Here is a 288,358-nt window from a genome sequence, read left to right as displayed (position 1 = left end):
CTCTCCTACTCACAACTCAAGTTTTCCTTTATTTGAGCTACTGTGATTTTACTTGCCCAGCTAAAATTTTACTGTGTACTGCTACACATGTTTCGCTTAGCTGTTTAGTCTCACTTGCAATATTTTATCTGTTTGTAATATTGGACCTGTTAAGGAAAGAATGATCTTGTTCAGTCACCTCCTTGGAACATATCACCAATGTTTGCTATATCTTGTTCAACTAATTTCTCCTCTCAGAACAATTAGGTTAGATGCACTTTTCGTTCCAAGCAAGGAGACCCTCCATGATGCAGACCATGTCAGCAGAACAAGAATACACAATAAAAATTTTCATTGAAAAGCTTATGTACCTTCCACAGATCCTAAGTGGAGTAATAGTCATGAATGTGGAATGAGTCAAAAAATTTTTAAACATGTTTCCATTTAGCCAACCTCTGTGGCCGAACGGTTCTAGGTGCTTCAGTCCGGAACCGCGCTGCTGCTACGGTCGCAGATTCGAATCCTGCCTCGGGTACGGATGTGTGTGTTGTCCTTAGGTTAGTTAGGTTTAAGTAGTTCTAAGTTCTAGAGGACTGATGACTTCAGATGTTAAGTCCCATAGTGCTTAGAGCCATTTGAACCATTTTTCCATTTATGAGGTAATAAACACTGAAATAGAAGTATTATTTTATGACACTTGTTTACAATGATCGCATTACTGCACCGAACTTGTACAGAAGTCAGACTGTACACATTAGCATTATTTTACATAATTAATAGCGCATAAACGTATCAGTTGTTTCTACTAAGAAATTCGTCAATAGAGTAGAAGAAGGTGGCTAGCAATAAAGCCTTCAGGTTTCTCTTAAACTGAACTTTGCTGGCAGTTACACTTATTATGGCTGCTGGCACGTTATTGAAAATATGTGTTCCTGAATAATGGACGCCTTTTTGGACCAAAGTAAGTGACTTCAGATTCTTATTTCTAGTATTGTTTCCGTGAAATGAGCTGTTGGAGTGCAAAACACAGATAATTTTAATGACTAATTTCATTAAGGAATATTTTGGGAAGCCGAAGTTAATGTTTCTAGTTCCCTAAACAGACCTCTGCAGGGTGCTCTTGAGTTCACACTGAAACGTCCCCTTAGAAAAATTATAAATGACTACTTAAACTGACACACAATATTTTTGGCGCAACGCAATCTGACTTCCAAAAATCACTACAAAAGAATGGCCCTGAGTAACATTAACCTATACGTTTCACAAATCACTTACCTCACAAAAAATCTTCGTTACTCGAACTACTGCAATACAGTGAGCGCCACTACTGCCAGCTAAATAAAAGATTCAAACTACTGAAGGCACTAACTACTGATAGGCATAGTTAGCAAATGAAAGATTCTGATAGAGAACGAATAATGTATTTACCTTAATAGTGTTCAAATGTCATAATATATATATCAGTTCATGACATCCATTCTTACAAATGTACTGTTTCTGATGGACACACGTCCAGATCATCCGCTCTCAAAAAATCCACCATCTCACTTCCCCACATCCGCCATTGCTGGCGGCTCACCTCCAACTGCGCAACGCTACGCGCTTTTAACAGCCAACTGCCCAACACTACAATGGCGAATATTGCAACAATGCCGACCAGCCTCAGACTGCACACAGCACAGTCTGTGATTTTCATACAGAGCGCTACGTGGCGTTGTTGTTGTTGTTGTTGTGGTCTTCAGTCCTGAGACTGGTTTGATGCAGCTCTCCATGCTACTCTATCCTGTGCAAGCTTCTTCATCTCCCAGTACCTACTGCAACCTACATCTTTCTGAATCTGTTTAGTGTATTCACCTCTCGGCCTCCCTCTACGATTTTTACCCTCCACGCTGCCCTCCAATGCTAAATTGGTGATCACTTGATGCCTCAGAACATGTCCTAGCAACCGATCCCTTTTTCTAGTCAAGTCGTGCCACAAACTTCTCTCCAATTCTATTCAATACCTCCTCATTAGTTACGTGATCTACCCACCTTATCTTCAGCATTCTTCTGTAGCACCACATTTCGAAAGCTTCTATTCTCTTCATGTCCAAACTACTTATCGTCCATGTTTCACTTCCATACATGGCTACACTCCATACAAATATTTTCAGAAACAACTTCCTGACACTTAAATCTATACTCAATGTTAACAAATTTCTCTTCTTCAGAAACGATTTCCTTGCCATTGCCAGTCTACATTTTATATCCTCTCTACTTCGACCATCATCAGTTATTTTACTCCCTAAATAGCAAAACTCCTTTACTACTTTCAGTGTCTCATTTCCTAATCTAATTCCCTCAGCATCACCCGATTTAATTTGACTACATTCCATTATCCTCGTTTTGCTTTTGTTGATGTTCATCTTATATCCTCCTTTCAAGACACTGTCCATTCCGTTCAACTGCTCTTCCAAGTCCTTTGCTGTCTCTGACAGAATTACAATGTCATCGGCGAACCTCAAAGTTTTTACTTCTTCTCCATGAATTTTAATACCACGTGGCGTTACCAACATAAAAATCTAAACAGCCTACTTACAACACCACAATTCTTATTACAACTGTCGTAAATTGTGATGTGGTCCGGAATTTAATTTGTCTCTTGTTTTCTCTAAACTAAAAATTTTTACGTCGCATTTTTACTGACGGAATCACTCTCGTGTTTGTCCGATAGCGAACATAAACAATTATCAACGTTGGAAACCAACTGAGTTACTATGCAGCTGCGCTATTTTAACGTATTCGATCCTAAAAATATTTCACTGCCCCACACATTTATCATTATACCCAACGATGGCGTAACTACCAAAAACTGGTTTGTAAAATACTAAATACTGTAGAATAGTACACCAGTGTCGTGTGTGTATGTATGTGTGAGTGTCTGTGTATTTTTTCTTCCATTCACAATCGAGATTTTAAAAAAGTAGGTAAATGTTGAAGGGAAACGTCACTCACGGGGAATTCGCCTTCGTAATTGGAATACAGCAGCTGCAAAACTGGCAGGATAAAAAAGAGGAGTTGCCAGAGAGAAAAGGAAAGACGAAAGGGGGAGATTTTGAGAGTGGCAGGCAGGACTCCATCGTAGTATAGCCCGGCGTTTCTTTGCCGGCTGGCAGAATACTATTACGTCTCGTAGCGAGACAGAGACCCCCCCCCCCCCCACTCTGCCCGCTTCGTATCGAAGCGGGAGACGGCACCGAAATGAGATTAGGTCATTATTAATTAGTTTATTAGTCACGTTGCGTTGTTTTAAATTACATGTCCGACAGTAATTAATGTCCGGGAATAATTTATATGGCAGAGAGCGCACTCGCGTCACACTTACAGACCCGGGCCCTTCTCTCCACTTCCTTCCAGTCCCTCAGCCCCTCCACCCCCCCCCCTCCCCACCTCTCCCCCTACTCTTTCCCCAATTTAATTCACCAATAGACACGTCCACTTCTCTAGACGGACACGGTTGACAATCAAAACAAAACAAGGGAGCAATTTTAATTTTCGTATCTCAGGATAGTGCTAGCCATTCTATTCTACACCTACATATTACATGCAAGTTCGAATCCTGCCTCGGGCATGGATGTGTGTAATGTCCTTAGGTTAGTTAGGTTTAAGTGGTTCTAAGTTCTATGGGACTGATGACCTCAGCAGTTAAGTCCAATAGTGGTCAGAGCCATTTTTACATATTACAACGAGTATTGGTTAAAAACAGTCTTGGTTGCAGTTTTAGTTTTTTTATTTTTCAACGACGCGTTTCGCCTTATTTAGGCATCTTCAGGTTTGCCCCCATCTAACTGTTACTCGCTCCTGTGAACTGGAACGCGTTATGCAGATCTTGGTGCAGATCTACCTAAGCCCCCATCTAGCTCTGTTACTCGCTCCTGTGAACGTGAACGCGTTATGCAGATCTTGGTGCCTCTCGCGTCAGTCTAGAAAAGATAACCTGAAGATGCCTAAATAAGGCGAAACGCGTCGTTGAAAAAAAAAAAAAAATAAAAATGCATCCAAGACTGTTTTTAACCAATACTGTTAAGCACTGGTTTGCTGTATGCCACATAGGGATTGGAAGAATTTCTATGTTACAATGAGGTGACAAAAGTCATGGGACAGCGATAAGCACTTACAGAGATGGCGGTAGTACTGCTTACACAAGGTATAAAAGAACGGTGCATTGGCGGAGCTGTTACTTCTACTCAAGTGATTCGTGTAAAAAGGCTTCCGAAGTGATTATGGACGCACGACATGAATTAACAGACTTTGAACGCGGAATGGTGGTTGGAGCTAGATGCATGCAGCATCCCATTTCGGTAATCGTTAGGGAATTCAATATTCCGAGATCAAAAGTGTCGAGAGTGTGGCGAGAATACCAAATTTCAGGCGTAACCTCCCACTACGGAGAGCACAGTGGCCGATGACGTTCACTTAACGACCGAGAGCAACGACGTTTGCGTAAAGTTGTCAGTGCTAACAGACAAGCAACTTTGCGCGGAATAACTACTCGTCGATCACAAAATAGCAATGGCGGCTGATAATCACGAAAATAATCGACGAAAATCTTAGAAACAGACAATGAATCCGAAATAACAATAAATTTTTCTGCAACAAGTGTTTTTTATTCCACTCTTTGATCACAATATGAATTCTTGAGACGATGACCGGTTTCAGTCCATAATGACCATCCTCAGATCTTTTTTACACCATGTCCTAAAGTGATAGGACATGGTGTAAAAAACATCTGAGGATGGTCATTACGGACTGAAACCAGTCATCGTCTAAAGAATTAATATTGTGATCACAGACTGGAATAAATCTCTCTAATTTTACATTCGTGATCTCCTCGGGAGGTATAAGTAGGGGGAAGCAATATATTCGATACCTCATCCAGAAACGCACCCTCTCGAAACCTGGCGAGCAAGCTACACCGCGATGCAGAGCGCCTCTCTTGCAGAGTCTGCCACTTGAGTTTATTAAACATCTCTGTAACGCTATCACGGTTACCAAATAACCCTGTGACGAAACGCGCCGCTCTTTTTTGGATCTTCTCTATCTCCTCCGTCAAACCGATCTGGAACGGATCCCACACTGATGAGCAATACTCAAGTATAGGTCGAACGAGTGTTTTGTAAGCCACCTCCTTTGTTGATGGACTACATTTTCTAAGCACTCTCCCAATGAATCTGAATCTGGTACCCGCCTTACCAACAATTAACTTTATATGATCATTCCACTTCAAATTGTTCCGCACGCATACTCCCAGATATTTTACAGAAGTAACTGCTACCAGTGTTTGTTCCGCTGTCATATAATCATACAATAAAGGATCCTTCTTTCTATGTATTCGCAATACATTACATTTGTCTATGTTAAGGGACAGTTGATACAAGTATCAAGTTTACATTTATGGCAAATACTACGCCCTACCATCCCTTGGCGGTGTAAATGACTTACTTAAACATAGAAGTAAATGGTATGAAAAGATACGGCCATATATGTCACATATTTTGATATTCGCAAACTCACTCATCAAAACCTATAATGAACTCTCTATATGGGGATCGGGACTGCATGTATGGATGTTAAGCACGTGTTGGAAAACTGATACGCACATTTGTTTGGGTCATAGGTCTTCTAACGGGTTTGATGCAGCCCACTACAAATTTCTCTCCTGCGCCAACTTTTTCATCTCAAAGTAGCACTTGGAATGTACCTCCTCAATTATTTGCTGAACGTATCCCAATGTCCATTGTAAGGTGGCGTGGTCTCCTGACTTTCATTTCTTACATATTCAGTCCTCACAATCGTATTCTGCACATCAAGACGCTTCATTCGAACCCAAACTCGCTAAGGTAGAGTCAGTTTTGTATGAATTCATGTAAGGGATATGCAAATCTAATAAGTAAATCGCAAGTGCGCACCGAGGTGTAAAAAGTCGAGGCTGAAGTACACAACATGACGGTCACAGGAATTTTCGTTCTACGGAGGTGGCCAGCCTGCTGGGAGGCACATCCCTTCAGAGGGGTTGGACGGCGCACACGTGCTTTGGCTGGAACGACCGTCCAGAGAGAGGACAGCTTTTGCCAGAGCGAAAGGATAACAATCCCTGTGTTCGACTTAAAAGCAAATTCCACTACATTGTGTGGGAGCGCCCAGAAGATGCATTTTTTGACGGACGGACTGCGTAGTTACGGAGTTCGCACAGGAGGACAGTTTACACCCAACAGAGATGATACAGATTTCCCCATTGGTCGACTTAAACGAAACATCATTCTCCTGTTTAAAAGAGCAACGCTGATTGGCGGAATATTTCTGACGCAAAGAGCCAGAGGAGTGAGGGAAGGCAGCGAATGATATACCCTTGCAACTTTTCCAGAAAAAGGGGCCGTTCCGTTGTCGCTCGTGGAGCGGGAACACGTAACGAGAGCGAGTGCGCTCGTACATGTACGCAAAGAGCGAGGAACAAAGTCTCTTCCCAGTACTCCACTGGGAGAGCACCTCTGTCGTATATTGGGTCGCTCGTGATTAAGCGTTGTTCACTGAGTTGGCCGACACACTTATTGTGCGGTGTGAACACGGACAGAGTAATGGTTAAAAGCCTACGAGCGAGTATTGAGTGGCATTGCGGTGGACTGGTTATCTGACCGGCGTACCACTTCAATAGTTAGACCAGGAGTGGGTAGAGTTCTTTACTTCATCAAGGCGTAGGGAGAGTTTGATTGGCGAAACTCAATCCAGATAGAAAGAGATAGTTGTGTTATTTGTCAGCAGCGAGCGATGCAGGCAGCAGTCGTTGCAGCTCACGGTATTGTGCACTACAGCGTAGGTGAGCCCCATCTGTCCTCCATAACAGTACACTCCATTACATTCCTCACGCGAGAGCCTTCACCGTACCTAGAAAAGTTATTCCAGTTGTGTAGGCACGCCTCCCAGCCATTCTGCTACGTAAGTAACATTCTTAAAGAAAAGGGAGAAAAGAAACTTTCCATACTTTGTAAATTAATAGCATTCCTATCCATAAGAGGCAATCTACTCTTCCGAAAAGAACCCGGAAATTTGGAAATTTATTAATTTATAAGAAAAAGTTCCACTTAATTACTAAGAATTTTTTTGCAATAAATAATATTTTTCGTTCGTTTAATGTTTTTCTTACACTAACTAGCAATACTCCAGTACCCAAGTAATCCACTAGCTACGTAAGAATATAGAATATTTTTGTGCCTTTTCCTTTGGGTGGACGACTCCAGAAGATATTTGTTGCTGAATGTTTTTCAAGCAATTCTTGTTGTTTAGGAGCGTCTGTCTGACTTCTATAGTAGTGTGAGGTGGAAATTGTTTCTTGCAGGAGCCAAAGGGTACTTGTTAGATCAATCCATTACGCAACTTGACAAAATAAAACCCACACACTCACGCCGTCTTCCTCTACAGTTTTTACCCTCAACAGCTCTCTCTAATGCCGTGGAAGTTATTCCTTGATGCCTTAACACATGTCCTATCATAATGTCCTTTCTTCTTGTCAATGTTTTCCATATATTTCTTTCTATGCCCGTTCTGCCGAGAACCTCTTATCAGTCCACCTACTGTTCAACAATCTTCTGCAGTAGCTACATCTACATCTACGTGGATAAATTTACAAATCACACTTAAGTGCTACTCCGAGAATATCTACTACTACGTTACTCATATTGGCAGCTGTTCGTGATTGGAATTCTGGAATATTTACTTCGTCTTCCTTTCTTGTGATGGCATTTCGGAAGGCTGTGTTTAGTAACTGTGTTTTGGCAGCACTGTCTTTGAGAATATATCCATTGATCTCAAATGGTCCTAATCACTTCCGTTCTGATTTTCCCACAGGCCGTGTTCATTACTATACAATGCTGTGTTCTAAATATACGTTCTCAGAAATTTCTTCCTCAAATTATGCCTTATGTTTGATACCATTAAATTCCATTAACCTTTTTTTCGTGAGAAATGGCCCTTTTGCCAGTGCTAATCTGCTTTTTATGTCCTTCTTGCTCTGTTCGACATGGGTCATTTTACTATCCCGACAGCAGAATTCCTTATCACCAATCCTGATGTTAAGTTTCGCTGTTATAATTCCTGCTGCTTCTCACACTTTCTTCGATATACTCTCACTCCATATTCTGTGCTCATTAGACCTCATTCCACTGAACAGCTCCTGTAATTATTCTTCATTACAACATGAAGATAGGAATGTCATCAGCGAACATTATAATTGATATCCTTACACCTTGAACATTAGTTCCGCTCTTGAACCTTTCATTTATCTCCGTCATAGCTTCTTCGAACAATAGAAGAAACACTAGAAAAAAGAACTACATCCCTCTCTTACTCTTTTAAATCTGAGCACTCTGTTCTATGTCTTCCAGTCATATTGTTCCCTCTTGGCTTTAGTACATATTCTCTAGTAGCCCTCTTTTCCTATAACTCACCACTATCTTTCTCAGAATTTCGAACATATTGCAATGTTTTACAATTTCACGGGACGAAATCTCGGTCGGACCAAGGATTTTTCCAGAAGAAATACGTGCGCCAGCCCATTGAGCCAAACAAAATTCTTATTACAATGAAACGAATACCCCTAGCTGCATACAGGCGTTGATATAAGTCAATGGGGACAGTTGAAAATGTGTGCCCCGACCGGGACTCGAACCCAGGATTTCCCTCTTACATGGCAGACGCCCTATCCATCTGAGCCACCGAGGGCACAGAGGATAGTGCGACTGCAGGGACTCATCCCTGGCACGCCTCCCGTGAGACCCACTTTCGCAACTTATTGTCCCGCATTATATTCATAGTGCCCCTGCCCATTACACTCGTTACTCGCGGCTTTACTGCCGGTTCCGTAAGAGTTCGGGCACTGTCAGTGCATCCGCACAGAAGAAGATGGTCAAATGGCAGGTGAGCCTTAACTATATGTATATGACCGAGCAGGGTGGCGCAGTGGTTAACACACTGGACTCGCATTCGGGAGGACGACGGTTCAATCCCGCGTCCAGTCATCCTGATTTAGGTTTTCCGTGATTTCCCTAAATCGCTCCAGGCAAATGCCTGGATGTTTCCTTTGAAAGGGCACGGCCGACTTCCTTCCCCGTCCTTCCCTCACCCGATGAGACCCATGACCTCGCTGTTTGGTCTCTTCCCCCAAAACAATCCAATCCTCTATGTAAATTAAGATGGTATCCTTTCTTTCGGAAATGTCTCGGTTGAAGGGGTTGGCAGGCCTGAGAAAGTGACCTTTCTCCTCCCTCGACCGAGAGCGCGACACATATTGGCGCCGTCGTGTTGGCAATATTGCGGGCGTCTTTTGTCAGACACAGGACGTAACACATCTTCCAGGTTTTCTTCGTCCATCTCCTGTTTTGGACATGTCCGAAAGAACAGATATATTATCATCTTTTTTTTAGCACTCCGTCTTCAGGCCACGAGTGGCTTACCGGGACCATCCGACCGCCGTGTCATCCTCAGTGGAGGATGCGGATAGGAGGGGCGTGGGGTCAGCACACCGCTCTCCCGGCCGTTATGATGGTATTCTGGACCGAAGCAGCTACTATTCGGTCGAGTAGCTCCTCAATTGGCATCACGAGGCTGAGTACACCCTGAAAAATGGCAACAGCGCGCTGCGGCCTGGATGGTCATCCATCCAAGTGCTGACCACGCCCGACAGCGCTTAACTTCGGTGAAGTCACGGGAACCGGTGTATCCACTGCGGCAAAGCCGTTGCCTTACATCCGTCTCTGACTCTTTTAAATGCTTGCACTTTGTTCTCTGTCTTCCAGTCATAGTGTTCCCTCTTGGCTTTTGTACATATTCTCTAGTACCCAACGTTTTCTATAACTTATCATCTTTCTCAGAATCTCGAACATACTACAGTATTTTACACTTTCACGGGACAAAATCTCGATCGGACCAAGGATTTTTCCGTGTTCGTTTAGCCCATTGAGCCATACGAAATTCTTATTATCATCTATTTACATAATTTTCAGCGGCAGCCTCATAGCGCGAATATACTTGTCTAGTTCTTTTTTTTTAGTATTAATGTTGAACGCCTTCTTTGTCTGCACTAGTCTGTTCTTGACATGCCCCTTGCTTCATCCGTCATGCACTCTTTTGCTTGTTACCATTACCGAGATACAAAACGTGGAAGATGTGTTACGCCCTGTGTCTGACAAAAGACGCCCGCAATATTGCCAACACGACGGCGCCAATATGTCGCGCGCTCACGGTCGAGGGAGGAAAAAGGCCACTTTTCCCAGGCCTGCCGACCCCTTCAACCGCGGAGCGCGCGCCTCTTCTGGTCGGCGCGCATGCCGGTCCGAAATAGCCCGTAATGAGAAATCGATTAATCCGAAAATAATTTGATTTTGAGAGGCGCGTCGGTGGCGCCCGCTTGGCCGCCGCGTAATGCGTGCCGGAGGCCCGCCTCGCGTCTGCGTGGACACGCACGCACGCGCGCACATACATACGCACGCCGCCGGTGAGCGATGAGCGGTTCCAAGGCTGGCAGCCCTGGCGCGGTGCGCAGTTTAGGGACAGATTGAGGAGGCAATCCCGGCCGCGCGCTCACGTATGTATATGAACGGCGCGCCGCGGGAGCGTATTAGGACGGCGAAATTATTGGGATTGCCAATATTTGAATTTGATTAGTTTCGCGTTATTGGTTTCGGCAGAAGCTTCGGATCCCTGCCATACCGTACGCCTCGCCCTTTTTTTATTCTTTCCGCTTCCGATCGGCGTTTTTATTCAGTTTTTTTGCTATCTTTTTCACCCGGTGAAAGAGGTTTCGCCCCCCATTTTTTTTTTTTTGTAACTCCGTCCCCCTTCCTCCCTCACCCCCTTCAACGTAGCCCCCCTTGGAGTATTTAAGCATTTCAGAGGGACATGTGTGACGGGAATACGCAAATCCCTGCGGAATGTGTGTTTGCAGACGCTTCCGTGTTTGTGTGTGTGTGTGTGTGTGTGTGTGTGCGGTTTTTGCATTGCCACGCTGCAGTACTTTTATTTTTAATGGGTCCCCTCGGAGAAACGCAGTCCGCCTATAAAGCAGGAACGCTCTCTCTCTCTCTCTCCCTGCTGTTGTTTCGAATGGGACCGTGACGAGAATAAAGCGTTTTTGTCCTGTCTTCTTGTCGTCCGGCAGCGAACGTAACCTCCCCTCGACATTTCAGCTGAGGAATCTCATGCCCCGGTGGCCATCTTTCGGTTTCCTTTTTTGTGTTACGAGAAAAATTAGTAAGCAAATGCAAGAGTTCGAACAGCCGGCGTTACTTGTTGTGTACATAGTTCCGCGTAGTCAGCGCGTGCACAACTTTGCCACTAAAGCGCGCCCCGCTAAGCACAATAGCGCAGGCACAGTGCTCGTCCATCTCTGCACTACGAGATGGCGCTGCCATAGAGACGGACCAAATTCTGCTTCCGCCGATCCGCGTATCAATATGTAACGCAGCCAATGAGATTGCTGCTTACGTAGAATCATTTCTCCTCGTGGATCACACTCACGCAGTGATACATGAACGCGTGAGGTATTATAACGAGTGTACAGACCTCTGATTAGTGAGTCTGCATTTGTCTGTACCAGTCTGCATTTGTCTGCGCCAGTCTGTACCACTCTGAATTAGTCTGTACCAGTCTGTACGAGTTCTACATTTGTCTGTACCAGTCTATAGTCAAGTTTCAGTCTGTGCCTAATAAGATTACCATATTCCTGTACATAGCCATGAAGATAAATGTATAGACACTTTTGTCAAGTATCAGAGATATGTATGAGAATAACATTAAAGTACCAATACCAAAGAAACTTCAGATTGTCAATCGTAAATAGCATCCAGAACCAATTTTTATGCTTGTTATTATTTTAAGAAATGTGTATGAAAATTAATCAAGTTCTGTTTAAAGTTGATCACCGTCAGTCTGTTACTCTAAGCATGCAAGTGGCATTTCTATCGCCTGGCCTAATGGCAGAAGATAAACACACCACGATAAGACCACGAGACATATTCCAGACACTCGCTTGCTTCATTAGAGTGACAAGTCAAATAATCTGATGGTGAGTGTACTGAAGGTCTTACAGTATGCACACCACATTACTGAAACAAGTGGAAGGATCAGAATGAGATTTTCACTCTGCAACGGAGTGTGCGCTCACATGAATCTTCAGATTAAAACTGTGTGCCTGACGGAGACTCGAACTCGACACCTTTGTCTTTCGCTCTACCATGGTAGAGACATGTGTAACTGGAATACGCAAATCCCTGCGGAGAACATGTGTGAGTTTGCAGACGGCACTTGCCCGCGAAAGGCAAAGGTCCCGAGATCGAGTCTCGGTCCGGCAAAGTTTTAATCTGACAGGAAGTTTCAAGGGGAAATATCAACAGCCGTCAGCTGGGAAGAGTAACCATTTTAACACCGTTACTAAGTCAGGAAGTCAGCAACCTGGAGAGTCTTGAGCGAGACTGTAAGCAAGCTCAACAGAAAGTTGTTGCAAGAGTACAGGCTGGATTGCCATCGTAATATTATTTAAGAGACCCTAGGTAGGACACAACATGGTCTAGCAGAGGTTTAACTGTTAACGCGAGGAGTACCGATTTGGTCATTACGAATGACTTAGACTTTGTATAGTGGAGCATCTAAAAATGTTTCAAATGGCTCTAAGCACTATTGGACTTAACATCTGAGGTCATCAGTCCCCTAGACTTTGAACTACTTAGACCTAACTAACCTAAGGACATCACACACATCCATGCCTGAGGCAGGATTCGAACCTGCGACCGTAACAGGAGCGTGGTTCCGGACTGAAGCGCCTAGAACCGCTCGGCCACAGCGGCCAGCGTGTAGTATCTCCTCGATAACATAAATACTCCACCCCCACTATCCTAGAGCACTCAATCTACAGGACTGATGGCGTTCATATCAGTCACACTCGGTTCGACAGTAACAGTATAGTAATAGCTTGTGTGTGAGATAGTGCTAGTCTTGGTCTTACGCTTGGTGCCTGACAAGAAGACCATCAGTCTGTAGCTTGGATAATGCAGTCCCAGTATCCAGTGCTGAAGTCAGCGAAGCAGCGAGCACTGGTGGGTAATCGAGGGATCGACCATCATGGCTCCGGTCCTGGACAGAAGCTGCCCTACATCTCCAGTATCACACAAGTCTGACAGTCTATTGTGCCAGCGGGCCAGGTTCAGCATTCTGCATGACAACACGGCATCCGAAATCACGGTCAACCTAAGGAGAGAATTCGGGCAGTGGTACGGGAGGGACTGATTACTCCTTAAAGGGCGTGTGAATTACACACACACACGCACACACACACACACACACACACACACACACACACACACACACGTCGCAGTGGCCGCTATCTCCAAGCAGGGTCGCGCCTACCTCGCCAGCGGGGGGCAACCCGCCGCACAAGGGTTTCATCGACTTCCGCTCTCAGCTGGTGCAACGTCCTCAGCAGCCGTGGGTCCGCTCCTGCATTCAGTGGGTTCCTCTCCGGATTACGTAGGCCCCAACCATCGCGGCAGGCACGACTATGATTCGTTTTCTGAATAATACATGGAATTATCTTGAATACTGTTTTGTAGTGTGTACCGACGCCTCACAGAAACACCGAAGTGCCAAAGAAATTATTATAGGCATGCGTGTCGAAATACAGTGATATATAAACAGGCAGAATACGGCGCTGCGGTCGGCAACGCCTAAATAAGTTTGATTGGTTGGGTTGTGCGGGTTGAAGGGGCCAGACTACCTAAATAAGGCAGTAAGTGTCTGGCGCAGTTGTTAGATCGGTTTCTGCTGCTACAATGGTATGTTATCAGCATTTATATGAGTTTGAACGTAGTGTTATAGTCGGCGCACGAGCGATGGGACACAACACTTCCGAAGTAGCGATGAAGTGGGGATTTTCCCGTACGACCATTTCACGAGTGTACCATGAATATTAGGAATCCAGTAAGATATCAAATCTCCGACATCGCTGCAAGAACGGGACCAACGACTACAGAAGAGAATCGTTCAATGTGACAGAAGTGCAACCCTTCCGCAAATTGCTGCAGATTTCAGTACTGGGCCATCAAGAAGTGTCAGTGCGTGAATCATTCAACGAAACATCGTCCATACGGGTTTTCCGAGCCGGAGGTCCACTCGTTTATCCCTGATGACTGCACGACACAAAGCTTTACGCCTCGCCTGGGCCTGTCAACACTGACATTAGACTGTTGATGACTGGATGCATGTTGCCTGCTCGGAAGTCTGTCGTTTAAATTGTATCGAGTGGATGAACGTGTACGGGTATGGAGACAACCTCATGAATCCATTGACCCTGCGTGTCAGCAAGGGCTATTCAAACTGGTGGAGGCTCTGTAAAGGTGTGGGGGTTTGAAGTTGGAGTGATATGGGACCCCTGAATCGTCTGGATACGACTATGACGGGTGACACATACGTAAGCATCCTGTCTTATCACCTGCATCCATTCATGTCCGACGGACTTGAGCGATTCCAGCACGACAATGGGACACCCCACACGTCCGGAACTTCTCCAGGAACACTCTTCTGAGTTGAAACACCTCCGCTGGCCACCAGACTCCCCAGACATGAACATAATTGAGCATATATCGGATGCCTTACAACAAGCTGTTCAGAAGAGATCTCCTTTCCCCCGTACTCTTACGGATTTATGAACAGCCCTGCTGGATCCATGGTGTCAATTCTCTCCAGCACTACTACAGACATTAGTCGCCACTGTGTTGCTCGAACCGCTCCATGACAATCCTGGCCTTGTGACAGGCGCATTATCTTGTTGAAAAATGCCACTGCCATCACGAAACATGATCGTCATGAAGGCGCATACGTGGCCCTCATCCAATGTGTGATACTCCTTGGCCGTCATGGTGTCTTCCATGAGCTCCACTAGACTCGTGGATGCCCATGTGAATGTTCCCCAGACAACAATGGAGCCAGGTGTCAAAGAGTTGTTCTCCTGGAAGATGGCGGATTCGCGCCCTGCCATAGGCATGTTGAAGAAAATATCGGGGTCCATCAGACCATGCAACGCTCTGCCACTGCGCCAACGTCCAGTGCCTACAGTCACGTGGCCATTTCAGTCATAGTTGCCGATGTTGTGGTTTGACATCGGCACATGCATGGGTAGTCGGCTGTGAAGGCCCATCGTTAGGAGTGTTCGGTGCACTGTGTGTTCAGACACACTTGTACTCTGCCCAGCATTTAAGTCTGATGTTAGTTCGGCCACTGTTCACCGCCTGCCCTGATTTACCGGTCTGCCTAGCCTACGACGTCCTACATCTGTAATGAGGTCTCTGTTGATCCATTGTGGCGTTGCAGTCAAGTCTTTGAAGGAAGCACTTGAGAATTCACGACATCCAGAAACAGATGGCCCCAGTATGGCAATATCGATAATTTCTGAGAGGTTCATTCGGGGCATATTGAACTGCCGAAACTGTTTGCGAAAATACAGTAAAGTAAGTTCTCAATTTGCACGGCTGTTTGGCGAATTTCCTTGTTAAACATCTTTAATGAGGCGAGGCCGCCCAGTTCCACAACGTGTGGACGTGTGGACCATGGTTTCGTCCCGTGTTGAAGACACTCACCACAGCATACCGCGAATACCCAACAATGCGTGCAGTTTCCGAAATGCTCGTGCCGAGCCTCCGGGCCATCACAATCTGCCGTTGGTCAAACTCAGACAGATCGCGCGCCTTCTCCATTCAACACACGGACAGCCAGCTAGCTGATACGACATGCATCGAGCGTGCGTCTGACTAGCAGTCATTTCTCCCCAGATGACAGTCCTATCGCCTGGACAGCTCTATATCTATAGTAAGTCGGTGGTCATAATGTTCTGACTGATCAAATCAAATGGCTCTAAGCACTATGGGACTTAACATCTGAGGTCGTTAGTCCCCTAAGAAGTACGGTACTTAAACCTAAATAACCTAAGCACATCACACACATCAATGACCGAGGCTGGATTCGAACCTGTGACCGTAGCAGCAGCGCTGTTCCTGACTGAAGCGCCTAGAACCGCTCGGCCACAGCGGTTGGCTCTGACTGATCAGTGTACATGTCATACACTAAATAAAGTAAATTAGTTAATAGAGCTTGGCGTATTTCTGAGTCAAATACATTTCTGAAGTTCGGAAGTTGGGAGTCGCGCGTTATCCTGCTGTGGCTGTTTCCGATGGCCTAAGGCTCTCGGGCTGGTGGCCAATTAAAATCGACTCAGCGGATGGAAATTCCGAACGCTGTCAATTCCGCGCGTCGACAGAGCGGCCACGCGAAAACTGGACCCCTTTCGCAGCGCAAAACTCTCCCCATCCCCACGGCTTCCTCTAATGACAGCTACATCATCCCTCCTCCTCATCCCCCACCTCTGTCCCTGGCCCTCCCGCTGAATTCTCCCTCGCAGTTCGCAAACGAACAGACGGCCACCCGAAATCTCGTCACCCCGACGCTTCCGTCAATATTGCGTCGGAAAATACAGCGGAACGATTACAACCGCAGGGAAAACGTTATTGGTAGTTGCCTCACATGCTGACTGGATGTCCAACCCCACACGTCTGATCGGCATTCCCCACACAGAAATGTTAGAAAACCTTGGAATGCTCGTGGCAAGTGCTTAGGAAAATGTCACTTTATATATTTCAATAGTTTTCGTACTTGTTTACTCGTCCATCACTACTTGTTACGAAAGATTCGTACCAAAAGACTGGAAAGTTGCACAGGTCACACCAATATTCAAGAAAGGTAGTAGGAGTAATCCACTAAATTACAGGCCTATATCGTTAACATCGAAATGCAGCAGGATTTTAGAACATATATTGTGTTCGAACATTATGAATTACCTCGGTCTATTGGCACACAGTCAACATGGGTTTAGAATACATCGTTCCTGTGAAACACAACTAGCTCTTTATTCACATGAAGTGTTGAATGCTATTAACAAGGGATTTCAGATCGATTCCGTATTTCTGGATTTCCGGAAGGCTTTTGACACTGTACCACACAAGCGGCTCAGACTGAAATTGCGTGCTTATGGAATATCGTCTCAGTTATTGTGACTGGATTTGTGATTTCCTGTCAGAGAGGTCACAGTTCGTAGTAACTGAGGGAAAGTCATCGAGTGAAACAGAAATAATTTTTGGCGTTCCCCAAGGTAGTGTTATAGACCCTTTGCTGTTCCTTATCTATATAAACGATTTGGGAGACAATCCGAGCAGCCGTGTTCGGTTGTTTGCAGATGACACTGTCGTTTATCAACTAATAAAGTCATCAGAGAAGCAAAACAAATTGCAAAACGACTTAGAAAAGATGTGTAAATGGTGCGAAAATTGGCAGTTGACCCTAAATAACGAAAAGTGTGAGGTCATCCACATGAGTGCTAAAAGGAACTCGTTAAACTTCGGTTACACGATAAATCAGTCTAATCTAAAAGCCGTAAATTCAACCAAATAGCTAGGAATTAGAATTACGAACAACTTAAATTGGAAGGAACGCATTGAAAATTTTGTGGTGAAGGCTAACCAAAGACTGCGTTTTATTGGCAGGGCACTTAGCAAACCTAACAGACCTATTAAGGAGACTGCCTACACTACGCTTGTCCGTCCTCTTTTACAATACTGCTACGCGGTGTGGGAACCTTATGAGATAGTTCTGACGGAGTAATCAAAAATGTTCGAAGAAAGGCAGCACGTTTTGTGTTATGGCGAAATATGGGATAGAGTGTCACAGAAATTATACACGATTTGGGCTGGAAACCATTAAAAGAAAGGCGTTTTTCGTTGCTACGGAATCTTCTCACGAAATTAAAATCACCGACTTTCTCCTCCGAATATTTTGTTGACACCGACCTACATAGGGAGAAATGATCACCACGATAAAATAAGGGAAATCAGAGCTCGTACGGAAAGATATAGGCTTTCATTCTTTCCGCGCGCTATACGAGATTGGAATAATAGAGTATGTGATTTGCAGAGTATCTGTGTAGATGTAGATGTTAAGAAAAAAAAAGTGTGATGGACAAAACCTCTCATTATATCTCCATCCATAGGGCTTACGATTTCTGACACCCGATGTGAAACAAAATGCTTCTGCTGTACTCTAGTGTAATAATAAACAGATTGAACAATATCTGCTAAATAGCATAAAAAGCCCTTATGACAGAACCATCAATGAAGTCGACATAAATGTGCAAAAACAACAAGGAAATGAGTGTGAACCAAAGAAAGTCTGCTGCATCACGTAACGAGATTTTATATAGACTGTACCTATCTGGCAGATTCGCTATTGACAAGTATTGTTTTCAGTCATGTCGAGTGCGCACAAAATAACTTGGCCTATAGCTGTGCAGACGGCGTGATAATGGAGGGGACAACGATGGTGGCGGGAGCGGCCACACAGTCCATGACATGGCGGCTCAAACCGCGCGGCCACTCCGCGCGGCTCATCTAGCGGCGCCTGTGGGCTGAGGATGACACGGCGGCCGGTCGGTGCCGTTAGGCCTTCACGGTCTGCTCGGGAGGAGAGAGTATGATATACTAAAATGCGGCAGAGTATATTAACGTAACAACGACCTTCTAATTTATTTAGATCAATTCAACCTTGAGGACATAAAATGTGAGAATTTCAGCTTCAAGAATCAGACCCCTTAGACAAGAAGAACTGGAGCCAACTCGACACGAAAAGGTAAGTAAACTAGAAACTGCATCGTAATCTTTGCTCCTCTAAAATTTTTCGTAAAACACTTTCCTTATTGCGGACAATAACTGGAATTAGGAAGGAGAGGAGAGATTACAACGTGCATGGCCGACCACTGCTCTTTCCTTTGCATATGCAACCAACTTCCGAGTATCTTGTACGCCAGTCGCCGGCCGGTGCGGCCGAACGGTTCTAGGCACTTCAATCTGGAACCGCGCAGGTTCGAATCCTGCCTCGGGCATGGATGTGTGTGATGTCCTTAGGTTAGTTAGGTTTAACTAGTTCTAGGTTCTAGGGGACTGACGACCTCAGGTGTTAAGTCCCATAGTGCTCAGAGCCATTTGAACCATTTTTTTGTACGCCAGTCATAAATCTGCTGGTGCAGAGTCTGATTGGTGCTGAATCGGAATGCACGTTGCACTCGAACAATGGACTGACTTCGCGCAAATTCCAACACACGAAATCATTTGTCTTGCGGTGTAATCCCCTTGTTGCCAGGAACAAACAACAGCGCAGCTGTGTCAAAACTTTGAACCTCCCTCTATCCAGTGACATGCGCGGTGTGTTTCTATGTTCTGTAGTTCGTCAGCAATAAACAACTGAGATCTGGTCTTTATTTTTGGTAACACCCGGTGATTACTAGCTGACGCCTGTGCGCCAGGGGAAGTTTTTTCACGCCGACACCAACGCGCCACGCACTGGGCGTCACGAATATTTGCAGTCGGAGTGTGTCTTGCTGACGTACGACCTCCACCTTTCCGCCGGATTACAGTAATAACGAGCGGCTGCATCGGTAAGCGGCCAGCGTAGTAACGGGAAGCAGCATTCCTCCGACTGTCTCTGCGGCGAACACAGCACACGTGTTGGCGTTTGCCGGCGTCACGTTGGCAGCCCTGGGCTATTATTTCGCCATTAGGAGCGCCGGGTCCTCTCTCTCTCTCTCTCTCTCTCTCTCTCTCTCCCTCTCCCTCTCTGCACCAGCTCAGCCAGCGCGTCACAGCGAGGCACAGAATCCAGCCTGCGGCTCAACTTGCCCATGCGTTCTACGACTGACTGCAAGAAGGCATCGCAAGTTGTGGGCCATTCTTTGGACCGTACAGGAAATTTTCGTGTAGGACGTAGAAAACGTGTGTTCCCCAAGTAAGTACAGTAGAATGAAATTACAATGAGATCACTACCACCAGCTGCATACAGGCGTTAATGTAAGTCAACGGGGACAGTTGAAAATGTGTGCCCCGACCGGGACTCGAACCCGGGATCTCCTGCTTACATGGCAGACGCTCTACCCATGTGAGCCACCGAGGACACAGAGGATAGTGCGACTGCAGGGAATTACCTCTGGCACGCCTGCCGTGTGACCCACATTCGCAACTTATTGTCCCGCACTATATTCATACTGCCCCTGCCCATTATACTCATTACTCGCAGCTTTACTACCGATTCCCGTAAGAGTTCGGGCACTGTTTGTGCATCCGCACAGAAGAAGATGATCAAATGGCAGGTGAGCCTTTTATATATATATATATATATATATATATATATATATATATATATATATATATATATATCGTACATGTCTGAAACAACAGATACAATCTTCATATAAGTATACTAGGTCCACTGATACAGCCAAACAGAGAGAGGTGGCGCAATGGTTATACTCCGTTCATCATAAGAATAAACCTGATGTACACATAGCACAACGTGCAACTTCATAGCAGATTAAAACTGTGTGCCAGACCTAGACTCGAACTCGGGACCTTTGCCTCTCGCGGGCTAGTGCTCTACCATCTGAGCTACCCAAGCACAACTCACGCCCCGTCCTCAGAGCTTTACTTCTGACAGTACCTGGTCTCCTACCTTCCAAACTTTACAGAAGCTCTCCTGCGAACCTTGCAGAACTAGCACTCCTGAAAGAAAGGATATTGCGGAGACATGGCTCGGTCCGGCACACAGTTTTAATCTGGTAGTAAGATTCATATCAGCCCACATTCCGCTGAAGAGTGAAAATCTCGTTCTGGAAACATCCCCCAGGCTGTGGCTAAGCCATGTCTCCGCAATATCCTTTCTTTCATGAGTGCTAGTTCTGCAAGATTCGCAGGAGAGCTTCAGTAAAGTTTGGAAGGTAGGAGACGAGGAGACGAGGTACTGGCGGAAGTAAAGCTGTCAGGACGGGGCGTGAGTCGTCCTTGGGTAGGTCAGATGGTAGAGCACTTGCCCGCGAAAAGCAAAGGTCCCGAGTTCGAGTCTCGGTCTGGCACACAGTTTTAATCTGTCAGGAAGTTTCGTATCAGCTCACACTCCGCTGCAGAGTGAAAATCTCATTCCGGATAGCACTACGTATCCTTCCGTGTTAGCTGGAACCTCATTGGGTTCCGTTTCACGTGCAGCGCACGCGAAGCTGTCTGCAGTACAGTGAAGTACGATAATGAGGATACCTCTTATGCTGTGGGTTTCGGGCACATCGACTCGGCGGTAACACGGGGCAACAGCTTTTCCGGCGCATTTATCTTGGACAGCACTGGCCAGGCAAGTGATCCAACTAACCTGCAATGATACGAACAAAAAAATGGCTCTGAGCATTATGGGACTCAACTGCTAAGGTCATTAGTCCCCTAGAACTTAGAACTAGTTAAACCTAACTAACCTAAGGACATCACAAACATCCATGCCCGAGGCAGGATTCGAACCTGCGACCGTAGCGGTCTTGCGGTTCCAGACTGCAGCGCCTTTAACCGCACGGCCACTTCGACCGGCTGATACGAACAGTTCCAGTAAAGAAGTAAAAAGAGACGAGCAGAGAACAGTATAGCTTCGAATGTCATTTAATTTTGAAACAAAAGGGAATAGTATATGGTAAAACTCAGGCAATATGCTTGTTAGGTGATCAGACGGAAAACAACACTCTCTCTATCTTAGCTAGCATAGTATTGAATTTAAAAACAAGAGTGATAAGAATTCGTCACTTTAACAATGTTAATTTTTCTGCACGAGCTATGTGTGGCGCAACAGTGCACGGTTTCCACGTTGTTAAAGGTATTGAAGCCACTGAAAGTATTACACTCACTTGTCTGGTAATCTCTGAACTCCTTCCATATCGGACTCTGGGGAATACATTTCAGCAGGCTGCTGTGGACTAGCAGTTCTAGGCGCTGCAGTCCGTAACCGCGCTGCTGCTACGGTCACAGATTCGAATCCTGCCTCGGGCATGGATGTGTGTGATGTCCTTAGGTCAGGTAGGTTTAAGTAGTTCTAAGTCTTGGGGACTGATGACCTCAGATGTCCCATAGTGCTCAGAGCCATTTGAACCATTTTTTATGTAACCCTACAGATAAAAAGTCACAAGGTGTGAGGTCTAGGAAGTTGGACAGAAGTGGACGAGTAAAATATGAAGTTCATAGCCGGTGGGCTCCCAGATCAGACCTCACACCTTGGGATTCTACCTTTGGTTGGCTTTCCTAGTTTACATAAAGGCTCCTGTCTCATCGGTTAGTAGTCTTCCTGTACACACATCATTTATGCAGCCAACTTCGCTTAGTCTCCCCTTGTTACTAGCAAAAGATAAATAAAATAATTCCTTCCTCGAAATGTACACTATTACCGTAGTATTTAACCTCACACTTTTGCGCCCGAAACACAGCCCTTATCTTTCTCGAATTTTCGGGAAACTTCAATGAAATAAAAGAAGAGAATTTGATAATGAGACGTACACATAGCTTTAATCGACTGTGTCAAGACGTTTGACAGATTAAACAAGACGAAACACTGCTTGCTCAATATTTCATGGAAATGGAATTCAGTGACATGAGCAGTAAAAAGCTTATAGCCCCTATAATGAAACGAAAATAAAAAGAGAACAAAATTAGTAAAAAAGACATTATGACTATCCAAGAAGCTAAAGAAGGTTGAAACCTTTCACCGATTTCATTCAACTGATTTATAAATGACATTATTAGAAAGTGGAATGAGGACACAAAAAACAACAACGGAATAACACTAGATAAAGACCAGTATATAAAAACATTACCGTACGCTTTATGTATGATTATATCCACTTCAGAAGAAGGCTGACAAAGATATATTCTTAAATTAAACCAGATCGGTCAAAATTATAAACTCAAAACTTCTACAGAAAATTCAAAAGCAATAGCATTTCGAGGAAAAGAACAGGCGTGTTCAAAGATATTGATAACAGACACACAATCGAGAAAGTAAGGCATTTTAACTACTTAAAATGATTATTAGTGTTTTAGGGCGCACAACAGCGAGGTTATCAGCGCCCGCTAACTACTTAAGCTGCGAATTTCTTTTAGTAGCGGTAAAGCTATAAAGAATAAGACGGCGAAATCTCAGGGTATCTATGGAAGAATAAAAAGAACTTTAATGAAACGCAACTGAAATTCTACAAAACACTACCTGTTTCATTGCTACTTTTCGGATCTGAGGCTCGGATAGGAAATAGGAAAACATGAGTCGAGTAATGACACAATAAACTAAATTCGTCAGATCAATTAAAGCTCGTAAACGAGAAGCCTGAGTAAGAAACGAAGACATTAGAAACGACCGTAAAATTTTTGCATTAACAGAAATAATCGACACATATCAGCAGAAATGAACGGAAATGTAAACGACGGGCGATAACGCAGATAACCTGAAAAGGATTTGCAATATAGTAATACCCAAAGGAGTCGGTCGAGAAGACGACGCAGCTAAGAAGCTCAAGACGGAACATATTCCTCGAACCTAATCCATCTCTGTAGATGATGATGATGATGGTAAAGAAATTTGCATCACCACACATATCCGATAGGAACTGCAGAAATGGTTTCAGGACTACTTGTAACCAGTTCCATATTGATGACTGCTCCTGGAACGCAGACAAGCTTCCAAATATGACGCAAGCTCTCTGCCTGCCAGTCACGACCGTGATTTGGCTTTCTCCAGTGCGGAGCTTTGGCCTCCAAGATGTTTGCCACGCCCTCCCATATTCGGGATTTGTTTTCATATTGCACCTGTCCGCCCTTTTTCGCCACGGGCTGCTCGTTAGCTGCGCGTAAGACCGCTTCAAACACACAGAGCCACGTCACGTGAATCGACATCTAATCTAATCCTGTGATCCCGTGGTACGACGTGGCGTCCGTCACGTGGACAGGGTCCACTCTCACAGCAGATATGCTATTGATACGACGTAATGAATATTTTTGTCTTGTTTTTACTGTGTGTGTTTTTAATGTGTACTACAGACTATCAGTACGGGCTTTTGTTGAAGTTTCGAGAACATACCTTCACCGAGGGGTCAAGCAGTATATTGCTCCATCCTATGTATATCTCGTGAAGAGACCATGAGGATAAAATCAGAGAGATTAGAGCCCCCACAGAGGCATACCGACAATCTTTCTTCCGCGAACAATACGACACTGGAATAGAAGGGAGAACCGATAGAGGTACTCAAGGTACCCTCCGCCACACACCGTCAGGTGGCTTGCGGAGTATGGATGTAGATGTAGATCAAGTATGTAACTGCTGCATTGCATGTACACTCTAAGACAAAAAAACGCACCACGAAAGAATTACCCGAACGGGGCGGAAAAACGTGTATGTGTTTTACATTTAGAGACAAACAAATGATCACAATTTCAGGAAAATTGGGGGAAATGAAATGATCGTATGGCATTGTTGGCCGGGAGGACCCATTCGTGGAAGTTTGGTCGCCGAGTGTTAAGTCTTATTTCAGTCGACGCCATATTGGGCGACTTGCGTGCCGGTGATGACGATGAAATGATGATTAGGACAATACTGCATCCAGTCCACGAGCCAGTCTCCAACCCGGTCGGGAATCGAACTCGGGCCCGCTGCTTCGGAGGAAAAGCACGTTACGACTCAGCTAAGAAGGCGGAAAGGAAAAATGATTTGTTCAACAGACAGAGCTTCACAAATTACGCGTTATGTAGTAAAATCAAGCACCTACAACCGTCCTTATGATGTCACTTATTGTATGGCTTCCAGTTTCGGTGCTTCAGTGCACCGTCTTTAGGTCTCATCTGATGCTGAAGGGATCATACACGATGCATCATTGCCCAACATCTACAACTGCTTTACACAGGCTGCCTGTAACTCTCGGTGTTGTCTGTCCAGCTATGAGTTCATAATTGATAGTTGATGGTTGGACAGATAACATGCCATTTACAGGTAGTCTGCGTAAACCAGTTGTAGATGTTGGCCACTGATGCATCACGTATATGGACGGTGTTAACCTCTTCAGCATCAGCTAAGGCCTGAAGATGGTGCACTGAAGCACCGAAACTGGTAGCCATACAATAAGCGACATCTTAAGGACAGGTACACATGTTTCACTTTCTTACAAATGCGAATGGATGCAGTCCCCAAGACCTCCAATGACGCGATGTCCATCTGCTGGGTGCCTGGTCATGTCGGAATATGGGGCAATGAACAGGCCGATCGGGCTGCCAAGGAGGCGTGCAGAGAGCACGATGTGGTCTAGTGTCCTATTCCCTTGCAGTCTGTCATTTCTGCACTCCACAAGAAGTGCATGGAGTGGTGGGAGGAAGAATGGCTGGCGGTGACGGCCAATAAACTGCGGTTGGTGAAGTCAACAACTCGGACGTGGCGTTCCTGCTGCCGGTTGCTCAGGCGGGAGAAGTGACCCTCACGCGTCTTCAGATCGGGCACTGTCCTCTCACACATAGCTTTCTATTACGGCGGGAGGATCCCCCGTTTTGTGCTGCTTGTGGTGTGCACATCTCTGTCCGGCACATTTTAACAGACTGCATTTTATACCGCGATGCAAGGGCAGAAGCACAAGTTGCTGGGGATCTGCCCTGTGTTTTAGCCAATGATGAGACGTGTGTGTCTAGGGTTTTTAAGTTTTGTGATGTGTCTGGACTCTGACCTCAAGTTTTAGGCTGGAGGTTTTAGTGTATTGCAAAGTGGCTGGCTCCTCCCTTTTTTCCTTGCGGTCAGCCAGCCACTTCCATCTGCTATATTGTTTTAGCTCCCTCTACCACTTTCTTCCTGTGTTTTCCATGTCTTACTGCTGGCGGCATGCTTCGTCCCACGCTTCGGTGTGGGTAGGCACGTATTTTTAAGACTGTTACCTGTGTTTTACGTTGTGTTTTATCTTATTGTTCTGAGTATTTTCTTGACACCCGTCTCCATCTGTTACTGAGTGGGCGCTGAAGACCTTCCCGTCGTGCGTCCATACAGCCCTCTTCATCATCATCATCCAATGACAAGGACAGACACAGAAAAATTACTCGTTGGTCCACCTCCGGCCCATTTCCAAGCAGTTCTACATCTACATCTACATTTATACTCCGCAAGCCACCAAACGGTGTGTGGCGGCGGGCACTTTACGTGCCACTGTAATTACCACCCTTTCCTGTTCCAGTCGCGTATAGTTCGCGGGAAGAACGACTGTCTGAAAGCATCCGTGCGCTCTCTAATCTCTCTAATTTTACATTCGTGATCTCCTCGGGAGGTATAAGTAGGGGGAAGCAATATATTCGATACCTCATCCAGAAACGCACCCTCTCGAAACCTAGACAGCAAGCTACACGGCGATGCAGAGCACCTCTCTTGCAGAGTCTGCCACTTGAGTTTGTTAAACATCTCCGTAACGCTATCACGGTACCAAATAACCCTGTGACGAAACGCGCCGCTCTTCTTTGGATCTTCTCTATCTCCTCTGTCAACCCGATCTTATACGGATCCCACACTGATGAGCAATACTCAAGAATAGGTCGAACGAGTGTTTTGTAAGCCCCCTCCTTTGTTGATGGACTACATTTTCTAAGGACTCTCCCAATGAATCTCAACCTGGTACCCGCCTTACCAACAATTAATTTTATATGATCATTCCACTTCAAATCGTTCCGCACGCATACTCCCAGGTATTTTACAGAAGTAACTGCTACCAGTGTTTGTTCCGCTATCATATAATCATACAATAAAGGATCCTTTTTTCTATGTATTCGCAATAAATTACATTTTGTAAGTAGGCTGTTTACGTTTTTTTATTGATAACGCCACCTCTGTATGAAAATCACTGGCTGTGCTGTGTGCAGTCTGTGGCTAGTTTGCATTGTTGTCTGCCATTGTAGTGTTGGGCAGCGGCAGCTGTATGTGAACAGCGCGTAGCGTTGCGCAGTTGGAGGTGAGCCGCCAGCAGTGGTGGATGTGGGGAGAGAGATGGCGGAGTTTTGAAATTTGTCATGAACTGCTATATTTATATATGATGATATCAAGGTAAATACATTGTTTGTTCTCTATTAATATCTTTCATTTGCTAACTATCCCTATCAGTAGTTAGTGCCTTCCATAGTTTGAATCTTTTATTTAGCTGGCAGTAGTGGCGCTCGCTGTATTGCAGTAGCTTGAGCAGCGAAGATTTTTGTGAGGTAAGTGGTTTGTGAAAGGTATAGTTTAATGTTAGTCAGGGCCATTCTTTTGTAGAGAATTTTGAAAGTCAGATTGCGTTGCGCTAAAAATATTGTGTGTCAGGTTAAGGACAGTCGTGTATAATTGCTAAAAGGGGACGTTGCATATGTCGGTAGATTCCATAGTTTCTTTCTTGTCGGTCACATGGTGGAGAATTTCTCCCTGAATCGTAACTGCGCGCTGGTCCGTTGCGTCTAAAGTTATTGTGTCTCCCTTGATAGTATTTATTTTGGTTCCCATATTGTCTGTTTCTCTGATTGTCTCTGTGATAGTCATTACCACGGAGAGGTGATCTTTCCCTGTAGTTATTACTACTCTGCCAACGGTTGTCATACGGGTGGTGTCTGATTTGGTCACGATATGTGTTGTGAGAATAGCCTTGTCGTGTCCAGTTATTACTTCTTTCATCGCGGAATTGCGACGGATGTGACCTGTAATTGTTGTGCTCCTGGTTTCGCGTTCCGCGATTGTCAGTGTCAATTTCTAATTCTTGTAAGAGTCCCTGAAATGCTTCAATGTCGTCTTTGCAACGTCCTGCCAAAATAATATGTCGTAAATGTTCAGGCAGTTTGATTAAGCAAATGCGGATGAGTTCTGAGGGGCTGTATGGGTTTGAAAGATACTGATTCTTATGCAACATGTCTTCAAAATATTTCATAAGACTGGAAAATTCAGATTGTTCGAAATGTTTCATCATTATGATACCATGTTTTCTTGGTCTTGTGTGGCTTGAGACCAATATGCTGAGAGGAAGGCATGGTAAAACTCTCCTTCACTGTGGCAATCGTGAATGACCGATCGCATTCTTACAGCTGGTTCATTCTCTAAATAGCCACACATAAATTCTAATCTGTGTTCTAACGACCAGTTGGGAGGAAAACAATGAGAGAATTGATGGAGCCATGCTTGTGGATGAATGTCGTTGCCAGAATTCTTAAATGTTTTGAATTTACGTATAGTAATGAACAGCTTATAGTCAAAGTCATCATGTCGGCGAGTCGCATATCGGTCATTGTTACGTCGTTTCGGCGGTTCCATTTCAAAATTCGATGCGCCTTGCCAATTTCTTTCATAATTTCCGAAGTGTCCGGTGTTATTATTTTGTGGTTGTTCCGTATTTCTATGTCCCTCTTCCCGTATTGGAGCGCGAGTGTCCTCAGAAATACGTAATTCTTGTATTACCTGCGTCAACTGATCTTGTACTTCCCGGATTTCTCTTTTGTACTGTGTATTGATTTGATTTTGATTTTGTTTGAATTTTCTTATTTGTTCATACTCTTCTGTGTCAGTGAAGGCTACGGGTCTTGTGTCATTCAGATCATCATCTACCTTTGTAGATAAGCTAGTGACCTGATCCGAAAGTTCGGCTACTTTCTCCGATAGTGAAATTATTTCCTCTGTATGTTTTTCTGAACCAAGTTTCAGAGTATCTACTGTGTCCTTTAAGTTTTCCTGAGTTTTTGCAAGTTGCGTAACCGAATCGGTAGATGCAACTGAGTCAATTTTAGCTTGCAAGGTGTCGTGATTTTCATGAACAATGGTTTGCAGTTCTTTTATGGCTGCTTCGTGATTCTGTAATACATTTTCATGCCGCGAAAAAATGGGTTGAAAATGCTCACAAATTTGTGTTTTTACGTCATTACAGACTTTTTGACATTTCGATTCAATGTTATGTAACTCAGTAGTTAAATCTTCACGTGTTTGTTCAAGTGTATGTTCCAATGAGTCTAACTTTTTAAGATTCTGTTCCATTGTGTCTAACTGTTGCTGTGTTTGTCTCTGATGTTGTTCCATTGTGTCTAACTTTTTAAGATTTTGTTCCACTGTGTCTAACTTTTTAAGATTTTGTCCCATTTGTCTCTGATTTTGTTCCATTTGTTGCATTAATTGCAATAATAATGTATTAGTGTCTGGAATCTGTTTCTCTACGCTTTTCGGCAGTGCATTTGCACCGGCAACATTCACATTTTGACAAGCAGAAAATGTGTCTTGACTTATTTGAGAAAAAGGTGATGACCCAAAACCTGAATCTACAGTATTTGCGAAATTGTGTCCTGTCATTTCGGATTTCTGAGGCGAGCTGTTGCCGACCGATCGATCGATAATGCTTCCCTGTTCACTACTTGTTTCACTGTCTACACCATTGTTTGCAGCCCGCTCCATTTCCCTATGCACAATTACCAAATTACTACTTTGAACATCAGTTAATTCATTACTCGGTGGCGCTAACACACTGCTTTCATTTTCACTGTCATTTCTCGGTTTACTTTCGAGCCTAGTATTACGTTTTTCACACGCCATTATTGTCACAGTATTTCACACGATAACACAGAAAAGCGCAATTTGAAGAGCAAAATAAAATAACATAGCAATGGGAATAATGTCTACTTAATTGCCAGCGCAGCTGCGAAATACTTGGTGCAAATCTACATGCATGCCACAACTGTTTTACTGTACAACAATGAAAAACTACAACTACAAAGGAAATTCTCTCTATAATTACGCGCTAGCAATAAACAAAATCTACACTAATTACACAAACTACAAGAAAAAAATCAGAAGATTCCAGTGAGGTATCCTCGGCTAAGGGTCGACATATGAAACATCCCCTTTTTAACGATTCTGCAAGACTGTGCTTAAACTGACACACAATATTTTTTTAGCGCAACGCAATCTGTCTTTCAAAATTCTCTACAAAAGAATGGCCCTGACTAACATTAAACTATACCTTTCACAAATCACTTACCTCACAAAAATCTTCGCTGCTCAAGCTACTGCAATACAGCGAGCGCCACTACTGCCAGCTAAATAAAAGATTCAAACTATGGAAGGCACTAACTACTGACAGGCATAGTTAGCAAATGAAAGATATTAATAGAGAACAAACAATGTATTTACCTTGATATCATCATATATAAATATAGCAGTTCATGACAAATTTCAAAACTCCGCCATCTCTCTCCCCACATCCACCACTGCTGGCGGCTCACCTCCAACTGCGCAACGCTACGCGCTGTTCACATCCAGCTGCCGCTGCCCAACACTACAATGGCAGACAACAATGCAAACTAGCCACAGACTGCACACAGCACAGCCAGTGATTTTCATACAGAGGTGGCGTTATCAATAAAAAAACCTAAACAGCCTACTTACAATTTGTCTATGTTGTCAGTTGCCACTCCCTGCACCAAGTGCCTATCCGCTGCAGATCTTCCTGCATTTCGCTACAATTTTCTAATGCTGCAACTTCTCTGTATACTACAGCATCATCCGCGAAAAGCCGCATGGAACTTCCGACACTATCTACTAGGTCATTTATAAATATTGTGAAAAGCAATGGTCCCATAATACTACCCTGTGGCACGCCAGAAGTTACTTTAACGTCTGTAGACGTCTCTCCATTGAGAACAACATGCTGTGTTCTGTTTGATAAAAACTCTTCAATCCAGCGACACAGCTGGTCTGAAATTCCGTAGGCTCTTACTTTGTTTATCAGGCGACAGTGCGGAACTGTATCGAACGCCTTCCGGAAGTCAAGAAAAATAGCATCTACCTGGGAGCCTGTATCTAATATTTTCTGGGTCTCATGAACAAATAAAGCGAGTTGGGTCTCACACGATCGCTGTTTCCGGAATCCATGTTGATTCCTACATAGTAGATTCTGGGTTTCCAAAAACAACATGATACTCGAGCAAAAAACATGTTCTAAAATTCTACAACAGATCGACGTCAGAGATATAGGTCTATAGTTTTGCGCATCTGCTCGATGACCCTTCTTGAAGACTGGGACTACCTGTGCTCTTTTCCATTATTCGGCTTGTCACTGATTGACAGAGGTGTTGGATGTCGTCCTGAGAGATATCGTCCCAAATTCTGTCCAATTGATACCTTACATCACCGAAATACCGAGCTGGTTCGAGCGCCTTGTCCATTACGCTCCAAACGTTCTCCTCGGGGACAGATCCGGCGAACTTGCTGGCTAAGTGGGGTTTTGCCAAGACCTAAGATAAAAATTAGAAACCTTCGTCCTGCGAGGGTAGGCATTATCTTGCTGAAATGCAAGTCCAGGATGGCTTACGACGAAGGGCATGTAAACGAAGATACCGATACCCGCTGCTATCGTAGAACTCACAGTGAGTTTTGGGTTGGTTGGTTGATTTCCGGCAGCGGACCAACCAGCGAGGTCGTCGATCCCATCGGATTAGGGAAGGGTGGGGGAGGAATCATCTGGGCATTCTCCTGAAGCGATTTAGAGAAATCACGGAAAACCTAAAGCAGGACGGCCTGGCGCGGGTTTGAACCGTCATCCTCCCGAATGCGAGTCCAGTGTGCTAACCAGTGCGCCACCTCGCTCGGTAAGTTTCGGGGTTCATTACATTACGGCGGGGGTAAAATCGTGACTGTCTGCAGGAGATGTTGTTTTATAACAAATAAATAATGTTTCACGGACTATTTGTAATGGACAAAGTAAAATGAACGGTAGTTGTGGAGCAGACGTACGTCCCACTGTTGTCCATGACCACGTGCTCCGCGTAACGGCATTCGGGAGCTGCAGAGCCGACGGGAGCAGCGCGGCCCGCCCGGAGACAAATCATTATCAGCGCGGCCATCATCATCATCATCATCATAATCATCGCGATCGTCAGCGCAGGCGGCAGCTGACGTCACGGTGCCACGTGTTGGCGATTAATCTCTCGCCTGTCGAAGGGCGGCGCGGCAAACACGCGCCGACTGCGGCCGGCGGTCGGCGGCGGGGCGGATCCACCCCCGCCGCGGGGGTGCCAGCCGCCCCCGCACAGACGCGTCCTCTCTCTCTCTCTCTCTCTCTCTCTCTCTCTCTCTCTCTCTGCCCTCGCGCCCTCTTCTGGTGCCGCCGCGGCAGGCAAACAACATCGCCGGCGCCAAGCTAATAACACCCTACAAGTAGGCTGCACTTGAGGCATGCCTCAGTGTCTACGGGTCACTCACATCCACAGGTAGTACTTCTTGAACTGCAACGCTCCCTGTTGGTTTTCCGCCCTTGTCGTACTGGTATCGGCTATGTGGACTCCGCCAAGCCAGGACTGCCGCTTCTGCCGTAGATTGGCGTGCGCATGCGCTGTGAGTCGTGGTCTACCAGCACAGACTTACCAGAGTTCATCCAGGTTTAACGTTCTTTATTTTGTAACAGATGCGTACAGACTAGTACTGTTGATGTTTTTAAAAATATCGGGAATCCTACATATCGATATTTAAAAAAAGTATCATTATCGGGCAACAGCCTTGCCGCAGTGGCTACACCGGTTCCCGTGAGATCACCGAAGGTAGTTGTTGTTGTTGTTTTTGGGGAAGGAGACCAGACAGCGAGGTCATCGGTCTCATCGGATTAGGGAAGGATGGGGAAGGAAGTCGGCCGTGCCCTTTCAGAGGAACCATCCCGGCATTTGGCTAGAGTGATTTAGGGAAATCACGGAAAACCTAAATCAGGGTGACCGGACGCGGGATTGAACCGTCGTCCTCCCGAATGCGAGTCCAGTGTGCTAACCACTGCGCCACCTCGTTCGGTCACCGAAGCTAAGCGCTGTCGGGCGTGGTCGGCACTTGGATGGGTGACCATCCAGGTCGCCATGCGCTGTTGCCATTTTTCGGGGTGCACTCAGCCTCGTGATGCCAATTGAGGAGCTACTCGACCGAGTAGTAACGGATTCGGCCAAAGAAAACCATCATAGTGACCAGGAGAGCGGTGTGCTGACCACGCGCCCCTCCTATCCGCATCCTCCATGAGGATGACACGGCGGTCGGATGGTCCTGGAAGGCCACTCGTGGCCTGAAGACGGAGTGCTTTTTTTTTATCGACCCTTGTGCTCAGACATACTGACCTTCGTAGACTCTGAGAAGCTCATCTGCAGAAACCAGCACGGTTTTAGCAAATAGCGGTCACGAGAGACACAACTGGCCCTCTTTGTGCATGATATACAACAGGCTCTAGATACCGGCTCCCAGGCTGATGCCATATTTCTCGACTTTTGAAAGGCGTTCGACTCAGTTCCGCACTGTCGTTTGCTTCAAAAAAGTGCGGTCTATCCGATTACATATGCGGTTGGATGGAAAGTTTAGTAACAGACAGGGAGCAGTATGTCGTCATGAACGGGGTGACTTCAAAAGAACCAAGCGAACTTTAGGTGTGCCCCAGGGCAGCGTAATAGGTCCTCTGCTTTAGACGATTTACATAAACGACCTCGTTGATGGTACTGACAGCGGTCTTAGACTGTTTGCTGATGATGCTGTAGTCTACAGGAATGTAGTATCACACAAAAGTTGTGAACAAATCAAAGAGGATTTGCAGAAAATAAATGCGTGGTGTAATGACTGGCAGTTATCTCTCAATATTAGTAAGTGAAACCTACTACGTATAACAAGGCGAAAATCCCCACTAATGTACGAGTAGAAAATACATGCCCATTCTTTGGAGGCGGTGACCTCCGTCAAGTATCTGGGTGTGACTATTCGAAATGATCTCAAATGGAACGATCCCATTACATAAGTAACGGGTCAGGCGAACGCTAGATTGCGGTTTATTGGTAGAATCCTGAAGCGAAGCAGTTCTTCAACAAAGGAAATAGCTTACAATACGTTAGTTCGTCCGGTCTTTGAGTATTGTTCGTCTGTATGGCACCCTTACCAGTTGGGCCTGATTCAAGAGATTGAGAAGGTCCAAAGAAGAGCGGCAAGATTCGTGACTGGTACATTTAACCATCGCGAGAGTGCTACAAATCTCATAGAAAGTTTGAAGTGGGATACACTTGCAGATAGACGGCGCGCTAAAACAGAAGGGGCTGCTCACTAAATTCCGAAATTCGATCTTCGGCGAGGATGTAGAGCATGTATTATTACCACCAACTTTAAAATCGCGCAATGATCACCATTCAAAGATAAGGGAATAAGGGAAATTAGAGCTCGTACTCAGGCGTTCAGACAGTCGTTTTTCCCTCGTGCGATCCGCGGGTGGAACAGGGGGCGGGGAATACGACTTTGGCGCGAATTCTGCCCTCCGCCACACACCGCTTGGTGGCTAGCAGAGTATATATGTAGATGTAATCACGTAGCTGTAGATGTAGATCGATCGAAAATTCGTACAGTACAACAGGGGTTTAAATACAGGTGTAAGAACTATTAAAATGTAAAACTGAATGAAAAGTCCAATAGCCTGCTGTAGCCGTATTTATTTTAAGTCGACTACAGACCGACATAACCGGTTTCGCAACTTTTAAGTTGCATCTTCTGGTGTAAATAAATTCTATGTCATATGGTACAGGGAGTTACAGAATGCCTCCGAGTAACATTTGGCACGGCTAGGGAAAGATGCAAATTAAAAGTTGTGAAGCCGATTATGTGGGTATTTAATAGACTTAAGTAAATACAGCTACTGTAGACTATAGGACACTTCAGTTTCTGTAATAGTTTTAGCTCCCGTACTTAAACGCCTGTTGTGTTGTATGAATTGTTAATCAATTATGTATAACTGTTTTAGCCGTGGCAGCCACAGTATTAAAATTATCTTTTCGAATCTCCAGCTCAGCTGGAAGACAGTGTAAAATCAACCACAAAATTTGCACCAAACAGACGGGCAGACAAGTCTGCAGACTAATAAAAACGTGTATTGTTTTTATTTATTTATTTATTTATTTTTTGAGTCATTCATCAGTTATCTGGTTTGAAGCGGCCCGCCACGAATTCCTCGCCTGTGCCAACCTCTTCATCTCAGAGTAGCACTTGCAATCTATATTCTCAGTTATCTGCTGGATGTATTCCAATCTATGTTTTCCTCTACAGTTTTTGCCCTCTACAGCTCCCTCTAGTACCATGGAAGTCATTCCCTCATGTCTTAGCAGATGTCCTATCATCCTGTCCCTTCTCCTTATCAGTGTTTTCCACATATTCCTTTCCTCTACGATTCAGCGTAGAACCTCCTCATTCCTTACCTTATCAGTCCACCTAATTTTCAACATTCGTCTATAGCACCACATCTCAAATGCTTCGAGTCTCTTCTGTTCCGGTTTTTCCACAGTCCATGTTTCACTACCATACAAAGCTGTACTCCAGACGTACATCCTCAGAAATTTCTTCCTCAAATTAAGGCCGGTATTTGATATTAGTAGACTTGTCTTGGCCAGAAATGCCTTTTTTGCCATAGCGAGTCTGCTTTTGATGTCCTCCTTGCTCCGTCCGTCATTGGTTATTTTACTGCCTAGGTAGCAGAATTCCTTAACTTCATTGACTTCGTGACCGTCAATCCTGATGTTAAGTTTCTCGCTGTTCTCATTTCTACTACTTCTCATTACCTTCGTCTTTCTCCGATTTACTCTCAAACCATACTGTGTACTCATTAGACTGTTCATTCCGTTCAGCGGATGATGTAATTCGTCTTCACTTTCACTCAGGATAGCAATGTCATCAGCGAATCGTATCATTGACATCCTTTCACCTTGAATTTTAATTCCACTCCTGGAGCTTTCTATTATTTCTGCTGTGCGGTTGTAGGCGCTACAGTCTGGAGCCGAGCGACCGCTACGGTCGCAGGTTCGAATCCTGCCTCGGGCATGGATGTGTGTGATGTCCTTAGGTTAGTTAGGTTTAATTATTTCTAAGTTCTAGGCGACTGATGACCTCAGAAGTTAAGTCGCATAGTGCTCAGAGTCATTCTATTATTTCTAAAATTGCTTCTTCGATGTACAGATAGAACAGTAGGGGCGAAAGACTAAACCCTGTTTCATACCCTTTTTAATCCGAGTACTTCGTTACTGATCGTTTACTCTTATTATTCCCTCTTGGCTCTTGTACGTATTGTACATTACCCGTCTCTCCCTATAGCTTACCACCATTTTTCTCAGAATTTCGAACATCTCGTCGAACGCTGTTTCCAGGTCGGCAAATCCTATGAACGTGTTGAAAATGGGAATTCCTCTAAGAGTGCCGGTTTGGTATGCGTGTGAATAATTTCTGGCAAGATGGCGGCTGTAGACACGTGGCTGTCTAGCGGACGGATTCCTGCCTAAGTAGCCACCCCCACCGTGCCACCCCCTCACTCCCCCACCACCTCCTACCCCGTTGGCACTTCTAACACCCCTTCTGCAGACGCCACCAGAGCGAGGCGCTGCCCGTGCGGGAAGAACTTGACAACTTGACGCCAGAGTTGCGAAAACGCTGCTAACTTATCGGAAACACAAACAGCGAAGTTCCACAGCAGCCCACCGCTGAGAAAAGTGCGTACGGTACCTCGCGCCTGCCTGCTCTGCCGTTCCCCAGCTGGTCTCTCTGTACATTCTCGGTCCCTGATCTGACCTACAGGACTGATTTCTAGAACAATTTATTCATTTATTTGAATATTTTTATTTCACTTGCCACATAACATTGCAAACAAATATGCCGTATACAGCGGCAAGAATCCAAAGAGATTCTGGTCGTATGTGAAGTATGTTAACGGCAAGAAACAATCAATGCCTTCTCTGCACGATAGCAATGGAGGTACCATCGAAGACAGTGCTGCCAAAGCAGAGTTAGTAAACACAGCCTTCCGAAATGCCTTCACAAAAGAAGACGAAGTAAATATTCCAGGCGCTTCAGTCTGGAACCGTGTGACCGCTACGGTCGCAGGTTCGAATCCTGCCTCGGGCATGGATGTGTGTGATGTCCTTAGGTTAGTTAGGTTTAAGTAGTTCTAAGTTCTAGGGGACTAATGACCACAGATGTTAAGTCCCATAGTGCTCAGAGCCATTTTCTAAATATTGCAGAATTCTAATCGAGAACAGCTGCCAACATGAGTGACGTAGGAGTAAATATCCTCGGAGTAGTGAAGCAACTTGAATCAGTTAATAAAAGCAAGTCTTCTGGTCCAGACTGTATACCAATTAGGTTCCTTTCGGAGTATGCTGATGCAGTAGCCCCTTACTTAACAATCATATTCAACCGATCGCTCGACGAAAGATCCGTACTGGAAAGTTACACAGGTCACACCAATATTCAACAAAGGTAGTAGGAGTAAGCCACTAAATTACAGGCCCATATCGTTAATGTCGATAAGCAGCAGGATTTTGGAACATATATTGTGTTCGAACATTACGAATTACCTCGAACAAAACGGTCTATTTACACACAGTCAACACCGATTTGGAAAACATAGTTGTTGTGAAACACAACTTGCTCTTTATTCACATGAAGTGTTGAGTGCTATTGACAAGGGATTTCATATCGATTCCGTATTTCTAGATTTCCGGAAGGCTTTTAATACTGTACAACACAACCGGCTGGTAGTGAAACTGCGTGCTCATGGAATATCGTCTCAGTTATGTGACTGGATTTGTGATTTCCTGTCAGAAAGGTCACAGTTCGTAGTAGTAGGCGGAAAGTCATCGAGTAAAACAGAAGTGATTTCTAGCGTTCCCCAAGGTAGTGTTACAGGCCCTTTGCTTTCCCTTATCTATATAAACGATTTGGGAGACGATATGAGCAATAGTCTTCGGCTGTTTGCAGATGACGCTGTCGTTTATCGACTAATAAAGTCATCAGAAGATCAAAACAAGCTGCAAAACGATTTATAAAGGATATCTGAATGGTAAGAAAAGTGGCAGTTGACCCTGAATAACGAAAAGTGTGAGGTCATCCACATGAGTGCTAAAAGGAGCTCGTTAAACTTCGGTTGCACGATAAATCAGTCTAATCTAAAAGCCGTAAATTCAACTAAATACCTAGGTTTTACAATTACGAACAACTTAAATTGGTACACATAGAAAATGTTGTGGGGAACGCTAAGCAAAGACTGCGTTTTATTGGCAGGACACTTAGAAAATGTAACAGATCTACTAAGGAGACTGCCTACACTACTCTTGTCCGTCCTCTTTTAGAATATTGCTGCGCGGTGTGGGATCCTTACCAGATAGGACTGACGGGGTACATCGAAAAAGTTCAAAGAAAGGCAGCCTGTTTTGTATTATGGCGAAATATGGGAGGGAGTGTCACAGAAATGTGATTTGCAGAGTAACCATGTAGGGTAGATTTAGATGTAGCATTGTAACATGCTGTGACGTATATTAAATAAAGTATTATAAAACTATTCGCAGATAAAATATTTGCAACGAAACAGTACACCTATAATAATGTTTTACAATGTTCAATAAGTATCCTATTTCTGCATGTTTTAGAATCAAAGAAGCCCGTTGATAACGGTGAGATTTGTCGCTGGAACTAGTTTGGGAGAATAAATAAACAAGTAACAAAAGTATTTTGCATCAAGATGGGCCCACAATCCCATATTGTTGTTTTTGTATCCAAACACGGACTAATGGAAGAATTTCAAGATAAAATTATTAATCTAATTTATGTATTCTTCCGTCGCTTCTTGATAGAACAATTCCATATTCAGGGTTGAATAACACTTAGGCGGTTTTTTGTTCTACTGATTTCTATTTGTATGAACTAGTTTTCGGCTTATTAGGCCATCTTCAGATAACTACTGGCCATGGTAAATCAGTAGATCAAAAAACGGCCTAAGTGTTATTCAACCCTCAATAAAATTATTATCCTCTCTTACATTTGACAAGGCATCCATAGTGACTCCATATTACAGTAAGTATAGTATATGAGTAGTACAAGCTCACAAAAGCTACTAACTTTAAACATGAAAGTTTTAAAAGTTTCCCTCGGCTCCTCGCCTTCCGCGAGAAGTGAGCATATACTGCCGTTTACAACAATCGCAAGTGACCATATATCTCTGTTGCGTACAGTAGTGCAAAGGGGAAATATCTTTTTGCGGTGTACACATCACTCTATCCACGAAAATTATACATGTAACACTTGCAACCACACCATTAATCAATTATGCCGAAAAAGCCTGAGAAATGCAGTACCTTGTTGCTAAATGAAAATTTATACTCTTCAATAATACTGTGCAACCTTTAGAAATAAAAAAAAAGTATTTTATTTCGCCTTTCATGTTCCGCATATTTGTATCAAATTTTAATTTATTTTAAATATCCCCATTTCGACATCATCAGTAACGAAAAGTAAAAATATGTTATTTTTATTACAAAAAGATTCAACATTTCTTAGTTAACATTTCCGTTTGATGGTAGATAAGAACTTAAATAAAAGTTGAATGAAGTCGCTACTATCAAGTATTCAACTTTTGATTTTTTAGGACTCTGTGTCTCTGTCTGTGGAAACGGAACCAGTAAGGATATAAGGATGTCTTTGGTGTCCGTCTGTCTGTCCGATGGTTAAGAACCCTTTTTCTCAGGAATAGGTAGAACTATGATGTTCAGATGTATGTCACGTATCAAGATCTAAGGTCCCTTGGCGGTGTAAAAAAATGTCAGCTTCTAAGTCAGTCTAGTCAAAAGATACGGCCATGTACGTCACATTTTCATACTCGTAAACTCACTCAATAAAAGCTACACAGTACTTCCCGTCGATCTAGAACCATAAAATTTGGCTCGAAGCAAGACTGCACACTATAAGTTAAGGAGACAGGTTTACTATCTTTTGGTTCAAAAAATTGATTTTTTTAAATTGCATTTTTGGATCCATAAAAGTGTTTAGAATCCGCCCCTGAAACGGTTTTTCTGAATACGGAACGGAAATGTTTGTTATTCGCGGTTGAACAAAAATATGCACCTGCCTGAAATCGGCCTTTTTCACACACCAGTTTTTTTCTTTCGGAGGACGAGTTATTGTACCGGTGCTTGGGAGGAAACACACAAACGCGTATGTTTTTGGAAGTTAGCCCCCAAGCATTTGCATTCTGGTGCGAAGACTGTGGAGATTGCGACTTTCCTGGCAGTCCGCAGCTTCAACGAAGGGTATTCAGCAATTCTGAAGACCATGACAACGGCGGACGTCACCCTGGGACTCTATTCGACGCAGTTCGCGAAGCATTCGAACGACCACCGGATTCGAGCGGCCGAAAACCGCTCGTCACCGGCCGTACGAGCGGCTCTGGAGCAGCGCAGGATGGACCAGATCGAGCAGAACGCCCTGTATCAGGAAGAGGAAGGACTAGTTTATGTACCCGGTATAACAGATTGAACGTAAATTGCGTAATATTTCATTTACATGTAGTCAAAACTTCAAACGCGTATTTCTCGAAATGACGTTTTTTTTATCGGGCTGTACGGTAACTTCAAGTCCACTGAACCAATTGGCATGATTCTCCGTTTCCGACGAAGCTAACTAAATTGTCCAGGAGTTGTAACACTTTTATTTCGATCTATCAACTATAAATATTTTTACTTGGCTGACGAAGTCGAAAAATCGATTAAAAAACCCTATTTTTCAAATGGCCGCCATTTTGTTTCCTATGGTGCAAATAACTTAAAGAGAGGAACAACTCCTAAAGAATCTTATATACTTCGCTAACGTCAACTCAATTTTGATTTCGGATGAGCCGGCTGACCTGTGGCATACCGCGCGTGGAGGTCTACATCGAAATTTTGTTTCTTTCCGACGGCACTTCCGCCTTTGCTGTTCTACATTTGCGGTCGAAAAAATTACAGTTCGTAGAGGAAATATCCATAAACATTTTGACCAAACTTGATGTTGATATCTATAACACATCGCGAGAAAAACATTCTCAAAGAACATGCTTTTTTCGGGCCAAAGATTGTAAACATTCCCTTAAGGGAAAAATTCTCAGAACTGCTAATTTGTGATTATAGGACACGAAAATTTTTTTTTCATTTTTTATCCTTCTGTCTATTCGTTCGTTTGTTAAGACCGTTTGCCTCTGGAACAGTTCGGTGTATCAAGTTAAAATTTATGTCACATACTAAAAGTTATGATCTCTCGGCGGTATAAACGATTTAAACTTTAAAATCAATGTAATTAAAAGATTCGGTATGTATGTCACGTATTTCAGTACTCGTAAACTTACTTATCAAAATCTAAACGGTACTTCCCGTTGACGAAGAATCATGAAATTCTCCGAGAAACAAGGTCCCACAGTACAAGCAAAACAAAAAATTTAAAATCTGTAAAGTTGTAATTATATGACATAAAAAATCTTTTTCCATTTTTCCATGCATTGCATTTTCTGCCAAACGCATAACTGACGATTACTACTGCATAGAAACGTAAAATGTAAGTCTCCGTCATGTTTTAGTACGTAGACAAATTAAACGTTTTGTTAACTTCTCTCTCTACATACATAAAGTCCATTGCTCATTTCTTTTTGTATGTCCGGGATAGTCTGAGACACTACTGTCGAGATTTTGACACGGTCTTGGAATTCTTGGGACTAACATCCTGTCGCTATCGATGTCTATAACAGCCAAAAATTGTCGAGCTTCTCGATACCCAAGGATGGATAATATATAAATTAAGTTTGCACGAAACCCTCATTGCGTGAGTTCTACTCGCACGAGACCAATTTTTTTCTTGCTTTCAAATGTTGCAAAATATTGTTCGATATTTTCATTGAGTAGTCTTAGGGGAACTTCAGCAATATTGCACAGTATTATTGTACACTAACGTTGAGAGTCTAGGGAGCATGAAAGGTGGCTACACTGAGCCACAGCGCCAGAGATTGCGCCAAAGAGTATTATTCAGCCGCCTCCACTGGCAGTGCTTGGGGAGAACTCGTAGTAGTCAGTGCTTGTTGAGATGTGCTAGTGAAGAGTGCTTCTTGAGAACTCGTGGTGGTCAGTGCTTGCTGAGATGTGGTAGTGAAGAGTGCTTGTCGAGAGGTCGTGGTGGAGAGTTCTTGTTGAGATGTGGTAGTAGAGAGTCGGTGTGGAGATATATTGTAATGATTAGAGTGATTTTCGTCAATATATGAAGGTAAAAGAAAAAAAATTTTTCCTTTTCTTTTTATTATCTCAATGTCTTAAATAATGCAGCATTACAGGTTCAGTCAACAAAGCATCTGGCGTGTGTTCTTGTATTAGAGCGTAATTCTGCTTTCCTTACGCAATTATAGTAGTTCTATTTTTTAATTACTTCAGTATAAATGATATTTGAAATTTCTTGTCTTATTGAAGAAGAACCGTGCCAGATGTGTACGTTGAGTCATACTTCCACACACAGAACAGTTATACTTGTGCTTTGGTTTCGTAGGTTTTGTAGTTGCTGGGGACTTAATTAATTAATTGTGTTAACAGGAAATTTTCATTTCATTCTTTGTTGTTGTTCTATGCAGTCAGATTGCGTACTAAAACTAGTCAGGGCCAACCGTTTACGAGACACAGCGTAATCGGACATACAGCTACGAACGAAAAATAAAAAATTATTTTCATTTAATAATTAAGCCCCCATGCAAGCTCTTCAGGCATATTGGAGGCTCTAGTACACTCAATTTTGCGTGAACTTATAAGTCTGTGAAATATCTGTTCCGATGGATTCCGGGAAAAAATCGTCTTTATTTTTTACGGCGACTCATCTACCGCCATAATCAGATATCAAAAGAACTTACTGCTTGCAAAACAGCGTCGAATGTCAGTACTGATGATGATAATATAATGGTGTGGGTGCCCGTGTCAGTAGTAAAAACGTTTGTTAATACCGACACCGGACTTTGTTTTGTAAATGCTGAGTTTTTCGATATCTGATGATGAGAAAAGCCGAAACGATGTAGTAAATGAAGAGAGTAAGCGATCCAGACGGTTTTATTCACAAGACAGACTCACAGTTATTGCAAAGAGAAAATATTTCTTTTCATGAGACGACATCACAGCGACTGTCTACACCAGGTGGTGTCGGAATCGAAGGACAGAGTACGGCTTTTGACAGAATATCGACATACCGATTTTGTCAAAACGATCGGTATAAACCAGCAATATTTTTTCCACCAATGTATTGATATGTCGATGTCGAAATGGCAACATCAAGTGCCCATATTTTTATTTTATATTAATTCTAATTTTTGCAATTTTCAATAAATATTTGAATTTGTTCTTTTGTAATTGTAGTAGAGGATAATTTTACTTTCACTGTGCGAGGGAGTCTTACTGCTTCTTGAGCTTTCACCACGTCCAATATTCCTCTTCGACTGTGTGAAGCAAATATATTTGGCGACAAAAGAAGAAGTCTGATTGCATCGGGGAGGGGAGGGGGGGTAGGGGGCGGTGTGAATGGATAGATGATTTCCTATGTAAAGAAATATCACACCAATTGCGTTAAAAAACCATTTTTAACACAAATGGTGTGCCATTTCTTCACATCGGGATTCTACGAAAACATTTACTGAGACTGATGAACAAAAACCTAAATGGTAAGATTGGTCTCTGCGGTGGGCAAAGACGTGCGAGGTGAAATGCTGACGTAATCGGCGCTCGGCGTTACCACCAGAAACTGCAACGTTTTAGCTTCACTACGGAATTTTGATACGACAACTGCTAGGTCGCTGGCGTTTGTAGAAATGGGAAAACAGGGAAGTCGACGGAAGTGACATGACGAAACCGAACAGTAGACCAGTCGGAGACCTTTTATTGTTTTAATTTTAATAATTAACAGCCTCATTTGCACCGTTTGTCTACAATTTACTTAGGTTTCAGTCGGGATAACCCAACCTTCTTCAGAATAACACTAACTACCGTCTTTCCATAGCGGATGGTTCAAATAGCTCTGACCACTATGGGACTTAACCTCTGAGGTCATCAGTCCCCTAGAACTTAGAACTACTTAAACCTTACTAACCTAAGGACATCACACACATCCATGCCTGAGGCAGGATTCGAACCTGCGACCATAGTGGTCGAGCGGTTCCAGACTGTAGCGCCTAGAACCGGTCGGCCACCCTGGCCGGCACTTAAATATACAGCTCTAAAATCGGCAGTATCCTTACAATGTGCATCCGATATTTTTTTTGGCCGGTACGTCGATATTTTTTCGTCCATATGTCGGTAATTCTTTGGATACATCGATGGCCGATAGCAATGTCTTTTAAATATCTATACACCGCATTCCCCGATATTTTAGATTGGTTCAAATGGCTCTGAGCACTATGGGACTTAACATCTATGGTCATCAGTCCCCTATAACTTAGAATTACTTAAACCTAACTAACCTAAGGACATCACACAGCACCCAGTCATCACGAGGCAGAGAAAATCCCTGACCCCGCCGGGAATCGAACCCGGGTGCGGGAAGCGAGGACGCTACCGCACGACCACGAGCTGCGGACCCGATATTTTAGAAATATCAGCAGTCCTGTACAGAGAAAGAGAGGAATGTTTCGCCATATCGCCGCACTGAGCCGGAGCGCCGGTCCCTGAGTAACCGTAAAGAACTGTTGTCAAGGGATCCAGCCGCACCTTTTGTGTGGCGTTGTCGGACGCGCCTGTCCGTTGCCAGCGAGTGCAATTATAGCGAGCAGCGCGCCCGCTTCATCCGTCTGCGTTGATGGGAAAGCGGACGACAGCCGCGAAGGACGCAGAGAGATAGACGAATAGTGTGAGGAGGGGGTGGGGAGAGGAGGACAGACACTGTGAGTGTTGGAGGGGGGGTTAGAGGGCGGAGGAGTGGGGAGGGGAGCAGGAAGGGAGGGGGGGCAGACGAGGACGCCGAGAGGAGGGATTAAGGGCGGCGCTATCTCTAATTTAGGACGGCTTTAGCCCGAGGAAGGAGCCTCCAAATTGGATGCCAACTCGACGAGACGACAGCTAAATTTCTTCAAAGGGCGGCCCTGCCAGCCAGCCAGCCCGGCGCCCGTCTGGTGGGGGCGGGGGCGGGGGCGGGGGCGGTAAATCCGTTATCGGACGGAGGCGGACCGCTCCGCACCAAATTGGGCGCCGCTGGCGGACGGATCCCGCCTCGGAACTGCAATCTGCGACACGGACGCGCGGCCGGCGGAAATTTGAAGGCAGCTCGTGTTCGGAGGACGTTTCGCTTCTGCATGTGGACGGGACACGGCGACATGCGGCGGGGCTAAATACTGGAGCGATAGCGACCGCCGGCCGGAGTGGCCCAGCGGTTCTAGGCGATACAGCCTGGAACCGCACGATCTCTACCGTCGCAGGTTCGAATCCTGCCTCGGGCATAGATGTGTGTGATCTCCTTGGGTTAACTTAGGTTTGAGTAGTTCTAAGTTCTAGGGGACTGATGACCTCAGAAGATAAAACCTCCCATAGTGCTCAGAGCCATTTTGATAACGACCGCTTTTTCCAGTGACCCATAAAGTCGATGCCAGCGCTTTCTCCGTCATACCGAAGGGAGGTGGCGCAGTGCGCAAGACACTGCCCTCGCATTCGGTAGGCCGACGGTTCAAATACCTAATTAATTTACTTTGGTGTCTACCTTCAACCAATGCCCACCCCGTTAGCCGTGCGGTCTAACGCATGCCTTTCCGGGCGGGAAGGAGCGTCTGGTCCCCGGCACGAATCCTCCCGGCGTATTTGTGTCGAGGTTCGGTGAACCGGCCAGTCTGTCGATGGTTTTTAGGCGGTTTTCCATCTGCTTCGGCGAACGCGGGCTGGTTCCCCTTATTCCGCCTCAATTACACTACGTCGGCGATTGTGCGTAAACAAGTTCCCCACGTACGCGTACACCACCATTACTCCACCACCCAAACGTAGGGGTTACGCTCGTCTGGTGTGAGACGTTCCCTGGGGGGTCCACCGGGGACCGAACCGTACAATAACCCTGGGTTCGGTGAGGGGCGGCGGAGAGGCGAAGTGGACTGCGGTAGTCGTCGTGGGGTTGTGGACCACTGCGGCTGCGGCGGGGACGGAGCCTCTCCGTCGTTTCTAGGTCCCCGGTTAACATACAATACAATACCTTCAACCATATAAAACTTTTTGAAACATATAACAGCCATTTGACTGTACACGAGGCATTATTACACCATCTGGGTATCTGCCATGACTAATATGAAGTGTTACAAGCATAAAAAAATATTAGACTTCCATAAAACACGCGTCACAGTTAATTTTATTTTTCTTTATTGTCATTTCATTCTCCTGCCCCTTATGGGCAGCGGCATAATCAGCCGCTCTACAGCCGAGTGACACTACATTTAAAAAAGAGGAAACTATACACAAAGAAGGCGCAAAAAAGATGTAAATAAAAATATAATAGGTGGAGACAAGGGGGGTTGAAATATACACTGACACAAAGATGTTCATTGTGGGACAGTTAAAAAAGTCGACATGAAGATAAAAAAACACCGTTGGCGATTCGTGGAGCACATAAAATACACTGAAGTCACATGGACATGTTAAAAATTGGCCTGGCCGAAGTATTAACACAGTCCAGTACGAAGACACTTAAAAAAACACGACAAGGAATAAAGTCTGCTGGGAGGGTCCTGGCGGGAGGGGGAGGGGTGGAGGAGGGGGAGAGGAGGGTGCAGTGGGGGAGGAAATATGTATTTTCGGTTAAATAAACCAATGTTGTCGAAAGGAAATGCGAGAACATTTGTGTAATAGGCTAATTTAGTGGCAATTAGCGTGACTTCACCACTTGATATGGTTGTGGAATGAAATAGGTCATCAAAAAACAGGTTTTGAACTCTGCACAGATTAAAACCTGTGATATACTCATCTGTTTAGCTCTACAGCCATATCAAGTAAAGAAGCCATGCTAGTTGCCACTAAATTAGCCTGTTAGACAATGTTTTCCAGTTTACTTTTGACTAAATTCGTCGTAATGTGTAATAGGCACACATCTATCGAGACCATCACACAGGCATTCCAAACTATACCAGGATCGACTGCAAATACTATGACAGTTAGGCTGGAGGTCAGAAAACTTGGATTTCATGGTCGAACGGCTGCTCATAAGCCACACATCACGCCGGTAAATGTCAAACGACGCCTGTCTTGGTGTAAGGAGCGCAAACATTGGAGGATTGAACAATGGAAAAACGTTGTGTGGAGTGACGAATCACGGTACACAATGTGGTGATCAGATGGCAGGATGTGGGAATGGCGAATGCCCGGTGAACGTCATCTGAAAATTCGGAGGTGGTGGTGTTATGGTATGGTCGTGTTTTTCATGGAGGGGGCTTGCACCCCTTGTTGTTTCGCGTGGAACTATCACAGCACAGGCCTACATTGATGTTTTAAGCACCTTCTTGCTTCCCATTGTTGAAGGGCAATTTGGGAATGGTGATTGCATCTTTCAACACGATCGAGCACCTGTTCATAATGCACGGCCCGTGGCGGATTAATTACACGACAATAACATCCCTGTAATAGACTGATCAGCACAGAGTCCTGACCTGAATCCTTTAGAGCACCTTTCGAATGTTCTGCAACGCCGACTTCGTGCTAGGACTCACCGACCAATATTCCCCGAGAATCCTTCCAGTGCCTGACTGAACGTACGCCAGCGAGAATGGAAGCTGCCATCAAGTCTAAAGGTGGGCAAACACCATACTGAATTCCAGCATTACCAATGGAGGGCGCCACAAACTTATAAGTCATTTTCAGCCAGGTGAGACATTTTACTTGAAAGTCGGTTTGCCTCTGTCGGAGGATATATACGATATTGTAGTGCCTGTGTTATCCTGAATTATGATGCAAAGTTCCTCTAGACTGGCAGGACAGTCGGATAATTCGGGATTCGTCGCTTTTTTTTCTCCTTACAGTGTAGTTTGTGCGTCTTCTGTTTCAGCTTCAGTCATCGCAGATCTGTTGGCTATTATTTCCAACGCAATCATCAGTTTGGACTCTCTACCTAAAAGGTGGCCGTGCTACTTACTCGCACTTCAGTTCATCTATTCATCCTATTATTTTTTTCTTGAGCTGCAACAAGACGTTTCCGTGCAAGGTTGTTGCTTAAGCCATGTAGAATATAACAGGCTACCTCGCATTTCATATGCTTGTACTCCGTCTTCAGGCCACGAGTGGCCTACCAGGACCATCCGACCGCCGTGTCATCCTCAGTGGAGGATGCGGATAGGAGGGGCGTGGGGTCAGCACACTGCTCTCCCGGTCGTTATGATGGTATTCTTGACCGAAGCCGCTACTATTCGGTCGAGTAGCTCCTCAATTGGCATCCCGAGGCTGAGTGCACCCCGAAAAATGGCAACAGCGCATGGCCGCCTGGACGGTCACCCATCCAAGTGCCGACCACGCCCGACAGCGCTTAGCTTCGGTGATCTCACGGGAACCGGTGTATCCATTGCAGCAAGGCATTTCATATGCTTGTGCTGAACATATTCTATTTTTACCAGATCTGTCTTCTGCTCTATAGCTTTTTCCCTACTGCCTCATATTAAAAGGTTTTATTGAGATATCAGAACGCCGTGCTAGACGGGACGGTATCTTGTGCCACGATGGTCGGTACAGCACGGGACTGGCAGCTGAGACCAAATATTCCATCTAACAGGTAATCAGGGGCAGACAGCTCGATTAATCACACATCTGCTCCGTTTATAATTTTACTTTCATCATCAACAGTATCGCCTACAGCTACACTAGAACGTGTGCCATTCACTTACGTTGCAAGCTGCTCAGGGCCAACGACATATAATTACACAATACTTTCACTATTTGTCTTCCGTAAGATTTCTACAGCAGGGCACCTGAGGCTATGTGCTCTTCTGCGAGATCCGCGGCTGCAGAAACAGCATCACTGCAACTCACTTTCTCCTGCACACCAGCTCATATATTAACACATTATTCAGGCAGTATAGGTTAGAAACGGGAAGCTAATTTCTCTTGCGTAAGGCCAGTCTGCAAGCCACAGCCTTAATATGCGATGCAAAACGCAGAGTCCCGTCTTGATAATCAGTACTCAGATACAAACCATTCTGAATCACTACGGATTAACCGCTTGATGGCGCTTGCTAGAGTTCTACAATCTGCACAATGCCATTCGCTCAGCCAGACTGTGTTATTATTTATTTTATTCAGTACTAGCTGTACCCGGCCACGCTTTTCTGTGGCCCAGTCTGCTTATACGGAAAAGAAGCAAAGAAGAAAGCACACTTTTCTAATATGTGTAGTGATTGGGTATACGTCCTAATCTAATTCTCTCCCCTGTATCTCTACATCTCCCCCTCCTCCTTTCATTGACTATCTCCTCTTTTCCCCCCGTCTCTCTATATCTTCTCCTCCGCCCTCCCTATTCACTTACTGTTGTCCCCTATCTCTGTCCATCTCCTCCTTTTCGTTTTCTATGTCCATTTTCTCCGACCCCTCTGCCCATCTCCTCTTTCCCTATTTCTCTCGCCGTTTCAAGTTCAAATGGCTCTGAGCACTATGGGTCTTAACATCTGAGGTCATCAGTCCCCTAGAACTTAGAACTACTTAAACCTAACTAACCTAAGGACATCACACACATCCATGCCCGAGGCAGGCTTGGAACCTGCGACCGGAGCGGTCACGCGGTTCCAGACTGAAGCGCCTAGAACCGTTTCAAGTGGTATTCTAATCACAAACCAGTAAGCTACAAATACAACATCCTGTTTGCTATATATATAGCAATCAGGGACAATTGTGCCTCGGTGACATGGCGAATTGTCATCGATAAAAATTCGATTTTTGTTCAGGAACACGTAGTCCATGAAGGGCTGCATATGGTCTCCAAGTGGCCGAACATCCAAAACACATAGTCAGTTGCATGTAAACACGGCCTATACCAAATTGTGCCTCGGTGACATGGCGAATTGTCATCGATAAAAATTCGATCTTTGTTCAGGAACACGAAGTCCATGAAGGGCTGCATATGGTCTCCAAGTAGCCGAACATCCAAAACACATAGTCAGTTGCATGTAAACACGGCCCATACCAAATTGTGCCTCGGTGACATGGCGAATTGTCATCGATAAAAATTCGATTTTTGTTCAGGAACACGAAGTCCATGAAGGGCTGCATATGGTCTCCAAGTAGCCGAACATCCAAAACACATAGTCAGTTGCATGTAAACACGGCCCATACCAAATTGTGCCTCGGTGACATGGCGAATTGTCATCGATAAAAATTCGATTTTTATTCAGGAACACGAAGTCCATGAAGGGCTGCATATGGTCTCCAAGTAGCCGAACATCCAAAACACATAGTCAGTTGCATGTAAACACGGCCCATACCAAATTGTACCTCGGTGACATGGCGAATTGTCATCGATAAAAATTCGATTTTTGTTCAGGAACACGAAGTCCATGAAGGGCTGCATATGGTCTCCAAGTAGCCGAACATCCAAAACACATAGTCAGTTGCATGTAAACACGGCCCATACCAAATTGTGCCTCGGTGACATGGCGAATTGTCATCGATAAAAATTCGATTTTTATTCAGGAACACGAAGTCCATGAAGGGCTGCATATGGTCTCCAAGTAGCCGAACATCCAAAACACATAGTCAGTTGCATGTAAACACGGCCCATACCAAATTGTGCCTCGGTGACATGGCGAATTGTCATCGATAAAAATTCGATTTTTATTCAGGAACACGAAGTCCATGAAGGGCTGCATATGGTCTCCAAGTAGCCGAACATCCAAAACACATAGTCAGTTGCATGTAAACACGGCCCATACCAAATTGTGCCTCGGTGACATGGCGAATTGTCATCGATAAAAATTCGATTTTTGTTCAGGAACACGAAGTCCATGAAGGGCTGCATATGGTCTCCAAGTAGCCGAACATCCAAAACACATAGTCAGTTGCATGTAAACACGGCCCATACCAAATTGTGCCTCGGTGACATGGCGAATTGTCATCGATAAAAATTCGATTTTTGTTCAGGAACACGAAGTCCATGAAGGGCTGCATATGGTCTCCAAGTAGCCGAACATCCAAAACACATAGTCAATTGCATGTAAACACGGCCCATACCAAATTGTGCCTCGGTGACATGGCGAATTGTCATCGATAAAAATTCGATCTTTGTTCAGGAACACGAAGTCCATGAAGGGCTGCATATGGTCTCCAAGTAGCCGAACATCCAAAACACGTAGTCAGTTGCATGTAAACACGGCCCATACCATTGTGGAGACACCTCCAGCTTGCAAAGTGCCCCGTTGCCAGTCTGGGTCAATGCCTTCGTCGGGTATGCCACACACTCTATCCTTACCGTCAGCTCATACCAACTGAAATCGGGACTCCTCTGACCAGTACACAGTTGTCTAAGGTCCAATTGATATGGTCACGATCCCAGGAGAGGCGTTGCAGCCGATGTCGTGCTGTTAGCAATTTACCTCGCGCAGAGCTGCATGTCTGCTAGCACCGACAACTCTATGGAAACGCCGCTGCTCTCTTTCGTCAAGTGAAGGCCGTCCTTGGTGTCCATGGTGAGAGGTAATGCCTGAAATTTTGTATTCTCCGCACACGCCTGACAGTGCTTCTTCTCAGAATATTGAATTTCCTAACGATTTACGATATCGTCTCATGCGTCTAGCTCCAACTCCTATTCCGCGTCTATATCACGTTGTGCGGCCATAACCACGACGGAAGCCTTTTCCGTGAATCACTTGAGTACAAATCACAGCTCTCCTAATGCATTTCCCTTTTACACCTTTTCTACGCAAAACTACCACCATTCGTATAAGTGTATATCGACATCCCATGATTTTTTTCACCTCATAGTAATCCGTTGGACAAAGTGAATAGCTAAGAAGAAACAGTAAAAAATAAAAATCGGAGAACATCATAACATTCTTTTCTTATATTCTCAAACGTTGTATGTTAAAATTTTCTGAAATGTTTTCTTATTTTGATCTCCGACTCGGGTTTTCGCCTTCGAGCGACACAACCCCACATTCTGCCGGCCGCGGTGGCCGTGCGGTTCTAGGCGCTTCAGTCTGGAACCGCGGGACTGCTACGGTCGCAGGTTCGAATCCTCGGGCATGGATGTGTGTGATGTCCTTAGGTTGGTTAGGTTTAAGTAGTTCTAAGTTCTAGGGGACTGATGACCTAAGATGTTAAGTCCCATAGTGCTCAGAGCCATTTGAACCCCATATTCTATCTATCGTTCTCTATCTCTGGCTTCTCCTCTTGTAATGCGTGATAATAAAAATCCCAAGGCTCCATGTGAAGCTATTATGTGTGGATGCTGGACAGAAGCCTCCTAGTTTGGAAACGGTACACTGTTCAACCAGATAGTTACGTCGCTGACTTTATGAAAGCAACTCTTTCCGGGTTGAGTTCGAGATGTTCTATTGCTACGTACGATATTTTGAAAGTTCGTGGCAGATTAAACCTGCCGGGACTCAAAACTCTGACGTATTCCCTTTCGCGGGCAAATTCTCTACCGGCTGAGTCCACGTACTACTCACGACCCACCTTCACAGCTTTTCTTCTGCCACAAACCTCATCTCCCACCTTCCAAACTTCACAGAAGTTCGCGCACCTTGTGCTACTGCCACTCCTAGAAGAAAAGATATTGCTGAGAAAACGCTCAGCAACGGCCTACAGTATTTATGCCTAATTCATGTATGGGCCTCACTTGACTTATCCACCAATACTGAAAGTCTACCATAAACAGCTATTTTAAGTACGCCTTTCAAATAATCAGGGCAACGGCCTAGCCGCAGTGGATACACCGGTTCCCGTCAGATAACCGAAGTTAAGCGCAGTCGGGCGTGGTCGCCACTTGGACGGGTGACCATCCAGGCCGCCTTGCGCTGTTGCCATTTTTCGGGGTGCACTCAGCCTCGTGATGCCAATTGAGGAGCTACTCGACCGAATAGTAGTGGCTTCGGTCAAGAATACAATCATAACGACCGCGAGAGCGGTGTGCTGACCCCACGCCCCTCCTATCCGCATTCTCCACTGAGGATGACACGGCGGTCGGATAGTCCCGGTAGGCCACTCGTGGCCTGAAGACGGATTGCTTTTTTTTTTTTTAAATATTCGAGGAAAACCATTATTTTAGTAAATCATCTTGAAAAAAAAATGTGTCTAATTAAGTGGCAAGTAGGGACTAGTTCTGAATAACCGGTGATTTCGGTATTTCTTTGCTCTTGATTATAAGAGTACTTTAATTTTTTCTAATAACCTAGTAAAAAACTGAAATATCAAATCGCCATAGCAGCAGTCCTAACATTTTTATTGTTTAAAGAAACCCTTTTTAGAAGGGAGTATCCTTTATCTGTAAAATTTTTTTGGTTTGAAACATTGCGGGGTTATTATAGAAAATGGGAAAAACAATCAGTCCTTTTTTAATAAGAATGCCAATACAAAGGAGCAACACACGCAAGGCATAATAAATGGTACAGCATTGCTGAGATAGTGAGTTGTCTTAAGGTACGTGTCTACGTGCGGTGTGCAATACTTTTCTCCACTTTGTCTGTTCGATAGTTTCTCACTATTCCGTCACAACGCTTCACTTGCCTTAAAAGATTAAATACCTGTCTGCCATTTGTATGAAATAATAAAACAGGAAGGAAATTGTGGTAACAGTAATAAGTTAAAAATTTAACAACAGTTCAAAATGTTCAAATGTGTGTGAAATCTTATGGGACTTAACTACTAAGGTCATCAGTCCCTAAGCTTACACACTACTTAACCTAAATTATCCTAAGGACAAACACACACACCCATACCCGAAGGAGGACTTGAACCTCCGAAGGGACCAGCCGCACAGTCCATGACTGCAGCGCCCTCGACCGCGCGGCTAATCCCGCGCGGCAACAACACTTCATTGATAGCATACAGTAACAATACAAAGTAGCTGGTCTACTGCCTGTGTCTGCATAATACGCCTTCATCTACTTGAAGCCATTAAAAAACAGACAAATTAACACGAAAAATATTCTTCAATCTTAGTTTTCACCCTGCAGAACTTCTTCGTAAGCCCAAATAGTAGTATGGCCTCCGATTACCACGTGGCTTTTGAACAGAGCTTAAAAAAATGAATCAATAGGAGAATAATGGTGATTTATCGCAGCATTCAACCAACAACCCCTTTTCGAGAAAAATAGTGAACTGTGGACGAACTTTCTTTTATTTGCCTACTTAATTTAATATTTTTATTCTATTTAACTTGAAACAGAGAGAGACAAAATATTTCAATCTTTGTTCATTTTCTACGTTTATTGGGCAAACAATAGAAATCAAAAACAGAAAACCGGTTATTGGAGAAACTGGTTATTTTGAGTGTTTTTAACTGCTGGGCTAAACGAGCATGGAAGAAAACCCAATATAACCGAAACCGGTTGTCTTAGTTACTGCCAACGCAAATGAGGCGAGCTTCGTCGAGAAGAAGGTGGGTTAATATACCGAAATGAAAAGGAAGGTTACTCATTCGATAAGAGCATTTTCCGAGCAAAACAAGGTACCGGGTTCGAGGATCAGTGCGTCACAAAGTTTTAATCTGTCGGGAATTTTTACTGTACTGGCCATTAAAATTGCTACACCACGAAGATGACGTGCAATAGACGCGAAATTTAACCGACAGGAAGAAGATGCTGTGATATGCAAATGATTAGCTCTTCAGAACATTAACACAAGGTTGGCACCGGTGGCGACACGTACAACGTGCTGACGTGAGGCAACTTTCCAACCAATTTCTCATACAGCAACAGCAGTTGACCGGCGTTGCCTGTGAAACGTTATTGTGATGCCTCGTGCAAGGAGGAGAAATGCGTACCATCACGTGTCCGACTTTGATAAAGGTCGGATTGCAGCCTATCGTGATTGCGGTTTATCGTATCGCGACATTGCTGCTCGCGTTGATCGAGATCCTATGACTGTTAGCAGAATATGGAATCGGTGGGTTCAGGAGGATAATACGGAACGCCGTGCTGGATCTCAACGGCCTCGTATCACTAGCAGTCGAGACGACAGGCATTTTATCCGCAACCGAGCGAGGTGGCGCAGTGGTTAGACACTGGACTCGCATTCGGGAGGACGACGGTTCAATCCCGCGTCCGGCCATCCTGATTTAGGTTTTCCGTGATTTCCCTAAATCGCTCCAGGCAAATGGCGGGATGGTTCCTTTCAAAGGGGACGGCCGATTTCCTTCCCCATCCTTCCCTAATCCGATGAGACTGATGACCTCGCTGTCTGGCCTCCTTCCCCAAAACAACCAACCAACCAACCATCTTATCCGCATGACTGTAAAGGATCGTGCAGCCACGTCTCGATCCCTGAGTCAACAGATGGGGACGTTTGCAAGACAACAACCATCTGCACGAACAGTTCAACGACGTTTGCAGCAGCATGGACTATCAGCTCGGAGACCATGGCTGCGGTTACCCTTGACGCTGCATCACAGACAGGAGCGCCTGCGATGGTGTACTCAACGACGAACCTGGGTGCACGAATGGTAAAAAGTAATTTTTTCGGACGAATCCAAGTTCCGTTTACAGCATCACGACGGTCGCATCCGTGTTTGGCGACATCGCGGTGAACGCACAATGGAAGCGTGCATTCGTCATCACCATACCGGCCTATCACCCGGCATGATGGTATGGGGTGCCATCGGTTACACGTCTCGGTCGCCTCTTGTTCGCATTGACGGCACTTTGAACAGTGGACGTTACATTTCAGATGTGTTACGACCCGTGGCTCTACCCCTCATTCGATCCGTGCGAAACCCTACATTTCAGCAGGATAATGCACGACCGCATGTTGCAGGTCCTGTACGGGTCTTTCTGGATACAGAAAATGTTCGACTGCTGCCCTGGCCAGCACATTCTCCAGATCTCTCACCAATTGAAAACGTCTGGTCAATGGTGGCCGAGCAACTGGCTCGTCACAATACGCCAGTCACTACTCTTGATGAACTGAGGTATGGTGTTGAAGCTGCATGGGCAGCTGTACCTGTACACGCCATCCAAGCTCAGTGTGACTCAATGCCCAGGCGTATCAAGGCTGTTATTACGGCCAGTGGTGGTTGTTCTGGGTACTGATTTATCAGGATCTATGCACCCAAACTGCGTGAAAATGTAATCACATGTCAGTTCTAGTATAATATATTTGTCCAATGAATACCCGTTTATCATCTGCATTTCTTCTTGGTGTAGCAATTTTAGTGGCCAGTAGTGTAGAAATGCCACATACTCCGCTGCGTAGTGCGAGAATCGTTCTCAAAATGTTCGCCTCACTGTGTAACAGGAGCCGTGATGAAGTTCGCAGTGCAGGGATTGCCCGGTAGTGGTACCTGCCATCATAAGGAAGTGGTCCCCGGAGACAGCCAGCGTTCTGGACGCGGCGAGTCATCCGCCACGGGCCGAAGGGGAGGCAGGCCCTGCAGACTGCCACCCACGCCCTCATTTGTTTAAAAGCCACGGGGGGGGGGGGGGGGCGGAGGGGGGGGGAGGAGGAGGGTGGAGGGACGCCTTGAGGCAATTTCTTTACTACCCTCTCCCCCTTCCACTCCCTCCCCAAGAACGGGCGATAAGGCTTCGCCACTGAGTGCTGACGATTATCCGTGGAATGGTACAATCGTAGACTCAAAATCCAGTTAACACTATTTATCTCCTATCCTCTTTACATGCTTAATACTTTGTGAGACATCGGAACTATGGCACAAAATAGCTTTATTATTATTGTTTAACATTACCAAACGTACACAAAAAAATGGCTCTGAGCAGTATGGGACCTAACTTCTGAGGTCATCAGTCCCCTAGAATTTAGAGCTAATTAAACCTAACTAACCTAAGGACACAACACACATCCATTCTCGAGGCAGGATTCGACCCTGCGACCGCAGTGGTCCCGCGGTTCCAGACTGAAGCGCCTAGAACCGCACGGCCACTCCGGTCGGCAAACGTACACATACTGATGGTTTAATATTCTATTGCAAGACATTTTTGGGTACCAATTTACGTGAAAAAATATCTGCGGGTAGGGCCTGACTCACAAAATACTATGTAACAGGCTAAACATAGAAATTCTGACTTTCGTGGAGGTCGAAACTCTACCATCTGGTGAGCAAGATGTATGAGAGAGGCGAAATACCCTCAGACTTCAAGAAAAATATAATAATTCCATTCCCAAAGAACGCAGGTGTTGACAGATGTGAAAAATTACCGAACTATCAGTTTAATAAGTCACAGCTGCAAAATACTAACACGAATTCTTTACAGACGAATGGAAAAACTGGTAGAAGCTGACCTCGGGGAAGATGAGTTTGGATTCCGTAGAAATATTGGAAGACATGAGGCAATACTGACCCTACGACTTATCTTAGAAAATAGATTAAGGAAAGGCAAACCTACGTTTCTAGCATTTTTAGACTTGGAGAAAGCTTTTGACAACGTTGATTGGAATAACCTCTTTCGAATTCTGAAGGTGGCAGGGTAAAATACAGGGAGCGAAAGGCTATTTACAATTTGCACAGAAACCAGATGGCAGTTATAAGAGTTGAGGGATATGAAAGGGAAGCAGTGGTTGGGCAGGCAGTGAGACAGGGTTGTAGCCTATCCCAGATGTTATTCAATCTGCATACTGAGCAAGCAGTAAAGGAAACAAAAGAAACATTCGGAGTAGGAATTAAAATCCATGGAGAAGAAATAAAAACTTCGAGGTTCGCCGATGACATTGTAATTCTGTCAGAGACAGCAAAGGACCTGGAAGAGGAGTTGAACGGAATGGACAGTGTCTTGAACATCAACAAAAGCAAAACGAGGATAATGGAATGTAGTGGAATTAAATCGGGTGATACTGCGGGAATTAGAGTAGGAAATGAGACACTTAAAGTAGTAAAGGAGTTTTGCTATTTGGGGACTAAAATTATTGATGATGGTCGAAGTAGAGAGGATATAAATGTAGACTGGCAATGGCAAGGAAAGCGTTTCTGAAGAAGAGAAATTTGTTAACATCGAGTATAGATTTAAGTGTCAGGAAGTCGTTTCTGAAAGTATTTGTATGGAGTGTAGCCATGTATGAGAAGTGAAACGTGGACGATAAATAGTTTGGACAAGAAGAGCATAGAAGCTTTCGAAATGTGGTGCTACAGAAGAATGCTGAAGATTAGATGGGGCCGGCCGAAGGGGCCGTGCGGTTAAAGGCGCTGCAGTCTGGAACCGCAAGACCGCTACGGTCGCAGGTTCGAATCCTGCCTCGGGCATGGATGTTTGTGGTGTCCTTAGGTTAGTTAGGTTTAACTAGTTCTAAGTTCTAGGGGACTAATAACCTCAGCAGTTGAGTCCCATAGTGCTCAGAGCCATTTGAACCATTTTTTGATTAGATGGGTAGATCACATAACTAATGAGGAGGTATTGAATAGAATTGGGGAGAAGAGGAGTTTGTGACACAACTTGACTAGAAGAAGGGATCGGTTGGTAGGACATGTTCTGAGGCATCAAGGGATCACCAGTTTAGCAGTGGAGGGTAAAAACCGTAGAGGGAGACCAAGAGATGAATACACTAAACAGATTCAGAAAGATGTAGGTTGCAGTAGGTACTGGGGGATGAAAAAGCTTGCACAGAAAAGTAGCATGGAGAGCTGCATCAAACCAGTCCCTGGACTGAAGACCACAACAACAACATGTTTTACATTTACAACTTTATGCTTCGCAGTTGGTTCCTTGCCATACGCGTTTCGCTTCTTTAATTTATGTAGCGTCTCCAGTGGTCTGTAATAGATATTTGTTTTCATATACATAATAAATGAATTACGTAGAGGTTACAGGTATATTACTGTATAGGTTGAAAATACCGGTCCAGTTGTAAAGTTCTTTATTTTCACATGACCGGTTTCGGACTGTTATAAGCCCTTCCTCAGGTGTCGTAGCTGTGCTGTGATCCCGCTCATACGCAGCACACCGCGCATGGTACACTCAGCGCTCGGGGACCACAGCACAGCTACAACACCTGAGGATGGAGTTGTAACAGGCCGAAACCGCTCGTGTGAAAATAAAGAACTTTACAACTGAAGCGGTGTTTTCAACCTATGCTATAATGTTCAGTTGCGGATGTTCTTCCAACAGGATTGTTTGTATTTTACTGTGTTGCGTTTTCTCACGTTTTTCTCTTGTTTTCCAAGTTAGAAAAAACTTTTGTAGCACAAGTTTAGTGAGGTTAAATTATCGTTTGGAGTCAGTATTCCTTATGTGTTCGAGTCCATAAGTATCGTCCTGGAGATGTGTTTACTCTGTCCTCATTCTCCAGATGACCGATTTCCGGCGTTTATTCACCCACATTTATTACAACACTTCACTTCCACTTTTGCTTGTGTGTTGAACGTGAGTGTTTACGGTGTGTAGTGCGGCCAACTGATGCTGTGTGTTTATCTTTCGTCTTTTGTTTGTTTTATGTATGCGATTTGATACTTTTTCATTTGTTTCATGTGCGTGTTCGTGTGCGTGTGCGGTTCTGTGTGTACGTGTGGTACATGTGTGTGTGTGTGTGTGTGTGTGTGTGTGTGTGTGTGTCTCTTTATGTCAGTGGAATTTGTGTGTGTGGATGTGTGTGGGGGAGGGAGGGGGAGAGGGGGGAGGGGGAGAGAGAGAGAGGGGGGGGTTGGGGTTAGGGGATAGAGGGAGGGAGAGGGTGATTCATTGATTATTTGTTCTCGTTATGTTTCACATTTCTGTTTGTTATTGTCTTCGTGGCTAGCACGATCAGTGAGTCACTGCTTACACTGATGTGGACATTAGTTATTTTCTTTCTTATTTCAGTCACTATTTTAGATTTGTTGCATAAGACAACAAACTGAAAACATTGATTAATTATTGAAACTTCCTTGCAGATTAAAACTGTATGCCGGACCGAGACTCGAACCCGGGACCTTTGCCTTTCGCGGGCAAGTGCTCTACCGACTGAGCTACCCAAGCACGACTCACGACCGGTCCTCACAGCTTTACTTCTGCCAGTACCTCGTCTCCTACATTCCAAACTTTAATTATTAATCGTTCAGTTACAGAGGCTTGGGAACATGATCTGTGCTATCATTAAGTGTCATTCTTCATGGCTTAAAAATCTAACTAGACATGATGTTAGTGGCAGAAACAATTCATTCCCTCGCTGTTTTCGCATGTGTTTACGTTCACTCCGCTTTAAGCAAAGATGATCGTTTATCAGTTGCTTCTCCCTACATAATGACGCCGAACGCAGCTCGATGCAGTCGGACTGTCTCTCTTGCCAGATGGCAACATCAAAAATGGTTCAACTGGCTCTAAGCACTCTGGGACTTAACATCTGAGGTCATCAGTCCCCTAGACTTAGAACTACTTAAACCTAACTAAGGACATCACACACATCGATGCCCGAGGCAGGATTTGAACCTGCGACCCTAGTAGCAGCGCGATTCCGGACTGAAGTGCCTAAAACCGATCGACCACAGAGGCCGGCACGGCAACATCATGCACAAGCCAGTGATTACCTTGACATTATAAGTCAGTTTACGGTTTTTTGCCAAATGTCAACACCATACAATAGAAGGTTACAGAAAGGGGCACATTTTCCTAGGAGGTAGTACTGTCGATATATAGTACACACACCAATTTCTTTAACCCTATGGGTACCAGTGGTTCCTACGTGAAACCACCATTTTTTAAAAAAAATTACCAGTGCCTTTCGCATGAAATCACCGATGCTAATGGAAGACAGACATCTAGTGGTGTACTGACGTACTGTTTCGAAAGCAGCACATTGTAGCAGTCGCTTCCAGCGTTCAAATCTCAAGTCTGAGCGGAGATTGTTCTCCGTGACTATAGGAGATTGTGAGATATTTCTTCATAGAGATCATGTTGAGTCCATCAGTGATAATGAAAGTACGTATATCTAAAGGTTAAAAACATTGAACAGCCTAGGTCAGATATATATTTCTTTATTTAAGACAGCTGGTTTCGACAGACTTTGCTGTCGTCTTCAGGTTTTAAAAGATCTTTTTGTCATGAAACGTGTTCATTTAACGCTGAATCTTTCGCCAAGTTATCATGTGGATAAAAATCAGCACATTATTAAAGGTCTGTAATAGCTAAAAAAAAATTTAAAATTGCAAAACACCTTATACACCGGTTAAAGTGGAGTTTCACTGTTTAGAATACTTCCAGCTTATGTAAACAGATGTTCTATTGTGTCCTGTGTTTTGTGATGCTACCACGAGCGATGTATGTGTATGGTAATTTGCACAAGGTGCTTTACGTATTTAAATATTTTAGTTACAACAGACCTTCTACAATGTGCTGATTTTTATCCGAAGGACAACTTGGCGTGAGGTTCAACGTAAAACGAACACATAACAAGATTTTGCAAGGCCTGAAGATAACAGCGAAGTCTGTCCAAACCGGCTGTCTTAAATAAATAGTTTCATGAAGTCCCGATAGCTGGCGACGCTATACCAAACCTTCAAAATGTTGTCTGTAGCGCAGGTATGTTCCAAACAGACAGTTGTCATTGAGGTTCATTTAGTGGAAAACCCGAGCATCGGAAGATACTCGCAGATGCTTGCAGGGTGTCTTCAGAGAACCTAGAATGAGCAAAAGCACGGTGAGTCGTTGGGCAAGGCATCTGTCATCATCGCAATAAGGTCGCGCAAAGCTGTCCGATCTCCCGGATCGCGGCCGGCGGCACACAGCTGTGACTCTTGCTAAGTTGGAACGTGTGGACACTCTCATTCGACGTGATCGACAGATAACGGTCAAATAACTTCCTGTTGAACTGAACGTCTTTGCTGGTGGTGCTGACACACTCGTCAAACAATTGGGGTACTGGTCAGAAGATCATAAAGAGCAACGAAAGACCATTGCTTGCACATTATGAGGCTGACAATTTTTGTCGGACACCTTCACAGGTGATGAAATAATGGTTTATCACTTCGAAGCGGAAACAAAACGGCAATATATGGACTGGCCACATACCACCTCTCCTTCGAAGAGAAAGTTCAAAGCCGCAACGATCAACAAGTGTATTGTAGTAGGGAGTTCGGCGTGTTCCTTGCCACAAAAATGGAAACGAACTTCTCCTTCTTCATGACAACGCAATGCCTCACACGTGTGAAATGATAATTAAATCGACACCCTAGCTGCAAACATGCATTGATATACATCATTGGGAACATGTTGAAAATGTGTGCCACGACCGGGAGTCGAACCCGGGATCTCCTGCTTAAATGGCAGACCCCTTGCACGCTCCCTGTGAGACCCACATTCCCAACATGTCCACACCACTACATTCGTAGTGCGCCTAATAGATATTTGCCCATCATACTCATTACTCGTGGCAGATTAATCTACCAAGTCCCAAGTATCATACACGTCTCGCCACCCGAGAAGGGCTTGCAGAACTTCATTTGAATATTCTACCTCATCCATCCTACAGCCGGATCGACTTCCATCTGTTTGGCCCAAAGAAGGATGCAATCCTGTGAAAGCAGTACAAGGATGATGGAGAGATTCCTGATACACGAAGACTTTGGCTCCGACGTCGATCAGTAGATTGGTACGATGCAGGCATATAGACACTCCTAGAAAGGTGGGGTAAGGCCTTCGCATTGAAAGAAGAGTATGTTGAGAAAACAGGGTTTTGTAGTCAGGCCGGGTTGTGTGGCCGAACAGTTCTAGGCACTTCAGTCTGGAACCGCGCGACCGCTACGGTCGCAGGGTCGAATCCTGCCTCAGGCATGGACGTGTGTGATGTCCTTACGTTAGTTAGGTTTAAGTAGTTTTAAGTTCTAGGGGACTGATGACCTCAGATGTTGAATCTCATAGTGCTCAGAGCCATTTGAACAATTTTTTTTTCTTTTTTTTTTTTTGTAGTCAAAATGGTTCAGTGGCTCTGAGCACTATGGGACTTAACTTCTGTGGTCATCAGTCCCCTAGACTTAGAACTACTTGAACCTAACTAACCTAAGGACATCACAGACATCCATGCCCGAGGCAGGAACCTGCCACCGTAGCGGTCGCGCCGTTCCAGATTGTAGCGCCTAGAACCGCTTGGCCACTCCGGCCGGCGGTAGTCAAAAGTTTGGGAAATAATGTGCTGCCTGCAACGAATTGACGTATGGTGCAGGGAATGGCAATTGAATCTCAATATAGACAAGTGTAATGTGCTGCGAATACATAGAAAGAAAGATCCTTTATCATTTAGCTACAATATGGCAGGTCAGCAACTGGAAGCAATTTAATTCCATAAATTATCTGAGAGTAGGCATTAGGAGTGATTTAAAATGGAATGACCATATAAAATTAATCGTCGGTAAAGCAGATGCCAGATAGAGATTCATTGGAAGAATCCTACGGAAATGCCGTCCGAAAACAAAGGAAGCACGTTACAGTACACTTGTTCGCCCAGTGCTTGAATACTGCTCACCGATGTGGGATTCGTATCAGATAGGGTCGATAGAAGAGATAGAGAAGATCCAACAGAGCAGCGCGCTTCGTTACAGGATCATTTAGTAATAGCGAAAGCGTTACGGAGATGATAGATAGACGCCAGTGGAAGACTGTGCAAGGGAGACGCTCAGTAGCTCGGTACGGGCTTTTGTTGAAGTTTCGAGAACGTATCTTCACCGAGGAGTCAAGCAGTATATTGCTCCCTCCTACGTATATCTCGCGAAGAGACCTTGAGTATAATCGTAGAGATTACGGTCCACACAGAGGCATACCGACAATCTTTCTTTTCAGGAACGATGCAAGACTGGAATAGAAGGGAGAACTGATAGAGGTACTCAACGTACCCTCCACCACACACCGTCAGGTGGATTGCGGAGTACGGATGTAGATGTATATGTAGATACTTAAATCCCAAATAAAGCCAATCTGCTTCACAAAAAATGTGATACTTCACTTATCGAACGCTCCTCGTATGTATACGCTCGAACGTTTCAGGTGGAAGTACACGGAAACTTCAGAGCGAGCTTCAGACCGTTGTGTTACACAGTTGCTCCTTCACTCGTAACAGCGTCAGCGGCAGCGGCCTTGCCGAGACATTGCAGCCACAGGTCTGCCACCCCCTGAGTGCGGCCTGTAATTGAGATTACATTCAGCAGCAGAGCCCAGCCGTGGCCAGAGGCGCGCTTTTGAACTGCCGGCGTGGCGGCGGCGCACAATGGAATCAATTTTTGGAGGCGCCGATCTATAAACAAGCGAGCAGCGCGGCCGCCAATGGCCGCCGCGGGGGTTCCCCTAGTTCGCTCGCCGCCCGCCTCAGAGCGCGCCGCTCCATTGTTGCGTTCCACTTTGAGCGCCGCCGCTGCCTCTGCCGCTGCTCGCCGGCCGTGACTATGCGGCTTTCGGCGCCACTTCCGCGGCTCCGCTCTGGATGACCGCCTTCCGAGTTCAGCGCCCAAACTGGACTAAAAGACCGACATAAAGATCCACGCAGAGGAAGAAGTGACTCTTGCAACCAACGATTCAAAATGATGCATGTGGTGTCCGTCCTTTCAGACACAGTCAGAAAGAAAACACGCCATTTTTGACCCTGCAGCCACTATCAACTAAGACAAAGGAATTAGATTAGCATTGGTTTAAATCAACGGGGAAACTGAAAATTTTCGCCGGATCGGGATTTCGACACTTGGGATACAACACATACAAACTGAACATATCGTCTCAGTTATGTGACTGGATCTGTGATTTCCTGTCAGAGAGGTCACAGTTCGTAATAATTTACGGAAAGACATTGACTAAAACAGAAGTTATTTCTGGCGTTCCCCAAGGTAGTGTTATAGGCCCTTTACTGTTCCTTATCTATGTAAACGATTTGGGAGACAATCTGAGCAGCCGTCTTCGGTAGTCTGCAGATGAGGCTGTCGTTTATCGACTAATAAAGTCATCAGAAGATCAAAAGAATTGCAAAACGATTTAGAAGAAATATCGAAATGGTAAGAAAAGTTGCAGTTGACCCTAAATAATGAAAAGTGTGAGGTCATCCACATGACTGCTAAAAAGAAAGCGTTAACCTTCGGTTAGACGATAAATCAGTCTAATCTAAAAGCCGTAAATTCAATTAAATACCTAGGAACAATTTAAATTGGAAACATAGAAAATGTTGTGTGGAAGGTTAACCAAAGACTGAGTTTCATTGGCAGGACACTTAGAAAATGTAAGGAAACTGCCTACACTAAGCTTGTCCGTCCTCTTTTAGAATACTGTTGCGCGGTGTGGGATCCTTACCAGATAGGACTGACTGAGTACATCGAAAACGTTCAAAGAAAGGCAGCACGTTTTGTATTATGGCGAAATGTGGGAGAGAGTGTCACAGAAATGATACAGGATTTGGGATGGACATCATTAAAAGAAAGGCGTTTTTCGTTGCGACGGAATCTTCTCACCAAATTGCAATCACCAACTTTCTCCTCCGAATGCGGAAATATTTTGTTGACACCGACTTACATAGGGAGGAACGATCACAAAGATAAAATAAGGGAAATCAGAGCTCGTACGGAAAGATATAGCTGTTCATTCTCCCCGCGCGCTATACGAGATTGGAATAATAGAGAATTGTGAAGGTGGTTCGATTGATTGGATTGTTTTGGGGAAGAGACCAAACTGCGAGGTCATCGGTCTCATCGGATTAGGGAAGGATGGGGAAGGAAGTCGGCCGTGCCCTTTCAAAGGAACCATCCCAGCATTTGCCTGGAGCGATTTAGGGAAAAAGGTGGTTCGATGAACCCTCTGCCAGGCACTTAAATGTGATTTGCAGAGGATCCATGTAGATGTAGACCACATATGTGAGGCAATCCGAACACCAGGACTATGGGACGAACTGACCGCACCCACAGAAATAACATCAGACGGGTGACATTAAGAATACAATCCTGGGACGCCGTATAGACGCCGCGCGGGGTAGTCGCTCGGTCTGGGGCGTCTTGTCACGGTCCGCGCAGAGGTTCGAGTCCTCCCTCGAGCATGGGTTTGTGTTGTCCTTAGCGTAAGTTAGTTTAAGTAATATGAAACAGTGTGTTTGCTTAGGGACCGATGACCTCTGCAGTTTGGTCCCATAGGACCTTACGACAAATTTCCATTTTCCGTATAGGCGACAAACCCATGTGCACACCATAGTATGGAGTATGAGGATGAGAACTAAGACAGAACAAATGACCCGACAGAAATATCCTTAAACTAGAAATAACATCCTAGACCTAGCACAACTGTTGCCAACTAAGTGGAAAGTGCTGGAATAGATCCAAAACTAAACATAGACACAAACGGAGTCGGCGCACCGACGCAGTTTAAACCCGTAAATAATGTAATTAGCTTAGAAGTAGCCCTAGTATAGCATAGATCTTACTGGTAGAAGAGTAGTATTAAAGGGTACTGGAGCCTGAGGATCAAGGGCTTGCTGGCTAATTCCAACGCTTTCATCCTCAGTACCCCACGGTGGAGAGAGTTCGAACTTATTCCTTTCCTATCTTCATTCTTTTCTTCTTCATTCATAACTATTTATTTGTATTTCACTTCCGAATTTCAAAACCAAAATGGTTCAAATGGCTCTGAGCACTATGGTACTGAACACTGAGGTCATGAGTCCCCTAGAACTTAGAACTACTTAAACCTAACTAACCTAAGGACATTACACACATCCATGCCCGAGGCAGTATTCGACCCTGCGACCGTAGCAGTCGCGCGGTTACGGACAGAAGAATTTCAAAACACTTTGAAGAATTTTTGTTAAATGGTTCTGGGTAAGCTGCCAAAGAAAGAAAACGAAAGAAAATAAAAATGAAAATAAAATCAAAATAAGATCCGCCTCCAATTGGCGGGACATGGGCAACAGTGCGACCGGATGCGGGTACCGGTGTGGAACTTACAATCCGCATCAGGGCCCGTGGGCCGGATGCAGCAGCTAAGCGGTCAATAAAGACCCACCATAACAGTTAGGTGTGGGTCGTAAAATAAGAGCGGCAAGTGAAAAAAAAAATTCAACTTGGATCTCCAGATTACTTGGGAGATGCCTAGCTGGACATCCAGACTCGATTACTGGTCCGGCAGATATTTTCATCTTTTCACCATTGATTTAAATTAACGCCCACTAACAGCTAACAACTTTAATGATCCGAAATGAGTTTCACACTGAGACAGGCCTTTGTTTTAATATTTTTTGGCATAAATATTGAGCCCATGTCCAGTAAATCCTAAACTCAGATTGGAATGTATACCGCAGAGACAGGCTGGACAGTGAAGGGGGAGGCGTGTTTATAGCGATAAGAAGTGCAATAGTATCGAAGGAAATTGACGGAGATCCGAAATGTGAAATGATTTGGGTGAAGGTCACGGTTAAAGCAGGCTCAGACATGGTAATTGGATGTCTCTATAGGCCCCCTGGCTCAGCAGCTGTTGTGGCTGAGCACCTGAAGGATAATTTGGAAAATATTTCGAGTAGATTTCCCCACCATGTTATAGTTCTGGGTGGAGATTTCAATTTGCCGGATATAGACTGGGAGACTCAGACGTTCATAACGGGTGGCAGGGACAAAGAATCCAGTTAAATTTTTTTAAGTGCTTTATCTGAAAACTACCTTGAGCAGTTAAACAGAGAACCGACTCGTGGCGATAACATATTAGACCTTCTGGTGACAAACAGACCCGAACTATTTGAAAAAGTTAACGCAGAACAGGGAATCAGCGATCATAAAGCGGTTACGGCATCGATGATTTCAGCCGTAAATAGGAATATTAAAAAGGGTAGGAAGATTTTTCTGTTTAGAAAAAGTGACAAAAAGCAGATTTCAGAGTACCTGTTGGCTCAACACAAAAGTTTTGTCTCAAGTACAGATAGTGTTGAGGATCAGTGGACAAAGTTCAAAACCGTCGTACGTTATGCGTTAGATGAGTATGTGCCAAGCAAGATCGTAAGAGATGGAAAAGAGCCACCGTGGTACAACAACCGAGTTATAAAACTGCTGCGGAAGCAAAGGGAACTTCACAGCAAATATAAACATAGCCAAAGCCTTGCAGACAAACAAAAATTACGCGAAGCGAAATGTAGTGTGAGGAGGGCTATGCGAGAGGCGTTCAGTGAATTCGAAAGTAAAGTTCTATGTACTGACTTGGCAGAAAATCCTAAGAAATTTTGGTCTTATGTCAAAGCGGTAGGTGGGTCAAAACAAAATGTCCAGACACTCTGTGACCAAAATGGTACTGAAACAGAGGATGACAGACTAAAGGCCGAAATACTAAATGTCTTTTTCCAAAGTTGTTTCACAGAGGAAGATTGCACTGTAGTTCCTTCTCTAGATTGTCGCACAGATGACAAAATGGTAGATATCGAAATAGACAACAGAGGGATAGAGAAACAATTAAAATCGCTCAAAAGAGGAAAGGCCTAGGCCTCTGGACCTGATGGGATACCAGTTCAATTTTACACAGAGTACGCGAAGGAACTTGCCCCCCTTCTTGCAGCAGTGTACCGTAGGTCTCTAGAAGAGCGTAGCGTTCCAAAGGATTGGAAAAGGGCACAGGTCATCCCCGTTTTCAAGAAGGGACGTCGAGCAGATGTGCAGAACAATAGACCTATATCTCCAACGTCGATCAGTTGTAGAATTTTGGAACACGTATTGTGTTCGAGTATAATGACTTTTCTGGAGACAAGAAATCTACTCTGTAGGAATCAGCATGGGTTTCGAAAAAGACGGTCATGTGAAACCCAGCTCGCGCTATTCGTCCACGAGACTCAGAGGGCCATAGACACGGGTTCGCAGGTAGATGCCGTGTTTCTTGACTTCCGCAAGGCGTTCGATACAGTTCCCCACAGTCGTTTAATGAACAAAGTAAGAGCATATGGACTATCAGACCAATTGTGTGATTGGATTGAGGAGTTCCTAGATAACAGGACGCAGCATGTCATTCTCAATGGAGAGAAGCCTTCCGAAGTAAGAGTGATTTCAGGAGTGCCGCAGGGGAGTGTCATAGGACCGTTGCTATTCACAATATACATAAATGACCTTGTGGATGACATCGGAAGTTCACTGAGGCTTTTTGTGGATGATGCTGTGGTGTATCGAGAGGTTGTAACAATGGAAAATTGTACTGAAATGCAGGAGGATCTGCAGCGAATTGACGCATGGTGCAGGGAATGGCAATTGAATCTCAATGTAGACAAGTGTAATGTGCTGCGAATACATAGAAAGAAAGATCCTTTATCATTTCGCTACAAAATAGCAGGTCAGCAACTGGAAGCAGTTAATACCATAAATTATCTGGGAGTACGCATTAGGAGTGATTTAAAATGGAATGATCATATAAAGTTGATCGTTGGTAAAGCAGATGCCAGACTGAGATTCATTGGAAGAATCCTAAGGAAATGCAATCCGAAAACAAAGGAAGTAGGTTACAGTACGCTCGTTCGCCCACTGCTTGAATACTGCTCAGCAGTGTGGGATCCGTACCAGATAGGGTTGATAGAAGAGAGCGAGAAGATCCAACGGAGAGCAGAGCCCTTCGTTACAGGATGATTTAGTAATCGCGAAAGCGTTACGTAGATGATAGATAAACTCCAGTGGAAGACTCTGGAGGAGAGACGCTCAGTAGCTCGGTACGGGCTTTTGTCAAAGTTTCGAGAACATACCTTCACCGAAGAGTCAAGCAGTATATTGCTCCCTCCTACGTATATCTCGCGAAGAGACGATGAGGATAAAATCAGAGAGATTAGAGCCCACACAGAGGCACACCGACAATCCTTCTTTCCACGAACAATACGAGACTGGAATAGAAGGGAGAACCGATAGAGGTACTCAAGGTACCCTCCGCCACACACCGTCAGGTGGCTTGCGGAGTATGGATGTAGATGTAGAAGTAGATGTAGTTTCTCAAAACCACCATGAGGCTAGTTCAACAAATAATGCCACTCTTTATTCTAGAGTTACAATTTGGTACCAGTACCTGTCCTTTATATACTGCAAGACAAGACACCGACGCGACATGAAGGAATTACACCAGTGAGACGGAAATCAACAGATGTGATCTACATGTACAGACCAACAACTACGTGGGTGAGTCAAATGAAAACCTTAAATACATATTTTTAATATTATTGATTGTGCAGAAGCGGTACAAGACTGTATCAACGCTCCGCGCACAATGCAAGTCCTCCAGCGCTTACAAAGTGCATAAATTCCTTTAGAAAAAAATACTTTTGGTAGTCTGCGCAACCACTCATGCACCGCGTGGCGTACCTCTTCATCAGAACGGAACTTCTTTCCTCCCATTGCGTCTTTGAGTGGTCCAGGCATACGGAAATCACTTGGGGGCAAGGTCTGGGGAGTATGGCGGATGAGGAAGACACTCAAAATGCAGGTCTGTGATTGTTGCAACTGTTGTACGGGCAGTGTGGGGCCTTGCATTGTCATGTTGCAAAAGGACACCTGCTGACAGCAATTCACGTCGCTTTGATTTGATTGCAGGCCGCAGATGATTTTTTAACAGATCAGTGTACGATGCAGTGGTGACAGTAGTCCCTCTAGGCACGTAATGCTCCAAAATGACGCCTTTTTCGTCCCAAAAGAGAGTCAGCACAACCTTCCCTGCTGATGGTTCTGTTCGAAACTTCTTTGGTTTTGGTGATGAGGAATGGCGCCATTCCTTGCTCGCTCTCTTCGTTTCCGGTTGGTGGTAGTGAATCCAGGTTTCGACCCCAGTAACTATTATTGCAAGGAAGCCATCACCTTCTCGTTCAAAGCGCCGAAGAAGTTCTTCACAAGCATCAACACGTCGTTCTCTCATTTCAGGAGTCAGCTACCGTGGCACCCATCTTACAGACACTTTGTGAAACTGGAGCACATCATGCACAGTGTGGTGTGCTGACCCATGACTAATCTGTAAACATGCTGCAGTGTCATTCAGTGTCACTCGGCGGTTTTCCTTCACTATGGCTTCAACTGCTGCAATGTTCTGTGGAGTCACAACTCGTTGTGCCTGACCTGGACGAGGAGCATCTTCCACTGAAGTCACACCAGTTGCGAACTTCCTACTACATTCGTAGACTTGCTGCTGTGACAAATATGCATCGCCGTACTGAACCTTCATTCGTCGATGAATTTCAATAGGTTTCACACCTTCACTACGCAAAAACCGAATAACAGAACGCTGTTCTTCCCTGGTGCAAGTCGCAAGTGGAGCGGTCCTCTTTATACTAATACTGCGACGGTATGTGTGGAATTGCACTATGCTGCCACCTACAGGCCATTCTGCACGCTGTTTGTAGCACGCTTATCAACTTACAGGATAACGGCGCGAAATTTGGATTTGTTATTACAAATATAAGGTTTTCATTTGACTCATCCTCGTAGTTACATTTTCAGAAAATCTGGATGGTTTATTCTAGAAAAAGAGCTTTACAAACTGAGCAGGTCAATAAAATATTGGTCCACCTTTGGCCCTTACGCGAGCAGACATTCGGCTTGTCACTGATTGACGGAGATGTTGGACGTCCTCTTGAGGGATTATGCCAAATTCTTCCAATCCATATGTGGCATACAGCAAACCAGTGCTTAACAGTATTGGTTAAAAACAGTCTTGGTTGCAACCAAGACTGTTTTTAGCCAATAATGCCAAATTGTGTCCAACTGACGCGTTAAATCGTCAAAATCACGAGCTGGTTGGAGGGCGTCTCCAACCACATCTTCACTGTTCATTGGGGCTCAGTTCGAAGCTTGTCTCATCACTGAAGACAGTGGGATACCAGGCCAGAGACGAGTCTGGAGATGAGCTGGACATGGGTGGGATACCAGCCTGATTGTCGCACGCCACACAGCCCAACAATTAGGTGTAATGATCTAGTTTGCCGTTTATTTTGATAGCAGGACCCCTTCGATTGTGATCCGCGCACCCTTACAACGCAGTGGAAAGTCGACGATATTCTACGCCGTTTTGTTGCCCTTCATGGCAATTCATCCTGCGCTTACATTTCACAGAGACGAACACACACGGCGAGTGTTTCTACTGCGTGTGTTCGTGCTCGCCAAACCCTACCTTTGCCAGCTGCCCGGCGGATCTCTTCCAAATTAAGAACTCTTGTGCCATTATGGGCAGGGTTCTCCGGCTTTATCCGGATTTTAACGACCTAACGCGCCAACTGGACAGAGTCTGACACGATATTCTTCAGAAAGATATCCAACGATTGTATCAATCAATGCCTAACTGCTTGCATAAGCGTCAAAGGCGGACAAATGCTTTATTTGCCTTTACCTCCCTTCTTATTTTTGCCTTGCTACATATTTCCCCGCTTCTTAGCTTCTAAAGAGTATAAAGCTGATTTTTTTCCGGTTTTTTCTTGTTTGACGTTTCTTGCCTTAGAAACTTTGTCACCACCGTTATAACCGCCCTACCAACCGGTAATACGCAGTGCTTTGACAGGTTTCGGAGGTGCTAATTTCTTTTTAAGAAACTTTCAATAACTTTTTTTTAAAATTTAGAGCAGTTAAGAACCATCCTCCTTAATTTATAATTTTATATAATTACATTCTTGTGTGTTACACGTCTCGGTCACCTCTTGCTCGCATTGATGGCGCTTTGAATAGTGGACGTGACATTTCAGATGTGTTACGACCCGTGTCTCTACCCTTCATTCGATCCCTGCGAAACCATACATTTCAGCAGGATAATGCACGACCGCATGTTGCAGGTCCTGTATGGGCCATTCTATATACAGAAAATGTTCGACTGCTGCCCTGGGCAGCACATTCTCCAGATCTCTCCCCAATTGAAAACGTCTGGTCAATGGTGGCCGAGCAACTGGCTCGTCACAATACGCCAGTCACTACTCTTGATGAACTGTGGTATCGTGTTGAAGCTGCATGCGCAGCTGTACCTGTACACGCCATCCAAGCTGTGTTTGACTCAATGCCCAGGCGTATCAAGGCCGTTATTACGGCCAGAGGTTGTTGTTCTGGGTACTGATCTCTCAGGATGTATGCACCCAAATTACTTGAAAATGTAATCACATGTCAGATGTAGTATAATTTATGTGTCCAATGAATACCCGTCTATCATCTGCATTTCTTCTTGGTGTAGCAATTTTAATGGCCAGTAGTGTACTATCCCATGCGCCATTGTCCCGCATTGTTGCGCGGGGTTGGCGTGGTTGATTCGGAATTGGCATATTAATTTTAAGGGGTGGCCGGATCCCTTCCTGCCGCCACCCTGTACCCCCCAGGACGAATCAGAGTACCCCATCTGTCTGCGTCTAGTGTAAATCGTGGAAAAGTGCGGACGTGTGTCGAATGTATGTGAGTCGTGTAACTGAGGCGGGACGTGGGGAACAGCCCGGTAATGACCTAGGGGGACGTGGAAAACCGCCTAAAAACCACATCCAGACTGGCCGGCACACCGGCCCTCGTCGTTAATCCGGCGGGTGGATTCGATCCGGGGACGGCGCGCCTTCCCGAGTCCAGGGAGCAGCGCATTAGCGCTCTCGGCTAACCTGGAGGGTTGGATCGAACACAGACACAAGGGCTGATACATGAAATCATCGAAGGGAAGATCAAATGAGTTCCAGGACAAGGAAGAAGCAGAGTTCGATATCTGGACGACAAGAAAGGTGCAAGGAGATACAGCAAGACAGGGAACATTGGCGCCAGAAATTCTCTGAATCAAGAAACACCAACTAACCACTAGACAGAAGTGTACGTGATGATGATAATAATAACAATAATAATAATAATAATAATAATAATAATGCTTCGGTTGACCTGCAATTTTTGACGGGTATATAGGAATTTTCGTTGTTATTGGGGTCCTCAATTTGCATGGAACACCTGGAGAGGGATCCAGAGCTGCCGCTAAAGTGGTCGTCGGCTGCTGTTGTGGACAGGAGAGCTGGGTCGGCTCGCGGGCCATTGCCTTTACGAGCGGCTGCGGCTGCGTCCCGAGCCGGTGCCTGTACGGGCGGGGGAGGGGGAAGAGAGATCCACAGGTGAGACGTCCCCCTCCCCTCCCCTCCCCCACAGCAGCGGAAGGAAGAGTGTCGCCATAAACCTGGCGTCAGGCGCGATGCGGCGGTCGTAACTCGTGAGGATTCTGAGCTGCGCGGCCGTTTACAACCCGGCACCCCAGGGGTCGAGGTTAGGAGTGCAGGCCGGAGGGTGGGCGTTATGGCTCCGCTAAACGGTCCGCTATACAGTAATGCCACCTGCTGGTGGGCGCGAGGTAGCCACACCACAGGGCGACGTGTCTCGCGACAGAAGCGGCCGAAGCGCGTTCACACCGCGTCAAGTGAAGAGCTACCAATTGCTCTGGGATCGAAACGAATGACCACTAAGCCTTAAGAAGGCGTTAGATTACTGAAGAAATGCAGATTATAAACGGGTTTTCATTGCACAAATATACTAGAACTGACATGTGATTACATTTTCACGCAATTTGGGTGCATAGATCCTTAGAAATCAGTACCCAGAACAACCACCTCTGGCCGTAATAACGGCCTTGATAGCCTGGGCATTGAGTCAAACACAGCTTGGATGCGTGTACATGTACAGCTGCCCATGCAGCTTCAACACGGTACCACAGTTCATCAAGAGTAGTGCCTGGCGTATTGTGACGAGCCAGTTGCTCGGCCACCATTGACCAGACGTTTTCAATTGGTGAGAGATTTGGAGAATGTCCCGGCCAGGGCAGCAGTCGAACATTTTCTATATCCAGAAAGGCCCGTACAGGACCTGCAACATGCGGTCGTGCATTATCCTGCTGAAATGTAGGGTTTCGCAGAGATCGAATGAAGGGTAGAGCCACGGGTCTCCTGTTCAAAGTGCCGCCAATGCGAACAAGAGTTGACCGAGACGTGTAACCAATGGCACCCCATACCATCGCGCCGGGTGACAAATACACGCTTCCAATGTGCGTTCACCGCGATGTCGCCAAACATGGATGCGACCATCGTGATGCTATAAACAGAACCTGAATTCATCCGAAAAAATGATGTCTTAGCATTCTTGTACCTAGATTCGTCGTAGAGTACACCACTGCAGGCGTCAATGGTAACCGCAGCCATGGTCTCCGAGCTGATAGTCCAGGCTGCTGCAAACGTCGTCGAACTGTTCGTGCAGGTGGTTGTTGTCTTGCAAACGTCCCCATCTGTAGATTCAGGGATCGAGACGTGGGTGCACGATCCGTTACAGCCATGCGGATAATATGCCTGTCATCTCGACTGCTAGTGATACGAGGCCGTTGGGATCCAGCACGGCGTTCCGTATTACCCTCCTGAACTCACCGATTCCATATTCTGCTAACAGTCATTGGATCTCGATCAACGCGAGCAGCAATGCCGCGATACGATAAACCCCAATCGCGATATGCTACAATCCGACCTTTATCAAAGTCGGAAACGTGATGGTACGCATTTCTCCTCCTTACACGAGGCATCACAACAACGTTTCACCAGGCAACGCCGGTCAACTGCTGTTTGTGTATGAGAAATCGCTTGGAAACTTTCCTCATGGTGGCACGTTGTAGGTGTCGCCACCGGCCCAACCTTGTGCGAATGCTCTGAAAAGCTAATCATTTGCACATCACCGCATCTCCTTCCAGTCGGTTAAATTTCGCGTCTGTAGCACGTCATCTTCGGGGTGTAGCAATATTGATGGCCAGTAGTGTAGATTTTTCCTGTTTTCCATCCGCAAGATGATTCAGCTGCCCCTACCGATTTGTTTTATGCAGTCCGCAATGCCTTGAAAAATGACGCATGAGATTTCCTCTTGCTTGCTAGGCGCAAACTATTAATCCCACAGAAAAAAGGGACCCCTTTCTTTAGGAAAGTTAATGTAGTTAAATTTTTTAGCAGGATATATCTTCGATGGAGCCCATGGTTTTCAAGTTGCTCAAGAAAAATTTTGAAAAGCGACCTTAAAACGCACCTCTACGCCCACACATGTTTTTCACCCCTCAGGATTTTTAATGTGTTGTCCGTGTCACTCCCTCCTACCACTGTACAGCAGTTCAAAAATTTCCGACTACACGAACTGTACACGATATTCGACCTTTTTCGTCTCTACTGACTGGACTCCTGAGCTACCACCATACGTGGCTATTTCGTTAACACCATTGCCCATGAGGGTAATGAAAGAAAAACGACTTTTGTGAACGTTACACTAAGAGTAATAACGTTGACAATTTGATCCAAAGTCAACCCAAGCACAGTAGTTTCGTAGCTAGAAGGCCTGATGTAATGTTTATGTAACTCTGTATATCACACTATTATAATTCATAAAACTGTTAGGTAGACTTTACACAAATACCAATTTTACAAATGGTTCAATGTAGCTCAGATGGTAGAGCCCTTGCCCGCGAAATGCGAAGGTCCCGAGTTCGAGTCTCGGTCCGGCACACAGTTTTCATCGGCCAGGAAGTTTCAAATCAACTCAACAGAACTACTGACAGCCTTGTGAGAGCCAGCTATGAACAAACTGTTCCATCTGGTGTGCGAGTTGTATGAGACACTCGAAATACCCTCAGATTTCAAGAAGAATGTACTAATTTCAGTTCCAAAGAAAGCGATTGCTGACAGGTGTGAAAATTACCGAACTAACAGTTTAATAAGTCACGGCTGCAAAATACTAAGACGAGTTTTTTACACACGAATGGAAAAACTGGCAGAAGCCGACCTCGTGGAAGATCAGTACGGATTCCGGAGAAATGCAGGTATACGCGAGGCAATACTCACCCTACGACGTGTCTTAGAAGATAGATTAAGGAAAGGGAAACCTACATTTCGCCAATTTGTAGACTTAGAGAAAGCTTTTACTGGAATACTCTCTTTGAAATTTTTAAGGTAGCAGTATCACAGAAATTATTAATACGTGCTTCTAGCTTGTAACAGCCAGTGAAATGATTTATCCGATTTTGTATCGTAAATATTATCTAATGTAAATATGCACTGAAGCGCGAAAGGAACTGGTACAGACATGCATAATCAAATACAGAGATGTGTAAACAGGCAGAACACGGCACTGCGGTCGGCAATGCCTATTAAAATGGAGAGGATTGATACCTCTATAAATGGGGTATGAACCAATTAGCTTGATTAGCTTACCTTTTTACATTAAGGTGTATGACGCATGTTAATTTTTGATACTAAAGGAGGTAGTTTAACTCTATGTTATGTAATTTGTTTAATGAAGGTAATTTTATTTACTTAATTTACACTATCAAGGTAACCCTTTAATCAGGCACTTCATTTACTTAATATATAAATTAAAAGTTTTTTTGGAAATTAGGTTGTGTATTGTTTTGGTTATTTTGAATTAATTTGTTCCGATTTGGTTATATCTTTTTTGTTATATATATATATATATATATATATATATATATATATATATATATATATATATATATATATAAAACATTTAATTAAATTTAAATACCTGTATGTTTATTTATTTTATTATTATTAAGTGATCATTTTAATACATTTATTTACCGAGGGTTGTAGCTACTTATGTTTTTAGCTTAAAATAAATCATAGTATTATAAAATATATAATAATATGTAGATTAATATTAAATGTTATTATAATTGGATATAATAAATACGAGTTGTAATATTAAATATAAAATATTATATTAATATAAATAATTATATTAATTATAATAATATAATTAAGAAATTCACTATAGTTAAATCATTTAGTTACTTAATATTTCAGTTAACTTAATATAAAGTTAATTTTATGTTAATAACATATTATATTAATTTAGATATTTGTATCGAATATATTTATTATATTATTTAATCTTTCTTTATATTTAGTGAAAAGAAAGATTAAATAATAAACAATACAATACATTTATTGGTATACGTGTTCCATATCTATCTTTATTTATATACAATAGAGAAGTTATTGTGGTCACAAAGGGGGGTCTGCTTTTTTTTAGATCAGTTACTGTTGCTACAATGGCTGGTGATTTTGAATGTAGTGTTATAGTCAGCGCACAAGCGATGGGACACAGCATCCCCGAGGAAGCGATATAATGCGGATTTTCCCGTACGACCAGTTCACTAGTGCTCGGTGAAAATCAGAAATCCGGTAAGACATTTAATCTCCGACATCACTGCGGGCCGGCCAGTGTGGCCGAGCGGTTCTAGGCACTTCAGTCTGGAACCGCGCGACCGCTACGGTCGCAGGTTCCAATCCTGCCTCGGGCATGGATGTGTGTGATGTCCTTAGGTTAGTTAGGTTTAAGTAGTTCTAAGTTCTAGGGGACTGATGACCTCAGCTGTTAAGTCCCATAGTGCTCAGAGCCATTTGAACCATTTGAACCATCACTGCGGCCGGAAAAAGGTCCTGCAAGAACGCGACCAAAGATGACTGAAGAAAATCGTTCAAAGTGGCAGAAGTGTAGCCCTTCCGCAAATTTTGAAGATTTCAGTACTGGGCCAACAACAAGTGTCAGCGTGCGAACCATTCAACGAAACATCAACGACACTGGCTTCCGGAGCCGAACGCCCACTCGTGTACTGTTGATCACTGCACGACACTAAGCTGTACGGGTCGCCAGGGCGCCTTCAGCACCGACATTGGAGTGTTGTTGACTGGAAACATGTTCCCTGGTCGGACGTGTCTCCTTTCAAATCGTATCGAACGGATGGACGTGGACGAGTATGGAGACAACATCATGAATCCATGGACCCTGCATGTCAGCAATCTACTGTTCAAGCTGCTGGAGGCTCTGTAATGATGTGGGGCGTATGCAGATGGAGTGATATCGGATCCCTGATACGTATACATACGACTCTGACAGGTGCCAAACTCTGACAGGTGAAACGTACGTAAGGATTCTGTCCACCTGCATCCATTAATGGTATTATTATTATGGCTCTGAGCACTATGGGACTTAGCTTCTGAGGTCATCAGTCCCCTAGAACTTAGAACTACTTAAACCTAACTAAGCTAAGGACATCAGACACATCCATGCCCGAGGCAGTATTCGAACCTGCAACCGTAGCAGTCGCGCGGTTCCAGACTGCAGCGCTTAGAACCGCTCGGCCACTCCGGCCGGCATCCATTAATGTCCACTATGTATTCCGACGGACTTGGGCAATTCCAGCTGGACAATGCGACACCTCACACGTCCAAAAATGGCTACAGAGTGGCTTCAGGAGTTTAAACACTTCCGCTGGCCACCAAACTCCCCAGACATGAACATATCTTGGCTGGCTTTCAACATGCTGTTCCGAAGAGATCTCCACCCCCTCGTACTCTCACGGATTTCTGGACAGCCGTGCAGGATTCATGGTGTCAGTTCCCTCCAGCACTAATCCACGTATTAGTCGAGTCCATGCTACGTCGTGTTGCGGCATCTCTGCCTGCTCGTGTGGGCCCTACACGATATTAGTCAAGCGTAGCGGTTTCTTTGGCTCGTCAGTTGAAAGGTGGCTACACTGAGCCACAGCGCCAGAGATTGCGCCAAAGAGTATTATTCAGCCGCCTCCACTGGCAGTGCTTGGGGAGGACTCGTAGTAGTCAGTGCTTGTAGAGATGTGCTAGTGAAAAGTGCTGGTCGAGAACTCGTAGTAGGCAGTGCTTGCTGAGATGTGGTAGTGAAGAGTGCTTGTCGAGAGGTCGTGGTGGAGAGTTCTTGTTGAGATGTGGTAGTAGAGAGTCGGTGTGGAGATATATTGTAATGATTAGAGTGATTTTCGTCAATATATGAAGGTAAAAGAAAAAAATTTTTTCCTTTTCTTTTTATTATCTCAATGTCTTAAATAATGCAGCATTACAGGTTCAGTCAACAAAGCATCTGGCTTGTGTTCTTGTATTAGAGTGTAATTCTGCTTTCCTTACGCAATTATAGTATTTCTATTTTTTAATTACTTCAGTATAAATGATATTTAAAATTTCTTGTCTTAGTGAAGAAGAACCGTGCCAGATGTGTACGTTGAATCACACTTCCACACACAGAACAGCTACACTTGTGCTTTGTTGGCTTCGTAGGTTTTATAGTTGCTGGGGACTTAATTAATTAATTGTATTAACGAAAATTTTCATTTCATTCTTTGTTGTTGTTCCATGCAGTCAGAATGCGGACAAAAACTAGTCAGGGCCAACAGCTACGAACGAAAAATAAAAATTATTTTCAAAAATATTTAATTAAGCCCCCATGCACAGTGTATCATCTAATGTAAATATACATATACAAAAATATTAAATATATTGTGCCCAAATCTCGCCACCTCACAAAATATGAAAACGAAACACTAAGGCAGATTCTGGATTATGAATAAATTTCCGAGAATTTACTAATTTTTAGCCACATGGGGCAATCTGTGCTAACACATTAGAGAAGAAAAATCGCTAATAATTACCTTTTTTCTCGATAACCGGTTTCGGTAACCAATGTTACCATCTTTAGATATTTGCAGGCAGGTTATTGCACATTTATTAAAATTGCAGTAAATGTTTATAGTTAGCGATCTTGGCAAATAGTTTATCGCCCCTTACGTAAATTTCCAAGAATTTTTATGGTCTAGTGAAGAATTTCATCAAAGGAGCTCGAAACTGTTCTGATGTCATTGACAGAGAAAAATCACATCTCGAGAAGGCTGTATCAAAATGAATTCCATTATGCATGGCCATCAAACCTAACCAATATTTGGCAAAATAATGTGTTACGCGTTGTTTGCTGCCAAACTGTGCCGTGAGAGAGAATCTTTTTTGAATGTAAATCAGCTTCTGTTTTTCTATAAAAATTCTAGATAAATATACTGCTTCCCCTTATTTACGACGAATATCACCACTGCATGTGTAGGTCATCAACCGTTAAGTAATACCTAATTTTATACACAGAGTTGTCCTGTACCCCTATAAGGAAGTAGGAGAAACTGGGACGGTCATATCGGAGCAGCGAGTGGAGAAAGATTGCCTCTCCGGATAAGAAGGTTTTAACAAATTGGAAGAAGAAGTTAAGGCAGACCGACTGAGCGATGGCAAGGAAAAAAACAAGCCTAATTCTTGAAATGAAGACGATGATGACCACAAAGCTGAGCGATGTCTCGAAAGAAAGCCAATTCATTGCGCAATATTTATATAACATCGAAACCGGATATATTAATACAACTTTCGTATAAGTTGTCGGTCCTGATGGAAACTCCTAGGTACTTGACGGCTTGTCTAGTCACTAATCACTAGTCGGTCAGTCAAACAATGACAGACCCATTCGCAATTTGACTTGCATTTATGTTACACTTAGTCAGACTTTGCTGGCAATAACTGTACCGAGTAGTGATTACGTTCAAGTATTACCTCTTTTCCTGCGATTGCGTCTGGGATTTTATAAACTGAGCACGTCCTTGCAACAGCATGATTATAGGTCAGTTGACGCACGCCGTGGAAATATATGTACTCTGACGCCACTTACTCATTGCGATGTTATGTACTTTCCCAGCTCGCGCCATACAATTTTTTATTTGTGCATTATTTCGTTCATGTTTGATTTGTTTATGTTCGTTTACACGGTTTACTTACTCACCAACTTTCCATGCAAATATTGCTTTCGTGTGGTGTGTGCGTACGTGTATGTGTGTGTGTGCGTGTGTGTGTGTGTGTGTGTGTGTGTGAGAGAGAGAGAGAGAGAGTGAGAGAGAGAGAGAGAGCGGGAGATGGAGAGAGAGGGGGGGAACGGGGGGGGGGGGGGGAAGAGCGTGTTTGCTATTTGTTATTCCAGCTCCATCTCTTGGATTAATTACAGTGATAACGGTATACTGTAATTGGCTCCATTAAATATACGCAACGCGATGTTGGCAGTCCATTGTGTTGTCCATTTATGAACACAGCTCCCAAGTATTAACATGTATGAGTTTTAATGGCTGTGGCTGAACGCACTTTTTCCCTATATGTGGACTGTGCGCTACTGCAATATTTCTCTGTAAATCAGAAGACGGATAGAACGTACCCAGCCGAGCAAGCGGAAAGTACGGTTGACGCCGAGCGCTTTTTTCACCGTTGTGTCATTAACGGCGTAAAAAACTAAATAGGAGGTTGTTTTGTTTACACAGACTTCCCTACAATAGCTGTTAGAGACTGTAGGGGTAAATGCCGTGTGGCTAGGGCCTCCCGTCGAGTAGACCGTTCGCCTGGTGCAAGTGGACACCACTTCGGCGACTTGCGTGTCGATCGGGATGAAATGATGATAATAAGGACAACGCAACACCCAGTCCCTGAGCGGAGAAAACCTCCGACCGAACCGGGAATCGAACTTGGCCGTTAGGTATGACATTCCGTCGCGCTGACCACTCACCGACACTGCTGGGGTATCATGTATCAGTATTCCACTCGTGTATGAACGAGGCAAAAATTCCTCTCTCTACTCTTTGGCAATGGTTGTGGTTTACTATACTACGGTCGCAGAAGTCATGGGATAGCGGTATGCACATATAAAGATGGCGTAGGCTGGACATCCCATTCCGGAAATCATTACAGAGTTCAATAATTCAACAGTGTCAAGAGTGTGCCAATAATACCAAATTCCGGGTTCCTCTCACCACGTGCAACGCCGTGGCAGAGGGACTTCACTTAACGGCGGAGCGCAGCGGCGTTTGCGTAGCGTTGCCAGTGCTTACAGACAAGCAACACTACTTGAAATAACCAAGAAATCAATGTGAGAAGTACGACGAACGTATCCGATTGGACAGTGTGGAGTGGGCTGTGGCAGCAGACGACCAAAACGAGTGCCTTTGCTAAGAGCACGACATCGGCTGCAGCGTCTCTCCTGGGATCGTGGCCGTATCCGTTAGGCGCTAGACGCCTGGAAAACCATGGTCTCTTCAGACGAGTCCGCATATCAGTTGGTAAGAGCTGATAGGGGCGTACGAGTGTGCGGCAGGCCCCACGAAGCCATGGACCCGAGTTTTCAACAACGCACTGTGCAAGGTGGTGGCGGCTCCATAATGGTGTGGGCTGTGTTTACATGGAATGGACTGGGGCCTCTAGTCCATCTGAAAAGATCACTGACTGGAAATGGAGATCATCTGCAGCCATTCATCGACTTCATGATCCCAAACAACGATGGCATTTTTGTGGATGACAATGCGCAATGTCACCAGCAACAGTTTTCCTTGACTGGTTTGAACAAAATTTTGGACAATTCGAGCGACTGATTTGGCCACCCAGATCGCCCGACATTAATCTCACCGAACATTTGTGGGGCCTAGACGAGAGTCAGTTCGTTTACAAAATACTGCACCTGCAATTATGGACGGCTATAGATGTAGCAGCATTGTTCAACATTTCTGCAGGTGACTTCTAGCGACTTTTTGAGTCCATACCACATCGAGATGTTGTTCTATGGTTGGCAGACGGAGGGCCGACACGATATTAGCAGGTCTCACATAACGTTTGTCACCTCAGTATACAGGGTGGTCCATTGATAGTGACTGGGCCAAATATCTCACGAAATAAGCATCAAACGAAAAAAATACAAAGAACGAAACTCGTCTAGCTTGATGGAGGAAATCAGATGGCGCTATGGTTGGCCCACTAGATGGCTCTGCCATAGGTCAAACGGATATCAACTGCGTTTTTTTAAAAGGGAACCCCCATTTTTATTGCATATTCGTGTAGTACGTAAAGAAATAGGATAATTGGCCCCCATTTTATCGATGGCAATGTAAATGGTGCAAGGTATGCTGATTTCCTACATAATGTTCTACCGATGTTACTACAAGATGTTTCACTGCATGACAGAACGGCGATGTACTTCCAACATGATGGAACGGCACATAGCTCGCGTGCGGTTGAAACGGTATTGAATAGCATGTGTTATGACAGGTGGATTCGTCGTCGAAGAACCATACCATGGACCGCACGTTCACCTGATCTGACGTCCCCGGATTTCTTTCTGTGAGGGAAGTAGAATGATATTTGATATCGTGATCCACCGACAACGCCTGACAACATGCGTCAGCGCATTGTCAATGCATGTGCGAACATTACGGAAGGCGAACTACTCGCTGTTGAGAGGAATGTCGTTACACGTATTGCCAAGTGGTATTTACAGGTAATCACGCTGTAACAGCATGCGTTCTCAGAAATGATAAGTTCACAAAGGTACATGTCTCACTTTGGAACAACCGAAATAAAATGTTCAAACGTAGCTACGTTCTGTACTTTAATTTAAAAAACTTACCTGTTACCAACTGTTCGTATAAAATTGTGAGCCATATGTTTGTGACTGTTACAGCGCCATCTATCACAAAGCGAAAAAAGTGGTCCAACTAAAACATTCATATTTCTTTACGTAATACACGAATATGTAATAAAAAAGGGGTTCCTATTTGAAAAAAAAACGCAGTTGATATCCGTTTGAACTATGGCAGCGCCATCTAGCGGGCCAACCATAGCGCCATCTGGTTTCCCCCTTCAAGCTAGACAAGTTCCGTTCTTTGTAGTTTTTTCGTTTCACGCTTATTTCGTGAGATATTTGGCCCGGTCACGAACAATGGACCACCCTGTATATTACTATGACATACGCAAGTCTACCATGCAACTGATTGTGAAATCCGGCTCGGTTCCTGATTCGTAAGTTTCTTTTACGACTTATGAGCTAAAGAATAACTTTTTTCATCGATGGGTCTTACAGAAACATTTGATGTCTTTACAGCTGACGTCGTGCAATATAAAAAAAAAAAAAAAACAGGGAGGCTTTATTTCAACGAATAACGGACTCCGTGACCGGATGTTGTCATGAAGACAATTCGTGATGCCTGAGGACATCGAAGCAAACAAAACGCTCCCAACGTCGAAGATATGTATGTGTTTCCAACATGATTCGAGTCCCAGCTCACAGTGCAGAACTTGTTGGCGACAATCTGACACGAGCAAGATGTGATGTTTTGTGGGCGACTCATTGACCTGATGGGACTCCAGTTTGAACTCTGGGAAGCGTTTTCGCTGAGAATGAAATTTCTCCCAACGACTCTCTTGAATAAAACATTCTATGGCTTGATACTAAAATGTAGACTTTCACGACCGGAAATGTCATGTTCATTATAATTATCCGGGCAGTTATGCCGTCGTCGGATGATGAATTCTGTGTTAATTCCCACCGTTTCGTCCCCGTCTGCGGGGGACATCTTCATGGGGGTCTGTAGCTCGATGGAAGGTCCTACACATCTAGTGGGTGTGTTGGACCATCCATCGAGCTAGAGACCCCCTTGAAGATGTCCCCCGCAGACGGAGACGAAACGCTGGGAATTGACACATAATTCATCAACCGACCACGGCATAACAGCCCGGATAATTATCATGGACATTCTATGGCTTCTTGTCATGTCAGTTCTCGGCAAAAGCACACGCTTTCGATAATTGCCACCATCGTCAGGAGGAACTGACAGTTTTGGGTAAAACCTCAAGCTTTTTATGGTGTAACGGTATAAATGCAGATACTTCTATTGATGATTGAGAACAGTGTGCAGAACAACATTACATCGGTATTTACGTCATCTGCAGACTAATAATTAGAGACGTTACGAGTCGTGTGTTTTCTGATTGATTAATACCTAGTACTACATGTTGCAAGAGCAAGTCATGAATGCTTAATATCCCATGGTCAGCAAGGACAAGTTGAAGTGCGGACAAGTGGATGCAAAATTATTAGTCTATACTGACAATAGTGACAGGCGTAGTCCTCTTAGCGATACAGTTAAGACCGTGCAGAAAATGTCAGGTCGCAAAGCTTGTGTCGTGTTTTGTGGGAAGACTGTGCGCCACAGAGGAAAAAAGCCAACACTGTGATGTGTGAAAATATAAAAATATTTGCATTTACACCAGTTACATCATGTATGCATGTTCCTTCCTATACATCTACATCTACATCATTTCATAAGCGAAATTACAGTCTATGTCAGAGGGCAATTGTGCTACCACCTTCATCCCCCCCCCCTCCTCTCCACTCCTTCCCTATTCCATGAGGAAAGAACGAATGTCAATTGAGCATCTGTACGAGTTCTTATTTCTCCTTGCCGCGGGTAGCACCGGTTACCATCTGCTCATCGAAGTTAAGCGCTGTCGGGCTCAGCTAATACTTGGATGGGTGACCACTGCAGAGCGCTGTTGGCAAGCGAGTGCACTCAACCCTTGTGGGGCCAATTGAGGAGCTACTTGACTGAGAAGAAGCAGATTTAGTCACGGAAACTGGCAACAGCTGTAGAACAGTGTGCTCACCACGTGACCCTCCATATCCGCATGTAGTGACACCTATGGGCCGAGGACACACGGTGGTCGGTCGGTCCTGTTGGGCCTTCAAGAATTCCTCGGATGGATGGTCCTACCACCGAGGGAGAGTGGTTTTCATTTTGTCTGACGACACGGTAAGAAAGTTGGCATGCAGGCTGTTGTAAATAATTTTATGAGACCTGAAGATGATCATATGACTGAAACCGGTAGTTAAGGGGGGACGTTGATGAAATTGACCAAAAATGTCAAATGTCGATTTATTTTTTATTTTTTAGTACAACTCATGGATAATAAGTTCCCAAAGTTTCAATGTTGAAATTTCATCCGAAGGGCCTTAAAATTAAATAAAAGTGTGACGCGGTCGCCCTGCCACGCCCACGTGCTGAGGCAACACTTCAATACCAGCTCAGTGAACAACGATTCTGTGTATTACTTTCAACCAAACGTGTGCGGGACACATCTAGAAGGCCGTGATACACACTCTTTGGTTTTATGGATCATCTTTGACTCTGTTCCGTATCTCATAAACTCATACGGAAACGATGCATTAAAAACATATTTGCGTCTGCTACAGTTGTCAGAATTGCAACTTATGGTGCAGTTATTGTATTTAATGATGGGAACGTCGGGAGGACGAAGGTATTAGAAAAAAATGTTCAAATGTGTGTGAAATCTTATGGTACTTAATTACTAAGGTCATCAGTCCCTAAGCTTACACACTACTTAACCTAAATTATCCTAAGGACAAACACACACACACACCCATGCCCGAGGGAGGACTCGAACCTCCACCGGGACCAACCGTACAGTCCATGACTGCAGCGCCTGAGACCGCTCGGCTAATGAAGGTATTAGAAATAATGGGCTTGAAGACAGGAAATTTTACTCAAGACATCCTGAGAAAAATAGATTTACAACGCGTCACTGCCGCTGAAAAGTCAGTTGAAGACCTGGTAGCCGGCCGGAGTGGCCGTGCGGTTCTATGCGCTACAGTCTGGAACCGAGCGACCGATACGGTCGCAGGTTCGAATCCTGCCTCGGGCATGGATGTGAGTGATGTCCTTAGGTTAGTTAGGTTTAATTAGTTCTAAGTTCTAGGCGACTGTTGACCTCAGAAGTTAAGTCGCATAGTGCTCAGAGCCATTTGAACCATTTTTGAAGACGTGGTGGAGGAAAGAAGACAGACAACAAGAAACCAGAAAAGAAGGCTTGAAGAGAAAGAGTATCCAGAGTAAAAATGTGGTGCCTTCTGAAGAAGTGACATAAGGAAAAAAGTTAGGTTGAACCTCAACCTGCGCTTCCTGAAAAGTTTGTTTTTTAAAGTTTATGTACATTTTCCTCAGATTCTATGAATTCTACAATTATGAAATTTTGCACAGATATTTCTGTAAACCAAATAAACGTTGTTTCAAGAGCAAATTTTTAAATTCTGATTGCAAGCTGAAATATGGGGCAAAGTGCTTGGAATTTTGTATGAACTTAAAATAGTATGTGTGGAATTATAATTTAAAAAAATATGAAAATCTCCTATTTTACCTATTCCGAAAACCTCAGCAGAGAAGCTTATAACATATAAAGAGATGAAACAGAGAAATTTTTGTAGAAGTCTCTTGAATACTTTCTGAGAAAAAGAAACATACATTGGTTCAAATGGCTCTGAGCACTATGGGACTCAACTTCTGAGGTCATTAGTCCCCTAGAACTTAGAACTAATTAAACCGAACTAACCTAAGGACATCACAAACATCCATGCCCGAGGCAGGATTCGAACCTGCGACCGTAGCGGTCTTGCGGTTCCAGACTGCAGCGCCTTTAACCGCACGGCCACTTCGGCCGGCAAACATACATTATTTTTTGAAAATAAAACTTCAAATTTAATTCAAAACAAGTTGAATTTATATAATCAAAGGGTTTTATATGTAAATGTGTTGCTTTCATGTAAGGCGTGGTACAAAATTTTATTGCCATATCGCCAAAACTGTGGACTTGGTGCATTTTTGATATAGTGTGTGTTTTTCATCAACGTCCCCCCTTAATAAAGATTTACTTCTTCAGCCGCTATTGACGATTCTGGAATATGAGTTTTTGGAAGGAGAAATAGCATTGGTCGTATTTTTTTACTATCCGGAAAGTGACCGAAAATCGATTTTGCGGATAATAAAACAAAAACATACGACCAATGCTGTTTCTCCTTCCAATTATATCCACTATCTGGTCGTGGTGCACAGAACACTCCATGGAGTCGCCAATCAATATGAGTTTTTGTTCGCGGACACGAGCGACACCTAACAGGCCAGAGATGAGGGGGATCCACTCCAAGACGAGAGGGCAGCATCTGTGCGAGGCTTCGTCCGTTAAACAACGGAGCCTCAGCCGTCCCCGGCCGGCGTCGCCTGCTTGCTGTAACCGACTAGCGCTGTCGCAATTTCCGGGAGGGTCGCCGCTCACAGGGCGGAAGGCAGCCTCCCCCCCCCCCCCACCCACGCCTCTCATCTTCCCACCCCCATCTCGCCCCCAGACTCACCCCCTCTCTCTCAAGCTCTCTCTCAGCGAGGCGCCAAACTCCGGACGACCGCAGGGCTCGCTAATAGATTGAGCGAGCGCGCGCCGCAGATGATCTCAAACAAGACCGCAGCGCCAATCAATAAACAGGCCTCCGGCTGCTGCTGCCGCTGCTCTGGTGGTGCGCCTACACTCTGCTAAACAGGCAGCCACACTGCCTCCTCGCAGCCACGCCGATCAATTAACCGCGGTACCCTAGGAGCGGCTCTGCTGCGCCGGTTGCCAGCCTCGCAGGGGCTGCCGCGTCCCCACAATCTCGACTTAATAAGCTCGAAATCCTCGCCACACAAGCAGAACTGCTACCCCTCTTCTTGCAAAGAAATGAGGCGCTTCGGAGCTAACCGCAGACTATGAAGAGCTGAGAATGAATCTGGTTCATTTTTCACTCCTTCCTTCATTCCGCTCACCCTGTAAGTAGGCTGTTTAGGTTTTTATTTTGGTAACGCCATGTAGCGCTCTGTATGAAAATCACTGGCTGTGCTGTGTGCAGTCTGTGGCTGGTTGGCTTTGTTGGAATTTGCTATTGTAGTGTTGGGCAGTTGGCTGTTAACAGCGCATAGCGCTGCGCCGTTGGATGTCAAGAGTTAGCACTGTCTTTCTGTTGGAAGGACTACACTACTTCTTCAAGACTGCATGGAAATCCACTACTTCCGTGTGGATTTTCTTTTACTGCTCAGACGTTGAGAAAAACACTGCAATTTTTCTCTGATGAACGATCAGGACTGTCTTTATGGACTGTGAGAAAATCTTTGCTTTTTGACCAACAATATATCAATAAGTGTATGCATTTGATTTTCTTTGTTATTGTAATTGTGGTGTCACCGCCAGACATCACACTCGCTAGGTGGTAGCCTTTAAATCGGCCACGGTCCGTTAGTATACGTCGGACCCGCGTGTCGCCACTATCAGTGATTGCAGACCGAGCGCCGCCACACGGCAGGTCTAGTCTAGAGAGACTTCCTAGCACTCGTCCCAGTTGTACAGCCGACTTTGCTAGCGATGGTTCACTGACTACTTACGCTCCCATTTGCAGACGACAGTTTAGCATAGCCTTCAGCTACGTCATTTGCTACGATCTAGCCATGCGTCATATTCAGTTACTATGTCTTCTGAACAGATAAAATTGTGACTCATGTACCGTCAAGAGCGACGTTCATCATTAATGGATTAAAGTTAAGTATCAAACGAATTCCGTCCGTTTTCTGAATTCTAATTCCTTGTCATGTTCCAGACCTCACGTCAGTAAAGTCCTTCCCTCCTCACACCAGCCTGCGTGAGCTACAACGCGTGCATTTCGCCCTCCAATAGTAACACGGTGTTGGCACTTTTGCCAACGCAACAGTAATTATGAAAATTTTTTTCAAATCTGTATTGCCTACTGCCCAAAACAATTTGTAAAATTTTTTTGGGGGGGAAGCATGGGGGCTATGTAAGTAGGGTTCAAATGGCTCTGAGCACTATGGGACTAAACTTCTGAGGTCATCAGTCCCCTAGAATTTAGAACTACTTAAACCTAACTAACCTAAGGACAGCACACACATCCATGCCCGAGGCAGGATTCGAACCTGCGACTGTAGCAGCAGCGCGGTTCCGGACTGAAGCTCCTAGAACCGCTCGGCTACAACGGCCGGCTATGTAAGTAGGCTGTTTAGGTTTTTATGTTGGTAACGCCATGTAGCGCTCTGTATGAAATTCACTGGGTGTGCTGTGTGCAGTCTGTGGCTGGTTGGCATTGTTGGAATTTGCTATTGTAGTGTTGGGCAGTTGGCTGTTAACAGCGCGTAGCGTTGCGCAGTTGGAGGTGAGCCGCCAGGAGTGGTGGATGTGCGGAGAGAGATGGCAGAATTTTAAGAGCGGACGATCTGGACGTGTGTCCGCCAGTAAGAGTAAATTTGTAAGACTGGGTGTCATGAACTGATATATATATATATATATATATATATATATATATATATATATATATATAATGACATTTGAGCACTATTAAGGTAAATACATTGTTTGTTCTCTATCAAAATCTTTCATTTGCTAAGTATGCCTATCAATAGTTAGTGCCTTCAATAGTTAGAATCTTTTATTTAGCTGGCAGTATTGGCGATCGCTGTATTGCAGTAGTTCGAGTAATGAAGATTTTTGTGAGGTAAGTGATTCATGAAAGGTATAGGTTATTGTTAGTCAGGGCCATTCTTTTGTAGGGATTGTTGAAAGTCAGATTGTGTTGCGCAAAAAATATTGTGTGTTAGTTTAAGCACAGTCATTTATAATTTTCCAAAGGGGAGGTTTCAACCCTTCCAGTTTACGAAGTGCGCGATTGAGCCTGATTTTTATCTACGTAATTTTTAATTTATTTTTTTCTTAGCAAAAATACTGTCCCGTTCAAAGTAATTCTCTTCGGCAACTATACACGGACGAGGTCGTTGTTCCCAGTTTTGGTAGCAACGCTGAAAGGCTTTAACTGACAGGCTCTTTAACATATTGAAGACATTCTTTTGAATGTAGATCCCTTATCATTTAGCTACAAAATAGCAGGTCAGCGACTGGAAGCAGTTAATTCCATTAATTATCTGGGAGTACGCATTAGGAGTGATTTAAAATGGAATGATCATATAAAGTTGATCGTCGGTAAAGCAGATGCCAGACTGAGATTCATTGGAAGATTCCTAAGGAAATGCAATCCGAAAACAAAGGAAGTAGTTTACAGTACGCTTGTTCGCCCACTGCTTGAATACTGCTCAGCTGTGTGGGATTCGTACCAGATAGAGTTGATAGAAGAGATGGAGAAGATCCAACGGAGAGCAGCGCGCTTCGCTACAGGATCATTTAGTAATCGCGAAAGCGTTACGGAGATGATAGATAAACTCCAGTGGAAGACTCTGCAGGAGAGACGCTCAGTAGCTCCGTACGGGCTTTTGTTATAGTTTGGAGAACATACCTTCACCGAGGAGTCAAGCAGCATATTGGTCCCTCCTACGTATATCTCGGGAAGAGACCATGAGGATAAAATCCGAGAGATTAGAGCCCACACAGAAGCCTACCGACAATCCTTCTTTCCACGAACAATACGAGACTGAAATAGAAGGGAAAACCGATAGAGGTACTCAGGGTACCCTCCGCCACACACCGTCAGGTGGCTTGCGGAGTATGGATGTAGATGTAGATGTAGATGGGGACTTGGAATTTTGTCATCTTGACTCTGCAATGAACAACATCTACCAGCACAGCTGGTTGAGCATTCCAGATTGTACGGCTCTTTTTTGGGCATATTTTATCACTTACGCTGTCTCAAATTGGAATTGGTAGGCGTGAACTAATATGAGACTTCAATGCTGGGCACGGCACAAGTGTGTCTGAACACACAGTACAACGATGAGCCTCTGCAGCCGACGAGCAATGCATGGGCCAATGTTAACACCGCAACGTCTGCAGCCACGACTGAAATGGACACGTGACCATCGGCACTGGACTTTGGCGCAGTGGCAGAGCGTTGCAGGGTCTGATGAATCCCGATACCTCCTCCATCAAACTGATGGGAGTGTGCCAATCCATCATCTTCCAGAGAACAGCTCCTTGATACCTGTACTGGGGATGGTCACGAGCATGACAGCAGCTCCACAGTGCTCTGGGGAACATACAGGGTTATTACAAATGATTGAAGCGATTTCACAGCTCTACAATAACTTTATTATCTGAGATATTTTCACAATGCTTTGCACACACATACAAAAATTCAAAAAGTTTTTTTAGGCATCCAAAAATGTTCGACATGTGCCCCTTTAGTGATTTGGCAGACATCAAGCCGATAATCAAGTTCCTCCCACACTCGGCGCAGCATGTCCCCATCAATGAGTTCGAAAGCATCGTTGATGCGAGCTCGCAGTTCTGGCACGTTTCTTGGTAGAGGAGGTTTAAACACTGAATCTTTCACATAACCCCACAGAAAGAAATCGCATGGGGTTAAGTCGGGAGAGCGTGGAGGCCATGACATGAATTGCTGATCATGATCTCCACCACAACCGATCCATCGGTTTTCCAATCTCCTGTTTAAGAAATGCCGAACATCATGATGGAAGCGCGGTGGAGCACCATCCTGTTGAAAGATGGAGTCGGCGCTGTCGGTCTCCTGTTGTGGCATGAGCCAATTTTCCAGCATGTCCAGATACACGTGTCCTTTAACGTTTTTTTCGCAGAAGAAAAAGAGGCCGTAAACTTTAAACCGTGAGATTGCACAAAACACGTTAACTTTTGGTGAATTGCGAATTTGCTGCACGAATGCGTGAAGATTCTCTACCGCCCAGATTCGCATATTGTGTCTGTTCACTTCACCATTAAGAAAAAACGTTGCTTCATCACTGAAAACAAGTTTCGCACTGAACGCATCCTCTTCCATGAGCTGTTGCAACCGCGCCGAAAATTCAAAGCGTTTGACTTTGTCATCGGGTGTCAGGGCTTGTAGCAATTGTAAACGGTAAGGCTTCTGCTTTAGCCTTTTCCGTAAGATTTTCCAAACCGTCGGCTGTGGTACGTTTAGCTCCCTGCTTGCTTTATTCGTCGACTTCCGCGGGCTACGCGTGAAACTTGCCCGCACGCGTTCAACCGTTTCTTCGCTCACTGCAGGCCGACCCGTTGATTTCCCCTTACAGAGGCATCCAGAAGCTTTAAACTGCGCATACCATCGCCGAATGGAGTTAGCAGTTGGTGGATCTTTGTTGAACTTCGTCCTGAAGTGTCGTTGCACTGTTATGACTGACTGATGTGAGTGCATTTCAAGCACGACATACGCTTTCTCGGCTCCTGTCGCCATGTTGTCTCACTGCGCTCTCGAGCGCTCTGGCGGCAGAAACCTGAAGTGCGGCTTCAGCCGAACAAAACTTTATGAGTTTTTCTACATATCTGTAGTGTGTCGTGACCATATGTCAATGAATGGAGCTACAGTGAATTTATGAAATCGCTTCAATCATTTGTAATAGCCCTGTATATGTCGGCATCCACGGGGCCAGTGGAGCTCGCGCAAGGCATCATGATAGACAGAGTCTCGTACACCGATTACAGACTTCATACATCCTTTCATGACAACGATGTTTCCCGACGGCAGTGGCATTTTTCAACAAGATAATGCGCCATGTCACAAGGCCAGGAGTGTGATAGGGGAGTGTGGCTCGAGGGACACAGTGGCGAGTTGATGTACTGGGCCCTCAACTCGCCAGATCTGAACCCGATCGAACACAACTGGGATGTGATTGAACGTGGCAACAGAACTCGTTGCCCCCTTCCCCGGAATTTACGGGAATTAGGGGACATATGAGGGCAGGTGTGGTGCCAATTCCCTCCAGCGACCTACCAAGGCCTCATGGATTCCAAGCCACGACGCCTCGCAGCTGTTATCCGTGCCAAAGGGCTATCAGGTAGGGATCATAATGTTCTGGATGATAAGTGTTAACTAGTAGATCGATTCACAGGATGACCGCAGCTGTTTGATAAATTGATCTCATTTTATCCACATTGAGCCATATGGGGTGATGGAAGGTCTCTTGTGAAACAATCGCCGCCGCCTAGAATGTGGAGCATCAGATTCCGATTTCCAGCAAGACTGCAGGCAGACACACTGTGAATGCCTCAGAAACCGAAGAGAAATTCGCGTCACGGAGCCTTCCCATAACTTTCCGCCGCTCTGCGACGAATATTCAATATACTTACGACAAACGTCTTATACAATGAGGTGACAAAAGTCATAGGATAGCGATATGCACATATTGAGATGGCGGTAGTGTCGTTTACACAAAGTTCAAAAGGGCAGTGCGTTGTCAGAGCTGTAATTTGTTCTCAGGGGATTCATGTGAAAAGATTTCCGGCGTCATTATAGGCGCACGACGAGAATTAATAGACTTTGGACGCGGAAAGGTAGTTGGAGCTAGACGCATGGGACATACTTTTTCGGAAAACATTAGGGAATTCAATATTAAAAGATCTACAGTGCCAAGACTGTGCCAAAAATACCAAATTTCTGTCATCACTTCTGACCAAGGACAACGTAGTGGCCGACGGCCTCCAATTAAAGACCGAGAGCATCCGCTTTTGCGTAGAACTGTCAGTGCTAACAGACAAGCAACACTGTGTGAAACAGCTACAGAAATCAGTGTGAGATGAAAGTATCCGTTAGGCCGTTAGGACAGCGCAGAGAAATTTGCCGTTAATGGCCTATGGAAGGAGACGACCAACGCGACTGCCTTCAATAACAGCACGAGATCGCCAGCAGCGCCGCTCCTTTGTTCTTGATCGTGAAGGTTGGACACTAGAAAATCGTGACCTGGACAGATGTGTCCCGCCTTCAGTTGGCAAGAGCTGCTGGCAGAGTTCGAACTTGGCGCAGACCCCAGGAAGTCGTGGACCAAGTTGTCAACAAGCCACTGTGCAAGTTAGTAGTCGCTCCATACTGGTGCTGGCCATGTTTACATGGAATTGGCTGGATCCTCTGGTCCAACTCGACCGATCATTGACAGGAAATGGTTATGTTCGACTACTGAGAGGCCATTTGCAGCCCATCGTAGACTTCATGTTCCCAAACAACCATATCATGTCAGCGGGCCACTATTGTTCGCAATTCGTTTGAAGAACATTCTCGACAACTCGAATAATTTGGCTTCCCAGATCGCCCAACATGAGTTCCATCGAACATTTATGGGACGTAATCGAGAGGTCAGTTCGTGCACAAAATCCTGCACCATCCGCACTTTCACAGATTTGGACACTGGACTCGCATTCTGGAGGACGACGGTCCAATCCCGCGTCCGGCCATCGTGACTTAGGTTTTCCGTGATTTCCCTAAATCGCTCAAGATAAATGCCGCGATGGTTCCTTTGAAAGGGCACGGCCGACTTCCTTCTCCGTCCTTCCCTAATCCGAGGTACCGATGACTTCACTGTCTGGTCTCCTTCCCTAAAAAAAACAACAACAGATTTGGACAGTGCAGAGGCAACGTGGCTCAATATTTCTGCAGGCTACTTAAAACCAGTTCTTGAGTCCATGCCACGTCTGGGTGCTGCACTACGCCAGGAAAAAGGAGGTCCTACATGATATAAGGAGATATCATATAACTGTTGTCACGTCAGTGTACATGCCTCAGATTATTCAGATGGTTCCGGGCTTTCGACTTTCCCTCTTTGGAGGACCAAATGGTTCAAATGGCTCTGAGCACTATGGGACTAAACTGCTGTGGTCATGTCCCCTAGAACTTAGAACTACTTAAACCTAACTAACCTAAGGACATCACACACATCCATGCCCGAGGCAGGATTCGAACCTGCTACCGTAGCGGTCGTGCGGTTCCAGACTGTAGCGCCTTTAACCGCTCGGCCACTTCGGCCGGCTTTTGGAGGACCCAGTGTGCCTACTTCGACTCCGCGCGTGACATACGTCGCAGGAGGTCATAATCACGTGAGTCTACGCCGGGACTGCTAGTGGAGAAATTAATGAGCGGTCGACCCCTCGGCGTGTCTGCGCGGCGAGGACACGCAGATTAAGGTCGGCCGCGGCCGTTATTAATGGCAGCCAGGAGCCGCCAGCCGCCAGCCGCCACCCGACACTTGCTACGACTGCGACGCCTCGATGCGGCCTGCCCTGCCTCCGCTCTCTATTAATAAATCCCGAACGCGCTCACTGCTACGCGCAAAGATTTCGTCAAGTCAGCTCCATGTCCCACGTTATTCCATTTCAGCACTCCGAGAGTAACTCACGCCGCCCGAAGGAGAGGACCGCGGATTCGATATACCGCTCGAGGTTTGTCGAACTTCGTTCGAGGCTCACTAATAACGTCTTTATTTACACAGATGGCTCCAAGACTACTGCTGGCGTCGGATGTGCCTTTGTCGTTGGGGATCATACCTTTCAGTACCGGCTCCTTGACCAAGCTGTACAGCTGAGCTTTTTGCTCTCTATCAGGCTGTTCAGTATATGCGCCGCCATCGTCATTCTCCCTATGCCATCTGCTCTGATTCCTTGAGCGCCATTCAGAGTCTCCGTGACCCATATTCAGACCACCCTCTCGTGCAACGAATTCAACGGTCCCTTCAGTCGCTAGCTGATACCGGCGCTCGTGTACTTTTTTTGTGGATTCCTGGTTACGTTGGTGTGCCTGGGAACGAAGCTGCTGATGCTGCGGCCGAGGCTGCTGTCCTCCTGCCTCGGACAGCTTCCTCGTGTGTCCCATCAACTGATGTTAGTGGGGTTCTCTGTCGGCTCGTTTCATCATTGTGGCATGCGGCTCGGTCCTCTCTTCGTGAAAATAAGCTTAGGGCCATCAAACCGATCCCGACGGCTCGGACGACCTCCTCACGCCCTTCCCGGCGAGAGGAGGTCATTTTGGCCAGGTTGCGGATTGAGCATTGCCGATTTAGCCACCGCTACCTGTTGTCCGGTGAGGCCGGCTGGGGTGGCCGAGCGGTTCTAGGCGCTGCAGTCTGGAATCGCGCGACCGCTACGGTCGCAGGTTCGAATCCTGCCTCGGGCATGGATGTGTGTGATGTCCTTAGGTTAGTTAGGTTTAGGTAGTTCTAAGTCTAGGGGACTGATGACCTCAGACGTTAAGTCGCATAGTGGCTCTGAGCCAATTTTTGTTGTCCGGTGACCCCGCCCCGCAGTGCCCCTGTGATCATCCTTTGACGGTGCGCCATGTTTTATTGTCCTGTCCCCGTTTTATCCACTCTCGTGTTGTCCTGAGTCTTCCGTCTACCTTACAGGAACTTTTAGCTGATGACGCTCGAGCAGGTGCTCGTGTCCTTAGTTTTATTACATTGACGGACTTGTCCAAACAGATCTAACTCTTTCAATTTGTTTATCTCCCTTTTGTAAGTACTTTCTGGTGTTGTCCCCTTGCGTTTTTCTACGCTATTAGTGCACTAACGTTTGTGACAGGGCGCTATTGCCCTTAGTAGTTGAATGCCACCCCCCCCCCCCCAAAAAAATACTTACGTCGCAAATAGGAAGTCTGTCTGTTTGTCTTCCCTTGTCAGGGCTGGGGCCTCAGATCTGTCACCCATTATAGTGACGGAAAGACGACGTCGATTTTGATCTGATGACGGCATGCCATCTCGGAGACAATAGATGTACCGATAATAGTTTCAACCAACAGATAGCTTACTGGCATAGCTACGAGAGCATCATTTGTGTCTACCTTTTAATAGGAAATGCTCACAGCTAGAAAGCTCAGTGCGAGACAAACGTCTGAAGCAAGCAGGCAACCACGCCACGGAGACGCGCTACTACCTACAGACAAGGAAGCGAGTTTGTAAGCGGTCAAATTGTGGCCTGCCGAGTGGCGGGATGGACCTTTCAGAGGACTGCCACACAAGTTGGACGTCCTGCGTTAGTTTTGCTACGATGGTGTTATCAGTTACCGAGAATTCTTCCGGGTTGCCGACAGTCGGTAAGACTCAGCAAAACCAGGAGCACCTTCGAAGAACTGCAGCATAGCTTTGGACGAAATGTCAGGGGTATAAGAGTTCCATGGATCACGGCCGTACAACTCGGAAGAATTCTCGGCAGCTGGAACATCCAGTCGTGAAAGCCTTCATGGTGTTATCAATGGTCACGTGAAGATTTTAACATCCGTATAAGGGGTTCTTGGCGTCCACCAGCACAGACTCTCTCCAGAATCGACGTATTGTAAGGTCAGCAGTGGCAGATCGTACAGCTAACACAGCCCAGGTAAGAGCCTTGTGAGCATAGATGTGCCGACACAAATTGTTTCGAACCAGTTGCTAGCAGTGGGACTACGGGTACGCACATCTCTGCCCCATCTTCCACTCACTCCACAGCATCGAAGTGCAAGCCTCGACTGGTGGCATAAGAGGATCACTTACAACACGGAATGGCATACCGCGGTCTTCAGTGATGAAAGCAGATTCTGCTGCAAGCAAATGATGGTCGTTTGGGCATAAAACGTATGCAGTCTCGTAGAGTGGCCAACGGCCTTGCCGCAGTGGTAACCCCGGCTGCCATCAGACCACCGAAGTTAAGCGCCGTCGGGCTGGGCTAGCACTTGGATGGGTGACCATCCGGTCTGCCGAACGCTGTTGGCAAGTGGGGTGCACTCAGCCCTTGTGAGGCGAACTGAGGAGATACTTGATTGAGAAGTAGCGGCTCCAGTCTCGGAAACTGACATACAGCCGGGAGAGCGGTGTGCTGTCGCAGCACATTACACTGGTCTACATTGAGATTCAATGGCCATTCCCTGCGCCATGCGTCTATTCGTTGCAGATCCTCCTGCATTTCGGTACAATTTTCCATTGTTACAACCTCTCGATATACTACAGCATCATCTGCAAAAAGCCTCAGTGAACTTCCGATATTACCCACAAGGTCATTTATATATATATTGTGAATAGCAACGGTCCCAGGACACTCCCCTGCGGCACACTTGAAATCACTCTTACTTCGGAAGACTTCTCTCCATTGAGAATGACATGCTGCGTTCTGTTATCTAGGAACTCTTCAATCCAATCACATAATTGGTCTGATAGTCCATATGCTCTTACATTGTTCATTAAACGACTGTGGGGAACTGTATCGAACGCCTTGCGGAAGTCAAGAAACACGGCATCTACCAGTGGGACCCGTGTCTATGGCCCTCTGAGTCTCGTGGACGAATAGCGCGAGCTGGGTGTCACACGACCGTCTATTTCGAAACCCAAGCTGATTCCTACAGAGTAGATTTCTAGTCTCCAGAAAAAGTCATTATTCTGGAACATAATACGTGTTCCAAAATTCTACAACTAATTGACGTTAGAGATATAAGTCTATAGTTCTGCACATCTGTTCGACGTCCCTTCTTGAAAACGGGGTTGACCTGTGCCCTTTTCCAATCCTTTGGGACGCTACGCTCTTCTAGAGACCTACGGTACACCGCTGCAAGAAGGGGGGGCTAGTTCCTTCGCGTGCTCTGTGTAAAATCGAACTGGTATCCCATCAGGTACAGCGGCCTTTCCTCTTTTGAGCGATTTTAATTGTTTCTCTATCCCTCTGTCGTCTATTTCGATATCTACCATTTTATCATCTGTACGACAATCTAGAGAAGGAACTACAGTGCAGTCTTCCTCTGTGAAACAGCTTTGGAAAAAGACATTTAGTATTTCGGCCTTTAGTCTGTCATCCTCTATTTCAGTACCATTTTGGTCACAGAGTGTCTGGACATTTTGTTTTGATCCATCTACCGCATTGACATAAGACCAAAATTTCTTAGGATTTTCTGCCAAGTCAGTACATAGAACTTTACTTTCGAATTCATTGAACGCCTCTCGCATAGCCCTCCTCACACTAAATTTCGCTTCGCGTAATTTTTGTTTGTCTGCAAGGCTTTGGCTATGTTTGCTGTGAAGTTCCCTTTGCTTCCGCAGCAGTTTTCTAACTCGGTTGTTGTACCACGATGGCTCTTTTCCATCTCTTACGATCTTGCTTGGCACATACTCATCTAACACATATTGTACGATGGTTTTGAACTTTGTCCACTGATCCTCCACACTATCTATTTTGGGTTGAGCCGTCAGGTACTCTGTAATCTGCTTTTTGTCACTTTTGCTAAACAGAAAAATCTTCCTACCTTTTTTTAATATTTCTATTTACGGCTGAAATCATCGATGCCGTAACCGCTTTATGATCGCTGATTCCATGTTCTGCGTTAACTGTTTCAAATAGTTCGCGTTTGTTTGTCACCAGAAGGTCTAATATGTTATACTGCAGTATAAGTCGAGAAACGTGTTATTTGCTCCAAAATATATCTCAGATAAAGACCACGATGCTTAAATTAGAGGCATTTCGATTCATGCAGAAAGGTTCTTCCTACACAGTACTGCGAATGGAATAGTGTGTAGGGAAATTGTACTAATAACGATGTACCCTCAGTCAGACACCGTAAAGGAATTTTCCGATGCGGATGTAGATGTAAATGTGTAGAGCACTGGTCACGTTCTTCATGTTGTGATTACTGCACTGAAAGAGTTCAAAAATGGTTCAAATGGCTCTGAGCACTATGGGACTTAACATCCATGGTCATCAGTCCCCAAGAACTTAGAACTTCTTAAACCTAACTAACCTAAGGACATCACACAACACCCAGTCATCACGAGGCAGAGAAAATCCCTGACCCTGCAGGGAATCGAACCCGGGAACCCAGGCGCGGGAAGCGAGAACGCTACCGCACGACCACGAGCTGCGGACACTAAATGAGTTCTATTTCCTTAAAATGCTTCCTCCGAATCTCAGTTTCTCGTCTGTCTGTCTGTTTGTCTTTCTGTCTGTCTGTAATAAGGAACTTAAGCTACACATCTCTTGTCTCAGATCACCTCAACCATTACTTGATGAAAAGCAGCCGAACACCTGTTAGTGGACGTTAATATGGGATGTGCCCACCCGTCGTCTTTATTACGGCTGGAACGCTACTGGGAACACCTTCAGCGATGGATCTGAATGTCTGTGGAGTAATGGAAACCCATTCTTCTTCAAGATCAGACAAGATAGTGACGGACGCTGTGCTCTGAAGCGAAATCGATGTTCTAACTCATCCCAAAGGTGTTCCATTGGGTTCAGGTCGGGGCTTTGGTCAGGCTAAGGCACTTCTGCATCTCTATGTCAAACTCCGCAAGCCACCTGACGGTTTGTGATGGAGGGTACTTCTGGCACCATTAACACATCCCCTCTACCCTGTTCCATTCGTGAATGGCGCGTGGGGTGTATGATTGTCGGTAAGCCTCTTTAATGGCACTAATTTCTCGAATTTTCTCGTCCTGGTTATTTCGCGAGACGTATGTAGGAGGATACGAAATATCGTCCCACTCTTTCCGGAAATTCCAGCCCGAAGGCGGTGAAACAGGAGGAGAAGGGTACTTTGAAGAATGACTCTTTAAAACAATTTTGAAGCTAGGCCTACGAAAATGGTACTTGGCTTCTCTGTCAGAAATAAAGAAATACCTGTTTCAGCAGTTTTGGAAATTTAACACTGTTGGGGTGAAATAGTGGATGAAAGCTTTTTTTGAAAGTATATCATTATTAAAGAAGTACATAAGTGTTTTTAAAGCTACTTCAATGAATATTGGTATTCCACTTCTCGGTTGAAAAAAAAAAAAATAGGTTTCAGTGTCTTTGGAAATTCAACCCCTAAGGGCGTGTTCTCTATTAGAAATAAAACATGTGTATCGCTGTTTTTGCGAATACAACCCCAATGGTGTGAAATAGCGGGCGAAATGTTTTATGAAAATATTTCACTATGGAAGCATTTTTAAAGCTAAATCTTTGAAAATTGGTATTTGGCTTCTCGGTTGGAGATGAAAAAATACTTGTTTCACTCTTCTTGTAAATTCAATCCCTAAGCGGGTGAAAAAGGGGTCAGACTGATTCACTGACTCAACATCGCCCAGTCCAAGCCGCTAAGATAGAAAAGTGAAATTTGGAGAGGGTGTGGCATCCTTTAAGAAGAGACTGTCCGAAATTGCGCTCCTAGAAGGATAAAACAGACGATAAAAGTCTATCTGAAAGTACGTCGCTATTAAGGGAATTTCGAAACTAGAATTACGAAAACTGGTATTTGGTTTCTCAATCAGAAAATAAATAATGCATGTTTCAGCATTTTTTGGAAATTCAACCGCTAATGGGATAAAATAGTGGGTGAAAGATTTTTTTGAAAATAAAGAATTACTAATGATTTTAAGGCTACATCTATGATAGCTGATACTTTTATTATCGACTAGATATAAAATAAATACATGTTTCAGTGTTTCTGGAAATTCAACCCCCGAGGGAGTGCAATAAGGGATGAAAATTTTTTAGAAAATATTTCGTAACATTAAAAAAATTTTAAGCTAAATTTATGAAAATTAGTACTTCACTCATAAGTTAGATATAAAGAAATATTTGTTAGGGGATCAAAGTTGCTACGGAAATATCTCCATAAGAACGAAAAAGGCATGGTTAAAAAAAATTGGGACTCCATCTAACAGAATGGCTTTTGGTCAGAAGCACATTCGGGAAAGACCATGCTTATACAGCCTCAATTAGCGTCAAAAGCTTAGAAGGTGTTGCAATTTGTGAACAACTTAAAAACTCGATAAAATAAAAAACGAACAAAAATCTCGGCAGGCCCATACAGTTTACGCGAGAGAAGTGGCGGGCGCTAATCTAGTAATTGCCGCAAATGAATCTAATGTTGTGTTGATACGTGACTTCAAGGTGGCCGATTAACCAAAACTGACTGCTAACGCAAACGTATTTGACCAGCTTTTGTTGGTTTCATCACATCTTTTTCAGAATACACTGAAACTGTGCCGAAATGTTTGTAGATAACCACTTGTATTTATTGCAGATTCTGTTCTCGTATTTGCAACAGCATGCAATAAATCTCCTAAAAGATCAAATTATAGTCCAATTTAGACTTTTCTGTTAAAACTCAAGTGTAGAAAACATGCAACAGCTATTTGTAAGATAAAGCGAGCACAGGTCTCATTTGCATAAATAAAGGTCTTTGTACAAAGTAAATATGAAAGTGTAAAAAATCACCATGTGCTGATCTACAGTTTTACAGTAGTATTTGGTCACTGTCAAACGGAAAAAGCTATATCCTATCCGATAGCCAGCAGATGCTAAAAGCGTGCAGCATTGGTTAACAGTATCGGAAAAGATATTTCTCATGTATCGTGAGATGCAGAAATAAAGTAAAAGTCATCTTTAACAGTGCGGGTCTAACAATTTCTCTGTTTTTGCGCTCTCCGTGTGTTAAATCTTGCCGGCCGAAGTGGCCGTGCGGTTCTAGGCGCTGTAGTCTTTTTTTTTTTTTGTGGTTTTAGAGCGCACAACTTCAATGGTCATTAGCGCTCTGACTACGTTAAGAATGCACCGCGAGGCACAAGTTTAAAACAACAACTAAAAGGGAAAACACGATAAAAGACAGACTGACAGGCATAGGATTAAAAAACAGCATCATCAAATGTCCTTAGAGAGGTTTGTCAAATTGATAAAACGAAGAACACGAGCAGCTGCTCGTGGGTCATCCGCTAAAATGGCATCTAAAGTACATGGCAGGTTAAGATCTAGACGCAGTGTGTTAAAATCCGGACAGGACATTAAAATGTGGCGGACCGTCAGCAATTGCCCACATGGGCAGAACGGCGCCGGCGCAGCCGTCAGCAGATGGCGATGGCTGAACCGGCAGTGTCCAATGCGTAACCGGGCCAAAACGACCTCCTCCCGCCGAGAAGGGCGGGAGGAGGACGTCCAAGCCGCGGGAAGAGGTTTCAAGGCCCGAAGCTTGTTGTCTGTAAGTGCAGCCCAATCGGCATGCCACAGCGATAAAATGCGTCGACAAATGACCCTGCTACAGTCTGATGAAGGGACACAACAAGAAGCTGTCCGAGGCTAGAGGACCGCAGCCTTGGCCGCGGCATCTGCAGCTTCGTTCCCAGGGATACCGACATGGCCAGGGACCCACATAAAGCTAACCGGAGAACCGACGTCCACCAGCTGCTGAAGAGAGCGTTGGATCCGGTGCACGAAAGGGTGAACCGGATACGGATCACTGAGGCTCTGGATGGCGCTCAGGGAATCGGAGCAGATGACATAAGCAGAATGTCGGTGGCAGCAGACGTAAAGAACAGCCTGGTAGAGGGCAAAGAGGTCAGCTGTGAAGACCGAACAATGGCCATGGAGCCGGTATTTGAAACTTTGTGCCCCGACAAGAAAAGAACACCCGACCCCGCCATTGGTCTTTGAGCCATCTGTATAAATGAAGGTCATATTGATGAACTTTGAACGAGGTTCAACAAAACGGGAGTGGTAGACCGAACCGGGGGTAACCTCTTTTGGGAGCGAGCTGAGGTCAAGGTGAACGCGGACCTGAGCCTGGAGCCAAGGTGGCGTGTGGCTCTCGCCCACTCGAAAGGTTGCAGGGAGTGAAAAATTAGGGTGTTGAAGGAGGCGACGAAAGCGAACTCCAGGGGGTAGCAGGGCAGAGACATACAACCCGTATTGACGGTCGAGAGAGTCGTCAAAAAAGGAACGATAAGACGGGTGGTCGGGCATTGACAGTAGCCGACACGCATACCGACAAAGCAGTATATCGCGCCGGTAGGTGAGTGGCAATTCGCCAGCGTCAGCATGAAGACTCTCTACGGGACTAGTATAAAACGCTCCAATCGCAAGTCGTAAACCTCGATGTTATATGGAGTTGAGGCGGCGTAAGATGGATGGCCGTGCAGAGGAGTATACGAAGCTCCCATAAGCCAGCTTGGAGCGGACGATCGACCGATATAGACGTAGCAGGACGGTTCGATCCGCTCCCCACGACATACCACTGAGAACGCGGAGGACATTTAAAGAACGGGTACAACGGGCAGCCAAATATGACATGTGGAGACCAGCTAAGTTTCCTGTCAAATGTAAGACCTAAAGATTTTGTTGTCTCCACGAATGGGAGAGCAACGGGACCGAGTCGTAAGGACGGTGGGAGAAACTCTTTGTAGCGCCAGAAGTTAATACAGACCGTCTTCTCGGCAGAAAAACGGAAGCCATTGGCGACACTCCAGGAGTAAAGACGGTCAAGAGAACGCTGAAGGCAGCGCTCCAGGACACGTGTACACTGCGCGCTGCAATAGATGGTAAAATCGTCCACGAAAAGGGAGCCTGATACATCAGCTGGGAGGCAATCCATTATTGGATTGATCGCGATGGCGAAGAGAGCGACGCTCAAAACTGAGCCCTGTGGCACCCCATTCTCCTGGTGAAAGGTGTCTGACAGGACAGAACCCACACGTACCCTGAACTGTCGATCCATTAAAAAAGAACGAAAAAAAAAGAGGGAGGCGACCGCGAAGGCCCCATGTATGCATGGTGCGGAGAATGCCCGCCCTCCAACAGGTGTCGTAAGCCTTCTCCAAATCAAAGAACACAGCCGCGGTCGGGCGCTTCCGCAAGAAGTTATTCATAATGAAGGTCGACAAGGTAACCAGATGGTCAACAACAGAGCGGCGCCTACGAAATCCACATTGTACATTGGTAAGTAGGCGTCGAGACTCGAGCAGCCAAACCAATCGAGAGTTAACCATTCCCTCCATCACTTTACAGACACAGCTGGTAAGCGAGATGGGTCCATAACTGGAAGGCAAGTGCTTGTCCTTCCCCGGCTTAGGAATCGAGACAACAATAGACTCGCGCCAGCATGCGGGAACATGTCCCTCAATCCAGATGCGATTGTAAGTACGAAGAAGAAAACCTTTACCCGCAGGAGAAAGGTTCTTCAGCATCTGAATATGAATAGAATCAGGCCCTGGAGCGGAGGACCGTGATCGGCCAAGTGCGTTTTCGAGTTCCCGCATGGTGAATGGGGCATTATAACTTTCACGATTCGAGGAGCGGAAGTTAGGTGGCCTAGCCTCCTCTGCCTGTTTGCGGGGGAGGAAGGCAGGGTGGTAATGAGCGGAGCTCGAAACCTCGGCGAAAAAGCGGCCGAAGGCATTGGAGACATCCTCAGGGGCCACAAGGACGTCATTCGCGACCGTCAAGCCAGAAACTGGTGAGTGGACCTTAGTGCCAGATAGCCGGCGCAGGCTACCCCAGACAACAGAAGAAGGAGTAAAACTGTTGAAGGTGCTTGTGAAAGCAGCCCAGCTGGCTTTCTTGCTTTCTTTAATAATACGACGACACTGAGCACGTAATCGTTTATAATTGATACAATTCGCCACTGTAGGGTGGCGTTTAAAGGTGCGTAAAGCACGTCGACGAGCACGTAAAGCGTCTCTACATGCTGCAGTCCACCAGGGGACCGGTACGCGACGTGGAGAAGAAGTAGGGTGAGGGATGGAATATTCAGCAGCAGCGAGAATGACTTCCGTGAGGTGTGCGACCTGACGATCGCAGCTGGTGAAGGTTTGATCCTGAAAGGTCGCCCTGAAAGAGAAGAGCCCCCAGTCTGCCTTGGAGATGGTCCAACTAGAGGAGCACGGAGAGGGGGTATGCTGCAGGAGATGGATAACACACGCGAAGTGGTCGCTCGAATATGTATCAGAAAGTGCATACCACTCAAACCGGCGTGCAAGTTGGGGAGTACATATAGAGAGCTGTAGTCTGGAACCGCGGGACCGCTACGGTCGCAGGTTCGAATCGTGCCTCGGGCATTGATAAGTGTAATGTCCTTAGGTTAGTTAGGTTTAACTAGTTCTAAGTTCTAGGGGACTAATGACCTCAGAAGTTAAGTCCCATAGTGCTCAGAGCCAATTGAACCACTTTTTTGTGTTAAATCTTTTTTGATGTTGTTGACCAGCACTGCATCCTCTTTGACGAAGATAGTTCTAGTCCGACGATGGCTTTGTAAGCTGAAACGTGGTTGTGAAAAATAATTAATACTGTAGAGGATCCACAGTTTAGACTTTTCATTTATACATATTTTCTCCCAAGCAATTATGGAAAAATCAACTAAGTTAAAATAAAAGTAATAAAAATTAACATTAATAGATTTCCCCGTCCGTGGCTGGCACAGAATAACAACAAAAAAAGGAAAGCACTTCTCAGATATCCTGAAACAAAAACTCATTCTTCTTTTCGGTATCACTAAGCGTTACTCTCGTTTATACTTATATTCCTTCCTTTCGCGTTTGTTTCATCGCTGTTCATGTGAGCGAAGCTACCAGTGGTGACGAATTACTTAATCCAAGTTAAAAATAGGAGGCAGGTACCCTTAGCACGTATGCGGTTCTCGTCGTCCCGGTAAGAGTATTCTGGGACGTAGACAGTGAATGAGAGATTCAGGAGAGTGGCGAGGTAACAAAGGCAACATACGCCTCTGGCAGGAGAAGCCCTCGCCTCACGTCAGAAGCTGCCAATCACAACAAGCTGCTGGCACCAACGCGGGGAACACTTGCTTCCTTGCTGGCAGGAAGCTTTCTCACGTTTCACAACAGACGACTCCTCTGCGCGCGCCCCCACAAGCGCAGCAGCGATCGAGGTGGCTGAGGCACCAAAGGCACCCCACCCGCTCTCTGGAGGATGTCGGTTCAGATCCCTATAGCTGCCATCCCGTCGTCATTACTAAACGGCCAGAATGCTCACCCGATCTCAGCTGTAGGTTGCGTATCTATCAGCTTCATGTTGTTGTTGTTGTTGTCTTCAGTCCTGAGACTGGTTTGATACAGCTCTCCATGCTACTCTTACCTGTGCAGGCTTCTTCATCACCCAGTGCCCACTGCAACCTACATCCTTCTCAATCTGCTTAGTGTATTCATCTCTTGGCCTCCCTCAACAATTTTTACCCTCCGCGCTGCCCTCCAATGCTAAATTTGTGATCCCTTGATACCTCAGAACATGTCCTACCAAACGGTCCCTTCTTCTTGTCAAGTTGTGCCACAAACTTCTCTTCTCCCCAATTCTATTCAATACCTCCTCATTAGTTATGTGATCTACCCATCTAATCTTCAACATTCTTCTGTAGCACCACATTCCGAAAGCTTCTATTCTCTTCTTGTACAAACTATTTATTGTCCATGTTTCACTTCCATACGTGGCTAAACTCCATACAAATACTTTCAGAAACGACTTCCTGACACTTAAACCTCAACTCGATGTTAACAAATTTCTCTTCTTTAGAAACGCTTTCCTTGCCATTGCCCGTCGACATTTTATATCCTCTCTACTTCGACCTCATCAGTTATTTTGCTCCCCAAATAGCAAAACTACTTTACTACTTTAAGTGTCTCATTTCCTAATCTAATTCCCTCAGCATCACCCGACTTAATTCGACTACATTCCATTATCCTCGTTTTGCTTTTGTTGATGTTCATCTTATATCCTCCTTTCAAGACACTGTCCATTCCGTTCAACTGCTCTTCCAAGACCTTTGCTGCCTCTGACAGAATTACAATGTCATCGGCGAACCTCAACGTTTTTATTTCTTCTCCATGGACTTTAATACCTACTCCGAATTTTTCTTTTGTTTCCTTTACTACTTGCTCAATATACAGATTGATTAACATCGGGGATAGGCTACAACCCTGTCTCACTCCCTTCCCAACCGCTGCTTCTCTTTCATGCCTCTCGACTCTTATAACTGCCATCTGGTTTCTGTACAAATTGTAAATAGCCTTTCGCTCCCTGTATTTTACCCCTGCCACCTTCAGAATTCGAAAGAGAGTATTCCAGTCAACATTGTCAACAGCTTTCTCTAAGTCTACAAGTGCTATAAACGTAGGTTTGCCTTTCGTTAATATATTTTATTAGATAAGTCGTAGGGTCAGTATTGCCTCACGCGTTCCAACATTTCTGCGGAATCCAATCTGATCTTCGCCGAGGTCGGCTTCTACCAGTTTTTCCATTCGTCTGTAAAGAATTCGCGTTATTATTTTGCAGCTGTGACTTATTAAACTGATAGTTCGGTAATTTTCACATCTGTCAACACCTGCTTTCTTTGGGATTGGAATTATTATATTCTTCTTGAAGTCTGTCGGTATTTCGCCTGTCTCATACATCTTGCTCACCAGATGGTAGAGTTTTGTCAGGACTGGCTCTCCCAAGGCCGTCAGTAGTTCTAATGGAATGTTGGCTACTCCCGGGGCCTTGTTTCGACTCAGGTCTCTCAGTGCTCTGTCAAACTCTTCACGCTTCAAGGGTCAATGAAAATTTCATTTTCAGTATTTAGTATTTCGTTTAATAATTTAAAATGCTGTCATAATCTACTCATAAAGAAGTAAAATTTCACAACAAATATTTAACACTTGGTGCATATGAGTTCAGCCAGTTTCATTCACTGCGCCCAAAAGAACCCAGACTACATTCTTCTCGTATTTGAGGTTGAGAGTAGTTAGTGACTGCCAACAAACTTTATACATAATTCCAAACAGTTTCGAAACTTTGTCGCTGAAACCCCAAAAAGAAAAAAAAAAAAAAAACACAATGAAAGGCAACAAGTTTGCTGCTTAATACAGCCGGCCGGAGTGGCCGTGCGGTTCTGGGCGCTACAGTCTGTAGCTGAGCGACCGCTACGGTCGCAGGTTCGAATCCTGCCTCGGGAATGGATGTGTGTGATGTCCTTAGGTTAGTTAGGTTTAATTAGTTCCAAGTTCTAGGCGACTGATGACCTCAGAAGTTAAGTCGCATAGTGCTCAGAGCCATTTGGACCATTTTGCTTAATACGTTTTCAGTGTTCATGCAGTAAAATTTTAACATCAGGGTTGAAATGACTATTTCTTTACTATCACCTCTGTTCGCAACATATTTTGCTGATAGTGTCCACATATACCACTGAGTGAACTTGCATAGTTATGTTGTGCAACCTGTAGCTCAGGTAACAGTTCATTGCGTCACCGCGGTGCCAACAGGTGCTCAGATGCGGTACGATGCACCATAAGCCGCACACGATGGTCACGTGACCACCGCAGCCAAAAAACATGTACTGCGACTACATTCCTGCCAAGTCTTTCTGCAGTATCACAGAAGGAACATCCAGCTTCTCGTAGTCGTATAACACCTTATCATTCAAAATCAGTAAGGTGTTGATAATTGCGTCTTTTCCAGCTTAAAGGGGTTCTCGACTAACATCAACTCACCACGTCCACTCTCAAAGGTAACTAAAGCCCCCGACAGTTAATGCGTGTATTCAAAGCAAACATGATTTCCATTGTCACTCTTATGGGACAGGGGCAAAATCTGACTAGATATCATCTTTTAGATGGAGTAACACGCCTACCAACTTCCACTTATGTCGCACAATTCCATCTTGGTGTTGCGATTTCTTTTTCCCTCAGTGTATGTAGAATTCTTAATATTTACAGCCCCTGCACAAAGTAGGACATGTCTCACAAGAGTAGAGAATAGCAGAAACTGATTACGGCGGTTTCTAGTGCACGTTATTTTATGTGATTGTGAGATCGGTCACTAGATTGACAGTGGACACACGCTTCTTACGAATGATCCAAATCCAAGTAAAAGCAGCTGCCCAAGCAACATAACTTATACATCGAGCAACCTCCACTGATCCGGCCGACATAGGACATTCATTTCGTTTATCTCATTAACAGTCCCAGAATGACCCACTGCCTTGAAATGTAAAGTGGGTTGGATGCTACTATATTTAATAGCAATCCTATTAGTATGCAGTTGTTAATGTTATTTTAAATAATGTAAAGAACATAACAAATAAAAATTTATCTGACGTTATAGACAATCCAATACTTTACGATTATTGAAGTGGTTCTGTATAACTTGTTTCCATCTAGTTGAGGAGAATATGATTTATGTAATGCAAACATAAAAAAAATCGAATACAATAAGTGCGATAAAAGTAAGTTGCAATATGCTACATTTACAGGGTGTTTCAAAAATGACCGGTATATTTGAAACGGCAATAAAAACTAAACGAGCAGCGATAGAAATACACCGTTTGTTACAATATGCTTGGGACAACAGTACATTTTCAGGCAGACAAACTTTCGAAATTACAGTAGTTACAATTTTCAACAACAGATGGCGCTGCGGTCTGGGAAACTCTATAGTACGATATTTTCCACATATCCACCATGCGTAGCAATAATATGGCGTAGTCTCTGAATGAAATTACCCGAAACCTTTGACAACGTGTCTGGCGGAATGGCTTCACATGCAGATGAGATGTACTGCTTCAGCTGTTCAATTGTTTCTGGATTCTGGCGGTACACCTGGTCTTTCAAGTGTCCCCACAGAAAGAAGTCACAGGGGTTCATGTCTGGCGAATAGGGAGGCCAATCCACGCAGCCTTCTGTATGTTTCGGATAGCCCAAAGCAATCGCACGATCATCGAAATATTCATTCAGGAAATTAAAGACGTCGGCCGTGCGATGTGGCCGGGCACCATCTTGCATAAACCACGAGGTGTTCGCAGTGTCGTCTAAGGCAGTTTGTACCGCCACAAATTCACGAAGAATGTCCAGATAGCGTGATGCAGTAATCGTTTTGGATCTGAAAAATGGGCCAATGATTCCTTTGGAAGAAATGGCGGCCCAGACCAGTACTTTTTGAGGATGCAGGGACGATGGGATTGCAACATGGGGCTTTTCGGTTCCCCATATGCGCCAGTTCTGTTTATTGACGAAGCCGTCCAGGTAAAAATAAGCTTCGTCAGTAAACCAAATGCTGCCCACATGCATATCGCCGTCATCAATCCTGTGCACTATATCGTTAGCGAATGTCTCTCGTGCAGCAATGGTAGTGGCGCTGAGGGGTTGCCGCGTTTGAATTTTGTATGGATAGAGGTGTAAACTCTGGCGCATGAGACGATACGTGGACGTTGGCGTCATTTGGACTGCAGCTGCAACACGGCGAACGGAAACCCGAGGCCGCAGTTGGATCACCTGCTGCACTAGCTGCGCGTTGCCCTCTGTGGTTGCCGTACGCGGTCGCCCTACCTTTCCAGCACGTTCATCCGTCACGTTCCCAGTCCGTTGAAATTTTTCAAACAGATCCTTTATTGTATCGCTTTTCGGTCCTTTGGTTACATTAAACCTCCGTTGAAAACTTCGTCTTGTTGCAACAACACTGTGTTCTAGGCGGTGGAATTCCAACACCAGAAAAATCCTCTGTTCTAAGGAATAAACCATGTTGTCTACAGCACACTTGCACGTTGTGAACAGCACACGCTTACAGCAGAAAGACGACATACAGAATGGCGCACCCACAGACTGCGTTGTCTTCTATATCTTTCACATCACTTGCAGCGCCATCTGTTGTTGAAAATTGTAACTACTGTAATTTCGAAAGTTTGTCCGCCTGAAAATGTACTGTTGTCCCAAGCATATTGCAACAAACGGTGTATTTCTATCGCTGCTCGTTTAGTTTTTATTGCCGTTTCAAATATACCGGTCGTTTTTGAAACACCCTGTAGATGTGTAGTGTAATCTGACTAGTTTGTTCGTTGATAACAGCCTATTTCTATCTAATTCAGGCGAGAAGATCTTGGTAGCACCTCGAGCTATTCTCATCTGATATAGTGTGTGTTCATGCAGGTTTGTTGTGTTTGCATCTATTTGTATATTACTTGGAGTTTTGCGTGTCAGAGCACTACATGATATTTAGTAGTTGCTTGTTTGTCTTATTGTTGGTAGTTGTGGTATATTCTATGTGGTCGTTAGATACACCTCGTGTTACACAGTATATGTATTGATTGAACACTGGACATATGGAATACATGAATATTAGCTTTACATAACGAATGAACTTTTGGTTCTACATTCATTAGTAGAAATAGAATGTAGTTCATTGCTACTTGAGCGCAGTATTCCTTATATAACTTAATAAATTACGTTTATGCTTTTATACAAGGTTTATACGGAAAACATTTTTCATACATATAAAATAGACTGATTTTAGTATTACATAAAGAAGGAAATATGCTTCCGCTTACACACAATAAGTCGAATATTACAATATTGCTTGTGTAAAGTATGTATAAAGAGTGAACAAAACCGAAAAACTGCACCGATGGATTCCCGAGTGGAAATGGAGAAAAAAGAAACCAATTAACGTGTCCAGAAATGCATCGTTCCCACGGTAGATAGCGCTCTATATGGCGCTGAAGAATGAAAGAAGAATGAAAGTTCCTCTGCCAGCCGGTGTGGCCGAGCGGTTCTAGGCGCTTCAGTCTGGAACCGCGTGACCGCTACGGTCGCAGGTTCGAATCCTGCCTCGGGCATGGACGTGTGTGATGTCTTTAGGTTAGTTAGGTTTCAGTAGTTCTAAGTTCTAGGGGACTGATGACCTGAGATGTTAAGTCCCATAGTGCTCAGAGCCATTAGAACCATTTTTTTGAAAGTTCCTCTGCCTCTGGTACTCATGTCGGGAACAAGCCGAGGTGGTGTTTGTGTACGGCCAACGACATTGAAATGGTCGAGAGGCAGCACGGCTATACCAATACACGTACCCTCACAGACACCAATCGTGGGTCCTTTCAGAGAGGCGAACTTCCAGGGGAGTGGCCGACTGTGCATGCACCAGATTTGGAGGACCAGTTTGTGCCTCTGGACCGTTTCCGTTTGCTTGGCCGTACACAAACGCCATCTGGGCTTCTTCCCAACATGAATACCGAACCATTCTGCTGGTTACAACACCCTGCGTCAATCATGTAGCCTGTAACACACAGGGAACACACGGCTTGCGGTCAGAGGAACTGTCATTCGTCGGCGCCCTCTACCGTGGCAACGATGCAGTTTCCGGAGACATTTTCAAGGGGCCTTTCTTCTTCCATTTCCCGTCATGAATCCGTCCCTGCAGTTTGTCGGTTTTATTAATGCTCATCTTGTCTGCAGTATGCAAAGCGTCGTTGGGGAGGAGGAACCTCCGAATAAAAGTTCAGCGAGCCTCTACTTGTTGCTAGAGTCTTATATGGTGTCACTTCTTTTGTACATGCTCTGTGTTGTTGTTGCCTGCTGTGTTGTTTGTGGGTGTTGCCCCATACACTGTCATGTGTTATTTGTCGTATTTCGTTTACTTACCGTCAATGGTCACAATTTTTTTTGTCATCAGACTACCGGTTTCGGTCTATAATGAACATCTTCAGATCTACGATAATGATCGAAGCAGACGAAATAAATTAAAATTTGTGCTGCGGCCGGGACTCGAACCCGGGTCGTCGCGCTTGCTCTTTTTTTTTTTTTTAATCTCATTTCGTTCGCTATAGTTTGTTCTATTTATTCGGGGCGGACGTCCTATGATGTCCGTTTAAGTTCTTCGTTTATCCATTCACTCAGATTTTTTATTGCAGAAGGCAGCTAACCCTCTGACCGAGCACGCTGAGCTACCGTGCCGGCGAGAAATGCTAACCATTACACTACCACAGCACAATGGTCTACATTCCTGCACGAACTACCTAAGCTGAGTGCCCTCCCAAACACAAACGTCATTTCATTTTCCGCTTATATATTGTCACTACTGCCGATATTGGCAAGCACCCAGCATTGGACGTAATGGGTCGTCCTTGTACCATTGGTGATCTTATATATCTTATAATTAAATGTTTCCCTGAGACATTTAAGTCTATTTTTATTATCTAAGATAATGGTAGAAGCAGACCCGGATTCGAGTCCCGGCCGCAGCACAAATTTTAATTCATTTCGTCTGCTTCAAAAATGGTTCAAATGGCTCTGAGCACTATGGGACTTAAAATCTGTGGTCATCAGTCCCCTAGAACTTAGAACTACTTAAACCTAACTAACCTAAGGACATCAGACACATCCATGCCCGAGGCAGGATTCGAATCTGCGACCGTAGCAGCCGCGCGGTTCCGAACTGCGCGCCTAGAACCGCTAGACCACCGCGGCCGGCTCGTCTGCTTCGATCATTATCGTAGATAATAAAAATAGACTTAAATGTCTTAGGGAAACATTTAATAATAAGATCTTCAGATCTGTCTTAATATACGGGAGCCATTAGGACATGTTTTTTGTAAAACATTTGAAGATGATCATTATTGACCGAAACCGGCAGTCTGATGACAAAAAAAATTTGTGAACACTGACGTGAAATAAAGGAAATTTATTCTATATCCGGGTCACTATTCAATTCGCGACCATGTCGCAGCTTGTGTTGTTGGTTGGTTTGTCCCTTCTGAGTCACTTCACTTAGGGACTTGGTTACGTTTTCGGTGGTCGTGCTTGTGTCCTCCGATGTGGTTTGCTGTGATGTCTGTCGTTGTCAACGCCTCCTTCCATACTGGTTTCGGCACAGGATATGACGTAACCCTCTCTCACTATCATTCCAAATGCCGCAACGAACCGAGAAACTTACCGACCACGACGTCACGGCGCGTATTCCCAGCCGTTGCCACACAAACAATGAACGAGAGCAAAAGCCCCCGCGGTCGAGCTTACATTTAAACTAATCGTCAGTGTGTTTTCGTCTGGTGGCGGAAAATCGCTCTGGCACTACCATCGCCAGTCATGCTGGCAACGAGAGGGATCTATCGATATTGCACCGCGCCACGATGTACCCGCACGGCGCACTTTTGAACAACACTGTACAGAACAAAGGGGGTACGCCGCGACAGACGCTAGGAAGGAGGTAGCTGTGTCTCTCACTCGATTGTCTGTGCCGCTGCGGCATTGACCAAATTTCAGAGCCGCCGGCAGCTGAAATATGGTGGGCAAGAATGCCTCCGCCCACCACGGAGGGAACTTGGCGCTCCGAGGGCAGCCATTAAAATGAACTTCCCAGCGGCAGCGCCGCGCCCTGGTCACAAAACAGCCTCCGCTCCCGAAGCGGAGGGACGGCAAAAAGAAGTCCGGCTCGGGCGGACGCACACAAAAGGAGCGAGCGAAGAAAGTGTTTTCTGGGAGTCGCTCGGCCCGTCTCTAAACGCGCCCATAAGAGACCATTATCCTGTTGAGTAGGAATTTTTCCGCGCGTAAACTTGGCGGCTAGCGAAGAAAAGCAAATCGCGGCCCGGGGGGGCGAGCAACTTTTCCCGGGGCGCCGCTGTTGTTGACGCTGTAGCGCCGAGCTCGCGGGGGCGAAGCGGGGGCGGGTGGCGTGGGTGGCGTTCAGAGGGCGCAAGTTTCCGGCCTCCAAGCGGGGCTTACCGACCCCTTCCAGGCCGTCTGCTGGCGGGTCGCGGCTGGGAGAAATTCATGAGCTGACGGCGAGTTACCGCTGGTTCCTTTAATCTCGTCCCTGCCGTGTCACTTGATAATGGGGACTTCAGCTCTAAATTATATTCATCTCGGGTACAAATAACCGCTTCAGCTGTATTTGGTCCTTTATTACTGGATCACAACCAGTTTCGTGCCACAAAAAGCCACATCGTCAGGTGTACATGTGATTGAAACACTCGTGCGGAGAAGCTGGCAATCTTTTTACCAAACATTCGTTGTCCGTCAAAAGAAAACAGTGCCAAGAGACGGAATGACATAGATTAACAACTACCAGATTCCAATATAGTGGATGTGTCCAAGTCACTATGGTACGAGGTGTTTTGGACCCATCCACTATATTGCAATCTGGCAGTCTTTAATCCATGTCGACGCCGGCCGACGTGGCCGAGTGGTTCTAGGCGCTACAGTTTGGAACTGCGCGTCCATTACGATCGCAGGTTCGAATCCTGCCTCGGGCATGCATGTGTGTGATGTCCTTAGGTTAGTTAGGTTTAAGTAGTTCTAAGTCTTGGGGACTGATGACCTCAGCTGTTAAGTCCCATAGTGCTCAGATCCATTCGAACCATTTGCACCATTTGAACCATACCCAAATGAATACTCATAGCTGTGGTTGCCCCAGCTGTAATGTTCTGAACTATATTGCTAACTAACCTATGGACATCACACACATCCATGCCCGAGGCAGGATTCGAACCTGGGACCGCAGTAGTCGCGCGGTTCCAGACTGAAGCGCTTTGAACCTTTCGGCCACCCCGGCCGGCAGCAGCCACATTTCGGCATGATATTATGACGGTCCATCTACGGTAGATCGTTGTTTGGGCATGGACACTTTTTAATACATTTCATCCGATATTTAGTTTCTGAATTCAAATTTTTTAAATTTTTTAAATGCTGAAAGGAGTAGGTTGCAACTAGTGTATTACTTTAGATTTCAGATCCACCTGATGATGGGGTTAAGAATCTGAAACCGTTGGTAGTGTATAGTGACTTGTGTAATACTTCAGTCAATAAAAGATTTTACAACTGTAGTGGATTTGATGGTGATAACACGGTGCAGAACAGTTTTGGATGTCCCATAAATAAAAATTAATCTAGCGTATTGCAGCATAGTAGCGAATGATAATCTCTTTCGGACCGATACTGTTGAACACGAGCTGTGTTGACACGTATTTGCGGTGCTGTTGTGACGAAGAACGGGTGACACATGGATGGGAGCGCCTCTAAGGTGACGAGGCTGCGGTGACGACACGCCAGGTGGATGGAGCCTTTCCGCGGCCGACGCGGGCCCGCGTTATTAATGGACCGCCGCCTCGCTCCGCTGCCGGCGAGATGCGACACCTCCGCCGGCTGACACGCGAAATTAAGTCCCTTCCCTCGCAGACCGGAGGAACGCGTTCCGTAAGGCAGTCTCCGTGGCGTGCCTGGCATTTGACTGCAGTAACTGGACGCGAAAAATTGGTTAACTGCCCCTCACACAGTCGACTTTTAGCGCACTGACGACGGGTTCACCCCTACAGCCCATATCAGAACTGTAAGCTACCTGACAGAGATTAGAATCCTGCCTGACAGTGTCTAGCTGAGCACTCGGTGTTGCCCGGGAATGTATTTATTCTAATTCTATTAGCCAATCTCCTCCTTTCTCTCGCCTTATCCAACCCTTCCACCGACCTCTCTGTCCATTCACCCCCTCCCCTGCCTTCCCCCTCCACTCCCCACTTCTCTACCCCCTCTTCCTTCTCTCTCTCTCTCTCTCTCTCTCTCTCTCTCTCTCTCTCTCTCTCTCTCTCTTCTCTCTCTCTCTCTGTCTACCTCCTCTTCCCTTTCTCTGCTCATTTCCTACTCCCCATCTATTTGCTCATCTCCTCCTCCACCCTCTCTCTATCCATCTCCTCCTTTTTCCATCCTTTGTTCATCTGCTGCCCTCTCTGTCTACCTCCTCGTCTTTCATTACCCATTCCCCCCTCCCCCTCACTGTGTCCATGTACTCCATCCTCACATCTCTGTTGTTGTCCTGTTTCTCTCTCCCTGCCCGTCTTCCTTCCTCCTTTCACTCTTCGCATTATCAGCCCCACCGCAATAGGAGATTTCTGCGTCTTATACCCCCTCCCCCAGATACCATGTTTGGTAGTAATTGATCCAGAGGATTAGGAAGAGCTTTTTAGGTACGACTTTTTCCAGAGTGCGCACATGTCACATATATATCCACTGTACTCTCCGTCCGAACAGGCTTCGGAAGGCCCAAAGAAACCGACCGACCGCCAAGTCATCCTCAGACGATAAGTGTCAGTATATGCGGATAAGGAGGGACATGTGGTCAGCGCACACCGCTCTTCGACCCACTGTCAATTTTCGCGACTGGAGCCTCTACTTATCAGTCAAGTAGTCCCTCAATTAGCCTTCCAAGGATTGAGTGCACTGAAGCGACTAGAACCGCTCGGCCACAGCGGCCGGCCGAAGTGCTAGTCCAGCCCGGCAGTGCTTAACTTCGGTGATCTGATGGGAAGCGATGTGCAAGGCCGTTGGCACATATCACATACATTTAACATAGTTCACACATATTTTAACATATATTTAACCTCGTCCTGCAGTTTCGATTGCTCGCACTTCATTCTCTACGAAGTCATATCTCTTCAACAATGTGTCGTGTAACGATATAATTTTCCAGGTACATTCTGTGAAATATGTGAACAATGTCTACAGAACGTGTTGTGAATACAATTAGAAGTAAAGAACTAATAAATTAAAACGTCATGCCTAACGCGGCAGTTTTATTGCATGATCACCGAAAATGTAGTAAGCGATTAACTTTTTTTCGTTTCAGTGTTTTGTGGGGTGTCATCAAGGGAAAGCTTCGGAAAGATGTGAAACTATCAGGTTACCTTACATTGGCAACGTGGTTGCACTCAACGACTGTGATATGACTTTCAAATGATAGAGCACAGAAATCACTCGTCATTTTCTTGCAGGTTTTATTCGGCAAATCTAGATTTCGGCTAGTGCCTAGCCATTATCAATGCACGATTTTATCGTGTTCTAGTACGTAAGTCCCCTGTTGTTTGGGATTCTGTCGCAGTTTTTTCAAGACTGCATTGCTAATGGCTAGGCACTAGCCGGAACCTAGATTTGCCGTAAAAGAATAAGAAAAGGACGCCTGATTGCTGTGCTCTATCATTTGAAAGGAAATTTGCAATTATGTGTACAGCTTGTTGGAAGTCACTATGCGCTCTCTTCACAAATACCAGATGAATAGAGTCTGCCAGCTAGTTCGTCAATAACTACTACTTTTTCACCCCCACCCCCACCCCCCTTCACACACACACACACACACACACACACACACACACACACACACACACACACACACACACACCTCCACAGCGATTCTTTCCACGCACTAAGTGATATGTGTACCACGTTTGATAGAAATCGGGCCACTGGCTTAGGAAGAGATGCGGAATATACGTACATGTATATACAGCGTGTAAATTTTAAGTTGACAAATCGGAATAACTCGAAAAATAAGTTTCTCACGGGAAAATGTGTAGAATCCAAAGTTGATTATTTTCGAGGGGGACATCTGCTGGTGCTACAATTGTCTCGCCACTCCAGCCCCATGGGAGTGGCGCGGGAGGCAACATTCAAATTTCAAATGGGAACTAACATTTATTTTTTATTGCAGAATCATATTTTACATAAAAAACTACGTACATTTTGTCTTCAACATTTGTTCTCATTCTTGGTAGTTGGAGCTGTAATTAAAGAAAATCCATGTTCTCATTTTTGCGTGAAAAATGGTTACGGATAAATAAAAAATACTTATTTACTTCGTAAATTTGATTAGCTAAAACTAAAACTCTCTCTGTCTCTCCCCATAGGGTGGGGTTTGATAGTTAAAAGTTGTGTGGCCTCAAGACCACGAAACAAACAAAAACGTATCCGAACCTGCGGAAAAAATTAATACAGTATTTGTAAAACTAATTCCTGTCTCTCAAACCCCACCCTGTGGAGAGAGAGGGAAAGTTTCAGTTTTAGCGAATCGGAATTTACGAAGTAAACAAGTATTTTTTATTTGCCGGTAACCATTTTCCACGCAGAAATGAGAACATGGATTTTCTTTAATTACAGTGCTAACTACCAAGAATCAAAACAAATGTTTAAGACAAAATATACCTTTTTTGTATAGAATTTGATCCTGCAATAAAAAATGGGGGTTCCCATTTGAAATTTTAAAGTTGCCTCCCGACCCACCCCCAGGGGGGGGGGGGGGGTAGCGGGCTAATTTTGGCATCAGCAGATAACCCCTTGGAAAACAATCAACTTTGGATTCTGTACATTTTTTCGTGTGAAGCTTGTTCTGGTTTGTCAACTTAAAATTTACTCCCTGTATACATGGACTTTCATATTTCGTATGGATTAGTGGTGAACATCGTGTGTAATGAAGATCTTAGGGAGAATCACAGACAGCATAATTCGTAAGGCTGTCAATATTACCACCAGTTAGTGCGGTTTACAGAAAGGCTGTCGCACCACGGTTGCTATCCATGGAACTCACTTGCATGTATAGCAACACAGAAGTCAAACCCCTCCGAGTGCCACGAGAAGTAAACTTAACACTCAGTGTATTTCTTTACTGCGTTCTTGTGCACCCTGCTGGCATCTAGTGGTAGTTAGCTGCACCAGCCGTAGTTACTGTTTATAGTGAAACGTAGCTTTTAATTGTCGTGAAATATCTGTTGTGCCTTTCAGTAAATACTCTCTAAGACAACAAAAAGGGATGCGTCAGAAGGAATTATACAAACTGTACGGAAATCGGTAGTTGCGACTTAGATGTACACACAATCAAATGATTACAACTTCAGAAAAAAATTGGATGACTTATTCAAGGAAAAGAGCTTCACAAAGTGAGTAAGTCAACAACGCGTTGGTCCACTCCTGGCTGGTATGCAAGCACTTATTCGGTATGGCAATAAATGGCAGAGTTGTTGGATGTCCTGGAGGATATCATGCCAAATTCTGTCGAATTGGTGCCTTAGATCGCCAAAAACCGAGCTAGTTGGAAGATCCTATCGATAATGCCCGAAACGTTCTCAGATGAGGACAGATCCGGCGACCTTGTTGGCCAAGGGTGGGTTTCAAATTCGGAAGGTGGCAGGGGTAAAATACAGGGAACGAAAGGCTATTTACAATTTGTACAGAAATCAGATGGCAGTTATAAGAGTCGAGGGGTATGAAAGGGAAGCAGTGGTTGGGAAGGGAGTGAGACAGGGTTGTAGAATATTTCCGATGTTATTCAATCTGTCAATTGAGCAAGCAGTAATGGAAACAAAAGAAAAGTTCGGAGTAGGTATTAAAATCCATGGAGAAGAATTAAAAACATAGTAGGTTCGCCGATGACATTGTAATTCTGCCAGAAACAGCAAAGGACCTGAAAGAGCAGCTGAACGGAAAGGACAGTGTCTTGAAAGGACGATATAAGATGAACATCAACAAAAGCAAAACGAGGATAATGGAAAGTTGTCGAATTAAATAGGGTGATGCTGAAGGAATTAGATTAGGAAATGAGATGCTTAAAGTAGTAAAGGGGTTTTGCTATTTGGGGAGCAAAGTAACTGATGATGGTCGAAGTAGAGAGGATATAAGATGTAGTCTGGCAATGGCAAGGAAAGCGTTTCTGAAGAAGAGAAATTTGTTAACATCGAGTATTGATTTAAGTGTCAGGAAGTCGTTTCTGAAAGTATTCGTATGGAGTGTAGCCATGTATGGAAGTGAAACATGGACGATAAATGGTTTGGACAAGAAGAGAATAGAAGCTATCGAAATGTGGTGCTACAGAAGAGTGCTGAAGATTAGATGGGTAGATCACATAACTAATGAGGAGGTATTGAATAGAATTGGAGAGGAGTTTGTGGCACAACTTGACTAGAAGAAGGGATCGGTGGGTGGGACATGTTCAAAGGCATCAAGAGATCAGCAATTTAGTACTGGAGGGCAGCGTGGAGAGTGAAAATCGTAGCGGGAGACCAAGAGATGAATAAGCAGATTGAGAAGGATGTAGGTTGCATTAGGTACTGGGAGATGAAGTTTGAACAGGATAGAGCAGCATGGAGAGCTGCACCACATCAGTCTCTGGACAAGACCACAACAACAACCTATGGAAAGTGGTAAAATACTCTTGGAAGTGCCAAGTGCTGCTCGTCAGACACGGAGATGTCTACAGCTTGCGCAGTACTTATGTTGGTGTAGAGATGCCAGGTAGGCTGTCTGTTACTTAGACAGTTAACAGCCAGTGTTGTGTTCCTCGTTGCGTTTCGCGAGGTTCCGAACGTGGCTGGATTGCGGGTGATGCGTCCGTGGAGCTAACCGTGCCGTGGCCGAGGCTGGCCGGCGTTTTCCAATCAGCGGGGCTCAGTTTGAGCGATGGCGGTCCATCTGTTCCCGTCACCGCCGCCGGCCGGATGCAATCACCACAGGTAGAGAAACAGCAGAGGAGAGGAGACCCGAGGAACCGCTGAGCCGAAGCTCGTAAACACAGCGCTGGTCTGCCGCAGGCGTCCAGAAACAACCGGGCGGCCTGGACAGGTGTCTGAGGACAGACGCCGGCAGTCGACAACAGGGCTCTGAGAGATAGTGCTCCGTGGGACACGCTGCCCGCGAAAAGTGAAAATTCGAGTCTGGATACTGTCTTCTACTTCTCCACTTCCTCCTAACATCAGACCCGGCCTTAGATTCTGTTGTGTTGGGTGAAGAGCCAACACCGTGTTACTAGAGGAGGCCGAAATGCACGCGTTTTTAGCTCACGCAGGCTGGCGTGAGGAGGGAACCATTATACTGACGTGAGGTCTGGAACATGACAAGGAATGAGAATTCAGAAAGCGGACGTAATTAGTTGGATACTTACCTTTAATCCATTAATGATGAACGCGTAAGAGGTCCGAGGAGATGTAATTTTATGTAAGAGGTCCGAGCAGATGTAATTTCGATGTATTGCTCATGCGCTGCCTACGATATGCAAGGTATAAGAGAATCTCTGACCAGAGAGCAGTGTTGACTGCTGTAGGAACTGTGTAGCTGCAGCAGTAAGTTGTTGCTAGTCTGGAGTCTGCTCTGGTCTGGTCTGGTGTATCGTGTTAGCTGGGCTGGTCGCGGTGCAGCGATGCCGGAGCCTGAGTATTATTGTACAAGGTAAAAAGCAACCTTGCGCATATCTAGTAATGTTATCTCAAGTCCCATGTAAATATTTTAAAAATGTCCTAATATTAATTTTCTCATAAAAAAACAAGTGTAACCTCCCCACAAAATAATTTAAGTGTAACCTCCCCACAAAAAATAAAATAAATAATATGAATAATATTCACGTTAAGCGTAACCTCCCCACAAAAATTGTGATTCACATTAATCTCCACACAAAATTCGTTCACATTTAGCCTCCCCACAAAATTTGTTATACACATTAACCTCCACACAAAATTCGTTCAGATTTTTTTAACCTCCCTACAAAATTCATTCACATTTAGCGTAACCTCATAACAGAAAAATTCCTAAATCTCTCAACAGTAAAAATTATAATTATGTCGTTCACATTCAGTGTAACGTCCCAACAAAAAAATAAATTCAGTAACCTGCTGATAATACAATGTAACTAACCTCTCAATTAAATTGTCACTCACTTATGACTTTTCAATAATTGACTGTGAATTTAACCTGGTAAATTTTGGACGTCAGCAGCGCTGCGTCATGGCCCTGAAAGATCATTCTGAATAAAAAAGAGAAAAATTCTTACCTCAATGAAGTCGCCGGATAACGCATATATATCTGCTCTTAAAATAATGTTTTCTGGCACAGCCCTGTGCAATGCTGGCCGATAGATTTGTCATTTATCAAAGGAAGCAACTGATTTTTCTTTTGCAACAATCGGGATGATCATGGATGGGAGAAATTAGTAAATTCTTTAAATTGAAATGATTGGTTGTTAAAAGCTACTTTTTATGAGAAAGATTATTATTAGGGCATTTTTAAAACATTTACATAGGACTTGAGATAACATTACTGCATATGCGCAAGGCTCCTTTTTTCCTTATACAATAATACTCAGGCTCCGGCATCGCTGCACCGCGACCAGCCCAGCTAACACGATACACCAGACCAGACCAGAGCAGACTCCAGACTAGCAACAACTTACTGCTACAGCTACACAGTTCCTACTGCAGTCAACACTGCTCTCTGGTCAGAGATTCTCTTGTACCCTGCATATCGCAGGCAGCGCATGAGCAATACATCGAAATTACATGTGCTCGGACCTCTTACATAAAATTACATCTGCTCGGACCTCTTACATACGTCGCTCTTGGCGGTACATGAGTCACAATATTATCTGTTCAGTATACATAGTAACTGAATATGGCGCCTTGCTAGGTTGTAGCAATTGACGTAGCTGAAGGCAAATAAGAGCGTCTGTAGTCAGTGAACCATCGCTAGCGAAGTCGGCTGTACAACTGGGGCGAGTGCTAGGGAGTCTCTCTAGACTAGACCTGCCGTGTGGCGGCGCTCGGTCTGCAATCACTGATAGTGGCGTCACGCGGGTCCGACGTATACTAACGGACCACGGCCGATTTGAAGGCTACCACCTAGCAAGTGTGGTGTCTGGCGGTGACACCACAGATTCTGTAACTGAAAAGATTAGACTGAAGGCCACTGCATTGTCTTGGCACAAAGTAAGCTTAAAATACTTAATCTGAACCGAGCGAGGTGGCGCAGTGGTTAGCACACTGGACTCGCATTCGGGAGGACGACGGTTCAATCCCGTCTCCAGCCATCCTGATTTAGGTTTTCCGTGATTTCCCTAAATCGTTTCAGGCAAATGCCGGGATGGTTCCTTTGAAAGGGCACGGCCGATTTCCTTCCCAATCCTTCCCTAACCCGAGCTTGCGCTCCGTCTCTAATGACCTCGTTGTCGACGGGACGTTAAACACTAACCACCACCACCACCACCACCAGTTAATCTGATACACCCAAGTGATTCAACAACATTTAGAAGGCGTGCAATGTGTGTAGGCGGTTCTAGACAGCTTCGATGGAGGTTAAAAACTGTATCGCATAATACAAAGCTGTATTGCTTTACTTTTACTAAAGAGGACGTCCGCCCGCGGTAGCTGACTGGTGCCGACACCGTAGCTCAGATTGTTTGGTCAGAGAGGCGGTGGCTCTCTGTAACAACTGAGCAAAGGAATCAACGATCAACTTGAACAGACCAAATGCAACGACCAACACCGGAAAAAAAAGGTCAGTGCGGCAGAATGTCAATGCTAAGGGCCCGGGTTCGACTCCCTGCTGGGTCGGAGATCTTCTCCGCTCAGGGCCTGGGTGTTGTGTTGTCCTAATCATCGTCATTTCATCCCCATCGACGCGCAAGTCGACGAAGTGGCGTCAAGTCGAAAGACCGAGCGGTCTAAGCGCTGCAGTTAGAGACTATGAGGCTGGCCCCGGCGGAGGTTTGAGTCCTCCCTCGGGCATGGGTGTGTGTGTTTGTCCTTGGGATAATTTAGGTTAAGTAGTGTGTAAGCTTAGGGACTGATGACCTTAGCAGTTAAGTCCCACAAGATTTCACACGCATTTGAACATTTCGAATTCGAAAGACTTGCACCAGGCGAGCGGTCTGCCCGACGGGAGGCCCTTATCGCGCAACATTTACACTTTACTAAAGACGACAGATTTCAGTCACCATCTCATGTGACCTTTGCCGATGAGGACAGTTGCTACACAAAGCGCCTTATAAAACTTTATTCTTCACGGGTACGTACAGGATGGTTATAATTATCACTAACTGTAAGGCCCGATATCGTTACATGGTTTAAAGAAGATGGTAATGGAATTTGAAAACACGGGTGGGCTTGGTGTGGTACCTGGAAGAGGAAGGCGTCCTATCCCGGTGGAAGATATTGACGAGGTTGCTTTCGCTTTAACTGACCACGCAGCATGTGCCACAGCTGTGCTCGGGCACTGTCACGACAATTGTCCATCCTATGGTGAACGGCACGGAAAATTTTGCTATTATTACACTGGTACACGTACAAGACACAGAAGGTGCAACAACTGGAACCCCATGGTCCACAGCAACGTTCTGAGTTTGCTCTGAGGTTCCTGACACAGTTCGAACTTACTGACATGTATGATAATTAATCGAAACCCTCAGCTGCCAACAGGTGTTGTTGATATACCTCAATGGGGACATGTTGAAAATGTGTGCCCCGACCGCGACTCGAACCCGGGATCTCCTGCTTACATGGGAGACGCTCTATCCAACGGAGCCACCGAGGGCACAGAGGATAGCGCGACTGCAGGGACTTATCCCGTGAGACCCACATTCCCAGCTGTCCGCAATCTACATACGTAATGTACCTAATAGATATTTGCCCATCCACTCATTACTCGCGCACACTAAGGTGACGATTCCCGTAAGAGTTCGGGCAACCTGTGCGCACTCGCACAGTCGAAGGTCAATGGCCGGGTAGCCTTTAACTATGTATGAAGATAGTAACTGTTCTCGAAGAACAGATACCATTGATGATTGTACAGCTTCTCTCACGGGAAGCGTGCAAGGGATAAGTCCCTGTAGTCGCGCTATTCATCTGTGTCCTCGGTGGATCAGATGGATAGAGCGTCTGCCATCCATGTAAGCAGGAGATCCCGGGTTCGAGTCGCGGTCGCGGCACACATTTTCAGCTATCCCCATTGACGTATATCAACAACACCTGTTGGCAGCTGAGGGTTTCGATTAATCACCATTTCTTTCTAGAGAAGCTTCACGGCCATCAATGGTATCTGTACTTTCGGAACAGTTACCATCTTCAGTTAATGACATGTGGCCGGGCAATATTCTATGCAGTAACGAGGCACACTGCACAGTATACGGTGAAATGAATACACAAAACCGCCGAATGGGTACAGTTAAACCGGGTGTTGCGCAAGATAAGTCATTGCACTCGCTGCATGTGACTGTGTGGTGTGGATTCACAGGCAGCTTTATTCTCGGTCCTTAGACGCCAGGAAAGCATCTGGCCCAGACGGTATCCCCGTAAGCTTATATGTTGACTATGCTACAAATATAGCACCATCTTATCCATCATCTATCAGAGATCACTGGAACAGCGGAAAGTTCCACGGGACTTTAAGAAGGCCCAGGTCATAGCAATCTATAAAAAAGGTAGAAAATCGGATGCACATAATTACCGAAAAATTTCACTATCATCGATTTGTTGTAGAATCATGGAACATATTTTATTTTCAGACATAATGACCTTCCTAGACTCTGAGAAGCTCATCTACAGAAACCAGCACGGTTTTAGGAAACAGCGGTCATGGGAGACACAGCTGGTCCTCTTTGTGCTTGATATACAATAGGCTCTAGTTACCAGCTACCAGGATGCCGTATTTCTAAAGGCGTTCGACTCAGTTCCGCACTGTCGCTTGCTCCAAAAAGTGAGCGCTTACGTTCTATCCGATGACATATGCGGTTGCATACAAAGTTTTCTCCCCGGTAAGACAAACCACACCACACATTTACTCCTGGCAAATTCATGGCTTTGTCTACATGGACGTTCGGATTTTCGGCGGCCCAGTAGATGCAATTCTGGCGATTTACTGTACCAACGAGTTTGAACTGTGCCTCATTAGACCAGACAATCATCTCTGCAAACTCTTCATCATTGCTCACCATGTTAGTAAACCACTAGCAGTACTCCATTCTACGATCTGTGTCGCCCTCGTTCATTGTGTGTAGCAATCGTGGGATGTAGCACTTTCACTTTGCTGTCTTCAAAATTGAGCGACTCACTCCAGTTTCACGGGCACACTGTCTCACAGACTTCTGTGGTGAGCGAGTGAGTTGTTGTAACACACGACGGGAGTTAGCTGGACTTGTTACTGTTACAGGTCGTTCAGATCGTTGTTTGTGTAAATCTTTAACACAGCCTTCGGCTTCAAATTTGTCTCGAATGCGACGAATCATAAAACGTGTCGGTGGCTCTGTTTGATACTCGTTTCGCCATTGCCGTTGAAGCTCATTAATGTTTTCTTACTTAAAATACAACTTCAAAACTGACTTCCTTTCATCGAATGTAAGCCTTGCGCCAGCCATGTTTACTCTAGTAACTAGGTGCAACTAACAACAAAACACTGACTATCTGGCGACTGTCATCTAACAAAACAAAACAACGCAATACAACGCTTGTGTGGCGATTGCAGGCACTACAAACTATTACAATACCAAAGATGAGACAACTCCGTCAATTCGTTTGCCAGTTATGGACTTTTAAACAGTAGATACATTTTTTTTACCCCTCTGTATGTATACAGGGTTATTACAAATGATTGAAGCGATTTCACAGCTCTACAATAACTTTATTATTTGAGATATTTTCACAATGCTTTGCACACACATACAAAAACTCAAAAAGTTTTTTTAGGCGTTCACAAATGTTCGATATGTGCCCCTTTAGTGATTCGGCAGACATCAAGCCGATAATCAAGTTCCTCCCACACTCGGCGCAGCATGTCCCCATCAATGAGTTCGAAAGTATCGTTGATGCGAGCTCGCAGTTCTGGCACGTTTCTTGGTAGAGGAGGTTTAAGCACTGAATCTTTCACATAACCCCACAGAAAGAAATCACATGGGGTTAAGTCGAGAGAGCGTGGATGCCATGGCATGAATTGCTGATCATGATCTCCACCACGACCGATCCATCGGTTTTCCAATCTCCTGTTTAAGAAATGCCGAACATCGTGATGGAAGTGCGGTGGAGCACCATCCTGTTGAAAGACGAAGTCGGCGCTGTCGGTCTCCTGTTGTGGCATGAGCCAATTTTCCAGCATGTCCAGATACACGTGTCCTGTAACGTTTTTTTCGCAGAAGAAAAAGGGCCGTAAACTTTAAACCGTGAGATTGCACAAAACCGTTAACTTTTGGTGAATTGCGAATTTGCTGCACGAATGCGTGAGGATTCTCTACCGCCCAGATTCGCACATTGTGTCTGTTCACTTCACCATTAAGAAAAAATGTTGCTTCATCACTGAAAACAAGTTTCGCACTGAACGCATCCTCTTCCATGAGCTGTTGCAACCGCGCCAAAAATTCGAAGCGTTTGACTTTGTCATCGGGTGTCAGGGCTTGTAGCAATTGTAAACGGTAAGGCTTCTGCTTTAGCCTTTTCCGTAAGATTTTCCAAACCGTCGGCTGTGGTACGTTTAGCTCCCTGCTTGCTTTATTCGCCGACTTCCGCGGGCTACGCGTGAAACTTGCCCGCACGCGTTCAACCGTTTCTTCGCTCACTGCAGGCCGACCCGTTGATTTCCCCTTACAGAGGCATCCAGAAGCTTTATACTGCGCATACCATCGCCGAATGAAGTTAGCAGTTGGTGGATCTTTGTTGAACTTCGTCCTGAAGTGTCGTTGCACTGTTATGACTGACTGATGTGAGTGCATTTTAAGCACGACATACGCTTTCTCGGCTCCTTTCGCCATTTTGTCTCACTGCGCTCTCGAGCGCTCTGTCGGCAGAAACCTGAAGTGCGGCTTCAGCCGAACAAAACTTTATGAGTTTTTCTACGTATCTCTAGTGTGTCGTGACCATAATGAATGGAGCTACAGTGAATTTATGAAATCGCTTCAATCATTTGTAATAGCCCTGTATAATCTTGACTTGAGGAAGAAATTTCTGAATATGCACGTCTGGGCGTTACCATGTTATGTAAGAAAACAATTAAAATCGCTCAAAAGACTGGCCGCTGGACCTGATGGGATACCAGTTCGATTTCACACAAAACTGCCCCCCTTCTTGCAGCGGTGTACTGTAGGTCTCTATAAGAGCGTAGCGTTCCAAAAGTTTAGAAAAGGGCACAGGTCATCCCTGTTTTCAAGAAGGGGCGTCAAACAGATGCGCTGAAGTACAGACCTCTATCTCTAACGTCGATCTCTTGTAGAATTTTGGAACAATTATGTTCGAGTATAATGACTTTTCTGCAGACTAGAAATCAACTCTGTTGGAATCAGCATGGGTTCCGAAAAAGACGATCGTGTGAGACTCAGCTTGAGTTATTCGTCCACGAGACTCAGAGGGCCATAGACACTTGTTCCCAGGTAGATGCCGTGTTTCTTGACTTCTGCAAGGTGTTTAATACAGTTCCCCACAGTCGTTTAATGAACAAAGTAAGAGCATATGGACTATCAGACCAATTGTGTGATTGGATTGAAGAGTTCCTAGATAACAGAAAGCAGCATGTCATTCTCAATGGAGAGAAGTCTTTCGAAATAAGAGTGATTTCAGGTGTACCGCAAAAAAAATGGCTCTGAGCACTATGGGACTCAACTTTTGAGGTTATTAGTCCCCTAGAAATTAGAACTAGTTAAACCTAACTAACCTAAGGACATCACACACATCCATGCCAGAGGCAGGATTCGAACCTGCGACCGTAGCGGTTTCGCGGTGCCAGACTGCAGTGCCTAGAGCCGCACGGCCACTTCGGCCGGCGGGTGTACCGCAGGGGAGTGTCGTAGGACCGTTGCTATTCACAATATACATAAAAGACCTTGTGGATAACATCGGAAGTTCACTGAGTCTTTTTGCGGATGATGCTGTCGTATATCGAGAGGTTGTAACAATGGAAAATTGTACTGAAATGCAGGAGGGTCTGCAACGAATTGACGGATGGTGCAGGGAATGGCAACTGAATCTCAATGTAGACAAGTGTAATGCGCTGCGAATACATAGAAAGAAAGATCCTTTATCATTTACCTACAATATAGCAAGTGAGCAACTTGAAGCAGTTAATTCCATAAATCATCTGGGAATAGGCATTAGGAGTGATTTAAAATGGAATGACCACATATAATTAATCGTCGGTAAAGCAGATGCCAGGCTGAGATTCATCGGAAGAATCCTAAGGAAATGCAGTCCGAAAACAAAGGAAGTAGGTTACAGTACACATGTTCGCCCACTGCTTGAATACTGCTCATCGGTGTGGGATCCGTACCGGATAGGGTTGATAGAAGAGAGAGAGAAGATCCAACGGAGCGCAGCGCGCTTCGTTACAGGATCATTTAGTAATCGCGAAAGCGTTACGGAGATGATAGATAAACTTCAGTGGAAGACTCTGCAGGAGAGACGCTCAGTAGCTTAACTTGCTTTTGTTGAAGTTTCCAGAACATACCTTCACCGAGGAGCAGTCAAGCAGTATACGCAGGAGTATATCTCGCGAAGAGACCATGAGGATAAAATCAGAGTGATTAGAGCGCACACAGAGACATACCGACAATCTTTCTTTCCACGAACAATACGAGACTGGAATAGAAGGGAGAACTGACAGAGGAACAAGGTACCCTCCGCCACACACCGTCAGGTGGCTTGCGGAATACCGATGTAGGTCTAGAAGTGAATGACCAACTATGGAAAATTCAAAAATATAAGAATCAAACCGCATGAGATACATTTTTTGGACCCCTCTGTATATGGTCTGTAATGCTGTACAGCATTAATAACAGTAAAATAATAATTTAATCCCTAACTAACTGGATGTCAGCAGCACGTTCAAGTAAATCCTTCCTCCCGTACTTGCTTAAGCAGGAGTGGAGGCTGCGGCGAGGGTCTGTGTCAGGTACGGGTGTCCGGGGCAGTTGTAATTAAAGTGCAAAGCAGGAGCCTGCAGCGGTAAGTGGCTGGTCAGATGCGAGACCGATTACCGCCGGACACAGGCGCTCGTAAATATTTAAACGGCAAACAGCGCCGCTGGGGACAGTCGTCATTAATCACGGGCACAGTGCTAATCCAACAGGCGCGCACGGGGAATCGGCGGTACTGCAGGTTGAGCCTCCTGAGGAGTGAACTGCTCGATCGGAGGATCACTAGAATACCTTTCATCTATGATCATTCCCCATCTAACGTACCCCTTTACTCCTTTATATACCGGGTGATCAGAAAGTCAGTATGAATTTGAAATCTGAAGAAATCACGGAATAATGTAGATAGAGAGGTACAGATTGACACACATGCTTGGAATGACGTGATGTTTTATTAGAACCAAAAAAATACAAAAGTTCAAAAAATGTCCGACAGATGGCGCTTCATCTGATCAGAATAGCAATACTTAGCATAACAAAGTAAGACAAAGCAAAGATGATGTTCTTTACAGGAAATGCTCAATATGTCCACCATCATTTCTCAACAATAGCTGTAGTCGAGGAATGATGTTGAAGACAGCACTGTAAATCATGTCCGGAGTCAGATGTTGTCTTTCAGCATCCCCAGAGACGTCGGTCGATCACGATACGCTTGCGACTTCAGGTAACCCCAAAGCCAATAATCGCTCGGACTGAGGTCTGGGGACTTGGGAGGCCAAGCATGACGAAAGTGGCGGCTGAGCACACGATCATCACCAAACGACGCGCTCAAGAGATCTTTCACGCGTCTGGCAATATGGGGTGGAGCGCCATCCTGCATAAACATCGTACGTTCCAGCAGGTGTTTATCAGCTAGGCTGGAGATGATGCGATTCTGTAACATATCGGCGTACTTCTCACCCGTCACGGTAGCAGTTACAAAACCAAAATCACACATTTCCTCGAAGAAAAAAGGCCCGATAACGGTAGATGTGGTAAATCCAACCCATACCGTGACTTTCTCGTCGTGCAATGGAGTTTCCACGGCATTTCTAGGATTTTTGGTAGCCCAAATTCTGCAGTTGTGGGCGTTGACATGAAATGAGCTTCGTCGGTCCACAACACGTTACTCAAACAATCGTCATCTTCCTCCATCTTTTGGAACGCCCACACCGCAAATACCCTCCGCTTCACTAAATAACCAGGTAACAGTTCATGATGCCGTTGGATTTTGTAGGGATAGCATAGGAGGGTACGCCTAAGTGCCAACCAAACAGTAGTGTATGGAATGCCGGTGCGACGTGTGACTGTACGAGCGCTGACTTCCCCGTGCATAGACGAACCCGCTACAGTCTCCATTTCTTCCTGAACTGTCCCAACAGCATTACGCCTTGTGCTCGGTCGGCCACTACGGGATCTATCGTCTAAACAACCCGTGGCTTCGAACTTCGAAATCATTCTCGCCACAGCTGCAATTGTCAACCCGTTCGAATTCCCCTTCCTATGGTGATTGGATCGTAACGCTGAACTAGCACATTCCCCATTCTGATAATACAGCTTCACTAAAAGCGCCTTTTCAGATAACGTCGCCGGCCGGTGTGGCCGAGCGGTTCTAGGCGCTTCAGTCTGGAGCCGCATGACCGCTACGGTCGCAGGTTCGAATGCTGCCTCGGGCATGGATGTGTGTGATGTCCTTAGGTTAGTTAGGTTTTAGTTCTAAGTTCTAGGGGACTGATGACCTCCGATATTAAGTCACATAGTACTCAGAGCCATTTGAACCATTTTTCAGATAACGTCAACATGCTGCGACTGCTGGCGCATCTGATTCTCTCTCTCATTACAGCTCCTTTTATACACGATTGTCATGCGCGGTCACTGACGTTTTGCTGTCCAGAGCCATCTGTCTGAGATTTTGTGAACTTGTTTTTGTTCTAATAAAACCTCATGTCATTCCAAGCATGTGTGTCAATTCGTACCTCTCCATCTACATTATTCCGTACTTTATTAAGTTTTCAAATTTATACTGACTTTTTGATCACCCGGTAAATAAAGATCCTCCAAAACATTACGACCATCTGCCAAATAGCCTCTTGGTGCACATTTGGGGAGCTTCATAATCACGATTCTGATTGGAATGGGTTCGGCAAGTCCTTGGCAGCCTGCCGAAGGTATGTTAAAACCGATGGCTATGCACACTTGTGGAATTTGTCCTTAATTATCAGCTCATAGTTTGTAGGCATGGAGCATGCGTCCGATAGCGTCTCACATCCGCTCTGTCCCAATCAACTTAGGCTAATTTTGTGCCCGAAGTATCAACGTGATAACCATCATGCTCCTCGAACCACGTAGCACCATAGTTATCAGTCTTCTCTCGTTTGGTGTGGCACATCGCAAATTACTTTCCTGTACCAACCTCTCCACCTCAGACTAGCACATCCATCCTACGTCTTCAATTATTAGCTGAATGTATTCCAGTTTCTGTCTTCCCCTGCAGCTTTTACCTTATATAGGTCTCTTTAGTACCATAATCATCTTGGGGTTGAAGCTCTTTTTTCCGTGTTTGCTTTAATAATATGTATGTTGTTGGATAGGGTCCGCCTTTAGCAAAACACAGTTTCGTTTTTTGACCCAAACATGTTTCACTGCAGTTGCAGCATCTGCAGGCGGCTTTTATTTTTCATCTTTTTACCACATGGTTTGGTTTTTCTGATGTGTTGTGTTTCTACAGTGACTGTTCTGTTCCACAGTTTCTCATCTGCAAAAACAGCGACAGTGGCAACTCAATACATAAAGTTTGACAGTGATGAAGATGAAGGGAAAAGAAAACCTGTAAGTGGTTGCAGATGACAACCTGTGGAACAAAACAGTCACTGCAGGAACACAACACATCAGAAAAACCACACCATGTGGTAAAAAGATGAGAAAAAAGGCCCACTGAAGATGTTGCAAATGCAGTGAAATATGTTTGGGTTAGAAAACAAAATTATGTTTTGCTAAAGTTGGACCCTATCCAAAAACTTACGTATTTAGTACCATAGTTTATTCCCTAATGTCTTGACCCTGTCCATTCTTCTTGTCTGTGTTTTCAATACACTCCTTTCCTCGCCGATTCTGTGGAGAACTTCCTCATTCCTTATCAGTCCACCTAATTTTCAACATTCTTCTGCAGTACCGCATCCCGCATGTTCCGATTCTCTTCTGTTCCGGTTATTCCACAGCCCATGTTTCACCACCGTACCACGCTGTGCTCGGGACATACAGCGCTATTCAAAAACAAGGAATAGGTTTCAAACATTTATCACTTCCAAACTACAAAAGACAGAAACGCAACTCCAACGTTCCTTGAAAGAGAAAAGTTCGCCTTTTATGCACTGAATGTGAGCACGAAGTCTTACACTACAAATATCAAAACGGTGGCTCATGTCCTGCCACACACGAAGCAGCTGGTCTCTCGATATCAAAGCTTCAACAATGCGATGTCGCAGACTTTGAAGAGCGTCATAGGGGGGATAAAAACGCGGTAACCCCACAATAAAAGTCTCAAGGTGTGAGATCTGGAGACCTGGGAGGCCACTGACGATGATTCAAATGGCTCTAAGCACTATGGGACTTAACATCTGAAGTCATCAGTCCCCTAGACTTAGAACTAAAACCTAACGAAGCTAAGGACATCACACACATCCATGCCCGAGGCAGGATTCGAACCTGCGACCGCAGCAGCAGCGCGGTTCCGGACTGAAGCGCCTAGAACCGCTCAGCCACTGCGCCCGGCTATGGTATTCTGCTCCTGCTCTTCGAATCCAACGTCTTGAAATGGTGACATTCTAGTAACGTCGGACGAGCAATTCTCTAACCGCGTCCGACGTCGATTTTCGTAACGAGCAAGCAGTTCCACACAGATAATCCTCCGTTGGTCTTTATAGTCTTGTTAGGCGGCGAGAAACCTTTGAGTACCCTAACTGCTGAACGAGTGTATCATCTCTACCGACAGATTCGTCCAGTTGAGCAGCGAGATCTTTGATTGTGTTCCGTCTGCCACCTCGAATGAGAGTGTCCGCACGTTCCAAAATTGCAGGAGTCACAGCTGTGTTCGGCCGGCCGGCAAGCGGGAAGGCAGACAAGTTGGCGCGACCTTGGTGCGATGATGACAGACGCATCGCCTTACGACTCACCGTGCTTTTGTTCGCTGCCAGCTCCCTGTAGACATTCTGAAAGCGCTTATGAATATCTGCCAAAGGAAACTCAAGCACACTGGTTGGAACCCAACTCCGTTACATACTCCGCCACCTGTCGGACCATGATGAAACTGTAGGGGCCGATGTGGGAATATTCCACCATGTTCCACAAAAAATTATGCACTTTCTTGCTACAGAAACCAGCCGAGAGAAAAAAATGTGTTGCCTTACTTATTGAACGTCCCTGTTAGTTCCCAGCACTGGTACTGGGAAGTCGAAAATAATTCGCAGCGGGAATTTTCTGAACAAGGGATTCGTGCAGTATTAGGCACAAATGACCTATCATGTCAGTCCAAAAGTGACATCGGAATTCAGAAAATGGCTGAGTCATCGCAGTACAGTGATCATCTCCAGGAAGAACACCAGAGTCCGGGAAGCGGACTAGCGGCGCAAGAAGTAGGTCCTGCCGGTAATTTCCGTCAGCCGCGACAGGATAAGGTGTTATTGCCTGCCGAGGAAGGCGCAACGAATAACACAGCTGGGTTGCGGCTACTGTGTCATTTCTCACCGAAAAATTGCGCAGCTCTCTCACAGGCGCTGGAACAGCCAGCAGTAATGGGGGAGAAATGAAATCACGCAGGTACCGTCTTCCCAAACAGGCGACGAAAATTTCAGTGAATATGCGATGTCGGCTGTACTACCAGCTCATCCGTCTTTTTCTCATTGCCAGTGCTCTGCACAAAGGCATCATCACGAACTTAGGCGAGGAGAGGGAAATATTCCCACGGAAAACGTAATTACGAAAGTCGTGTTGTTGCGAAATCTTCCACGTTCAGATGCAACCTACATACCCATCTAAGACCTGGTGTATAGGTTGTAATCAGATGTAGTCGTGTTATATCGAACTGGAGGGCATCTTAGACACCGTACGAAATTAGTTCTGACAAAAAAAATCGTAAGCTTTCTATAAAATACTGGCTGACAAAGAGAGAGAACTGAAAACTTTTATTACGAAAACTTTCTCCTCCTGTAACATGTAAATTAGATAACGTATTCAACTGATGACAAAACCGACTGTTGGTTGGCCCTGTGTTACACATGTGAAAAGGGTTGTGATACAAAATCTTTAAAATCAAAAATTGTTTTCTGTGTTTGTGACTGCATTCTCAATATGTAAAACTACCGACGTAAACAAAAACTGCCTGAAGAAGGTCATTTGCAATAGTTTCCGGAACGCCGATAATGCGGTCACAATCTCAGAAAGAAAATCTATTGATTGTGAGAATGGCCGCGGAAACCTACGTTTATATAAAAAAAAACCGTGAAGTTCATTAAACGCAAAATTCGAAATAAAGAAAATGAATCTATTTAAATTCCAAGAAAAACTAATTGTCTGCTCAATGAAAACTATACAACTAAACGCTACCACGAGACCACGAGTGGCGGAAAAAGTTAGAATAATAGGAGAAAAAAAAATTCGGTTATTTCAGAAACCAGTTATTTTGATCGGTTTTAACAGGTTAAACCAGCGTGGAACTGGAAACCGGTTGCTTCGTGTATAAGTGTCATCACTAATCAGACTCCACGGCACTTCCTCACTCAGTGTGGTAACTCGGGTTCATGTACTGATGAGAAGCAAAGCTGTCGTTTCCTTTAGATATTCATTACATACAAGATCCATCATATCTGAACCATTGGATCCGGTGTTATTTCATGGCAGTGGTTCTGCACTGATTTCATTTTGTATCGATCCACTCATTTCATTTCGGTGCATTTAATTAATTCCAAAGCAATTAGAGACCTACCGTAAGGGAGTCCAAACAACTTTAAGGATGTCGAAACATGGAAACATTACTTCGGGCACGGCAAATCGTAGTGAGCAAATGATACCTTTAATTATTAAAATTAATGTCTGTCGCGTGATGCAGTGAACGGATGAAGGGCTTCCAGTGCAGCTCTGGAGAGCGAAGCGGCCAGCGGCTGGAGGGGTCGGCCATTAAACGCATTACAACTCCCCCCGGGGTCGCGCGCTGCAGTTTTTTATGCCACGCCTTCGATCGGATGGCGCACTGCCCGTTAATGAGATTGCATTTCTAGCGCTGGCTGGCCTCTCCGCCACATTATCCTCTAGCGTGTGTCTGGTGCAGAAGTAAACAGATCGGTCGAATAAGCACACTACTGGCCGTTAAAATTTCTACACCAAGAAGAAATGCGGATGATAAACGGGTATTCATTGGACAAATATGTTATACTACCACTGACATGTGATTACATTTTCACGCAGTTTGGGTGCATAGATCCTGAGAAATCAGTACCCAGAACAACAACCTCTCGGCTTAATAACGGCCTTGATACGCCTGGGCAAACAGAGCTTGGATGGAGTGTACAGGTACAGCTGCCCATGCAGCTTCAATACGATACCACAGTTCATCAAGAGTAGTGACTGGCCTATTGTGACGAGCCAGTTGCTCGGCCACCACTGACCAGACGTTTTAAGTTGGTGAGAGATCTGGAGAATGTGCTGGCCAGGGCAGCAGTCGAACATCTTCTGTATTCAGAAAGGCCCGTACAGGACCTGTAACATGCGGTCGTGCATTATCCTGCTGAAATGTAGGGTTTCGCAGGGATCGAATGGAGGGTAGAGCCACGGGTCGTAACACATCTGAAATGTAACGTCCACTGTTCGAAGTGCCGTCAATGTGAACAAGAGGTGAGCGAGACGTGTAACCAGTGGCACCCCATACCACCACGCCGGGTGATACGCCAGTATGCCGATGACGAATACACGCTTCCAATGTGCGTTTACCGCGATGTCGCCAAACACTGATGCGACCATCACGATGCTGTAGCCAGAACCTGGATTCATCCGCATAAATGACGTTTTGCCATTCGTGCACCCAGGTTCGTCGTTGAGTACACCATCGCAGGCGCTCCTGACTATGATGCAACGCAAGGATATCCGCAGTCGTGGTCTCCGAGCAGACAGTCCATGCTGTTGCAAACGTCGTCGAACTGTCCGTGCAGATGGTTGTTGTCTTGCAAACGTCCCCATCTGTTGACTCAGGGATCGAGACGTGGCTGCACGATCCGTTACAGCCATGCGGATAAGATACCTGTCATCTCGACTGCTAGTGATACGAGGCCGTTGGGATCCAGCACGGCGTTCCGTATTACCCTCCTGAACTCAACGATTCCATGTTCTGCTAACAGTCATTGGATCTCTACCAACGCGAGCAGTAATGTCGCGATACGATAAACGGCAATAGCGATAGGCTACAATCCGACCTTTATCAAAGTCGGAAACGTGATGGTATGCATTTCTTCTCCTTACACGAGGCATGACAACAACGTTTCACCAGGCAACGCCGGTCAACTGCTGTTTGTGTATGAGAAATCGCTTGGAAACTTTCCTCATGGTGGCACGTTGTAGGTGTCGCCACCGGCGCCAACCTTGTATGAATGCTCTGAAAAGCTAATCATTTGCATATCACAGCATCTTCTTCCTGTCGGCTAAATTTGGCGTCTGTAGCACGAAATCTTCGTGGTGTAGCAATTTTAATGGCCAGTAGTGTAGTTGTACCACCTGAGCATCTGTCTAAGAAGGAGGCGGCCTGATTTCCGAGATACTTCCTCGGCCAAAAATTGGAATCATTGTGACGTTGTGACACTGTGGCACAGGAAGAGCAAAGATTTGAAGTCGTTGGTGAATGCCAACCCATCGAAAACGTTCAGACGTTACAGCAGAGTGTGACCAATGCATGTGTCAGAATCGGAATAGAACCCTGTGTACCCCATGTAAGAGACAGTTGGGAACGAGGGGTCGAAATTGCGATGAATGGGCGTCGCATACGAACAAATACTAGCACAACAGGAGCATTGATCACGAATTGTGGGAGTCTGTCGGAGAGCAATTTTATTTGCAACAGATGTATATCGTTTACAATAGTGTTAATGCAGGATTTGAAATTACTTTATTTTACTACAGACAACTACTGTATAAATTGCAACTGGATTGATTACCTCATTATAACAATTAGAATTTGACAGCTACAATGAAGTAATGCATTAAAGAGCCAAAGAAACTGGTACACCTGCCTTATATCGTGTAGGGCTCTCAGGTAAACTTAGGTGAGAGCCCGCGGCCCACCGAACGTTGGCTGGGCTGAGGAAGCACGCTTCTGACGTGTGAGCCAAGTACAGCTATTGACATGGTACACACGTACCGTTTATTTTACATTTTATGCGAATCGTTTGCCCTTTTGGGCGTTCTGTATTAATTTTGGACCATGCCTCTTTACGCAGTTTGTAGTTTTAGTGTGTTCCGAAGAAGGCGTGGTTACCGGCGCCGAAACATAGGTCAACATCCGGGTTCTATTTGCAGTCGAGGCGGATTCTTTATAGTAATTAAATTATTCACGATTGCCTACGCGCTGCAAGGTTTGAAAGTTCTCAGAAATGAAGACTTCCGATGTAAGCAATGGTAAGACACAAACTGGTTGTTTCGAGGAACTGAGCGTTGAAGTTTCATTAAAATCTCATAGATAACATATTTAAAGTACATGCAGTATGATTTTTTTTATTGAGGTAAGTCCTTGTTTTCCAAATAAACTATCTGCGGTACAGAAATATTTTTAAAATGGTAAATTCCACCCATAATTTTATTCTGAAACAGGGAAATATGTGGGTGGAAATAAGAAAAATGTATACCGCGTAACGAATGTCCTGAGCTCGGATGTCATTACGATGCAGCACCGTTGTTGACAAGTTGTGAACAAGTGGTAAGAAGCTAAATCAAAATACATTTAATCGTCTAGAAGAAACAGAAGAGGTAAGACGGTATTGCTTATAAAAGTCCGTCACGAAGCATCAAGTCTGTTTAAAACAAGGCCTATCGTTGAAATACATGACTGCTATCGACCCGTTATCAGTTGTGTAACATCCATAAAGTCGGTCAACCGATCGACTGTCAACATCTGTTTTTAAATTTGATCAATTGCTTATATTTACGTGCACCAATATTTGTGGGCTCCCTGAATAGGAAAATAATACGCGTTATTACTGATTTATTAAAGTATTTATGTAGCCTCATTATACACAATAATCACATAATTTAGTAAGATTTTCGATGTCGCCTGAAGATGTGGAGCCAATGAAGGAAATGCTGTGAAGGGATCTGCTTCCCCTCACTCCCAAGGAAATCCATCACACAAATCCCTTTTTTCGTCCACATTCCTGAATGAGGAGTACCGTTACCACAAAATCGGAAGAAAACTCAGACCCCGCAGGTCCTTCTAATTCCCCAAGAATGGAAGAGCTCATCATTTTCTTCTGTTTTGCCAACCCAATTAAGACCACATGTTCGACATGTGGAAGGAGAGAGAAAAGTTGAGCTTATCATCTCACTTCCCCTGTTCATCTCAATCTTACAAGAGGGAAGAGAAAATTGCATTTTGAAAACTCCCAAAGGAAGCAGGTCAAGTGTTTCAGAAATGTGCTGGATGTTCAGGAGTAGCCTTCAAATCCAGAAAAGGATTCATCTTCATCACCACTTAAAGGTGTGTCGGAGGAATAAAGCTTACCTTGTGGTTTCCGTAACATCGAATATTGCTTCCCTGTAACTGACATCAAAGGGTAATAGATCAGACGCGGAAAGTACGCGGCATTGTTTCACGAAATTTGTGTGGGGTTTCTGGTTGTAACCAATTCCGCTGTGGGAAATACATTTGACAACTACTGCAACAATTGAAAGGTGTAATCTTCCATATCGCTTACAGTTGTTTACAATGCTTCACGTAGCCCGATTTACGATTCAAATTTTTAATTTTTCCATTGTTTCAACGTTTTAAGTCTTGCAATTTGCGATCGAGAAGAATAGTAATGTACCTTTACCATACAAAACTTGTAACTATGATCCATGCACCATTACAGTTTCACATGCATAATGATATTTACTACCAGTTTGGGACCCATAACGCTGAAATGATTCATTTAGCCCCAACTTCCCATACTGTTTTCTTCCTAAAACTGCTCCTGCTTTTAAAGATGGCCGCATTCGGAAAACGAAATAAAATGAACCAATATAAAACACCATTCTGATGTTCCAGATGAGAATCAACACCCGAGTAACTGTGCGAATCAATGTTCCTCTGGTTCTGAGGATGATTACAGAGACAGTGGAATCACTAGAACTGTAAAGAAACGTAAGGTGGTCGCGTTTTCAACCGATTCCTACAATAACTATGTAAGTGATTCTGTCCTTGTCAGTGATTCATAATGTTAATCGTTTCGAGACGGGAGCCGAATCTCACCCGGGCACTGGGGCGCTGCCTATACCAGTGCACCAGCGATGCGTACTTGCCGTCTCTAACGTTGTAAGTCGACATCAGACTTTCTTAGGAACATTCTCGGAAGGGCATAGTTCAAGGCAAAATCGAAGGTAGAACAGCGTAAGGGACAGCTCAAATAGATCGTTGGACGAAGTTAAAAAAAAAAAAAAAAAAATACCGTACCATCCTTAACATTGTTTACCTGCTGTAGAAAGGTGCTCGCTTAAACTAGTGTTGTATAATACTGAATCAACTGATAATGTTCGAGGTTGTGATCTTCAGTCCAGAGGTGTTGTTGATGCAGCTGTCCATGCTACTCTATCCTTTGCAAGCCTCTTCATCTCTGAATAACTATTGCACCTCAAATCCTTCTGAATCTGCTAGCGTATTCATTTCTTGGTCTCCCTCTACGATTTTTACTCTCCACGCTGCCCTCCAATACTAAATTGGTGATCCCTTGATGCCTCAGAACATGTCCTACCAACCGGTCCCTTCTTCTAGTCAAGTTGTGCCACAAGCTCCTCTTCTCCCCAAATTCTATTCAGTACCTCCTCATTAGTTATGTGAGCTACCCCTTTAATCTTCAACATTCTTCTGTAGCACCACATTTCGAAAGCTTCTATTCTCTTCTTGTCTAACCTATTTTTCGCCCATGTTTCACTTCCATACGTGGCTACTCTCCATACAAATACTTTCGGAAAAGACTCCTGACACTTAAATCTACACTCGATGTTTCTTTTCTTCAGAAACGCTTTCCTTGCCATTACCTGTCTACATTTTATATCCTCTCTACTTCGACCATCATCAGTTATACTGCTCCCTAAATAGCAACACTCCTTTACTACTTTAGGTGTCTCATTTCCTAATCTAATTCCCTCAGCATCACCTGATTTAATTCGACTACATTCCATTACGATCGTTTTGCTTTTGTTGATGTTCATTTTATATCTTCCATTCCGTTCAGCTGCTCTTCCAAGTCCTTTGCTGTCTCTGACAGAATTACAATGCAGTCGGCAAACCTCGAAGTTTTTATTTCTTCTCCATGGATTTTAATTCCTTCACCAGATTTTTCTTTCCTTCCCTTTACTGAATGGGTAGCTTTAATGATGGCGAATTGGCCGGTATGCGTCCTGTAACATTCCGTCCTAAGCAGGATGGAACAATGAACATCAAACGAAATAACCATTTTTTTTACTCGGTTACTAGTAAAACATAAAAATCATCTGTTATAACCGGTATTTCTTATACCGAAAAAATACTAGTTTGTTCAGAATGGAAATACAGGTATTGGTTTTAACAGGTCGATTTTTCCCATCTATACTCAAAAGTTACCTTAGAAAATAGATTAAGGAAAGGAAACCCTGTGTTTCTAGCATTTGTAGACTTAGAAAAAGCTTTTGACAATGTTGACTGCAATACTGTCTTTCAAATTCTGAAGGTGGCAGGGGTAAAATACAGGGAGCGAAAGGCTATTTACAAATTGTACAGAAACCAGATGGCAGTTATAAGAGTCGAGGGGCATGAAAGGGAAGCAGTGGTTGGGAAGGGAGAGAGACAGGGTTGTAGCTGATCCTCGATGTTATTCAATCTGTATATTGAGGAAGCAGTAAAGGAAACAAAAGAAAAATTCGGAGCTGCAATTAAAATCCATAGAGAAGAAATAAAAACTTTGAGGTGCGCCGATGACATTGTAATTCAGTCAGAGACAGCAAAGGTCCTGGAAGAGCAGCTGAACGGAATGGACAGTGTCTTGAAAGGAGGATATAGGATGATCATCAACAAAAGCAAAACGAGGGTAATGGAATGTAGTCGAATTAGGTGGTGCTGAGGCAATTAGATTAGGAAATGAGACACTTAAAGTAGTAGACAAATTTTGCTGTTTGGGGAGGAAAATAACTGATGATAGTCGGAGTGGAGATGATATGAAATGTAGACTCGCTATGGCAAGAAAAGCGTTTCTGACGAAGAGAAATTTGTTAACATCAAGTGTAGATTTAAGTGTCAGGAGGCTTTTCTAAAAAGTATTTCTACGCAGTGTAGCCATGTATGGAAGAAACATGCACGATAAACAATTTAGACAAGAAGAGAATAGAAGCTTTCGAAATATAAACAATTTAGACAAGAAGAGAATAGAAGCTTTCGAAATGTCGTGCCGCAGTAGAATGCTGCGGATTAGATAGGTAGTGTAGTGTAATAAATTTATAGTGTACTGAATCACTGTGAGAAAGCTAAGTGGCAAAGACGTTAACTGAGAGACTATGATAATTATATCGTTGACTCGGAATATTACTCTCTCTGTGGTTTACACGTAACTAAGTGTAGCTAGAGTTTTCTGTTCGCTTCTTTTGTTGTTATGTGGAGAAATGTACAAGAGACACAATAAACCGTTATTATTTCATGAGAACAAAGGTGGGCGTCACGACCTTTATTAGTATTTTTGGAAGTATTGAAATAGCAGAATTGTTTCAGATCGAATGCGATGTATACGGGAAGAGAGGAGGACAACAACACTCGAACCTGCAGTCTCATGTATGAATAGTTGCTAAAAATATCCAGCCGTCTCTCCCAAGACTCTTCATACGAGCAACAACAGTAATTTTTTAAAAGCACTATCAGAGACAATTTTATCACGTTGTTACAACCTTTTACTGCGAGCATAATACATCAATAACAGACAAACAGAAAATAGACAAACACATAAAAGAATCTACCACAGTAGGTTACGTAACTAATGAGGAAGTACTGAAAAGAATTGGAGAGAAGAGAAATTTGTGGCACAACTTGACGCGAAGAAGGGATCGGTTGGTAGGGCATGTTCTGAGGCATCAAGGGATCACCAATTTAGGATTGGAAGGCAGCGTTGAGGGTAAAAAGCGTAGAGGGAGACCAAGAGATGAATACACTAAGCAGATTCAGAAGGATGTAGGCTGTAGTACGTACTGGGAGATGAAGCTGCTTGCACAGGATAGAGTAGCATGGAGAGCTGCATCAAACCAGTCTCAGGACTGAAGACCACAACAACAATCTACTATAATAACTGTGCCTTTACACAGTAATCATTTTAGTTAGGTATTTGTAAAACACTTTGGTGGAGTTGTTTTCTATGGTAAATTTTGCTAAAAGAAGAATGTTCCTTTCCATTGTAGTTGTTACGGGCGGCCAGGTAAACCGAGTCTGACATCTGAGATTCGGTTGCTTAAGGGGGGACGTTGACGAAATTGACCTAAAATGTCAATTTTCGATTTATTTTTTACTTGTTAGTACAACTCATGAACAATAAGTTCCCAAAGTTTCAATGTTGAGATCCCATCCGAAGTGCCTGAAAGTTAATTAAAAGTGTGACGCTGCCTCCCTGCCACACCAAGCTCAGAGGGATAACAATCCCTACATTCACAAGGAGAGGCTTCCAAATTGTGTCCTGGATCTAGTCAAGCGTACTTACAGGTTTCTGGCCTATCCTGCACTTCTCAAAAAATGTGTTCATGGCAAAACCCAAAATCCAAATGAGTCTCTAAATTCACTCATATGGAAACGATGCCTTAAAAACACATTTGCACCTGCTGCAGTTGTCAGAATTGCAACTTATGATGCAGTTATTTTATTTAATGATGGGAACGCCGGGAGGATGAAGGTATTAGAAAGAATGGGCTTCAAGATAGGATATTTTACTCAAGAAATCCTGAGAAAAATAGATTTACGGATCGTATCTGCAGCTGAAAAGTCAGTTCAAGACCTGGTAAAGCAAAGAAGACAGACAACAAGAAACCTTTCCCTTGAAGGGAAAGACGACAAGAGAGTACAAATGTGGTGCCTTCGGAAGAAGTGACACAAAGAAAAAAGTTAGGTTTCCTGAAAAATTTGTTTCTAATGTTTATGTACGTTTTCTTCAGATTTTATGAATGCTAGAAATATGAAATTTTGTACACATATTTCTGTAAACCTAATAAACGTTGTCACAAGAGCAAATTTTGAAATTCTCATTGCAAGCTGAGATATGGGGCAAAGTTATTGGAATTATAATTACAAAATTATGAAAATTCTCCGATTTGCCCCATTCCAAAAACCTCAGGAGAGAGGCTTACAACATATAAAGAGATGAAACAGAGAAATTTTTGTAGAAATCTCTAGAATACTAGGAACGTTATATATATATATATATATATATATATATATATATATGTATGTATATATATATATATATATATATATATAGGGTGTTACAAAAAGGTACGGCCAAACTTTCAGGTAACATTCCTCAGACACAAAGAAAGAAAATATGTTATGTGGACATGTGTCCGGAAACGCTTACTTTCCATGTTAGAGCTCATTTTATTACTTCTCTTCAAATCACATCAATCATGGAATAGACACACACAGCAACAGAACGTACCAGCGTCACTTCAAACACTTTGTTACAGGAAATGTTCAAAATGTCCTCCGTTAGCGAGGATACATGCATCCACCCTCCGTCGCATGGAATCCCTGATGCGCTGATGCAGCCCTGGAGAATGGCGTATTGTATCACAACCGTCCACAATACGAGCACGAGGAGTCTGTACATTTGGTACCGGGGTTGCGTAGACAAGTGCTTTCAAATGCCCCCATAAATGAAAGTCAGGAGGGTTGAGGTCAGGAGAGCGTGGAGGCCATGGAATTGGTCCGCCTCTACCAATCCATCGGTCACCGAATCTGTTGTTGAGAAGCGTACGAACACTACGACTGATATGTGCAGGAGCTCCATCGTGCATGAACCACATGTTGTGTCGTAAAGGCACATGTTCTAGCAGCACAGGTAGAGTATCCCGTATGAAATCATGTCGGTGAATCGAGGAAGTACAGTACATACTGACGAAACTAAAATGAGCTCTAACATGGAAATTAAGCGTTTCCGGACACATGTCCACATAATATCCTTTCTTTATTTGTGTGTGCGGAATGTTTCCTGAAAGTTTGGCCGTACCTTTTTGTAACACCCTGTATAAAATGAAAGGATTTTATACATAAATTTGTTACTTTCATGTAAAGCGTGGTACAAAATTTCATTGCCACATCAAGGGGATCACCAATTTAGTTTTGGAGGGCAGCGTGGAGGGTAAAAATCGTAGAGGGAGACCAAGAGGTGAATAGACCAGATTCTGAAGGATGTAGGTTGCAGTAGGTACTGGGAGATGAAGAAGCTTGCACAGCGTAGAGTAGCATGGAGAGCTGCATCAAACCAGTAACTGGACTGAAGACCACAACAACACCACTCAAAAGTGACAGCCATGCAACCCGGGCACCTTGTCAGTAGAATATGAATGCGCGAAAAAGGAACGCAGGGACGCAAGCATGTAGCTTCGTCGCGGCTCGGACGCCACTGCGAACAAAGAACGGGCGAGCTGGCGCCTTGCGCTCGTCCGGCGCGCCTACTGGCTCGTAACAAATGGAGCTCTACCTGCGGCCTCAAATTAAATTACAATAAGAAGGAAGAGGGGGCGAGGAGAGCTGTGACGAGAAAGAGAGAGAGAGGGCAGGATGCAGCAGGACGCTACGTCGTCGCGGCCCGTCGTGGAATGGGAAAAAAGCGGGCGCTCGGGGTATGGGCGTACCCTGTCTGCCGGTAATAGCGGACAGACGCGTTTTGTAGCGGAGCCCCGAGCGCCGGCCGCGCCGTGACAAATGAGGCAGCGGCCGACCTGTCGGGCATCCAGGCAGGAGCGCGCTGCCTGCAGGAAATCGCGGAAGGGGCGCTGGAGCGACCAGTTCTAGAGCGCCGCTCCAGCGTCTGGAGTGAGACCTCCTCGTCCGTCCTCGGAGCTACTGCGGCGTAGCGCCGAGTCCCGCTCCCAGAATCGACGCGCTAACGACACATCGTGGACGGATCCCGAGTTCGTGTTTCGGGTGCCATGCGCTACGGAGGGATGTCGAGATAACTAGCGCTTTTCTACACGCTGTCTGTATGCCATCTGTTGTGATATAAACACGGCGGCGAAGCTGAATCTCCTCAAGGCGACGGTACAGCCCACCCTCCCATATGACAGTGCCTGCAAGTTTAACACCAGAATAGTCTCTCCAGAAAACGCACTCCGTCTTCAGGTCATAAGTGGCCCATCGGGACCATCCGACCGCCATGTCACCCTCAGATGAGGATGCGGATAGGACGGGCGTGTCGTCAGCACACCGCTCTCCTGGTCGTTTTCTTTGACCGGAGCCGCTACTATTCGGTCGAGTAGCTCCTCAATCGGCATCACGAGACTGAGAGCACCCCCAAAAATCGCAACAGCGCGTGGCGGCTGGATGGTCACCCATCCAAGTGCCGACCACGCCCGACAGCGCTTAACTTCGGTGATCTCACGTGAAACGGTGTATCCACTGTGGCAAGGCCGTTGCAGTCTCTCCAGAGAAAGTGCCTTAAATTGTGGTTAGGTCTCCATTGGTGGACAAATAGTTCACGGGATTCTTCACGAAAAATGCGTTAGCGAAAAGACACGCCACCAAGCCACTACCATCTTCCAACGGATGGACTCCTTACGTCATACTGTCCGGCAGCTTGAATAGACTACTGGCCATTAAAATTGCTACACCAGGAAGAAATGCTGATGATAAACGGGTATTCATTGGACAGATATATAATACTAGAACAGGCATGTGATTACATTTACACGCAATTTGGGTGCATAGATCCTGAGAAATCAGTGCCCAGAAGAACCACCTCTGCCGTGATAACGGTTTTGATACGCGTGGGCATTGAGTCGAACAGAGCTTGGATGGCGTGTACAGGTACAGCTGCCCATGCAGCTTCAACAGAATACCGCAGTTCATCAAGACTGGCGTATTGTGACGAACCAGTTGCTCGGCCACCATTGACAAGACGTGGATAATGTGCTGGACAGGACAGCAGTCGAACATTTTCTGTATCGAGAGAGGCCCGTACGGGACCTGCAATATGCGGTCGTGCATTGTCCTGCTGAAATGTAGCGTTTCGCAGGGATCGAATGAAGGGTAGAGCCACGGGTCGTAACACATCTGAAATGTAACGTCGACTGTTCAAAGTGTCGTCAATGCCAACAAGAGGTGACCGAGACGTGTAAACAAAGGCAACCCATACCATCACGCCGGGTCATACGCCAGTATTGCGATGACGAATACACGCTTCCAATGTGCGTTCACCGCGATGTCGCCAAACAGGGATGCGAGCATCATAATGCTGTAAACAGAACCCGGATTCGTCCGAAAAAATGACGTTCTGCGATTCGTGCATCCAGGTTCGTCGTTGAGTACACCATCGCAGGCGCTACTGTCTGTGATGCAGCGTCAAGGGTAACCGCAGCCGTGGTCTCCGAGATGATACTCCATGCTGTTGCAAACGTCGTCGAACTGTTCGTGCAGATGGTTGTTGTCTTGCAAACGTCCCCATCTGTTGACTCAAGGATCGAGACGTGGCTGCACGATCCGTTGCAGCCGTGCGGGTAAGATGCCTGTCATCTCGACTGCTAGTGATACGAGGCCGTTGGGATCCATCACGGCTTTCCGTATTGCCCTTCTGAACCCACCGATTCCATATTCTGCTAACAGTCATTGGATCTCGACCAACGCGAGCGGCAATGTCGCGATACGATAAACCGCAATCACTATAGGCTACAATCCGGTCTCTATCAAAGTCGGAAACGTGAATGTACGCATTTCTCCTCCTTACACGAGGCATCATAACAACGTTTCACCAAGCAACACCGGTCAACTGCTGTTTGTGTATGAGAAATCGGTGGAAACTTTCCTCATGTCAGCACGTTGTATGTGTCGCCACCGGCGCCAACCTTGTGTGAATGCTCTGAGAAGCTAATCATTTGCATATCACAGCATCTTCTTACTGTCGGTTAAATTTCGCGTCTGTAGCACGTATCTTCGTGGTGTAGCAATTTTAATCGCCAGTAGTGTACATAGGCACCGTCGAACCATGCCCGTGACATACAGGGTGTTTCCGCAAGAGCGTGTAAAAATCTCGCAGGGCATAGAGGATGCTCCACTGAACAATTTCAGGTAGGGAACCTAAACTCGGAAAAGCCAGCTTAAGGACATAATAGGTATAAAAGTGGCAACAAAACGACTATTCACGTTGGAGTGTAGAATATATGAGTCTGGCGATATACCATCTGACTTTCGGAAAAGCATCATCCACACAATTCCGAAGACGTCAAGAGCTGACAAGTGCGAGAATTATCGCACAATCAGCTTAACAGCTCATGCATCGAAGCTGCTTGCAAGAATAATATACAGAAGAATGGAAAAGAAAATTGAGAATGCGCTAGGTGACGATCAGTTTGGCTCTAGGAAAAGTAAAGGGACGAGAGAGGCTAATAATGGAAGCAAGCCTAAAGAAAAATCAAGACACTTTCATAGTATTTGTCGACCTGGAAAAAGCGTTCGACAATATAAAATGGTGCAAGCTGTTCGAGATTCTGAAAGAAAGTAGGTGTAAGCTATAGGGAGAGACGGGTCATATACAATATGTACAACAACCAAGACGGAATAATAAGAGTGGACGATCAAGAACGAAGTGCTCGTATTAGAAGGGTGTAAGACAAGGCTGTAGCCTTTCACCCCTACTCTTCAATCTGTACATCGAGGAAGCAATGATGGAAATAAAAGAAAGGTTCAGGAGTGGAATTAAAATACAAGGTGAAAGGATATCAATGATACGATTCGCTGATGACATTGCTATCCTGAGTGAAAGTGAAGAAGAATTAAATGATCTGCTGAACGGAATGAACAGTCTAATGAGTACACAGTATGGTTTGAGAGTAAATCGGAGAAAGACGAAGGTAATGACAAGTAGTAGAAATGAGAACAGCGAGAAACTTAACATCAGGATTGATGGTCACGAAGTCAATGAAGTTAAGGAATTCTGCTACCTAGGCAGTGAAATAACCAATGACGGACGGAGCAAGGAGGACATCAAAAGCAAACTCGCTATGGCAAAAAAGGCATTTCTGGCCAAGAGAAGTCTACTAATATCAAATACCGGCCTTAATTTGAGGAAGAAATTTATGAGGATGTACGTCTGGAGTACAGCATTGTATGGTAGTGAAACATGGACTGTGGGAAAACAAGAACAGAAGAGAATCGAAGCATTTGAGATGTGGTGCTATAGACGAATGTTGAAAATTAGGTGGACTGATAAGGTAAGGAATGAGGAGGTTCTACGCAGAATCGGAGAGGAAAGGAATATGTGGAAAACACTGATATGGAGAAGGGACAGGATGATAGGACATCTGCTAAGACATGAGGGAATGACTTCCATGGTACTAGAGAGAGCTGTAGAGGGCAAAATCTGTACAGGAAGACAGAGATTGGAATACGTCAAGCAAATAATTGAGGACGTAGGTTGCAAGTGCTACTCTGAGATGAAGAGGTTAGCACAGGAAAGGAATTCGTGGCAGGTCGCATCAAACCAGTCAGTAGACTGATGACCAAAAAAAAAAAAGGTATAAAATCATACTACTATGTACTCTTTTTATTTACATTCGTTAACTGCAAATGCTGTCGTTGATGAAGCTGATGGCCATCAACGTCAGTGCAAATGACATGGGCGAACAAGATTCTGAGGCACCCTGACAAATATCGCTGGTGTGTTTCGAATCACGTAGCAGCCAACTACAATTGTGGCAGCTAATTCCATCCCCGAATCCACTGGGGTCTCGTACGCAAGTGACGTCAGATATCGCCACACGCTTCACGCCAGGTGACCTCGCAGGTCATGGAATAGGACTTCCTCTTAAAATTGAGCGACCAGGAAATACTTCCTAATAAAGAGGCTCGCCCTCTTTGTTTCCTTGCAGGAAATAAAAAAAAATTGTTAAAATGGCTCTGAGCACTATGGGACTTAACTTCTGAGCTCATCAGTCTCCTAGAACTTGGAACTACTTAAACCTAACTAACCTAAGGGCATCACACACATCCATGCCCGGGGCAGTATTCGAACCTGCGACCGTTGCGGCCGCGCGGTTCCACACACACACACACACACACACACACACACACACACACACACACACACTCAAACACACACAAAATTCATAACGGAAGGCGCTACGGTATGAGGATTTCACAGACTGGAATGGCAGGCCTACGCAGTCCATACATAGTGTATTGGGTTTCAAATGTATTTGTTTATCTACAACATTCTCCATTACGACTTTTGTAATGCTGCATGTATCTATCGTGTGAGTGTGTGGAGTGGATTGTGACTGATTGTGTTGTATGATGATGATGATGATGATGATGATGATGATGATGATAATGATGAGAGGCCCGCCGGTGTGGTCGTGCGGTTCTAGGCGCTTCAGTCTGGAACCGCGTGACCGCTACGGTCGCAGGTTCGAATCCTGCCTCGGGCATGGATGTGTGTGATGTCCTTAGGTTAGTTAGGTTTAAGTAGTTCTAAGTTCTAGGGGACTGAATACCTCACATGTTAAGTCCCATAGTGCTCAGGGCCATTTGAACCATTCTGGACCATTTGATGATGAGAGAAGGGAGAGGACGAAATCCGGTGCCGGCACATTGTCTGCTCCTCGTGAATAGCACCGAGGTGACCGCCGAGCTTAATTTGCCCATCCAACATGCGGATCGTCATCAACAGTACCATGTGCCCTCACTTTATGAGGCATTGCGGAGAGGTTTCCCATTTAAACCAGGACGTTTGAGCAAAGCCTGGTGATCAGGACGTTTACACCACCACCTCCTCTGGGCAGCCAAATAATGGCAGTAAAATTTTCTTCCACCACCAGGATTCTAACTGGCTTACCCCCGGGTCGGGAGCCACCGGACAAGCGAGAGTCAGCGACCTCGGCCACGAAGGTACAAATATTTCAACTGAAGAACCCCTACGGACAGTACCACAATCAAAGCAGACTAAATCAGGAAGTCAGTGGTGTTTGTGGCAGGCGTCTAGTGCAAGTACAGGGTTATTCTAAATGATGTACCCATTTTCAAAGCCGGCCGCGGTGGCCAAGCGGTTCTAGGCGCTTCAGTCCGGAACCGCGCGACTGCTACGGTCGCAGGTTCGAATCCTTCTTCGGGCATGGATGTGTGTGATGTCCTTAGATTAGTTAGGTTTAAGTAGTTCTAAGTTCTAGGGGACTGCTGACCTCAGATGTTAAGTCCCATAGTTCTCAGAGCCATTTGAGTTGCGCCCATTTTCAAAACATCGTATTTATTCAGGTACAAATCCAAAATAAAAAAGCTTTATGTCAACGAAAAGAGAAAGTTGCAAAGATTTTTTCATAATGTTTGATATCAATTTAATAAATTTAATAATTTGTAATTAATTAGTTTTTAATAATTATTTAATTATTAGGAATGTGATAAATGTTATAAATGTTCAATGTGCGCGCCGCTGGCAGAACTGCAAACATCGACGCGGTAACCAAACTCGTCCCACACACTCGACAGCGTATCTGCTGTTACTGAGTGCACGGCAACAGTGATCCGGTTCCGCATATCGTTCAGAGTGGCTGGTAGAGGCTGGACGTAAACAGCTTCCGTCACATAACCCCGTAACAAATAGTCGCGGGGTCTGAGCTCAGGAGATCTCGGTGGCCAGAAGTGCAGAGCCTGATCCTCAAGTCCCCTGCGACCGATCAAGCGCTGAGGAAGGGAGTCATTCAAAAAGCCTCGTACACCACGGTACCAATGGGTTGGAGCTCCATCCTGTTGGAAAATGAAGTCCTGGGAATCTTCCGTATCTTTGAGGCTGACTGCAGTACAATTTTACTGCCGCCAACTTACATTTTGCGGAAAGCACACGAAGATAAGATAAGAGAGATTAGGGCTCGTACAGAGGCATATGGGCAGTCATTTTCCCCTCGTTCTGTTTGGGACTGGAACAGGGAGAGAAGATGCTAGTTGTACGAGGTGCATTCAAGTTCTAAGGCCTCCGATTTTTTTTCTCCGGACTGGAAAGAGATAGAAACATGGGCATTGTTTTAAAATGAGGCCGCGTTCATTGTCAATACGTCCCAGAGATGGCAGCACCGTACGGCAGATGGAATTTTAGGGCCAGCGGCGAGAATGAGAACTGTTTTAAATACTTAAAATGGCGACGTTTTCCTTACTTGAACAGCGTGCAATCATCCGTTTTCTGAATTTGCGTGGTGTGAAACCAATTGAAATTCATCGACAATTGAAGGAGACATGTGGTGATGGAGTTATGGATGTGTCGAAAGTGCGTTCGTGGGTGCGACAATTTAATGAAGGCAGAACATCGTGTGACAACAAACCGAAACAACCTCGGGCTCGCACAAGCCGGTCTGACGACATGATCGAGAAAATCGCCGAATGACTATTGAACAGATCGCCTCGAAAGTTGGCATTTCTGTGGCTTCTATGCACACAATCCTGCATGACGACCTTAAAATGCGAAAAGTGTTATCCAGGTGGGTGCCACGAATGCTGATGGACGACCACACGGCTGCCTGTATGGCATGTTGCCAAGCAATGTTGACGCGCAACGACAGCACGAATGGGACTTTCTTTTCGTCGGTTGTGACAATGGATGAGACGTTGATGCCATTTTTCAATCCAGAAACAAAGCGCCAGTCAGCTCGATGGAAGCACACAGATTCACCGCCACCAGACAAATTTCGGGTAACCGCCAGTGCTGAAAAAATGATGCTGTCCATGTTCTGGGACAGCGATGGCGTAATCCTTACCCATTGCGTTCCAAAGGACACTACGTTAACAGGTGCATCCTACGAAAATGTTTTGAAGAACAAATTCCTTCCTGCACTGCAACAAAAACGTCCGGGAAGGGCTGCGCGTGTGCTGTTTCACCAAGACAACGCACCCGCACATCGAGCTAACGTTACTCAACAGTTTCTTCCTGATAACAACTTTCAAGTGATTCCTCATGCTCCCTACTCACCTGACCTGGCTCCTAGTGACTTTTGGCTTTTTCCAACAATGAAAGACACTCTCCGTGGCCGCACATTCACCAGCCGTGCTGCTATTGCCTCAGCGATTTTCCAGTGGACAAAACAGACTCCTAAAGAAGCCTTCACCGCTGCCATGGAATCATGGCGTCAGCGTTGTGAAAAATGTATACGTCTGCAGGGCGATTACGTCGAGAATTAACGCCAGTTTCATCGATTTCGGGTGATTAGTTAATTAGAAAAAAAATCGGAGGCCTTAGAACTTGAATGCACCTCGTAGTACGAGGTACCCTCCGCCACGCACCGTATGGTGGATTGCGGAGTATGTATGTAGATGCAGATGTCGAGCAGCCATTGTTGCAACATGTCCGGGTACGTGATTCCCGTTACCTCTTTCCGCAAAGAAAAATGGTCCATAAACCTTTGTAAGGGACACGGCACAGAACACGTTGATCTTCGGTGGGTGTCTTTCGTGTTGCAATGGTGAATGTGGATTTTCCAAACCCCATATGCGAACACTGTGTCCCGTTGTCTTTTCAAGTAAGGTGGAACGTCGCTTCATCGCTAAAAATTACACGCTGTAGAAACGCCTCCTCCATCTTTGCTAGCACATAACCACAACATGCGAGACGCTTCTCTTTGCCATTGTGTTTGAGAGCCAGCACAAGATGTAATCGGTAGGCCTTATACAGGAAACGCCGTCTCAGAACTTTCCATACAGTTGGTTGGGGTATTCCAAGTTCTAGACTGGCGCTATTGGTATTGCGCTTGAATAAATCCGAATTTTTGAAATTGGGTCCATCATTTAAAATAACCCTGTGGTATACGAGATATCGGAATGTGGACATTGTAAACACCGGCAGTTGTTTGTTGTGGCACAAACGAATGTGAAATTCACATGGGTGCGTTGTGCAGCCCGTCGAGCTATTAAATAAGTCTCTAGAGGTGTCGTGTTGCTAAATGAGGCGTTGCCTGGGACAAACGAAAGACAAACAAAGGTGAACGAATACATTACCTCTGTGGGGTCTGTCACGTAAAGAACCAATTTACCCTCCAAGCCTCTGGTCGAAATGACCACTGCCAGCGTCAGTTACAAGCTTACAGACTTACGTGCCACGAGTGCAAACAGAACTCGTCGCTCTTAACCGAACGAAAGCGACAGATGTAAAGGTAATCCGGAGTACCACAGGGAAGTGTGATACGACCATTGCTGTTTACAATGTATATAAATGATCTAGCAGAAAGCGTCGGATGTTCTTTAGAACTATTCGCAGATGATGCAGTTGTATGTACCAAAGTAGCAACGCCAGAAGATAGTAAAAATCTGCAGAACGACCTTCAGAGAACTGATGAATGGTGCAGGCCGTGGCAGTTGACCCTGAACGTAAATAAATAAATGTAACATATTGCGCATACATAGGAAAAGAACTCCACTATTGTACAGCTACAATACTGATGCCAAACAGCTGGAGACAGGATCTGCCGTAAAAGATCTAGCCGTAACTATCCAGAGCGGCCTTAAGTGCAATACCATATAAAACAGATAGTGGGAAACGCAGATAGCAGACTCAGATTCATCGGAAGAATCTTAAGGAAATGTAACGCATCTACGAATGAAGCGGCTTATAAGGCGTTCTTTCGCCCGATTCCTGAATATTGTTGATCTCTCTGGCATCCCTATCGCCGGTCGAAGTGGCCGTGCGGTTCTAGGCGATTCAGTCTGGAACCGCGTGACCGCTACGGTCGCTGGTTCGAATCCTGCCTCGGGCATGGATGTGTGTGATGTCCTTAGGTTAGTTACGTTTAAGTAGTTCTAAGTTCTAGGGGACTGATGACCTCAGATGTTAAGTCCCATAGTGCTCAGAGCCATTTGAACCATTTTTTTGGGATCCCTATCAGGCAGTACTGATAGCGGAGAAAGAGAAGATCCAACGAAGAGCGGCGCTTTTCGTCACGGGATCGTTTAGCTGGCGAGAGAGAGTTTCGGAGATGCTAAACAAACTCCACTGGCAGAGGTTACAAGAGAGGCATTGTGCCTCACGGATAGCGTTACTTTTGCAATTTCAGGACAGCACTTTTGAGGAGGAGTCGGACAACATATTACTTCCCACCACATACATCTCGCGTGCTGACCACAAGTAGAAAACTGGAAAATGTTCAAATGTGTGTGAGTTCCTAAGGGACCAAACTGCTGAGGTCATCGGTCCCTAGATTTACACACTATTTAAACTAAAAACTAACGGTTCTAGGCGCTTCAGTCAGGAACCCGCTGCTGCTACGGTCGCAGGTTCGAATCCTGCCTTGGGCATGCATGTGTGTGATGTCCTTAGGTTAGTTAGGTTTAAGTAGTTCTAAGACTGATGACCTCAGATGTTAAGTCCCATAGTGCATAGAACCATTTGAGCCAACACACACACACACACGAACGCCCGAGGGAGGACTCGAACCTCCGGCGGGAGCGGCCGTGCAATCCGTAACATGGCGCCTCAAACCGCACGGCCACTCCGCGCGGCGAGAAAACTGGAGAAATCAGAGCCAATACAGAGGCTTACCGACAATCATTCTTCCCATGCACTATTCGCGAGTGGGTTGGAGGCATCAGATAGTGGTACTGAAAGCACCCTCCGCCACACACCATTAAGTGGGTTGTGGAGTATGGTGTAGATGTACCGGGTGGTCAAAAAGTCAGTATTAATTTGGAAACTTAATAAACCACGGAATAATGTAGATAGAGGTAAAAATTGACACATGCTTGGAATGACATGAGGATTTATTAGAATAAAAAAAAAAAAAAAATAACACCCCATATTGCTAGACGTGTGAAATATCTGAGTCGTTTGCTGATGATCGTGTGCTCAGCCGCCACTTTCGTCATGCTTGGCCTCCCAGGTCCCCAGACCTCAGTCCGTGCGATTATTGGTTTTGGGGTTACCTGAAATCGCAAGTGTATCGTGATCGATCGACATCTCTAGGGATGCTGAAAGACAACATCCGACGCCAATGCCTCACCATAACTTCGGACATGCTTTACAGTCCTGTTCACGACATTATTCCTCGACTACAGCTATTGCTGAGGAATGATGGTGGACATATTGAACATTTCCTGTAAGATTTTTTTGAACGTTTGTATTTTTTTGGTCCTAATAAAACCCCATGTCATTCCAAGCGTGTGTGTCAATTTGTACCTCTCTATCTACATTATTCCGTGATTTATTCAGTTTTCAAATTTATACTGACTTTTTGATCACCGGGTAGATGCATGTTAAGATTTCTCCACTTCGCCCTCCATATTGTAAAGTCCACAGTTCCACTCAGTAACTCCAGATCACAAACTGGCCATATTGAAACTCGAACAGCGACGGTGAAAAAAAAGACAATCGATCAATAAATCCATAGCAACCAGAATGTGAACGTGCAAATCAAGAACGCTACGAATTTACGCACCAGCCTAGTATAATGAATGGACATCTCAAGGTAATTATTACAATACTGAATAAAATTCCAAGTAAAACAAGAGCACGACTGTGACTCTTTGCAAATTTGTGTGAGCTGCTTTAAGCCTGCAGCGGTTCTGCCACCATCCTCTCCCACCCGGGAACACCTGACTGTCGCTTCAAAGCTAACATTAACTCAGCGCTCTCTGCAAGCTGCGCTGTATAATAACAAATAAATACAAAAAATAAACACGGCTGGAGAAAGTGTATGTGTGTGTGTGAGTGTGTGTGTGTCCTCGTTTGCGCGCGCGTGTGTGAGAGCAGGCCCAATCCGGCTATCAAATAAATATTTGCGAGCTGGTGCGCGCGAGCGGGTGGCGCCTTTGCTAATACTGCGACCCTGCCCATTAAATGGCCATTAGGCACGCTGCTAATAGCGAAACACCGAGCGGAATATTTAATTAGCGACTGTCGATCGCGGTCGCCGCATCATCGCAGCCGCCGTCCCAGCGTAACCCAACCGCCCGCCGTTGGAGACTAGAGAGGGGCAAACTCGTTCATTCTTCGGAACTAGTTCACTGCTGATCGTTCTTTTTTTGGGAACCGTTCATTTTTACTCGTTCACCGTTCATTTGTGCTTGGTGTATGGTTCTTACGAAAAACTGGAAACTAGTAGTGTAGGTGGCTGAAAGATGGAGGGCACCAAGAGGGAGCACTTGCCTCCCCCCTGGAGTATAGAGTTTTTAATCATTACAGAATTCTTACACACTTTTAGAAGTAATTTCTGTGATTCTGCAGAACCTCTCGTTTAGCCAACCGTAGTCATGTGTGGCTGATCGCAGGGGAATAATATAGGGTGGCGCACGGAAAACCGGCCCCGAGTACAGACTGCTCGCCAATTACGGACGATGTGTTACCCGTTACGAGCAGATACAACAGACAAACATGTAATAATTATGCAGTGAAGAAATAACAAGCTAATGCAAGCAACAATGGTGAAACAATCGATGACGGTGTGTAGAAATGGCTCTGAGCACTATGGGACTCAACTGCTGTGGTCATAAGTCCCCTAGAACTTAGAACTACTTAAACCTAACGACATCACACACATCCATGCCCGAGGCAGGATTCGAACCTGCGACCGTAGCGGTCGTACGGTTCCAGACTGTAGCGCCTTTAACCGCTCGGCCACTCCGGCCGGCACGGTGTGTAGAGAGCTGGAGAAGAGAACATGAAAATCTCACGCGACGCGCATGGGCTATAGCTCATGTAGTCTTGTAAACCTGTTGGTGACTGTTTCCCAGCTTAATAGACCACAAGTGTCTTGTATAAAATTCTTCGTTTCGACATCCACTACATAGCTATGCTACGTTGTAAAGAATAATCGTTTACACCCTATATATACTTCACGTTGTCTCTGAGTTCGTAGGCGAAGTAGAGACTTTATGGAAGCATAAAATAAAATGTGGTTTTCTCATACTTGCGCCACACGCTTGGTAAAAATTAGCTTTTTATGTTGCATTATTAAGGTTAATGCAGCAATAATAATAATAATTAAGTTCACAGTAATAAAGTTTTTGGTTTGAAAGCTCCTTCTGAACAAACGTTTTTGAGATAATAAGTAAATACGATTTTATGGCAATCTATGTCTTTTCAAATGGAGAGGCACCGGTTTTCCTACTGAGCCAAAATGACCCACAACCCACTTTTTTTTTCTTCAAAGAAACCAAACTAGCAGGTAATGCAAATTGGAAACAACCAATCTTAAAAATAATTAGAGCCTTCCTAAATGTAATGTTTTGTATATGAAAGATACACGAAAATAGTTCTATATGAATTTTCTTACACTAAAAATTAAGCAAATTATTAAAAGTTAGCTGCTAAATCAAGTCGATGAAACCAAAAAATATATGAATAAAAAAAACTTGCCTTGTTATAAGTATGTCTTGTGCTGTTCATCGATATAATGAAGTGAGCTGATATGCCCTTTTGTTACCTGAAAAGACTTACCTATTACATACAACGTAATTTTTATGTAATTTTTACTATAAAATACTTTTTGATTACCGGTCGTGCACGCTGAATAGCCAGAACCAAGTGCAATAACACTTTGGAACACATCAAAAATAGGCGAGCACAGTGAACGAAACGAACAACTGGATACTGAACTAACTAGGAGCAGTCGGCAGTGGAACTGAGACAGGTAATGCGACGAACGAGCAGTGCGGCCGAGGGAGACCGAGACTGAGACGAGCACGCGACCGAGGCTGGAACGAGAACTGCCGAAGTGACCGCCGCGACCGAAGTGAACTATGAACCGATCGTTCCTTAGAATTCGTTCCTCGGTCCTTTCGTTCATCTTGGTGAACCGTTCCTTTGGATCCGTTCGTTCGCGAACTACCCATCTCTATTGGAGACCTGTTCCAGGCAACGCTGTTCTCCACTCGGCGCGTCCCGTGAACTCTGGAACTCTATAGGAATTTGTTGACGTTATACCAACCTTGCCGCAATTCAAAACTCTTTGTAGGTATCCGGTCCTCAGTCAGTAATAAGACCTCTATACCTTGCTGTCTTCGAATTTACTTTATAGGTTCCTTCATTAATACAATAATTACAATCCCAAAGAAAGGCCGGCCGGAGTGCCCGAGCGGTTCTAGGCGCTACAGTCTGGAACCGCGCGACCGCTACGGTCGCAGGTTCGAATCCTGCCTCGGGCATGGATGTGTGTGATGTCCTTAGGTTAGTTAAGTTTAAGTAGTTGTAAGTTCTAGGGGACTGATGACCTTAGAAGTTAAGTCCAATAGCGCTCAGGGCCATTTGAACACAAAGAAAGCAGGTGTTGACAGATGCGAAAATTACCGAACTATCAGTTTAATGAGTTACGGCTGCAAAATACTAACGCGATGGAAAAACTAGTAGAAGCCGACCTCGCGGAAGATCAGTTTGGATTCCGTAGAAATATGGGAACACGTGAGGCAATACTGATCCTACAACTTATCTTAGAAGCTAGATTAAGGAAAGGCAGACCTACGTTTCTAGCATTTGTAGACTTAGAAAAAGCTTTTGACAATGATGACTGGAATACTCTTTCAAATTCTGAAGGTGGCAGGGGTAAAATACAGGGAGCGAAAGGCTATTTACAATTTGTAAAGAAACCAGATGGCAGTTATAAGAGTCGAGGGACACGAAAGGGAAGCAGTGGTTGTGAGGGGAGTGAGACAGGGCTGTAGCCTCTCCCCAATGTTATTCAATCTGTATATTAAGCAAGCAGTAAAGGAAACAAAAGAAAAATCCGGAGTGGGTATTAAAATCCATAGAGAAGAAATAAAAAGTTTGAAATTCGCCGATGACATTGTAATTCTGTCAGAGACAGTAAAGGACATGGAACAGCGCTTGAACGGAATGGACAGTGTCTCGAAAGGAGGATATAAGATGAACACCAACAAAAGCAAAACGAGGATAGTGGAATGTAGTCTAATTAAGTTGGGTGATGCTGAGGGAATTAGATTAGGAAATGAGACACTTAAAGTAGTAAAGGAGTATTGCTATTTGGGGAGAAAAATAACTGATGATGGTCGAAGTAGAGAGGATATTAAATGTAGACTGGCAATGGCAAGGATAGCGTTTATGAAGAAGAGAAATTTGTTAGCATCGAGTATAGATTTAAGTGTCAGGAAGTCGTTTCTTAAAGTATTTGTATGGAGTGTAGCCATGTATGGAAGTGAAACATGGACGATAAATAGTTTGGACAAGAAGAGAATAGAAGCTTTCGAAATGTGGTGCTACAGAAGAATGCTGAAGATTAGATGGGTAGATCACATAACTAATCAGGAGGTATTGAATAGGACTGGGGAGAAGAGAAGTTTGTGGCACAACTTGACTAGAAGAAGGGATCAGTTGGTAGGACATATTCTGAGGCATCAAGGGATCACCAATTCAGTATTAGAGGGCAGCGTGGAGGGTAAAAATCGTAGAGGGAGACCAAGAGATGAATACACTAAGCAGATTAAGAAGGTTTTAGGTTGCAGTAGGTACTGGGAGATGAAGAAGCTTGCACAGAATAGCATGGAGAGCTGCATCAAACCAGTCTCAGGACTAAAGACCACAACAACAACAACAATCAAATGGTAATTTTAAAGAACGACACTCCACCACAACTGTTGTCTTAAGGGGAGACGGAAGACAAATGGGCTTCAAAAATTTGATTTTTAGATTTTAGCATATTTGAAATGCCTGATGCTTCCTGCATGAAACAGTTTTTGGTTTGTATAAATACGACAATTTTTTTCGTGAGGTATGATAGCGTTCATGACGCTCTGTGCAATGTGGCGACGGTGACAGCAAGGCTTATGACCGGGTATGTGCATAACAACCCTATGGTCCTAATGTCACAATTTCTAAATTAGAGTGCACTGGGTATATCCAGAAGAGAATGGGGTCCAGGTTGAGAAGATTATTGAAATAAAAGTAAAAAATAGTATTGGAAGATCGTAAGAACATAGGTGGTAAATGTCGCCTCACAAATGGTGAAATATATATATTACAGAATTATTATGACTTGGCCATAAGACTAAATGTAGGGAATTTAGAAAACATGAAAAAAGCTGTATGGCCTATCCTTTTCCATAAGCTTTCCACAAATGAAAATCCAATGCACGGTCTTTCCCCGAATGATCCCGACACTTGGTGCAAGTATAGGAGAAGTGCCAGATACGACCACAAACATTCTTTACCTACATCAGTAATGAATGAAATTAAAACCCATATTTAGAGTCATTTGTGAAGATACCTTGTTGAAGAAATGTTTTCATGGGAAAACCCAAAATTTAAATAAATGTGTGAATTCTGTCATTTGGAACCAATTATCGAAAAACGTATTTGTTCAGCTTACAACCCTCAAATTTGGTGTTCATGATGCTATTTTATGCTTCAATGATGGTGTAATTAGAAAACTGGATGTTTTGGAATTATTGGGCATAAAATCTATTGGAAATACTGCAAAATCCTTGGTGCAAATAGATAAAGAGAAAATCCGAATAGCAGATATTGCTAATTTAAAATGCACAAAAGAAGCCAGACAGAAAAGAAGAGCGACCGAGAGAAGAAGATCAGTATGATTCAGATGATGCTCAGTATGGTGCAGGAAAATATTAGTGGTAAGTAATTCTCATCAATAACTATACTAGAATTGCAATATTAAACTTTAAATGGATTTTTCTCAAAACTACATTTTTTTACGTTCAGGTACCATTATTTGGTAAACTAATGGGGTTAGAAGCATGAAATGTGGTGAATTTGTACTGAAGATGGTAAATTGAGAACCACCAAACAATCAGAAACTGTTTTATAATAATTGATGTACAAAAAAGTTAAATTTTGCCAGTGAAAGAATAATTTTTTTTCTTCAAAACCATAAGAGGTATTATGTTAATTTTACTTGTAAATTGAGATATATATTTTATACATATGAAGTAAAAATTTCTTTGTTTTATCACTTATAGTTATTTTGAAAAGTGTACCTATTCAAAGAGTAAAATAGCATTGGCAGAATAATGATAAAAATTGCCTTCCGTCTCCCGTTAAATGAGTGTTTCGCTTAGCATTACTAGCTTGTTTTCGAAATGAGTGGTCATACAGTGCACGATAGATGTGGATATGATATGAAAGCAGCTAGCACTGACTAACACGACGACTTTTTCTGTAACACACTGCTTTCTTACTACTGCCTGTTTCGAACATTTTGCTCATCATCAGATTGCTGCAAAAGCTTTATGCACAACTGCAATCCACGAAACACACCAAAGGATTCATAGTGCTGCTAAAAGTCGTAAGTATGAACTTTCACTACTGTTATTCTCCGGGAACTACTAAAAGCCAGTCACTTTGATGATTCCGCACCTCTGTCCGTATAAAAGAAACCCTCATAAGTTCACTTTGTTGTTTATCTGTTTGTCTGTCTGTACGATTGTTAAAAACCCGTTTTCTCAGAAACTATTTGGCGTATCAACTTAACATTCATGTCACGTACTAAGGTGTACAGTCCCTTGGCTGTGTAATAAATGTAAGCTTTTAACTCAACGCAATCAAAAGTTACGGGCATTTCTATCACATATTTTGATACTCGAAAACTCATTCATCAGAATCTATAGGGTACTTCGGATTAACCTAGAATCGCTCAATTTGACAGAAAGCAAGGTTCCTAGTACAATAAAAAAAATTCGCAAATTACATCACATGAAAAAACAATTTTTCTCATTTATTATCATATGTCTGTCTGTCCCTCCGTCTGTTAAGGCCACTTTTTCTGACGAGCGGGTACACGTAACGTATGAAGTTGAAACTAATGTCGTGTTATAAGATCTTCGGTCCTCTGGCGGTATCATAAAAGTTAGCTTTTAAATCAATTCAGTCAAAAGATGCGGTCGTTTATGTCGCATATTTTGTTAGACGAAATCTCATTCATTACAACCTATAGGATGCTCCCCGATGGTCTAGAATAGTGGAATGTGGTAAGAATTATGGTTCCGCTGTATAATCAAAGCATAAAATCCAGAAATTATTAATTTGTAACTAAACCACAGGAAAATAATTTGTAACTTGTTATCAGACTGTCTGTTAAGACCCCTTTTTCTCAGGAAAGAGTAGACGTATCAACCTGAAATTTATGTCGTATCCTGACATCTATTGTCCCATGGGGGTACAATAAACGTTAGCTTCTAATGTAGTCAGAAGATACTGCAGTTTACATCGCGTATTTCGAAACTCGAAAATTCACTCATCAAAACGTATGGATACTTCCCACTAACTTACAATCGTTAAATTTGACACCAAGCAATTTTACACAATAAAACCAAAGAAAACATCAGAATATTGTTAATTTGTAATTATATCAAACGAAAAAAATTATCATTTATTATCATGCCCTCTTTCAGTGTCTCCGACTGTTAAGGCTAGTTTTTCTCACGAACAGGAACATGTAATGTATCAAGATGAAACTTACGTTATGTATTAAGGTCTATAGTCCCTTGGCGGTATAACAAACGTTTAGTTCTAAGTCAATGCAGTAAAAATATGCGGCTGTTTACGTCATATATTTTGGTACTCGAAAATTCACTTATCGAAACCTATAGAGTACTTCCCGTTGTCCTACAATCATGAACTTCTACAGCAAGCAAAGTTCTAGAGTACAATAAAATAAAAATATTCGAAAAATCGTTAATTTGTAATTAAACACCCGGGAAAAAATTTTGGCATTTGCTTTTTCTCTGTTTCCCGTCCACCTTGTATGCCCCCCCTTTTTTTTTCTCAGGAACAGACACGCAAATTATGTTCAAATTTATGTCACATATTAAGATACCTTGTCACTGTAATAAATGTAAGCTTCTAGTTGAATTCACTCAAAAGATACGGCCGTTTATATCACACACAGTCCATTAAATTACGGTCTTGAAGGTGCAAAAAAAAAAAAAAAAAAATAATAATAATAATACAAATAAAAAAAAATTTAAAAAAATTATTTGCGCAGCTGCATTCCCGAAATTTAATGGATTATTCATTACGCCGCGAGAAGTTGAAAATGCACGTATATCACACAAGTTGATACTTGAGAAGTCACTCCTTAAAACTAATAGAAGTATTTCTCGTTGGTCTAGAATCATTGAATGTGGTAAGAATTAAGATTTTACTGTACAGCCAAAGCGAAAAAATGCGAAAATTATTAATTTCTTAATTAAATCGCACGAAAAAATTTGTCATTTCTTATTAGACTCTGTCTTGTCGTCCATTTGTTGATACTCCTTTTTTTTCCAGTTATATGTACACATATAAACTTGAAATTTATGTCATACATTAAGATCTATGGTCACTTCGCGGTATAATAAATGTTAGCTTCTAAGTCACTGCAGCCCATAGATACGATTATTTATGTCACATATTGTCACAATTGAAAACTCACAAATTGAAATCTATAGGTTACTTTGATATAGAATTATTAAATTTGGCAAGAAGTGACGTAGCACAGTACAAGTAAAAGAAGAAATCATAAATTTATAATTATACCACACGAAAAAAAATATTTCTTTTGTCGTTTCTTACCTGACGTTATTGTGGGAATAAAAACATTCTCAAAAGCCTTGGAATCCTTGGGACCGATATCTTGCCAGGATCAATGTCGTGCGGTAGCGTTCTCGCTTCCCACGCCCGAATTCCCGGGTCGATTCTCGGCGGGGTCAGGGATTCTCTCTCTACCTCGTGATGACTGGGTGTTGTGTGCTGTCCTTAGGTTAGTTAGGTTTAAGTAGTTCTAAGTTCTAGGGGACTGATGACCATAGATGTTAAGTCCCATAGTGCTCAGAGCCATTTGATCAATGTCGATAGCAGGCAAAAACTATCGATATCCTCGATTCCCGGAATGGATGAACTAAATGGCTCTGAGCACTATGGGACTTAACATCTATGGTCATCAGTCCCCTAGAACTTAGAACTACTTAAACGTAACTAACCTAAGGACATCACACACATCCATGCCCGAGGCAGGATTCGAACCTGCGGCCGTAGCAGTCGCGCGGTTCCTGACTGAGCGCCTTAACCGCGAGACCACCGCGGCCGGCAATGGATGAACTATCTGTGTAGTTAAATATATTTGCGCGGAACCCTCAGTATGTGAGTGCTACTCGCATCTGGTCGACTTTTGTATTTTCATTATGTATTTAAGCTTCAGATTACACAAATGGTGTTATTACTGGCCACGAAGTCTTTCGAGATGGACTTCTCGGATAAAGCGGTCAGGCGGAAGTGAAATCGTGGTCAGCCTCGAAGTGGTCTGCCTCTTTGTTTGATACCTGCAGAAAACAATTGGCCACTCAGTTCGGCCTTGGAGATTTTTTTTTCAAGAATGTTTCGACACACGTTCACAACCATGTATTTTTTGTGCGGCTAGTACATTGTGAAGTGGCTGGTGGAACAGCCATGGCTTCACCAGCGTCTCCAGCCTTTCATGCGGGATTTCGCAGAACGATCGTTCTACACTGCCCCCTCTGTCCATCGTGCTTCGTAAGACAAGCTGACGTTACGTTTCTCACCTGAACCGCACGGCTGACACGCGCTTCCCTCCGCGACTTACGCAGAATCGCCACTGAAGAGAGGGACAATTTGGATCTGGTCTGACTTGACGATCTCATCTATGGTATGCCACGACGCATTCAAGCCTGCATCCCGGCAAGTGGACGTTCCACCACGTTCCCAAGTTGCTCGGGAGTGCTGTCAAAGGCCTCCCAATCGGAAACAGTCTGGTAAGTCGTTATATAAATGTTTTATTTTTTGATCAGCTGATCTGGACACATTTCAAACGAATGTATACACATGCCTCACAGTCAGTTTTATTTTCTGTACCATGAATTTCGGAATAAAGGTCTGGCGCAGAACTTTAGTTGGTGCGTGGATGCATTTAAACAACATAAATTCGTTTTCACTTGTTGTTGAATAGCATGTTTCGTTGAGCTGGTATTAGATGTAAATTAGAGAACTTAAATAGCAGAATTTCAACAATTAGCACAGAATATACATTGCCCAGAACTAAGAGTTTCACGTGTATTACAAGAAACAGAACATATGCCGTTAACGCTATGATACGAATGAGTTGTTCAAACTTCAGATTTGTTATGGATGAAAGTTATTTGTCAAAATTTTTATTAACTAAATTACATTCATAATAAAACCAAGACGTGATATCCAATATACAATATTTTCTTTGCCTCCAATAAAAAACAGCCCAGCGTTCTTCCCAACAATACCTATTGCAGTTTCACATATACAATCAAAACTTTTGGTAACGTTTTTGAGGAACGGCGATCTTGTAAGCTATATAAAATCAGTGATAAAACAGTCTAGATCGCGATCGATATTTTAATTAAAATGACCGGTTTTGGCCTAGTCTTAGGCCATCCTCAGAACAGCACCATCAGCTGAAGTGGATGATGTGTAGAACAGTCAGTAACCTATGATTTTTCAACTGCGACTGAGAACTACTGACTACTGTACACATCATCCACTTCAGTTGATGGTGCTGTTCTGAAGATGGCTTCAGACTAGGCCGAAACCGGTCATTTTAATTAAAATATCCATCGCGATACAGACTGTGGTGTGCGTACTGTAAGACCTTCAGTACACACGCCATCAGATTGACTTGTCGCCCTAGCGAAGTAGGCGAGTGTCAGCGATATGTCTCGTGGTCTTATCGTGGCGTGTTTATCTTCTGCCGTTCGGTCAGACGATAGAAATGCCACTTGCACGCTTAGAGTAGCAGATTGACGGTGACCAACTTTAAACAGAACTTGATTAATTTTCACACACATTTATTAAAATAATAAAACTCATAGATATTACGTAACTTGATTCTGGATGCTGTTTACAATTGACAATCTGAAGTTCCTTTGGTCTTGGTACATTAATCTTATTCTCTCTTATCTCTGATACTTGACAAAGTGTCTATACATTTATATTCTTGGCTATGTACAGGAATATGGTAATATTATTAGCCGCAGACTGAAACTTGACTATAGACTGTTGCAGACAAATGCAGACTGACTAAACAGAGGTCTGTACACTCGTTATAATACCTCGCGCGTTCGGGTATCACTGCGCGAATGTGATCCGTGAGAAGAAAAGGCTCTATGTTAGCAGCAGTCTCATTGGCTGCGTTACATATTAATATGCAGATCAGCGGAAGCAGAATTTGGTCCGTCTCTATGGCAGCGCCATCTCGTAGTGCGGAGACGGACGAGCGCTGCGCCTGCACTGTTGTGCTTAGCGGGGCGCGCTCTAGTGGGAAAGTTGTGTACGCGCTGACTACGCGGAACTGTGTACACAACACAGACAGTTTTTTTTTTCTATTGATTTCATATATACCCTGATGGAAAAAAAAATCGCAACACCAAGAAGCAATTGTGCGACACAAAACTTGGTAGCAGTGTTTCTATATATCTGAAAGATGATTTTCAAATTTCACGACAATAGAGTAAGAGTGGAGCTGTAGTGCCACTATGAGGATACAAATCAGGTTTGTTTAAATACCGGTCGTGAGAGAGTGATACTACCATCCAAAACAAAGCTCACAACCGCCTAAGCCTCCTGAAACTCCTGTCCGGCCGGACGTGGGGTCTGCATCCTTCCACCATCCTTCACACCTACAAATCCATGATCCACCCCATCCTTTGTTATGCCAGCATCACTTGGATTTCCGCCCGTCCCCGGTTCTATAAAGCCCTCCAAATCCTCGAACGCCATGCACTCCGCCTCGCCTTCCGCATCCGCCTTCCGTCCCCCACGCACATCCTCTATGACCTCATCCCCTTCCCCCACCTTCTCCTTTTCCTTGAACACATCCGCACCCTATATATTGTCCGCCACCTTGATCCCCCTCACCCCCTGGTGTCTCCCTTCCTCACCACTCCCAACCAGTTGCTGCGCCTTTACCGTTGTGTCCCTCCCTCTCTCCATCCCTACACCCTGCATCTCCTTTCCCAACACAACTTCCACCGTCTACCACTCCCGGATGATGAGCTTCGCCCTGACATCTACCCTTCCTACCAACTCTAATCCCCTCTTCCTGCCTCCTCCTCAGGGCTCCCTCTCCTCACCCTCCCTTCTTCTGAGCGGATTTCCTCTCCTACTCCCCCACCATCTCTTGTGCCTTCTTTCAGTGTCTCTGCGCTCCCTCCTGCCCTGTCTTCCCTTTTCCTCTCCCGCCCCATGTGTCTCCTGCCTCTTCGTGAACCAACGGTTGCCCCTCCTCTCTTCATCCCGCCGCTTCCCCAGCTGCCCCATGCTCTCCCCTCCTTTTCCATCCTCTCTGACCTTTCCCTCGGCAGGTCCCACCTGGTAGTTTTATTCTTCGTCGTGTGTGCTCCAAGTGGGTTTTAAGTGTGTTGTTTCGGAGTGTTTTTAATACTGTGGCCAACTTTTAACCTGTGCATGCGCATCCAGTGTCTTCTCTGTGTTTTAAGAATCGCCAACTGCGTTTTTTTAACTTTCTGGTGACTTTTTTAACTGTGCCCAATGAACGTCTACATGTCAGTGTATTTTTACCTCCATTTTCTCCCCTTACTCTGTTTTATGTTCCCCTTTTTTACCTCCTTATGTATGTATTATTTTATTCTTGTCTTAGTTGTTATGTCACTCGGCTGAAGAGCGGCGGATTGTGCTGCTGACAGCCCTCCCCTGCCCATATGGGGCAGGGGAATGAAATCACAATAACGAAAAAAAAAAAAAAAAAAAAAAAGAGTGATACTTTAGAGACTGGCCTTGGTAAGGTGATAAAGTGAAGAAAGCCTTTAAATAGACAAAGGCCGCGCGGGATTAGCCTAGCGGTATGAGGCGCTGCGGTCATGGACTGTGCGGCTGGTCCCGGCGGAGGTTCGAGTCCTCCCTCGGGCATGGGTGTGTGTGTTTGTCCTTAGGATAATTTAGGTTGAGTAGTGTGTAAGCTTAGGGACTGATGACCTTAGCAGTTAAGTCCCATAAGATTTCACACAAAAAATGGCTCTAAGCACTACGGGACTTAACTTCTGAACACATTTGAACATTTGCCCTTCGTGCATACTTCTCAGTATGCCACGTGAGGAAAGGGCAATCTGAGTTTCACACGAATGATGCTTTCTAAAACCATGTTGATTCGTGGAGTATATTATATTCGAAGTGATAATGTGTTCAGGAAGTCTGCTGCAAACAGAAAAAATGTTTCAAATGGCTCTGAGCACTATGGGACTTAGCTTCTAAGGTCATCAGTCCCGTAGAACTTAGAACTACTTAAACCTAACTAACCTGAGGACATCACACACATCCATGCCCGAGGCAGGATTCGAACCTGCGACCGGAGCGGTCACGCGGTTCCAGACTGCAGCGCCTAGAACCGCACGGTCACGCCGGCCGGCGAGACAAAGATGCCATTAGGAACTCCTCATTGAGTGTGGAAGAGGTCGTGTAATAGTTCTTCGAGAAGCTGGATGTTCATTCCGTGATACTGCAGGAAGACTCAGCATTGTATCCACCGTACGTGACTGCTGGCAGAGGTGGTCACGGGAATGTACGATCGCACTGCATCTGCAGAAGCGATCTGAGCAGCAGTTGGCACCACAGTGACACAACGAACTGTTACAAATCGGTTACTTCAGTGACATCTCCGAGCCACACGCCCTGTAGAGTCCATCCCGCTGATCCCAACACCCCACCATTTGTGACTGGAGTGGTGTCAAGCGAGACCCCGTTGAACGACAGGGTGGTGGTCTGTTGTGTTTTCTGATGGAAGCTAGCTCTGCGTCGGTGCCAATAATGGCAGTGTGTTGCATGGAAGAGGGGGCAAATGAGGGCCTACAACCAACCTGTCTCCGAGCTAGACACGCCAGAAATACACCTGGAGTTATGGCCTGGAGTGAGATTTCATATGACAACAGGAGCACTCTCGTGGTTATCCCACGCACCCTGACTGCAAATATGTACGTCAGTATTGTCATTCGACCTATTATTCTGCCATTCATGATCATAATTCCAGGGGATGTTTTCCAACAGGATAACACTCACCTACATACCGCTGTTGCAGTCCGATGTGCTCTACAGAGTCTTCATGCTCCTTGGCCTCCTCGAGCACCAGATGTGTCTCCAATCGAGCACATACGGTACATATTCGGACGATAACTCCAGCGTCATCCTCAAACAGCACTAGCCATCCCTGTACTGACCGACGAAGTTCAACGCTCCTGGAACTCAGCCCCACAAACTGACATCCGGCACCTGTACAACAAATGCATGCACGTTCGCATGCTTGCATTCAACATTCTGGAGGTTACGCCTCTTATTAATGTACCACAATTTCACATTAGCAGTGGCTTATCTCGCCCTCACATAAACGTGCTACCTTGCAATGCTGTTGAATTAAATACCTTACCTAGACAAATGTATTCCCCAAATTCCATTATTCCACGTTAGTTATTTTCTGGTGTTCAGACTCTTTTTCGGTCAGTGTGTATTATCAAAACTAAGAAATTAGAAATTCACGTGTATTACAAGAAAGAGGACATGTGTTATTTACGTTAAGATACGAGTGATTTGCTCGACTTCTAATTTCTTAGTGATTAAAATTTTTCCGGGTATTATGCCGCATCATTGCTAAAAACTAACAACAATAATAAACAAACTTGCATTATTAATAGTTAACTTGCATTATTGTTGTTAGTTTTTAGCAATGACGCGGCATAATACCCAGAAGAATTTTAATCACTATGAAACCGGCCGCGGAAGCCAACGTTCTTAAAATTTCTTGTACATAAAATGATTTGTCGAAATTTTTTGCACCTAAACTACACACATAATAAAACGAAGACGTGAAATTTCTCTCCCTCGCGATGACTGGGTGTTGTGTGCTGTCCTTAGGTTGGTTAGGTTTAAGTAGCTCTAAGACGAAATGACTTCAGGAAAAATGTGAAGACATCGAAAAAGACATGTTTGTCGGAAGGACAGACTCAGCATACAGGAAAGTCAAAACAACCATTGGTGACATGAAAAGCAACGGTGGTAACATTAAGAGTGCAACGGGAATTCCACTGTTAAATACAGAGGAGAGAGCAGATAGGTGGAAAGAATACATTGAAAGCCTATTTGAGGGTGAAGATTTGTCTGATGTGATAGAAGAAGAAACAGGAGTCGATTTAGAAGAGATAGGGGATCCAGTATTAGAATCGCAATTTAAAAGAGCTTTGGAGGACTTACGGTCAAATAAGGCAGAATGCATAGATAACATTCCATCAGAATTTCAAAAATCATTGGGGGAAATGGCAACAAAACGACTATTCACGTTGGTGTATAGAATATATGAGTCTGGCGATATACCATCTGACTTTCGGAAAAGCATCATCCACACAATTCCGAAGACGGCAAGAGCTGACAAGTGCGAGAATTATCGCACAATCAGCTTAACAGCTCATGCATCGAAGCTGCTTACAAGAATAATATACAGAAGAATGGAAAAGAAAATTGAGAATGCGCTAGGTGACGATCAGTTTGGCTTTAGGAAAAGTAGAGGGACGAGAGAGGCAATTCTGGCGTTACGGCTAACAATGGAGGCAAGACTAAAGAAAAATCAGGACACTTTCATGGGATTTGTCGACCTGGAAAAAGCGTTCGACAATATAAAATGGTGCAAGCTGTTCGAGATTCTGAAAAAAGTAGGGGTAAACTATAGGGAGAGACGGGTCATATACAATATGTACAACAACCAAGAGGGAATAATAACAGTGGACGATCAAGAACGAAGTGCTCGTATTAAGAAGGGTGTAAGACAAGGCTGTAGCCTTTCGCCCCTACTCTTCAATCTGTACATCGAGGAAGCAATGATGGAAATAAAAGAAAGGTACAGGAGTGGAATTAAAGCACAAGGTGAAAGGATATCAATGATACGATTCGCTGATGACATTGCTATCCTGAGTGAAAGTGTAGAAGAATTAAATGATCTGCTGAACGGAATGGTCTAATGAGTACACAGTATGGTTTGAGAGTAAATCGGAGAAAGACGAAGGTAATGAGAAGTAGTAGAAATGAGAACAGCGAGAAACTTAACATCAGGACTGATGGTCACGAAGTCAATGAAGTTAAGGAATTTTGCTACCCAGGCAGTAAAATAACCAATGACGGACGGAGCAAAGAGGACATCAAAAGCAGACTCGCTATGGCAAAAAAGGCATTTCTGGCCAAGAGAAGTCTACTAATATCAAATACCGGCCTTAATTTGAGGAAGAAATTTCTGAGGATGTACGTCTGGAGTACAGCATTGTATGGTAGTGAAACATGGACTGTGGGAAAACCGGAACAAAAGAGAATCGAAGCATTTGAGATGTGGTGCTATAGACGAATGTTGAAAATTAGGTGGACTGATAAGGTAAGGAATGATGAGGTTCTACGCGGAATTGGAGAGGAAAGGAATATGTGGAAAACACTGATAAGGAGAAGGGACAGGATGATAGGACATCTGCTAAGACATGAGCGAATGACTTCCATGGTACTAGAGGGAGCTGTAGAGGGCAAAAACTGTAGAGGAAGACAGAGATTGGAATACGTCAAGCAAATAATTGAGGACGTAGGTTGCAAGTGCTACTCTGAGATGAAGAGGTTAGCACAGGAAAGGAATTTGTGGCGGGCCGCATCAAACCAGTCAGTAGACTGATGACAAAAAAAAAAAAAAGTTCTAGGGGACTGATGACCATAGATGTTAAGTCCCATAGTGCTCAGAGCCATTTGAACCATTTTTGAAGACGTGAAATGCAATACACATTATTTTCTTTGTCTTAAAAAAAAACAGAATGAAAGGGATAAAGCCCAACCAATATTTTCGTCTCATGGATAGATCTCGTTTGGAAGTCTATTTCAACAACAACAAATAAACACATACTTTCACTGCTACGTTGTGAAGATTTAACCTTGTCATCTATCGCAGAGTTAACATGCTGATAGTCGACCGTTGTTTCATGGCGTAGCGAATCTCTCACGAGCGGAATTAAGAAATTAATTCGCGTCAGTAATTAATTCTCCACGGCTTACACTTTCTGAAATTTTAATCTTCCATAAACTTGCTCGGTGGGCGAGGCCAACAATAACGTAGGTTTCTAGATCGCTCGCACACCTGTAACGCTGCAGGTAGTGTAGATCAATAGGATAAACAAAGTTGCACTCAATAACAATAGTTGTAGAGGAAGTTAAAATCAAATATGTATAAATATGTATGAATAAAATACGTATAAACTCAACAACAGTAGACTAGAGATCCATGTAGTGGTGAAGACCTGTAGTCTTAGAAATTAAGCTGCAGAAATATAAAATAATATGAAATTAGGACCCACTAATGTACATAGGTAGTGCGCTGATATGTATAATTATATTAATTAGAATAAAGAATTTTTTTTTTAAAATGGCATCCTTAGATAATACAGGCGTGTTGCGGGGTGCATGTAGCCAAGAGTTGGAGATCTCTTGGACGATGTCGACACGCGAGGAATTCATCACCTGTACCGCCCGTGATGGATGACGTTTGTGTCAACTCGCGTAATGCAGTAGAGTGCCTCAACAGCGTTTTGTTCGCCAGCTAAATGGTTCTCGTTGCCTGTAATCACGGTTTTACGTTAAGACTTGCGTTGCAGTACCTAGAGCTGATAACTGGCGGCTTTCACAAACAAAAGGTCGCCGAGTAACACAAGTCTAAATGCACGAGTAAACATTACAGCAAACGCGATTTTATCGAGCACGTCTCCCTGCCGTTTTACATACTGCGTGTCCCACAATTCATTTTAAACACTTGTACAGGTTATAGTAGACCCACACACGGCCATATTTAGACGAACAGGGGCTAAGTTTACTTTTCCATTCCGTAAGAAATTCATTGACAAATAAGTAGTACGAAACACATACTGGGGTTTTCGCACACAAAGTTCTCCTAACACAACGTAAGTTAACCCAACCCAGCGATTTTTACGCCTAGTGGAAGCAACTGCGATGACAACAGTCATGGAATAGTGACATGCACTTATGCATATGCAGTGGCGGAGCTGTCATTTACACTACTGGCCATTAAAGTTGCTACACCACGAAGATGTGCTACAGACCCGAAATTTAACCGACATGAAGAAGATGCTGTGTTATGCAAATGATTAGCTTTTCAGAGCATTCACACAAAGTTGGCGCCGGTGGCGACACCTACAACTTACTGACATGAGGAAAGTTCCCAACCGATTTCTCATACACAAACAGCAGTTGACCGGCGTTGCCTGGTGAAACGTTGTTGTGATGCCTCGTGTAAGGAGGAGAAATGCGTCGAGATCCAATGACTGTTACCAGACCATGGAATCGTTGGGTTCAGGAGGGTAATACGGAACGCCGTGCTGGATCCCAACGGCCTCGTATCACCAGCAGTCGAGATGACAGGCATCTTATTCGTATGGCTCTAACGGATCGTGCAGCCACGTCTCGATGCCTGAGTCAACAGATGGGGACGTTTGCAAGACAACAACCATCTGTACGAACAGTTCGACGACGTTTGCAGCAGCATGGACTATCAGCTCGGAGACCGTGACTGCGGTTACCCTTGACGCTGCATCACAGGCAGGAGCGCCTGTGATGGTGTACTCGACGACGAACCTGGGTGCACAAAATGTAAAACGTCATTTTTTCGGATGAATCCAGGTTCTGTTTACAGCACCATGATGGTCGCATCCGTGTTTGGCGACATCGAGGTGAACGCACATTGGAAGCGTGTATTCGTCATCGCCATACCGACGTATTACCCGGCGTGATGGTATGGGGTGCCACTGGTTACACGTCTCGGTCACCTCTTGTTCGCATTGACGTCAATTTGAACAGTGGACGCTACATTTTAGATGTGTTACGACCCGTGGCTCTACCCTTCATTCGATCCCGCGAAACCCTACGTTTAAGCAGGATAATGCACTACCACATGTTGCAGCTCCTGTACGGGCCTTTCTGGATACAGAAAATGTTCGACTGCTGCCCTGGCCAGCACATTCTCCAGATCTCTCACCAACTGAAAACGTCTGGTCAATGGTGGCCGAGAATTAGCTCATCACAATACGACAGTCACTACTCTTGATGAACTGTGGTATCGTGTTGAAGCTGCATGGGCAGCTGTACCTGTACACGCCATCCAAGCTCTGTTTGACTCAATGCCCAGGCGTATCTAGGCCGCTATTACGTCCAGAGGTGATTGTTCTGGGTACTGATTTCTCAGGATCTAGGCACCCAAATTGCGTGAAAATGTAATCACATGCCAGTTCTAGTATGTTTGTCCAGTGAATACCCATGTATCTTCTGCTTTTCTTCTTGGTGTAGCAATTTTAATGGCCAGTAGTGTATATTCAGGTGATTCATGTGAAAAGGCTTCCGACTTGATTATGGCCGCAAGACGGTAATTAACGGACTTTGAACGGGGAATGGTAGTTAGAGCTAGACGTACTGAAAATTCCATTTCCGAAATTGTTAGGCAATACAATATTCCGAGATGCACAGTGGCAATAGCGTGCCAATAATACCAAATTTCAGGCGTTATGTCCGTCCATGGACAACGCAGTGGCCACCGGCCTTCACTTAACGAGAAGACCACCGGCGTTTTGACAGAGTTGTCAGTGCTAACAGACAAGCAACTCCGCTCTAAATAACCGCAGAAGTCGATGTGGGACGTATGCTGAACGTATCAGATAGGACAGTGCGGCAAAATATGGCGTTAATGGGCTATGGCAGCGTATGACCGACGCGAGTGCCTTTGCTAGCAGCACGACATCGCCGCAGCGCTGCTGAGCTCGTGACCATATCGGTTGGACCCTGGAAAACCATAACCTGGTCAGATGGGCCGTGATTGCAGTTCGTAAAATCAATGGGGGAAGTGGCAACAAAACGACTATTCACGTTGGTGTGTAGAATATATGAGTCTGGCGACATACCATCTGACTTTCGGAAAAGCATCATCCACACAATTCCGAAGACGGCAAGAGCTGACAAGTGCGAGAATTATCGCACAATCAGCTTAACAGCTCATGCATCGAAGCTGCTTGCAAGAATAATATACAGAAGAATGGAAAAGAAAATTGAGAATGCGCTAGGTGACGATCAGTTTGGCTTTAGGAAAAGTAAAGGGACGAGAGAGGCAATTCTGACGTTACGGCTAATAATGGAAGCAAGGCTAAAGAAAAATCAAGACACTTTCATAGGATTTGTCGACCTGGAAAAAGCGTTCGACAATATAAAATGGTGCAAGCTGTTCGAGATTCTGAAAAAAGTAGGGGTAAGCTATAGGGAGAGACGGGTCATATACAATATGTACAACAACCAAGAGGGAATAATAAGAGTGGACGATCAAGAACGAAGTGCTCGTGCTAAGAAGGGTGTAAGACAAGGCTGTATCCTTTCTCCCCTACTCTTCAATCTGTACATCGAGGAAGCAATGATGGAAATAAAAGAAAGGTTCAGGAGTGGAATTAAAATACAAGGTGAAAGGATATCAATGATACGATTCGCTGATGACATTGCTATCCTAAGTGAAAGTGAAGAAGAATTCAATGATCTGATGAACGGAATGAACAGTCTAATGAGTACACAGTATGGTTTGAGAGTAAATCGGAGAAAGACGAAGGTACTGAGAAGTAGCAGAAATGAGAACAGCGAGAAACTTAACATCAGGAATGATGGCCACGAATTCGATGAACTTAAGGAATTCTGCTACCTAGGCAGTAAAATAACCAATAACGGACGGAGAAAGGAGGACATCAAAAGCATACTCGCTATGGCAAAAAAGGCATTTCTGGCCAAGAGAAGTCTACTAATATCAAATACCGGCCTTAATTTGAGGAAGAAATTTCTGAGGATGTACGTCTGGAGTACAGCATTGTATGGTAGTGAAACATGGACTGTGGGAAAACCGGAACAGAAGAGAATCGAAGCATTTGAGATATGGTGGTACAGACGAATGTTGAAAATTGGGTGAACTGATAAGGTAAGGAATGAGGAGGTTCCACGCAGAATCGGAGAGGAAAGGAATATGTGGAAAACACTGATAAGGAGAAGGGACAGGATGATAGGACATCTGCTAAGACATGAGGGAATGACTTCCATGGTACTAGAGGGAGCTGTAGAGGGCAAAAACTGTAGAGGAAGACAGAAATTGGAATACGTGAAGCAAATGATTGAGGCCGTAGGTTGCAAGTGCTACTTTGCGATGAAGAGGTTAGCACAGGAAAGGAATTCGTGGCGGGCCGCATCAAACCAGTCAGTAGACTGATGACACAAAAAAAAAGAGGCGACGGTACGAGTCGAGTGTGACGCAGACCGCACAAAGCAATGGCCCCTAGTTATCAACAAGACACTGTGCAAGCTAGTGATTGCTCCATAATGGTATGAGCTGTCTTTACATGGATTAGACTGGGTCCTCTGGTTCAAAATGGTTCAAATGGCTCTGAGCACTATGGGACTTAACATCTGAGGTCATCAGTCCCCTAGAACTTGGAACTACTGAAACCTAAGTAACCTAAGGACATCACACACATCCATGCGCGAGGCAGGATTCGAACCTTCGACCGTAGCGGTCGCGCGGTTCCAGACTGAAGCGCCTAGAACCGGCCGGCGGTCCTCTGGTGTAAGTGGACAGACGTTGATTAGAAATGGTTATGTTCGTCTACTTGCAGACTGTTTGCAGCCATTTCTGGTCCGCATGTCCCCAAACAACGATGTCATGTCACCGGGCCACAATTGTTCACAACTGGTTTGCAATATATATTCGGGACAACTGGAGAGTATGATTTGGCCACTCATATCGGCCGACATGAATCTCATCGAACATTTAGAGGACATAATGGAGAGGTCATCTGCTACACAAAATCCTGCACCCGCAACGCTTTCTCAGTTATGGACGGCTATTGAGGCAGTATGCCCTAATATATCTGCAGGCGACTTCTAACGACTTGTTGAGTCCATAGATGTAGAATTGCTGCACTACGCCGAGTGAAATGAGGTCAGACTCGATGTTACGAGATATCCCATGACTTGTGTTCACCTGAATATTCCTCAAGCTTCCGCTACACCATGATACTGACTTTTAGGGGAGTACATAAAATTAAAATTTAGGTCGTATGTTAGCCCGCCCGGTTAAGCGTGCGCTCTAACGCATGGGCCGACCTCTGTGACCGAGCGGTTCTAGGGGGTTCAGTAAAGAAACCCCGCTATTGCTGCGGTCGCAGGTTCCAATCCTGCCTCGGGCATGGATGTGTGTGATGTTCTTAGGTTAGTTAGGTTTAAGCAGTTCTAAGTCTAGGGGACTGATGACCTCAGATGCCAAGTCCCATAGTGCTTAGAACCATTTGAACCAACCAAAGCACGGCTATCCGGATTGGGAAGGAGCGCCTGGTCCACCGGCACGAATCCGCCCGGCGGACTTGTGTCGTGGTCCGGTGAGCTGGCCAGTCTGTGGATGGTTTTTAGGCGGTTTTCCTTCTGCCTCGGCGAATGCGGGCTCGTTCCCCTTATTCCGCCTCAGCTACACTATGTCGGCGATTACTGTGCAAACAAGTTCTCCACGTACGCGTACTCCACCATTACTCTACCACGCAAACGTAGGGGTTACACTCGTCTGGTGTGAGACGTTCCCTGGGGGGTCCACCGGGGGCCGAACAGCACAATAACCCTGAAAGAGTGGTTCGGTGTGGGGCGGCGGAGAGGTGAAGTGGACTGCGGTACTCGTCGTGGGGTTGTGGACCACTGCGGCTGCGGCGGGGACGGAGCCTCTCCGTCGCTCCTAGGCCCCCGATTGACATACAATACAATACAATAGATTGTACGTTAAAATTAATTTGCTTGTATCATAAAAGACCATAATTTTTGTACACACACACAAAGCTGATTACTCTTTCATTATTTACTCTGCTGGCCCTGGAATACCACAAATGTCCATTTAGGGATCGTCACTATTTAATACATATGTGCGTGATATACCAGATTGCACCAAGTCAATATTTCATTCACAGGCGGTCGGTATGCAATATAATGTGTACCTGTGTGATATATTGCCTGGCTGAGCCCATTTGAGGAGCTGGTTGACAGAGAAGTGACGGCTCCGATCATGAAAACTGATGACAACGGCTAGGAGACGGGTGTGCACACCACATGCCCCTCCATATCGGCATCCTGTGAAGGCTGTCGTCTAAGGAAGACACGGCGGTCCGTCGGTGCCTTAGGCTTTTCAAGGCCTGCTCGATTGGAGAGAGGTTTTGTGTGATACATCACATTGTACCAAGCAAATATAGCCGTATGCGCCTATGATATAGCGATCTACCATCTTTTCGATTGTAGGTGATGGTGGGCCGGCATTTCTTTTTCGTTAACACGAACACTCTTTTGGCTGCCTTTCTACGCGTTATATTTACATACTACAAAGCTGCATTGACATCCGACGATGTCTGTGGGTTCATTACTTTTTTGTCAGGCTTTTTTCTTAATAAACTCTGTATTTAACTATTAGCAGTTTGCTGATTTCGTCTACTTGTGCATTATCAGGCCACATCGTAGCAAAAACAGCTATTCTTACTACATTTTATGATGCAAGCAGCAGGATGGGAAAACAGTAATAGATGATGGTCTCAAAGTTACACAGCAGTTTAGCAGGTGCGGGCACAACTATCACATACGTGTAGTTCAGACGTTAAAAGGAAAAGTTGTGTAATACTTAAGAGGCTTTTCCCTCGAACCAGTAATTATACACTGGAGAGCCAAAGAAACTGGTACACCTTACTAATGTCGTGTAGGGCCCCTGCGAGCACGCAGAAGTGCCGCAACACGACGTGGCATCGACTCGACTAGTGTCTGTAGTACCTATCACTTGTCAGAGCGTATCTAGACGTATCAAGTGTCCAAATACAGACGCCCCACACCATTCCAGAGCCCCCACCAGCTTGAACAGTCCCCTGCTGACACATCCATCCGCTCGATACAATCTGAAAAGACACTCGTCCGACCACGCACCATGTTTCCAGTCATCAACAGCCCAATGTCGGCGCTGACGGGCCCAGGCGAGGCGTAAAGCTTTGTGTGGCGCAGTCATCAAGGGTACACGAGTGAGATTTCGGCTCCCAAGGCCCATATCGATGACGTTTTGTTGAATGGCTCGCACGCTGACACTTGTTGATGGCTTACCATTTAAATCTGCGGTAGGGTTCCACATCTGTCACGTTGAACGAATCTCTTCAGTCGTTGGTCCTGTTCTCGCAGGCTCTTTTTCCAGCCGCAGCGATGTCGGAGATTTGACGTTTTACCGGATTCCTGATATTCACGGTACACTCGTGAAATGGTTGTGCTGGAAAATCCCACTTCATAGCTACTTCGGAGATGCTGTGTCCAATCGCTCGTGCGTCGACTATAACACCACGTTCAAACTCACTTAAATCGATTTAACAACTGCCCCAGATACTTGTTGTCTTATACAGACGTTGCCGACCGCAGCGCGGGTATGGAGACAACCTCTCGAACCCATAGACCATGCATGTCAGCAGGGGACTGTTCAAGCAAGTGTAGGCTCTGTAATTGTCTGTGGCGTGGGCAGTTGGAGTGATATGGGACCCCTGATACGACTAGACACGAGTCTGACAGGTGACACCAACGTAAGCGTCCTGTCTGATCATCTTCATCCATTCACGTCCACTGTGCCTTCCGACGGGCTTGGGCAATTCCAGCAGGACAATGCGACACCCCACACGTCCAGAACTGCTACAGGAACACTCTTCTGAGTTTAAACGCTTCCGCTGGCCAGCAGACTTCCAAGACATGGAAATTATTGAGCAACATGCTGTTCAGAAGAGCTCTCCATTCCCTCGTACTCTTACGGATTTCTGGAAAGCCCTGCAGGATTCATGGTGTCAGCTCCCTGGAGCACTACTTGAGACATTAATCGAGTCCATGACACGTCGTGTTGTGGCACTTCTGAATGCTCGCGGGAGCCCTACACTGTGTTAGGTAGGTGTATGGGTTTCTTTAGCTCTTCAGCGCATAATGCTTCCTTTTTATCCGACTGTGGTGTGGAACTCTCAAAGTAAATCTTTTTGAGTACTTTCCAGAGAATAGCAGTAGTGGAAGTTCATACTTACGTTTTTAGTAGTCCACGTATCTTTTACGGTGTTCGTGGACTATAGTTGTGCACACAGAAAAAATGGAATGTGCGTATGGCATCGTTGGCCGGGAGGTCCCATCTGGGGAAGTTCGGCCGCCAGCTGCAAGTCTTATTTCATCCGACGCCACATTGGGCTACTTGCGCGCCGGTGATGAGGATGAAATGATGGTCAGGACAACACAACGCCCAGTCCCCGAGCGGAGAAAATCTCCAACCCGGCAGAGAATCGAACCCGGACCCGCTTGCATGGGAGGCGAATACGTTACCACCCAGCTAAGCAGGGCGGACAGTTCACGCAGATTTTTCAGCCATCTGACCCGAACAAAATGTTCGAGACTGTTAGCAGTAACAAACAGTACCTTGTATTAAAGAGAAATGTCGTCGTGTTAGTGACTGGCAGTTGTTTTCATATCATATTCACATCTATCGTGCACTATATTGACCATTCGCTGAAAAGCAGCTAGTAGTGCTAAAGTACTAATTTGAAACAAGATGATCTGGGCAGTCTTATCAGCAGTAGTGAAGATGAGACATTGACTGCTGGACCACAAATTATTTCGAGCGTCATTACGGGCACTTAGATGAACGGTTCGCACACTCCCCTTGGTAACTACATCTTCGCACCTATGAGATTGAATAATGTTTTGAACTATTGTAAGCTGGCGATTGTCGCCGTGTGTGTTAAATTTTAACTTGTATTTGAGTTTTGGTGTAATTGTATTTTGTTAACTCAGCTAATTTTATCTTGCCTACTGCTGCGATGTCAGAAATGTTAAAATCTAGCCTTGGGGTCCTTGTGAATTTTTATGTTGGTAACTGATGCAGCATTTTAGTGTAATGATTTATCTTTCACGTTTTGGGGAAATTTTATCTTGGCAAATCCTTGGGGTTAAATTGTGCGTGCCTATGATCTGTGGAAGTGTTGGGGGGGGGGGGGGGGGGGAATTGCTCTTTCTCGTTAGGCCTATAACTTATTGTTTTATTAAAAGCATTAAGGGATATTTGTTGAAAGTTTTTTTTTTAATTTTAACAACCATAAACTTAATCCTACCTGTGAAACCATATTTGTGGAGAGTTGTTATTTAAATTTCTTTGTCTTCCCAGCTTGCCCTTTGCTACTGTATTAAAAGTGTTTGTTGTTTTGATTAATCGCAGCTGCTTGCCTTAAAGAGCTAAAGCTGATTTTGAATAAAGCCACCCTGTTAAAAGAAAAATTTTGGTGCTACGATTTGTTTCCCGCTTGTTCCCCTTCCACGGTGAAAAGCAGCTCGTAGTGCTAAATGAAGTACTAATTTAAAACAACACTTGTGGCGGAGCCGATGCTGTTCTTCAAAATTACTTTTCGAATGCCGAAACCTACAAACCACATTCGAAGACAGCAGAGCACGAGGATATCAAAGAAGAGGTCTGTACAGAATAACTGCAGTGGATGTCAAATGTTCGTCGACGACGGTAGCTTTGCAGGTGTTTGTGTGACTACCTTGTGGCAGCTAAGGAAATGTGTCGGGAGCTCTGTCGCTTCTCCACGACCCACAGAGGCAGCCGAATAGCTTCCGCAGCCGGCGCTTTCGCGGTATGCCACCCGAGGTGTTTAAGAGCCCGGCCTGTCGGCTTTACGGGCCGCTCTGGGCTGTTTTACGACTCACCCGCGGAAATAAATCCCGCATACCATCCGGCTTAGACGTTTGTAGTACCGCGGGATTCTTCGCAAAGCCCACTGAACTCTTCGTTGAGCTACAGTGCAATCGACCGAGCTTCAATATGGCCGACAACTTATTGGCGTGGCTTCGTCTGTTTCATGCCCTGATCGTCAGCTCTCAATCACAGCTTCGAAAGATGACATAAAGCTGCATTTAAATTATCTGAGACTTGCTTAGAATAGTAGTTGTGTGACAACGATGCGGGAGACAGCCTTTCGCTCCTACATTTAATAGAGGGAAACGCTGCGTGAACCAAGCACGAGAGGGGAAAACCATTACTTTGGACGAGACAATCATTTCACCTGTAGCGTCTACATCTTCATTTACATAATTCCTGTTCCACTCGCACAAGAGCGAGGGAAAAACGAGTGTCTATATGCGTCCGTATGAGCCCTAATATCTGCTATCTTATCTTCGAGATCCCTAGGCGAAATATACACTAATGGCCATTAAAATTGCTACACCAAGAAGAAACGCAGATGATATACGGGTATTCATTGGACAAATATATTATACTAGAACTGACATGTGATTACATTTTCACGCAATTTGGGCGCATAGATCCTGAGAAATCAGTACCCAGAACAACTACCTCTGGCCGTAATAACGGCCTCGATACGCCTGGGCATTGAGTCAAACAGAGCTTGTGTTCAGGCACAGCTGCCCATGCAGCTTCAACACGATACCACAGTTCATCAAGAGTAGTGACTGGCGTATTGTGACGAGTCAGTTGCTCGACCACCATTGACCAGAGGTTTTCAATTGGTGAGAGATCTGGAGAATGTGCTGGCCAGGGCAGCAGCCGAACATTTTCTGTATCCAGAAAGGTCCGTACAGGACCTGCAACATGCGGTCGTGCATTATCCTGCTGAAATGTAGGGTTTCGCAGGGATCGAATGAAGGGTAGAGCTACGGGTCGTAATCTGAAATGTAACGTTCACTGTTAAAATTGCCGTCCATGCGAAAAGAGGGGACCGAGACGTGTAACCAATGACATCCTATACCATCACGCCGAGTGATACGCCAGTATGGCGATGACGAATACACGCTTCCAATGTGCGTTCACCGCGATGTCACCAAACACGGATGCGAGCATCCTGATGCTGTAAACATAACCTGGATTCATCCGAAAAATTGACGTTTTGCCATTCGTGCACCCAGATTCGTCGTTGAGTACACCATCGCAGGCGCTTCTGTCTGACAGCGTCAAGGGTAACCGAAGCCACGGTCTCCGAGCTGATAGTCCACGCTGCTGCAAACGTCGTCGAACTGTTCGTGTAGATGGTTGTTGTCTTGCAAACGTCCCCATCTGTTGACTCAGGGATCGATACGTGGTTGCACGATCCGTTACAGGCATGCGGATAAGATGCCTGTCATCTCGACTGCTAGTGGTACGAGGCCGTTGGGATCCAGCAGGGCGTTCCGTATTACCCTCTTGAACCCACCGATTCCATATTCTGCGAACAGTCACTGGATCCCGACCAACGCGAGCAGTAATGTCGCGATACGATAAACCGCATTCGCGGTAGGCTACAATCCGACCTTTATCAAAGTCGGAAACGTGATGGTACGCATTTCTCCTCCTTACACGACGCATCACAACAACGTTTCACCAGGAAACGCCGGTCAACTGTTTGTGTATGAGTAATGGGTTGGAAACTTTCCTGATGTCAGCACGTTGTAGGTGTCGCCACCGAATGCTCTGAAAAGCTAATCATTTGCATATCACAGCATTTTCATCCTGTCGGTTAAATGTCGCGTCTGTAACACGTCATCTTCGTGGTGTAGCAATTTTAATGGCCAGTAGCGTATGTTGGCAGTAGTAGGATGGTGCTGCAGTCAGCTTCAAATGCCAGTTCTCTAAACCTTCTCAACAGTCCACTATAACGGTGTAAGCTGATTAAATGAATTAAGGTTTGTGCCACAGCTGGGACTAGAACCCAGTTGGCCGTTGGCGGTACACCTCAGACTTATTCACGTCATTTTCGACAGGAGGCACTGGAAACTTGCTACCATCACGTGATGGAATCGGAAACAGAACAGATAGCGTGATAAGACTGATTCTTACTAGCACTTTCTTTCACCTACCCCTCTAATTCTCCAAAACTCTGCTCTGTTGGCAAAAATACGACCTGATATTTAGTAAACGTGACCACACATATAATATCACGTTCGTAGAAGCTAACTAAAGGAAGTCGGTGGGTACATGTGATATCATAGCTAGTGGAGAGAGAGAGAGAGAGAGAGAGAGAGAGAGAGAGAGAGAGAGAGAGAGAGAGAGAGTGAGTGGGGGGGGGGGGGGAGGTTAATTGAACATTAGTCAAAGGCAGATCTTACATGAAATTCATTCCCTTTATTGAAGAAAATGCTGTTTTTAACAACCCTGTGTACTTCGCATGCAAGTCAGTATATGTATTTGGTGCATTGTCAAGAAACTCCTCGTATTAAACACAACAGAGGAACTCGTTTGTACTTGTCACATGGTATTGGTATTCTTTTCTTCGGAATAAACAGTTGTATTATTGCAGACCAGTGGTATTGAACCCATCGATTACTATCGACTGGTCGATCACAATAGCTTTATGGATCGATCTTTCAAAACATTTGTCCGAAATCTGTGTACGTGAGCTGTTTCTCACGGCATTTGTAGGCGTCAAATCTGACATTCCGTCCCCATCTGCATTTCGCAAACCTTTAACGCTCGCGCCAAGCAAGTCTTTTCTCCTGCATGGTGCAGTACCGTTGTTGTGAAAAATGAGTGCAGCTAAACAATGGGAAACACACAAATTTCATGACGTGTAAAGATAGGTGTATACGTTTGGTACGTAACGCTACTTTCGCCATACGTAAAAAGGGATATACTCAACGCCATTTTAGAACAATTCACAGAGACTTCGGATCGGAATCAGCTGTTGGTAGTAGATCGAGCAGGAAGAAAAAATCTAATCATAAAAGTGAATTACAATCACGTAAGATGTTTTTTGTAAGGGTTGCACAGTTGTTAAGGAGTGCTTCCGGGCAGCTATCGAGTCCTTGCTTTCGATTTCTTTTTTTTTATGGGACTTAACTTCTGGGGTCATCAGTCCCCAAGAACTTAGAACTACTTAAACCTAACTAACCTAAGGACATTACACACATCCATGCCCGAGGCAGGATTCGAACCTGCGACCGTAGCGGTCGCGCGGTTCCAGACTGTAGCGCCTAGAACCGCTCGGCCACCCCGGCCGGCTTTTCGGTAATTAAAAACAAGTCGGAGTTAATATCAGACTTCAGAATCACATATGTCAACACATACTATAACAAGAAAAGTGGAAATAATGGCGGAAAATATAATAGGTCAGCTGACAACAGATTTCGAGTCCTGCTTGTGTGCCTAATTGCAGTTAGGTGAATCGCCAGATGGAGTCGATTCAACTCAGGTTACGATTTTTGTAGGATCGATATTTTCGGATTTCAGTGCAAAAGAAGACTTGATTACAAATTTGAAAAGAAAGACACTACACGAGGAGAAGATTTTTACAGTGCAATTTCTGAATGTATTTTGCCAGTTCGGAAACCTGCGTCTGTCACTACTGACGGAGCGTCTTGTATGGTAGGCAGACACAAAGGAGTTGTTACTTTGTGTGATAGCGTCGAATCTCTCCCACCTTTCTTTAAATACCATTGTATCGTGCATCAGCAAGTTCTTTGGGATATATATTGACAACGGCACGTGTTATTATAGTGACAAAAATTGTGAGCTCGCTCACAATCACTACAAAGAAGAAAGTGTAGATTGCTTATAGAAGAACTGGATAGTCAGTGTGGACACTCGCTATTGCACACCGAAGTTCGATGGCTGAGCAGAGGTCTGGTGCTAAACAGATTTAGAGAACTTCTACCAAACATAAAAATCTTTTGTTTCTGAAAGAGAGGAATATTACTCGCAACTGTATGATTTAAGAGACCTGGTGGCTGATATGGCAGTTAAAAGAATGAGTTAAACAAAACCACGGTAATTCATATGTCTTCTGTAAATTGTTTTATGCAAAAACGTGATTTTCGGATAGCACAATTGAAGAAATTAAATGTGAAACACTTTCCTCAAATAAAGCCAGAGTTTGAAGAAACGATTTTCGTAGCTCAACCTTTCCAAAAAGTGAATGTGGAAGATATTTCAAGGAAAGTCACCACTCTTCTCTTGTAGTGAGCCTGAACTTGAAGAGGAAATAATTCGATTTGAAAACGACGTTTCCTTAAAGTCAGAAAGCAACGACGATAAATTTTCGAAATTACTGGATGTAAAAACCTACCCTATCATTCTAGAAGTAGCATCGTATGCTTTATCGTTTTTTGGATATACTGATCTATGTGTAGCAGCGTTTTCCAATGACGAAAATAGTGAAATTTAAGTGTAGGAATAAACTGGCTGATCTTGATCCCTCACAGTGTGTAAAGTTGGCTCTTACTAACTATTTACCAGGTTATAATAAACTTGTCAGTGTTATGCAAAGCCATTTCTCTCACTAAACATTTTCAACATTTATGATTGCGTATATTCGAATTTTTTTTCACAAGTGTAATATTTTGAAAATTAAGCATTGGGCCTATAACTTTCGAAGCACAGAAAATTACCTTTTATGTATTTTATGTAATTAAAATGATTAATTTAGGCTATGGTGTTGTTTTGTGCTCAAACCTTTATGAATTTGTAAGTCAGTAGATCTCTAAGTGCGCTAAATTGCATAGGCCTACAGTAGATCTTAAGGCTAAAAAGATTAAGCTCCCCTCCTGTAAACAATTGCTGTGAACATAACAGGAAGTAAAATTTTTTTAAAATGACGTAATATTTGGCACTGACTGTGCTATTTATTATAGTATCTACTATTGTAATTTCGACCTAAAATGTACAGTGGTACTGTTGCTGAAAGCACAGCCGTAGCCAACATAAATAAAAATAATGGAAATGATGTTTTCAGCATCTGTACCACATGAAAATGACAAAGTCGGAACGCTAATATTGGATGTTGTAACACCTAGTACAGTCTGTGGCGAATATTGCTCAGCAAATACAACTGAGGGAAGAAAAAACGTTATTGATAAAATACAATGATCTAAGAGTAATAGCCTATTACGCAATCCTTTGAGTTACATACCGGATAAACGTGAAGGAAGATTTAGATAATGAAACAAGAAGCGTGGATACAAGTTTTCGGAAACACCAAAGCAGACACAGTTACTTTTCACAGGTGAGTATCACAAAGTCACGTGACTCCCTGCAGACTATGTATGTTCACGACAAAAACATCAAATTGCGCATATTTGTGTTCTCTCCATAGATATTCCTAGTACATGGGATTATCAAGTGCTGTGTCACAGGAACTATTTGATTCCTCTTATCTCTGGGTTTATTGTATTAAGTTCTTTGGTGCCGCTGACATTGAAGTTACGAAATCTGTGAGACGTAAGTCACACTCGACAATGCTGCGAAGAAACTTTTGACACCAACACCGTCGAGCAAAATTCCTATCAACGTGAATAATTAATTTATATTATTGTACTGTAAGTAAAAATATATATCCATTTAAGAAACTCCTATCTACTGATTAGAAATGAGACTGAAAAGCTGTTGAAATTTCAATCTTCGGAATGATCTCATGGTGTGATTTTCTTGCCAGCTTTTACCATCCGTCGGTGATTCACGATGTGTTATCGACGTAGTTTTCAAACAGCTAATTATGTATCTAAAAAAATGGTAGATGAATAATAAGAAAAAACAGCTAATTATGTGTCATAAAAAAGGTAGATGAATATTAAGAAAACTGTGGTTAAGTATCTCGGTGCACATTCCTTTATCACTAGCTGCTGAAGCCAAATACTCAGTTGCAGGGTTCAGTCAACCAATAAGGGCGTACCTCAAAGCAAGTTACATGTTAAGAAAGCTCTTCGTAGGATTACATTGTTAAAAATTTGCTAGTAGTACGTGATGCAATCGAAAACATAAAAGATGGATCAGACTAATCCTTACTAAATTGAGAGTTAGCGATGTCTTCCGCCTCCCTCTGTAATTCACCCAACTGTCGCAGATATTTACATTAAAAGTATACAATGTGAATGGTTTCAGTTTTGAGTTGTTCCTTTAGCACTGCGTAAATAACATGGCCAAGAAGTGAGAGACATCAAACAATAGTAATTTATATTACATAATTATAATCATTTATGTATAAAAAATTTAAAATACGCCCTTTACGTATCTTTTTTACAATCAGAGTGCAGATGTTGCCAGTTTGCCAATAACACCGAGAAACGGGTCATACGCAGCTGTATAAGAATCCTTAATTTACACAAACAGTGGTCTAGTTCCCTGATGTGTCTTTAAGAAAAGAATGCTAGTAGAACAGGAAACACGTGTTAGTTTCTACAACTCTTTCAAGCTGAAATTTCAAAATGTTTCCTATCGTACTTTGCGCTTCATGTGTGCGGTCTATGTTATCCTGATATCGCCTAGGCTGGGAAGTGTTTCGTGGGAGCATCTTCCGGCGTGACTAATATCTCAGTATTGTAGGGCAAAATGACTGAAATTAACAGAGTAGTACATAAAGCTGGATTATATACACAGTGAGAACGAACTAAGACGTTGCTACTAGTGAATCCCACGAGTTTGATACTTTTTTTTATGCTGGTTATAAAATTAGAAAGTATTAACACATGCTTTCAGAGAATTAGATGATGATTAACTTGCGCAGTCGGTGTTCCGGTTTATGACAATATTCTCGTATCTGGGAACCGACAAGCGTGAAAAAGTGCTGAGTCGTTGGGTGTAAAGCAGAAGTTTCAGAAATTCACTGGTTAATCCCAGCTTACTTCAGTGATTTTGATTTCACAACGTATTTATGCCACAAAGCATAAATACGTCGCGAAATCAAGATCACTGAAATAAGCTGGGATTAACCAGTGAATTTCAGGAATGAGTGAAATCGAAAACGAATTATCATTGCTTCGACAAGAGCCTAAAGAGACCAAAGGTTGAAGGCAAAAGTTATATGATTTCATTTCGATGTTTTATTTTTAAGAGAGAAACGAAAACGAAAGTAACTACGAATAAGTTGTCATGAATCACGCAAAAAGCGCTGTCAATGAAAGATGAGCGAATACAGATCTTAGAAGCTACGTAAGGTGTTAGTGCCTAGGGCCTACACTGAAACAACAAATCTGAGCAAAGAAATCGCAGCACATGTCCGTAGAAAGTTAGTTTGCTCTAAATTAAGAAATAAAAAAATAGAAAGATTAGGATACGAGAATACACATCAATCATTTCCGCAAAAATGCACCATCTTTAGTTTCAGCAAGGGATAGCCTGATCTATAGGTACATTCCTAGGCGAGCTGTCAATTTTGTTTATTGTTGCTGCTGTTGAAGAGTTATCGGCTTGGAGATTTTTCTTCCTCATTACATAGTTACTTCGTTTCTGTACATTGAACTTCTGATGTTTCCTGAACTCGTTTTCTACCATTAAAGAGAAGTTCTCTTGCGATAAGGTTTGTTTTCTTTTGGACTACCTGTGGGGTACTGTGTGCCGTTGTTGTCTGCCATTTCTGGTGCCTTAGTGAAGATTAGTAGCTGTTCGTTTGTCAGCACCTTGAGCTTTTCTGTTAGCTCAGTATTCCTTAACTTTCCTGCTGCACTCTAATTTCCGTGCTCTGACAATTTCCAGGTCTCATTGTGCTTTTCTGTAAGGGTTGTTAGTAAGAGTCTGGATTCAATAGCTCAATGGTAGGCACCATTATTAGTTATTAGATTTTGCCTAATAAACAAATGGTAGCTTGCATAAGGCAAAATATCTTTCCAGTTATTCTCATCGAACAGGAAAGGAAATAAGAGCATCGACATCCAAAAGATGATTAGTTTTACTATAGTAAAACGAAAATTAGTCCACTAACAGTCATGAAAATATGATAGGAAACCGAGATGCGTTTTTAGTACTTAATACACTGAGATCAAACTTACATGTTGGCCTGGAACTTATAGCAACGCGTTAGTACATAGCACTCGTAACAGAATAAGCAAACGGTTTAGATACTTCTTTTTGCAGGCGTAGAACACAACAATATGGTGAGTCTTTGGTTGTCTGGGCCGAGATCAACAAACACAGAGCTCTTCACACAGTAAAGAAAGCACATGGAACATTTTATTTAAAACGCTGAAATACAGTAATACCTTTGCAAAGCAGAAGAGACGGCTTCGAAGTACATTCTAACTTATGATAGATGAAGTCAGTAAGTGACACTAAACAGAATCAAATGTGAAACTCTGGCTTAAACGTAATTAGTTATCGTATATGTGAAACGTATTGAAAAAAATTTCTTCCAGCGTACTATTCAATTTGTGATTCCGATTTAGTGTAATACGGAGTGTAGCATTCATCATCGTCGCTGTAAAAGTGAATAAAATTATTAACAGTCAATAAAAATGTTTCCACGTCATATGCTGCTGTATTTCGACAGTAAGGAATTGATATTTTGGACATAATCAAGAGTAAACTGTTGTTCCAAAGAAGCGCTAACAGTCGTCAAAACAAAACTGATAAGGAACGATGACATTATTCAAAGAAACTTTTTTTACTTCCGACGCTGCCGAAAGAATGTGCTTTATTCATGTAGTTTCCTTCTTCGTCAGCTGTTTATGCTGATTGCAGAACGCATATTGGAACACAATTAAAAAGTTGCTAAATCTTTTGGAAGATTTAGGCCTATGATTAAAAATGCAGAATGCTACATTGGTGGTTGTTTAAAAATATATAATGATGGTTTTCTACCTGTTTATTAAATCTTTTAAATCTGCCGTAAATTTATTTCCTAACTGTGAACTATAAACTTAACTGCAGAGCACATAAACAGTGAAAGCAGATCACTGTTGCTTTGCATATAAACCGAACACAGATTACTTGAGACATTTTTTAATTGGTCATTTTCTCCTAACAAAGTTAGAAATATTATGCGGATGTGCCTGTTCATTACACTGAACATAATTCCGTTGATTTCTGAGAGACAGATTTATTCTATGATAAATAGCAATACGAACTTCTTATTGGTAGTATTTCCAAAAAGTGTTTCGATGTTTTCGGGTTTTGTTAGTTTCCTTACGCAGTGAGCTTGTACCTATACGTAATCGCAACAGAAAAAGCACAGCTTTATGCTCTAATTCATAAAGTTATTTTACGTGATGCTGAGTAGTTCAAGGAATAGTATGACCAGTTATGAAGTTGTTGTATAGATAGCACAACAATTACTAGAAAAAGAAAAACTGCATGAGAAACAATTTTTGCATTAGAAGGGCAACAAACGTTATTTAAGCAGGTTCTGAAATTTTGTACCAAAAAGAGCCCAAAAAAACAGTGAAGGAGGAGGAATGTCTGTGAAAAGCTAAACAGGCAACCATTAATTCTTCGTCGTGTAGTGAGTTAGTAATTGACGAATTCAAATTAGAAAGTTAATTTTCTCTGTCTCTTCGTGTTTCTGCGTGTCTGTGTGCACGCATGTGTCTTGAAACACTTTGGTTGTAGCTCATCTTTAATTTCGCGACTGCATCCACAGTGTTATTCAACACCGTGTTTTGGTCACTTTAACATTAAAACTGAAGTCAAATGGAACACCATGCCAGGATTAAAAAACACTTCTATTACAATGCTAAATGTCATTGCCCGTAAAACTGCCGTTTGGAGTTTGTCAACTTTAGTTAGCTAGGAGGAAGAGGAACAATTCAGTAACAATCCTTGCAGCACAGAAAATATAACATTCTTTACTGAATGACACCGTATACTTTCAATAACACACCGATGGCACAAATAATTTAATTTCGATGTTCCTCCGCATGCTTTTCAGCAGAGAGGTTGTCTTGTCACAAGTTGGCGAACTGACACCTTCGCAAACAAGTACCAAGAAACTTAATCAGCTAGGCACACAAAAAACTGTAACAAATTTCGAGAATCTTTGTCAGATGTTAAACTATACGGGTGGCCGAAGATCGAAGACGATACAAAGATTTAACAAGTTAAAAAACTTCTGTGATAGCATACACTTCCCTAAGAGTACAAAATAGCATCTCAGTTTCAGCTATACACTTTTGAAACGTTTTGGAGCACCTTGTGTGGTATTAGGTGAGTGAGATATGTGAGTCTCCATTGTCGCTACAACGCTTTGTGGACTACTGACAGCCGGCCGTGGTGGCCGAGCGGTTCTAGGCGCTTCAGTCCGGAACCGCACGATTGCTACGGTGGCAGAGTCGAATCCTGCCTCGGGCATGGATGTGTGTGATGTCCTTAGGTTAGTTAGGCTTAAGTACTTCTAAGTTCTAGGGGACTGATGGCTCAAATGGCTCTGAGCACTATGGGACTCAACTGCTGTGGTCATTAGTCCCCTAGAACTTAGAACTACTTAAACCTAACCACACACCCATACCCGAGGCAGGATTCGAACCTGCGACCGCAGCAGCAGCGCGGCTCCGAACTGGAGCGCCTAGAACCGCACGGCCACCGCGGCCGGCCAGGGGACTGATGACCTCAGATGTTAAGTCCCATAGTGCTCAGAGCCATTTGAACTATTGACAAAGGGCTCACAGCTCTTTCATTCTCTAGGAAAATTTGCACGTGCAGGAAAAACGATGAAGGTGCGTCCATTTCATGACCTTTACAATGTGCAATACTTTTTCGTGGAAGATGGGGTTTCACTGTATTACTTGCTGAAGTGTTGCTTATGATCCTGGAAAACCGTCAGAGGTCAAAGAGACTTTGCTGAGAACGTTATCTTAGAAACTGAATATTTAGAAATTATAGATTGGGTCACTGATGCGAAGTGATGGGTTAATTTGTAGCACCAGTGACTAATCAAGCATAAGGGTCGCTATTTTCTACACTTCTAAACTTTTCTCTTATGTGATATGTGTTAAAGCCCACTCATTCTGCATACTAGTACGATTAGCACGAATAACTTATCGTCTTCTACAACAGATATTTCCTTCCTCCCCTTTTTGTAGTTTTCATTACTTTATCCGTTCAAATTACAGATTACACTTTCTTAATAATATTTAACACTAAGGAAGAAAAAACTCTGTTGACATATTTCAAGGCTATGTAAGTGATGACTGACAGAGGTGAGTGTGTAATTTTATTCACGCAATTACCACTAGAGATTATCGCAACGAAGCATAAATTTGAGCAGCATACAGTGTTTGTAGGAAAATTTGTTTTGTAAATTCTCCAATTCAACGGTATATTGATAATTTTTACTTATGGACCGTCTGACAGCAACTGAATAAAACACAATTTTAGTGCCATACGCGTTTCGCCTTTATTTTCTGCAAGGCATCATCAGTGGCCTGGAATATGTACATATGATAGCTATTTTATTTACATTTTTGTCACTGTGCCTATAGGTCGGCAACAGAAACCAAAACATTGCATTAAAACAAGCGTTCAGTGCATAGTGTTATGGAATGTGGAAAAAACCGCAAATTGGCGTTCATAAGAAGAAGAACAACACCAAAAATGCAACAGGAGCGTAATATGTAAGAAATTGTCCACGCAACCTGTAAGTACAGTTCAAAACATTACTACTTAATAGGAAATAGCAACCACCAGAACTGTTTATAACCTATAGGCACAGTGACAAAAATGTAAATAAAATAGCTAACATATGTACATATTCCAGGCCACTGATGATGCCTTGCAGAAAATAAAGGCGAAACGCGTATGGCACTAAAACTGTGTTTTGTTCAGTTGCTGTCAGACGGTCCATAAGTAAAAATTATCAATATACCGTAATATTACACGCAACTGAGGAAGACAGGACTACAAAATTTGAAGATGTCTCCAATTCGAGTTCCATATTCCTTAACCTATACAGGATGTTTATAAATAAATGGCGTGGGTTCCAAAATTAATAGCAATTAGGTTTATTGCTTTATATGGGCAAACTTTTCACCATAAGCGGCTGGGACTATTGAAACTTTTGAGGCATTAATCACAATTCTTCAATATTTGTACACTTCGTCACACGACACACATCTACACGGTAATCAAATTCTTCTCGCACTCGGTGTAGCTTGTCCTCCATGATAGTCTGCAACGCATGCGTTTCCCGATCACGCGCTTCCTCGAGAGGCACGGGGACTGACCGTACATAAAATCGGTCGTTCACAAACTCCCACAGACAGAAATCGCAGTGAGTGTACAATCGTGGTATCACGAAAACTCCGAGGAGCTGCCTGCACCAAGCAAAAAGATCTTAAGATGGTTTGTAGATAAGCCGAAACTGGTTCAAATGGCTCTGAGCACTATGGGACTTAACTTCTGAGGTCATCAGTCCCCTAGACTTGGAACTACTTAAACCTAACTAGCCTAAGGACATCACACACATCCATGCCCGAGGCAGGATTCGAACCTGCTACCGTAGCGATCGCTCGGTTCCAGACTGAAGCGCCTAGAACCGCTCGGCCACACCGGCCGGTCTGTGGGACTTGGAGAGGGGGGTGTTGTACCTTGAGTCCGTCACATAGTAAAGAACTTCTTCCAATCCATATGTGTCATACAGCAAACCAGGGCTTAACAGAATTGGTTAAAAAGAGTCTTACAAGGGAGCCTCCCCATCGCACCCGCCTCAGATTTAGTTATAAGTTGGCACAGTGGATAGGCCTTGAAAAACTGAACACAGATCAATCGAGAAAACAGGAAGAAGTTGTGTGGAACTATGAAAAAAATAAGCAAAATATACAAACTGAGTAGTCCATGTGCTACATAAACAGCATCTGGGTTAATGTGAGTTCAGTAGCGCCGTGGTCTCGTGGTTAGCGTGAGCAGCTGCGGAATGAGAGATCCTTGGGTCAAGTCTACCCTGGAGTGAAAACTTTAAATTTTTATTTTCAGTTTATGTGACAAACTCATGTTTTCATCACTTTTTTGGGAGTGATTATCACATCCACAAGAAAAACTAAATCGGGCAAGATAGAAGAACCTTTTTACCCATTCGCCAAGTGTTCAAGTTAGGTGGGTCGACAATATATTCCTGTCATGTGACGCACATGCCGTCACCAGTGTCGTATAGAACATATCAGACGTGTTTTCCTGTGGAGGAATCGGTTGACTTATGACCTTGCGATCAAATGTTTTCGGTTCCCATTGGAGAGGCACGTCCTTTCGTCTACTAATCGCACGGTTTTGCGGTGCGGTCGCAAAACACAGACACTAAACTTATTACAGTGAGCAGAGGCGTCAATGAACGAACGGACAGATCATAGCTATGCGAAAATAAAGAAAGTAAACTTTTCACTCGAGGGAAGACTTGAAACAAAGACTTCTCGTTCCGCAGCTGCTAACGCTAACCACGGGACCACGGCGCTCCTGAGCTCCCAGTATCCTTGATGTTGTCTATCGTGCCCATGGACTACTCAGTTTGTATATTTTGCTTATTTTTTTCATAGTTCCACACAACTTCTTCCTGTTTTCTCGATTGATCTGTGTTCAGTTTTTCAAGGCCTATCCACTGTGCCAACTTATAACTAAATCTCAGGGAGGTGCGATGGGGAGGTTCCCTTGTTAATTGCAAATTTAGTTTTTTATTTTTCAACTACGCGTTTTGCCTTATTTAGGCATCTTCAGGTTATCTTAAATTTGGTACTTCTTAGAAGGATCCTTTAGTCAGTGAAGCCAAAGGGCATCGACGAATATATCAGGCCAACATCGCCTTCGTTAAAGTCAGTAAAAACTTTTCTAGATGGACGCAAGTAACACCAAGACCTGCATAATGCGTTCCCGTTCACAGGAGCGATTAACAAAAATGGCTCTGAGCACTATGCGACTTAACTTCTGAGGTCATCAGTCGCCTAGAACTTAGAACTAATTTAACCTAACTAATCTAAGGACATCACACACATCCATGCCCGAGGCAGGATTCGATCCTGCCACCGTAGCGGTCGCTCGGCTCCAGACTGTAGCGCCTAGAACCGCACGGCCACTCCGGCCGGCGAGCGATTAACAGTTTAACGAAGGCGATGTTGGCCTGATATATTCGACGATGCCCTTTGGCTTCACTGACTAAAGGATCCTTCTAAGAAATACCAAATTAAGATAAACTGAAGATGTCTAAATAAGGCGAAACGCGTAGTTGAAAAATAAAAAAAACTAAAATTGCAACCAAGACTGTTTTTAACCGATGTAGTAAAGAACTGTCAAAACTGAACTGTCAAAACGTCTTACAAAAACGTATTTTTATGTTTAGTAACAGGGAGAGCTATTATCCTTTCCGAGACATGACAGAAAGACTTTACTATACATGCAACACAGTCGTCACTTCCAACTAGACATAATTACGAGCGCAAATGTAAACGTCAAACAGCCGAAATTTATGTGCAGATTGTCTTACTAATGTTATTTCACAGGTCACTCGATAATGGGAATAAACGGAAAAAGGTCTGTCGTCTAAAATATTAAGAAACCTCTTGCCTTACTGCAGCTGTTTTGCAGCATTCATTTCCATCTTGTCAACTAGCTTCATGTAATCATCTATGTCACACCTTTCCAATGCCTTCGACGAAAGTATGTGATTACATTTAAAAAATGCTAGCTTCACTATCTCCGTCGGCGTAAGAGGTAAGACGATTAAATACGGAACAGAGTAACGGACTTTTCCGTGTCCTGTAATCTGCCGAAAACTTGCTTTCGATACCTTGAAATATTCACGAAATAAAATGGATGTCACGTCTCAGCTCATCCTGTGGGGAGAGAGATGGCAGATTTTTGAGAGCGGATGATCTGGACGTGTGTCCATCAGAGACAGTAAATTTGTAAGACTGGATGCCATGAACTGATATATATATATATATATATATATATATATATATATATATATATATATATATATATATATCCAGAATGAGATTTTCACTCTGCAGCGGAGTGTGCGCTGATATGAAACTTCCTGGCAGATTAAAACTGTGTGCCGGACCGAGACTCGAACTCGGGACCTATGCCTCTCGCGGGCAAGTGCTCTACCAACTGAGCTACCCAAGCACGACTCACGGCCCGTCCTCATAGCTTTACTTCTGCCAGTACCTCGTCTCCTACCTTCCAAACTTTACAGAAGCTCTCCTGCGAACCTTGCAGAACTAGCACTCCCGAAAGAAAGGATGCTGCGGAGACATGGCTTAGACACAGCCTAGGGGATGTTCCCAGAATGAGATTTTCACTCTGCAGCGGAGTGTGCGCTGATATGAAACTTCCTGGCAGATTAAAACTGTGTGCCGGACCGAGACTTTAATCTTTTTTTAATCTGCCAGGAAGTTTCTTTTGATATATATATATATATATATATATATATATATATATATATATATATATATGACTTTAGAACACTATTAAGGTAAATACATTGTTTTTTCTTTATGAAAATCTTTCATTTGCTAACTATGCCTATCAGTAGTTAGTGACTTCAGTAGTTAGAATCTTTTATTTAGCTGGCGGTATTGGCGCTCGCCGTATTGCAGTAGTTTGAGTAACGAAGATTTTAGTGAGGCAAGTGATTCATGAAAGGTATAGGTTATTGTTAGTCAGGGCCATTCTTTTGTAGGGATTTTTGAAAGTCAGTTTAGGTTGCGCTAAATATATTGTGCGTCAGTTTAAGCACAGTCATTTATAATTTTTCTAAGGGGACGTTTCAGGACCACTATGTATTAATTGTAAGCTTGGAGACGCCATTTTCGTAAAAATCCCACATACGTTGAGTTTAGAGGTGTCAGGGTCGTAGAACATCCGAATATTGTAAAGTAAAAATAAAAAACCTGGCGGTCCTGGCTGTTCGCGCGGACGGGAGAGAATGTTTGCCCATATGGCTTTACCCACCATTGGACACAACGATTCCACTTTTATTTTCCTCTCTTTCTCTCTCTCTCTCTGTGTTTTCAGCGGCGAACAGCGCGGCACTTCAATTTGCATTTGATTTCCGCGAACGCAGTCGGTCGACCTGGCCGAGTCCGCGTTATTACTACGGCGGCGGGCAATAGCGGAGACCCCCTGCACACATTGACGGGGCTGTCAATGTGTTTACCGAGCGGGTTCGACACAACAGCAAACAGCTGAAACTCGCCGCCGATGATCACTGCTGTGTGTTGTGCGGGGGTGGGAGGATGGGGGGCGGGGTTGCGAAAGAGGTGGCAGTGACGCAAGGCGGAAGGGGCGTGTGTGCAGAGCGCTTACCTGTTGATCGGTAAACAACTGCGAAATTATAGCAAAAAAAAAAAAAAAGGTAAACTGGCAGCGTACGAGCGACCAGCAGCAGAGTAATTACGGCTGTTAGTTTAACTGGTTCTCCTCCGAGGGATCCTATCTCAAGAGAGCTGTACAGAGCCTATATACAACAAAATACAAATAATAGTGGTGAACAGCTGACATAATTAGGCTGAAATAAGTCAAGGAACTAGACAAGGGTGTCCCCTTTCATCCACTCTTTTTAATATATTGCGTGTTTCGGGAAGATTGTACCTGTTTCGAACGCATAAATTTTTACGCTATAGGACATATAATTTATCTTCTTTAGGGCCAGCAGCATAATATGTCTGATAACGATATGATTATTAGAATAGGTGCACCAAATAGCTGCTTATGGTAAGTAATCTTTATACACGACAGGCTGTTTCGGTCTTTATCGCTATTGGCAACTACCTGCGATAACAATTTTGGTGAGAATATGTGTAAATGCGAATGTCATTTATATTAAAGTGGCTATATTGTACTCACGTCTAGGCTGATGTGACGTCCATATTACATCGTTAGTGAACTGTCTTACAACTGTCACTGTTTTAATAAGATGGTAAATGATGTCAGTACGTTGAAGATAAAATGTTAATTGCGGAGTGACAGTAATTTGACACTTCCACTCTTACGACGCTATATGTCTACAAAGATTATGCAGAAGAACAGCGATATTATTAACTAAAATCTGTTACGACTGTCTTTGGCTTTTACATATGTTGCTTCCGATTTATCCATTGTCGTGTTCTAAAAGCTCAATAAAGTTTTTGATGTAGTATTTGTGTCTAAATTCTACATCTTCGTTTAATGTTTCTTGTGAGCGTTTCCTCTTGTATATATATAGCTCTAATTCTTCAACAACGTCCATTGCAAAACCTATCGTATTCTGTGCAGAATCTTGAGTGTATTTTCGATCGTATCACCAGTGTGATTTTGATTTTTCAGGTGTAGAAAGAAGGGCGACTGATTATTTTCGCTCTCTCGAGTCGTGCGTGCAATATAGCCGTTTTAAAAAAAATGACATTCACATTTGTACGTGTTCTCAACGAGGCTGTAATTGCAGGTACTTGACAATGGCGATAAAGAGTCCATTGTGAATAAAGTTTATTTATTAGAAGCAGTCATTTGGTACATTTATTCTAAGGCAAATGGAAATGCCGTGTGGCTAGGGCCTCCCATCGGGTAGACCGTTCGCCTGGTGCAAGTCTTACGAGTTGACGCCACTTCGGCGACTTGCGTGTCGATGGGGATGAAATGATGATGGTAAGGACAACACAACACCCAGCCCCTGAGTGGAGAAAATCTCCGACCCAGCCGGGAATCGAACCCGCGCGTTTAGGCATGACATTCCGTCATGCTGACCGCTCAGCTACCTGGGGCGGGCATCTGTTCTAATAATTATAAGACATACAACTGTGAAACTTGGGACACATATTTATGAATCTCAGATGTTCAGTACGTTCTCCACCAGCGACACGAACAATATCATATCGATACTGAAATTCCTGCCTTACCCTGGTAAGCATGTCCACAGTCACTGATGCTAAGGAAGTACGAACCCGATTCTTCAACCAGAGTAATTGAATGATGGTCGTAAAACTGATAATATACATAGCGTAAAGGAGAGGAATTGAAAATGAAACAAAAATATTTGCACAAGAACTATATACTAAAATGACAATACAAAAGTATCGTCTTACCAAAGAGATCAGGGCGTTAAAAGTACGTAATTGACAAAAACGGTATTTACATCATGTAAATGTGTAAATTACGAAGTTTTAACGACATAATGCCTTTGGAAAGACCATTCCTTTTTCATTTAGTCATTTTAGTGGATGTAGTTGATGAACATCAACAAAAGCAAAACAAGGATAATGGAATGTAGTCGAATTAAGTTGGGTGATGCTGAGGGAATTAGATTAGGAAATGAGGCACTTAAAGTAGTAAATGATTTTTGCTATTTGAGGAGCAAAATAACTGATGATGGTCGAAGTAGTGAGGATATATAATGTAGACTGGCAATGGCAAGGAAAGCGTTTCTGAAGAAGACGAATTTGTTAGCATCGAGTATAGATTTAAGTGTCAGGAAGTCGTTTCTGAAAGTATTTGTATGGAGTGTAGCCACGTAGGGAAGTGAAACATGAACGGTAAATAGTTTGAAAAAAAAAGAGAATAGAAGCTATCGAAATGTGGTGCTACAGAAGAATGCTGAAGATTAGATGGGGAGATCACATAACTAATGAGGAGGTAGTGAATAGAACTTGGGAGAAGAGGAGTTTGTGGCACAACTTGACAAGAAGAAGGGGCGGTTGGTAGGACATGTTCTGAGGCTCCAAGGGATCACAAATTTAGCATTGGAGGGCAGCGTGGAGGGTAAAAATCGTAGAGGGAGACCAAGAGATGAATACACTAAGCAGATTCAGAAGGATGTAGGTTGCAGTAAGTACTGGGAGATCAAGAAGCTTGCACAGGATAGAGTAGCATGGAGAGCTGCATCAAACCAGTCTCAGGACTGAAGACCACAACAACAACAACACATTTTAGTGGATAGCCCTTATGGAGATGTTGTTCCCTTAGTTTCACTGCCTATTCCCTATATTAATATATAACTTCAGTTTTATGACCATAGTTCAGTTACGCAGGCCGCAAATGGTGGACAGCTATTTTTAACTGTGTCAAGTATGGATGTTGTCGTTTTAAGAAATATTTTAACGGTGTATGAGGCCGCAATGGCACCAACATTATTCACGAATATTTTATGGTATGTATTCTGTAATTAATTCGTGTATATATACTCTTGAAGTCTGCCACAATATTAAGAGTAGTTCTGTAAGCTGTAGTATGTTGCTAATATGAGAAAAATCTGCTTTCTATCTTAGACCTGAAGATGGCTACACTGTTAGCCGAAGCTTGTAATCCATCCAAATGAAGAAGATTTCAAGTGTGGTCTTGACTTCATGGGCTATCAGTCACTGACATGAAAAAAAAAGTCTAAAAATTAAATGACCGGGTGTGCCCCAAGGAATCGTCACGGGAGCACAAATGTTCCCAGTATATTGACAGGCAACATCAACAGAATACTACAATTGTTCCCTCGCAGTGTTGTTGTGCACCAAAAAGTATCGTTGCTGCACGACTGTAAGGAAATGAGAAAGACTTGGACAAAATTATCATTTGGTGTCGTCAGCAGCAGTCCTCTTTAAATGTGGGTAGTTGAAGAGGTCGGCGAAAGAAAGTGCTAACCATTAATTTAGTGAGAATTAATCTGACCACGTCATCTGTCGTGCCTTTGGCTTCGCTACATGGTGGCAACAAGTAGTTCCATTTGAACTGCTGGAAAGCACATTGTCGGCTATGTAAACTGTTTTGCTTCGGCATATTTAAAGACATCTGATATGAACAATGAGAAACATAGTTAATGCATGTAAAACATGATACGTGACTTGTTTTATTCACACAAGTTGATGGTTGCGCGATAAAACCGAGAAGCGGCAGATATCTCTCAATGGCGACTGTGACGGGATGCGTGTACGTAAACACTGAAGTGCCTAGAGCGTGGCTACTGGTAGTAGTAACATGTGCGGATTCGTACCGGAGAAACGCTTTTCAGGGACGATCTGCACGAATCTGAGGATGATGTTGATAACTAAACCTTAGAAAGAGCTGCTGGATATGTGCCTGAATGCAAATACGCTTGAAAAAACGTTGCTAATCATGTAAATGTGAATAATTATTTAAGTAAGTAAACAATGTTAAGCGGCTGTGTTTTTTACCACAGTTTAATTGAATTAACACGATGGGGTGATGGCAGAAATGTTAAGGATCACCCTTCATATCATGGAAGTAGGCTGTTTAGGTTTTTATATTGGTAACGCCACGTAGCGCTCTGTATGAAAATACTGGCTGTGCTGTGTGCAGTCTGTGGCTGGTTTGCATTGTTGTTTGCTATTGTAGTGTTGGGCAGCTGGATGTTAACAGCGCTGCCTCGGGCATGGATGCGTGTGATGTCCTTAGGTTAATTAGGTTTAAGTAGTTCTAAGTTCTAAGGGACTGATGACCACAGATGTTAAGTCCCATAGTGCTCAGAGCCATTTGAACCATTTTTTGTTAACAGCGCGTAGAGTTGCGCAGTTGGAGGTGAGCCGCCAGCAGTGGTGGATATGGGGAGAGAGATGGCGGAATTTTGAGAGCGGACGATCTGGACGTGTGTCCATCAGAAAGAGTAAATTTGTAATACTGGAAATCATGGACTGATATATATATATATATATATATATATATATATATATATATATATATATATATAATGACATTTGAACACTATTAAGGTAAATACATTGTTTGTTCTCTATCAAAATCTTTCATTTGCTGACTATGCCTGTCAGTAGTTAGTGTCTTCAGTATTTAGAATCTTTTATTTAGCTGGCAGTATTGGCGCTCGCTGTATTGCAGTAGTTCGAATAACGAAGATTTTTGTGAGGTAAGTGATTCATGAAAGGTATAGGTTAATGTTAGTCAGGGCCATTCTTTTGTAGGGATTATTGAAGGTCAGATTGAGTTGCGCTAAAAATATTGGCTGTCAGTTTAGTGTTGATCAGAATAGGTAAAGAGCGTAATGTCTGAGTACGTTCAGTTCTGCTCAGCTGTTTGAAAATCAAGTAATGTAAGAGGTTTATCAGCACAGTAATTCGTTAATTTTTCTATGGGGACGTTTCAATCAGAAATTGCTTTATGAAGTTGTTATACTCCATTGTTTCAAAAACTGATACTGAAAATCTTAGCATCAGAGCTTTTAAATTAGTATTTTTAAAAGTTTTCGCAGTAATGCTTTGTCAATTCGCCAAGCTAGTAAACGGTCCTAAGTCAATGGTAACTCATGTTAAGTACACTCAGTTTGCAAGTAAATAGTGTTGAGTAACGTTGACGTATTTTTAAAAATAAAATATAATTTACGACTTTAAAAGTACAGCATGTCTAAGAGTGAATACATGGATTTTAAAGCTTTGTAGCGTTTATTACATTCGAATTGCAATTATATATAAAACATCAAATGAAAGACAAACTCGAACAGTTTTATTACAAGTGTTCTAGGTGAGCACCATTTGTCACACATCGAGTCGAAAGGTGAGTTCTCACACATTCTCTGCGCTTTAATATAAGAAACGCCAGTTACTGTTGCTTCACTAAGAAAAAAAGGCCAGAACGCTTTCCGTCGGTATGTGACACAAAAAACTTTCAATTTAGGGGAGTCTCGTTGCAACTGTGCCATCTGGTGGGGATTTTTCACTTAGGTGAAATGTCGGTTCATCACTGATGATGACACGATTCAGAAAATAGTCATCGTTATGCAGCAACCTTTCGTTTGCAAAGCTGAACTAATTTCTTGGTACTAGACGTGAAAGATTCTCTAACTCATTCAACACATTCTTCTGTCATTGCTGGTCGTTCCCCATTCTTCCCTTTCAATGCATGTGCACGAGCAAAATCGTTTGAGTTGCTCTTTCAGGTGATGGATTGTTAATCTAAATGTAATAAGTAGTGCATAGCCTTAAAACCAGTATATTTAAAAACACCTGTATGTCCATATTCTGGAAATATTTGTAAACAATGACGTATCTCAATGAAAAAACACGATGGAGGTACTGTAGCTGAAATAACTTATTTACGAGATTTTATTCAGTTCCTCAAAACAACAATCCTCTACCTAACCGTTGTTTACAGCCGTTGTCTTGATTTGTTTCCTTGTTTTTGCATGAAAAAAGTCGCATGCAACAGTGTCCATGTGGCAGTGGCGTCGAAATCTAATAGTCAAGCAAAGGGATGGACGTTACGAGAGCATGCTAAAGACAACAGTGACTCATTTCGGGATGACTGTGACGCAGATCCTTGTTACGCACCAGGCAGTACATCGGATGTTGAAAATATATTAAGCGTGGCAATATTATACTGCCACCAGTGCAGCCCCAAAAGACTTACCCATTACATTCGATTAAAACTGTCTTTCGTTAAAATTGTGGAGAGTTCTTTAATCTTAGCAGTATATAAAAATGTAATATATATCAATGAACACCCGCAAGTTTCTTACAGTCACTGATTTGTTTTACACTGTAATAACAGAAAAAAAATTTATAGACATAATTGAGGGTTAGCACTGTTTTGACCCTAACGTTAAACGTTGTGGTTCATTGCTATTTTTAATCCTGTTTCATTTCTCTACAAACGTTTCTATGTTCTTCTAGGAAGCAGCGCAAAGTAAATCCAGCATCCAGCGAAAAAGAAGTAGGAAGCAGGTGACGATGGTAATGAAGGTCAAAGGTCAAGTAAAGTGCTTTATTAATGTTGTGTTTTACACATGCTGAATTTTAGTTTATTTATGAGAGAAGTTTTATTCAGCAGTATTCTGTTTTCTAATGCAAAAGAAAATGATGGCGGGAGTTCTGATTCAGTAATAGACGAAACATGACGTAGGTACTTTGTGAATATCACTGAAATATTTTTTCTTTATTGTGTTTAGGATTTCCAGTATACCAGCCTCTGCTATAAATAGTGGAAGTTACGTATTTTCTCTCAGAACTTTTCCAGATACGTTTTGATAGAGACATTACTTGCACACAGTAGTAAGTACAACGTTACATGTAAACAATTTTCTAGGACTTACTGACAACTTTTTACGCATATGACAGCCTACATGGAAAATAAATGGTGTAAGAGTTCGTAGGAAAACTTACAAGTGCTTCCATTGTGATTTACGATTTACAGATTTAACCAAATGTATAGCTTATAATAAGAAAAAATCTGTGCCCACGTGAGTTATCACTTTCTTCAGACGAACCATTCAGTTGTATGATAATGACTATAACAAACAGAAAGAATCAGAGCGCATCAAAGGGTGAAAGTATTTAGGGGTAATACTAACAAGTGATAAGAAACGGGATGATCAGGTAAAATCAATATTAGGTGCGGAAAATGGATTACTTTATTGGAAGAATTCTATGGAACTATAGTCGATCTACAAAGGAAATAAAGTACTTGATGAAAAAGACCACTTGAACTGTACAATAACTATATATATGTGATCCAGTTAGTTTCATGGCGTTAGAGCCACATCGTCAGGGATACAAGGGTAAAACATATGAAGATCCTGCTTCGGTTAAAATTTAGTTGAACTATACACGAAAGTACGTAGAAGAGTTATTACTCACATTTATGTCATAACGTAGTTCAAGCGATAAACAGTAGATGACGCACTATTCTATCTCAAATGTGACAAAAATTCGAAGATTGGTAATTCAGGTTAAAATACGGTAAGATGTGGGGGGGGGACACATCCCGATGTAGAAAATCTAGAATAAGGATAAAGCGGTGAGTCATGTGGATGTCAATGTATAAGCAACATTGTAAGCAGCATTTGAACTAGACTTGCCCTTCGTTACTTAGGGCTCTGCCTTATGAGACTTATTTTAACGAAATAATCACGGTTTCTTTGCCTTTTTTCACAAATGCTACTGTGGTTACTGCACAACCTAGGTTTGGTGCTATAAGCCCCTCTTCAAGTACATTTCTGTAATGTAGTTGAAAACGGTCTTCTAACCCGAAACCTAGGTTTTGCGGTAACCATAATAAAATTTGTAAAAGAAGTAAAAAACTGTGTTTGTTTAGTTAATTTACAATTTTTAACCAAGAACCCACAGTTGATTTAGTTAAGAGATTTATTTTACATTACCAGGTGAACGTGTGTTTTATCACCCACACATTTACTTTCACATCCATCTGTTTTTGCGCTTTATCCTTGTCCTTCAGGATGCCTGAAGATAGCAGCGTAGTCGCTTTGCCGAAATATTGCGCCCGTCGGACACATGTGAACAATTTCGTCATGAATTACGCCGGGAGAAACTGAAGAATCACGTTTCTGTCCCCTTTAGCGCACGTACAGAACCGGACAGAAAATCGATAATGTTGGTACGATATAACCCTGAGCCACGGTCTGTGCGGTGGCTTGGGGAGTTTACAGGTTTAGAATACACTACAACTCCTTACCACTATTTATACCGTACCACGTCAGACATTGATTATTCATGAAACTGAAATGCATGATAATGTCAGATGGTTAAAGGCAGCAACTGACTGGGTCCAGAGTGGGCAGTAATTATCGTATGACAGCGAAACTTGGAACGTATTCTAATGCATTAATACTGGCCGATTTACGCTGGAGAAAAATTAGTTCCAATTTTGGCCACCAGACGCAAATCTGGCGCTGCGAATGCAAGAAAGACACACAGAAATATTTCCGTATGTGACGCATTAGAAACGGGACGTGGACAGAGAAGGTCAAACATGTGAGAAAGGCAATAAAATTGGAATTAATTTTTTTCCTACCTGAAGCGGTTCCGCAGTAACGAATTAGCATACCTACTAAGTTCCGATGCCAGACGATAATTACAGCCCACATTGCACCAGCGTAAGTTGCTGGGCTTTAATTTAATTACCATCCGATATGTAGCAACCATAAGCTGAAATCTGGTCTTTCAATCATTTTGTGGAGACTGTGGACCTCTTTCCCAGGAATTTAAAGGGCCATAATTCGCAAACAGCTGCGTTCTAGGTGCTGCACGAGTTACGTCTACACTGATAATCGGCGATTCAGATCAGTGTGTGGCAGCGGGTTCTTTTGATAAGACAGCGTGTCTTATCTTACGTAAGGGGACGAAGAGCAGTCGTCTTTTCTATAATGCTTTCCAGCTAACATTCTGCAGCATTTCTATTTCAGTCTCTCAGCAGAAAAATAGTGTGAGACTGCTCATCCCGTGCTTCTCAGTTCACATCTAATATCACACGTCTCCTTTTGAATTTGATGACATACCACTCACCCAGCACCAATTATTATAAATGTGGCACATCTGATGATAAAAAAATGGTGTAAGTGCATACGGAGCACACAGCAGCTGATAACGGATCATAAAAAGCGCTTCGTACAGTAACTGGCAACTAATACGCTCCATTACAAGACAAACTCAATGGCGTTCTTAGGAAATGTAAGTATCTACGGTGGATTATTACATTTGGGGCAAATAATAAAATACAGAGAAAGACCTGTTCAACTATTTCTGTGGAACTATACACAGAATGTTGGGAAACCAAGTCCACAGAAATACTCTACAGATGTTCCAAAAAGTTATGTCAATACCTCCAACGCTCTATGGATTAGAAAAGTGAACCATTATGAAAAAAGACGAAAAGAGATTAGAGGCAAGTGAAATGAATTTCTTCATATACGTGGCTGGATATACCTCGTTGGATAAAAAGTTAAATGAGGACGTTCGAGCTGAATTGAATATGCAAAACATAAATGGCACAACAAAAACATCAGTTAGGGTGGAAAGAACGCATAAACTGTACGCGAGATTTAAGAATTATAAAGCAAGAGACATAAGATCTTTAGGAAGCCCAATGAAGAGATGGCTTGACTACTTTTAAAGGAGACAGAACGGACCAAAAACGCCCAACCCCTGATACAGATGGTGGCGAGAAGAAAAATATGCGCATTAGAAATACACGAGTTTTATGCTGTAGCTATATTGCTACATTTTCTACTCTTACGATGTTATCCGAAATATGAAGATTTTACAATACGTGGGTATGGCACCATCTCCTGACAGTCTGTGGTTTGATACAGGATCTCAATGCGGGAATGAACAGTCAAGCATAACTGCTTCCTACCGTCTATCAAAATACGAGGATATTAGGGAAACTAGTGGGAAGTTTTTTTTCAGTTTACTTAGTGTTTTGTATAAATTCACTTGTTGCCCACGATACCGCTTGCACGATAAGAATTAGTGATTTAACTCGGTTTCAGATGCCGAGTCGCGCGGACAAATTGGGAAGTCAGTAACGCCTATCATGTGAACATGACGTCTCTGTTATAGAGACACGTTATTACCACTGACATTAGATTTGGCCTGCCGCACGTTCAATCCGTGACCCACCATCTCCCGGGAGGAACAGAATGCTGAATTTAGCAGTGCCGCTTTCTGTGGCGTTGTGTTTTATATCAGTCTTCTAATCTCTCGCTTTACGTTCACGGATGCAACCGGATGCACTGAGCGGTAATTTAGTACAAGTCCTTTGTAAGGAAATCATTTTGTAAAAAAGAAAAAAAGAAAAGAAAACCTTTTTTTCTTCAGTGTGCTACTATAAATCTAAATTTTTGATTTGCTTAATCTTCAGCGGATCTCATGTGATCGGCAAATACCAAATTTTCTATAGCGCGAATGCCAGATATTTGTACGACATGCCTCTCCCGCGTCGTTCATTAATAGCGAAGTGGAAGACTACTTTTCGTGAAGTTCACAGCTTTGCATTCCTCATCGTTGAAGTCCTTACTGTCAGTTTTTGCATCAGTTGGTATTTTGTCGAGATCTAACTAGATAGTACGTAATTTTTATCTGGCAATAGTTCCTCTATTTACGTCATGTATCTACGGCATTAACTGCAAAATGCAGAGACTGCAGCTAACACTCGTACTATTTGCTAAGTCATTAGCTTATAATACAAACAATAGTGCTCCTATTACACTTCCGTAGGCACAGCTGAAATTAATTCATTGTCTGTGGTTATGACTATTCATCTAGAACAACGTGTTGCGTTCAGCGTATCAACAAACTGACTAGTCACTCGCAACCTATGCTTCACTTTCCACACGTACGTATTACTTATTTACTTTTTTTACTTTGAGAGGTCTCTGTGTGGTACTGAATCAAAAGATTTTAGAAAGTATTGCAGCACCGAACATTTAGCGCGTATGCTCTCAAGCGCAATAAGAGCGAGCTTTGAGTATTCTGAAAGGTAGTATGTGCAAACAAGTGGTCCTTAAAATTGCACACTTACAATGACAGATGGTTTTTCTTCCAAGAACTCACTAACGCTATAGATGTAACAACTGAAGTCTCATGGCTAGACAAAACATTTTTAAAGAAATTATTTGGGCCACCTTTAATTTTTCATTGAGCATGTTATGCCCTGTCTATAAACTACTGGAACTTGTCTTATATTGTATGGCCTTTGCTCGATTCAAGGAAGATCTGTTGTCTATATGCCACTAAACGATGTTCGTAATTACGGGTAGCCAGAAACATTTAATGCAAAGACTGCTAAACGTGAAGCAGTTCGCTTGAATGCATAGCGCACATCAAAAAGTAAATATTAAATAGTGACTGACGCATGAATGTATTTTTAATTCACTTGGAGTTAAAGTCCCCGATTCTGCATTATCAATATGGGTAAAGAAGAAGATTACATATTTTGGGAGGTAAATATTCCCGAACCTCTATCCTATTCATGCAAAATTCAATCGAGGTGCGTCATACGATCCTGTCAATGCTTTTACGAAAAAAAATCCATGTAAAAATCTGAGTTGCTGTCATGACATTCCAATCAAATGTGTAAAAACATCCTTGAGAAAATTATATTGTTTTCATTTTGTGCCCATCAGCTACTAAACACAACATAAATACGCTTCTTTTATTTTAATGAATCCATAGTAATTTCAGATTGCGAACAGAGGCAACGAAAGATAATTCATTACATATTTGACAAACATATCACTCAGCCCTCCGCAAATATTGATTTATTCAATATTCGCGAGTTTCAGAGGCAGGGTTCAAAGTAAAAGGGTATAATCTACAGCGAATTTTAAACGCTTGCTTCGGAGTTTACCAAACGTTATTCATTCACTGCGCTTCATTTTCTCAACGACAGCGAAAGCAAAATAAGAAAATATTTTAGTTTGTGAAATCCTGAAGATGGTGGTGTACCTTCAGAACATATATCTATTTTACTGAGCTAGCATTTTCAAATCACTTCTCGGCTTGTTACTTGGATTACGTTCATCATTAGTTCCTGATATGTAAGCATTCTCAGGCAGTTCAGACAAGGAGTTCTAGAAGAGCTCAGTACTGATTAAGGTTAACCTCAAATCACTATTCAGCTGGCGTTTCCATAACTGTGAGATTATCAGAATGCTTACACTGCGTGCTTGAAACTTTTTTTCGATTGGACAGTTTTTTAAATTATAAATGCTTTGAAATTAACACTCACGATTTCGAAATATTCAAACCTATTGAAGTTAATACATGAAGGTAGAACTTAAGGTATGATTGAATAACGCCTCATTAATTGTTATGCCTTAAATTGGAAGGGCAAATGAGGCTAAAGAGCAACTACGTAACAGCAGTAGTGGAGATGCATTAGTTAGGATAGTACCGCATTAACTACGTTAGGTACATTCTAAGATATGAACTGGGAATGTGGGGATAGCAGTTATTTCTTTGGATACGTTACTTCGTCGCCTGGATCCTACAGATTTAATATAGAAATTAATACAAACAAATAAAATTTAAAACATGAAATTAAGATAATACATATGAAAAAAATCAGAGCAAGTAACCTTTGAATAAATGTATTAGAACTAGACGCGTTAATGAATACTTTCTTCACCTCATCTTGAAATTTGCTTTCGGTGTTCTATACCAAATGTGGGATATTTCGACCAAGATATGTCGGTACACATTATAATGAAGCGAAGGCTTCGTCGAGAATATACCCTAACGTTTGCCATTTCGTTTTGGATTTATTTGATCATATTCGGGCATTTTTGTCATCACTGGCGCATTTACAAACACTACAGCGAGCAGTGAGGAATCAGACTGGTATAAACGTTTAACGACACGTCACCTTTGTCCCACAGAAATATACGCTTGTTTATGTCTAATACATAACTGAGAATACTACTGTTGTCAAGCATGAGGGAAGATTAGTGATTTGTGATTATATTGCAGCTTTATTGCATAACAAACAACTTAAGAATGTATCTTGTTTAGAGAATTATTTTCAAGAAAGAAAATAAATGTCTCCAGCAGAACAAGAACATTTTTAGTGACATGATAGTATCGATGGTCCTGAATTTTAAAATTCGTGTGAAATTTTCCAGATTTTCTCGAACAACTGTTATAGAGCGTCTTAAGAGATGCATATCAAGCAGGATTACCGTTTATGACTCACTTATGACATAGCATTGTTAAGAACATTTAACGTTTGTAGAAATTCTGCGTATTTAGCTGATGCTGAATACACCAATACATTATTTATCTAAGGGATCTGAGAAGACATTGGTATAATCAGAGAAGACAACAGTTACAAGACTGTTTCACAAACCAGCACGGTTCTACGAGACATAATTGTTGTAAGCTTTAACATGAAGTAGAGCAGCAACTTTCGTAGGCAAATTGTAGTCTGTTGGGGAACATAACAGGAAAGTTTAAGTCAGGAATTTAGACGCTGGTTGCCGTTAAAGGTGTTAACGGTCACAATAGTTTCAACAACAACCCAATAGTTGTTGTTGTTGTGGATTCAGTGCGAAGACTGATTTGATACAGTTTTCCATGACCAATGACTCGATAAAAATCAACACGTTATTTCTGACACAAATTTCCGACAGTTCCGGTATTTGAGTGTGCGATACGATGAAATCTACAGTCACATACTGTTACGGCGTGCTGTTACTGGTTTTATAAAGGGAGTGATTAGAAATAAATGGAATATTTCTTTTTCTTCAAGAATCTTTATTAATTCAACAACATTCACTTTGTCCCCTTCAAAGTAATACCTCTCAGATGTAACACATTTGTGTCAAGTGCTTTCGCTAATCTTGGGAGCATTTCTGGAACTCACTTTTCGTTATGGAGTTCAACTTCTTCAACGATTCTGTTTTTTATTTCATCAGTGGTGCAAAACGACATCCTTTCATCAATCTCTTCAGCCTCTGGAATAAAGAGAATCGCAGGGGGCCATGACCGGCGAAAACAGTGGCTCAGGCAGCATAGCGGTTTTGTTTTTTTTTTTTTTGCCAAAAAAACTCACGAACAAGCATTGAAATGTGAGCGGGATCATTACCTTCATAATGGTTTCGCCACAATTTTGGTCGTCTTCTTCGGATAGCTTCACGCAAACGGCGTATAACTCCCGGGTAGTATTCCTTACTGACCGTACGGCCATAAGGCAAGAACAAATGATGCACCATCCTACTGTAATGGAAGAAAACGGTGAGAAGAACCTTCACATGTCATCGGACTTGTCAGATTTTGTTCGGTCTTGGCTATTCAGGCAGTTTTCACTGGGACGATTGTGCCTCGGTTTGGATGTCATGCCTGTATACCCATGTTTCTTCACCTGTTGCAACGTTTTTTAGACGTTCTGGGTCGTTGTCGACTTCATTCATTAATTCCTGAGCGATGTTTCTGGGACGGCGTTTTTGGTCGAAATTCAACAATTTCGAACAAACTTCGCTGCTACACCTTTCATGCCTAAAACATTCGAAAAAATTGACTGGCCTGAGCCAAAGGATATGCCGACATCATCAACCTCCCTGAGGGTGATTCGGTAACTTTTCAGAACCGTTTTCTTTACTGCTTCCACACTGTTATCCGTAATTTATTTTCCTATGGCATCCATGGCGGTCGTCGTCTTTAACGTCTTCTCGACCCTCCATTGTACGTTTATACGACGTAAATTCTTGTCTTATTCATAGCAGATTCGCCAAGGTCCATAATCAACATTTTGAATGCGATGCTGCATCTTTGATTCACTGGTTCATCTTTTTCGAAAGTAAAGATCCGGCGAGCACTCGAAAACACATCTAACCTTTTCTACTGCGAACAACAAACAAAATATTGAAAACGGCTGAAAATGCAAACATACATCAGGAACATGGGTACAAAGAGGATGAAAAGAAAATGTGCAAACCGGATATATAAAGTATAAAGTTCTCGAAGCTAAAAAAAAAAAAAAAAAAAAAAAAAATTCGCGCTTCCTTTTGATCGCACCTTGTATATTTGGAATGAACTTCCTTAGGCTGCAGGTCTGCACACAACCTCCCTGCAAGATAGATCTCCTGCTACTTTTAGCTGTAATGTGGCGAGTTCACTACACCCAACATTTCTCGAACGATGGATCGCTTGCGGTGAGATCACATCCATAATACACGAACACCTAGTTCCATTAGCTTTAAGTGTGAGTCAACTCATCGTCAGCAAAATTTACGGAGTAAAATAAACTCAAAACACGCATTCTTCACTCGTGCTTCATACGCTGTTATATTAACAACAGCAATAGCAACAAAAACCAAGAAACAGAAGTCAAGCTGACATCAGAAGAACTACAGATGGTATTGCACGGAGAACTAAGAAAATGTAGGAACATTAACCTAGGCTTCTACATCTACTAAGGGTGTTTTCATCAGAATGAAATGTTGCTAAATCCTATAAAATAATACATAGAAAATAAGGTATGGCAGAAATCACGTTAATCAAGATGACAATTTTCATGACGCACAAAGTTAGCTTACACAAAAATACAATGCAAGAAAGAAATAGTCAGAATTTGGAGCAGTAATGCTCAAGTCAAGAGTAAAATAAAACGTCCTAATCTTTGCCACGTGTGCCCAGCTGGCTTACACTGCTGCCGCGAAAACAACTCGAGTTGCGCCGCCCATGAGGCGCAGACAGTAACATGTGTCCATTTGAAATATTATAACAGAAATAACTGAAAAAAGACAGTTAATCTCAAAAACAAAATACAAAGAGAGCTTAATATATTTTTGAAAATACAAGTAGTCAAGCAGGTTAAATATAACAGAACCACCTGTTAGGCTTAACAGATATTAGTGTTATGCAGAGGACAGAATGACAGAAAAATTTTTACAAATAGCTGTACAATCCAGAAAGTATTTGCATGAAGGTAACTGTAGTGGCAAATGTCTATGATATTTCATTCTGATGAAGACACCTCTAGTAGGTGACGAAACCCAGGTGAATGTACCTGCCGTTTATGTGCGACCGGTTGGCTGTTTAATCCTATGTTGAAACTAGAATACGGTTCTGTGTAACAACCATGTTCAAAACTGTAAAAAAAAAGTACATTCAACTTGAAGGAAGGGCCTCAGGAAAATTCGTTTAAAGCACGGAAAAGTAATTCTTTCCAATGAATAAATGCAATAATAATCTTTTCCTTCAGTTTGTTTCATGTATAGTGAAAGTAGTATTAGGTTTCATCGTCCGTTGACGATGTGATCATTAGAGCTGTAGCGTAAGTTTGGATCTAAAGGATGGCGAAGGAATTCGATTGCGCTCTTTTCAAAGGGATCACACCAGCATTCACCTTAAGCGATTTGTGGACTCCACGGGCGACCTAATCTGAATGACTGGTCGGGGATTTTAGCTTCGATCCACGCGAATTTATGTACAGTTATCAAACAGCTGAAGATCACACCTGCAGGATATTAGTATACGTTTGTAAAACCGCGTTTGCTCCAAACCGTCGAGAGCAGCAGCTTCAGATATTTACGATCTTCCTGAAACAGACTGTGTAGCATTAACTTATCCTTGTTAATGGTGGTTAAACCCCGTGACTGTAGATGAAATTACTCGACAAGCTGCAACAACTTTATTTACCGTAAGAGGCACTTCGTGTTATCAACCATCTTCAATTGGTGTTTTATATTTCTGTCTTCATCAGTGTGACGTTTTTGCCGACAGAATTTTGTGCTCTGAGAGTGAGCTGGGCAAAACAACAATTCATTTAGTTGGTGCGTTCCCGCAGATGCATGTTTACGTTTAGTTAAGAGTTAGACTAATGAACTATTATTTGGTAACATGTAGGCACTTTTGTCGAGTTAATACGCATAGCACACATACGTCTAACTTCATGGATGCAATGCAGTATTAGCCATGTGGCCTGTTTAAGTGTTTCTTTACCACGGAAATTACGCCTAAAGTCAAGTTAGAATTTTCTTATACATACTGTTGTCTTTACAGATTTTCAAAAATGGCTCTGAGCACTATGGGACTCAACATCTGAGGTCATCACTCCCCTCGCACTTAGAACTACTTAAACGTAACTATCCACACACATCCATGCCCGAGGCAGGATTCGAACCTGCGACCGTAGCAGTCGCGCGGTTCCAGACTAAATCGCCTAGAACCGCTGGGCCACCGCGGCCGGCTATAGATTTTACTGACAATCATAAAAGTAATGGCAGTACGGGAAACTATAGAAGAAATTGAAACCAATGCAAAAACAGATGGCATGAAAATTGATCAGGTGAAACAATCTTGTTATCTGGGTAGCATATTCACAGAGGACGACAGATGCTTAATGATAGTAATAAGAAGGATTGCGTTAGCAAAACAGTCATTTATGACTAAGAAAAGCATTCTAATTAGGAAACATATGAATACAGGTACCTGAAAATCCTGTGTAAAATCATTTATATGAAGTACACCCCTCTACAAAAGTGACAGTAGGTTTCTGGGTAAAGTGGAATGGAATCGACTTGACCCTGCTGAAATGTGGATACAGTGAAAAATTACAAGAACCCGCAGACGAAAAAAAAGGACCAGTGAAGAGAGAAGACCATTGAAGGAAATGGAAAAGAGAAAAATATTATTGGACATGTCATCCGACACAACACTTCTGTCATTAATATTCCTGAAGGTTATCTGGTGGAAAGGAAAGGAAAAGGGCGGCCTCTGTTGAAGTATTTAGAAAACGTCGAGAAAAGGATAGAATGTGATAATTACAGGGAACAGAAAAGAACAGCCAATGATAGAAGAGAGTGGTTGCGTCGACAAGGCATTAGCATGTATATACACTTATATACATAGCACACACATTCTGTGTTAAGCAAGGAAGCAAGGTAAACGATACTATTCATTTTTTCAATCATATAGAGGCACCTATCAATATTTACGGTTACTTATATATATAACTAACCGTAAATATTGATAAGTGTCTCTATGTGATTGAAAAAATGAATAGTGTCGTTTACCTTGCTTAACACAGAATGTGTGTGTTTAATGAGTCACACCAAATTACTGAATGGTTGTTTTACTTTTCAGGTAACAAATGATTATTTATATAGTGCTATACTGACAGGTTAGCATTAGCGGAAAGATACCGAAATTAGTTGTTACAAAAGTGAAAATGCGTGTTTTTCATATAAGCGTTAATGCCAGATACGTCATATGCTGTTAATAGACCGCCATATCAAAATAACATCAAGTAAAAGGCTATATAGAGTTTTTTTTCCTATAAAGTTTGTGGAATTGAAGCTCCTTTTCATGAGTAGTTGAGTCACAGTAACTCAGTCAAGGGGCTGTTTTCGCATTATTAGTGGTCGTCAACGAAGGGATTTGCGGCAGATTAGGAGTGAGAAGAGGAAGGAGGATTGGATGTTTTTGCCAAAGGAAGCATCCCAGCATTCCCTTCATGATTCACATTTATATAACTTCGTCGAGAGCAGAGATTAAACATGGTTCTTCGGGATTATGCTTCGAGAGTTTTATCCGTCTGCTATCTGGCTCGGTACTACGCTATTGACAAGTATGTTAGATTATCATTGCGTGAATCAAATAATGAGAGCGTCTTGTAAATCTCTTATAGCAAACCTACAGCAGCGACGTATGAGACACTGCACCGTATGCGTAAAATTAGTTCTAATCTGGCGTGTCACCACTAACGCTGCTTCGTCTGTTTGGTCATATTAGATTCAGTCTCTCCCTATGACTCGGTAAACGCCGTAGTGGGTATTTCTCTGTCTGCGATGGCTAATCTAACATCCCTGGAATCTAGGATGCATAGACTATTGTTGATAGCGAAGCGAAAGATTCTGCCAGACCAGATTCATATTGCGTTAAAGCGGTTGCTCGCTTGAAAATGCCGTGCAGTGTCATTGACGGAAGGTTGGAGCTAATTATGTATAGTATCTATGAATTAGACATCATTTTTTATAACATGTGTATACACGGCTGTATACCCATCATGATACGAATAATGAAAACTTCACCAGTTACTTATTTTTTGTTGCTCTACACAACGCGTTTTGTTCTAATTTTCAGGTGCCTTTGTGCATTTGGTTACATGAATATTCTTGGTGATGTTTGCACGCGTGATTTTATCCTCTCTTGCGTCTTGTCGAAGTGGGAATGTGTAGTGGCTCCTGCATTGTACACATGCAAATCATCACTTACACTGTTTGTTTAACACAGACTGGTAAAAAAACAGTGTAAGTGCTGTTCTGCATGTGTGCGATATTCTGTATAATGGAGGAGGCACAATGCCTTCGAAAAGACGCAAGAGAGGCAGGGAGACATACATGCAAACATCACCAAGAATATTCATGTAAACAAATGGACAAACGCACTTGAAAATGAGAATAAGTTCTCGAAACGTTTTGTGCACAGCAATAAAGAATAAGTAACTGGGGCAGTTTCCATTATTTAAATCATGAAGGACACAGTTGCAGGATTTCCCCAAAATATCTAATATGATGAACGAAATTATGTGTATATCAATCACTGTCTTGACACTAGTAAAATTGTGTTTCTGTGTGCAAGATTGGAAGTACATGTCTGTGGTAAATCCGTGTTTTATGTCAGGGAGTGTTCTTTGAATTTTCCTGTCATGGAATATATTTCCTTTCCAGAGCACGGTGCGTCAGCTTGCACTGCTGAACACGTGAATTAAGCTTGTATAAATATAAACTCTCATACTGATCCACAGAAATAGCTATAAAGTGAGTCCACAAACTCACTACATCGAAACGCAGAGTATGCTTGTCAATAAAAAGAACTTCCCATCGTATGACTGAATTTCTAACGAGGAAATTGTCCTAGAATAGACTAGGTATTATTTCTAACAATAGTAACAAACAACTACCAAATTGATTTGACTGGTTTGTGAACAATAGGGCTTGCTTTAACAGAATCGTTATTTTGGCGTTATCAGTCATGAAAGCCAGTTTTCACTGCACTGTGGTGGTAATTTCTTTCACTGAAAGTTATTATTTGTCAAAGCTAAAGTCATTGGCAAAATTTATTATTACGCCATTCCATGCTCTATAGATGCTCCATAGGTCATACTCATTGTTGATGCTACATGTGTGGTCGAATGCAGGTTACTAAATAACATAAAGACTTAAAGTTAATATGATAGGTGAGTGTTAGTCTTTTAGGCTACTGGTTTTACTAGTAAAACTTACTTTGATCTAAAAACAGTAGTAGCTACACAACATCGTTTGCTGTACTATTCAGGGAAATAGTTTTGAAATAGAAATTTGTTTGTCGAGGGGAAAAAGTTGCCCACACAAAATAACTTAAAATTTGCCTCGTTAATTGACAGAAAGTTCTTGTTATTGGGCAAGCGTGCAAATATTTTTGTTGCTGCATATCAAATACATCTTTACCTCACTGGAACCTAAGTTTTCTACATGTAAACATAAAAATTTGGAACGTGCTATCACATTTGGTGACTGTCGTTCGAATACTTGCAATAGTTTGTTTTACCGTATTTAGAATGTCGAACTTTATATCATGTGTTTTTTATTAAGCAAGAAAAACACTAAATAATTAATTACAAACCATTAACAATCTTCTGGCGCTGTATGTCTAATAGGATTAGTTACTGGACTTGTGGGATCTGCGAAAGATAATAACTTTACTTGACGAATGGTAAGTAGACGTTCATTTATTCATACAAGAAGAATAGGAGTGGTCCCAAAATTGAATCCTGTGCAGCTGCGTTGATAACTTTTTCTTATTCACTACAGTTTTCTTTCCTTCCAATATTATTGCGGATATTCATCATCAACTCTTTAGAACACAGACGAACGAACAAGACGGTTCTCTCCCCCTACATCTACATAACACTTATTTTAGCGTAACTACCTAGGCGCTTCTAACACAGAAACAAGTGTTCACTGAGCAATATTGTAGTGGTGTTACATCAACTCGTTTCACGGAAAGCAATTATTTGCGTTTGTTGCACTGATCAGCAAAAACTGTCTTTTCCTCTCGCATTCTATGTTATTGCCATGTGAAACGCTTGAAATTATTTCAGTGCTTGGTATATCACATTTATTCATAACTAGGTCCTGAAATTAAACTTTCGAATCTCTGTACTGTCACAGGGTGCCTACATTCTCGCTATCTCATTATCTTTCGTAGAACAGTTTCGTGCTGTTAGCGTCTTCATAAAAGCGTAATTGGGTGAATGTGACCCGTCACTTTGCAGACCGTCGTGGGGTTACCGACTTGGGTTCTTGAAAGCTGTCAGTTGCAATATTCCCAGGGCCGCTCTACTTTAGCTATGATCTATATTTACCACATTTGTTTGAAACATACCGCGACTACAGCAGTTCAGAGGGACACGTGTGTAATTTCCATTATCAGACACCGATAACTTAATTATTAAGGCGTGCGCCCTGACATTTCAAATCCCCCACATACATCCTCAGACACTCTGGTTCCAAAAGCGTCATATGCATGCATTCGTACGTTTTCTTATTTCATATATTGAAAAATACCGATGTTATATTGGAATATCTATAAAAATAGGAAAATGGGCAACAGCGTCAATAGATGCATTCCTTACGTGTGTGGCAACGTAACAGTACTATGAACGCAGTGGCAAATAAAAAAACTAGGCTTTTTAGAAAAGTTACAAACTCATGTACTCAAACTTAAGTTCAATACTAGACGCGCATCAATACGTTACGTGGTAACTTTTTGCAGTACCACGGACATACCAGGGCAGATAGGCACACATTACCGATATCTCGGCTTCGACTGTTCAGACTTTTTAACTACGTAATAGTAAAGCGTTGGTAACTTCCAAAAGACAAATATAAGATTAAATAATTTAAATATAAAACTGACGAAGTAAAAACTACTAGTAAATGAAGTAACTATTATTAACCAAACATAAAACTATATGTGTGTAAGTATGTGTGGGTGTGTATGTATGTTGAACATTTCCTCAAAACCCACTGGACCGATTTCAATCAAACTTGGTATACCTATCCGTTAGTGTCAGGCAACAATCCCTGTGGGCGTAAGAAGCATGTACCTATCGTAGTTCAAGAGATATGACGTCATAAACAATGAGCGTGAAAGACTGAAGCATCATGTATGACGGTTAATGTATTACTTCTGTACTACTCTATTCCCAATCAATTTCGCAAATAGTATTCAAATATGGTGCTAAATCCACGTACGAAAGTATATCATAGTATCACGCATAGTTCAGCAAACATGATGTCACAAACACTGAAAGGCGTGAAAAACTGCCGGGTTGTGCATGACGTTTAAATTTATTACTTTTTGCTACTAACTCTATTCGCAACGTATTTCGCAGACGGTATACACATATGCTGCTGAATGTGCGTAGGTAAATATATCATTGTACGACACATAATTCAAGAGATATGACGCCATAAACACTGATATACGTTAAAAAGAAAAACGCCGCATTAGGCATGAAGTTTTATTATATTTTTTCTTTGCAATGTAGACACTCTTAAAGTCGAGTGAACTTAAGAAAATCCTTGATACATGACAGCGCTTTCGACAGCTCTCAAATGCGAGGCGCAAACGGCTGCAGGCGAAAACGATAGCCGTCTGTAAGGCTGCGAAGAGACTTTGCCAACGGGACGTTTAGAAAATCGCGTTGTAGACAGGCGAAGCAACTGCGTGCGGCATGTACAAATTGTCTGTGGTCACGTATCTTAATTTGGATACTATACCATACATTTGTACATTATTGACATTTCTTTGTACAAATGTTTAAAAATTTCGCTAAAAACACAGATGACTTTTCGTTTTCGTTCATAATATAAAATACATGTAATAATATATACATATATATATGTAATTACATATATTTTCTATTGTAAAGGAAAACGAGAAATGAACTGTGTTCGTAGAGGAGTATCGAAAAATTTCGTAACATATTGTCAATTCTCTCTCTCTCTCTCTCTCTCTCTCTCTCTCTATATATATATATATATATATATATATATATATATATATATATATATATATATATATATAGTGAGCGAATGAGGGAAGTCTGGGCAGCAAGGAAGGCAGCAAAAGGAATTGGCCATGTAGCTTAGTCCAACTGCGCTCTTTGAGGGCAAAACACCAATAATAATAATAATACTAATAATAATATGTAGGGTGTATCATAAGTAATGGCGTTAACGCATACAGATGAAAGTACACGATACCAGAAGCAAAAAAAGTCTCAATAAACATACAATCGCAAATGCATACTTTAAGAGCTACGAGCAATTTTACATCTTCGATACTGTGAAGCAAATCTCTTGTACTGCAACCTCTTTGCTTTCCATATTTTGGGAAATGGTAATGTGGACCAAAACAAGGCAAAAATTTCCAGTAAACATGTGCTCTAAAATGCATACCTTAATAGCTATGAGCACGTGCTCATCTTCTTTCTTGCTTTGGTCCATACTACTCCCTATATATATATATATATATATATATATATATATTTTAGAGCACATGTTTACTGGAAATTTTTTTCTTGGATATATATATAGGGTGAATCACCCTATAGGGTGATTCACGAAGATACGCAAATATTGCAATATGTTATGCTACAAGTAAAAGTAATGAAAAAAGTTGATATAAACACAGATCCACAAATGTTTGATTATGGAGTTACGGCTAATAAAAGATTTTGCCTGAAATTTAGCAACTTCGCTAATATGAAGCCATCGCAGAACTGTACGAGGTTAAATTAAAGCACGATTTCCATTTATTTTGTTGTTATTAATGTAGTGACTATAGTGAAACATGTCCCGGATGTGTATCTGCAGTAGTTTTCCAGAACATCGAGAGAAGCAAAGATTATTATACAAGCAAATTAGTTTACTTTCCATTAAGAAAGTAGAAACGTTTATGTCATTCTTGGCAACCGTTTTCAGTCGTTTCCTAACCCTGAAACGAGTTAGTTTTCTGTATTGTCGAGTGAAAGAACATAATAACAACAGTGTATTTATATGAAGCCTCATAGTAAGTGTTGTAGTTTGTAGATTATTTATGAAATAGGGATGCCTTTGAAATTTAAGACAGAGGAATACGCCGATATGGTGTTTATTTATGGCAAATGTGATGGTAAACCTGCGACTGCTGTTAAAGAATATCGCGTACGTTATCCAGATCGGAGGATTCCGAATGCACGAACCATTAGCGGAGTATTTCGAATGTTACGGGAGACATGTTCTCTACCTAGCGTTCATAATAACTCGATGGAGACATTTTTGAACATTTGTTGTGAATGTATTGTGAAATTGTATGTACACTTCACAACTTCCGTAAAACTGAGCTTTGTTATTTCCGGTTTAACATGATTTCACGTGTGCTATGGTATTAATAAAAACAGATTATCTGACACACTCATACTGTTTCATTTAACGTTATTACCATCATTTTTCCAAAATTAAATTCTCTACAACTTCCGTTGAAAACTTTGTAAAATTGTCTAGAACTTAAAAAAAACTAATTGGGCCAAGTAGTTAATAAATTAAAAATTTTACGAAATTACGTCTTTGCTTCTCCGGATACCCTGGAAAACTACTGCAGACACACGTGTGGGTCATGTTTTATTTGATTCACCAGACCAATAACAACAAAATAAATGGAAATCGTGCTTTACTTTATCCTCGTACAGTTTTGCGGTGGCTTCATATTGGCGAAGTCGCTAAAATTTCAGGCAAAATCTTTCATTAGCCGTAACTACGTAACTAAACATTTTCGGACCAATGTTTACATGAATTTTTTTCTTTAGTTTTACTTGTAGAATAACATATTAAAATATTTGCATATCTTCGTGAATCATCCGCAGCTAACATCGGTAAGTAGTTGCACTAGATCCTATGAATCTCAAAAACAGGCTCTCAACAGGCGTAGTGTATTAAAAATGTGATGGCCTCATCTGGACAGTCTAGGTTTAATGAGAAAGGTCCTGGAATGTGTTATGGACTCCATCACGATGACAAGTCGCAAGCTCTTACAGTGGCTCCGTAAAGTTATTATGACGGCTAATTTGACGGTTTACGGAGCAATAAAATCTGGTGACCCAAGCACGGGCGTCGAATGAGTGAAATAGTTGTGACCGTTCCTGCAGTAAAACCCCGGCGAACGCCACATTACGGTCATTAGGAGAACGAGATTTGTAGATACGTCCGTGACGTTAAATGACACAAATAGGGCAGTTTCATTCCTACAGCCTATGAAACTTCTTTAAGTTGCTCGACATTTTAGTGACGCACTATGCAGTCATCCAAGCCTGAAGAGGACAGAAAAAAAATTACTGCAAGCTGAGGAAATAACGCGAAAATGCGGTACAAGTAAATGAAGAATATTTAAGTTCTCTAAGATGGTGCAAAAATACGCGTAGTACGAATAAACCCTAAAGGTAAGATGTAACATTCCGCCCAAAAGAAAGGAAGAAAGGAAAGCGAGTGTCCTACTGTCTCTTAAGAGGGCAGCCGTCAGTGAAACACGCAAAGAAGCTGCATCAATTGATTCGTCTACTAGATTACTTGCATGACCATCATCTGCAGTAAATATATAAATAATCGTTTCATAAATTCAAGTACTTACTCTCGCTAAACTCTATTTTTTTTTTGTTCCAGACGCGTTTCGCATTTTCATTTGAGCATCTACAGTGAATTTAATCCGGAATGATACAGTTGTTTTTTATATGCGATAGTTGTATATTAGAAAACAGCCCACGTAACAATTTTTTCATTTGTAAATTACTACTCACTCTCATTCGTTTTTCCTGCCGAACTCTCGTTTACTGTCATCTGTCCATTGTTAGAGGTCACACTGACAATTCACTTTAAAGCATCGATTCAGTTTCAAGTCACTGTCTTTTCGCTTTGTGGTTTTCGTATTTCGGAAGCTAACCCCTGTGGATCACCACTCCTGGTCTGACAATAAGATTTTTATAACGATAACTGTGAGGGATTTCTGTCGTAACTGTGTCTTCACTTGGTGCCTCTTATCTGTTTACGTAAATGTTGGCGATCTAATGGCGTACATGATTAAACCTAACGACTTTTCATTTCCGTCCTCTCTCTCTCTCTCTCTCTCTATCTCTCTCTTTCTGTGTGTGTGTGTGTGTGTATGTGTGTTCATTTGTTTGTTTCTATCTCTGCAAGAAAGTGTTTTTTTTTTCTAGGTCTTAATTTTACCTTAGGACATTTGGAAGGTTGAGGTTGTGGCTCGTCTGGGAAGGAGTTATAGAACGTTCAAGGTGGATCTAATTGCTATCAATGAGAGTGTAAAAAATTCTAAGTGTTCAGATGGTGCGATTTTTGGTGTGCTATAGCAGAAGCGTGAGAGGAATGGTGTTATGTGGCACTATTCTGCTGTTCAACTGTTGAAGTATTAGTCTTCTATTTTATCTGTTAATGCTAACAATGAACTATTTTGCTTTTCGGATGTGGTTCTCTTCTTTATAATACGAATCCCGATTTCTCTATAATGAATAACGGACACTCGGCCACGTTTGTATTAGGGCAACAAACATATTTAATCAGAACTGCCCCCCCCCCCCCCCCCCGCGTGTCCCCTGGCAGACATTGATACCTTACGGGACAGTACTAGTAAACAAATTCCTATTTATGCATTACTGTGTAGTGATTTTATTGAAACTAATGTAAAGCTACATATTTTAACCAGTAGTAAGTAGTTGAAATACAGTGATGTTATGTTAATCGTCTTTTCAAGTAATAAATATATGTGAAAAAAAAGAGAACAAACTTTGTTAGATTGTTTTTAATTTTTCCTTCTTTCCTTTCTAGACACTGAATGCTGCAGATATATGTTCATCGCAGTGTATGATTTTTATGAATAATAACGTTGTGTTTAATTCAGGAGTGTACTAGTTCAGCAATTCTATCACTGGAAAGTACTAGGAATTCACACCATTTCTTCCTGTTCATAATATAAAATTACGTGCTATGGACGGAGACTAGGTGTCGCTAACTGATGCAGTGCGAGTCGCCTCGAACTTTGTCTGCTTTTAGGCCTAAGTAAGCTACTGTGAACATAGTTCAAGTAACGGGTTTCATTAGGGGGCCTATAAGTTTTCTAATATTTTTAAGTGTTCTGATAATCAGTCTAATCTTTTTACCTTCGAAGGTGACATTTCTACTCACAGACTCCTAGATTTAAAATATATTTTAGTCGGTTTCAGATGCTAACACAGAATTCCTAAAGATAAAATATACGAAATGTATTTAGGAGTGTGCAGTATTTAACAGCTATTAAACTATAGCTCATTCACGGAAACTGTCTGGTCCAGAGCATGAAAGTAGTTCCCTTGATTGGGCCAATGATTTATGTTTTTATTTTTCAAATATTTCGTTAACAGTGAGTGTTAATGACTTCTTTGTCTAATGTAGTGAAAAGGAAAAAAGTACTGTTCAAGTTATTATTGTAGCAGAATATTTATTACAATATGCGAGGATTTAATTACAAAGTTTCCATACTTGAACCGTCGATATCAACTTCCCCGGCGGAGGTTCGAGTCCTCCCTCGGGCATGGGTGTGTGTGTTTGTCCTTAGGATAATTTAGGTTAAGTAGTGTGTAAGCTTAGGGACTGATGACACGAGCAATTAAGTCCCATAGGATTTCACAAACGTTTGAACGTTTTTTCAGCTTCCCCATTAGTACGTGGAAATCCGAAATCATCTGACTATACGATTGGTGATCAATCACTGGAATGTCCCAGAACCTTCGAACATCTGGAGTCTCTATCCAGAGCAAGGTAGAACGACCACATACATCTAGCCGTAGGCAAGCAGGTGCTGGTCCCAGGTTTATTGGGAGAATTCTAAGATCGCTCATAAAACCTGCGTTCAATCAATTCTTGAGTACTGTTCCTCGGTGTCGGCTATCTGCAAAGTAGGATTAATACAAGAGATAGATGAGATTCGGTGAAGACGATTCGCCAAGGGTCAATTTAGCGTGACACGCTCAACGAAGTGCCGTGGATGACTTTAGGAAACATGACGTCGAGTCAGAAACTTCCAAACTCCGCGTTCCAAAATGAGTTACGAAACATACTATTTCCTCCGATATACATAAGGCGGTATAGCCACAATGCTAAATTTGAGATTAAAAAAATCTCTCTAAGCACTCCATGGGATTTAACATCTCAGGTCATCAGTCCCCTAGAACTTAGAACTCCTTAAACCTAACTAACCTAAGGATATCACACACATCCATGCCCGAAGCAGGATTCGAACCTGCGACCGTAGCAGCAGCGCGGTTCCGGACCGAAGCGCCTAGAATCACTCGGTCACAGCGGCCGGCTTAATTCGGGATTGTACAGATGGCTACAGACCATTTTGCTTCCCATTTCCCCATCTTCAAAGTGAACAGGAAGATAGGATATAAAACTGATACAATACGTACAACATACGATGACTTGCAGAATACAGGTGTAAAAGTAGATGAAGGATTGTGTGACACAACGATGTTAAAAAGTAAGTTCGAAGATACTACACTATCTGATCAAAAGACTCCGGACAACCCTGTGTAATGCGGAATTGACCACCAGATGTCGCCAGAGGCGGAACTACCAGTACAAAAGGAGTCTGGGAGTTTCTTATCTCAGGATATAAGCAGTAACAGCGGAATCGGTTGGTAACGAGATCTCAATGACTTTGAACGTCGACTAGTCATTGGATGACACCTGAGTAACAGATAAATCACGGACATTTCAAATTTTCTAAAGTTGCCCAAGTTGACTGTTGATGATGTGATTGTGGAATGGAAACGCGAAGGTAAATCAAAACCAGACAGATCTCAAACACTGACGGACACGGACGGTTATGCATTACGGAAGATGGTTCTAAAATATCATTTGAAATCAGCGGAAGGAATAATTCGCAAGTTCCAAACCGCTACCAGCAGTCTAGGTAGCAAATCTCACTATGCGTAGGGACAGTTTTAAACATGGCTGTCTCTCGCCAATCGTATGTAAGTTTCAGCATAGGACTCACACAGCCGACCGGTTGCAAATAACTGTTTGTCACATTGACCTCGGTTTCGACGCCTCTAAGGATGTCTTCAGCAGAATGAAATTTTAAGAAACCAAAAATTACATTGCGAGAAAGCAATGGTCAAAATTTCGAGGGCCGGCCGTTGTGGCGGAGCGGTTCTAGGCGCTTCAGTCCGGAACCGCGCTGCTCCTACGGTCGCGGGATCGAATCCTGCCTCGGGCATGGATGTGTGTGATGTCCTTAGGTGAGTTAGGTTTAAGTAGTTCTAAGTTCTAGGGGACTGATGACCTCAGATGTTAAGTCCCATAGTGTTCAGAGCCATTTGAACCAAAGTTTCGAGTCAGATATGCTCAAGTAAAAACTTAAAATTAAACGAGGTCTAGTCTTTGGCACGTATGCCTTGCTAGAAACAACATCAGACATGCATAGGGACTTGAAAGTAATGGGGTACAATAATCGCGCACACACACTTCTGTAGACAACGTTAAATGGCGCTTGAGTTGGTGTGTTGTGTTGAGGGACGCCAATGGACACGTATCATCCGACACAAGTGTTTAGTTGTGATGAATGATGCAATATATTGTGGCAATCCGATGGAAGGGTTTAGTTTTGGCGAATGCGTGGATAAATTTGTGCCGACCGGTGTGGCCGAGCGGTTCTGGGCGCTACAGTCTCGAGCCGTGCGACGGCTACGGTCGCAGGTTCGAATCCTGCCTCGGGCATGGATGTGTGTGTTGTCCTTACGTTAGTTAGGTTTAAGTAGTTCTAAATTCTAGGGGACTGATGACCTCAGCAGTTAAGTCCCATAGTGCTCAGAGCCATTTCAACCATTTTGATAAATTTGTCTGTCACTATGTGGGGTGACAAGAGTGAAGTGCAGAGAAGGTGTTACGGTGTCGGATTTTTCATGGGTATCGTGTCGTTCTGTTACTATGCTTAAAGAAGCGCTAAATGTGGGAGGGATATGAATACAGAAAGAAATGGTTGAAATGGCTCTAAGCACTATGGGACTTAACATCTGAGGTCGTCAGTCCCCTAGAACTACTTAAACCTAACTAACCTAAGGACATCACACACATCCATGCCCGAGGCGGGATTCGAACCTGCGACCGTAGCAGCAGCGCGGTTCCGGACTGAGGCGCCTAGAAACACTCGGCCACAGCTGCCGGCTGATATACCTTTTACAACATTGTGTACTGTGTACAGTAGAGGAACGTAATAAGAATACATGACATGTACTCGCGGTTGCGAATATGGACAGGTATCCCTTCTGTATGTCTTGCGTCTTTGAATGTGACCGTGAATCGTGCTCAGATAGCCTAATGGTAAAGCGACCGCTGCCCATTGGCGCGAAACCGAGATTGAAGTCCCAGTGCGGTACAAATTGTCACTGTCGTCATTCCATTATACAGCTGATGTTTGTCCATATTCAAACTGTGAACATATTTTATATATTTCGTAACAGCTGTAGTCACTGCAGCGCCTGTTCCTTCGGACATGCTAGGACATGCATGCATGTCCGAAAAACATTGCATTGTGAAACTTCCTGGCAGATTAAAACTGTGCGCCGGACCGAGACTGGAACTCGGGACCTTTGCCTTTCACGGGCAAGTACTCTACAAACTGAGCTACCCAAGGACGACTCACGCACCGTCCTCACACTTTGACTTCTGCCAGTACCTCGTCTCATTCTGGAAACACTGCATTGTATTTCTGAACGACACATACACTGCGGTATCGCACTAAGCAGAATGTTTGTATCACCATGAGAATGCACACTACCATAAAAAAAAAAAAATCTGTGAGGAAATGGCTTGTGGATAATAACATTTCTGAACTCGGCTGGTAAGTCAGAGTCCCGAAATGAACACAATGAAACAGCTTTGGAGCGAGTTCGAACGTCGGCTTCTCTCCCCAGCGTCGTACATCACTAACCTCTCTGGTTTCGCCTTTTGAGGAAGATTGGGCTACGATTTCTCCGAAGACACGCAGACAAGTCATTGAAAGTGTGTCCGGTAGAGCTTAGCCGGCCGCTGTGACCGAGCGGTTCAGGGCGCTTCAGTCCGGAACGACGCGGCTGCTACGGTTGCAGGTTCGAATCCTTCCTCGGGCATGGATGTGTGTGATGTCCTTAGGTTAGTTGGGTTTAAGTAGTTCTAAGTTCTAGGGGACTGATGAGGTCAGATATTAAGTCCCATAGTGCTCAGAGCCATTTGAACTATTTGGTAGAGCTCAAGCAGCCGTATAGGTAAACAGCGAACGCACCCCACACTGTAAGTAAGGTTCCAGTACCACTGCTTAAAATCTTTACTGATTATTATGGCAGCTGTTCCAGAAGATTTCCATTTTCAAGTACGTCTACGTTGTCCGGATGTATATACAGGGTGTTTCAAAATGAACATACCGGTTTTAAGGCGTTGTAGCATTTATTATGTTCAAGCTTATAATTGTAAATAATAAACCAAATGAAAGAGCAACTCAAACCTGTTTGTATACCTATGCGCAATGGGACGAGTATGGAATGACAAAGTGTGACTGAAAAACGTGTTGAACGAGTGAGAGTCTTTCACGCTTAGCCCAATGAAGTATCCCAGCGGAAAGTTTTTGGGCCTTTCTTTTTCCGTGAATCAACTGGAACTGAAGTTTATTATCTTGATATGCTACAGCTATGGCCCGCACCTCAATGGGAAGAAGCTGAACAACACATCTTTATTTGGGAGCAAGATGGTGCGCCGCCTCACTGGCGTAACTCAGTAAGTTGTGTTTGAGAAAACCTTCATGACGTGAATTTCTTGTTTGCCGTTTATAAAAGGAACTGAAATACATGTGAACGACAGAATAATTTTATCACAAGTAGCCTATTTGCGCTCCATGAAACAGATTAAATATGTTGCCGAGTATTTCTACAGTGAACAGTTACATTTTACGTACGTATTTTAGTCACAACTAGTCTCCTACGGGGTGTTATATGAACAGCGATCTCAAATAATATGAGTGGTATTTGAGAAGATTGTTTATACGACCTCATTAAAACTGTTAAATGACGTTGTATCCGACCGGTGGATTTGGCGCAAGGGGCCGGTTGACACAGCATTTTATGCAAGATCTCCACGTTCACACACTATTTGACGAGATCATGTGTATGTGCCCCCGGTACCAGCTGATCCATCCGACTTTAGGAACAATGTTATTGCAACAATTACTCCTGACACATTGATCAAGGTTTCGGAACAACTCACCTATCGACTCGATGTGTGATCGGTGTTCACACTGAATAATCATCAGAAAAACTGTGTTTCTCTTTCATTTGGTGTAGTATTCATAACTGTAAGGTGAATGTAATATATGCTACTATATGGTACTGTTTTACACAGTGTGGCGTAATATTTTGATATAATATTGTAGACATTTTCGGCAATTTTTTTACTGGTCAAAACATAGATGTCGTAATAATCAATAAATGTTTAAGCGGTGATACCAGAATCGTACTTACAATGACCATCCAGGAGATGTATTTCACTGCAGGATCAATCATCAGGAATCACCTCAGACTGATGTCCAACAACAAGTGTCTAGATATCTGTCATGAGATCAATTTGGACGTATTATGGACAGATGAGCGAAGGGTGCCATTGAAAATCCATATTCACACAAGTGAAATTTCCAAACGCATCCAGTGTAATTTAACCGTGGCTTACATAGGAGAAATGGACGGTAAAAACTGTCGAGATTACGAAAGCTAGAATTTAAATATCTTCAACATTTCGCGGCCCTGTCAGCAACTGTATAAATATTAATTTTAATCTTAGTAATGAACAGCCTCAGCTGCACCGTTTACCTAGAATTTACCTAGGTTTAAGTCGGGATAACCCAACCTTCTTCAGAATAACAGTATCTATCCGCTATGGACAAACGATAGATACTGTTATTCTGAAGAAGGTTGAGTTATCCCGACTGAAACTAGGTAAATTCTAGATAAACGATGAAACTGAGGCTGTTCATTATTAATATTAAAATTAAAAGTTAGAATGTACCCACTGGTTTCTGATATCGTTGCGTGTAGCACATATGAGCATATTTCTTTCTGACGGGAAGATATGAAAATATTGCCAAATCAATTGAAAACATTATCCTAAAATATTTCTACTTTGAACGTAATAACGTAACAGTATTGATGTACGACTCTTTGCGGAATACACATATGGACCTACAGGTCAACTTAGCAGATTCATATTCATATTTTCCACGTATACGTTACACTGTCAGACTTCAGAGCCATGGTAATTGCAGAAATTATTTCTAGATCAAACCTGCAATGTTAGGATACAGTGTTACAAGTGTCTTGCTTGACAGTGTCAAGTCATTTAAATATCTGGGAGTAAAGTTGCAATATGAGATGGAACGAGCGTATGAGTACTGTGGTAGGGGAGACAAATGGTCGGCTTCGGTTTATTGAGAGAATTTTAGGAATAAGTGGTTCACCTGTAAAGGATACCGCATATAGGACGCCGATGCGACCTATTCTTGAGTACTACTCGAGTGTTGGGGATCCGTACCAGATCGGACTGAAGGAAGACATCGAAGTAATTCAGAGGTGGGCTGCTAGATTTGTTACCGGTAGGTTCGAACAACACGCCAGTGTTACGGAGATGCCTCGGGAACTGGAATTCCTGGAGGGAAGACGACGTTCTTTTTGAGAAACTGTTGAGAAAATTTAGACAACCAGTATTTGGAGCTCACTGCCGAACCATTCTACAGCCACCAACATACATTGCGCGTAAGGACGGCGAAGATAAGACACGAGAAATTAAGGCTCATACGGAGGATGTAGAGAGTCGTTTTTACCTCGCTCTATTTGCCAGTGGAACTAGAAAAGAAATGACAAGTAGTGGTACAGAATACCCTCTGCCACGCGCCGTATGGTATCTATGTAGATGTAGATGTAGATGTAGAACTGATTTGCTGACGAACCCTGTGAATTATCTGTAGAGCCACCAAGCCAAACATTGGCACCATAGGAAGTAGTGAATACGATTACTCCGTTGCTAACGAGAATATTGTCACAAATATTATCCGTATGTATCGAAACAATTCCGATATGAGAGCGATTGTGTTTCGGGAAAGACCTACTTAAACAGATTCTACATCTTCCTAAAAGAAGAAGCTTAATCACGAAGACCAAGCCCAGGTTCACCAGTTTATTGTGAAACACTTGCAGCTGTTCACCGTACCACACCATCGCTTTGCGTACAAGCACACACGTCCATTAGTTTTTGTCAAGTCTCGAGCTGCTTCTTTGCTTTACTGCTGTCTGTTTACTTTCGTCCTAATAAATTACTCAGAATCTACACCATACCACATTCCTGGATTGTTCACGTCATCACGTACCTATCGTATTCCCAAATATGAAGAGTCCGTGGCCAATCCGATTACTTAAAAAAAATAGTTCATGCCAGTGGTTCATATAGCCTACGTAAGTTGTCCCCATCTCAGACTATTTCAGAATATAATTTTTGCTCTTAATCTTTCGATAAATATTTTAAAAGTTTTAATGAGGTCGTATAAACACTCTTCTCAAATACCACTCATATTATTTGAGATCGCTGTTCATGTAACACCCCGTAGGAGACTACTTGTGGCAAAAATACGTACTTAAAATGTAGCTGTTCACTGCAGGAATACTCAGAAACGTATCTGATCTGTTTGATGGAGAGCTAGTAGGCTACTTGTGAAAAAATTATTCTGTCGTTAACATGTATTTCAGTTCCTTTTGTAAACGGCAAACAAGAAATTCACGTCATGAAGGTTTTCTCAAACCATTTCAACCATGGTAGTTTGAGTTTTTAGTTTTAGTCTGAAGAGGGGAGATTGCTTCCTTAGACTAGGGTGATACTGAGTACTAAAATATGCTACAAAGCGAGTCCTGACTCAGTGCGTTGAATGTCTCCTGCACTTATCGCCGCAGAACTATTCTTTGTCCTCCGATGTCCGCTTTGTTTCGTTGCAGAACTCTAGTTTTAATTTAGCTCAGACTACCTGAAGCTCGACGTTTTGAGCAGCACTTGATACAGGGGAGAGTGTTGAACCTCGATAAACTTTACAGATTACAACCCTGTAATCGATTTTTTTAATTAAGTCTCGAAATGATAGCAACCACTTTATGTGTGTTGCAGCATTTTTCTGAAACTAAGAAAATTACTGTAAAAGAGCAACCTTTCTCCGAATGTGAAAAACTGTTCGAAGGTAGAACACGCTCATGTGATTAGCAACAAATTTTCTGCTGAGTTTTTACGGGGTTGCAGGAGATAAAATCTTGGTGATGTGTTAATAGGCTGTGCGTCACATTATCACAATACTACACACAAATAACCAGTAAATGAAAGCTAATCGAGGTATGGTATTATCAAAAACGAGTTACAACAGATTAAAAACATTGTGAAATACAACACAAACCTTCATTTTCAAGTCAGGGAAAAATTGTAGGGCACTAAAGAAACTTGGTTCTTTTGCAAATATCACGTGTGCCATGATAGAAGACCTGCTTCGGTTTCAAGATATGATGCACAAGTGAGGAAGTATGGCTTAATCCTCCAACTTAATGTAACCAGTTTTGAAAATATACGGAATTCCACTCACCATGAAACTGTGTAACAGAATAACAATGCCGTCGCAAATAGCTTTAGGGCCTACAATATTATGAAACACTCGTATGTGTAGCACTCATAATATTTATAAACGCTACATAAAACACAGCCTCATGTCTCATAACAACAAAAAGAGTAGAAAATGCCGTGAGCTGCTTATGGTGGTCTCTAGTGCGCATTCCTTCAAGAGATTCTAAAATAAGTCACTATATAGAAACAACGACCACGAAACATTCGTGTGTTCTTAGTTGCGCGGTCCTCCAAGCAAAACACTCTCGCCTAACAACAGTAATAGTAGTCCGCTCCTGGTAGCTGAGCGGTCAGCGTGACGGAATGTCATGCCTAACGGCCCGGGTTCGATTCCAATGACTCGGAGGTTTTCTCCTCTCAGGAACTGGTTGTTGTTTTGTCCTTATCATCATCATTTCATCCCCATCGACACGCAAGTCGCCGAAGTGGCGTTAACTCGAAAGACTTGCACAAGGTGAACGGTCTACCCGACGGGAGGCCCTAGCCACACGGCATTTCCATTTTTACGATAATAGAACACACACGAACAGTTCCATATTAACGTGTTTGTTTACATTTGGTGTATTAGGGCAGACGCATGTGGAACCTCTTGTCGTAATGGTGAGACAATGGTTTGCTGCTCTGTTCCCTTGTTACCATTTGTACAAGTTTCAAGTATGACATACTGTTAATATCCTCTTCGAAGTCTCTGTCCAAATACCTCAGAAAAAATTATACACTTCTATATGAAAAAAAGTCTGTATCACAAATCCATAGTTCGGCAACTGACTCACTCTATGTAACATTCCGACTGATTACTGGGCATTCACAAGGAAGACGGAAATAATTTGTCCACATTCTAGTAAGAAGTGACAGGAAATTACGGAAGTGAAACTGTCTGGAGGCTGCATCGCAGTTAACTTCAGCCTCTAGAGGGGAAAATTCTCAATAAGCGATGTCATCACCAAAGCATTAACAATATAAGAGCTTTATACAATGAAACCTGGGATAGTATTCAAATCATTACAATGTCATTGAATGTGTTGATACACTCTCGAGGTAAACGAGAGCAATGTTGGTACCTGCGCGATGTACGAAAAAATGAAAGCGCTTCTAGCCATAAAAGGTTTTATCAGTAGTCACTTGTTCGCATCAATTACTCATTTCAACAGGAAAAACTATGTTGTGCATTTAATGTAGTATGGAATATTTTCCAACCAGACGCGTTTTTCCTGTTCAGTTATAAACTCCCCTTTGTAGCCGTAGTTCTTCCGCCTTTATACATGCTTTCTCGTCTCATGACTACAGTACGATTTTAAATCTGGGGTGACAGTAATATAAAAACGCAACAAATAGGAACACATCTCAAATCTACTGGCGATGCTTTGGAAATAAACAGGAGAAACTTTCTTGATCGGATAATATTCGTGAAGTACGAGGGAAGAATCAACTTTGATTTTTTAATTTTTTTTAATCGTCCGATGAAATAGCACAAATGTTAAGCTGTCTATTCTGTACCGGTTGCCACAGAAACTATCTTTACGTACATGCAGAGGTCACAAATGTGAACGTGGTTTCTGTGAAAACGGAAGCCGGTAATACAGAAGACCTTCATTTTACAGCAGTCCGAACAAGGTAGTTTTAACAGGAACCCTCTTTTTCCGGTCAAAATAAATAAATAATTTATGGTAGACAATTTGCTAGCGTTTTAGATATGACTGCTGACAAAATAATGTTAGCCGCGTTATTAAATTATCATTGAGCTAGAGAACCTTTAACTGGTAATACTTTTGCCAGTTCGCTTGTTCGAAAGCTTCAGCAAGTATTTCTGGAGATGGCAGAGATGATAGCTTTAGCGAAGGATCCTAGTATTTAGCATAAAAATGAGTCCAGAGATCAAGAACTGTATCGTCATCGCTGGCTGTAGTTGCCACTTGTTTTCAGGGCTTGGATATGATCCAGTAGCCTTAATTCCTAATCTTAATTTAGCTTGCTACTAATATGTTGATCTTTTAACCTGCTGTATTACGATCCACCATAGAGTGAATATCTACGTAAATGTTTTTGACATATACGTACATTTTCTGTAGAACGCGATGGTGTTAGGTTGCGTCGAATAACTTACTGAGGACGTTGTTTCAGTATGAGAGGGCTCCCTATTTTATGTAATCACCTTAAGTTTATCTAAACGTGACATACGCAGCGGGCGAATTCGGTGATCATCAAGAGTCTAAACGTACTGTAGAGTTGCATTAAGAGCTAAACCTACAGAATTTATGACGAACTCATAGCTTTATAAGCGATGCTGAAAAGTCACTAAAAAATTGAAAAAAGGCTACACGACATGCTGTTGTTCAGGATAAAGCAGAAGTGCGTGGGAACGGCAGATTTACTTTGTTGGAGATCATACAACGCATTTTTCTTTAGTGCACAGCAGTCAAATTGATGTAGCACCATGTCTACGAACCCAAGGACCCGGTTAAGTAGCATCTACTGGCCACGTTACATGCAAATATTCCGAGTAATTTACTTTGTCATTCGTTTTGGCACTTTAAGGAAGGTTGCTGTAGGAGGTTACTTATTGGGTATGCGTACCAACAATGAACATCTGATTTACGCAGGGACACAAAGCGTCAGGACGAGAGGCCCGTATCATATTACCATAGATTTTTATACTTCGACGAACAAGAGACGTATTGCTTGCTCAAATTATGTACACTACTACTCTCAGTTAATGTTTCCTAGACGGTCTGCAAAGACATGTGGTGTAAACAGAGTCAAATTCTTAGAATATGTAGTCTAATGGAAATTACAGCAGTTTTGAATCAATAAATTTAGGAATATGCTGTACGTACGATATATCCCTAAAATCGCCGGTTTTCGTTCTATTTCTATTCTTCTGATAAACATATTACTTAAATCACTATTGCATCTGTTGTATTGAATACTATTTTCATTATATTGTTTACATTAGACAGATAGGCCCCAATTCGAGAATATGTAGAAAAAGAAGAAACATCGGTGATATGGTGAACAGAACGATTAAGAAAGTGTAAGGAATGCTCGTCGACAGTAAAATTCGCAGACATCGCAGGGAGACCATCAGTGTTGTGCCATTAAGAGATTTTAGACGCTTGCCTTAGAAAGAACGGGGTGCGTCTTTAAATAACGGTTTTAGACACCTCTTCCTAAATTTACGCATTTGTAGAACAAGCTAAAAGCCAAAAGCGTGTGGAACGTCGTCCGAAGATTGTTTAAGTACGAAGAGCACACATTATCAAGAATCTTGCAACATAACTTCTTAGCGAAAGGTTTCCCCTTTTAAGCCTTGAAAATACATTACGTATGAACCTAGCCATTTGATAGGAAATCTTTTGTCGAGAGGATGTAGTTATAAATGGACAATTTTCCTGTGCAGTCTCTAGAACACACCTGAGAATGGGGACAAGGGTGATCCTAAAGTATTATACCTCTACAGTAAGTATTATGCCTCTGCAAAAAATCAATTACTGGGGATACGCGAATACCAAATGAACTAGAGTTTATTTAATCGTATCACATAAACTCCAGGCGATTTGGGAAAATGAATCAACAAAAAGACGACGGTACAAACGCCCGTTAGGCGTAGTGGATATTAACATTTTGTACCCCCTACTATAAGTCAATAGCTGGATGTTCAGGATCGCTCACCAAATAGACTGAACTGAAACAGTTCCGATAAAGATTCCTCCGTAACTGTCTGCTAATTAATGGAAATATCCTTAGTCACCGCAGTATAATGATTAACACAAACCAATATTTTTAAGCACGTGTTTACAGACAATGATTCACAAACTGACAGTGTTTTATTAGAATAACACTGATTTTTGGAAATATGTTACTGTTTACGATACAGGACAAATTACAATAAGTATCTGCGTCAGTCACATGTGTTTTAACATCAACGACAGGTTTTTAGGGTCCGAATCTTCATTGCAAGCGGTTACTGTAGTTTATATGTGTGTCACTGTTTACTACTGTTAATCGACTGCTTTGTGTAATATTTCGCTTCTGGGAAAAGGGATCGTTTAATACAGCATTCAGACTTCTCTTTTCAGTGCTCCGAATACATATCTTGCCCCTTTCAGCACAGCAAAGTATCCCGTACTCAGTTTCTCCACTGAATCGTGTGATTCAGGAATATGTATCCATTGTACCTCCAGCTCAGCTCAGGGCAAAGGAGAACTGTACAACTTACGAGTTCATGTTTGGCTTATCCTTTTAGTTGTACGTTCAGCTTAAAGTTCTCCGTCACTCGACGTTCAAAAGCATTCTCATACCTTTAAAATCGTGTGATCCTCATACACAAGTACTCCAGTCGACGACTTGGTTTTGAGTTGCTATCAACTCTTCGAGTGAATCACTTGTGAAACGGTTTGAATTCATATCATCCAGGGATATAAGGCACCGTATGACATTATCGTTTATTTTGAGAAATGCATATGGGCCTGAGGATGGCATAGTGCAATGCCGAAACTGTTAGTCCACAAAATAAAATAACATCTTAGTTACACGTCTGTTGGAGAATTTCATTGATATTGACAATTACTTAACCAGTTGATGTCCCCTGTTCATGATCGATCAACTGAGAAAGAAATCATAAACAAGTTGCTTCTATTGTCCTCCACGCACATCTACATCTACATGATTACTCTACAACTCACAATTAAGTGCGTGGCGGAGGGTTCATCGAACCACCTTCAAACCATTTCTCTATCGTTCCGCGGGCGGGAAAAACGAATAATTAATTTTTTCTGTTTTCTTTTGTTTTATTATAATGATCATTTATCCCTATGTAGGTGGGCTCTGAGGAGAAAGTTGGCGATGAGAAGATCCTGCCGCAAAGAAATATGCCTTTGTTTTAATGGTTGCCTCCCCAATTCACGTATCATATTCGTACGCTCTCTCCCATATTGCGCGATGGTACAAAACGAGCTGCCTTTCATTTAACTTTTTCGATATCCTCCATCGGCAGAGTAAACCTCCAGAAGAGGACGTACAAGCGTAGTGTAGGCTGTCTCTAGAAGACCTGTTGCAGTTTCTCAGTATTTGCTTTACCCGCAACATTGCGTATGTGATGGTTCTAATTTACTTGTTCGCAATTTTAATCCTTACGTATTTAGCTGATTTTACAGCTTTTAGATTTGTGTGATTTAATGTTTAACCGAAATTTAGCGGAGTCTGTTTGGTACTCATGTGGACGATTTCACACTTTTGATTATTTAGAGTCAAATGCCACTTTTAGCATCATACTGGTCTCTTGCCTAAATTGTTCTGCAATTTGTTTTGATCATCTGATGACTTTATAAGACGGTAAATAAGTGCATAACCTGCAAACAATCTAAGAGCGCTACTCAGATTGGCTCCTAAATCATTTATTTCGATCAGGAACAGTAGAGGGCCTATAACACTTCCTTGGGGAGCGCCAGATATTACTTCTGCTTTACTCGATGACTTTCTGTCAAATACTACAAACTGTGACCTTTTGAAATCCGTTACGCTGGTCATCAACGCGTTCCTCAGAAATTGAGGACTCTCCGTCAGAAATTTCTATCACGTACACTGCAAAATTATTGCACACGCAGACATCCAATACAAAGTGAAACACGGAAAATTCATCTCAACTGCACAATTTACCCCACTGCATGACAGCTATATACAACTTTTGATGTTTTGGAGAACTGCTTTGATGACCAATGAAAAGAGTTTCATGCGCATGGAAGAGTATACAAACAACTGGTATACAAATTCCTCAAGATATTAGGAGTATTGGGGCGGTACTGAATGTCGAGGATTTTTAAGCTGAACGCTATACTAACTAAAAGGGGTGCATGAAACATGAACTGAGAATTTATGCCATAGGTTCTGGGCGAAACTGCATTTGCGAAGGACAGAGTTTTGACTTTTATGATCTGAAGGAGCAATTAAGCAGGGTGAAATTGGCGATGTATATATTCACAGGAGTGAACATCACAATGAAAGTTACTGATCCACCAGAAGGGGGGAAAAAAACGGGAAGTAGTGGACTTGTTGCATGAATCAGAAAGACATGTGTGAACCACTGAATCCACACATAGATGAGGGCACAAACCGTCGTGGATATTAATAAAACATTTGACACATGCAAATATGTATTAATTTCTCCTGCTGCCAATAGCGGATTGAAAAGCTTGCTGTGAACGAAACGGGTTAAAAGAATTAAAGAAATTTTGTAAAATAGTATCTATTCAATAAGCACCTGGCATGAGCCTATATCAGACGATGAGTATACTTTTACGCAGTATGATATAGAATTAGTGTCACACAGAGTGTCTTGTATGTTTCACGCCTCGCAGGGACCAAATAGTATTTTTAGGCCTTATGTGTTTTACTTCAACGTAAATGACATGCTTTAGTCTTTGCCTGAATTTTCCCCCGTCTGGACTGCAGAAGTCAAAATTTGGATCATATTACTACAGTTACAATGTGCCAATGGGTACCGGCAAACACCGTTTTACACGATCTCTTACACCTTCACATATATGTACAGAGAATTCAAGCAGTCCACCATTTCCATCAATGAATGGAACGTAACTGTCACTTACGCATCACATGAGCTGTTATAGTGTACGAGAATATGTCTGTACATTGTTTGGATCTAGTCTCTATACCTGCACGTGGAAGCATAAGAGGCTATGCACAAATGTGTGGTTTGCGCGCCGATCAAATTGAAGCAGTATGAATTAGATTTTTAATTCTGCTGTCGATACGGCGTAAAATGCGGTCTAAGTGTGGAACATGCTCTGTATGTCGTAGAGAAAGCGGCAAATGCAGCGCAGTTCGATAAATTAACATGTGAGGTTTTAGAGGGGACTTGATACATTAAGTTTTACGTAGGAAGAACCTCTTTCCTTGTTACAAAGAATCGAAAAAATGGCTCTGAGCACTATGGGACTTAACTTCTGAGGTCATCAGTCCCCTAGAACTTAGAACTACTTAAACCTAACTAACCTAAGGGTATCACACACATCCATGCCCGAGGCAGGATCCGAACCTGCGACCGTAGCGGTCGCGTGGTTCCAGAATGTAGCGCCTAGAACCGCTCGGCCACCCCGGCGGGAAGAATAGAAAATTCGTCCTACGATTGAACCGCTTGAGCTAATTTAGGAGTTTATCAGTTAGTTAACAAAAACAAAAAATCCCCGCATGATGGGCACAACTTTCGTTTCAAAAATTGCATCTACACGCCGAACTCCTATACACTCGGTCAAATACAGCTAGCCCACGTACAATCATTTCAGCCTAAACTGTAACCAGTAACTCACGCGCAATGCGTTTATTATTCCGTATCACGCGTTTCGTCTGAAGCCATCAGTCGCCCGCAGCCACCATTCGATGAAAATAAAAACAGTGATAGATACTGCAACAAGGTTGTTGACGTAATTCATTGTACCTATGCTTCAGGTTTTACTTTTGCCTGATGAATACTGTGGCCGAAACGCGTCGTAATGAGTAAAGAGCACGTTGCGATGCAGGAAAATTCTGCAGTATGTATGCAAGCGCTAAGACTATTCACCCACCACTGTTAGGTACTGTAGTTATAACCAGTGGAACCAGGTCTCAGTCCGACTGTGAAGGGATCTCGTACGCATCCTGTAGTTCTTAAGAAATAATCTGGTACTGTGAAACCCGAGCATTCTGGCGGCTAAACATCTCAGCTCATGATCAGGCACTTTCTCCTGAATGTTGCGTTGAGGTGACCTCGTGTTGGAAATGTAGCCTGTAAAGAGAGGACATCTCCGACTGGTGTAATGTAGGCACTCGATGCGAGTTGGGTGCTGAGCAAAATTTCTCTGCTGTATCCCTTCTATAATCCTTAGAAATGAGGGCTATCCTGTGTACGATGTCCTCAAATTGCTGTCGCCTTCTCTAGTGACAATAAGTAGCACCGGGTTCTCGGAAATCGAGGTCTGAGCGCTTTAAGTTGAAACGATGAGCTTTTCTACAGCGTTTCGATTTGTTTAGCATCTACAGTGAAATGTTACAGCCTGCTGTAGCGGCGAATCTTCCGATCAATTGCAGCCGCGGAATTTTATGTTCACCTCACCAGGAATAAAAGCTCTGACCCCTAGGTACTTCATACTGCTGCCAAATATGCACGCACCCATCACAGATGAAGACCGTCATAGTACCAACGTAATATCCGTTAAAAGAAAACATATTATCAAGCTCTATACCCATTACTGCTCTTCGTCTTTGGAACAAGTTGCCTTGCACTCTGTGCACAATTCAATGCCCCGCTGCATTTAAGAAAAAAACTGAACACCTTCCTCTCGTCAAGAAAATTTTCCCATCTTCTCCCGTATTGCTACCTTCTCTTTTGATTTCGCAGATAACTATATAATATGTTTATTTCTTCCCTCTTCGTGGCAGCGCGGTCTAGGCCACCTTGTCACGGTCCGTGTGGCTCCCCACGTCGAAGGTTTAGTCCTCTCTCGGGCATGGGTGCATGTGTTGTCCATAGCGTAAGTTGGTTTAAGTTAGATTAAGTAGTGTGTAGGCTTAGGGACCGATGAACTCAGCAGTTTGGTCCCATAAGACCTTACCGCAAATTTCCTTTCCCTCTTCGTCACATGTAATATTCTGCCACGTCAGTCTTTCTCTTCCATTTCTTCTCTCATGACCTTCGCAGCTACAACCTACAATCTAACTCTATTTGTAAGTTTTTTTTTTTTTGGTTCTACGTTTAAAGAAACTGGTTTTAGTTGATATTATTACGGTTTGCACTATTTGTATCATACTGTATCTAAGTGTTGAGATTCCATACAAGCTGTGAGATCTCTCATAAACTATCTGTCACAATAAGGCGAATGTCACACTTGAAGAATATATGGCTTTTCGCAAGAAACGGCTGTATGACAATAATCTTGCAGAACATAACAGTAAATAAATAAATAAAGTACTTCACTCTCAAACAGATAGCAGGTTCTCAGGTTACAGTCCAAGCGGAGTTTTTAACTGTCACTCGTGTAGTACACAGTTTGGAAAGAAAAAGAAAAAACTCCATTACAGAAAAATTTTCCTGTTCGACGAAAGTAATACATATATTTCTGTCAGTTTCGTATATAAGAAACTATCAGCCTCGATTGTGGTAATGAAACCAACCTTTACCTAGATTTCAGCCCAAATAATTGAGTCTTCTTCAGAAGATATACCTGAATCTATAAGTTGTCTAAGAGGGTATGGTCTAGAAATAAAACTAAAACAGACCATGCCCCCTTGGACAAATTATAGATTCAGGTATATCTTCTGAAGAAGACTGAATTATTTGGGCTGAAACATAGGTAAAGGTTGGTTTCATTCGCGCAATCAAGGCTGATAGTTTCTTGTATATTAGATTATCATAATTGCTGGCTGTGCTGCAATGTTGAAAGTACAAAAAATTTTCAGTTTTATGCATGGTCAGTTTACTTAACTGAAATGCCTATTTTAAAGCAACAAGCCACAGTAAATAAGTCTTTAATATGAGCTTTTAAATAACAGCAAAAAATATTTCGGTGGTGAACAGATTTGGACGTATCGGTCATTTTCAATAGTCCGTGGGTTGATTCTTGTCCCAAGGGTGCGTCAGAATATGTCATCGTGTGTGCGAGGTTCCTACCAGTAGATTTCAACGCATCGCCTATGAATCCCATTTTTGGTTGGGCGTCTTTTCGCAGAGAGTTACCACGTTGTTTTGTTGAGGATGTATTTCGAACTTTTATCCCTTGTTACTCTCTGACATGTTGTGTGCTTTCTACAGTTACTCCCAACTCGTTATACAACGGTTCTTCGAATACAGACTAGTGGTTATGCTGCTTTATGCTCAACCTCGATGTATTCGTATTTTCACAGGCTATAAGCTGAAACCTAGTTATCCACTGAAATGTTTTATGCGAGTATTTGCCTGTAAGAAACTTTATTGTTTTCCAGACAGGGTTTACAGGGATGGTATCTTCTCCCCACAACTAGGATATGGAGAATGTAGAGAACCTTCTGTATAGGGTAATGGTTAAACATGATGCTGTTTCACTATTTACACGATACGCTGACTATATACCATCGTATAACAGGAACGACACAATAGCAGCAGCATTATCGTGTTCCAAATTTTTAGTATGAAGTATCTGGAAAAAAGCGGTATGTGAACAGAGGGCTAACCCTGCAATACAAAAGTTACGGAACAGACTTGTCACGCATGGGTTTAAGGTTTTTATTTCTACCACACCATTTCAATGGATACTGTTTTGGTATTGCTTCAGTAGTACTGCTACTGATGCGGAGTACGTTTATTGCCTGGGCTCCACGCGGAGCTGATGAAGGCGGTCAGGGTACGAGGTTTGTAAGCTCTCAATAATAGCTTAACTCTTAACTGAGTACGTTTTGTGACACGACGCCTGTACTAACAGCTTAAGGGTGAAGGAAGTCAGTCTTACGGTAGCAAGTTCAACGCAATGTTTGAGGCAACTTCTCTTTTGCGTTGGGAACTGGAAATCTCGTACCAAGAAGAGATGTTTGATCAACTTTAACAACATTTGTTTTCTACGACCAGGAATTCATCCTTTGGCTGTTAAACCATCTGATGGTTACCAAACAGTAGGCGGAGACCACTTTGTTCCACTCGGAAAAAAAAAATACTAAAACAGTTTACGTGAGTACAGAAAAGTGTCAACACAAGTTGAGAAAAGAATTTCCTGTGAGTAGACGCGCGAAGTCTACAGTAGGCGCGCTAATGTCTATCCGAAATGGGTGATACCGGCTTACATTCACTGTTGTGGAAGTAAAATTGTATTGCACCGTTATTGAGTCTCTTCTGCTTCGATATTTTCTTGCAAGGTGTTACCACGTTGATTTAATCAAGTTGTTGCAGTTTCGTTACAAGGTGGGACACCTTCTGAAGACCAGTGTTTAATACAAAATAATAAGTAACGATAGGGAAAGTTTTTTTTTTCGGTAGATATCTGAATGGTTGCAATACATTCATGTCACTTTCCATAAATGACCATCGTCAGTTATGGTTAAATGATGCCGGCTTTTGTGAATACAGACAGCAGCAAAATGTGCAGGCAGATGATATAGGCAAGACGCATTCCCCATGCACATAAGAAGAAAATGTACCCGTGTTACATGGAGATATGTCTAGAAATCCAGTAGTTTCTTGGTAGGTGTCATTTTCTACATCTCTTAATAGTGCAATAATCATGGAAAAGACACAGGAGCAGAACGTACCAGTACGTCACACAGAACTTTTTCTTACAAGAAAAGTTCTAATTATCCTCATGCCGTCACATTGAATCTCATGCGCGTTCTTGTACTCCTGGCGTTAGGCGTTTGGTTTCGCAGCCATCTACAACAAGGGTACGAAGATTCTGCCTCGAGCCTTGGGCTTCTGTACACGAGAGGTCCCAAATGCCTCCACTGATAAAAATCTAGGAGGTTTAGTTTTGGAGAACAAGAAAGCCACTGAAATTGTCCACCTATGCTCATGTAGCATTCACGGAATCTGCTATTTAGAAATAAGAGGGCGTTGACATTGTAATGGAGAGGATCTTCATTGCGAGAGAAATACAAGTTCGTCTCGTTGATATAGGCAGTCATTCTAGATTATGCAGATTATTGTATGTGTCGATTATTGTAGGTTATGTAGATTACTGTACGTTCTAGGTTATGTAGATTATTGTCCGTTCACCTATTGAGCCTGTATTGAACAACATGTGGTCATAACAGTCACTAACATATTTCATACAAGAATCATCTTATGTTCTGGACCGTTCTCTTCTGTGTCTTCCCCATGATTAATGTGCTAAGTTTCACCATTCTGTGAAGAGATACGGGAAATGAGTTTTTCCAGACCCATTTCGATTGAATATATTTCTTCTTCTCAGGATTTTACCCTGAAATTTTGATACGCTGCTTTACTGTTACATACTGTCCAACTTTTTTTCGCGAAGGCTTTCTACTATCTGGTCCTAGAACACTGTCTCATACGTGTTTGGAGGTTTTCTGTGAAACATCACGATGACTTTGTGGCGTGTATCTCTTCGAAGTGATTCTGGGGATTTAGTCGAAACGTAGACGATTGGGTAATTGTCTAATGGGCAAAACGTCTCTAAAGGATCCTGTGAACCGAAGAAGTTATCTCTGGTCTAACAGGTAAATAGGCTAGCACTTTGTGGTTCCAGTAGGTGTGGGATTCACCGACCACTCATCAATAACACAGTCCATGTGTAGACGTACGTGGACTATCGTGAATGTGTCGTAAACTGTTCAGATCAACGAAATAATTCGACCAATGATAGTCCTCAAAGAGGCGAGTATTCTCTTCTCGATTAAGAGTTGTGTCTTTCATCTACAGAGGTAATTAAAATGCCAATGGGTCATTTTTAATGGAGTGAAACAGCTAGCCTAAGAACATTCTCCTACGCACATACATGGAGCTGATCCAAATATTTGGACCCTGCAAGTGGCGAAAAATCGGGAAGATATTCCGCAAAAATGTGCAACTTTGGCCTTCATAATTTGGGAATCACCATACTCTTCCAGTGACAAGTTTTGGATCGTAGGCGTTGTGATCACTTCTCTCTTTTCACAAGCCTTCGAGCTTCATTCAGAAATATAGATCGTTCCATAGAACAACACACAATTCCATTAGTATGTCGGCAGATAAGTATTTTAAATGGATCAAAACACGTGCCATATGCAGTAGAACAAACAGAACAGGAAAGTGCCTTACACCATGAACTGTTTATGAAATATGATGGAATGATGTCTTTAGCGAGGTTCAACAACATCGTTCTTGATACTGCTTGAAGAGCAAGTAGTTTCAGTAGGACCTATATAACCACCACTTTGTGCAATGTCTGTCGCTGACACTACTTTAGAAAGGCAATTTTTTATTTTCAAGCCATATGAAACAAGATTTACAGAAAGGTGAAAGGGGTAAGATGATGTCAAACATTTCAAACTAGTAGTGAAAATCCTAAAGCACTTCCACCCTTGCTTGGTTATGTCGAAGATTATCGATAACTTTCTCTATTCGCTACGGAATATTGCATCCAGTTACAAGGTTCGCTTTTAGTGTACATGTGCAGAAAGGCAAATAGCCACAATCTTGAGAACAGATTATCACGATACAAAATCCTTTCTACGAAAAGTAGGTGGAAATGAACGTATCCGCGAAAGGAACTAGATCGACATTTGCAGTTGATTCATTCCAGTTTTAGGCTTCATAGCGATGGTACTGTGTCCACAGGATTAACAAATGATCAACTCTTAATAATTTTGTAAACAAGACATATTCCAGACCACGTATTTTTACTACTATGAACAGTTTCGGTCCATTACACGAACTTCAGACTTAGAAGTGGAGAGCATGATAGGTTTGACAAGTATCAGCTGGTTCTCGTCTCCAGAAAGTGTTCGAATTTTGTCGACGCTCATCAGCTGGAACTAGTCATAGCGAACATACTCTCCACGTTTTGGACCTGAAAATGGCCCAATTTGTCCGAAACCGCAAACAGTAGTAAAAATACCTGTCTAGACTGTGCGTTGTTTACCAAACTCCAGTATAGCTTTTATACGGAAGAAATTGTGACTCCTGGACATTTTCTGTGGCCGGAGGGCTTCCACCTGCTGAGTGGTGAATAATTTTTCTTCAAAAATGGGCTGGTCGCAAGTAACTTCTGTGGTAGGGCTCTGTATAACTTATCAGTATTATTTACACAGTTTCTCGCAGTAGCAAGAAAATCTTCAAAGCAATCTTCTTTTACTGACGCGTCATATCTATAGCTTGAACTTTGGTCGCATAGGATGTTTACATTCAGTGTTTTCACACATCAGTTCGATGGCGGTCTGCAATATAAGCAGCTGATGAGATTCAGCGTTGGATCAACAGAAAAGAAAGTTTTTTCTGATAGCGTCATACGTTTCTCCATTATAATGCCTCTCAGGTGACGCTGCTTCGTCAAAGCATGACGGGAAGTCTCAAATGAGTCTTGAACGCTTGGAGATACGTCTGCGAAATACCTTGTATTTGTTAAATGTAAGCCAGTGTCTGGTTGTGTGGGCAGACGCTGGTACGGAGTGAAGTGTTCCGCGGCAGCGGTCTTACCTTGCTGGTTGCTCTTGCGCGCCGTCTTCTTCTCCTTCATCCAGGGATACTCGGGCACGTTGACGCCGGGTTGGCCGCCGTGGGGCGGCGGTTCGACGCCCATGGGCGGTGGGTAGACGCCAGGGCCGCCGCCGGCGCCGGCCCCGGGGCTCAGGGCGCCCGGGGGCGGCCCCACGTGCATGTCCTGCGGCGCGCCGCCCCCGCCGCCCCCGGCGCCGCCCCCCAGGTGCGGCAGCGCCGTCATGAACTCGGCCATAGACGGCTGGCTGTTGATGAAGCCCGTCTCGGCGTCGAGCGGGAGCACGCCGCCGCCGGCGCCGCCCCCGCCGCCCCCGGCCGCCGCCGTCACCGTCGCCAGCCAGAAGCCTCCGCCCCCGGCGCCTCCGCCGCCGCCGCCTCCGGGGCAGCCGTCGGGCCCGACGACGCCGATGCCGCCCCCGACGACAACGGGCGTCGGCGGGCGCGTCTTCACCGCCGCCACGTAGTCCTCCGGATCGAGGACGTCGCCCCCGACGCCGACGCCCACGCCGCCCCCGGAGAGTCGCGGGGGCGGCGGCGGCGGGTGTTGCTGCTGCTGCTTGCCTCGCATTACCTCGTGAACCTGCCGCGTCCGAACGATTCTACCTGCACTTCCACTCGAAGTCCGGCCCTGCGAGCCTCGTGCGACCGCATCGAAGAGCAGTGGGCACAGTCAAGCATCACCCTTCACTGTACATTGATCTCAGTCACCTTTCATCTCAATCACTTCCCTACCACACTCTCACTACCACCGAAAACTCACACGATACAACCGTCACTTTTCACGCATTATTAACGCCACCTGGCATCTATACTTGTCAACTGAACAGTACGTAATCGAAGTACCAGCTCCCTTATTAGCAGTCGCACAGCTAAAATGTGACAGGAGGGCTACACTGCTTATAATCCATTTCCACGAACTGGTTTCACTTCTCGAAGCTCCTAAGTGGTTCTACAGTTCAACCAATCCTTCTCGTCCTTGAAGAGTGAACAGCGGTTGCACCATCGACGGTGTCAACAAGCTCTTTTTCTTTCACTCTGTACATCCGAGGCACTGGTCGTGGAGGAATGAGGACCTGCAGACAGTACCATTCTCCTTTACAGCTGACATCACCACCACGATTTTTACTTGTAAATACGGAGTAAGTAAACAGTCTGGTGCACCGTTGTCGCGCTTGCTAGTACCCGCTATCCACAAGTACTCTAGCAATATACGAGCTCATAAATATCGGGACGAGCCGTCTTCAAAGACTCAACATCATTCGTCGCGAGGTCTCCAGCTTGCTTTTAGTGGCCACGTCTTTTTAAAGAGAATTTGTGCCTTGATGTTCTCTGATTCTGTTCTCTTCGTGGGTTGATTTGGCGATCAGCACTTTCACACGAAACGCAGAGACAGTTGCGAACTCTGCTGGTGAACGGTTGACCGCCAGGGACGCTGGTTTAACGGCACAGCATCGGCGATCCGATGTCTTGGCAATCGGAGGAACGCGCGCGAACTAGCGGTGACTGACAAGGCTCGCGCTCGCTGCGTCCCCCCACCCTCCCGCGTGAAGCAGGGGCGGGGCGAAGGGGGTAGGGTGGGGGGTGGGGTGTTCTGAAGAAGCTACCGTGGCGCGGGTTGACAGGCAGCCCTACACGCGCGCGTCTGGTCGTGAGTGACAGGCCGTCAAGGGGGGGAGGGGAGTTGACGGACAGAGGGGAGGGGGTAACCGCCCCTCCGCGCGCTGCTGGAGCGTCCCACTGTCAGACGTCGCTCGACGCCACGGCAGCTACGCCGTTGTCTTCTTCTCTGCCCAAGATGGGTGGCAGTCACAGACGGAGGGAAGGAAAAAAAAGAACGAAGAGTGTCGGAGCGGTGGAAAAGAAATCAGCTGGCAGCGGCGTGGCTCCCCACCCTCTCCTCCGCCCGGCCGCGATGCAGCGCCCGCTTGACGCACGGCGCTGGATCTCGTCTCCAGAAGCAGCTGCCCGGAGCTGGCCGCGTCTTGTACGCGTGTGTGTATCCGTTGTACTGTCACGTTGTCCTTTCTTGCTCTCCTTTTCCTATCTTCTACCCTTTTTTTTTTCCTTCTGACCGTCGAACGTGCGCGCGGCGCCGCGCTCCGCCTTCCCCTCAATCGGCTACTGCGCATGCGCGTCGTGGTCGGCGGGGAGGGCCGGCCGGAAGGCGGGCAGCGCCGAGCGCAGCGCGCGCAGTGGTGGGGATGGCGGAGGCAGCGCCAGCTGAGGTCACGTGACGCTACCGGTCGGCCAATGGCGGGCGGCGCAGGTGCCGCGTGGAGGGGAGGTGGCGCGGGCGCTGGTGGGGCGCACGGACCGGCCGGCGCGTCCAGCCGCGAGGGGGCGTGACCGCAGCTGGCGGAGCGCTCCGCCGCTTGCCCGCCCCGGGAATCGAATCCCTACAGCCGTACGGGCAGCGTTGCCAGGTGTCCTTGCACACGTACTGAGGAAACCACTCGAAGTGCATAGCAGAGCTTACTTTTCATTCTAGCAGTTTTTGTGGTTCCAATCGAGTACGTATCGCAGGAAGAATGACTGCTTAAGTGCCCCTGTCTTCTTCTACCTGAAACGAATCTGCTTATGCAGATCGTTCAGAAAGCCTCTGACAACCTTCTCCTACAATCTATCGTTCACCATATCTTCCCGTTGCACTCCTCTGCGACTCGCACAGTTCTTCACCTGGTCTTTCCATCTACTTCATGATCTTGCAAATGGTCTTCTTCCAGATTCTGTCCATTCCGGAGATGTAATCATTCTTTTGGTAGAGCCAAACCATTTCAGGCTTTTTCTCTCCATTGTGCATTCAGGAGGCTGACCCGTATAGTCTTTCGAATTGTTTTCAGTTCATATCCAAGGCTTTTCTCGTCATACGAGGGTCCGTCGTATAAAGTCCATGTCTGTTGCTCGTATTCTACTCAGATAATTCCTAGTCAAGTTTCAATATTTTGTTCTATCGATCATGCTTGGTACACAATGTGATCTCGTTTCATGGTGTTTGATTTGGCACTTTTTTCCAAAATATAATTACGTCTGCTACATAACTGTACAATTTTGAGGTGATTCTGTCCTCTACGAAATTTCTTCCTCCATGCTTCCTTCCCCAATTAGCTTGCTTGCTACATATTTTGGCGCAACAACTCTTTTAATAATTTTTCTACTACAACTTATATCCTTCATTTTTAGTTTTTCCCCTGCTGATTTTCATTTCCTCATTTTGTTGTTGAGCTTATTTCTGTGGCTCATATTTCGATTAGCCTCTGCCAAGAATCTTCTTGTGATTCCAATTCCTTCTCATTGTCTTCCATGTTATCGCATCATTTGCATATGCAGTGATTTTCATATCATCTGCTATTGACCTTTGGTGAGCTTTCCTCATTATCTTTTCCATGTTTACATTAAAGAGCAGTAGTGATACCACACTTCGTCGTCCAATCCCGACTATCTGTTCCAACCCGTTCTGATCTTTTGTCTTGTATTACAACACAATTCAGCCATATGTTGACCATGTTCCTGAGTAAAGAGTTGCATTCCTTTTGATAGTTCCAGTCTATTCAGATCTTTTAAGATCTCTTCCCTTCTAACAGCGTCGTTAGCCTTCCTCATAACTGTGAAATAGTACTTCAATGTCTTTTCCAAATTCCCGTTTCTTTTCTACGACTGTCTAGATGTATACACTTGTTGTCCATCTCTGAAAGATAGAGAAACGCAATAGATACGCATGGAAAAGGTTAAAGAGGCCTGCGCGCGTTCAATATTTATTGACGATACTACTTTGTCAAACCTTCAACATATTGAATAGACCTCAAAAACATAGGCATTTGCAAAGATTAAGGTCGAACACTCAAAAGCAAGCGGGTGCTGCAGTTATATTAGTTATAGCTCTAAAGCGAAAGAAAACAACGAAAGGGAAGAAACGGGTCAGAGATTGGTTGAAAACAGGAGAGACTGGTCACATGGTAATATACTGACTGAAATCAGAATCACAGTTCCGAATGATTGTGTATATTACTTTCCTATAAGTTCTGCATCTACGACACGTTATTAGTGCTGATACGAGACAAAATAGAGAAGCAAAATACTTCGATGAGAGAGGCAATCGCATTCGACAAGAGATCAGGTGTAGCTTAAAGTTGTCCGGCGCAGACAGGTCATTCTAATGCTCGATGTTTAGTTCTGTAATATCAGAAAACACAACTAATAAAATTCTACGGAAATCTCTGAAACGGTTATGTCTGCCTGGCAAGGATATTTTCAGAAAATTAACGTCACACATTTTTTTCTACACTTTGTGATAATTTGGTGACAGTGACACGCATTTCCCAGACCTCTTACTGGTCATTGAAGATATACGATGTATTTTTCGAAACGGTCGCGTTTTTCAAAACTGCTGTGTAAGGACAACAATCTATACTACATTTTCAAATTAATGAAGTAAGCAATGCCATGGAGAATTCCCCGTTAACCATCCTTAAGTGGCGTATACAATGATTACCTTTGCATACGCCTATTAAAATTCTTTTGTGTTAAAAGATTCGTTAAAAAATGAATCTATATTAACGACGTAGGAGACAATCTGAGTAGCCGTCTTAGATTGTTTGCAGATGATGCTGTCGTGTACCGTCTTGTAAAGTTTGTAAAGTCATCAGATGATCAAAACGGCTTGCAAAATGATTTAGATAAGATATCTGTATGGTGAGAAAAGTGGCAATTGACCCTGAATAAGGAAAAGTGTGAAATTATTCACATGAGTACTAAAAGAAATCAGCTAAATTTCGATTACGCGATAAGTTACACAAATCTGATAGTTAAATACCTAGGGATTACAATTACAAATAACCCAAATTGGAACGTTCATATAGATATTATTGTGGGTAGAGCAAAACAAAGACTGCGATTCATTGGCAGAGCACTTAGAAGGTGCAACAGGTCTACTAAAGAGACTGCTTACTCCACGCTTGTCCGCCCTATTCTGGAGTATTGCTGTGAGGTGTGGGATCCGCATCAGGTGGGACTGACGGATGACATCGAAAAAGTAGAAAGAAGGGCAGCTCGTTTTGTGTTATCGCGAAATAGGGGAGATAGTGCCACAGACATGATACGTGAAGTGGAGTGGCAATCATTAAAAAATGGTTCAAATGGCTCTGAGCACTATGGGACTCAACTGCTGAGGTCATAAGTCCCCTAGAACTTAGAACTACTTAAACCTAACTAACCTAAGGACAACACACACATCCATGCCCGAGGCAGGATTCGAACCTGCGACCGTAGCGGTCGCGCGGTTCCAGACAGTAGCGCCAGAACCGCTCGGCCACCAGCGGCCGGCGGCAATCATTAAAACTAAGGCGTTTTTCGTTGCGACGGGATCTTCTCATGAAATTTCAATCACCAGTTATCTCCTCCGATTGTGATAACATTCTCTTGGCACCCCCCTACATAGGGAGAAATGATCGTCACGATAAAATAACAGAAATCAGAGCTCGCACAGAAAAATTTAACTGCTTGAAGGTGGTTCATTGAACCTTCTGCCAGGCACTTTATTGTGAATAGCAGAGTAATCACGTAGATGTAGATATACACAACGGATGGAGAATATTGTCAAACAGCCAGTATTTGACCTTACTCGTTCAGTATGTACTGACAATACTGAGAATATTTCGAGGTCCATCAGTACTGCTCATAAATATGTCTAGAACTGAAAATATGACAATACGCGCTCTCAGACGATCAATATATTGACAGTTTGACAATATTATTGAACTTGTGAGGGCCCCTAGAGGCACACCTTGCCAAAGACGAGAAGAACGGTGTAGGGTTGAGAGGTTCAAACAAGCGTTAGTCAAGGCAGTAGAACAAAGATGCGAGAGGACGTCTACACAAGTCACACAGAAATTCCTCTGAGCGGGCTGTAATAAAACTATTCTCGTCTTGCCCGGCCCTATGGGAGAAATATGCAGTTGGCTGAAGAGTATTTGTAGATTCTTCACTTAATATTGGTTCCTGGAAGTATGTGAGTAGGCTTTCGTTGGCTAACTGGCGATATCTTCAGACAACTGCCAGTTCAGTTTCCCATTTCAGTGACTGGCACAAATCTGCGATTGTACAGGCTGCCCTTATCTGTACACGCTAATTATAGGCTGTTTTTATTTATTTATTTATTTATTTATTTATTGTTCCGTGGGACCACATTTAGGAGAAGTCTCCATGGTCATGGAACGAGTCAATACATGAAATTATAGCACGATTGTAGAAACAGATAAAATGAAATATAAGAAACATATTCAGGCGACAAGTCGTTAGTTTAAATAAAGAAAATCAAGAATGTAACACTGGAATTTGCTTAATTTTTTAGCTCTTCCAGGAGCTCCTCGACAGAATAGAAGGAGTGAGCCATGAGGAAACACTTCAGTTTAGACTTAAAAGTGTTTGGGCTACTGCTAAGATTTTTGAGTTCTTGTGGTAGCTTATTGAAAATGGATGCAGCAGAATACTGCACTCCTTTCTGCACAAGAGTCAAGGAAGTGCATTCCACATGCAGATTTGATTTCTGCCTAGTATTAACTGAGCGAAAGCTGCTAACTCTTGGGAATAAGCTAATATTGCTAACAACAAACGACATTAAAGAAAATACATACTGTGAGGGCAATGTCAAAATTCCCAGACTATTGAATAGGGGTCGACAAGAGGTTTTCAAACTTACACCATACATAGCTCGAACAGCCCGTTTTTGAGCCAAAAATACCCTTTTTGAATCAGAAGAATTACCCCAAAAAATAATACCATATGACATAAGCGTATGAAAATATGCGAAGTATACTACTTTTCGTGTTGAAATGTCACTTATTTCAGATACTGTTCTAATGGTAAATAAAGCGGCATTTAGTTTCTGAACAAGATCCTGAACATGGGCTTTCCACAACAGCTTACCATCTATCCGTACGCCTAGGAACTTGAACTGTTCCGTCTCGCTTATAACATGCCCATTCTGTCTGATTAAAATGTCAGTTCTTGTTGAATTGTGGGTTAGAAACTGTAAAAACTGAGTCTTACTGTGATTTAGCAACAAATTATTTTCCACAAGCCACGAACTTATATCATGAACTACATTATTTGATAATGTTTCAATATCCAGTTTGGTACGGCTCCCTCACACTCCTGAGGATTATTCCGAGATGAGACACACAAGCGATTCGCAAGCAACTTGCTGTGTGCAATGACTGCATCTAGAAATGAACCGAAGTCTGCAACCCCCTTTGCATTCCGGAGGTACGCATAAAATATCATCCGAAATTGTGCTAAACGCATTCTCTGAAAATTATCTCGAGCAGTTAGTTCATGAGCCCACGCGAATAGTAAACTGATGTGGAAACACCCTTGACCTCTTAGCAACAAATAATCCTGAGTTAATAACGACCATCAAAACCGATTCAGGGATTAGTGAACACAGGGTTGTCGTAGCGAGATTGAATACTGTAATCCCCAAATCCTCGAAAAATAAGCGAAAAATATACCTATTCAGAAAAGCAGATAAAAATTCACTTAACGCATTCCTGAGAGACAATCTCCACTCATTCCAAATTAATAATATAAGTGTAGACAAGATGTGGCTTAAATTCAAAAATGGTATCGGCAGTAATTGAGAGATTTATACCAAAATAAAGTAACAAACGACGGAGCTGATCCTCCTTGGTACACAAAACAGGTTAGAACACTGTGGCAGAAACAACGAAACAAACATGCCAAATTTAAACAGACGCAAAATCCCCAAGAATGGCGATCTTTTACAGACGCTCGAAATTTAGCGCGGACTTCAATGTGAGATGCCTATTACAGTTTCCACAACGAAACTTTGTCTCGAAACCTGGCAGAAAATCCAAAGAGATTCAGGTCGTATGCGAAGTATGTTAGCGGCAAGAAACAATTAATGCCTTCTCAGCGCGATAGCAACAGAGATACTATCGGAGACAGTGCTGCCAAAGCAGAGTTACTAAACACAGCCTTCCGAAATGCCTTCACAAAAGAAGACGAAGTAAATATTCCAGAATTCGAATCGAGAGCTGCTGCCAACATGAGTAACGTAGAAGTAAATATCCTCGGAGTAGTGAAGCAACTTAAATCACTTAATAAAAGCAAGTCTTCTGGTCCAGACTGTATACCAATGAGGTTCCTTTCGGAGTATGCTGATGCATTAGCTCCATACTTAGCAATCATGCACAACCGCTCGACAAAAGATCCGTACCCAAAGACTGGAAAGTTGCACAGGTTACACGAACATCCAAGACTGGTAATAGGAGTAATCCACTAAATTACAGACCCATATCGTTAACGTCGATATGCAGCAGGATTTTAGAACACATATTGTGTTCGAACATTATGAATTACCTCGAAGAAAACGGTCTATTGACACACAGTCAGCATGGGTTTAGAAAACATCGTTCGTGTGAAACACAACTAGCTCTTTATTCGCATGAAGTGTTGAGTGCTATGGACAATGGATTTCAGATCGATTCCGTATTTCTGGATTTCCGGAAGGCTTTTGACACTGTACCACACAAGCGGCTCCTGCTGAAATTGCGTGCTTATGGAATATCGTCTCAGTTATCTGACTGCATCTGTGATTTTTCTGTCAGAGAGGTCACAGTTCGTAGTATGACGGAAGGTCATCGAGTAAAACAGAAGTGATTTCTGGCGTTCCCCAAGGTAGTGTTATAGGCCCTTTGCTGTTCCTTATCTACATAAACGATTTGGGAGACAATCTGAGTAGCCGTCTTCGGTTGTTTACAGATGACGCTGTCGTTTATCGACTAATAAAGTCATCAGGAGACCAAAACAAACTGCAAAACGATTTAGAAAATGTATCTGAATGGTACGAAAAGTGGCAGTTGACCCTAAATAACGAAAAGTGTGAGGTCATCCACATGAGTACTAAAAGGAACTCGTTAAACTTCGGTTACACGATAAATCAGTCAAATCTGAAAGCCGTACAACTAAATACCTAGGTATTACAATTACGGACAACTTAAATTGGAAGGAACACATAGGAAATGTTGTGGGGAAGGCTAACCAAAGACTGCGTTTTATTGGCAGGACACTTAGAAAATGTAACAGACCTACTAAGGAAACTGCCTACACTACGCTTGTCCGTCCTCTTTTAGAATACTGCTGCGCGGTGCGGGACCCTTACTAGATACGACTGACGGAGTACATCGAAAAAGTTCAAAGAAAGGCATCACGTTTTGTATTATCGAGAAATATGGGAGAGAGTGTCACAGAAATGATACAGGTTTTGGGCTGGACATCATTAAAAGAAAGGCGTTTTACGTTTCGACGGAATCTTCTCACGAAATTCCAATCGCCAACTTTCTCCTCCGAATACGAAAATATTTTGTTGCCACCGACCTACATAGGGAGGAACGGTCACCAAGAATCAGAGCTCGTACGGAAAGATACAGGTGATCATTCTTTCCGCGCGCTATACGAGACTGGAATAATAGAGAATTGTGAAGGTGGTTCGATGAAGCCTCTGCCAGGCACTTAAATGTGGTTTGCAGAGTATCCGTGTAGATGTAGATGTAGTAAACGCGTACGAGTGAACCTATGTTTTCACAGCACTTCATATTCTTTCAAATTGTTACACCATGACATTTGCATATGTTCTCCGATGTAAGTTGGATCTCATTGAATTCGTCTCACGCTACAAATTTTCTGTGTTTTGCAAAGTGCACAATATTGTAAATTTCTTGAAAATTTGAAACAATTGTCCAGTCATTGCAGCACTTCGACATATTATCGAGATCTGATTGAATATTTCTGCTCTTTTGTCGAAAACTGACTTTTTGACACCGTGGCTGTGTACAAACTCTAGGTTCAGTCAATAAAATTCTTCTGGTTCTGCGACCGCAAAGTCATTGTATAAAACTTGCAACGTTTCGGCCATTATTACAACTAGCCTTCCTCGGGGTGTTTCTGTTGCTTCACTGAGGAACACCGGTTACAATACTGGCCGAAACGTTGGAAGTTTTACGCTCTGACAGTGCGGAAACTGACACAGAAGAATTTTACTGACTGTGACAATAGCCGCGGAAGCCTAATTTAATTTGATTCATTCAAAGAAAAAGACAACAACCAGCTACTATTAACAATGCTATTTATTTAAGTAAATAGCGCTGTAATCGGTTTCGAACCGACAGGTTCATCTTCAGATGGATGTACATTTTTTAAAGTTTAATTAACATTTTTGCTATTTATTCTCCCTTGGTGTGAAAGATTCTTCAGACGGTGGTGCCCTATGGCAAAAAATAAATAAATAAAAAAAGTAAAAAAATTAGAAACGACCTATTTAAGCGTACTGTCCTTTGTAATCTTCGCACACAATATAAACAAACATTGGTAGAAGTTGTTTTGGATTCTTTTTTTTTTTTTTTTTTTTTTTTTTTATTTGTCGTCAGTCTACTGACTGGTTTGATGCGGCCCGCCACGAATGTGTACTCATTAGACTGTTCATTCCGTTCAGCAGATCATTTAATTCTTCTTCACTTTCACTCAGGATAGCAATGTCATCAGCGAATCGTATCATTGATATCCTTTCACCTTGTATTTTAATTCCACTCCTGAACCTTTCTTTTATTTCCATCATTGCTTCCTCGATGTACAGATTGAAAGGTAGGGGCGAAAGGCTACAGCCTTGTCTTACGCCCTTCTTAATACGAGCACTTCGTTCTTGATCGTCCACTCTTATTATTCCCTCTTGGTTGTTGTACATATTGTGTATGACCCGTCTCTCCTTATAGCTTACCCCTACTTTTTTCAGAATCTCGAACAGCTTGCACCATTTTATATTGTCGAACGCTTTTTCCAGGTCGACAAATCCTATGAAAGTGTCTTGATTTTTCTTTAGCCTTGCTTCCATTATTAGCCGTAACGTCAGAATTGCCTCTCTCGTCCCTTTACTTTTCCTAAAGCCAAACTGATCGTCACCTAGCGCATTCTCAATTTTCTTTTCCATTCGTCTGTATATTATTCTTGTAAGCAGCTGTTAAGCTGATTGTGCGATAGTTCTCGCACTTGTCAGCTCTTGCCCTCTTCGGAATTGTGTGGATGATGCTTTTCCGAAAGTCAGATGGTATGTCACCAGACTCATATATTCTACACACCAACGTGAATAGTCGTTTTGTTGCCACTTCCCTCAATGATTTTAGAAATTCTGATGGAATGTTATCTATCCCTTCTGCCTTATTTGACCGGAAGTCCTCCAAAGCTCTTTTAAATTCAGATTCTAATACTGGATCCCCTATCTCTTCTAAATCGACTCCTGTTTCTACTTCTATCACATCAGACAAATCTTCACCCTCATAGAGGCTTTCAATGTATTCTTTCCACTTATCTGCTCTCTCCTCTGCATTTAACAGTGGAATTCCCGTTGCACTCTTAATGTTACAACAGTTGCTTTTAATGTCACCAAAGGTTGTTTTGACTTTCCTGTATGCTGAGTCTGTCCTTCCGGCAATCATATCTTTTTCGATGTCTTCACATTTTTCCTGCAGCCATTTCGTCTTAGCTTCCCTGCACTTCCTATTTATTTCATTCCTCAGCGACTTGTATTTCTGTATTCCTGATTTTCCCGGAACATGTTTGTACTTCCTCCTTTCATCAATCAACTGAATTATTTCTTCTGTTACCCATGGTTTCTTCGCAGCTACCTTCTTTGTACCTATGTTTTCCTTCCCAACTTCTGTGATGGCCCTTTTTAGAGATGTCCATTCCTCTTCAACCGTACTGCCTACTGCGCTATTCCTTATTGCTGTATCTATAGCGTTAGAGAACTTCAAACGTATCTCGTCATTCCTTAGTACTTCCGTATCCCACTTCTTTGCGTATTGATTCTTCCTGACTAATGTCTTGAACTTCAGCCTACTCTTCATCACTACTATATTGTGACCTGAGTCTATATCTGCTCCTGGGTACGCCTTACAGTCCAGTATCTGATTTCGGTTCAAATGGCTCTGAGCACTATGCGACTCAACTGCTGAGGTCATCAGTCGCCTAGCACTTAGAACTAATTAAACCTAACTAACCTAAGGACAGCACACAACACCCAGCCATCACGAGGCAGAGAAAATCCCTGACCCCGCCGGGAATCGAACCCGGGAACCCGGGCGTGGGAAGCGAGAACGCTACCGCACGACCACGAGATGCGGGCATCTGATTTCGGAATCTCTGTCTGACCATGATGTAATCTAATTGAAATCTTCCCGTATCTCCCGGCCTTTTCCAAGTATACCTCCCCCTCTTGTGATTCTTGAACAGGGTATTCGCTATTACTATCTGAAACTTGTTACAGAACTCAATTAGTCTCTCTCCTCTTTCATTCCTTGTCCCAAGCCCATATTCTCTTGTAACCTTTTCTTCTACTCCTTCCCCTACAACTGCATTCCAGTCGCCCATGACTATTAGATTTTCGTCCCCCTTTGGATAGTGAGTTAGTAAGTAACTGCATCCTCTCCGAAAAGTCGGAGGTTAGCAGGTCATTATCTAGGGTCCCCATGCACGCCTACTTTTACATCTGCGGATGATTCTCCATTCATCCACCCAACAGATCTTGTTTGATACCCCACGTGGTCGGTGTTCCGTGAGTAAAAGTTTGTGGGGTACCGAGTCACGTGCTTCTCGGAAGTTACATTCACTTGTCTGCGCTTGTACGAGGGGCGTTTGAAAAGTCCTTGCAAAAATAAAAACTACTTAAGTGATTGGGGTAAACTTTTTTATTTTTCGACATAGCCGCCTGTATGACTTATACAATTCGTCCAACGCTGTTCTAATTTGTTGATCCCTTCTGAATAATAGGAATTGTCCAAGTCTGCAAAATAGCTATTAGTTGCTGCAATCACCTCCTCGTTTGAGTAAAATCTTTGTCCCGCCAGCCGTTTCTTCAAATTGCGGTTGGCTCTGAGCACTTTGGGACTCAACTGCTGAGGTCATTAGTCCCCTAGAACTTAGAACTAGTTAAACCTAACTAACCTAAGGACATCACACACATCCATGCCCGAGGCAGGATTCGAACCTGCGACCGTAGCGGTCTCGCGGTTCCAGACTGCAGCGCCAGAACCGCGCGGCCACCTCGGCCGGCTCAAATTGCGGAACAAGTAGCAGTACGAGGCAGCCAAGTCTGGAGAATAGGGGCGATGTGAAACGAGTTGGAATCCTATTTCCATTAATTTTGCGACCATAACCGCTGAGGTGTGTGCTGGTGCATTGTCGTGATGGGAAAGGACATTTTTGCGGTCCAATCGCCGGCATTTTTCTTGCAGCTCGGTTTTCAGACGGTCCAATAACGATGAATAATATGCGCGTGTAATAGTTTTACTCTTTTCCGGATAGTCGTTGAGGATTATCCCTTGCGAATCCCAAAAGACAGTAGCCATAACCTTTCCGGCCGAAGGACTGATCTTCGCCTTTTTTGGTGCAGATTCTCGCTTGGCAACCCATTGTTTAGATCGTTCTTTGGTCTCAGTAGTGTAGTAATGTACACATGTTTCATCCACAGTGACGAAACGACGCTTAAAGTCCTGCGGATTCTTCCTGAACAGCTGCAAATCATCCTTGCAACACTTGAGCAATCGCGGAACCCATCTTGCGGATAATTTTCTCATGTCCAAATGTTTATGCAAAATATTATGTACCCGTTCATTCGAGATGCCCACAGCACTAGCAATCTCACGCACCTTAACTCTTCTGTCATCCATCACCACATAATGGATTTTAGCAACCATTTCTGGAGTCGTAACCTACATCACTTGTGCCCATATGGCGACTCCAAAAATTTTGAAACCACTTATAAACTGTTCTAACTGAAGGTGCATAGTCATCCTAATGTTTATCAAGCTTCTCTTAATTTCCTGAGGCGTTTTGCCTTTAATAAGGTAATTTTTAATCATCACACGAAATTCTTTTTCGTCCATTTTCTGACAACCACTCGACTTCCTTGATTCACACGAATGCCAAACACAAAGAAATAGACGAATATGGCTGAAACTTGGTGTGCTTCTTTCCAAAGATGCTACTAAGTGAGCATTACCTCTATACGCGCCAGTGGCGCCATCTCTCGGACTTTGCACGGGCTTTTCAAACATTTTGGGTTGTCGTGTGAGTTGGATTTCGCACGACGTTTGCCGTCGTAATCCATGTATGTCGGCACTGAGGACGTCATTCTGTTCGAAACAGGCCTACCTCATAACGATTGAGCTCAGACTATGCTGTCAGATTCTCTACCGCATGTCAAGTATATTGGAGGATAGTTTTGTCGATCACTTCTGCTACCTTCTCGCACACGGATGTGACCTGACTATCTTCCAATTACCGAGAAAGAACTGTCATACTGCGGTTAAAATTGAGCTAAATCAGCTGCTTATTCTCTATAGAATCCTGCAGGGATCTCACAGTACCGTGGATCGTAGTTTAATTTAAGCTATCACGCGCTTCTCAACGGCAGTGGCACTAACTTATATGTCTCTCGCATCTTTGTAGTGGTGCAAGAAGTCAACTGAAGCAGTACTTCTGTATCTCCGTCGGTAAAAGAACTTTAAAAACGTAGTACTATTATACAGGACTGTATAGGTATTCCTTTTGAAAACAAAACTCTCCATCGACCTGTTGGGAAGGGTAAGAATTCCGATCACAAGAAAAACAAATAATACTTCGCATACTGTAGTGTGTTCATATTGCGAAGGTTGTGAACATAGCTGAAATAAAAGTTAGCCCGAAGTGAGCTACGAGGCAAAAACCTGCGTGTAACAGTCGTTACATGTAACTTATTTGCATTCTGTTCATTGTTACCCAGGTAGTGCAGCATTTCTGCGAGTCAGAAAAAAGTATTCGTCTTAGTCGATAGACGTAATTTTTTTTTATTTTACCTGGTGGCAAATTGATTCAAGGTCAAACAGCGAATTTAATGACGTGCCAGAAAAGAAGCTCAATTGTAAATTAATAACCAAATTTAACAGTGAAAGGTGCGAAATTTATTCATGACTTATCAGTGATGCTACTAATGCTCACTGTACTGTGTGCCCCTGATATTTTGGTGTGTCTCAAGGAGACGAAGATTATGTTATAAGACACACGTTAAAAATCTCGACTTGTTCTGTTTAAAGTAGAAGTTTCGTAAGAAAAATCCATTTAGAAAAAACCTCGCAAACCTAACTAGAAGGGGTCGGATGTGATAGGGGTTCCCACAGTAATCTTGGTTGTAGTGGCATTCCGTTACACGGAAAGTGATAATCTGAAAGTGACTTGGGAAATCCTTTGAACGTGAGTGCGAAATAAAGCCTGTGGTAACCAAAACGAGAGTAACAGAGGGTGTGTTTCAGTGAAACGTAATGGGATATCTAATTTTATCAATATACACAAACGTTTTATCACATAGAATTGGCAGCAATATCGAGGACTGTTGAGCAATCATAATTCTGTCTTCTTCGTAACCGGATACGTTTCGCTGAAGTTACAGCATCACTTTTTTCTTTGTCGTATTGAATAACAGCATACAGAAAAGTCAAAATAATACTCGATGCAATTAAAATTAGTAACGGTAACATTGAGAGCGCAATTGGTAGTCTATCGCTAAACGCAACAGAGAGAACGGATAGGTGGAAAGAGTACACTGAACGCCTCTGTGATGTCGTGACGGAAAAACAAAATAGGCGTCAGTATTAGAATCAGAATTTAAAAGACCTTTGGTCGACTTGAGATCAATAAGGCAAAAGTTCCAGATAACATTCCAACGAAATTTCTAAAGTCATCGGGGGAAGTGACGACAAAACGACTATTCACATTAGTACGGGGTGTTCAAAAAGTCTTTCCGCAGTGCCGTATGATTGCTAGCCTCGCGTGCCGTACGCCGCAGTGAATATGCCGAAATGAAACTCAGCGGAATACAAGTTATTAACTTATTGAATATTCATTTTTACTTACAAATTTTCACATTAAATGTTGAAAGTGTCTCCCCTGCTGTTGAAGACACAATTCAATTCGTCTAATCATGTTTCCAAACACAAGCTGTAACATTTCTTCTGTAACAGAAGCAGCGAAAGTGGATATTGGAGTTTTCAATTCATCGACGGATTTTTGACCGTTTTTATAGACAGTCCTTTTCGCTGCACCCCAGAAGAAAAAGTGGGGTGGTGTTAGGTCAGGCGATCGTGGAGGCCAAAGTCGCTGTAAAATTATGCGATCACCAAAACCATCAGCAAGCAGTGACATTGAAATGCGAGCTGTGTGCGCGGTTGCACCATCTTGTTGAAAATAACCCTTCAGTGTTTCACTTAACACAAGTTCTCTTACGAATGGGTACAGAATATCACTGCCGTATCGTTGAAAAATATGGGACCCACAATCCGACGTCTAGAAATGGCAATTCAAACTCCTATTTCCACACGATGAAGTGGTTCCTCATGAATGCACAATGGATTTGCAGTACTCCACACACGAGAATTTTGTAAGTTCATGTACCCGGATAAATGAAACCACGCCTCATCAGTGAAAAACGTTTCATTAAGAATATCCTTTCCATTTTGTTGAACGAAGCTTTTGAATCATTGACAATAATGCAGTCTCTTGCCATGATCAGTGTTTTTCAGTTCTTGCACGACTGTCACTTTGTATGGGAAAAGTTCTAATTTTCTCCTTACAGCTCTGTGGGCCGTTCCGACACTAACATCGATTTCCTGCGCGAGTTCTCTGACTTGTTCGGACTCAGGGACATTTTATCGGAAGTATCGAATAGTTTATCCTCAGACAAAACGCTAGGACGACCACTTCTCGGTGCATCTGTCACTGAACCCGTACTCCGAAACTTGTTAATCAAATCTCTCACAGTATCGCGATGTGGGAGTGTTGTCTCCGGGAAAACTGAATTAAATGTTGACGAACTGAAACTGTGTATTTACCGCCAGCTTTGAACACTTGTTCGACTAAAAACACACGTTCTCAATGCTTAGCGTTTTACCAGTGAAAAAAAAAGAAACAAACGAACAAAGGAACTAAAACGTCCACGTCTACACGTAACGACACACACCAACGATACTACTGACGCTGGCTGAGATAAAGGAAACAGTGGAATGTTGGGAGAGTCCACTTGAAGGGGAGTAACCCAGGCAAGCCAACAATCACACGGCACTGCGGAGACACTTTTTGAACACCCCGTATGTAGAAGGTATGAAACTGAGGACATACCATCACGTTTTCACAAAAACATCATCCACTTTTTTCCGGACGTAGTAAGAGCCAAAATGAGCAGTCAGCTTAACAGCTCATGCTGCCAAGCTGTTTACAAGAACAATAAACAGAAGAATGGAAAAGAAAATTATGAATCTGTTAGACGATCTATTGCTTTGGCTTTAGGAAAGATAACAGCACCAGAGAGACAATCCTGACGTCGCGATTGATAATGGAAGCAAGACTGAAGAAAAATCAAGACACGTCCACCATATTTGTCGACCTCGAAAAAGTGTTCGACAATGTAAAATGGTGCAAGGTTTTCGAGATCCCGATAAAAAAAGTAAAAGATAGAGAAGAGTAGTACATGATATGTACAAGAACCCAGAGGGAACAATAAGAGTGGAAGAGGAGCAACGAAGTGCTCGGATTAAAAAGGGTGTAAGACGGTGATGTCTTTCGCCCCGAGTGTTCAAACTATACATCGAAGAACCTATGACGGAATTAAAAGAAAGGTTCACGATTGGGATTAAAATTCAGAGTGAAAGGGTACCAATGATAAGATTAGCTGATGACATCGCTCGGAGAAGAATCACAGCAACAAGTAATGAGTAGAGAATATGGATAGAGACTAAATCGAAAAAAGACGAAATTAATTAGCGAGAGCATAAATCAGAATAGCGGGAAACTTAACATCAGTACCGGGGATGATGGAGTAGGCGAAGTGAAGAACTTCTGCTATCGAAGCAACAAAGCAACTCATGAAGGCATTCCTGGCCAAGAGAAGTCTTCTAGTATGAAACAGGCCTTACTTTGAGGAAGAAATTTCTGAGAATGTGCGTTTGGAGCACACTACTGTATGATTATGAAACGTGGACGGTAGGAAACGGGAGCAGTAGAGAATCGAAGCATTTAAGATGTGGTGCTACAGAAGAATGTGGAAAATTAGGTAGACTGTTAAGGTAAGGAATGATCAGAGGAATATATAGAAAACACCAGCAAGAAGCAGAGACAGAATGATAGGACATCTGTTAAGACGTCAGTGAATAACTTCCATGGTACTAGTGGGAGCTTTAGAGCGTAAATACAGTAAAGGAAGACACGGATTGGAATACATTTAGCGAATAACTGAAGACATAGGTTGTAAGTGCTACTCTGAATTGAGACGATTGGCACAGGAGAGTAATTCGTGGCGGGCTGCAGAAACCAGTCAGAAAACTCATGATTCGAAAAAAGAAAACAGCAAACTGTTCTTTACTGTCTATCCACTGAGAATGGCGCTCATGGTGTAGATCTCTATAGGAAAGTATCGTCGTTAGACAATCGTATGGAATTGGAGGAAAATTTGGACAAAATTCTGCTTGGTGTGGCGAATGACAGATGTGAGTAAATGTGAATAATACAAGATAAAGCCTATAACTGAAGGGAGTGAGGTTAGAGGTTAACATCAAAGCCAGTAACAAAGACGAACATGGTAATCAGAGATACCAACATTAATGGTGGACATTTTTGTTACATCGCATTGTTCTGTACGTATTTGGGGCTAATACGAACAAATGATGTTAACTGGGATGTACACGTGAAACCAGTATTAGGAAAGGCGAATGTAAAACTTACTTTTGTTGAATGGATTCTGGTAAGGAAAATCAAACGACTGCAAAATTGAGTGATGTATATGTTATTGTCACTGCCGTTGAGAAATACGTGGAATCGCTAAAAATAAACAAGGCTCCAATAGGCCTGCTGGAATCCCTGTCAGACTCTAATCAGAATTAGCAGCTGAGTTGGATTCAACTTTAACCATAACATACGGTTAACACCTCGGGGGAAAAAAAATAGCCAGAGACTGAAATAAAGCTCCGATCACACGCGTACACAGAGTAGTACCAGAAGCTATCCACACAGCTTCGTCCAATATCCCTGACGAGATCAGGGGAACTGCATACTTAACGTTCAACAATTTTTGTTCAAAAAATGGTTCAAATGGCTCTGAGCACTATGGGACTTAACATCTGAGGTCATCAGTCCCATAGAACTTAGAACTATTTAAACCTGACTAACCTAAGGATATCACACACATCAATGCCCTGCGACCGTAGCAGTTGGGCGGTTCCAGACTGAAGCGCCTAGAACCGCTCGGCCAAACAATTTTTGTAAAATGAAGGAACTCAAGAATACTTTTCCTAAAGGCGTAAAAAATCACCTTTTGGTATAACCCATGTACCTTACTTGAAAAATCACTTAAAACTGTATCTTATGTATTTTTTCCAGTTTTTCAAAGAAAACTGCCCCACACATTCTGCAGAACTGGATAAGGCAATTCTTTTGCAAACTTATTGCTTAAACGTACAGATATTTAGTAATATCATTTTAAAACAAGGACATAAAGTTGCTTTATGAACAACTTGGACTAAAGAGTATGTAAACTTAAAAAAAAAATCGTAAACAGTAACGAAATACTGTAGTGCAACTTCATTGAATCCCATCGCTCGTACTCCAAATGTATTTTCTGGCTTACGAATAGACAACGCGGGATGCCTAGTAACAAATCCTATAAACCTGTCCACCCCAATTAGACAAGTTTTTTTGTCAAAGTTGTATGGTAAGTTATTTCTTTTAGCTAGTGCACAGACTTATGATACGGCACTGAGATGTTTCTACGTTGGACTACAGAATCTGCTCTCTATCGACTGCTAGTATATTATTAACCCGTCCTTTTGTTCTACCGTGAACACATTTTTAAATTTCCCATCTGCTTTTTCAATTCCGCAGCTGGGATTACTCTTAGTTACACGGATGTATGAAACTTCCTGGCAGATTAAAACTGTGTGCCGGACCGAGACTCGAACTCGGGACCTTTGCCTTTCGCGGGCAAGTGCTCTACCAACTGAGCTACCCAAGCACGACTCACACCAGAGCAACTAGCTCTGTATCTGCGCCGGACAGAGACTCGAACTCGGGATATGAAACTTCCAGGCAGAAGTAAAGCTGTGAGGACGGGGCCTGAGTCGTGCTTGGGTAGCTCAGTTGGTAGAGCACTTGCCCGCGAAAGGCAAAGGTCCCGAGTTCGAGTCTCGATGCGGCACACAGTTTTAATCTGCCAGGAAGTTTCATATCAGCGCACACTCCGCTGCAGAGTGAAAATCTCATTCTGGACACGGATGCATGTTTCCAATGTTGATCTGAGTAGATAAATTCCTTAGATGCTCTTAGAAGCTAATACGACTGAAAACGGCGTTGACAAATATTTAATTTTCAATTTCTCTCTGTCAGTCTTTCTAAAGCAAGTTCGGAGCATCTGGTAAACCAAAGGGGAAAAAGAGAAGTGGTCTTCAGTCCTGAGACTGGTTTGATGCAGCTCTCCATGCTACTCTATCCTGTGCAAGCTTTTTCATCTCCCAGTACCTACTGCAACCTACATCCTTCTGAATCTGCTTAGTGTATTCATCTCTTGGTCTCCCTCTGCGATATTTACCCTCCACGCTGCCCTCCCATACTAAATTGGTGATCCCTTGATGCCTCAGAACATGTCCTACCAACCGATCCCTTCTTCTGGTCAAGTTGTGCCACAAATTTCTCTTCTCCTCAATCCTATTCAATACTTCCTCATTAGTTATGTGATCTACCCATCTAATCTTCAGCATTCTTCTGTAGCACCACATTTCGAAAGCTTCTATTATCTTCTTGTCCAAACTGTTTATCGTACATGTTTAACTTCCATACATGGCTACACTCCATACGAATATTTTCAGAAATGACTTCCTGACACTTAAATCAATACTGGATGTTCACAAATTTCTCTTCTTCAGAAACGCTTTCCTTGCCATTGCCAGCCTACATTTTATATCCTCTCTACTTCGACCATCATCAGTTATTTTGCTCCCCAAAACAGAAGTATATGGTTTGAAATGAACTTGCGTTAAAAACGAAGGGGCAGAACGCGACACTGTCCCATTCTGACCCATCCCATTCCGCCCCAAGAGCACATCACTGGTTTTGTATTGTTTTTCACTTATCAGTCTTCTGACTCGTTTGATGTGGCCCGCCACGAATTCCTCTCAGAGTAGCACTTGCAACCTAGGTCCTCAATTATTTGCTGGATGTATTCCGATCTCTGTCTTCCTCTACAGTTTCTGCCCTCTACAGCTCCCTCTAGTACCATGGAAGTCATTCCCTCATGTCTTAACAGATGTCCTTTCATCCTTATCAGTGTTTTCCACTCCGATTTTGTGCAGAAAGTCCTTACCTTATCAGTTCACCTAATTTTCCACATTCGTCTGAAGCACCATGCTTCGATTCCCCTCTGTTCCGGTTTTCCCACAGTCCATGTTTCACTACCATCCAATGCTGTGCCCCAAACGTACATTCTCAGAAAGTTCTTCCTCAGTTTAAGGCCTGCTAGATTTTTCTTGACCAGGAATATCCTTCTTGTCATTGCTAGTCTGCTTTTGATGTCCTCCTTGCTCTGTACGTCATTGGTTATTTTGCTCCCTAGGTAGCAGAATTTCTTAACTTCATCTACTTCGTGACCACCAATCCTGATGTTAAGATTCTCGCTGTTCTCATTTCTGCTGCTTCTCATTACTTTCGTCTTTCTTTGATTCCCTCTCAATCCATATTCTGTAACTAGTCTGTTCATCGCAATTAGCATATCATGTAACTCTTCTTCACTTTCACTCAGGATAGCAATGTCATCAGCGAATCGTATCATTGATATCCTTTCACCTTGTATTTTAATTCCACTCCTGAACCTTTCTTTTATTTCCATCATTGCTTCCTCGATGTACAGATTGAACAGCAGGGGCGGAAGACTACATCCCTGCCTTACACCCTTTTTAATCAGAGCACTTCGTTCTTGGTCGTCCAGTTTTATTATTCCTTCTTTGGTTTTGTACATGTATATTATTCGTCTCTCGCTATAGCTTACCCCTATTTTCCTCTGAATTTCGAACACCTCTCAGCATTTTACATTGTCGAGCGCCTTTTCCAGGCCGACAAATCCTATGAACGTGTCTTGATTTTTCTTTACTCTTGCTTCCATTATCAGACCCAACGTCAGAACTGCCTCACTGGTGCCTTCACCTTTCCTAAAGCCAAACTGACCGTCATCTAACAGGTCAGTTTTCTTTTCCATTATGCTGCTTCTTCTCAGCATCTTGGTTGCATGAGCTGGCTCTTGGAGTCTACGGAATTGTGTGGATGATTTTTTTTCCGAAAGTCAGATGGTATGTCACCAGACTCAGACATTCTATACACCAACGTGTGTAGTCGTTTTGTTGCCATTTTCCCCAATGATTTTAGAAATCTCTCAGGTTACCGACTATTATGGAACATAATAACTGACGGATCTAAACGTATTATATAACTAACGCATATCGAATACAATGCACTTTAAGATTATATGTCATTTATGGGCGTTCAATTAACAATTAACGGTTTATCTTCCGTTTAAACTTAGCAAAAGCTATAAAAACACGACTGAAAACGTGCACGACAACCGTTCACTTACAAGTCGCACTCCATACCAAGTCATAATGTCTGTCGCACCTTCTCTTCCATTGATAGAGATGGTTACATTTTCACTAACGCGGGTTGAGCATTCTCCAGTATAGGAAAGAGCACAGTGCTTTGGGTCCCGCTATTCTGTTCTGCACCCACCTCCGCTATATTGTAAGGTGGCTATAATTTCGCACCTTACAAGAACTCATCCACATACTTTGCCGTGATCTGCAAACAATTAGGTATCATGTGATAGGTTGTACATAGTATATATGAATATTTAAAGGAGACTGACATTGTCACATACGCCTTGTAAATAATTCTTAACGCTTATTGCATGAAAGGTGACGGAGTGTTTGTGTTTAAGAAGGGTAGTAGGAGTAATCCATCTAACTGCAGAGCTATATCATTGACGTCGGTTTGCAGTAGGGTTTTGGAGCATATACTGTATTCAAACATTATGAATCACCTCGAAGGGAACGATCTATTGATACGTAATCAGCATGGTTTCAGAAAACATCGTTCCTGTGCAACGCAGCTAGCTCTTTATTCGCACGAAGTAATGGCCGCTATCGACAGGGGATCTCAAGTTGATTCCGTATTTCTAGATTTCCGGAAAGCTTTTGACACCGTTCCTCACAAGCGACTTCTAATCAAGCTGCGGGCCTATGGGGTGTCGTCTCAGTTGTGCGACTGGATTCGTGATTTCCTGTCAGGAAGGTCACAGTTCGTAGTAATAGACGGCAAATCATCTAGTAAAACTGAAGTGATATCAGGTGTTCCCCAGGGAAGCGTCCTGGGACCTCTGCTCTTCTTGATCTATATAAATGACCTGGGGGACAATCTGAGCAGTTCTCTTAGGTTGTTCGCAGATGATGCTGTAATTTACCGTCTAGTAAGGTCATCCGAAGACCAGTATCAGTTGCAAAGCGATTTAGAAAAGATTGCTGTATGGTGTGGCAGGTGGCAGTTGTCGCTAAATAATGAAAAGTGTGAGGTGATCCACATGAGTTCCAAAAGAAATCCGTTGGAATTCGATTACTCGATAAATAGCTCAATTCTCAAGGCTGTCAATTCAACTAAGTACCTGAGTGTTAAAATTACGAACAACTTCAGTTGGAAAGACCACATAGATAATATTGTGGGGAAGACGAGCCAAAGGTTGCGTTTCATCGGCAGGACACTTAGAAGATGCAACAAGTCCACTAAAGAGACAGCTTACACTACACTCGTTCGTCCTCTGTTAGAATATTGCTGCGTGGTGTGGGATCCTTACCAGGTGGGATTGACGGAGGACATCGAAAGGGTGCAAAAAAGGGCAGCTCGTTTTGTATTATCGCGTAGTAGGGGAGAGAGTGTGGCAGATATGATACGCGAATTGGGATGGAAGTCATTACAGCAAAGACGTGTTTCGTCGCGGCGAGATCTATTTACGAAATTTCAGTCACCAACTTTCTCATCCGAATGCGAGAATATTTTGTTGAGCCCAACCTACATACTGTAGGTAGGAATGATCATCAAAATAAAATAAGAGAAATCAGAGCTCGAACGGAAAAGTTTAGGTGTTCGTTTTTCCCGCGCGCTGTTCGGGAGTGGAATGGTAGAGAGATAGTATGATTGTGGTTCGACGAACCCTCTGCCAAACACTTAAATGTGAATTGCAGAGTAGTCATGTAGATGTATTACCATTCTTGTAAAGGTTGTATCGACAGTGGAAATGAATCGGCAGACGGAACTCAAGACCTGGGTGGAAGGCCCCCACAGGTGTGTTGGTCCTGCTTAAACACAGGAAGTAGCGAGACGGAGGTCGTAGCGAATGCCGGACATTTGCCACGCCGGACATTTGCCACACTTGCCCCTTCGCCAGGTAGCTTGAGTAGCGATCCCTCAGGTAAGGGACGCCCTTCCTCGTACTACTTCTGTCCGCTTTCAAACCGCCGTCTCCACATCTTACCCGAGACAACCAGTACGTAAGGGACCTTCTTCTTCGACATCTTGGCCAAATACATAGCTTCTTTTCCGAAATAGAGATATTTATAACTTTTGGGAAACGAAAACAATACCGACGATTATGTCAGTATGTAATTAGTTCTGCCAAGTATAAATATACATCCCTCTGTATGTACGGTAGCTTTCTTTCTCGCTTACTGATTGCGATAGAAACAGTCCATCGCCATGAGAGCAACAAGAAAGGAACGACGCAAAGAGAATTCGAATGTACGCTAATCATTTCTTTTTGATCACTGCATTTGTGCTTACTTTAATTACTACAACTGCATGCCCAAAAGACAATAAGGAAAGAAGAAATGGGTATGTGAATGTTAGAAAAGAGAAACGACATACTCCATATTAATTTACTCTCTAAAATGCGATATCCCTTGCGGCGAAACATTAGTTAATAAAGTGTAGCGGGACAATGTTCAAAACATGACTGAAAATACGTTCGCTAAATACAGATAAGAACATCTGTGATTGACATGTCATCTAAAGTCGACGTACAATTTTAAAATGTTAGAAATAAGGAAATGAAGTAATACAGAATGCTATGCTTGTAACGTACGTTGTTATTCTACATTGTTTAGCTCTGGGGTCACAGAGAATGCATCCTAGGTTTTGGAGGGAAAAGCCGCATTTGTAATGATCTGCACTACAACAGAAACAAGAAGCAAAACTAAAAAAAAAAAAAAAAAAATGTAATGTGTGTTCCAGCTAACAACCGACATAGAAGCAAGTAGTTCCTGTGACTTAGTATGGACAGAGGTTATATTCGGTAACTGGAGTAAATTAATAACTGGCTCCTTTTCCCGACCACCGGTCTCAGATGAAACAGTTGCTGAACAGTTCAAAGAAAACTTGAGTCTCATCACAAATAGGTACCCTAGTCATACAATTATAGTTGGCAGTGACTTCAATCTACTTTCCGTATGTTGACAAAAATACATTTTCAGACCCTACTGCAGATAGAAAACAACTTCCGTAATTGTTCTAAATGCTTTTTTTAAATTATTTTGAAGAATTAGTTCACGAGGCCATTCAAACTGTAAATGGTTAGGAAAACACGCTTGACCTCTTAGCCACAAATAATCCCGAGCATCACGACGGATACAGGGATTAGTGAACACACAGTCGTAGTGAGGCTCAATTCCGTTACAAAGAAATTCACCAAAACTGAACGTGAAATATATCTATTTATAAATGCAGCTAAAAATTCGGTTGACGTCTTTCTAAGAGACAGTCTCCAATCCTTCCAAACTATGTAAGTGAAGACCATATGTGGCTTAAGTTCAAAGAAATAGAATCAACAGCACTCGACAGATTCATACCAAATAAATTAATAAGAGACGGAACTGATCCCCCCTGGTACACAAAACACGACAGAAAGCTGCTGCAGAAGCACCGAAAAAGGCACGTATAATGTAGACGAACGCAAAATCTCCAAGGTTGGCGAAGTTTTACTGAGGCTCGAAATTTGGTGCGGGTTTCAATGCGAGATGCATTTAATAGTTTCCACAACGAAACTCTCTCTAGAAATGTGGCGGAAAATCCAAAGAGATTCTGGTTCTGTGTTAAGTAAACCAGCGGAAAGGCTCAATAAGAGACGAGGATGAGGGGGAGACAAGGGACCCAACCCCTCGGAGCAGGTAAAATTGTGGCAAATGTCCGGCGTGGCAAATGTCCGCACACCGTCGTAGCACCTAAGCGCTGGAGCACAATAGAGTAGCGAACGGCCGGCATGTAGCCGAACTGGAAGGATTATACTTCGGAAACTACAAAAATCTTGGACGCAGGTGAGAGGAACGAAAAAGCGACATCTCAGAAACCATACAGGCTGGGTTATTTCCAAGGATTTTTACTCAGAAGCGTACCACTGTACGAGTATGGGGTTTTCCTCGCAAACTTTTCGCGCTGGACGACAAAAGACTAAAATATGGTTGGTCGGCGTTCGGAAGAACCTGTAGAGAGGGAGAATATTCCGTAGTTTCGGGAATATGATTGGTTTTCGGAATTACGATGGTGGGGAGCCGAGCCTTGCTGGGAGGCCAGCGGTGGAGAGACGTGGTCTTCCGTTTTGAGCTCCCGTGTGTGACCGTCGCTCAGTATCAACTTCTTGTTGGTACGGACAGGCTAGCTGTCTTGCTCTCACGAGATTTTATAGTTACAACGGTTAGGCACTGTACTGTTGTGAACTTATAGGATTCTGGACTTCGTGTCCGTGTTGGAAGTCGTCGTTGAGTACGCAGCGTTCAGTGATTGAGAGCACTTCTTCTGCCTATATTGCCGGCCGCTGTGGCCGAGCGGTTCTAGGCGCTCAGTCCAGAACCGCGCGACTGCTACGGTCGCAGGCTCCAATCCTGCCTCGGGCATGGATGTGTGTGATGTCTTTAGGTTAGTTAGGTTTAAGTAGTTCTGAGTTCTAGGGGACTGATTACCACAGATGTTAAGTCCCATAGTGCTCAGAGACATTGGAACCATTTTCTGCCTATACTAATGTTGAGACGTTATCTGAACTCCGTCCTTGTGGCTGGGAGTTCACGTTTCTCGTCTGTAGAACACAGAGAAGACAGTATTATAGTAGTCAGTGGACCACCTTCAGCCGTTCACTCTTTGAAAGGGTTTATTTTGTGGCTGGAGTCCTTCCATCGTACAGACGTGTACGAGAACCATCACTCCGACGCACCGCGACGGCGTAAATACGGTGATATTGCTAATTGCTGTGGCTTACTAGGGGCTATGAGGCTAAACAGCTGTGATCACGTAGGATTTATTTCCACTGACGTTGCACTCCATTGTAAATCATCTTTAAAAGTAGTGCCTTCTTGTGTTTGGCTACATAGATGATGTCGGTCATTTCGTGTTGTTTATATTAGATCGCGCAGTCATAATAAAACGGCAGAGTTGTTCAATGGATCAGTAAATTTAGTTAGGAAATATAAACATTTGTAATGAAGATTATTTTTAATATACAATATATGTATAAGCAGCAACAACGTTTATCATTTAGTACAATTAGTTGCCTTAATCAATCATTTCTGTTTAGGTTAGAATTTATATGTTAAAGAGCGTTAAGAGATCCAAAATCTGCTTCAGGGGGTAGTCAGACAGTGCCAAATCTTCATAGCGTTTATGATTTTCCGTTGCGCACAGTCATTTAACACCCGCCTGCAGTAGCATCTTAGCATCTTGGAATATGACATGTTTCGGTCTCCTTAGATCCTCTTCAGATCTAAGTTGTTGGATTAGTACCAAAACCACACAAGAGAGTGCGCTGATGCGTGGCCTTTACACAGGTATGACGGAATGCTAGTGCAAATACATAGTTCTGAAGATGATCCGGGGAAATCGAAATATGTCATGTATCTAAAATATGCCAACGAGAAATAAAAAGTAAACGATATATTACAGCTGCCTTTAATACCAATATAGTTGCTGATCTCCCGTGACAAATATGTAGGCTCCAGTCAATCCTAGAGTATCATCCATGATCAAGGGATGATAACAGACACAGAATGAACGTAGAGACGTGCGGGTAAGATAGCAGCAGAACGGTACAGCCCAGATGAAAGTGCGAAAGAAATGCTCGGGGGCCGTAAGTTCGAATTCTTGCAAGAAAAACGAAGCAGTTATCGCAAAGACTTGCTGGACAAATGTAAAGAACCTGTGTTTGAAGAATACTGTGCAATGATTATGCAGGCCCCATCATGTAAGGCGCGCAGGAACCATAGAGAGTTTAGGAAGCAAACAGGGGCATATAAAATTTTCCACTCGCCCAACACGTGAATGGTATGGAACAGAAAACCGGCAATATTGGTTACAAATAACCTCCACCATGCACAGGACAGCAGATTGCAGAATGAGTATGCCAACATATGGATATTCGGTTTTTAGCGCAACCCGATGTCTCTCCATTTTGACGCGTTTGTCATCATAAAAACTAAATTAGTAAGGGAAATGCGGAAAAGGTGTATTAAAACCTATATAATATTGACAAATATCAGTGCTTTGGTGCATATATAGTAGGCCTATATCAAATACGAAAAAGGTAAGCACTCCGTCTTCAGGCCACGAGTGGCCTACCGGGACCATCCGACCGCCGTGTCATCCTCAGTGGAGGATGCGGATAGGAGGGCCGTGGGGTCAGCACACCGCTCTCCCGGTCGTTATGATGGTATTCTTGACCGAAGCCGCTATTATTCGGTCGAGCAGCTCCTCAATTGTCATCACGAGGCTGAGTGCACCCCGAAAAATGGCAATAGTGCATGGCGGCCTGGATGGCCACCCATCCAAGTGAAGACCACGCCTGACAGCGCTTAACTTCGGTGATCTCACGGGAATCGATGTAAACATTGCGACAAGGCCGTTGCCCCACGAAAAAGGTAAGGGATATATAACATTAGAAGCCAATATCACTTGCTGTGGAATAGTTTATTTCACAAAATGGTTCAAATGGCTCTGAGCACTATGGGACTCAACATCTGAGGTCATAAGTCCCCTAGAACTTAGAACTACTTAAACCTAACTAACCTAAGGACATCACACACATCCATGCCCGAGGCAGGATTCGAACCTGCGACCGTAGCAGTCCCGCGGTTCCGGACTGCAGCGCCAGAACCGCTAGACCACCGCGGCCGGCTTTATTTCACAACCAGTAACTAGTTGTTATACTCAGATTCCCACGTCTCCCAGAAATACAACTACATTTCTCGTCGACAGTTTTTCTGAGTTGCCGTCGAAGCATCATCTTTAGTGATGTACCTGTTTTCGCTGGAACGAGCATGTGAGAACTATGCAAGGAAGGCGAATGGTAACCTTCGGTTAGTTGGGAGAATTTTAGGAAAGAGTGGTCCGCCTGTAAAGGAGACCACGCATAAGACGCTGGGGCGACCTATTCTTGAGTGTTTGGAATTCGGACCAGATGGGATTGAAGCGAGACATCGAAACAATTCAGAGGCAGGCTGATAGTTTTGTTACCACTAGGTTCTACATCTACATCTACATCCATACTCCGCAAGCCAACTGATGGTGTGTGGCGGAGGGTACCTTGAGTACCTCTATCCGTTCTCCTATTCTAGTCTCGTATTGTTCGTGGAAAGGAAGATTGTCGGTATGCCTCTGTGTGGGCTCTAATCTCTCTGATTTTATCCTCATGGTCTCTTCACGAGATATACGTAGGAGGGAGCAATATACTGCTTGACTCGTTCTCGAAACTTCAACAAAAGCCCGTACCGAGCTATTGAGTGTCCCTCTTGCAGAGTCTTCCACTGGAGTTTATCTATCATCTCTGTAACGCTTTCGCGATTGCTAAATGATCCTGTAACGAAGCGCGCTGCTCTCCGTTGCATCTTCTCTATCTCTTCTATCAACCCTATCTGGTATGGATCCCACACCGGTGAGCAGTATTCAAGCAGTGGGCGAACAAGTGTACTGTAACCTACTTCCTTTGTTTTCGGACTGCATTTCCTTAGGATTCTTCCAATGAATCTCAGTCTGGCATCTTCTTTACCGACGATTAATTTTATGTGGTCATTTCATTTTAAATCACTCCTAAGCCTACTCCCAGATATTTTGTGGAATTAACTGCTTCCTGCTGCTGACCTGCTATATTATAGCTAAATGGTAAACGATCTTTCTTTCTGTGTATTCGCAGCACATTACGCTTGTCTACAGTGAGATTCAATTGCCATTCCCTGCTCCATGCGTCAATTCGTTGCAGATCCTCCTGCATTTCAGTACAATTTTCCATTGTTACAACCTCTCGACATACTACAGCATCATCCGCAAAAAACCTCAGTGAACTTACGATGTTATCCACAAGGTCATTTACGTATATTGTGAATAGCAACGGTCCTACGACACTCCCCTGCGGCACACCTGAAATCACTCTTACTTCGGAAGACTTCTCTCCATTGAGAATGACATGCTGCGTTGTGTTATCTAGGAACTCTTCAATCCAAACACACAATTGGTGTGATAGTCCATATGCTCTTACTTTGTTCATTAAACGACTGTGGGGAACTGTATCGAACACCTTGCGGAAGTCAAGAAACACGGTATCTACCTGGGAACCCGTGTCTATGGCTCTCTGAGTCTCGTGGACGAATAGCGCGAGCTGGGTTTCACACGATCGTCTTTTTCTAAACCCATGGTGATACCTACAGAGTAGGAACACCTCGTGAATGTTTCAGAAATGCTTTGGGAACTCAAAAGGAAATCTCTGGAAGGAAGGCGACGTTCTTTTCGAGAAGCGCTATTGAGAAAATTTGCATTTGAAGCTGACCACATAACTATTCTACTGCCGCTAACATATATTGCGCGTAAGGACCACGAAGGCAATAGATATCGTTTTCCCGTCGCTCTATTTGCGAGTGCAACAGGATAGGAAATGACTAGTAATGGTACAAGGTACCCTCCGCCACACACCATACGGTGCCTTGCGGAGTATTTATGTAGATGTAGATTTAGATGCAGGTATTTAGCATGTTTTATATATTCGACAAAACAGTGTGGAACTCTGCTGTTATAACTAGTGCACGTTCTCCTCATGTCGACGACACTGATGTATAGTATTTCTGAGAGGTCTGCGGATCTGAAGATGACAGCTATTTTCTGTCTAAACTGGCCGTGAAATAAACTATTTCACATCAAGCGATCTTAGTTTCTAATATGATTTGTCACAACATTAGATCACCCCAACATTATATAAAAATGCAAGAAAAGATCGAGCCAAAAAGACACATTTTCCACCAGACTGGCTAAGGGTAAGTATCATCAAGTCAAGTTAATATGATATTAGATCTAGATGTAAGCGTTCCACAATATAAAATCGTGCAAGATATCCGGAATTTTCATGAAAGAAGATAGTATACAACATGCATAGGACCCAAGAAGGAGCAATAAAAATGGGAGCGGAGTACTGACTGTCCACGTTAAAAAGAATGTAAGAAAGGGAGGCAGCCTTTCTCTCCAACTGTTTAATCTCTATACCGAAGATGCAATGAGAGAAATGAAATAAAGCTTCAAGCTTGATACTGAAATTAAGAGTGAAAGGATATAAATGAGGCAATACACGGATGATATTGGTATCCGCAGTCAAACACAAGAAGAATTAAAAGTACTACAGAATTGAATGAACCGTATTCTGAGCACAGTATATGGATTGGGAGTAAACCGAATAAAGACTAATGTAAACAGTAGTAGCAGAAATGGGATTAGTGAGAAACTTAGCATCATAACTACATCTACATCCACATGGTTAATCTGCAATTCACACTTAAGTGCCTGGCAGAGGGTTCATCGAACCATTTTCATACTACTTCTCTACCATTCCGCTTTCGAACGGCGCGTGGGAAAAAGGAAAACCTAAATCTTTCCGTTCGAGCTCTGATTTCTATTAATTTATTATTATGATCATTTCTCCCTACGTTGATGGATGTCAACAAAATATTTACGCATTCTGAAGAGAAAGTTGGTGACTGAATTTTCGTAAATAGATCTCGCCGTAAAGAAAACCGCCTTTGTTTCAGTGACTGCCACCCCAACTCGCGTATCGTATCAGAGACACTCTGACCCCGATTGCGCGATAACACGAAACGGGCTGCCCTTCTTTGCACTTTTTCGACGTCCACCGTCAATCCCATCTCGTAAGGATCCCACACCGCGCAGCAATACTCCAGCAGAGGACGGACAAGTGTAATGTAGGCTGTCTCTTTAGTGGGTTTGTCGCATCTTCTAAGTGTTCTGCCGACAAACCGCAGTCTTTGTTTCGCCTTCCCCACAATATTATCTACGTGGTCTTTCCAATTTTAGTTGCTAGTAACTGTAATTCCTAGGTATTTAGTCGAATTCACAGCCCTTAGATTTGTGCGATTTATCGTATACCTAGAATTAATCGGATTTCTTTTAGTACCTATGTGGATGACCTCGTACTATTCTTTGTTTAGTGACAACTGCCACTTTTAGCACCATACAGAAATTCTCTCTAGATCATTTTGGAACTGGAATTGATCATCTGATGATTTAACTAGACGTAAATTACAGCATCATCTGCAAACAATCTAAGGGGGCTGCTCAGATTATCACCTAGATCATTTACGTAAATCAGGAACAGCAGAGGGCCTATGACACTACCTTGCGGAACGCCGGGTATCACTTCTTTTCTACTCGATGATTTACCATCTATCACTACGAACTGTGACCTCTTTGAGAGGAAATCACTAATCTAGTCACACAACTGAGACGATACTCCATATGCATGCAATTTGATTAATAGTCGCTTGTGATGAACGGTATCAAAAGCCTTCTGGAAATCTAGGAATATGGAATCGATCTGAGATCTCATGTCGACAGCACTCATTACTTCATGGGAATAAAGAGCTAGCTGTGTTGCACAAGAACGATATTTTCTGAATCAGTATTGGTTATGTATCAATAAGTCATTTTCTTCAAGGTGATTCATAATGTTCGAGTACAGTATATGTTCCAAAATACTATTGCAAACTGAGGTCAGTGATATGGGTCTGTAATTCAATGGGTTACTCCTATTTCCTCTCTTGAATATTGGTGTGACCTGTGCTACTTTCCAGTCTTCAGCAACAGACCTTTCGTCAAGTAAGCGGTTGAATATGATTGCTAATAAAGGCGCTATTGTGTCAGCATATTCTGAAAGGAACCTGATTGGTATACCATCTGGACCGGAAGACTTGCCTTTCTTAAGTGATTTGAGTTATATTAGAACAAATAAGCCCTCGGTCACAAATATTAAGTCAAAATTTTCCCGATTTCGATGCTACTATGAGCGTCGTCTTCAGAATTAAACTAACTGTTCTAAAACATAATAGGTATATGTTGTTGTTGTTGTGGTCTTCAGTCCTGAGACTGTTTGATGCACCTCTCCATGCTACTCTATCCTGTGCAAGCTTCTTCATCTCCCAGTACCTACTGCAACCTACATCCTTCTGAATCTGCTTAGTGTATTCATCTCTTGGTCTCCCTCTACGATTTTTACCCTCCACGGTGCCCTTCAATGCTAAATTTGTGATCCCTTGATGCCTCAAAACATGTCCTACCAACCGATCCCTTCTTCTAGTCAAGTTGTGCCACAAACTTCTCATCTCCCCAATCCTATTCAATACCTCCTCATTAGTTACGTGATCTACCCACCTTATCTTCAGCATTCTTCTGTAGCACCACATTTCGAAAGCTTCTATTCTCTTCTTGTCCAAACTAGTTATCGTCCATGTTTCACTTCCATACATGGCTACACTCCATACAAATACTTTCAGAAATGACTTCCTGACACTTAAATCTATACTCGATGTTAACAAATTTCTCTTCTTGAGAAACGCTTTCCTTGCCATTGCCAGTCTACATTTTATATCCTCTCTACTTCGGCCATCATCAGTTATTTTACTCCCTAAATAGCAAAACTCCTTTACTAGTTTAAGTGTCTCATTTCCTAATCTAATTCCCTCAGCATCACCCGACTTAATTTGAATACATTCCATTATCCTCGTTTTGCTTTTGTTGATGTTCATCTTATATCCTCCTTTCAAGACACTGTCCATTCCGTTCAACTGCTCTTCCAAGTCCTTTGCTGTCTCTGACAGAATTACAATGTCATCGGCGAACCTCAAAGTTTTTACTTCTTCTCCATGAGTTTTAATACCTACTCCGCATTTTTCTTTTGTTTCCTTTACTGTTTGCTCAATATACAGATTGAATAACATCGGGAAGAGGCTACAACCCTGTCTCACTCCTTTCCCAACCACTGCTTTCCTTTCATGCCCCTCGACTCTTATAACCGCCATCTGGTTTCTGTACAAATTGTAAATAGCCTTTCGCTCCCTGTATTTTACCCCCGCCACCTTCAGAATTTGAAAGAGAGTATTCCAGTTAACATTGTCAAAAGCTTTCTCTAAGTCTACAAATGCTAGAAACGTAGGTTTGCCTTTTCTTAATCTTTCTTCTAAGATAAGTCGTAAGGTCAGTATTGCCTCAGGTGTTCCAACATTTCTACGGAATCCAAACTGATCTTCCCCGAGGTCGGCTTCTACCAGTGTTTCCATTCGTCTGTAAAGAATTCGCGTTAGTATTTTGCAGCTGTGACTTATTAAACTGATAGTTCGGTAATTTTCACATCTGTCAACACCTGCTTTCTTTGGGATTTGAATTATTATATTCTTCTTGAAGTCTGAGGGTATTTCGCATGTCTCATACATCGTGCTTACCAGATGGTAGAGTTTTGTCATGACTGGCTCTCCCGAGGCCATCAGTAGTTCTAATGGAATGTTGTCTACTCCCGTGGCCTTGTTTCGACTCAGGTCTTTCAGTGCTCTGTCAAACTCTTCACGCAGTATCGTATCTCCCATTTCGTCTTCATCTACATCCTCTTCCATTTCCATAATATTGTCCTCAAGTACATCGCCCTTGTATAAACCCTCTATATACTCCTTCCACCTTTATGCCTTCCCTTCTTTGCTTAGAACTGGGTTGCCATCTGAGCACTTGATATTCATACAACTGGTTCTCTTCTCTCCAAAGGTCTCTTTAATTTTCCTGTAGGCAGTATCTATCTTACCCCTAGTGAGACAAGCCTCTACTTCCTTACATTTGTCCTATAGCCATCCCTGCTTAGCCATTTTGGACTTCCTGTCGATCTCATTTTTGAGACGTTTGTATTCCTTTTTGCCCTCTTCATTTACTGCATTTTTATATTTTCTCCTTTCATCAATTAAATTCAATATTTCTTCTGTTACCCAAGGATTTCTATTAGCCCTCGTCTTTTTACCTACTTGATCGTCTGCTGCCTTCACTACTTCATCCCTCAGAGCTACCTATTCTTCTTCTACTGTATTTCTTTCCCTCATTCCTGTCAATTGTTCCCTTATGCTATCCCTGAAACTCTCTACAACCTCTGGTTCTTTCAGTTTATCCAGGACCCATCTCCTTAAATTCCCACCTTTTTGCAGTTTCTTCAGTTTCAATCTGCAGTTCATAACCAATAGATTGTGGTCAGAATCCACATCTGCCCCAGGAAATGTCTTACAATTTAAAACCTGGTTCCTAAATCTCTGTCTTACCATTATATAATCTATCTGATACCTTTTAGTATCTCCAGGATTCTTCCAGGTATACAACCTTCTTTTATGATTCTTGAACCAAGTGTTAGCTATGATTAAGTTATGCTCTGTGCAAAATTCTACAAGGCGGCTTCCTCTTTCATTCCTTCCCCCCCAATCCATATTCACCTACTATGTTTCCTTCTCTCCCTTTTCCTACTGACGAATTCCAGTCACCCATGACTATTAAATTTTCGTCTCCCTTCACTACGTGAATAATTTCTTTTATCTCGTCATACATTTCATCAATTTCTTCATCATCTGCAGAGCTAGTTGGCATATAAACTTGTACTACTGTAGTAGGCATGGGCTTTGTGTCTATCTTGGCCACAATAATGCGTTCACTATGCTGTTTGTAGTAGCTAACCCGCACTCCTATTTTTTTTATTCGTTATTAAACCTACTGCTGCATTACCCCTATTTGATTTTGTATTTATAACCCTGTAATCACCTGACCAAAAGTCTTGTTCCTCCTGCCACCGAACTTCACTAATTCCCACTATATCTAACTTTAACCTATCCATTTCCCTTTTTAAATTTTCTAACCTACCTGCCCGATTAAGGGATCTGACATTCCACGCTCCGATCCGTAGAACGCGTTTTCTTTCTCCTGATAACGACGTCCTCCTGAGTAGTCCCCGCCCGGAGATCCGAATGGGGGACTATTTTACCTCCGGAATATTTTACCCAAGAGGACGCCATCATCATTTAATCATACAGTAAAGCTGCATAGGTATATAAGACGTTAATAAACTAAAGTGTGTACTGACTGGAACGAGATGCAGTACTTACAACTCACATTCTAAAAAAATGTAAGCCGGAAAGGAGACGTCGTGGAAAGTTGTAAATAAGATAAGATGGCGAGCCGCGAAGGGCTGCTCGTACCTGAGTGAACACGGGTTGCAACATCATGTCACTCATGCTAACATCTGTTCTGGTTTCGCATTTTGGAATACTTATTCGTCCTCTTTCGTGAAGGAATTACGGAAAATCGTCTTTAGTAACTCCGCTTTAGTGGCTCCATCATCGGTAACATTTGCATCGCTATCGCGCAGTTACGGTACTGACTATTTTTTGCCACTGGTGTACTGTACATGCGAGAAGAATCTCTTTGGGTTTACTGATGAGCATGAAGTAGAAATGACACAATCCTGCTACTTGTGAGCAAAATAACGAATGATAGAGAGGAAGCAAGGAGGACACAAAAACGAGACTATCATAGGCAAAGAAGGCATTCCTGTCCGAATGAAATCTGCTGGCATCATACATCGTCCTCTGTCTGAGAAAGAAATTTCTTAAATTGTAAGTTTGTTGC

The 288,358-nt window shown here is 43.3% G+C and overlaps 1 non-coding gene across 1 annotated transcript; it reads right to left on the bottom strand.

Moving 5' to 3' along the window:
* Positions 1-19,972: 19,972 nt before the first annotated feature.
* On the bottom strand, positions 19,973-20,046 carry Trnat-ugu. The gene has a single exon. It is a non-coding gene; the product is annotated as a tRNA-Thr (tRNA).
* Positions 20,047-288,358: the final 268,312 nt, after the last annotated feature.

Source organism: Schistocerca americana, chromosome 10, assembly GCF_021461395.2.
Source record: "Schistocerca americana isolate TAMUIC-IGC-003095 chromosome 10, iqSchAmer2.1, whole genome shotgun sequence".
NCBI classification, from domain to species: Eukaryota; Metazoa; Arthropoda; class Insecta; order Orthoptera; family Acrididae; genus Schistocerca; species Schistocerca americana.
Note: the sequence above shows the minus strand (reverse complement) of the source record. Positions and strands in the feature narration are given on the sequence as shown.